A 240,000-nucleotide genomic window follows, 5' to 3' on the forward strand; every position below is an offset into this window, starting at 1 on the left:
GAGTGGTGCAACCACTCCCTTACGGAGCTGTGTGTGTGGCTGGGTCCCTGCAGGGTCTGAGCACGGAAATAGCAGGGTTGTTTTTCACCACCTGTGCGCAACCTAACACACACACACACACACACAAACCCACATGCACATATTAACTGTATATATGGTGATTTCGGGTGTGCCAGTACAGTACAGTACAGTACAGTACAGTAGAGGGACCCCCACACGGTAACTCTGTCATTTCTCTACCGTACCGGGCCATGGTCCTGTGGTTCTGGAACTTCCGGGGGGCCCCCACACGGAGTTGCACCACTCACTTCACACGGGTGTGATCTTTTTTCAATGAGGGAACCCCAAACCCCCCCCACCACCAAATGACCAGAACTACTTAATATTCACCAAAACCAGAGCAGAACTCCCACCACGGGACTCAACCAATCAGAACTCCCACCACGGGACTCACTCAACCAATCAAATACCTTTACAACCACTAGATTAATGATATAGATTAATAAAGTAGTCTATTAATCTAGTCCACACATCTGATCTAACACTTTAAAGAACCAAGAGTAAAAGTGCAGAAATGTCCCGTTTCAAGTTTTCAAAATGCAATCTTTTGAAAAAAGCCGATCTACAATGCTCACAAGGCCTCACATTGTGACACATGGTGAGCTTGTAGATCTGCTATTTTCAAATAGCCCTACCCTTAACACATCATGACATCATTCTAAAACAGGACACTGGCTTTTCAGAACAAACAGCGAAAAAACTCAAATTAAATAGTAAATAAAATAATGATTTCTTCACAGTGGTGTAAAGTACATTTACTTAAGTACTGTGCTTAAGTACAATTTTAAGGTGTTTGTAGTTTACTTTCCAATACTTTTACTTCTACTCCACTGCATCTCAGATCTAAATATTGTACTTTTACTACACTACATTTACATAGATTTGGATTATTTCTAAAACAAATCACACCTGTGTGAAGTGAGGGGCGCTCTTGACACATATGACATACATTCTCCATTCATTGTGGATGGGAATTTAACGTAATGTGTGTATAGGACGAGAGCCGACTTGCTCGTCTACATATGACGGTTTTCTGAGCTCAGTTGCACCCATAAAACCTGAACTTTTAACCCATTCTGACCTGAGATCAGATTCTAAAAATGTCTTCTGCATCCTGACAGTTTTCTGAAAAAGCTGCGTTTCTATGTCAGTGGTTCTTCGATTTTTCAAAAATAGCAGACCTACAAGCTCGTAGATTTGATAGAGAGTTTTCAAATTTAACCCATTCTGACCTGAGATCAGATTAAAAAAAATGTCTTCTACATCCTGACAGTTTTCTGAAAAAGCTATGTCATAACGATTTTTCAAAAATAGCAGACCTACAAGCTCGTAGCACGCCACGCCACTCGGTGGCGCGCTATGAGCTTGTAGATCTGCTATTTTTAAATAGCTAAAGCATAACATAATGCTAACACCAAAAGGGGGTAGATTTTCTGTGGTCTGGGGTTTTCTGGCTCCGAAAGTGCTCTGATTTTCCTGCTGACTGTGATGTCACAGTCAGAAAATCCCATATATGTCAATATGGGATTTTGCCAGTAGATGTCACTGTTTTCACTGTTTTGCCTATTTTCATTGCAGCTCAAGAGGCTTCACAGACACAGAAAGAACTCCTTGGCCACAGAAAATCCACTGAATGTTCAAAGTTCAGGGTTTTTTTGGGTGTCATTGAGGTCATGAAACCTCAAATAAAAATACAAATAAATGAAAAATGAACGTCATTAAACATGTGAGTAGTTCTTTATTCCTTACCGGTATTCCTACGGTTTGGCCTCCCTGCCGCCTTCAGTGAGTTCAGAGAGAGCAGCCATGATGTGAAGAGAAGAGCCAACGCTGTTAACACACGCATCTCTGCACAGCCTGTCAATCAGCCTGTCAATCACGTCAACCTGGGAGAGCAGAGAGAAAGAGACTGACTGCATTAGGAGTCCAGTCTAGTCTACCACAAGGATATATATCCCCTCCAGCACAAGGACGGGGTCAAAGGTGCAGGTGACACCGCACACACACACACACACTGTCTCATGACCTACTGTGTGAGCCGTGGTGAAATCAGCACTCTGGATTAGACTCATTGTTTGATTGATTGGCATATTTTATAGTCTAGATCAGTGGTTTTCAACATTTTTCATATCGAGGGCCATTTGAGCCACGGAACCACCATTTGATGACATTTAGCCTCTCAGACCCATTTGAGCCACGGAACCACCATTTGATGACATTTAGCCTCTCAGACCCATTTGAGCCACGGAACCACCATTTGATGACATTTAGCCTCTCAGGCCCATTTGAGCCACGGAACCACCATTTGATGACATTTAGCCTCTCAGGCCCAGCCACGGAACCACCATGTGATGACATATAGGTGACATTCATACCAGAAAGCTTTGCTGCGATAAAAACGAATCCTTCTGCGCATTGTCAGAAAGTGCACTTCGTTTGGCAGGTGTGAAGGCTCATTCGAATCCTAATGCGTATATCAAAGAACCGCATTCTACTCCCGAGCAGAAACGGGGGTTTCGCTTAATTCCAATCGCACTTGATTAGGATTCGGTGCAGGTGTGAATGCAATCCGCAGTAAATAAAGGCAATGAAGCAAACAATGTGCGTGGCGGGTGAGGAGCTGAACACAGTTAGAGACGGAGAAGGGACATTTTACGCAGCGCAAACTCTGCAAAGATGTCCCGTTACCGGCCAAGACATCCCTCCCTTAGCAACCGCTGCTTTACCCTATTGGGTCGGAGGTCAGTTTGGTGTGTGTGTGTGTGTGTGTGTGTGTGTGTGTGTGTGTGTGTGTGTGTGTGTGTGTGCTCGCAAGAGGGTGGGGGGGGGGGCTGCAGTTCAAAAGATTATCTTTTGGGCAAGTATTGATTATGTTTGTGTGTGTTGTCTTCATGCTGTACCTTGACGACAGACAGACAGACAGACAGACAGACAGACAGACAGACAGACAGACAGACAGACAGACAGACAGACAGACAGACAGACAGACAGACAGACAGACAGAATTGTGAACAGATATTAATGCATACATTATAAGCTCTGATTAAATATAGTATTCTTTTTTTCTTTTTAAATACAAATCACACCCGTGTGAAGTGAGGGGCACTAATATACCTAAAAATACATGGCATGGATACACCTGGGACGTATCTTCAGTGATGTATCCTGAGGTCAACGGGGTTTCGGGTCTTCCAACATCATACCCCTCACTCAGGCGACCCAGCCGGGGTTGATCAAATCCCAACTTACGTCCCAGTAGCTACCCTCCATCAGTCCATCAGGGAATGAGCAAGGCCACACAATCCGTTACTCCGGAACTACTCTGCCGGGACTGGGAGAACCAAAATCTGGCACGTGGAAGGACTAGGCTCTGTGGGTTGACTCCTGACCGGTCCCCTCCTACGTCTCACCAGGCCCAGGACCTGTGCGTTGCACCAGACTCCCAGCACCAGGCACTGCATTCAGGAGTGGTTGACTATAATGGCCCTCCTAAAGGCCTCACAGAGGGTTGTTGGGCTTCCTCCTCACAGAGGACACAGGCTGGGGCGCTAACCCACACTGCTCACCTCCTCACAGAGGACACAGGCTGGGGCGCTAACCCACACTGCTCACCTCCTCACAGAGGACACAGGCTGGGGCGCTAACCCACACTGCTCACCTCCTCACGGAGGACACAGGCTGGGGCCCTAACCCACACTGGGGGACACAGGCTGGGGCCCTAACCCACACTGCTCACCTCCTCATGGAGGACACAGGCTGGGGCGCTAACCCACACTGCTCACCTCCTCACGGAGGACACAGGCTGGGGCTGTCTACATTCCGGCTGTCACCCGTCTCTCCGGTGGTCACCAGACTATACCTGGTTGTCACATAGTCTATTAAAGTCTATCTCATGTTGATTAGGTGATGTAATGGTGATGTAAAACAAACAGTTCCAACACAAACATTAAACGCCAAAGTCTATCTCATGTTGATTAGGTGATGTCACACACACACACACACACACACACACACACGCACGCACACACACACACACACACACACACACACACACACACACACACACACACACACACACACACACAGGTCGAGGGAGAACAAAAAAGTTACATAGTGCAGCTGTATAATGCTTAACGCCTTTTGGTGTTTTAAGCATTATGTTATACTTTAGCTATTGAAAGAATAGCAGATCTACAAGCTCGTAGTGTGGCACAGAGTGCCGCTGTATGAGCTTGTAGGTCTGCCATTTTAGAAAAATCGTGAAAGTGTAGTGCAAATCTTTGAATGTATTCTTTCAGATCTTTGTTCTTCTACATCCTGACAGCTTTCTGAAAAACCTCATGTTTCTCCAAACGTCGTCATGTCAATGATATGTAATTGATATTGTAATGTATATGTAATTGATATTGTAATTGATATGTAATTGGCCGCGACGCATTTAAATAAAGTACAAATTGTTCAGAATAAAGCAGCACATTGTGCATTAAATTGTTCCCACAGAACTAATGTTAAAGACATGCATGATAGATTAAGATGGCCGACTGTTAGTCAGAGGTCCACATACTGTTTAGTTAATTTCATCACAGTCTCCAAAAACATTATATAACAGTTTCTTAAAATAGATTGTGCTCATCATGGTGAATATCAAACAAGACATTAAATAGAGGGAAGGTTGAGTCTTCATAAAGTGAAGACCTCAGAGAACTGTTATGTATAGAGTTATTAAACAGAGGGAAGGTTGAGTCTTCATAAAGTGAAGACCTCAGAGAACTGTTATGTATAGAGTTATTAAACAGAGGGAAGGTTCAGTCTTCATAAAGTGACAACTATTGGGTCGGAGGTCAGTTTGGTGTGTGTGTGTGTGTGTGTGTATGTATGTATGTGCTCGCAAGAGGGTGGGGGGGGGGGGCTGCAGTTCAAAAGATTATCTTTTGGCCCAGTATTGATTATGTTTGTGTGTGTTGTCTTCATGCTGTACCTTGACGACAGACAGACATTGTGAACAGATATTAATGCATACATTATAAGCTCTGATTAAATATTGTATTATTTTTTTCTTTTTAAATAAAAATCACACCCGTGTGAAGTGAGGGGCACTAATATACCTAAAAATACATGGCATGGATACACCTGGGACGTATCTTCAGTGATGTATCCTGAGGTCAACAGGGTTTCGGGTCTTCCAACATCATACCCCTCACTCAGGCGACCCAGCCGGGGTTGATCAAATCCCCACTTACGTCCCAGTAGCTACCCTCGATCAGTCCATCAGGGAATGAGCAAGGCCACACAATCCGTTACTCCGGAACTACTCTGCCGGGACTGGGAGAACCAAAATCTGGCATGTGGAAGGACTAGGCTCTGTGGGTTGACTCCTGACCGGTCCCCTCCTACGTCTCACCAGGCCCAGGACCTGTGCGTTGCACCAGACTCCCAGCACCAGGCACTGCATTCAGGAGTGGTTGACTATAATGGCCCTCCTAAAGGCCTCACAGAGGGTTGTTGGGCTTCCTCCTCACAGAGGACACAGGCTGGGGCGCTAACCCACACTGCTCACCTCCTCACAGAGGACACAGGCTGGGGCGCTAACCCACACTGCTCACCTCCTCACGGAGGACACAGGCTGGGGCCCTAACCCACACTGCTCACCCTGGGGGACACAGGCTGGGGCCCTAACCCACACTGCTCACCCTGGGGGACACAGGCTGGGGCCCTAACCCACACTGCTCACCTCCTCATGGAGGACACAGGCTGGGGCGCTAACCCACACTGCTCACCTCCTCACGGAGGACACAGGCTGGGGCTGTCTACATTCCGGCTGTCACCCGTCTCTCCGGTGGTCACCAGACTATACCTGGTTGTCACATAGTCTATTAAAGTCTATCTCATGTTGATTAGGTGATGTAATGGTGATGTAAAACAAACAGTTCCAACACAAACATTAAACGCCAAAGTCTATCTCATGTTGATTAGGTGATGTAATGGTGATGTCACACACACACACACACACACACACACACACACACACACACACACACACACACAGGTCGAGGGAGAACAAAAAAGTTACATAGTGCAGCTGTATAATGCTTAACGCCTTTTGGTGTTTTAAGCATTATGTTATACTTTAGCTATTGAAAGAATAGCAGATCTACAAGCTCGTAGTGTGGCACAGAGTGCCGCTGTATGAGCTTGTAGGTCTGCCATTTTAGAAAAATCGTGAAAGTGTAGTGCAAATCTTTGAATGTATATTCTTTCAGATCTTTGTTCTTCTAAATCCTGACAGCTTTCTGAAAAACCTCATGTTTCTCCAAACGTCGTCATGTCAATGATATGTAATTGATATTGTAATGTATATGTAATTGATATTGTAATTGATATGTAATTGGCCGCGACGCATTTAAATAAAGTACAAATTGTTCAGAATAAAGCAGCACATTGTGCATTAAATTGTTCCCACAGAACTAATGTTAAAGACATGCATGATAGATTAAGATGGCCGACTGTTAGTCAGAGGTCCACATACTGTTTAGTTAATTTCATCACAGTCTCCAAAAACATTATATAACAGTTTCTTAAAATAGATTGTGCTCATCATGGTGAATATCAAACAAGACATTAAATAGAGGGAAGGTTGAGTCTTCATAAAGTGAAGACCTCAGAGAACTGTTATGTATAGAGTTATTAAACAGAGGGAAGGTTCAGTCTTCATAAAGTGAAGACATCAGAGAACTGTTATGTATAGAGTTATTAAACAGAGGGAAGGTTGAGTCTTCATAAAGTGAAGACCTCAGAGAACTGTTATGTATAGAGTTATTAAACAGAGGGAAGGTTGAGTCTTCATAAAGTGACAACTATTGGGTCGGAGGTCAGTTTGGTGTGTGTGTGTGTGTGTGTGTATGTATGTATGTGCTCGCAAGAGGGTGGGGGGGGGGGGGGGGCTGCAGTTCAAAAGATTATCTTTTGGCCCAGTATTGATTATGTTTGTGTGTGTTGTCTTCATGCTGTACCTTGACGACAGACAGACAGAATTGTGAACAGATGTTAATGCATACATTATAAGCTCTGATTAAATATTGTATTCTTTTTTTCTTTTTAAATAAAAATCACACCCGTGTGAAGTGAGGGGCACTAATATACCTAAAAATACATGGCATGGATACACCTGGGACGTATCTTCAGTGATGTATCCTGAGGTCAACGGGGTTCCGGGTCTTCCAACATCATACCCCTCACTCAGGCGACCCAGCCGGGGTTGATCAAATCCCAACTTACGTCCCAGTAGCTACCCTCCATCAGTCCATCAGGGAATGAGCAAGGCCACACAATCCGTTACTCCGGAACTACTCTGCCGGGACTGGGAGAACCAAAATCTGGCACGTGGAAGGACTAGGCTCTGTGGGTTGACTCCTGACCGGGCCCCTCCTACGTCTCACCAGGCCCAGGACCTGTGCGTTGCACCAGACTCCCAGCACCAGGCACTGCATTCAGGAGTGGTTGACTATAATGGCCCTCCTAAAGGCCTCACAGAGGGTTGTTGGGCTTCCTCCTCACGGAGGACACAGGCTGGGGCGCTAACCCACACTGCCCACCTCCTCACAGAGGACACAGGCTGGGGCGCTAACCCACACACGCTAACCGACACTGCTCACAGAAGGTTTCAGAATTATGGTAAAACAGTATCTTCCAATATTTCATGAGTTGTGTTAAAGTAGCAATAGACAATATTTTCGTGAAAACGGACGCTAAAAATGATAACATTAAAAAAGAAAATGAAATAAAAGAAATAAAATAATATGTTGTGATTTTTTTCAAAAATGTCCACAAAGATCGTAAAATAGTATTCTAATCATTATTTCGATGTATCGCGGCCCGACAATGTTTTCATTATTTTATAATGGGTTCATACGGGCTCCATTACTTTGAATAGGGTTGCATCGTCCAATGGGAACGCAGTTTCAGAGTTGCCAGGTATAGCCTCACCGAGTATAGTTGAGTTGAGTAGACATGGAGACTTCACAGCCAAGCAAAACCCCAAATAAACCACGCCATAAGTCCACTATTGACTCTGATCGACGAAGATCGAAGACAAGAGTGAACACAAGAGTGAACATTGGAGCCGCTTTTCCCCGTTGGAACGATGTCAAGGAGTCCCAGGGATTGAATAGCCACGCTGATGTTGCTATGTTCCTCCTAGATAGGTAAGCTAATGCTATAGTCTATACGTCAGAATCAGATCGACTATGTGTACATAATCACGGCTTGTTTTTCAATCGGAATGCTTGGCACAATAAATACATTACACACATTACTGTGGTACAGGACATCTCCCCAAACGCGTGGGTATGTCCAGATAGTTGCCTCGCGGAGCCGTCTTTTGTCCAGTGTCCATTCTGGGTCCGGAAACGGTACATTTCTTTGCATTGACCCCAGTAGAAGGGCTGCTGCTGTGAATTTTACACCTCTCCCACTTAGCGGAGAGTGGGCTGTGGTAGAGGACATCTCCCCGAACGCGTGGGTATGTCCAGATAGTTGCCTCGCGGAGCCGTCTTTTGTCCAGTGTCCATTCTGGGTCCGGAAACGGTACCGTTTTGAACATTGACCCAGTAGAAGGGCTGCTGCTGTGAATTTTACACCTCTCCCGCTTAGCGGAGAGTGTGGTGTGGTAGAGGACATCTCCCCGAACGCGTGGGTATGTCCAGATAGTTGCCTCGCGGAGCCGTCTTTTGTCCAGTGTCCATTCTGGGTCCGGAAACGGTAAATTTCTTTGCATTGACCCCAGTAGAAGGGCTACTGCTGTGAATTTTACACCTCTCCCGCTTAGCGGAGAGTGTGGTGTGGTAGAGGACATCTCCCCGAACGCGTGGGTATGTCCAGATAGTTGCCTCGCGGAGCCGTCTTTTGTCCAGTGTCCATTCTGGGTCCGGAAACGGTACCGTTTTGAACATTGACCCCAGTAGAAGGGCTGCTGCTGTGAATTTTACACCTCTCCCGCTTAGCGGAGAGTGTGGTGTGGTAGAGGACATCTCCCCGAACGCGTGGGTATGTCCAGATAGTTGCCTCGCGGAGCCGTCTTTTGTCCAGTGTCCATTCTGGGTCCGGAAACGGTACATTTCTTTGCATTGACCCCAGTAGAAGGGCTGCTGCTGTGAATTTTACACCTCTCCCGCTTAGCGGAGAGGTGTTCTAGCATCATATAGCATCATTTAAATGCTTAATTTGTAGTTTTAATGTGCAAATGAAACTTTTTTTTCATACTCTAGAGGGTACTCTTATTTTGAAGAGATCGTCCACCGGAAGTCTTAAATCTGTTCATTAGATCTGTTCACTAGACGCTGCCATAATAATGCAACGTGCCTTATTTGATGATCATTATCATTCATCATTGTATCATTGTTCACGGTTTGTGGCCTTTTTATACACAACCACAATTTATTTGCATGTAAGATTTCTCCCTCCCAAATATGATGCTAAAGCTAATGGACAATTTATCCCTTTCCCAGTCCCTTTGGTGAAAAATAGAAAGACTCTGTCCAGCTTTGCAGTGCAAAGCTCTATGTAATGTGCATTATGCCATGCATGTAGATGTTATGTAGACGGATGCCATTTTGTTGACGTGGCATATCAAGATACATGTGATGGTATTCTTGCTGGGCATTGCTGCCTGCACCTCCTTGCCTGGCAATGCTGGCATAGTAGGCCTATGTATAGTTTCAATGTACAGATAAAATATTTTTGGATATTGTACTGTTTGATAGGTTCTTGGTTTACCTATGAGCCTAGACTGCTATTTCTATGCATTTTATGTATTAGGCCTACTGTGCACTTGACCTTGTTTGCTGTGAGTAGCTCTGGACTAAGAACGTCTGCTAAATACCTAAATTGTAATTATGGCGTTGGCTTCAGTATACTTGATAACTGAATTCAAGTACCCTTTACCCTAAAATAAACACATTTCAGGTGTGTGTGTGTGTGTGTGTGTGTGTGTGTGTGTGTGTGTGTGTGTGTGTGTGTGTGTGTGTGTGTGTGTGTGTGTGTGTGTGTGTGTGTGTGTGGTGTGTCATCTGGCCAGCAATTAACCTATTGTGCCGTGTAAACACCATATGATGTTTTCTACTAATCACCTGATGCATAATGTGGGCCATGCAGACTTAACATTGAAAAAATATTTTGTCTCTGTTGGGTGGACTTTATGTCCAAAACTGTTCGTTTTCAATTCAAGTCTAAAACATTTAAGATCTCCAAGCTCAAAAAGGGGCCGCTTTTCAAGTTGTGTTGCAAGCCACGTTTCGAGCTCGCGGATCTGCTTATTTTAAAATACTTTTGTGTGATGCTGTAGATTGTAGCTGATTTACGTGCGCATGTATCAGCTATTTTCACAATATTTATCTGCGGAACCGAATCAAACTAAATGTAATTCCGGAAGTCCTACAATTCCGATCATGTTTATCAGGGTGGGTTCCCCCGTTCATCATATAGCCTATTATGTTGGGGTGTTGCGGCCTGAAAAGAGAACTACTGGTTTGGGACACAGCTGTTGCTGTTTCAGAGGTCATTGTGGATGTTACATGATTACATCACCATGTTGTTCCCCACAACTCATTAGGAATACAGTAGGCCTACATCACTTCTTCAGCTACAAGCCTACTCTAAAAAGAGAGCTAGTAGGCATATACTCTGTTTAAATTGAAAACGTAATCTATTTTGTAGAGTCCTGTATGTAAAACGCAGGATTGTTCTATTGTTGTTCTATTTTGAGATCGTTTTGTATAACCATATCGGCGATATGGCCAATTTCGATACGCATTTCTATTAAATTTGTACTTGTAGGCCTACAGATAAATAATGTATACTACAACATATTTTTAAGTATGATAATAACTTTTACCAAATATTTTTTTAGAGAGATAATAAGAAGACATTAGAGTCAGTTTACCTGCACTGTTTCCACTAACATTCTGTATGAACAGAACCAACAGAACAGCTGACACTCTCACCATGGTCCACATCCTCTGGAAAATGATGATGATGATGATTATTATTATTATTAAATAAAACATTTTTGGCATTTCAAGAGGATTAATTTACACGAGATTCACAGATCTTGCTATAATTCTGCTATCAACGCTTCAACTCTGGTTTCTCCTGTGCGCCGTGACCTGCACACAGTTTGCATTGAACACTTTATTATCTTTTCCCCCAGAAACGTATAAAAGAGGTATAGACGAATCCACAGAGGGCTGCCCTGGGCGTGGCCATTACTGATGTGTCTTTTTATGCAGGGCGTGGGAAATAAGGCAGAATGTTTTGTTTGTGAAAAAGAAAAAAAAAAAAAAAAAAAGGGAATATTAACTAAACATATCTGTTTATTGTACACAATGCAATATTGAATGCAATGATATGGTGTGTCCTGTAAGTCCATGTGGGCTGGGCGCCTTTGGTGCATGACACAAAAATAAAGAAATCTATCTATCTATCTGTCGTAGTCGTAGAAGACCATTACCGGATTAGCTAGACCTGGCCTACAGGGCACTGTTCCATGGAGCAGTGCCCTGCTGAGTTTGGGTGGGAAGTGACAATTTAAGGAGTTTTAATCACCGAATCACCAAAAAAAAGAAAGGGGAAAAAAAAGTCCATTGCTGCATAAAAGGTAAGCAAAGCCAACTGGTTTTATTTATTTTATTTATTTATAAGAAAGAATGTGAAAATGGCAGATCTACATGCTCACAACGCCTAGCATTGAGAGGTGTTGTGAGCTTGTATAGATCGGCTATTTTCCACAGTATTTATCTGAGGCAAGTCCTACATTCCAAGTGCTGAATTAATCATGATGAGGGAGTCCCCAGATTTAGATTATTTTTGGGGGACCCAGTTCAAATATACTGTAACTATTTTGGGGGGGGGGTCCACATTTCAAATATGATTATTTTGGAGGGACTCAGTTCAAATATAATTATGTTGGGGAGTCCCCAGTTCAAATATGATTATTGGGGGGGGGGGGGCTGAAAGAGTTGAGAACCACTAAAGATGAACAAACTTCAGAGCACTTTCGGTAATAATAATGATATGCTAATAATACCAAATATTATAAACAGTTTTCACCCAAGACATTTCTAGGTTCTGTATTATATGACATTGGCTGTATGTATGTATCATCATGCTGCCTGTGAAACCCATTTAGAAACATTTCACTCCATATAATAAGAGCAACTCACCGTCACTTCTGTCTTCAGTGAAAAGGACAACTTCTGAATATGAAATATTCTTGTAAAGATGTATTTAAAATATGCTGGAAAAGGTTACAACACAATGGATATATACTAAACAAACACTACGAAGTAAGTCCAAAACTGATAAGTTTAACTAAAAAGAAAAGAATAATCCAAGAAGTCCCTGTAGTCTTGTCCTATAGGCAGTCAGCCGAATAGTGTCTACCAGCATCCTCTGATATATCTACCTTTCCGAGGCCGTCTTATTTGGGGAAGGACCGAACCTTTACGTCTTGTGCTCTCGGGTGATTGTCAGAGGACTACAGAGGGGCTGCAATTACTCACCAACAATATACTCACCAGGAAGGAGGGAGATTTGCAGGACGAGTTGAGACTCATTTACTCAAGTACTGCATTTCAGTAAAATGTTATGGTTATTTGTGAGTGGTGCAACCACTCCAAGGAACAGCAATGTCCCTATGTCCTAACTGTGACTATGTGTTGTGACTATGTTTAGAGTACAAGTAGGGGAAAAAGTTGCGCTGTTGTGCTAGAAACAGAGAGAGAGAGAGAGAGAGAGAGAGAGAGAGAGAGAGAGAGAGAGAGGGAGGCAGGGGGAGAGGGGAGTTGCACCAGGTGTGATTTTTACATCACACCAAGCCCAAGGGGTCTGTGCACTTCACAGCAAGTCATACAACAAATTGCATTACAAATTAGCAAAGAAACAGTAAAATGTGCCAGCACACATGGTCAAAAAAGTACCATGCTGTATAGTCGTGCACAGTTGAAAAGATACATCGGCAAAATAAAAAAATACAATAAAACCACAGGGCACAAAGTAGTGTAGTATATTGGAGTCCAGGCATTAGGCATTATTTGTAAGACACAGATATAGAATAGAAGTGGTAGTAGGCCACACAGATTTTGGCTATGCCAGACAAAGCCAAGTTACCATGTTTACCCAGGGTAACTGGAGTGAGTAACATCTGGGTCGACTAAAATTTGGCATGCAAGAGATACGTTCAGGAACCACCGCCCTTCCCCCTTAGTGAAGAGCTAGCAAAGCCTGGAATATATCTTAATATGTCTTATGGTTTAATCAAGTCATAAATACACATATAGTACACCTGTATTTACAACCAAACATGATATGTCATGTATTTCATATTGCAACAATAGGAGTTGTTGGTTAGGTGAAGTATTTTACATGCTATGTTCATTGTTCAAATAGGGACCCATGGGCAGAGAGTCAATACTAGGAGGTCTATTTGAGCATCCTGTCCTGGCCTGGGTCATACAGGTCAGGGAACTGGCTGACATCTGGTTATCACAAACAAGAAAGAAATAACAAGGAAAGTTAACGGCAGCCCATCCCTTTGACCTAAGTGTCATCTGATAATAAAAGGTCTGGACAAGGATCCAGAAGGAACGAGCGTATTCCTTCTGCTCTGCTCTGCTCTTTTAATGTTTATGCCTTGGTTTTCTTTTCTTTTTTCTCTCCATTACTCTGTAAAGCACTTTGAGCTGCATTTCATGTCATGAAAGGTGCTATACAAATAAAGTTTTATTATTATTATTCTCCGGCAGTGGCTCCAGACTGTCCGGGGAGGGGGGGGGGTGTCCGGGTGTACGCGGCATGTGTACGCGTGCGTGTGTGCGTTTGGCAGCGGCTGTCCACCTCTGATTGTTATTGTATATTTTGTAAATACTCGTAAATCGATTAAAATTGATTCGAACTGGTAACAATTGAAATAGATTTATTTAATAAACAATGTATCGCAATGCAAAAAATTGCAAAAAAAAACTAAAACAAAAAAAGAGAAGAAAAGAAAATGCAGGATCTTTGTAGTATAACAGTAATATTTGTTTTGGTCATTGTCTCCACCAGGCCGAAGGCATGCGGAGAGGGTATATGTATAGTCATGTCACACTCATGTCACGCTCTATAGTATAGCTCTATATGTGATCAACACGAAACTGTCCACTTCCCCATATTCCATCCCCATTGGCCAAGATTGCCTTCCAAAGTTTGCAGGATTGGTCTATTTTTAACAAAATGCCTCAAATCTTGGACACAGCGTGCGATTTCAGCGAAAGTATTCATGCAAATCAGCCTCATTGTGGCGCTACAACAGGTCAATATCAACTATAACTGCACCGATCTGTGTACAACTTTGTATGCGCACTTCTAAACATTATGTAACTGATCTTAACTGAACTTTTAACAGAACTTTTTATATTACTCCTACACATTTTGTCCAAACATCACAAACGCTATTATCCTGGTTTACTATGGAGAATAAGAGAAAAAACAGTATTTAAAAAAAAAGGAAAATGCTAGATTTGTGTAAGAGAAATAATAATAAAAATATGTTTTTATTTTTGTTTAAAAAACATTGTATCGTGAGTTGATTGAATTGTTAGTGGTCCATGGTATAATTAGGTCTACAGGTGGTCCATGGGATGAAAAAAGAATAAAAGAAAATACCTTTGTTAAATGGAATAAAATATGTGTAATATTTTAGTCGAATAGAAACATGCACGCACGCGCACACGCACGCACACACACACACACACACACACACACACACACACACACACACACACACACACACACACACACACACACACACACACACACACACACACACATGTTGGTTTCCATGAAGTGTGGGAACCAACAGCAGGGCCATCACTCTTGGGGACACCACTTTCCAGTGGTCCCACAGGCCTGAAAAAAATCAGGCAAGTTAAAAAAAAAATCTTTAACACAACTATCACCTCAGATTCTAGATTGGATGAAGTAATTTCACAGACTTGTCCTGACCATGCATCTTGGGGACCTATATTAATCCGTCGATTGTGGGGACTTAATTTGCATAAATCACACACCTGTTTTTTTACACCAAAATGGGGACTCAATGTCCTGGGGACATCTAATCAGTTTCATACTGAATTTTATGCAGGAAGCTTGGCGTACAGATACAGACTTACAGATTCAGAGTGGACCCTGTAACATAACCCTCAAACTGTCTGAGTCTGTCTCACAGGAGAGGCTAGAGAAGACAGCTGGGCACTGGATGCTTTGAGGAAAGAGCATATAATATGTTCACTAGATTTTACTGGATTGATACTTGACATTATCTTTACAATATAATTGTGTTGAACATTAAATGCACTGAATGATGTATGCATGTAGATCCTTTTGTAATGAATAAAAAAACAGACAAGATGTATTGGCCATAATAACGTAGGGCAATATCTAGGGCAATATGTCTATTTTCAGGAACTCAACAGACATGTATATGACCTGAATGTTTTACTTAAACCATTAAGAACGCGTGACACATCACCTTAGCTTTTCACTGCTACCATTCTTTTTAATGTCAGCTATTGAAAAATAGCTGACCATTTGTCATAGCTGGCTCTTGGCCATGTCAAACATTGGGATGCAGGAGACAGAGCAACAGTGTAAGAAACTGTATTTATTATGCAGGCCTTAACATTACAACTTAAAGAGGACAACTATGAGGTGTGGAGTCAGTGATCAGTGGTGTGGTGGTGATGGATGTGTGGAACATGGTGTGGTGTGTGTGTGGATGGAAAGAATAAGGTAAACATAGTAGGAAAAAAATGACAATGCTTTTTTCTTTTTTATAAAGTATATTTATTGTTTTTTTAAAGACAAACAGACATTACACAACAAGAACATAATAACAAACAAAAGAAAACAAAAACAAAAACAGCTCAGGTACAACACTATTATAAATAAAAAGATTGAATATACAAAGACATGACAAGGACAATGAACCATAATGACATAATGACATAAGTGACTTTCAAATTTTTATAGACTCCCTATCAGGGTATACCTCCATACAGTACATTAATACATATATTAAAAAGGCAGACAATAGTTATCATAGGCACCAAATCATTACAACAAGAGCAGACCCATGCATGCTCCACTCAAAGGCGACAACCGCCACCCCTCCAGGCGGCAGGGCCACCGCCCCAAGAAGCGGCCCCGATGCAACGCATCGAGACCCCTGCCCGGGCGACCATTCCCCCATACCCAAAGGGCAGACAAGCCCCCACCCAAAGCAGAGCACCCACTAGGGAAGAATGCTGGCATATAAGATATCTAAGGTTGGTACGGAAAACCTCCAAGTATCGTGGCAGACAGTGTGGTTCCAATATGATTCAAATAAGGGTCCCAAATTTTGTAGAAAGTCTCCAATTTAGAATGCAACATGCATGTAATGTATTCACAAGGAATACAGCCCATTATAATGTTATGCCATGATTTATTTCAAGAGCAACATCCTTGATTCAAAACAAAATAATATTTTTCCAAACGTTAATAAGTTACGCATCATCATCGTCTCCAGTGATTGATCTTTCTTGATGAGCTTTCTTCATTTCTTTAATCCCTAGAATAGAGTCACTACAATCTGAGGCACTGTGCTCACTGTTGTTTGGGACATATTCCTCTCGATGAGCTTTCTTTATTATAGGGATTGAGTCACTACATTCTGAGGCACTGTGCTCACTGGAGTTTGGGACATATTCCTCTCCACTGTCTGGTGTTGAATACAATATTTCAGAGTCATCAAAGCTTTTGGTCCTCAACTGTGATGAAATAACATCATCTTGTTCACTGTCTGGAGTTGAATCAAAGAGTTCATCAGAGCCATGAAAGCTTTTGGTCCTCCTCAACTTTGGTGAAAGAGGATCTTCTTGTTCACTGTCTTCAGATGAACTGAATAGATACCTTAACGTCTTGGTGCTTGGTAAGCACAGTAATTTGTCAGTTGAGTCAGTGAACTCTTTGTGGTGGTTTGCTGGAGCCATGCGTGTCTGTGGGGCAGGCTCCATCCCCTGGTGCACACATACACACACGTCGTAGAACATCTGTGAAGAATAAGATTCATTGAATATTTTAGACAAGAGGTAGGCATGTGAATGTGCATGTTGAATTCACTTATTGGACGTTTAATAATATCACTAGTATTTCAACATCCTGATTTAGTCCAATACACCAGTATGTTGGACAGTAGGCATTCAAACACATTTTGTATGTGGTCTATGAAGACTTTTAATACAATTTAGGCTAAAATGCATGACGGGGACAGACGTCTTCTGAAGTTTAATTTATTCAGGGTACAAGCTTGCTTAAATACACACACATATCCACAACTTAAAACATGCCTTTTGGGGACCCCATGTTAATGTGCATGATGGGGACATAAATGTCTACTGAAGTTTGAATTATTAGCTTGCGTAAATACACACACACACCATAAAACATGCGTTTTGGGGACCCCGTGAGGTGTACATGATATTACTAGACATTAGGACAATAAAATAAACTAATTATGTTGGACAGTAGGTATTCAGTACACACTTTTAGTTATGTGATCTACAATATTTAGACTTTTAATGCCCTTTACTTTAGGCCAATGTGCGTCACGGAAACATACATGCTGTTAGAGTTTTTAACGAGCCTGACAATTAAAGCCTGGACCCGAACTGGTCCAGCCCAAGGCTTGGCCTGGCCCAAAACATTACCATAATGTTAAGCCTGATAAGCCCCAGTAAAGGAATGTTGCAGGCATGTCATTCAACATCTGGTTAGAATAAGATTCATTGAATATTTAAAAGACAAGACGTAGGCATGTGAAAGTAGTGCACTTGACTATCAATGTTGAATGCACTTATTGAAAGTTTCTTTGGATAAAAGCGAGTTCGAAATGACTCATGTAAGATAATGTTACTAGTATTACAACATCCTGATGTAGTCCAATATACCATTTTGTTAGATAGTAGGTATTTAGAACACACTTTCAGTTTTGTGATATATATAACACACTTTAAGCTAATGTGCATCATGGGGACATATAAATACACACACATGTATTCTGAAGTTTAAATTATTTTGCCTTCAAGCTTGCATAAATACACACACACACACACATCTTAAAACATGCATATTGGGGACTCTGTGCTAAATGTGCATCATGGGGACATCTCTTCTGAAGTTTAAATTATTTTGCCTTCAAGCTTGCATAAACACACACACACACACAAACATCTTAAAACATGCATATCGGGGACCCCGTGCTAATGTGCATCATGGGGACATATATGTCTTCTGAAGTTTAAATTATTCCGCCTACTATCTTGCATAAATACACACCTCTAAAAACATGCATTTTGGGGACCCCGTGAGGTGTACTTGTTAAACTGATATTACTAGACATTAGGACATTAAAAGAAACAAATGATGTTGGACAGTAGGTATTCAGTACACACTTTCAGTTATGTGATGTACAATATTTAGACTTTTAATGCCCTTTACTTTAGGCCAATGTGCGTCAAGGGAACATACATGCTGTTAGAGTTCTCAACGGGCCTGACAATTAAAGCCTGGACCCGAACTGGTCCAGCCCAAGGCTTGGCCTGGCCCAAAACATTACCATAATGTTAAGCCTGATAAGCCCCAGTAAAGGAATGTTGCAGGCATGTCATTCAACATCTGGTTAGAATAAGATTCATTGAATATTTAAAAGACAAGACGTAGGCATGTGAAAGTAGTGCACTTGACTATCAATGTTGAATGCACTTTGAAAGTTTCTTTGGATAAAAGCGAGTTCGAAATGACTCATGTAAGATAATGTTACTAGTATTACAACATCCTGATGTAGTCCAATATACCATTTTGTTAGATAGTAGGTATTTAGAACACACTTTCAGTTTTGTGATATATATAACACACTTTAAGCTAATGTGCATCATGGGGACATATAAATACACACACACATGTATTCTGAAGTTTAAATTATCTTGCCTTCAAGCTTGCATAAATACACACACACACACACACACACATCTTAAAACATGCATATTGGGGACTCTGTGCTAAATGTGCATCATGGGGACATCTCTTCTGAAGTTTAAATTATTTTGCCTTCAAGCTTGCATAAACACACACACACACACACACACACACATCTTAAAACATGCATATTGGGGACCCCGTGCTAATGTGCATCATGGGGACATATATGTCTTCTGAAGTTTAAATTATTCCGCCTACTATCTTGCATAAATACACACATCTAAAAACATGCATTTTGGGGACCCCGTGAGGTGCACTTGTTAAACTGATATTACTAGATATTAGGACATTAAAAGAAACAAATTATGTTGGACAGTAGGTATTCAGTACACACTTTCAGTTATGTGATGTACAATATTTAGACTTTTAATGCCCTTTACTTTAGGCCAATGTGCGTCAAGGGAACATACATGCTGTTAGAGTTCTCAACGGGCCTGACAATTAAAGCCTGGACCCAAACTGGTCCAGCCCAAGGCTTGGCCTGGCCCAAAACATTACCATAATGTTAAGCCTGATAAGCCCCAGTAAAGGAATGTTGCAGGTATGCCATTCAACATCTGTTTAGAATAAGATTCATTGAATATTTAAAAGACAAGATGTAGGCATGTGAAAGTAGTGCACTTGACTATCAATGTTGAATGCACTTATTGAAAGTTTCGAAATGACTCATGTAAGATAATGTTACTAGTATTACAACATCCTGATGTAGTCCAATATACCATTTTGTTAGATAGTAGGTATTTATAACACACTTTTTTGTGATATATATAACACACTTTAAGCTAATGTGCATCATGGGGACATATAAATACATGTATTCTGAAGTTTAAATTATTCTGCCTACAAGCTTGCATAAATACACACACATCTTAAAACATGCATATTGGGGACCCCATGCTAATGTGCAACACAGGGACCACGTGAGGCCTACTTATGTTACACTGATTAGGACATTTAAATAAAAGTGGGGTACAAGTGGAAAAGGCATGCTGTGTTGCTGAAAACCTCTCCACAAACCTCTCTAGAGCACAACTACAAAGATTTGGATTACATTTCCTCTACTGCAACAATCTCACTTTGAATATAAATAAGTAAGTCAGGCTTATATGTTTGAGAACATGTCCTCACCTTAGTCCGCCATGGCCAGTCAGTTTCCATGGTTGTAGCTCAAATTTTCACCTGGTAAGATGTCTCACAGCAAAGAGACTTGAGGTGAGGTTTCTCTTCTCCTTGCATAATTATGTTCTTCCTCTGTTTATTACCCTTATACTTTGTCTTATACTTTCCTGAACCTGCTAGTCACCAACCCCACCACAACATGCAGGGAAGCGACTATTTAGGAATATGTATCAACATTGATATCAATATGTATGGCACCTGAATTTCCCAAGGATAATCAATAAAGCTTGCACAGTACAGATGGACAAAAATAATAAGTTAACGCTATTTTTGGTACATTCTGATCTATGTCCTTTTGCTAAATCCGGTTGCAATGTAGGCTCATCAATTGCAAATTAAGTAGATGGTTTTTAGTATCAAGTATACAATAGTATTAAATTAATGGTATTATTAAATATGACAATGTTTGGTTTCACTGTCTACATGGGCGACTTTAACGCACTCTGAAAAAGCTGCTTTGAACAGTCCTGACATATCTCTGCACAAGACAGTGGTCGGAATGTGAGGTCGAATGTGCACTCCACTGTACTGTACTGTGCTGCGCTGCACTGCCCTCCACTCCACTGCACTGCACTGTACTGTACTGCACTGCACTGCACTGTACTGTACTGTTATCCACTGTACTGGTATCCACTGTACTGCACTGTTATATACTGTACTGTAATACGCTGTACTGTACTGTACTGTACTGTACTGTACTGTACTGTACTGTACTGTACTGTTCTGTTATCCACTGTACTGTACTGTACTGTACTGTACTGTACTGTACTGTACTGTACTGTACTGTACTGTACTGTTATCCACTGTACTGTACTGTACTGTACTACATTCCACTGTACTGCACTCCACTGGTATGTACTGTACTGTACTGTACTGTACTGTACCATTACACTTACTATTACACTATTACACATATTAAATTATTACACTATTACACTAGTACACTGTTTACGCTATAACACATATTATGCTATTACACTAGTACACTTTTTACACTATAACACATATTATGCTATTACACTAGTACACTTTTTACACTATAACACATATTATGCTATTACACTAGTACACTTATTACAATTACTATATTACACTTAATACACTATTACACTATTACAATTATTACACTATTACGCTATTCTACTATTACACTTATTAGCCTATTACACTATCCCTCTATTACACTTATTACTCTACTACACGTGATAGACTATTACACTTATTATACTATTACACTATTACTATTATTCCACTAATACACTTATTACAATTATTTCACTATTGCACTTATTACAATTATTTCACTATTGCACTTATTACACTATTACTCTTATTACATTATTACACTTATAATCACATTGCTCCATATTAATCATTGACAGGGGTGATCTTGTGTTCTTCAATGTGTTTTGGCTGGGGACCCCCAGGCAATGCTTTGACCATGTCTCGTGACCCCCGCCCCGCCCCCCTCCCCAACACCAATACAAATTGACTCTATACATATTTTGGCAATACTGTACTGTACTGTATTCCACTGTACTGTAATGTACTGTACAGTACTGTTATCCACTGTACTGTACTGTACTGTACTGTACTGTACTGTACTGTACTGTACTGTACTGTACTACATTCAACTGTACTGTACTGTACTGTACTGTACTGTACTGTACTGTACTGTACTGTACTGTACAGTACAGAGAGACCCCCCCAGTGAAAACTCCTGTAATGTAGTGCACCATTCAAAATGTGTTCAGTTGATCAAACTTAGCTACGGTCCCCGTAACGCTGGTTTGAGCTTATGGAAACTTATGTAAATCTCTGATCTGTGATTGGCTAGTAGTGTTTTTGTGTTCTCACACACACTCTCACACACACACTGCAGTACCAACTATCGCCTGCTGGGGGATGTCCCCATTATTAACACACTTGTCATGAACTGTGTGTGTGTGTTCATGAACATGAAAACATGTTTTATGGGACTTGCTAAAAAAATTACACCAGACACATCAGCAACCTCTCCCCTACCTCCTGAATGATTTGTGTTATGGGGACCTACACATTTGTCCCCATACTGTTTGAGGTCCTCTGTAGGTGACTGTGTAAACAAGCATGTGTCCCCATTATGACGGAGGAACAAACGCACACACACACACACACACACACACACACACACACCCTTCCTTTTCCTAATAATGATGACTCAACCCCCTTCTTGAGATTCCAATTCCTTTTTCTGTGGCATTTCTTCACCTCCCACTTCCCACAAATGACAACATAGACATGTCCTCATCCTCACAGGTCATTGAAGGTCCGTACCACTACCGTTTCTCAAAGATGTACTGAAACTTAGATGAATTTAACTGAAAGCAAAATAAACTGACTGTAAATGGTACAGAACATGAGCCTATATAGCTCCAGACACACACTTGACAAAAACCAAAGATTCAAAGATCACACAACAGCAGCTACAGTAATCAATCAATTAGGAAATTAGACATCCTGGCAAAGGTTGCATGGGAAATCTCTCTCTCTCTCTCTCTCTCTCTCTCTCTCTCTCTCTCTCTCATATTTTACAGCCAACAATGTTATTTGAAACAGTTAAATCGTCAGTTTATTATTTTTTAAATAGAAGTGGCTCATGTAACGCAGAGCTGGTGTCAATTGCGCATCATGTGCCAAACCTTGGCTATAGGCTACATGGCTTAAGATGAAAACGTGTGTGAGAATGCACAAAACAATGCCTTTGACGGACAGTATAGCCTATACAGTATACAATGCAAATATTAAAAGACAGATGTCCTCTTGTAGAATGTATGGCCCGTATTATTCCAGCCTACATGAGAACCAAATAATGGGAACAAATGTTTGCATGCTGAGTTCAACCAGTGATAAGTGAACAAACAGGTCAGCAGTTTGGTCAACCATTGGCTGTTGTAATATGTGCTCTATAAATACAGTTTGAGCTGAGTTGAGTTAAGTGAGGTCAGACAAGGAAAGAAAAGATTGGCGAAACAATATTAGCCTAAATATATTATTATGTTGTTAATTTAATGTTAGTGAATTGTTTGGAGTTTTCTATCTATATCTGTCCATGGTGGAAGTGCATAAACTGTAGACGAGTGTAGACCAGGGATTTTCAACTGATTCAGCCTGTGGACCACTGCTGTGTTGTGTGGGGATATGGGCTAAGATGAGTGCTTTCGTAACACTTGCTATATGCATCCCCTGTGTATATCAACCCCCTGTTTCTCAGCCAATGGTCCATTGACTACTAATATATAATTCTTATATATATATATATATATAATTCCTAATAATAATGACTCAACCAGACAATCCGGTGCACTTCCCCTCTTGAAATTCAAGATTTTTTATTTTGTATTACAAAAATGCAAGTGGGGCCGCATCGGGAGATCGGAGATATAGGTAACCCAACCAGCCCACCAGACACCACTCCATTCATGTTTACGCATATAATCAGTCACTCCATAAACGTTCATATAATCGACGGTCGCAGACACTGCAGCCTATATCTATCCGTCATATACGTGGTGTGCGACAGGAGGAGATGCCTTAATTCTTTTACAAAACAGCAGCGTGCGTGTCTGGCTGTGCCAGGGCTGTGGGCAGGTGCCCACTCATCCAGGTGCCGAAGGGGGGGCAGTAATTGGCGAAGGAGGTAGTGCAGCCTCAGCCGGGACCAGTGCACCTAATGAAAAGTTTCTAAAGTGTCATGCCAGAACCAGTTGATAACCACTGAGTGGCACTATAGAACAAATTATATATATATATATATATATATATATATAGAGAGAGAGAGAGAGAGAGAGAGAGTGAGAGAGAGAGAGATTTGAACATGATCTGGGTTGACAATGTCAACAGCTTACCTCCCACATGACACAACACAACATTTCTGACAAATATCAATCTGGTTTCCGTAAACATCATTCCACGGAATCTGCACTGCTCAGAATGTCTAATGACACTATGATGTCCAGTGACTCTGGTGAGTGCTCGGTGCTGGTCCTATTGGACCTGAGTGCGGCATTTGACACGGTCTGCCACAGCATTCTGTTGGAGAGGCTCAGCGAGTGGGTGGGCGTCTCCGGGAGCGCCCTTGATTGGTTCGCCTCGTATCTGAGAGATAGATGTTTCTCAGTTGCCGTGGGCCCTGTTAGATCTGACCCTGCACCCCTCTCGTGTGGCGTTCCACAGGGGTCTGTATTAGGGTCATTTCTCTTTGCCATTTACATGTTACCTCTAGGCCCCCTGATAAATAAATTCTCTGGCATCAAATACCACTGTTACGCGGACGATATTCAGCTCCACTGCTCTTTCAAACCGGACAAACTGGACATTTTAACCACCCTCCAGGAGTGTTTGCTCGCTATTGACAACTGGCTGGGTAGCAGCCTCCTGCAGCTGAACGCAACAAAAACGGAGGTGCTGATCGTTGCTTCGGACAAGACTGTCACTAAAGTGGCTTCCTTTATGGGGTCACTCAAGGACAACATCCGCCCACACCTAAGAAACGTGGGTGTGGTTTTTGACCAGTCCATGCACCTAGACAACCACGTCAAATCACTCACTCGCACCTGTTTCTTTCACCTCAGAAATATTGCAAAACTCCGGTCCATCATCTCCCACTCTGAGCTAGAACTGTCCGTACACGCATTTATATCTTCCAGGTTAGACTACTGTAATTCACTTTTCACCTGTCTCAGCAAAACATCCATTGACAAACTGCAACTGGTCCACAATGCTGCTGCCAGATTACTCACCAGGTCAAAAAAGTCATGTCACATCACACCCATTCTAGCCTCACTGCATTGGCTCCCAGTACAATATAGAATACATTTCAAAATCCTCACTTTCACCCACAAAGCACTCCACGGCCAAGCCCCTGCCTACATCACCGAACTTATTCAACCCTACACAAACACACGTTCACTCCGATCAGCCGATCAGCACCTCCTCGTGGTCCCCAGGACAAGATTAAAAACGAAGGGTGACCGAGCCTTTGGAGTGACAGCCCCTAGGCTGTGGAACGCCCTCCCCCTGGACTTAAGAACTGTCCTTTCTGAGGCCTCTTTTAAGAAACAATTGAAAACGTACATGTTCAGACAGGCTTTTGGTCACCTATAACGCTTGACTTTCTACTGTTTGTGTTTTTATCTGTGTGTTCTTATTGTCCGTTTTGATTTCACTGTTTACTCTGTGATAATGGCTGCCTGCTGTGGTTATAGTTGTTTTATTTTTGTATTATTGTAAAGCACCCTGTGCACTCGTGCTGAGAAGGGTGCTATATAAATAAAGGTCATTCATTCATTCATCCATTCATTCATTCATAACAGTCATGGTTATCGTCCAAATTAATTATCAGCCTATATCTTCCGGAATTGTTGTAGCTTCTGAACCACCTCCACATCCACACCGCCTCATATTGTAGCTTTTGTTTTTGAACAATAAGGAATAGATGGTGACAATATACCGCAAGAGAACACAACCTACCTGTAGTGGTGAGTGAGTAGTGATTCTCTGATTATTATCTACAACAGGTTTGTCTGTGTCTTGGGGGAGACAGACAGTGCAGTACTGCAGAACCAGACATTCTACTTAGAACTAATGGTAGGGTTGTGTTAAAGTACACCAAGGTACAACAGCATTCTTCTACTCCGGTGGGGCCCTTACCACTGTACTACCACCACCACCACCACCACTTTGAATTGGTTATCAACCAATGATGACCAATATGTTCCTTATCAGACCATGCAATTAAGCAATATGGACATTTTCTACATACTGCCTAGTGCCTAGTATGGAGTAGCCAACTAGGAAACGCAGAAGTGAAACTAGAAAAAATGCCATTCTGGGCACAGGTCTCCACCAGGAGGATAGGAGTGTGTGTGATGTTTGGCAAAATGTTTAGGAGTAATATAAACATGTTTTTTTGTTTGTTTGTTTCTTGCAACAATTTTCTTTATTTTGTTGAGGAAATGCAGAGCGGATGAGCAACATTTTGTACAAAACGGGCTACTCCTGAAAACTTTGGAAGGCAATCTTAGCTAATCAGTGTAGAATCTGAGGAATCCAACAGGCTTGTCTTGATCACATGACTACAGAGATCATGTGTACCGATTTGCGTGAGATTTGGATGAAATCTGTGCGACTAACATACGGTAAACAATGTGTTTTGCAGAAATCGGCCTCATGGGGGCGCTATAACCGGCAGATGTGGAGGGATGCAGGGAAAATGTTTTTCCATGGCCTCTAGGGAGTGCGCATACATAAGTTGTTGATGCAGTTATAGGTAAAAACAGGAATTGGCCTGTTATAGCGCCACCGTGAGGCTGATTTGGGGGGGAAATAGTGGCATGCCGTCCTCTGCCTAGCAGAAATGTATAATTTCATGGAAATTGGACACTGTGGCATTTTGTTCGAAACGGACCAATCATGTGAGCTTTGGAAGCCAATCTTAGCCAATCAGGATGGAAGATGCGTAATTGTGCAGATCTGTGTTGATCACATGACTATGGAGATAGTGTATACCGAATTGTGTGATGTATGGATAAAATGTGTACAAGTTATCTACAGAAATGTGTTTTGCCTAAATCGGCCTCATGGTGGCGCTATAACAGGCCGTTGAGGAATATTTTGGGCAGAGGTTCGTCGTTGGCATCCAGGGAGTGTGTGTGCACAGTGTGGCATGGATCGGGCCAACGGTGCCGGAGATTAGCTGGTAACGGACGGACGGACGGACGGACGGACAGAAGGACACACACACAGGCACAAACACAGACACACACACACACACACACACACACACACACACACACACACACACACACACACACACACACACACGCACACACACACACACACACACACACGGACGGACGGAGTACAAAACATACTCTCTTCGACCTGGTGGAGACAATTACTGCCACCAACAGGCAGGCAGGCAGGTGTATTTTACGGCCATTTTAATTCTAATTTCGTATTTGACAAACGGTATTCAGAATACGGTTTGGTGTTCTGAAAACTGTTTGTCAAATATATAAATGGTAAATTAAAACATAGAATATGGTTCGTTTTCTGAATACTGTTTAGAAATTGTTCATTAAAAACGTAGAAATAGGTATTTAAAACGAAAATATAACCCGATTCTAGATTTCCGTTGGTGTCGTTCGAAACGGAATTAAGAATTCAAAACAAGACGCACCGCGACCTGTACTGTGTTCTCTGGTTCATTTCTCTGCTGTAACGTCCCTCCCCTTCCCTTAAAAGGGGACGGAGGCGTGGCCACGGCCGTCTTGAGTGACAGGCAGGCTGTGCTGCTGTTACTGCAAACAGGCACAGGCAGCGCTGTTGACGATCGCACCAGGCGATATTATATTTAATGTATCCTTTATTATAGTTATTTAAAAATATTAGCGTGCTTTTAGATCACATTTGAACGCACTGATGTTATTATAGCCTATCCCTTTATCTTCTGGATGATTGAACCTCAATGGAAACGGTGCCACTGATTAAACATCCGCTTTGCAAAACTTTGCAAACAGTTAATAAAGTATTCAATAGATCGATAATAAAAAAAATATTGATAGATACAATTTTTATAGATAGAAAGATATGGATGAATGGATGTAGAGAGATGAGATGGAGAGATGGATTCAATACTTGAGTATATGAATAGAGAAGACACAGCCTGCCTGTCAATCAAGACGGCCGTGGCCACGCCTCCGTCCCCTTTTAAGGGAGGGACGTTACAGCCAGGGGGGGGCAGTCAGACAGATATTTTGTGAAGCCACTAAGGAAATCGGGACTTCCTGAAAGTTCATATAATGGCCTGTTGTGACGCTGTCATTGGGCCCAAAAAACCCCATAGCTCCATAGAGGTCCATGTATTTGGGCCCAACTTCACCTAGACTGTATTACCTTAATAAACATGGTCATGAATACTTTCTGTTTCCAGTCACTAGTTTAAAGTCTCATTTCTCATGTCATAATATTCTTATGGTCCCATTTATTAAAAGAAATACCATAAAGTCTATGATCGGGAGCCACCCCCCGTTCGAGTCAAAATAAAAAGCAACGAAGAAGAAGGGGGGAAGTCCCGCCTCGTTGTCTGGGCCATGCAGCCAATGGCCAGCTGGGCCCAAACGGATCTACAAAGATGGTGACTTACAGTTCAAGGACTGACAGGCTTCATTTTATGTCCATATAAGACCCGGAGAACGCTTTGTCCATATTTTTTACAGTCTAAGGTTACAGCAGAGAAATGAACCAGAGAACACAGTAGGCCTACAGGTTGCGGTGCGTCTTGTTTTGAATTCTTAATTCTGTTTCGAACGACACCAACGAAAATCTAGAATCGGGTTATATTTTCGTTTTAAATACCTATTTCTACGTTTTTAATGAACAATTTCTAAACAGTATTCAGAAAACGAACCATATTCTATGTTTTAATTTGCCATTTATATATTTGACAAACAGTTTTCAGAACACCAAACCGTATTCTGAATACTGTTTGTCAAATACGAAATTAGAATTCAAATGGCCGTAAAATACACGGACCCTGTTGGCATACGCAGGTTGGTTTCAATTCATGGAATTCATGAAAACATGCATTCTCCAGAACACACTTTTCTCCGCTTGTCTAACTTCATAGTCCCAGTGGTTTATACATAAGTATTGTACAATTTTGAGGTACCTTTACTAGAGTATTTGTGTTTCCACTTTTTCAATACTTTATATAGCGCGTACTTCAAATCCACTATACTGTACATCTCAGGGGCTTTTTTACTCCACTACAATTATATTAAAACCTTATTTACCAGATTTAGATTAAACCCTAGAGAACACTAAACTATTTTGGTACACCATCACTAAACACAGGTATATTTTACAAAATGTAAAATATTCTATAAAAAAAATAGTTCCCATCAAAATATATTGAAGTAGGCCAGCAATACATTGAACAAATTCTTCTAAATCCTTCAGTTTTCTGAAATAAATATTTTCACGATTTTTCAAAAATAGCAGACCTACAAGCTCGTAGCGTGCCACTCGGTGGCGCTATGAGCTTGTAGATCTGCTATATGTTTCAATAGCTAAATTATAACATAATGTTTAAAACAACACCTGCCCAAAATGGGTTAATATTTCATCATGACCTTTCACAAAAAGACTAAAAATAGATTTCATGGGGCAAAATCAGTGAAAAACGCGCATATTATTTTGAAATTAAGTTGGGAACTGTGAGATTGGTGAAAAAAGAAACAAAAAAGTTAATTGTGGGTGTATGCATTTTTCTCTTTCTAACCCTCAGACCCATCTGAGCCCATTTGGCCTCTCAAAACTAAAGCATATTTTGTTGTCGTTGGATCGGATTTTGCCCACCAATTCCATGCTGTATTGATGTTGGCGCCATATAGGAGAGATAACAGGCTGTATTGATGTTGGCACCATATAGGAGAGATAACAGGCAAACGTTGATCAAAATAATTCCTCTACATTCTCTAATATTGTGTAGACTTCTTTGGAAGCATTGGAAGTAGGCTACAAGAGCTTTCCCCCTCAGCCATTAGACTTTTGAACAAGTGCAATAAATCCCCTAACCTTTTTTGATATGCTGCTATAAGGACTCCTGTTGTGCAATATCTGTCTCTCTATGAACTAATGGTGCTTTTTACTTTATTTGTTTTTAAAAGTGGACTTTAGATTTTAATAGTATTTTAGTTCTCTTTTAAATAGCATACTAAAAGCCAGTGAAACGACATTTCGTTCTCTTATGCATTTTATGTATCTGCTGAATGACAATAAAGTTATCTATCTATCTTCTTGTAAATTATTAAGTAATGCAGATGTTTAACTAACAAGTTTTCTGGGCTGCATGGGCTTAACCTGACTCCGCCAGCTGGTGGCAGTATTGAGTTCACAATCCTGTATTATAAAATAAAATTATAAAAGCCCATAGGCTATAGTGTTTTTAATTCATCAACATTACAAACTAAATATCGCTTTAAAAATGAGAATGAAGGATTTTGCAATATTACAAGTCAGTGGTGTTTGATGAAATACTTTTTTTCACTAAAGTAAGAGTTGCCTAGCAGTATCACAATGTAATATGTTAAAGGTTAAAGTTTCAGAATAAATACGCAAATTAACAGTAGACTTAGGACCAACCCGCCTAGTATAATACAACAGTAGTTTTAAGTAGTACAACGTAATAGTAGTCTTGTAATAACTAATAATTGTAGTGAAAGTATAATATTTGCATGTGAAATGTAGAGGTAGGCTAATATTAAATGATTTAAGTGTCATGTGTCCCTCAAAATATAGGCCTATAGGCATACCATAACCCATTCTGACCTGAGATCAGATTCATACGAGGTTTCCACTGGACACACACTGGTCTGAGTAAAGAAGTTAATGCTTGCTCTATCAACTCCAGTCCAGACATTGCCTTATTCAGTTTAAAGTTAAATATGAAATAGAGAGTCGCAGTCCCGCCCCCTCGAGAGACCCGGAAAATAAATCCCTGTTAATTTTCCTCATAGACTTTTCAGAAAGTATTTATTTAAAGACGTTTACGCTGCGGACAAAGCCAACTCTTGTCGTGACCAATCAAACACAATTTTTCGGGCCAGACAAAAAATTAGAAAGTAGAAAAGAACGGCAGGTTACAACACTTTTTTTTGTTATTTTTCTTCTTTGTAATTATTTGTTTGGTCCAAAATATTGTGTGTGTTGTCATGATTTGTCACGACAAGAGTTGGCATCGTACGACGCTTAAAAGGTCTTTAAATAAATACGTTTTGAAAAGCCTATAGAGAAAATTAATGGAGAATCATTTCCTGGGCCACTCGTCGTTCCTAAAGGGGGAGGGACTGCGACGCTCTATATAGGGCCTATAGTGCACTGTGCACTTCATCTTGAGAGAATACGTTTTTCTAGAAAAACAAAGAGAAGCATTTTAATAAGGTTTGGCTGCCCTTCGTCGGTTATTTGAGTAGAAGCACCTAATGAACAGGATGCCAGGTGTCATGGTGATTATTTTTACTGGTAGCCTACCACGGAACGTGACACGCATGCACGCACGTGCACCAAGGTTATAATAGTTTGGGTTTTTTCTAATTCAGTTAGTTTTTGTTAGTATTTAGAGCGGGTTTGCTAGTTTTAGTTTAGTTATAGTTTTTTTCGTACTTTGGTTTATTTGTCAGATACAGGATTAAAAAAGATCAATAAGTATTGTGTAATAAAACCTAAAAAATATACCATTTAAAAATATAAACTCTAAAAGTTCAGAAACGTAACTTTGGTCCTTTATTTCTCCACTTTGATGATACCATTTGGTATTGTGTTTTATATAATTTAAATTGTTGATCGTTGTCACCTGTACAGGCCTATACCCTTCCGACGTGCTCCGCATATTTTACAATCATCCTTTTCCACAAGGCACTTCCTTGCGTCTCTCTCCCATATTGGACTGTCTCTTTCTTCCAACTTTTGCCATTTTGAGTGGTGCAACCACTCCTATAGACAGCTATGTATGCGGCTGTGTCCCTGGGTCTGTTCCTGGCTGTGTCCGAGCACGGAAATAGCGTTTGTTCACCACCAAGTGTCACTGGTGCACAGCCTAACACACAGACAGACACACAGTACAGTACAGTACAGTACAGTACAGTACAGTACAGTACAGTACAGTACAGTACAGTACAGTACAGTACAGTACAGTACAGTACCACTCACTTAAGACGGGTCTGATTTTCCAAGTAACATGCAGTCAGTTTCAGGCACTGCAGAATGTAAACAAGCAACGTAAAGTGTGGTTACATGATGCCGTACGGTGCTGAAAACAGCCGTAAAACTTGTTGGAGAAATGAGGAAATGAATCGAATTAATTTAAAAGGTTTATATTATAAGTTTCTGAAATGCATATAAATATTGATAAAAACTATAACTAAGGGTATTTTTTTCTATAATTTCAGTTAGTTTTAGTTAGTTTTGTGAACACACAATACAGCCTATTGTTAAATAGTGTATGAGTTTTAGACACAAACAAAACACAAAGGTAGACTTAAAATGGTCAGACAAACATCTTTACTGCACACTAGCGAAACAAAAAAGTTTGCTTTGGACGAATGAATCTGTAACTGTTATTTGATGGAGGAGAACACCACACAGCAGCAGTAGCCTACTGGAGCCATAGCAGTCCACTACTGCTGTAAGTCAAGTGTGCATGGCATGCTTACCGGCTACGTGCGCTCACAGTCACCGCTCAGGTATAAACAGTTAAAGCTGTTATGCAAAGTAGTGGCCATTTGAATTCGGCACGGTACTTGACACGGTGTGAAAATAGGGGGAGGTGGGCGCCCCTAGACCACTGGGTACTTGGTGGTGACTTCAAGACAGTAGAAAGTAATGTGATGTCTTCTGTTATGTTACAGAAGCGTTTATTTTACAATGGTCTCAATCGTTCAGAAAGTGTTTATTTATATGCTTGTCTATACTTTGCTCCATTGACTTCAATATTCCACCGCAGTCAGTGTCTGCTTCAGTTTGGTACTCTGCCACCCATTGTGACGAATCTGCCAGCTGGAATTGCAGACAGTCTTCAGAAACGTATTTGTGCTCTTTGGATAGCTCTGTAAAATTACACAGTGTACACATCGAAAAGCAACAAAGCACACAATAATGTGTTATACAGTATGTCTTCTTTTAGTTTCCATAAGTGATTATTTTACAAGGGTCTCAATGGTTCAGAAATATAGTTTGTTCGTGTGCTTGTCCACTCGGCTCCATTGACACCAATGTATTCCCCCGCAGTTTCGGCAGCAGATTGCCAACCACTGTGACCAATCTGCCGGCTTGAATTGCATGGTAGAGAAAATGACGTTGGCGTCTTTTCCTTCTTTAGCTTTCTTGCATGAAACGCAGTCCAGTTTGGCTCTAAAGGTCAACGGTCAGACCGCACCAATGACCCCATGATTCTATGTCATTCGTTCTCAAACATTTTCATGACAAGGACCCCCAAAAATGTATGTCATTGGTCGCCGACCCCCATGTGAAAATATACATTTTGACGATTAAAAAAAAATAGCGGACCTACAAGCTCGTAGCGCGGCTACGTATGTACAACAAATAGTCGCCTATTAACAAAGTGATGAACATGTACAATAATCATGGATAACTTATAGATTTAACATTTGTAAAACAATTGGTAGGGTAGGATAGGGTACTACTGGCCAATCTGGACTGGAGGGGCACCAAGTCCAATCTGGGAGGGGAAAAGCCCCCCAATGCCCCCCTGGAGAGACGCCACTGAACTGCAACCATCTGTAAGGTCTCCTTGAGAGCGGTTTTGAAGGAGTCTAGGTATTCACATTTCTTTAACGACTGTTGGTAGCGCCCGCCTACCAACAGTAGTAAAGGAATGTGGATGTCCGTGGCATGGAAGGAAAACAAACTCAACCTCTTGTTTGAGCCAAATCTGGGTCGCGATGTTTCAGTCTCACTTGTTTCGTCATTTCATAGTTTTACATCTTAATGCTAAACCATGTAATCATAATGACCATGAATCATGAACCATGTAATCAAATCATAATGACCAATGAGCTGTGGCCAAACTGCCATGTGACAACACCATGACCAATGAGCTGTGGCCAAACTTCCATGTGACAACACCATGACCAATGAGCTGTGGCCAAACTGCCATGTGACAACACCATGACCAATGAGCTGTGGCCAAACTTCCATGTGACAACACCATGACCAATGAGCTGTAGCCAAACTGCCATGTGACAACACCATGACCAATGAGCTGTGGCCAAATCGCCATGTGACAATTAACACTATGAATAATTAATACACGGCAACAGAACCACGACAGACTTTGAACAATCCGTTTATTAAATTCACAGTTTATCATTTAGGCACTGAGCAATGAATCCACAGAGCCATTTACAGCAACATGTTTTATCAGGCACTGAGCAATGAATCCACAGAGCTATTTACAGTAACATGTTTTATCAGGCACTGAGCAATGAATCCACAGAGCTATTTACAGTAACATGTTTTATCAGGCACTGAGCAATGAATCCACAGAGCTATTTACAGTAACATGTTTTATCATTTAGGCACTAAGCAATGAATCCACAGAGCCATTTACAGTAACATGTTTTATCAGGCACTGAGCAATGAATCGACAGAGCCATTTACAGTAACATGTTTTATCAGGCACTTAGCAATGAATCCACAGAGCCATTTACAGTAACATGTTTTATCATTTAGGCACTGAGCACAGAGCTATTTACAGTAACATGTTTTAGAACACCAAACAGTTGGTACGGTGACTTTAAAATAAAATACACCATGAATTAAAATACACCATGAAATAAAATACACCTTTGGCCCAGCCTGTAACAGGAACATCTGTTCATAGGCCTACAGTAAAAATCACACCCGTGTGAACTGTGAAGTGAGGGGCGTGCTTATCATCGTACATCATCTCATCCCGACCAATCACAATCTGCGTCCCCACCTTCGTCATCAGTGTGTGTGTTTACACAAACACTTTAACCCATTTAGGCCTGACGTCGACATTTTAAATAATGCCTTCTAAATTCTGACCGTTTTCTGAAATACCTCATGTTTCTGTATCAGTGGTTCTCAATATTTCATGTCAAGAACCCCAAAAATGATATGTAATATGCCTCCGTCCCCCCATCTGAAAATATGTTCTTCCAGGGACCGCCCCCCCCAGCAAAGATTTTAGATAAAATGTTCACTCTGTAAGTCTGTAATAATATATCTTCAAAGATTTGAGTTAAAATGTTCACTCTGTAAGTCTGTAATAATATATCTTCAAAGATTTGAGGCACCTTTTCATGATTTTTCAAAAATAGCAGACCTACAAGTTCAAACGTCGATCACTCTCTGCTGATTTGTGATCGCCTGCACTGCACTCCCTGTGGGGGGGGGGGGGGGGGTGGACACTGCACTCCCTGTGGGTGGGGGTGGACACTGCACTCCCTGTGGGGGGTGGGGGGTGGACACTGCAATCAATGTGGAGGTCAGAGGTCAAATCATATCAATGTGGAGGTCAGGGGTCAAACCCTATCGATGTGGAGGTCAGGGGTCAAACCCTATCAATCTGAGATCAGAGGTCAAACCCTATCAATGTGGAGGTCAGAGGTCAAATCATATCAATGTGGAGGTCAGGGGTCAAACCCTATCAATGTGGAGGTCAGGGGTCAAACCCCATCAATCTGAGGTCAGAGGTCAAACCCTATCAATGTGGAGGTCAGAGGTCAAACCCCATCAATCTGAGGTCAGAGGTCAAACCCTATCAATCTGAGGTCAGAGGTCAAACCCTATCAATCTGAGGTCAGAGGTCAAACCCTATCAATATGGAGGTCGGAGGTCAAACCCTATCTTGGGGTCTTAAGCACATCAAGGTTTGATTGACAGATTGTCACTGTGCTTCTTATATACATCATCAGTGTGATGTCACCATGATGTCATGATGAGTCACTCATGACCAAATACGGAGTCCATGATGTCAGGCGTACTGGCGACGGTGGTAACCATGACAACATGGACTCACTCAGACATGTGGAGTAACCATGGCGACCTGATGTGACCCTCACTCACATGGAGACTCTATCTCTGCTCACACAGAAACACTGAGGAGCCAAGCAATCCTCCCAACCTGAACCCAACGCAGAGGGGTTCAGTGGATGTGATCTGGAAGGTGTACAGGTGGGTCAGAGTGTCCTCTGAGGACACGTCATAGAAGGACAGAGTCCCAGCGGGACGGTCTACATACACTGCTGCTCTGATGGAGCGTCTAGAGGGACGGACAGGGAGGTCAGTCGTCTCCCTATTGTGTCTGACATAGTAACCGTCATCATCACACTCCAGACTCCATGACATGCCATCCCATCCAAGGTTACCTTCATAACCACATCCTTTCCTGCTGATTGCTGTGTCAGTCCCTGCTATATCAAACCCTCCACTGCACTCTACCTCAGAGTAGCAGCGTTCGCTCACACTCTCTGCAATCAGAACCTGCTGCTGAACATCGAACCGTTCAGGATGATCAGGATACTGATGACGCTGTCCCTCCACCCATGTGACCTTCCTATTGTCCTCAGACAGAGTGAGGTCACAGTGTGCTGTGTTTGTGTCCAGTGAGAGACGCTGTAAATCTGATGAGAAAACACACAGTAACCATTAAGTACATCATTCACTGACACACAAACACACACACACACACACACACACACACACACACACACACACACACACACACACTTAACATCTTTATTTGTGTTCACATTTTACAAGAAATTTCTTGAACACAAACAATAGTGGATGCGCAAACTGCGCAAACAAAGTGCTTCAGGAATTTGAAAATGCATTAGATTGCATTGTTGCACTGTTTTGTTTTGTTGCATTTTTGAGTGTACCTGTTTGTGTACCTGGATGAGCACGAGTATGTGACTTATTAATAGCAGTAGGGGGCGCCAGAAACAGAGAGAGGGGTAGTGCTGTGTCTCTAATGAGAGAGAGAGAGAGAGAGAGAGAGAGAGAGAGAGAGAGAGAGAGACAGAGAGAGGGGGGGGGGGGGAATTGCACCACTCAGTTCACACGTGTGTGATTTTTATTTATTTTCAATAAGTGCCTGTTTAATATAACTGCTTGTCTGCTTCTATTAGTTAATGCACAAATTAAATGATTGCATTATGTTGCAGTTGCAAAGTTGCACATACTGTACTAGTGTACTGTTACTAGGCCTGTCAAAAAAAATCGATTCGAGTTAGAATCGCGATTCTAATGCTGTCCGATTCAGAATCGATTCTCATTTTCCAAAAATCGATTTAAAAAAAAACAAAAAAAAAACTTTTTTTTTTTCACAAATGTACCTGTGCATGCAATGCATTATGGCCTGGGTTTCTGCATAGTGCATTTACTACCAGCTAAGCTAAGCCTGCCAATTGTATTTATTTTACACCTGTTTTAATACTAATGTATTGTTCTGGTATTGAGTGAGAAGAGATTTTGTAACTTTTGTACTGGTTCAAATTTGTGCAAGCTAAATACATGAGACATGTTCTTACTCTTGGATTTAACCTTTGTGCGTTTAAATCATTCAGTTGATAAAACCTTTACAATTATACAAGCTTTTTACTAAATGTACTCTGCTTTCATGCCAGAAGACTGGAGTAGATCATGCTAAAATTCTATTTAATTGTTTTTAATAAAATAAAATAAACTGCTTTAGAATCGAAAAAAATCTTTTTTGAATCGAGAATCGGAAAAATCGAAAAGATCGTTTTTGAATCGAATCGTCACCCCAAGAATCGGAATCGAATCGAATCGTGGGACACCTAAAGATTCGCAGCCCTAACTGTTACTGTATAAGAAATAATAGAACTTACAGACAGTTGATCATTTCAGGGTTCGGAGTTAGTACTTTATTTGTAGCACTTCGAGTTTGTATTGTGTACTCTACCTCAGATGCAGTTAAGTTGTTACGTGAATAGACAAGATGAGAATAGATTTTACTGTATTTGCTTAGATTTTTACTTGAACTTTTATGCCTTTTGAATGTGTTACACACGGTACCACAGCCCTAGTATCTTGAACTGTTAAACAAGTGAACATTGTTTGCATTGTTGATTGTTGTAATGTTCATATTCTATATTTCTTATGAAAATGCATAAGATTGCACAGCTTTTATTTGTACTTTGTACGTTAAAACCTCAGAGGATTGTCAAAAAGCACTACCTCAAGTTCTGTATCGTTCTTGAAATAAAAATATTATTTTGCACTAAAATCGCCGTGGTTGCGTGGAATCGACAATGGTATCGAAAAATATCAATACTTTTCAGAATATCGTATCGAAGTGTAAAATCCACTAGTATATAGACAATATTTTAGGCCAATAAAAAAAGACTATATACAGAATTTCCCACCCGTCAACCTGGACTGCCGGACTACTAGACAAGGAGGTTAAATGGGAGGCTATTGTGCAGTCAAAGTTACCAATACAAGCTAGTTAATTCAGCATTATTTTATTGACCGGTCAGGCCGGTATGGTAGGCCTCAGGCCTAGCAATATAGGCCTCAGGCCTACCATACCAGGCCCACATTCAAATATGTGAGTGAGAACACGTGAGTGAGTGTTTCTGTCATTCCGATCTCCCACATATTTCTATTGACTGCAGGGCTTTATCTCTCAGCCAAGGCTGTAGTTGTCTGCAACGTGTCACTAAGGAGTATGAAATCCTTGTTTGACCAACACGCACACGCCTGAAGATGCACTGTGTGCGCACCAGACTGCGTGCTTGACAAACTACAATGTGAAAGCAAACCCGACCAAGAATGTTACAACTACACGCCTGAAGTCTACCAAACTATACAGTAGGTGTTAAAAAAAACTCTGTATAAGATGTCAATAGTGAGAGATACTCACATCCTTTAATGAGATGAGGATTGAACCGATCTTCTCCACCATGTTTCACTCTGTAGGAAGTAGAACAACAATGCATAAATGTCTGACTGTCTAACACAACGTCTCCACTAGCTGACACTACAGTGTTTCACTCTGTAGGAAGTAGAACAACAATGCATCAATGTCTGACTGTCTAACACAACGTCTCCACTATCTGACACTACAGTGTTTCACTCTGTAGGAAGTTGAACAACAATGCATCAATCATCACATGCCTGAAAATAGTAAAATTGTGGTGATGCACCACAAACATTACCCACACATAGTAAAGGGTTCTCCTGTAAACCGGGCCCCACAACAGGGTCTACTCACTTGAGATTCTCCAGCCCAGCAGAGAGCAGCATCTTCATTCCTGACTCATTCACCATGTTGAGACTCACGTCCAATTCTTTCAGATGGAGGGAGGGATTAGAAGTTAGAGCTGAGGCCAGAACTTCACAGCATCTCTCTGTCAAGAAGCAGTTCTCCAGTCTAAATGAAGAATACAACCAGATGAGAGAGAGAGAGAGAGAGAGAGAGAGAGAGAGAGAGAGAGAGAGAGAATGTGAAACACATTCAATGTGAATCACAATGGCATGTTCTAAGGGACCACTTGAATTTTAGGAAAAGGGGGGCCTGAAGGAAAATAGGGGAGGGTGATGCCTTTCTAATTGTAGTCAGAGGGAGGGTGAGCTAATAGTATTTCGAGTCCAAGGGAGGGTGATCCAATTCTGATAATAAAATAGTCTGGGTTTTTATATATACACATGTTTTACTGCAGCTTTTTTTTTATTCAGTCGAACTTTGTCTAATAATACCCCTCTGTTGCTTTGACTTGTAGTTGGTACACACACACACACACACACACACACACACACACACACACACACACACACACACACACACACACGAGTCTACAAGGATAGTCTGTCTCAGTCCCTCATATCTCTGGACACTTTCTTCATACTGAGCAAGCACAGGAACGCTATTGGCCCATTTTGGACTGAGGTTGATTAAAAAAAAGGCTTCTAAACATTTTTCTGAAAAACCTATGTTTCTATGTCAGTGGTGCTCAACCTTTTTCATGTCAAGGACCCCCAGAATTATCTCTATTGGGCTACGGACCCCCATTTGAAAATATGTAGTTCCAGGGACCCCCCAGAAGCAAATATTTTAGTTACTTGCGCAAGCAGAGCGCGCAAGTAACAAATCTGTGCCTGGTTTGCTGGGACCAGATTACACAAATGACCATATGTCTTACGTCATCATTTAGAGCTAGTCATACGTATACTATACACATAATCAGTAAAAATAAAATAGCAAATTGTGCCTGATCTGCTGGGACCAGAGTACGTGGTGTGTATATGTATGACTAGCTCTCAATGATGACGTAAGAAATATGGTCATTTGTGTAATCTGGTCCCAGCAAACCAGGCACAGATTTGCTGTTTTTTTTGCATACGCATCAAATTGCGCACTAGTAGCAAATAGTTACACCTAATGATTATACATTTCAAACGTTCCTTCACAGAGATACTGAGATGTGACAGTTTACAGCGGTCGAAAGTACTTGCGCGCTCTGCTTGCGCACTAGTTGGCCATTTATGGCCTACTAGTGTGCAACAAGCAAGTATGCACTCGGCAGAGTGCAGTTCTAGTTGCGAAAATGTTCGCTCTGAAATATATATTCAATGATTTGCGCCACATTTTAACGATTTTTTTTTAAATAGCAGACCTACAAGCTCGTAGTGAGCCACTCGGTGGCGCGTTATATGAGCTTGTAGATCTGCTATTTTTCAATAGCTAAATTATAACATAATGTTTAACCCATTTAGGCCTGACGTCAAAATAAATAAAAAAAGGATTCTGAAAGAATATATATTCAAAGATCTGTGTTGCATTTTCACGATTTAAAAAAAATAGCAGACCTACAAGCTCGTAGCGCGCCACTTGGTGGAACTCTATGAGCTTGTAGATCTGCTATTTTTCAATAGCTAAATTATGACATAATGCTTAGTTAAAACACCAAAAGCGGTACCTGCCCAAAATGGGTTAATTATAAAGTAAGCTGTGCTACTACGCTTTCATATATGGAGTATATGGTTGTCTACGCACATGCTGTACGCGTAGTTAGCACCATTAGCCTAGCGTTAGCCTAGCTACTTTTATAAATGTAGATAGCAGCGAAAAAGTTAATATAAATATCATTCAAAACTAGGGGATGACACTCTGACAACAAAACACACTGAACCACTCAGAGGTGTTTAGACTTTAAATGTGGTATCTCAGCATAAAGACTATACATACATTAGTCACTGTATCTTATCAATATTATGGTCAGTGTGAGTTACCATGATATTAACCTCATCCACACTCTTCAAATACTACCACCATCATAACTACATTATAATCACTTACTATAACAGAACTTTACTTAACCAAATACAAATAAAAAAATGTTAAATTAATCTGACCTGAGAGTCTCCAGACAACAGTTTGGGCTCTTCAGTGCAGCACAGATGAGATCCAGTCCAGAATCCTTCAAGCCGTTTCCACTCAGGTCCAGTTCTCTCAAATGGGACGGATTGGAGCTGAGAGCTGAAGCCACAACTTCACAGCCTCTCATTGACAAGAAGCAGTTCTTCAATCTAAATGAAGAATACAACCAGATTAGGAGAGAGAGAGAGAGAGAGAGAGAGAGAGAGAGAGAGAGAGAGAGAGAGAGAGAGAGAAGGTGGGGAGGGGGAGATTAAAACCAATAAAATACATATTCCTGGATAGAGAAGCTACTTGCAACCAGCAGAAGACTTTTCATAAAACTGAAATTTGAATTTGCTCATAAAAGCATCATTTTTTCCAGATGAAGATAGATATTCGTCCAAAGTTCACGTTGGTCAACAGTAGAACACTACATTTTCAATATTCAATAAATTCAGTCGAAATTTAGGAAAAGGGGAGCCTGGAGGAAAATATGGGAGGGTGATGCCTTTCTAATTGTAGTCAAAGGGAGGGTGAGCTAATAGTATTTCGAGTCCAAGGGAGGGTGATCCAATTCTTTTTTTTTTAAGTTTTATCCCACGATTTTGTAACCCAGTTTTCTTTTTTCACCCAGTGCCAATTATTATCTAATGTAATCCTGGGCGCTACACTTCCTCTGCCAACCTGGGGGAGCAGCGGGGGTGATCCAATTCTGATAATAAAATAGTCTGGGTTTTTATCCTACATGTTTTACTACAGCTTTTTTAAATTCAGTCGAACTTTGTCTAATAATACCCCTCTGTTGCTTTCACTTGTAGAACGAACACACACACACACACACACACTCTCACACACTCTCACACACACACACACACACACACACACACACACACACACACACACACACACACAGTCGAGTCTACAACTCCGTCCGTCTTTCTCTCTCTACTCTGCCGATACGAACGGAAATAAAAGCCTGGCTACTGAAGGATAGTCTGTCTCAGTCCCTCATATCTCTGGACACTTTCTTCATACTGAGCAAGCACAGAAACGCTATTGGCCCGTTTTGGACTGAGGTCGATTAAAAATAAAGGCTTCTAAATCCTAACATTTTTCTGAAAAACCTATGTTTCTATGTCAGTGGTACTCAACCTTTTTCATGTCAAAGACCCCCAGAATTCTCTCTATTGGACCATATTGGACCACAGACCCCCATCTCAAAATACCCTAAATCCTCTTTTAGGAACCCGGGCTATTATTTGTCTCAACCGATCCCGATACCGGGATTTTATTGGAAGGAGGCAGCTATAAGAAGGAGGCCTTTTATTTCTAATTTTCAAACTGATCATAATTAACAAATCACATTTTGGGTCAGTTAGAACACAGTAAAATGTATTGGGCTCATAGCCTATTGAAACCAAGTCCTCGTGAAATATTGAACAGTGCAGTTGCAGGTGCTCAATGGTCATTTTAACTGTTTTTCCATTATTGGCATATTGCCTATGGTAAATACCATAATAACATCAACACATCAATTTAACTTGAATAACCAATGAATAACCAATGGTATATAACTTCAACTGAGATAGAATACCACAGTACTGTGGTAAAGGCCTACAGTTAGGCTACTGACAAGTTCAGATGCAAATAATAACATAAAAATAAAATGTATGATAGGCTATTTCATATACCGGTAATATCAAATCAGAACAGTGCAACACTGCAGTGCTTCATTCAACGGGAGGGAGAGAGAGAGAGAGAGAGAGAGAGAGAGACGTCAGACGTGTTAGAGAGAGCGTCTCTCTCTAACGCACGCGCGCGAGAGAGAGAGAGAGAGACGTGTTAGAGAGAACGTCTGAGAGAGAGAGAGAGGGAGGGAGAGAGAAAGAAAGACGTGTTAGAGAGAGCGTCTCTCTCTGTCTCAAAGAGCGTCTCTCTCTAACGCGCGCGCGCACGAGAGAGAGAGAGAGAGAGAGAGAGACGTAGAGAACGTCTGAGAGAGAGAGACTTGTTGCTAACGGGGTCCCGTTAGCAACGTAGTAGCACCGGTATGCTGTTAGCTTGTTAGCTTGTTGCTAACGGGGTCCCGTTAGCAACAAGCTAACAGCATACCGGTGGTACTACGTTCGTTCCATAAAATGAGAGATCCAACGTTCGTTGCATGAAGGGCAGATCTGTGGGGGCTCTCTCCCGAAGTTATTAACTTTGTTGTATTGTGTGCGAGCTGAGCACCGCGGCCACGGCATCTGGACAGTGGACGCTGACAGGCACAGCCAGCCAGAGCAGCGAAAGTAACAGATACGGCACTTGAAAAAAAAAAAAACACAAAAAACCCCGGCTCATAAAAGAAGACCGGAATTTATTTACTTAATTCAACGCCATCCCCGGTGATTAATAGGGGCCCGGTAATTAATAGAAAGGAGGAGTTTATTGGAGGATTTACGGTATGTAGTTCCAGGGACCCCCCAAAATGTTCGCTCTGAAATATATATTCAATGATTTGTGCCACATTTTAACTTAAATAGCTAAAGTATAACATAATGCTTAGTTAAAATACCAAAAGGGGTTCCTGCCCAAAATGGGTTAAAACACCAAAAGGGGTTCCTGTCCAAAATGGGTTAAAACACCAAAAGGGGTTCCCGCCCAAAATGGGTTAATTATAAAGTAAGCTATGCTACTACGCTTTCATATATGGAGTATACGGTCGTCTACGCACATACATGTAGTTAGCACCATTAGGTACCGTTAGCCTATAGCTACGTTTATAAACGTAGATAGCAGCGAAATAGTTAATATAAATATCATTCAAAACTAGGGGATGACATTCCCACAACAAAACACATTGAACCACTCACTTTAGGTTTTAATTGTGGTATCTCAGCATAAAGACTACATACATTAGTCACTGTATCTTATCAATATTATGGTCAGTGTGAGTTACCATGATATTAACCTCATCCACACTCTTCAAATACTACCACCATCATAACTACATTATAATCACTTACTATAACATAACTTTACTTAACCAAATAAAAATAAAAATGTTAAATTAATCTGACCTGAGAGTCTCCAGACAACATTTTGGGCTCTTCAGTGCAGCACAGATGAGATCCAGTCCAGAATCCTTCAAGACGTTTCCACTCAGGTCCAGTTCTCTCAAATGGGACGGATTGGAGCTGAGAGCTGAAGCCACAACTACAACGTGTTCCTCTCCGAGGTCACAGTCAACAAGTCTGTAATTACAGATTAAATGTAAAATCAGAGATGATCAAACAGAACAGACCATGTTCACTGTGGTGCTGTCTGAAATGTGTGTGTGTTTGGATAGCTAAGCAAATAGCGGCAGTGAGTAACACATATTTAATTTAAATGTGCTCATAACTCTCCACTGTTGTCATTTGATTGAAATACAAACACTCTATAGCAGTGAAGTGAAGAAATGTTCTGTCAACAGATGAACAGTCTGTACGACGGCATGCCATGGCAAAATCACCCTGATATAACTAAATATACTAAACCCAAATCACACTTGAATTGGATTGCAATACTAATATATATAAATATAAAGTGATGGTCTCTCTCTCTCTCTCTCTCTCTCTCTCTCTCTCTCTCTCTCTCTCTCTCTCTCTCTCTCTCTCCCCCTCTCTCTCTCTATGAATGAATGAATAAATTAAGTATATAGTGATATAGTATATAGTTAACATGTTAACATCCACACTACTAACCTGGCTGTTGTGCAGTTCTTCACAGCTGGGATCAGTCTCAGTCGCCCCTCCTGTGATGTGTTGTATTTCTGCAGGTCCAACTCCTCCAGAACCTCCTCTGACATCAGCAGTATGGAGGCCAGAGCTGAACACTGAGGCACAGAGAGTTCCTTCCCTGAGCTGTTCTCTGACTCCAGGTACTGTTGGATCCCCCGACTTACTGAGGGGTCGTTCATCTCCATCAGACAGTGGAAGATGTTGATACATCTGTCAGGAGAGGCACGGCGATCATTCATCTCCTTCAGGTTGTCGATGACTCTCTGGATCTCCTCTGGACTGTTCTCTGTCTGACCCAGCAGGCCTCCTAACAGACTATGGTTGGACTGCAGTGAGAGACCATGAAGGAAGCGGACAAAGAGGTCCAGGTGACCACTCTTACTCTGCAGGGTTTTCTTCATAGCAGCCTTCAGGAAGACAGACAGGGAACTGTCACTGTTGAAACGGCGGCCTCCCAGGAATGTCTTAAGGACCTTATTGTTTTTCTGAGTGAAACAGTGGGACAGGTAGACTGCAGCCAGAAACTCCTGTATGCTCAGATGAACGAAGCAGTAGACCGTTTTGTGGAAGAACAAACCGTCTTCTTTGAAGAACGTTGTGCAAAAGCCCAAGTTCTTCAAGTCCACGTTCACATCAAGACCACACGCCTTCAGGTCCTCCTCATAGAAAATTACGTTGCCTTTGCCCAGTTGGTGAAACGCCAGCTTGGCCAGCTTCAGAAGAACTTTTCCTGCATCCTTTATGAGCTTCCCTCTGTCTGCCTCGCCTAGTGCAGGATTCTCCCGCTGTATCTCACCCATCAGGAAGTGGCAGAACAGCTCAACCAGGGTTTTGGGCAGCCTGACTGTCGTCCCCATGTTCTTCACCATGTTCTTCACAACGGTAGCAAGGATCCAACAGAAGACTGGGATTTCACACATGGTGAGGAGGATCTTTGATTCTTTGATCTGTGAGAAGATTGATCTGGCCTGGTTCTCATCACTGAACGTCTTCTGGAAGAAGTCCTTCTTCTGGTCATCTCTGATGAACCCTCGTACTTCTGTCATCCTGTTTACAAACTCCTTAGGGATCTGATTGGCTGCTACAGGTCGCGATGTTATCCAGATGCGAGCAGAGGGGAGGAGCTTCCCCTTGATGAGGTTTACAAGGAGATCTTCCACTGGGTAAGAGTCGTTGACATTCATGAGGCCAATTTCTGTGCTGAAATTAAACTCGAAATTATTTTCATCATAACCATCCAGAACAAACATGACTTTGAAGGGGATGTCATTGTAGTTTCCTGACTTCTGCAATTCAGTGAAGATATGATTAAGAATGTCTTCCTCAATACATCTGGTTTCCACGATGCAGCAGTGAATTAGCTGTGCCAAAGTAAACTTTTGTCCCTTGAGCAGATTTAACTGGCGGAACTTGAGCGGGAACACGAGGTGTGGGTCTTGGGGGAAACATTTCTTGGCCCAGTCAGACACAAATTTGTGTACGAGGAACGTTTTGCCAATCCCTGCACAGCCAACGGTCAGCACTGTTCTTATGATTCGTCCAGAAAGGTCTTTGAACATCTGACCCAGTTGGAGTTCTGTTCCCTCTCCTGCCTTATTCATCTCCATCTGTCTGACCTCATGATGGCTGTGGATGTCTGTTCTTTCGATGTCTACATTGTAGAGCGGAGCGAAGACGTTTTCAAACATGACCTCAGTCTGAGTGCCCAAATTTACACTCAGATATGTGCTGTACATGTTGCGTTGAAGCTGCTTTTCATAGTCAGTGATGTGACGATATCCTGGTGTTCTCTTCAACAGACCTGTAGCGAACAAAGCAATTCTATGTTTAACAGGCTTGTCTCCACACACACACACACGCGCACACGCACACGCACACGCACACGCACACACACACACACACACACACACACACACACACACACACCTCTCAGTTTGGCGGCTCTGTGTCGTCTTTCCTTCTCTTCTTCTGTCAAAGCTGAAATGTGAGGCAGTGATTGGTCAGTGAGATGTGAGACAGTGATTGGTCAGTGAGATGTGAGACAATGATTGGTCAGTGAGATGTGAGGCAGTGATTGGTCAGTGAGATGTGAGACAGTGATTGGTCAGTGAGATGTGAGACATTGATTGGTCAGTGAGATGTGAGGCAGCGATTGGTCAGTGAGATGTGAGGCAGTGATTGGTCAGTGAGGAGACACTATAGGATCATTCTCGTCTTCACATAATGACACAGATGGATGGATTTATATCAATATAGATTGTAAATAAATCTAGTTAAAAATAAATTAAAGACTCACAAGGTTGCTTGTTCCAGATTAAAGTTGCCAGTGCTACTGCGTACATGGAGACAGTAACAATAAGCCCTGGTCTGCCTCTGACTGTTGGTCCTTTAGGAGCTGAAAGACAGAAATATAAAACATAAATAGAAAAGAAAATCTCTTAACATTTTTTTATTCCCCTGCGAATGCTTCCTAGTAAAACAGGAAGTGAACAGATCCACGTCCTGGTTCCTCCATCTAGCTCCACCCCCCTCATAAAGTTGTGGGATTTGTTTCAAGTCAATCCGACAAACCGGAAGTAGGAATTATAGTTTTACGAAAGTGGAAGTCCGTACGGCTTTCCACTTTGAAAAAACAATAATTCCTACTAACCCACCCATCAGGTTTGGGACCTTTAGCATGCTGCAAACTGGAGTTATGGCTGTTTAAAGCCCAGCCAATAGGAGTCAATAATTATGGTCCCCCCTAGCAACTCCTCAAGGACCCCTTGGGGGTCCCTGAACCGCACTTTCATAACCACTGGCATGGCTGGCAAATGGGAGGAGAGATGGACAGAACCCCTGGGCAATGGGATACATACATCCAGGCTATGGGATATAAAGAAAAGGCCAAAAATCTGAACTAACCCTTGCACACGCACACGCACACGCACACACACACACACACACACACACACACACACACACACACACACACACACACACACACACACACCTTTGTAAAGCGGGTTGTCTACAGCCTCGCTCTGCTCCACACTGAAGCGGTTCTTTATCGCACAGGATATTCTTTTAACTCTTCTCCCTTTCTCGTCGTTGCTGATCGTCACCGTCCGGGAGTCGGGCCCGATCCATTCCTCATCGTTGTAGATCCTGGTCTCGTTGGGTTTGGGTGGAGTCCATTTCTCTCCGTGGAACCTCCATCGATAGACGACCACGCCCGACTCTGACTTGACGTCTCCCAATACGCTGCACTGCAGCGTGCAGCTGCTGGAGTTGGAGTCACATGGTGCCACGATGGATAGCTCTGGATGTGGGACTTTCTCTGTTGAGGACACAGAATGAAGACATGACGAATTAACCCATTCTGGGCCCTTTTGGTGTTTTAAACATTATGTTATAATTTAGCAATTGATAAATAGCAGATCTACGAGCTTGTAGTTCTGCTATTTTTGAAAAATTGAACGACCGACATAGAAACATAGCTTTTTTAGAAAACTGTCAGGATGTAGAAGACATTTTTAGAGTTTGATCTCAGGTCAGAATGGGTTAATGCACCACAGATCAATTACGAACACAAGCACATGCACACGCGCACATGCACATGGGCACATGCGCATACACAAGCCGGGGCAACTCTGACTGAAGACGAGATGTTAACATGCCTCCTGCTGACCCTGAACTGACCTCATGCCTCCTTCTATGCATGAGGAGTCCAAGCCCCAATTATTTTCACCCGACAGGAGAGGGAGTTTCCCTAGTTGGAAACGCAGCGCGTGGAAGGAACGCAAACACGTTATTTTATTCATTTCCCCTCCATCAGGCGCCCTGGCTGGCCAGAGGGAGGCGGTATGAGCCGGATTTCAATGACATCTTTTCGTCAATCGACGCCCCTTTATTTCATAGTAGCGGGTAGCGTTTTTAGGGGGCTTCTTTCCAAAGTGTAGGCCCCTAGTTGCTTATTTGGGCTTGTTTCTAAAGTGTAGTTGTTTATTTGGGCTTGTTTCTAAAGTGTAGTTATTTATTTGGGCTTGTTTCTAAAGTGTAGTTGTTTATTTGGGCTTGTTTCTAAAGTGTAGTTGTTTATTTGGGCTTGTTTCTAAAGTGTAGTTGTTTATTTGGGCTTGTTTCTAAAGTGTAGTTGTTTGTTTGGGCTTGTTTCTATAGTGTAGTTGTTTATGTGGGCTTGTTTCTAAAGTGTAGTTGTTTATTTGGGCTCGTTTCTAAAGTTTAGTTGTTTATTTGGGCTTGTTTCTAAAGTGTATTTGTTTATTTGGTCTTGTTTCTAAACGTGTAGTTGTTTATTTGGGCTTGTTTATATAGTGTAGTTGTTTATTTGGGCTTGTTTCTAAAGTGTAGTTGTTTATTTGGGCTTGTTTCTAAAGTGTAGTTGTTTATTTGGGCATGTTTCTAAAGTGTAGTTTTTTATTTGGTCTTGTTTCTAAAGTGTAGTTATTTATTTGGCTTGTTTCTAAAGTGTAGTTGCTTATTTGGTCTTGTTTCTAAAGTGTAGTTGTTTATTTGGGCTTGTTTCTAAAGTGTAGTTGTTTATTTGGTCTTGTTTCTAAAGTGTAGTTGCTTAGTTGGGCTTGTTTATCAATTAAGCAATATTACACGAGAGGGTGTGGGTTAACGTGATTATTGCCACGACAGTGATGCGGTCAGGAACGAGACGAAGTCGAGTATCACGCATCACTGTCGTGGCAATAATCACGTTAAACCACACCCTCTCGTGTAATATTGCAATTATACAACAGTTACCCTTAAAATTAAGAAAATCTCATATCACGACATAGAATTTGTTTTATAACGATAACGATATACTCATATATAGCATATTCTTTTACTAAACCGATTTTTTTATCTATTTTATCTATCTATTTTTGTTCAGGCCGAGTACTTTACGGTACTGAGTAAGACTGTCCCATTCAGACACAGAAGTAGGCCTACAGGAAGAAATAAATACCTCATGTCATTCACTGCCACACAGTTATGTCAGTTCATGTTAAGCTCTGTATAGGGAATCAACATGTTCTGTTGTTGTAGTTGTAGTGTCTGTTGTTGTAGTTGTAGTGTGTTGTTGTAGTTGTAGTGTCTGTTGTAGTTTGTTAAAGACGTTGGGAAGCGACCGCGTCATCAACTAATCCATGCCCAGCTGTGCGTATGGGACGAGTTTTTCTTTTCCCTTTTTTTTGATGGACTTTTCAGATGGAATAATTTATTTGGAACAATAAAACAGACCGGTAAGAGGAAAGACGTAGAATAAGTTTGCACCCGACGGACAAGCTCATTTGTTCAACCGTGTAAAACATGCGTGGCTCACGCAGTTTATCAATTTGACCCAACATGAAACCTGCACAGGGCTGGACTGGCCACCGGGCATACCGGGCATTTTCCCGGTGGGCCATGACCGTAGGGCAGGGATACTCAAATAGATTTACCTGTGGGCCACATTACAAAAATGGCAAGGGGCCAGGGGCCAGTAGATAAAATTACGACATTAATGATACTTGATAACTTCTCTCTTTCAATTGCTTTATTTTCGCAAAATGTATCAAAGTACAATGTGCATGCACACAATATGTAAATAAATAAATGTGTTACATTTTCTTGCATAAACACAAAGAGCTGTTTCCATAACTGCACAAATTATTGCACATAACATGAGTAGCTGTTATAATAACATAATAACATAACATGAGTAGCTGTCTGTCTGTCTGCCTGTCTATGAGTAGCTGTCTGCCTGCCTGCCAGCCAGCAAGTTGGTTAACAGAAAATAAATTGTTATGGCTGAGTAAAATAAAATACAATAAACACAATTTGCCTGAAAATAGATTACCCAGCTATGACCTTTTTCATGAAAAAAAATGAGTAGTGATATGGCTGACTGAGTAAAATAAAACAATCTACCTGAAAATAGATAGCTATAAGTGAAGAGCAATTTCCGCAATTACCATTTCCGCAATTTCCGCAATTTCATTGGTGGGCCAGTCATAATGGTCCCGCGGGCCTGATGTGGCCCGCGGGCCTGAGGTTGAGTATCACTGCCGTAGGGGGCCGCCATGATAAAAAAATAAAGTCCGGGTGTGCTGCCATTCTGCCAGTGCCATCATGATAATGTCACTGTACATGTATCAGTGAGTGACAAATAAGCCCTCTACAAAGGGTTGTGTAGTTGTCTGTTGGTTTGTATCATTTAGGCCTATGTTGTTCTGTAAAAGTGGTGTTATTAGGGCTTGTTTGTTTGTGTGTGCCGCGACGGAGCGGGCGGTAGAGTTTCTGCTATCTGCACGCTGGTTGTGGTGGGCCGGTCTGGGCCAAATTCACGCGAAAATGCCCGGGCCGAATTTTTATCCCAGTCCAGCCCTGAACCTGCATTTATAACAGTGAAGGGCCGGTTACTTTACCGTTACTCGGCTCTGAATCTGGTCAGCCATCATCTCCCTTCATGTTTGTTATGAAATAACAGCACAGCGTGGCTGAGCGCTGTGACGTAAAATACTGCCGTAACGCTTGTTTTGCGACACGGCGATATAAACGACAGAGAACATTTTTCACGATAGACATTTTCTATCGTCTATAGTACGATATATATCGTCATATCGCCCAGCCCCAACTGAATCTGGAGGAGTAATCTCCAAAAATGTGTTTTTCCAAAGTCGGCCTCCTGGTGGCGCTATAACAGGCGGTTCTGGATTTGGCATCGAACGGGTTAACGGTGCCGGAGATTAGCTGGTAACAGACGGACGGACACACGGACGGAGTGCAAAACATAGTCTGGTCTCTCCCCATGCCTTGGGCCTGGTGGAGACAATGACGAGTCATACTTACTCATCTCTTTAAGCACGTAGACCTTGTGGTGAGGTCTGCCGTTGAGCTCCACAGAATACAGCCCCATGTCTTCTACGGTCATGTTGTCCATGACCAGCCGTCCAGTGTGTCTGTCCAGTGTTGTGCGGTCTTTAAACGTCCCGTACAATTCCACACCAAAACCCAGTTCCCAGTCTGCTGCTAGGTTGGCTGTTAAATGACCACAAAACAAAGGTTATTGATACCTGCCTACAGTTTCTATCTGGTCATCCTAGCTTAGTAAAACATATAAAGTAAAACACTCTATGGCTCCGAGACATGGACACTTTCAAAGAAACTAGAGAAATGGCTGGATGGCACTTACACCCGCCTTCTAATGAGAGCACACAATCTGTCTTGGAAGAGCCACCCATCGACTAATCTAATATACGGTAACCTTCCCTGTGTTTCTACACTAGTCTGATCCCGAAGAACACAGTTTGCCGGCCACTGCTACAGAGCTGACAATGAGGTTATATCTTCCCTTCTTCTCTGGAGTCCTCTCTCTCTCTCTCTCTCTCTCTCTCTCTACCTACCTCCGTGCATCCACAGGATGAGGGTGACGTTAGGAACAGAGCGGATGTCTGGTTGCAGTTCCACACGGATGCCTCTGCCTCGTGGTGGAAGGTACGTCACCTCTTGGTCTGTGGAGAGACACGTATAGGTCAGCCAAGTTGAACAGTTAAAGTTATATTCAGTGGTTCCACTTCATTCAAATATCACTTATTTCTTTGAGGTTTAATGTTTGTCTTTAGTTCCATGTTTGTCTTGTAAACGCCATTGACAATGCAGGGAAAATGTACGTCATAATGTAACTCATTACGTCGTATTGTCTCTTTACTGTTTGTGTTTGCACCGTTTGTTTTACATCACCATTACATCACCTAATAAACATGAGTTAGACTTTAATATATTAGTGCCCCCCCAAGCCACCCCCCCAGAAGCAAAGATTTGAGTTGGGCCACATTGGGCCACATTTTCCCACATTGGGCCACATTTTCACGATTTTTCAAAAATACCAGACCTACAAGATCTGCTATTTTTCAAAAGCTAAAGTATAACATAATGCTTAAAACACCGAAAGGGGTAATAACAAGCCCAACACTGGTCATGATTATGAACATTCAATCTTACCAACAAGGAGCTGGATCATACTGTAGTCATACTGTAATCTTACCAACAAGGAGCTGGATCATAATGCTGCCCATGTGTGGAACGAAACAGCGGTAGGTCCCTTCGTCCGAGAAGCTCACCCTGGTCAGCCTCATCGAGACGTCACCACGAGACAGCTTGTCATGGATCAGGGACGTCCTCTGTTCGTACCACGGGTGCAGGGGTATATACCCGGTGCGTCCGTCTAGGAGAGTGCAAACGTCTTTTGGCTCCAGGTCAGCTCTGGTCCAAAACACTGACCTGTACTCCATGTCGACCGGAGGGTGAACGTGACACGGAAGGATCACCTGGCCTCCCAGTCTGGCCAGCACAGGTTGAGAGGACCCGTTGACCTGGTGTCGTCCTAAAAACACAACACAGGTTGAGAGGACCCGTTGACCTGCTAGAGTCCTAAAAACACAACAAAAAAAGGCCCAACACTGGTTATGGTTATGAATATGAACATGAATATGAATATTACCAACAAGGAGCTGGATCGTACTGCTGCCCACTCGTGGAACGTCACAGCGGTAGGTCCCTTCGTCCGAGAACCTCACCTCGGTCAGCCTCAGGGAGACGTTACCGTGTTGCAGCTCCCCCGGAAACAGGAACGTCCTCCATTTGTACAAGAGGTTCATGGCGGTGGTAATGTGACGTCCATCTTGGAAAGCGTAAACGTTTGGTGGGTTCAGGTCAGCTCTGGTCCAAAACACTGACCGTCTCTCCATGTTGAGCGGAGGGTCAACGAGACACGGAAGGATGGCCTCGCCTCCCAGTCTGGCCAGCACAGGTTGAGAGGACCCGTTGACCTGGTGGAGTCCTAAAAACACAACACAGGTTGAGAGGACCCGTTGACCTGGTGGAGTCCTAAAAACACAACACAGGTTGAGAGGACCCGTTGACCTCTGACCTGGTGGAGTCCTAAAAACACAATGCTGTCACGTGAGCTAGAGCAGTGGTTCCCAAAGTGGGGTCCGGGGACCCCCAGGGGTCCTTGAGGCAGTTCCAGGGGGACCCCCAGCTAAATGATAGTTTGGAACCAAATGGACCCTTTTGGGTCTGTAACTCTGAGAGTGTACAAATGGAACCAAATGGACCCTTATGGGTCTGTAACCATGAGTGTACAAATGGACCCTTATGGGTCTGTAACTCAGAGTGTACAAATGGAACCAAATGGACCCTTATGGGTCTGTAACTCAGAGTGTACAAATGGAACCAAATGGACCCTTATGGGTCTGTAACTCTGAGAGTGTACAAATGGAACCAAATGGACCCTTATGGGTCTGTAACTCTGAGAGTGTATACAAATGGAACCAAATGGACCCTTATGGGTCTGTAACTCAGAGAGTGTACAAATGGAACCAAATGGACCCTCATGGGTCTGTAACTCAGAGAGTGTACAAATGGAACCAAATGGACCCTTATGAGTCTGTAACTCTGAGAGTGTACAAATGGAACCAAATGGACCCTTATGGGTCTGTAACTCAGAGAGTGTACAAATGGACCCTAACGGGTCAGTTGAATTAACATTAACATATTATTTACAATATAAATTGGGGGTCAATTTCAAATGGTGCTCAATTAGTGTAAATTTTGGGGGCTATACAAGTGACGTGGGGGAGAGTAATTTAAAACGGCTAAACAAAGAGTACGTATGTATTAAATATAGTATAGCATATAATATAATACAATAAAATATAGTCACGATTCACCAATCCAGGATGACTTGATTCTACGCTTAAAATAATTGACAAATATTCTTTTGAAAATCTCACGGGGAAAAAATGAATGGCCTATATTTTTGAGTGGAACCACCACAAAATGGCCCAGTGTATTTCACTTTCTGTTTTAGGAACTGAGGGACAGGGCGGAGGGGATGGGCCAATAGGAAAGGTGTAGTTTTGTCAATAATCTGACCTTTTCAGCATTTGATTCTATAATTTCTTTCCCTTATATACCTCCTCTATGATGATTTCCTGTTTTGACTGCAAGTTGTCGTACGTCCTCTAAATGTTTTGATGAATTGAAAACGGTGGGCTCTATATTGGAAACAAGTGTAATGCTTTATGGTGTCGTCCACTCACAGTTAACAGTCTTTGTATTGAGTTGTGCTTGAAATGTACTGTATAATTATTCTGCAAACGGTTAATCAATCAATCAAATCAATACACATTCGAATTGAGTGGGGGGACGAGAACACACAGTGACATTCATAAAAATGAGAACTGAAAACGAGAACACATTCAGTATTTAGGCCCAGGCCACACTACTCTGGATCTTTTGCATATCTGAGTCCATGACACCCAAACGCAGAAACGCATTGAACACAGGATAAAATCACTGCAGTAGCAGGTTTCAAATGTAGGCTATATTTAGGGTGCCCAGACTGTCCCCCTTTGCGTGGGACAGTCCCTCATTGCCAGGACCTTTCAGGCGTCCCACAAATTGAGACCATGTCTCACATTGTGACTAGCAGTGTTCAAATGCCCTATATAGTCCCCTAATAGTTGGCTTTCTGTTGTAAAGCTCTCATTGCCTCTTTCCTGCAAAATGTAGCCTACTATTAAGTCTGTTAAAATAACATGAGAAATATCCCCTAGGCTACGGTACCGAGTCAGCCATACTACCCATGACCACAATTTGCATTTAAAACCAAATGTGAGATCAGAGGGGTTTAATTATAAAAGTATAGTCATTATTAGGCCTATGGTCGAATATGACATCAACGCATTTGAGTAATAAGTTGCTAACGCCGCCCCGTCCCCCCGGTTCCACACAAATACTTCTGTCCCTCAAATGAACAGTTTGGATTTGATTCTGGTCATCCTAAAAGGGCATCAGCAGCTACAGAACAACAACAGGTAAGTGCTTGTCTTTGAAGTCTATGTAATAGTGGCTCTGCAGTGCAGGGTGACAGGTTTGAACTGCATGGCCACATGGTGTCTCTTCATAGACGGAGCTTGAAACAGAACCTGTATTCTCAGTTGAGATTCTGGTTGGTTTACATTACTGCAGTCAGTAGGCTGCATTGAGGTGTTAATGGAAATACCAAAATAAGTCGGAATAAGTCCATGAGCCAGAGCTCAGAATTTGGGTTCCTAATTTGAGCATTATATATGAAAATATGCCAGAATTTGCATAACTTTCCAGAATCAAAATTGGATATAAGAGGCAACCTTCTTATTTAATTTTGTTTACATGTTAGAATCAAATGTTTTAAGTAATAAGTTGCTACTCCGCCCCCCGTCCACACAAGTGATACTTCTGTCCCTCAAATGAACACTTTGGATCTAATCACCCTAGCTATATTATAAAGGCCTACTTGATTATATATTTACACTTATGAGGTGCCAATCATATTTTTTAATGAAGTATAATAAGTATACAGCATTTTAAAAGCCACCTAAATTGTGAGTGGAAGTGAAACATGTTTCTTTCATTGTCTGTCAGCATGTCACACTATATTATGTGCGTAAATCTCCAAAATCCCGACCTTCGACTTTTCTCTCCCTATAATTTAGAAATGATAGACACTTTAGACGTTACCATTGCTCTGGCGACTTGACAAGTCCTGCACAGAAAATAATATTGTCCACAAACAACCACTTGTGAACTTGTATAGAGTGGCTATATTTTCCAGGTGTAGGCCTATAATAAATGTCACGTTATAATGTTGGCTAATACAAGTTCACACGCGCACATTGTCGGCATGCAGGCGCAATGACAAATGCAGTCAAGGGTGCCTTTACCTAAACAAACAGGAGAGAGCCATATGCGCAGCAGCGCACGGCGACCCACTGTTCTCTCTCCCACGGCGACCCACTGTTCTCTCTCTCTCCCCCCCCCCCCTCTCTCTCTCTCACTCACTCTCTCTCTCTCTCTCTCTCTCTCTCTCTCTCTCTCTCTCTCTCTCTCTCTCTCTCTCTCTCTCTCTCTCTCTCTCTCTCTCTCTCTCTCTATATCCACAGACCACTACAGTTTATCTGTAGCGGTCCGCAATTAACATCTTGTTCAAGCTTCGCACTCTTCACACTGATATATATTTATTATTGGATGCAGCAGAGCAGAGCCTTTGCTCGCTGCAGTTGATGCAACATTATGATAAGTATTAAAGTTGTTAACAGTGATATATAAACATGAACAATCGGATAGATATCCGTAGTTTCCATGCAGGCACAAGCTGCATGTCTCACCTAATTATAGTAAAAATGATATGCGCTAATAAGCGGTGACAACATCAAAACTAAGTCAGCTGAGCCCTGCTACAACTCCCAACATCTACGAATGCTAAATATAAAGATGCTTTTACACCGATGGTTCGACTGTGGCCTACGGGGTGCTTGTGCAATGTGTTAGTCCGTAGTTTTCAATAAAGACGTGGTTTATACTTTATAATGTCAGAGAGGCATACGGGGTGTTTGTGCAATGTGTTAGTCCGTAGTTTTCAATAAAGACGTGGTTTATACTTTATAATGTCAGAGAGGCATACGGGGTGTTTGTGCAATGTGTTAGTCCGTAGTTTTCAATAAAGACGTGGTTTATACTTTATAATGTCAGAGAGGCATACGGGGTGTTTGTGCAATGTGTTAGTCCGTAGTTTTCAATAAAGACGTGGTTTATACTTTATAATGTCAGAGAGGCATACGGGGTGTTTGTGCAATGTGTTAGTCCGTAGTTTTCAATAAAGACGTGGTTTATACTTTATAATGTCAGAGAGGCATACGGGGTGTTTGTGCAATGTGTTAGTCTGTATTTCTCAATAAATACATGGTTTATAATGTCAGAGAGGCATACTAGGCCATAATGTGAGGTCCCTTTTCGTTCAGTTTTGTTCCCGCGTCATGGGCACTGTAAGGGCCAAATGAGTACAATTATCAAGTTAATTTGTGACCATGGGGTGGCGCTGTTATCCTTATAAGCGTCAGGTTCACTGGCATCTGACCCAGAAGGGCAATGTTTTTTGACCGCAGGTATGTCACTGTTGTTCAAACACTGTGGAGCGAAATGTTTGTTTGTTTGAAATGTTTATTTATCCGTCTCTAATTATGGGTTGTTTTATGAGAACGCAGATGCTGTACTGACTATGGTGAACAGGTGAAGCAAGCAATAAATATTTAACAGCACGAAGAGCTGCCTGTGTTTATCATTGGAGCGAACAGTACAAGTCTAACAGCAGCGCGTCAGCCAGGTCCAATCGAGATTAACCAGGGGCCCGTTCCACGAAACTTGGATTAGAGATTAAGCCGGGCTTTAACACATATCCTGGCTTAATATATCCTGGATCAGTGCTTAACCGGTTTCATGAAAGCTGGTTGATCTTGCCAGATTAACTTAACCAGTTAACCTGGATATGTTGAGGTTTGATTCGGTTTCATGAAAGTGATTAGTTACCATGTGGAAACTTATGCTTTGGGATTTAGCCTGCTCCGGACCAGGCTAACAGCCAGGTTTATTGGTTTAACCTAATCCTGATGTCTTTACTGTTCATTAAGCAGTCAAACTGATCACAAACCAATGATGTTTTCCAGATTTAATTATTATGGGGTTATGTTGCCTTATTTGTATCGGTCTGCATTAAAGGACTAATTTAAGCACTATATAAAATCAAATAACCAAAATATATAGGCTGCACAACATCATGACAGCTTGTGAGCTTGATCAGCTGCTTTTGGTGAATGTTCCCCATGAATAGGTTTGCTGTCGTGCAAGTGCACGGTTAAGAAGAATTATTATATTATATTATTTTTTAATTTTTTTCGTAAAAGTGAAAACCACTAAATATTACCATTACTCATTGTTTTACAACATATTACCATTGTAACGTTTCACCCATAGTCCTACATACTTACACCTAGAAACCCCATTCAAACCTATTTAGGTTCATCCTACGGTGGACATGTGTGCCTGAAAAGGAATCTTTGAAATGTTTCATAGTTTTAGAAATATAGTGCTTTCAAATTTGAGACATTTATAGGCAGATAGTGGCACTTCAAAAAATCACTTTCACCTAGAAACTCCATTCACACTTTCAGCTTACTGTGGAGACACATGCTGGAACTTTTTACTTTGAAATGTTTTGTAGTTTCTGAGTTATTTAACTTAAATGCCCAATGCATTCTCATACATGAACCCATGACCCTCACCAGTCTGGCCCCTGTCTGGACAACAACCCCCTTCCCCAAAGGTAGCTCCCTCAGAGGAGGGAGTTATGGCCAAATATCACAATGCGACAATATCATTATGCTTACAATATTAAGAATTCTGTTTTAAGTTAATAGTAGTGGTAAAATTTAAACTATATTTTTGGGGTAGTTAATCATTCAGTCATACTATTGAGAGTATGTTCTCTCTTTAATTACAGCAGCAGTATTTATTTTAGAAGCTTAAGTCCTTGTATCAGTAAGTCTTGAATAGATTAGTAAAGATAATGAGATATACAGAAGGGGGCTGTAATGCAACTATTAAGGATGCAAACTGCCTTAATACCCCATGAAGAAGAAGGATCAGTAAATCTGTGATCCACATAATGGGTCTAGAGACAAAAAGCCTATTAAGCCAGGCTTGCTGATCCCGGCTCGCCAAATCCACCAATTCTGAGCCTCGCTTGGCTTTAGTGGAACGGAATAAACCAGGCTAAAGATCAGGATTTAAAAAGCCTGGTTTTGGCCTATATCCTGGATTAGTTAATCCAAGATTTGTGAAACAGGCCCCTGGTTAGTTTATTCTCCAGCAGTAGTGGCAAGTAACATTCCAAAAAACAAAACAAACGGAATGTCAAAATATCCACCGCGGGGTCTGAGACCAGAGCCATTGAGTCATTGAAATGCTACTTTAAATGCTTATAGTATGACCTTTCACTGCTTCGTCTCAACCATTACTCAATGGCTCTGGTCTCAGATATTCTGACATTCTGACATTCCGTTTTTTTTTTTTTTGGAATGTTGCCATTGCTGTTCGAGCAGCCATAAACTAAACAGGTTCATCTCGATGTTCTGGCCATCTTTGTAATGTTAGTGTTAGTAAAAATCAGGTAAAAGAGTAACGTTTGACTTGAGGCAGATATATTTGATGATCATGAATTGGAACATTCCAATGTGTTTCTAATGATTAAAATGCATGCATCGACTTGACTGAAAGTGTCAAAAGTTAAGTTATAACTCGTTTTCACATGCAAATTAGGGTACCAGACACACCCCATTGTAATGATAAGTATTCCAACATGTTTGTAATGGTCAAATAACTAAATAAATATACACCGCATTTGTAGCACATTTGGTTCAAATGTTACAGCCAAAACTGTTTTAGGTGGCAGCCATATTGGATTTGTCTGCCATTCGGGCGCCCTAGTTTAATCATTAGAGCATGCCCTGGGCTACATCCGGGCCAAATTTGGTCCCTTTAATATTGATTGGCATGAAAATATCCGTAAGGCCTGGGACTATTGCTGAAATGTCAGATGCTGTGACAGTTTGTGGTACTTTAATAAATGTTGCATACAATATGTTGAAATAATTCTGACCTTTATTAATTGCGCAAGCAGAGCACGCAAGTACTAGTTTCGCCCGGGACTCGTATATGCACTGTCCCAGCCGTCCCGCCACTTTTGATGCGTATGCACCGTCCCAGCAAATTGTGCCTGATACGGCAGTGGTGCCAGATTACATGGGGCCTGATTCATTAAAAAGAAATACGCCACCGTTACACTGTGGCGTATTTATCCGTCCGATCAAGCTACGTTGAGATGACGTGTTATTCAGAGAGCGGTGTGTACCACAGGTGCGCTGGCGTATCGCAGGTGTATGTCATACTGAATGCAGTGGGTGCAAAGTGATCGGAAAAGCACCCGACAACCTCATTTGCATTGATCCACGCCCCATATCGCACCATAAAAGGATTCAAGCATGACTCAGCAGACAGCAGTTTGGTCTGTCAAAAAAATAAAAAAGGCTTTGCAGCCGCAGACTATGCGGCTTCACAGCCGCGGTCAATGCATGAATATAGCCCGCACTCTATTAATATGTCCACAACGGTGCGTGCTCCGCTGCTGAAGCAATATAATTATAATTTATTTAATTAAGTTCGGGACCAAGGCGGGTGCTGCACTCACACCTTTGCAGTCAGAGGTAAAACATAGGCTATCCGATATTTAAAATATAGGATATATGTCAATGCAAAAGTCGTCTTTTGAGAGAGAGAGAGAGAGAGAGAGAGAGAGAGAGAGAGAGGGAGGGGGGCATGGCTTGCGCGATAAAGAACAGTAGCCTACAAGCCTATACATTCATAAGTGAATAATTGGGATCCTCTTGTCTGAAGAATTTAAGAAATTATAATCCAGTGAGTTTATCCAGTGAGTTAAACTATTCTGTGTGGCATCCATGCATGTGATCAATATCAATACATGATTATAAAGTCTGTCCTTCATATTTGCAAGCACGGGAGCAGCGCGTGTCGGACCATCGCTTTTTCGCATCGCAGCGAATGTGGAGCTGCGGAGCGGACCGTTGCCCCGTTGGCTAGAATGCTGTCGGAAAAAAGGCCGCCTCCCAGGCTAATGTGGTCTTCTATTTTTTATATCGGCAGCACGCTGCTGTCTGCCCCCCCGCCACACCACACACACACACACACACACACACACACCCTGCACACACACACACACACACACACACACACACACACACACACCGACCGACAGTCAACTGACTCAAGGAGCTCCGTAACAAAACAATTTCAATAGGCCTGCCGCCTACTGCAGGCATTACTACACTAAACAATATTGGATTCGTAGTGCAGAATGCAGATAAGCCTATATGTTCTTATTATAATTGTGAGTTTGTTTTTTAACATGCGCGAGAGCCGATCTACAAGCTCACAACGCGTTGCACTGCGAGTAGAAAGCTGTCAAGTGAGAAGCGCAATCGCGCATGCTATAGTAATATCCTAATGAATAAATAAAAAGGTGTCGGGCTATAGGCTATCATTTATTTTGTGCTGATCGACCAATATGTCATGGGGACACATGCCTACATATTTTATCTGAGATTTGGGAACAATTTATTGATTCAGCATGAAGACTAAAGCCTTCTGAATAAATCTCACGTGTATGCTTCCGCAAATGTCTCCCGTCTCCGCCACCTAAAGACGTCCCGTGGGAATTGACGGAGTTTCCGACCAACGTACGTGAGCGTCAAGTTCACGGCCATTTCAGGCCCATGGTGTGTATATGTATAACTAGCTCTCAATGATGACGTAAAAAATACGTGGATTAAAGGACCCAATGCCAGAGTGTAATTGGTTTTCGATGGTGACGTAATGACGATATGTTTTAGTGTTGGGAGGATTAAAGGTATGTAATCTGGCACCACTGCCGTATCAGGCACAATTTGCTGGGACGGAGCATACGCATCAAAAGTGGTGGGACGGCTGGGACGGTGCGTACGGCGCAAAGTAACCACAGTATACCGCTAATCAACTTACAAATGATATACATATACATATAGTATATGTATAACTAGCTCTCAATGATGACGTAAAAAATATGTGGATTAAAGGACCCAATGCCAGAGTGCAATTGGTTTTCGATGGTGACGTAATGACGATATTTTTTTGTGTTGGGAGCATTAAAGGTAATGCTCCTATGTATACATGTATGTAATCTGGCACCACTGCCGTATCAGGCACAAGTAGTCATTTCTGAGATTTTACAGTTTGTAGCGGTTGAAAGTACTTGTGCGCTCTGCTTTATGGCCTACGAGTGTGCAACAAGCAAGTATGCACTCGACAGAGTGCAGTTCTAGTTGCATTTATTTTTAGTCTTTACAGGGGGGTGTGGTATCATTTTGATAGACCAGCCATTTTGGGCCAAGGTGGGTGCGCTGCTTTTCTTTTCTACCTATCATTACACAGTAGGTTGTGAAATTTGCTGTAGTGATCTGGGTGCCAATAACGTTAGTTGAAGCGTTTTTTTTTAAACAAATTTGCTACATTTCATGATCTAGATTAACGTATGAGTAAACTAAGGCACCAGTACTTGTTTCAGATGTTAGGTAGGCTATATACAGTATTTATGACATATAAAGATTTTGTGTTGCCAAAATCAATATAACACATTTTACAAGCAAAAACAGCAGCACAAGATTTTCATTTTTTGGTTTTATAGCCTACTTTTATATACATTTCTGGCCTGTGACAAAATACTGCAGGATATTATGAGTAGAACTTTTAACCAAAAGTTCAGAAGGGTATTTATTATCTATGAATAAATGCATTGAATGAGTAGTGCCCATGACGCGGGAACGAAATTCATTTTCTAGGCACTTTTTCTGGGGTCCCAACACGGCCTAGGGCCATATTGTGAGGTCCCTTTTCGTTCAGTTTCGTCCCCGTGTCATGGGCACTACACAATATTCAATGCTTTTTTTCATAGATATATATATATACCCTTCTGGACTTTGGGTTAAAAGTTCTACTCATAATATCCTGCAGTATTTTGTCACAGGCCAGAAATGTATATAAAAGTATATAACCAAAAAACGAAAATATTGTGCTGCTATTTTTGCTTGTAAAATGTGTTATATTGATTTTGCCAACACAAAATCTTTCTCAAATGTCATAAATACATATACCTAACATCTGAAACAAGCACTGGTGCCATAGTTTACTATGTGAATCTAGATCATGAAAATGTAGCAAATTTGTTGAAGAAAATGCTTCAACTTAAGTGATTGGCACACAGCACATGAAGCATACACAATACACATAGTAAATGTAGCCAAAAGCTTCATTTTCAATTCATTTTCTAGGCACTTTTTCTGGGGGCCCTAACACGGTCTATACGGGGTGCTTGTGCAATGTGTTAGTCTGTAGTTTTCATTAAATAAGAGGTTTGTAATGTCAGAGAGGCATACGTGTTGTTTGTGCAATGTGTTAGTCTGTAGTTGTCAATAAAGAAGTGGTTTAATCCAGTTTGTGGCCAAACGCCATTTCCCTCTCCTCGTTTACTTCCCGTTTACATTGAGCGTAATTACGTCTTTCACCGGATGCGCTCCCTCCCTCACTAGTACGGTCGTTGGGGAAGTTCCGACAGAAATCGGCCACAGACTGGATTTCTTTATTGAAAAGTGAAAACTACGGAATAATAGTTCAACATTGTAGGCCTACAAGCAAAACATGTCAAAATCCATCAACTATACATCTACGATTACAAATAATAAAAGAAAAAAACAATCTAAATCTTAGGCTACCGTTGGCTATAGTAGCACACGCCCAGGACTACAATACAGTCGAGTGTAAATAAAGTTGTATCGTTACCTCTCACAGGTAGTGTGTAGTAACCGCTGGGTCTGCTCCACAGTATCACCAACATGTAGAAGAAATACATCCTCATCGTCGTCCAACAGCAACAAACCGTCTCTAGTGTGACCGAGAGAGAGAGAGACGCCATCATTACACTCCTGACGCCCCAAAGCAACGACTTTAAGCAACGACTGTTTTCAGGACGACTCCGCTACGCTGAAGTAGGCTACGGCGGCTATGACGCCCATGACGCCCGCGCAGCTGTCAAAATCGCAAACAGCCTCCGGCGACGGCGACATTGGTTGCCATGGTGACGCGTCCATGCAGCATGTGTCAAACACATTATTATTATTATTTCTAAAACACCCTGTCGCGCGTCAGCCATATTGCTTAATTCTTACATGCGCTGGACATGATCAGCAGTGGAAAGTAACTTGTGGAAATTTAATAAAATACTTGTGAAAGAGAAAGGTGCCGCATGGAGCAATCAATGTTATTCTAAAACCGTTTTAATAAACATGGTTAATATATGACATGTGCCGTGGTATTACTAATGCTAATCCTTTGACTCCTTCCAAACCGCTCTCAAAGGGCCCTATACGGACGGCTGCAAATCGAAACTGGCCCCCGTAAAATCTCTCCCTCACTGTATATGTTTCTTTTCCCTTTTTACCTCCCATATGATGAATTCCTGTTCTGTTCCTTGACTTTATAGAAGTGTCTATTTGTACGTCTCTAAATGTTTTGATGAATTGAACAAGGTGGACCCTCTTGTAAACAAGTGTAATGCTTTATTGGTGTCGTCCACTCACAGTTAACAGTCTTTGTATTGAGTTGTACTTGAAATGTAGCCTACTGTAATTCTGCAACTGTAGTTAAAATATTTCAATCAATAAAATAAAAGAATAGCTGGTCAAATGGCGCCATCATGTGGACAATCAAGGGCTAGGCTACTGCTCAATATGAGTGTCAAACCTGGAGTAAACACGTTTTTAGTTCACTTCCTCTTCCTCAAACAACACTAAAACTCCACCCGTCTGTCTCCCAGCATACATTACACTGGTAGTGTAAATAAAGTACCTGCCTGAAGAAACGCCTGTTCATTCACCATTACACAACGGGAATATAAGTAGCATATTATTAAAGTATTAAAGTTAATAGGCGTCGACCGTCGACGCAGGTATTCATTTCGTCCGTGGAATTGACGGTGGAATTGTTGTCCACCGGAGACGAAGACAGGCAAGTTGAGACAACTGATCACTCTCTGGACGTCATTATAGCCTCATCGATCGGGTAAGTGTTTTAATCACTTGATACCGGAACTACTGTCTGTACAGTTTTTACAGTGTTTATACAATGACATAATCAATTGATTTGTTTTTGTTTTGGGGGGGGGGGGGGGAGAGAGAGAGAGAAAGAGAGAGAGAGAGAGAGAGAGAGAGAGAGAGAGAGAGAGAGTGTTACACTTCTTGACACAATGTAAAAACTACACAAATATTAGAGAGGAGTTCTTCCCAAAATTTGAAACAAATTTCCCAGAATTCCGAAGTATGACAGAAAGGGAAAGATTACCAGTCCTTCTGGGGGAACAGAAAGAATGTGCAGTTTTGGCTGCAAAATATGTCAATTCCTGTCAAAGGAAAAGGGACAACCAGTAGGACACACATACAGTATGCCGTGTTTTATTTTCTGCACCACCTGCTTTATTTTATATATTATTTTTATTTATTTTTTCATGTCATTGATATTATGTTGTTGTTGTTTGTCATATCTGTGATTGTGCTTTGGCAACACTTGTAAAACGTCATGCCAATAAAGCCTGTTGAATTGAATTATGTGTGTGCGCACTGTGCGCGCTACTTTATTCTGGACGAACCGTGCACTTTCCACTTGGACGTCGTCAACGACTCAGTTTCCCCTGTATGAATATGATAATAATAATTATTATTATATTTATTACTGTATGAATATGAAAGACTATTGGCCCATTTAACATTGATTGGATGGCCACGGTGCAATTTTTTGCCTATATGCCAGAATGAAAAGGCATAGGCTATGCCAAAAGAATGCCTACCTGGGATTTTTTTTAATGGAACAAAAAGGGACAGTATGTGTCTCTGATGTCTTGGTAGCCTACAGTGGACAGTATGTGTCTCTGGTGTCTTGGTAGCCTACAGTGGACAGTAGTGTCTCTGATGTCTTGGTAGCCTACAGTGGACAGTATGTGTCTCTGGTGTCTTGGTAGCCTACAGTGGACAGTATGTGTCTCTGATGTCTTGGTAGCCTACAGTGGACAGTATGTGTCTCTGGTGTCTTGGTAGCCTACAGTGGACAGTATGTGTCTCTGCAGTGTCTTGGTAGCCTACAGTGGACAGTATGTGTCTCTGATGTCTTGGTAGCCTACAGTGGACAGTAGTGTCTCTGATGTCTTGGTAGCCTACAGTGGACAGTATGTGTCTCTGGTGTCTTGGTAGCCTACAGTGGACAGTATGTGTCTCTGGTGTCATGGTAGCCTACAGTGGACAGTATGTGTCTCTGGTGTCTTGGTAGCCTACAGTGGACAGTATGTGTCTCTGGTGTCTTGGTAGCCTACAGTGGACAGTATGTCGTCTTCTCAACTTTTTAAGTTGGAAACCGGCTGTAACACAACACCACCCCTGCTCCGGCTGTGCGTGCGTGCGTGCGTGCGTTTGGGCGTGTGTGTGGGCGTGAGTGCGTGTGTGTGGGCGTGTGGGCGTGTGCGCACATTGTGTATATCCCTGTAACACCGAGCGTTACAATAATGCAACATATTTTAATGAATGAATTAATATATTTAATGTAGGTTATTTTTTCACCTAAACATCATCATTGATGTTCATTGCAATGCCATTGGTCATTGTAACTGCCCCTATCCAGCAGAATGAACGGACGCTCCACCTGATATCTTTAAGGTTGTTTATTTACCCCAAGACAACGTGAAAAACTGTAACAAAAACATAACAACATTCTCTTAGACACAATGAAACATGAAATATGAATGTCCTTGTTGTAAGTCAATCATGATGTCCGTAATATTATATAAAGAAACACAATATCTACACAAACACAATGAAATGTAAACAAACAATTAAACGAGCGACAGAATTACAACACTGTTTACAAACAAAGAAATCAACAACATACCGTGTGCGCCTTCTGCCGATTCTTTTAGGAGAGCTACTTTATATTCTCTTATAATTTCCTATTCGAGGACACTCTTTTTTGACGTGAGCAGAGCTCCTCTCACCCCTGCAACTCAGTTTGTTCTGCCTGAGCCGGCTCACACCGGTGCCATTAATGCTGCCTCACTCTACTCACAGGGCTCACCAGGTCATAATGAACAGCATTAAAGTCCAGGCACCACACACGGCATGCAAATACAATGTGTACCCCAAATAATCATACCTATAATGTTCACATATTGTATTTTCCGAAAGGTAAGCAATAAAATAGAAATAGAAAAAAAATAATAATAATCCCATTGCTGGGACAGTTACAGTCATGATATTTGCATATAAATACCCCCCCCCCCCCACAGAGGCTGAAATTCACACAAATTAAAAATCTCTGGACATCTCTGAAACATGTTTTATTTATTATAGGGAAAGATATCCCCCAAATGTAAATTATTAATTTATTATTATTATTTTAATAATTATTATAAATGTGCATAACATTTGCTATTTTTTTTTCTTTTACATAATTTCCTAGTAGTAAAAAGTAGTAGTAAGGTTGCAATCTCTTTTTTTGCAAGTAGAAATTAATCCAGGTTTTACAGGGAAACATTGACTGTTGTCTGGTGTATCTCGTCCACAGAGCAGAGATGAGTCAGTGTGAGGAGAGAGAGGAGGAGGGAGCTGACAAACATCTCCTCCACAGAGCAGAGATGAGTCTCCGTGAGGAGAGAGAGGAGGAGGGAGCTGACGCGTCTATATCTCCACCTCCTGACTTCAGTAATGAACCTGGACCTCCTGATGATAAGTATGTGAATGCACCTATAAATATATAACCTACACTATAATACAAATACAACACCGTGCAGGAAGTATAAATATAAAGTGCAGAGTTTATGGAACATAGTGCAAAACATGTCCGGTGACACTCCCTAGGGGGCAGGGGTGGGAGGGAAACCAGGGTCATTTGTGTCACAATGGTTGACACACGGTGTCATAAGCTAAATTCCAATACCCAAAATCTCGGTCACTCCCACTCGGTCACTCGGGGTCATTCCAGCGTGACCCGGAAATGGTCCACATTCCAATTGTTAAAGTGCTCCATCGAGGAGGAGAGTGGAGTCGAGTGGGCTCTCCGAGACCGCATAGAGCGAGTGTACATCAGGTGCAGCTCGGTGGGGTGTGTTGTCTCCTCATAGAGCGAGTGTACATCAGGTGCAGCTCGGTGGGGTGTGTTGTCTCCTCATAGAGCGAGTGTACATCAGGTGCAGCTCGGTGGGGTATGTTGTCTCCTCATAGAGCGAGTGTACATCAGGTGCAGCTCGGTGGGGTATGTTGTCTCCTCATAGAGCGAGTGTACATCAGGTGCAACACACACATGCACACACTGTTTGTTGAAGAGACACATTTTCGCTGAATGAATAGAGCTTCAGAATGATAAAGTAGCCTATCTAGCCTACATATGTGAAAGTGAAAGGACCACAACAAGCCACTGGCTTTATTGCGTTGTGTGATATAAGCATAATAAAAGTAGGATATATAAATTAGGCCGGCTATATTGTGCGCACCTCAGAAGCTATAGTTAATGTATCTCTGTGCATGCCTGAATGCACAGACTGCTATGAATGACGGTGACAAAAATGTATTAATTTATATGTGGACTGAACTGCATATGTAAGTCAGAGAGACTAAACCTAATTCCTGTTATAGTGTCCGTTATTTGCAAAGACCGTCGGAGGAGGACTGACTGTCGGAGGAGGGGGAGGAGGAGGGGGGGGATTTATACGTGTGCTCATCCTGGCGCTTATTCACTATTTCAGGAATAAATAGCCTTGCCTTGCACATGTTACCAATACATACACATTGGCCTCGTTTACATGCACAAAATGATGAATTGTCTATTCTGTAGACTGTACGGCTCTGTTCGGAGTTCCAGTGATCCAGCTGTGTGACACTGTATTGTTCCACCACGTTTGCTTTGGCAATGTAAACGTATGTTTTCCCTTGCCAATAAAGCCCTTTGAATTGAATTTAATTGAATTGATACATGTCATTAGTGATCGCGGAATGTGCCGTCGCTTTGAAATGACAGCTTAGTACATTCACTCCACCACTCGGTCCTCGCATCGAATCCTCTCCTCCTCCTCTCCTCCTCGCTGGGGGCGGAGCCGAGGAGCGAGTGGAGGACGCGAGGGGAGTGAGCGAGTGTGAAAGTTGCGGTATTGGAATTTAGCTTTAGGGACCACAGGGTTTAGGGACCACAGGGTTTAGGGACCACAGGATTTAGGGACCACAGGGTGCAACAATCCAGGTTGATGCTTTGGAAGGTATGGGCACAGGCTAGAGATCACACAGGTTTTTACCGTCTCATTTTATCTGCATAAAGAAAACTGCTGTAATATCATAATGTGTTGAATACATGGGAACCTCACCCTACAGCAGTCAATGCCTGGACATTATAATTTGAACGCGTTTCTATACACATGCATGTGCCCAGCCGAGTGGCTTGTTTGTTTGAGCTTGTCACTACACTCCTTTTTTTTTTCTTTATATTTTTTATCCCACGATTTTGTAACCCATTTTTCACCCCTGTGCCAATCATCTACTGTGATCCTGGGCTCTACACACCCTCCGCCAACCTGGGGAGAGCAACGGACTTAACTCATGCTCCCTTCATGCCTGAGTGTCCAAGTTGCTCCTTTACACCTGACAGGGGGGAGTTTCCCTGGTTGGACGTAGTGCGTGGAAGGAACACGTTATTCCAACCAGTTCCTTTCCCCTCCATCAGGCGCCCCGGCTGGCCAGGGGGAGGCAGTTTAGAGACCAGGATTACTGCATGTTTTTGTGAGGGTACCTATCCTAGGGGACACGGGGAGAACATGCAAACTCCACACAGAAAGGCCCTTTCGCCAACCCCCGCCTTCGGGTATGGGCACTGATGACGCGGAGGAGGAAACACGCCGCCAGCACCCACAGTGCCCCGAGCGGGAATCGAACCCAGGACCTTCTAGCTGTGAGGAGACAGCACTACCAACTGTGCCACCGTGCCTACACTCCTGAACGCTGCCTTCCTTCCAGCATGGCATGGAAAGGAGAGGAGGGCATTTGCATTTCTTTCACCATGTAGTAAATGCTGCATTCGTGGTCTGGAGAGGGCAGTTGTTTTACAGACGGGTAGGGGCAGTTGTTTTACAGACGGCTAGGGGCAGTTGTTTTACAGACAGGTAAAAGGGGCAGTTGTTTTACAGACGGGTAAAAGGGCAGGGGCGGGGGGCATGGTGGCACAGTTGGTAGTGCTGTCTCCTCACACAGCTAGAAGGTCCTGGGTTCGATTCCTGCTGGGGACGCTGTGGGTGCTGGCGGCGTGATTCCTCCTCCGCGTCATCAGTGCCCATACCCGAGGCGGGGTTGGCGAAAGGGGCTTTCTGTGTGGAGTTTGGGTGTTCTCCCCGTGTCCCCTAGGGTAATAATAATAAATAAACATTGATCATGTCATCCACACAACCATCTGTAATTCTGTATGATTCGTCTGAGCGTCGTAAATGAACCTGGACCTCCTAATGCTAAGTATGTGACTGCACGTGTGCGTGTGCAGGGTTGCAACGTTTATGTAGCCTAATTATAAAATATATAACCATCCCGTGGCGCTCTCTGCCTGCATGCTCTGTGCTGTCTGTCTGTCTGCCTGCCTGCCTGCCTGCCTGCCTGCCTGCCTGCCTGTCTGCCTGTCTGTCTCTCTGCCTGCATGCTCTGGGCTGCCTGTCTGTCTGTCTGTCTGTCTGTCACCTCGATGCGTTAATAGAAAGCAGGCAGCGAGTGACGGCCACAACCACGTTGTGTTCTGGAATCATTCAAAACCCCAATAGGGTTGTGTGAAGGTTGTGTTCTTCTTGTACGTGGGTCACTGGTCTATTTGGCAGCCTGTTACCGCCACCTATAGCGACATTATAGCGTTTTCATGAAGTGTGCGTTCTCGTGTAAAGGGTCAATTATTAAAATTGAGAATGCAACAGGACTTTGACATTTCATCTGGAGATGGTCGCTGTGTAAAAGAGGCCTGAAACTCATCAAAAGTGTGTGTGTGTGTGTGTGTGTGTGTGTGTGTGTGTGTGTGTGTGTGTGTGTGTGTGTGTGTGTGTGTGTGTGTGTGTGTGTGTGTGTGTGTGTGTGTGTGTGTGTGTGTGTGCGCGCGTTGTCTGTCTGTCTGTCTGTCTGTCTGTCTGTCTGTCTGTCTGTCTGTCTGTAATTGTAATTGTAATTGTCTGTCTGTGACAACTTAGTGTGCCAGGTTTTTTTATCAATATAATTTTGTAGCCCAAGCCAAAGCATGACTTTGCCTAGGGCCTATATATATTCTTTATATTTGTATATATTATGATTTGGAATGATTTAGCCTTTTGTGTGAACACGTGCCTTGCCTAGCCGAATAGGACTGTATTTTAACATGAATCATAATAAGGTTGGAACTTGAGAGCCAAATATTTTCTGAGGAGGTTCTGCTTGTTGTAAAAAGGTTGATTTAACCATATTTCTGTTGTCCTTTTCTTAATTTCATAAGCTCAACATTCTTGTCTGGTTATCAATGGTAAAATGTGTTTCATCTAATTAAATAGAGTTTAGCTTAAAAGTAACTGAAAGTAACCCCGTTACTTTAAATTCTGGTACTCGGATTACGTTACTGACTACAATTTTTTGCAAGTAACTTGTAACTGTAGGGGAGTACTTTTTAAAAGTAACCTTCCCAACCCTGTGCGTGTGTGCGTGTAACTGAAGTCAGTTTTGACGACTGAGAACTTACAGATATGTATTGAATTAATTGAATTCACATGATAATGATAAACATTTCTATGATTCCAGAAGTGTTCACCACAGAGCAGAGTCTCCAACAGACAGCGGTGTGTCTACCATGAGTGACTGGTCCAAAGGACCTCCTCCTAACTTCAATGAACCTGGACCTCCAGATACACAGTATGTCAATCCTCCTGTACAATATATACACTATAACACTGTACAATATATACACTATAACACTGTTCAATACACTATAACACTGTACAATATATACACTATATCACTGTACAATATATACACTATAACACTGTATGTAATGTTTCATATTTACATGTATTCTGTGGACTCTAAGAGGGGGGACATGTCCCCTCAGAGGGGGGACATGTCCCCTCAGAGGGGGGAGAACCAAGCCAAATCGAGGGTTACTGCGGCCATCGGCTACAGCAGTGGTTCCCAAAGTGGGGTCCGGGGACCCCTAGGGGTACTTGAGGGAGTTCCAGGGGGTACTTAGCTCAATTAGAGATAGTTTGGAACCAAATGGACCCTTATTGGTCTAACTCTGAGAGTGTACAAGTTACTTATTTGGTTCCATTTGTACACTCTCAGAGTTAAATTAACAGTGGTTTTACAAATATAAATTGGGTACCAGAGATAGAAATGCCATTAAATTGGGGGTCCGTAGCATAATGCGTGTCAAACTGGGCGTCCTTGAAATTAATATGTTTCGGAATCACTGCTAGAGCCGTAAGAATCGTCCCTTATCGGGGTCACTGGCATATGTTTTCAAATGGGGTGTCTGTGGCCTAATAGATGTTGTTTTGTGGGGGCTTGACATGAAGACGTTTTGGAACCACTGGGCTACAGTATATATGTAAATAATAATAATAATAACCACATTACTGAATGGCATCAGCGTGTTTGAACGTCGGACAGTCATATCATAGTTTTAACCCATTTTGGTGTTAGCATCATGTCGTGCTTTAGCTATTGAAAAATAGCAGATCTACAAGCTCATAGCGCGCCACCGAGTGGCGCGCTACGAGCTTGTAGGTCTGCTATTTTTGAAAAATCGAAGAGCGACTGACATAGAAGAAGTCAGAATGAAAACTGTCAGGATGTAGAAGACATTTTTAGAATCTGATCTCAGGTCAGAATGGGTTAAGCCAGCTCACATCCACTCCTCCAGCGCTCTCCTCCTAGGATATATTTTAATGTGGCTGTGCTGGCAGCGCTGCCATTAATTAATTATAATAGGCAACTGTAGCTGTACTACAGATGCTGTAGGCTATCACTGTATCAACTTAGGCTATATCACTGTATCAACTTAGGCTATATCACTGTATCAAGCACACATGCAGTCATTAGTACGGCCACCTTTGCTGATGACACGGGAGCTTGTCGCAGCTTGATCAGACGGAGAAATACGATATCATTACGCATTTCTTTTACACCTATATCGTCGTATATTTGCCGTTGTGAATGAGGACCCCTAACACTATACAATATGACATATGACACTTTTGGGATCTACATAGGAACCAGGTGGCTCCAATGTGGATGTAAATATGTAATCATGTCCACAGAGAGAGGCGTGGTGAGACTGAGCAGAACCCTGGACTGAAGACACCCAGTCAAACCACACCTGGACTGAAGACACCCAGTCAAACCACACCTGGACTGAAGACACCCAGTCAAACCACACCTGGACAAAGTAAGAAGCTGCACTCATTGAAAATTCATAGTCAGACTAAATGTGACCAAATTTGACTGGGGCCCATTGGAGTTTTTGTAATCTTCGTTAAGCAGGGAATCATAGCTTCAAATTAACATATTGGTTGTCCAGTTTGACCCACCAGTTTTGGAGGTATGGCTTATAGAGTAATGTCTGGCAGAGAAAACAGCGAGTTGAGAAAACAGGCTTGAAAGGTTCACTCCTGGTGTCTCTACCATTACATCTAGCTACACGTTTAAGCATTTATTTCATAAGTACTGTACATGTCTTCTGTTGACTAACATTACACCTAGCTACATGTTTAAGCATTTATTTCATATTTACATGTCTTCTGTGGTCTCTAGCATTACACCTAGCTACATGTTTAAGCATTTATTTCATATTTGCATGTCTTCTGTGGTCTCTAACATTACACCTAGCTACATGTTTAAGCATTCATTTCATATTTACATGTCTTCTGTGGTCTCTAACATTACACCTAGCTACATGTTTAAGCATTTATTTCATATTTACATGTATTCTGTGGACTCTAAGGCCCTCATTTATCAACCGTGCGTACGCCAAAATATGGGTGCACGCCGAAATTACCGACAATTTCGGCATTTACCATTTCCGCCAAAGCTTGAAATTGAACTTGACAAAGTTCAAAACTCACGTCTGGTCGGCAGCTGTCGTACGCTTTGTCCTCACCTGTTTTTCTGTCGTAGAACAGCGGAGCAGCATTGTTTGACCAGCTGAGAGGCTGTCACAGGCATCTAAACATATGTTTTCACTCCTAAAATGTATAAAACTAATAATAGCCTATACATGTGAAAAAAATATATTTTGTAATGGCATGTCATATGAAATTGGTAGGATATTACCAAGTGTGCAAGCTTATTAAAATCGCGCAATTAAAAACAATGCTTTAAGCCATTTAAATAGTGTTTTGCATTCTGAGCGCATACCGGTAGCCCCCCCCGACCCCCCCACCCCCCCTCCTTAATTCCATGACTGGATCGAGAGTCATTTTCAGTGCTGCAGCTTCAGATTTTCTTTTCGCAGATAAGTAAGCCTGGGGCCGATAGGCTATTCAGCTATAGTCAAGTCTAACTGCAATCTACAGCCATGTCTTTCTCGCGTTACGTCTCGTCCTTTTAATTAAGGATAAACCCGACGTGCTCGAATGCCAATAAATGTGACATATGCCGACAGTGTCGAGGCAGCGCAAAGTGGGGACCGCTTCTTTTTTTTTTGTCATATTGAAACTCACGGGTTACCGCCAACTTCACTTTGTGAAGTTAGGCTGCGCAGGGAGGCAATCTAATATACAGTGAGTAATGTCATAAAGGTGCATGCAGGTCAGTGACAGAGACATCTAATATACAGTGAGTAATGTCATAAAGGTGCATGCAGGTCAGTGACAGAGACATCTAATATACAGTGAGTAATGTCATAAAGGTGCATGCAGGTCAGTGACAGAGACATCTAATATACAGTGAGTAATGTCATAAACGTGCATGCAGGTCAGTGACAGAGACATCTAATATACAGTGAGTAATGTCATAAAGGTGCATGCAGGTCAGTGACAGAGACATCTAATATACAGTGAGTAATGTCATAAACGTGCATGCAGGTCAGTGACAGAGACAGACAGAACAGGAGCGGAGGAAAACGGCATTTGTCACGGGCAAACTCATTCCAGTGACGTCGTGAGCCATGCTATTTAATGAATATATTCTTAACACTTATGCACTTCTTAGAGATGTATATATTCCTTTACGTCTTGGCCCAGATATGCTGTCTGTAAGACCCCCCCCACCATATCCAATTGGCTCTCCATTCAGCATCATGGCAGAAAACGTCTATTTACCTTGTATATGTATCTGGATGGCAAAATCCGAACCGGTTTAGTATTGATTTGTTGTGAGAGGCCTGCAGATTGCAGGAATGCCCGAGCCGAGAGCCAAGGAGGCATTGGCTAAATTCACTTTCAGTGTCTGTGATAATTGGCAGTCGCTATAGTCGCTACATAATCTTTGTGTTTCCTTTGCTTGATGTTTTGCCCATTGAATTGCCTTGTGGTTGAAATGTGCTGTACAAATCAACTTGCCTTGCCTTGTGTGTGTGTGTGTGTGTGTGTGTGTGTGTGTGTGTGTGTGTGTGTGTGTGTGTTCCCCGTGTGTGTGTGTGTGTGTGTGTGTGTGTGTGTGTGTGTGTGTGTGTGTGTGTGTGTGTGTGTGTGTGTGTGTGTGTGTGTGTGTGTGTGTGTGTGTGTGTGTGTGTGTGTGTGTGTGTGTGTGTGTGTGTGTGCGTGTGTGCGCGCCACATTGTTTCAGTTTTTCTCTTTACAGCGAGAATGAATCGTCCTAGAGGGGAATATTGTCAGGAATGTGTACTCAGTAGCAGAGTGCTAAGGCTAACACATAAAAGCACAGTGAAGGTCGTGCAGTGTACTGTTCTCACAAATCCTCAGTATTCTACTGTACATCATCTGGAACACAAAAAATGTTTCTTTATCATGTGGGTGTAATGTGGTTGTTTCTATGCATTGTGGCACCTATTGTAAGACTGCTGGAACTTTTCCCTTTTCCCACAGGGAGATATCGGCCTCCCGGGCATCCCCGGAATATCAGGGCCTTCCGTAAGTCACTTGTTCTTTTCTCTGTTTCTTCTTTGCCATTTGAAATCCAACCCTGAAGTAGATGAATGACCTGCAACCTGTACTGTACTGTACTGTACTGTACTGTACTGTACTGTACTGTACTGTACTGTACTGTACTGTACTGTACTGTACTGTACTGTACTGTACTAGGAATGCACGATACATCTACCATCATGTCTGTATCGGCAATATATATATATAATGCAATATTGATATTGAACAGAGATCAAAATGATAATATAGTCTGTTTTACGGTAGTTTGAATGTGATAAATGTGAAAAAGCCTTTTGTGATGGTGAAGGCTACAGATTCAAATCAGTGTTTTCTGCTTTCCAAAGTTGAGCTAATACTGTGCATTGGCTCAAATGCAGAATAAATAATGGGCCTTGATACGAAAAATCTTGAAAACCACTGATTTAAGGTATATTTAGAACGGATAAAAAATATGCGATTAATTTGCGATTAATCACAGTTAACTATGGACAATCATGCGATTAATCGAGTTAAATATTTTAATCGATTGACAGCCCTAATATTTACATGTCGATTTCAGCTCTGACACTTATTTCAAACATGCTCTAGTGAAGAGTCTGCCTGTGCTAATAACTAATTTTGGATTAAACAAAAATATTAGGTTTTCTCCTCTGGTGAAAAGCTGGAGGCTACTCGATGGCAGGCTCTCAGTGAAATCTGGTCACAAATGGTGATAATTCTGTATCAATTATATCTAAGTGCAAATAAAGAAGCTAAACATCTGTCAACTCAACAACTGGACAAAAACAGCTGATCTTGTGTTGTTACCTTTGGCAAAATGTTTCTTATCAAAAAGCATATTATCTGGGGGTAATTAATTAGTAATGTGTGCTGTAAACATGTAACGTTATAAATTAACCTGAATGTTTTAAACATAAATGTTCTTCTCATTTCAGATGTCGGTCTGCAGGTTGATTTGAACGATTATAAGGTCAGTTTGAAGGTCAGTTTGGACAGTCTTGATGGAGTGAAAAACCACATGACGGAAGAGTCTGGAGACTCCGTCACCAGCACCTACTCAGAGCTCTACATCTCAGCGGGACAGAGTGAAGGGGTTAATAGCCAACATGAGGTGATACAGCTTGAGAGAACTTCCAACATGAAGACCTTCCATGACGATGCAATCGACTGCTGTAAAGTCTTTAAGATCATCCTCCCTGGCAGAGAGAAACCCAGCCAAACAGTTCTGACCAATGGCATCGCTGGCATCGGAAAAACATTCTCTGTGCGCAAGTTTGCTCTGGACTGGGCAAGAGGTTTGGAGAATCAAGATATAGATCTCCTGGTTCCCTTTTCATTCCGGGAGCTGAACTTGGTCAGAGATAAGCGGTACAGTCTTCTCAACCTGATCCATGATTTCCACCCAACGTTAAAGAAGGTCACAGAAGAGCAGCTCGCTGCCTGGAAAGTTTGCTTCATCTTCGATGGCCTCGATGAAAGCAGGTCTCCGTTGCACTTCGATGGCCTCGATGAAAGCCGGTCTCCGTTGTACTTCGACAAAAATAAAATCATCTCTGATGTCACAGTGACATCATCGGTGGATGCTCTGTTGACAAACCTCATCAAGAGGAATCTGCTCCCCTCGGCCCTCCTCTGGATAACCACCAGACCCGCAGCAGCCAATCGGATCCCTCCTGCATGTGTTGACATGCTGACAGAAGTGCGAGGGTTCACAGACCCCCAAAAGGAGAAGTACTTCAGGAAGAGATTCAGTGAAGAGAAGCTGGCCGACAGAGTCCTCTCACACTTGAAGACATGGAGGAGCCTCCACATCATGTGTTACATCCCACTCTTCTGTTGGATCATTGCTACCGTTCTGCTGGACATGTTGAGGACACACACCACGATAGGACAGCTGCCCAAGACCCTGACTGAGATGTGCTGTCACTTCCTGTTGGTTCAGACGGGACTCATGATGTGAACAAGAAAGACAAAGAAAAGGGGACTCAAAAGCAGCTCACTAAAACTGACAGGGATGTTCTTCTGAAGCTGGGCAAGCTGGCGTTTCAACACCTGAAGAAAAGTAGCATCGTGTTCGACCAAGAAGACCTGGAAGAGTGTGGTCTTGATGTGAAAGACGCCGCGCTGTACTCAGGAGTGTGCACACAGATCTTCAAAACAGAGAGTGTGCTGTTCCAGAAAACGGTCTACAGCTTTGTTCATCTGGTCATCCAGGAGTTTCTGGCTGCAGTCTACCTGTTCCACTGTTTCACACAGAAGAACATGGGAGTCCTGAACACATTCCTGGGAGACGAATACAAGAGATCCAGCTCCCTCTCAGGCTTCCTGGAAGCTGCTATCAAAAAATCCCTGGAGAGTAAAAATGGCCACCTGGACCTCTTAGTCCGCTTCCTTCATGGCCTCTCACTGGAGTCCAACCAGAGTCTCTTAGGAGACCTGCTGGGTCACACAGAGAACAGTTCATGGCAGATCCAGAATGCCATCCAGAACCTGAAGAAGATGTTACGTAATGAAGATGTCTCTCCTGACAGATGTATCAACATCTTCCACTGTCTGATGGAGATGAACGACCACTCATTACATCAGGAGATCCAACAGTTCCTGAAGTCAGAGAACAGAACAGAGAAACTGTCTGAGACCCAATGTTCAGCTCTGGCCGTCATGCTGCAGATGTCAGAGGAGGTTCTGGAGGAGTTGGACCTGGACAAATACAACGCATCAAAGGAGGGGCGAAGGAGACTGGTCCCAGCTGTGAGGAACTGCAGAAAGGCTCGGTTAGTAGTTAACACATTGACTTGACTGCCAATCACGTCATGTTACGTCGCATCGAATCCATCGCTTGACTGCCAAGCACGCAGTATTGTGTCCTATGGTCTTTTCAGTGGATTAGTATAGATGGCGCTCTTCATCAACGTACTGTATGAATTATGCTAGGTTGCTAGGCAACAGATAAAACCAGAAATGAACCAGAAGTGAAAGTCTGCCTCCCGTCCACCTCAATTTAAACAGAAATGTGCTTTGGATAAAAGTGATACATAAATGCACCATTTACAATGACGCAGCATTTTATACAGCCGGTTCCATGTTTTCCCGATCTCAACCCTGTCTGCATGCACAGGACTGCTTCAATCTCAACCCTGTCTGCATGCACAGGACTGCTTCAATGTCAACCCTGTCTGCATGCACAGGGCTGCTTCAATGTCAACCCTGTCTGCATGCACAGGACTGCTTCAATGTCAACCCTGTCTGCATGCACAGGACTGCTTCAATGTCAACCCTGTCTGCATGCACAGGACTGCTTCAATGTCAACCCTGTCTGCATGCACAGGACTGCTTCAATGTCAACCCTGTCTGCATGCACAGGACTGCTTCAATGTCAACCCTGTCTGCATGCACAGGACTGCTTCAATGTCAACCCTGTCTGCATGCACAGGACTGCTTCAATGTCAACCCTGTCTGCATGCACAGGACTGCTTCAATGTCAACCCTGTCTGCATGCACAGGACTGCTTCAATGTCAACCCTGTCTGCATGCACAGGACTGCTTCAATGTCAACCCTGTCTGCATGCACAGGACTGCTTCAATGTCAACCCTGTCTGCATGCACAGGACTGCTTCAATGTCAACCCTGTCTGCATGCACAGGACTGCTTCAATGTCAACCCTGTCTGCATGCACAGGACTGCTTCAATGTCAACCCTGTCTGCATGCACAGGACTGCTTCAATGTCAACCCTGTCTGCATGCACAGGACTGCTTCAATGTCAACCCTGTCTGCATGCACAGGACTGCTTCAATGTCAACCCTGTCTGCATGCACAGGACTGCTTCAATGTCAACCCTGTCTGCATGCACAGGACTGCTTCAATGTCAACCCTGTCTGCATGCACAGGACTGCTTCAATGTCAACCCTGTCTGCATGCACAGGACTGCTTCAATGTCAACCCTGTCTGCATGCACAGGACTGCTTCAATGTCAACCCTGTCTGCATGCACAGGACTGCTTCAATGTCAACCCTGTCTGCATGCACAGGACTGCTTCAATGTCAACCCTGTCTGCATGCACAGGACTGCTTCAATGTCAACCCTGTCTGCATGCACAGGACTGCTTCAATGTCAACCCTGTCTGCATGCACAGGACTGCTTCAATGTCAACCCTGTTTGCATGCACAGGACTGCTTCAATGTCAACCCTGTCTGCATGCACAGGACTGCTTCAATGTCAACCCTGTCTGCATGCACAGGACTGCTTCAATGTCTTCACAATAAAAGCATGCAGCTTTCACAAGTTGGCCCATAATTAAGACAATGAAAAGGATTAAGAATTCGGTGGCATTCCACAGCAATCTTTTCCAAAATGTAAAACAAATATATAATATGGAATTAATTTGGTTAATGGTAATGGAGAAATTGTAAAAGTTGTAACTTTATTAATCCCAAAGTTATTCCCTATAGGAATAAAGTCTGTGGTTCTATGGCTATGGGCTGCGGCAATCATTTAGAAGAAAAAAAAGGAAAATAACTAAAATAGTTATAGTTATAGTTAATAATTTTTTGGAACCATGAACTTTAGTTCAAATTATTGAATGATGAACTGAACTAGTTCATGGGGGGAGGGGGGCGGGGGTCGCGAGACATGGCCAAAGCATCCCTGGGGGTCCCCGGCCCAAAAGGTTGAGAACCCCTGGTCTATTCCACAATACTGTTTATGTCTGGATAACTAGTTAGGAGATGTTTTAGTTAACTTCCATGACAGTTAACTAGGTTTCATTTGTTTTGATCATCTCTTATTCAATCTGCATTTACAGACTTGTTGGCTGTAAACTCAGTAAGACAGGTGTTGAAGCTGTGTCTTCAGCTCTCAGCTCTAATCCTTCCCATTTGAGAGAACTGGACCTCAGTGAAAACGACCTGCAGGACTCAGGACTAGTGGAGCTGCTCTGTGCTTCACTGAAGAGCCCACACTGTAGACTGGAAGTTCTAAAGTAAGATACATTTACCACTTTTATTATGATCACTTCTGTTTTATTATGTACTGTATTATGTGACTATACTATGAATGCTGTGGTGAGAATGTATTAACCCATTTTGGGCGGGAACCCTTTTTGGTGTTAGCATTATGTTATGCTTTAGCTATTGAAAAATAGCAGATCTACAAGCTCATAGCGCGCCACCGAGTGTCGCGCTACGAGCTTGTAGGTCTGCTATTTTTGAAAAATCGAAGAACGACTGACATAGAAACATAGCTTTTTCAGAAAGCTGTCGGGATGTATAAGACATTTTTACAATCTGATCTCAGGTCAAAATAAGCTTGATGGTGAGACATGGTAGGCGAATAGGAGAAAAAAGTTAACTAATAGATATCAAAATGAAATTTAATTAATTATATTAAGACTAAAAATGTTTGTATTACAAGTTTTCTGAAATTATATGTTTAAATATGCAAATTAGGCATAGATGTGCTAATTTGCATACATTCCGGGACGATAAATCTGAAGATAAGATAAAGCCAGGTTCAAAAGTATGGTTTCATTTTGTTGACATATGTGACACAGGCCAGCACTTTGGTCCTCAACTCGCCAGAATGAAATGGTCGAAATGGTCGAAATAAAATCGTTTTTCTTTTTTATGTGATTTTCTTTTTTTTTCATATTAACAGAGTTTGAATGTTGAAGAAGGTTTTTATTCCAACAGATTGTTCATTTGGGCAAATTAAACGTATACATTTATATGTCAAAGTAGGCTTGTTTTTTAACAATGTTTTGGGGCCAGGGAAGCGCAGTTCTGAGATTTGCATGTTGTTTTCGATTGGTCCTGGGATCTCTTTGTCCTGAGGTTTCACGCTCTGGTCACCGCCCATTAGCGTGCTTCTGTGTTTGTAAACATGGCTATAGTATGGAGGAGCTTTTGGGTTATACTTTACAGGAAAATAAACAAAACCATGTAGCTACTGAAATACGCTTCCCAGCCTGGAGAATAGACTTCCACCATCACACAACAACAGACTAACGGCTAGCTAGCCTAGTTAGCTAGCTGTCTGTGTGTCGTGTGTTACTAAACACATGTTTTCACTCCTAAAATGTATAAAACTAATGAAACGTTGCCCGTTAGTATTGCTTCATAGCCATGGAAGAGTGTTGCGCGTTGCTTCTTTTTTTTTCTCCTCCACACGCAAAGAGTTAAAACCACTCGTCTTTTCTTTAAATCATAACTCGCTCAAAATATGGCCGTTAGTACTGTTAATTCAACATCCGGTGAGAGGAGGATACGGATTGTGTATGGAAATCAGCGCATACAGTGGGTGGGCTTTAGACCGGATGTAAGCCTTGCACACTAAATAGAAACCAGGCATGTGAACGGATGTTTATTAAAAATAGCAAATCTACAAGCGCACAACGCATCATAGCCTGATGCGTCGGTTTTATTTATCTAAAATACTGGGTCAATTGTCTGACTTTGATTGCTTAAAGTATATAAAATGTTGTAGCCTACTGCAGCTATTTACAACACAATGTAAAAGCATTGGTCTAAAACTACATAGCCTATATCCATTGAAAACTCAGTTAGCCTACTACTTTTTAGATTGTATTATTACAAAACATACACTAAACCACTTAGTCCTAAATTTATTTACTTTAACTCAAGTAAAACAGTGTGTCCACTCAACTGTCATTGACAGGTAACCTAGTGGGGGAGTGGTTAGTGGGTGGGGGAGTGATTATGCAAGACATTAGGGGTGTGGACAAGCATCTATTGTCACACCCATTCCAGAGGTGCTAAAATCTGAAGAATCTTTGAAGGGAAATTTCTCTACTTTGCATCTGTATCTGTTACTGTTTCAACAAGTTTTAGATGGTCATACCTCCTTCAATTATTGTCCAATTTCATTGAATGATACATCATATGAAAGCTTACATTCTGTACTTTAATAATCTGTAATAATCTGTAATCTGTAAAAATCGAGTTGAGGACCAAAGTGCTGGCCTGTGTCACATATTAGAGACAAAGACAATTATCACTGTTTTATTGTGTACTGTATTATGTTAATATAATATGAATGCTGTGGTGAGAATGAAATTATAAGCTTGATATCATGGTAACCCAAGCCTATGTGCCTGAGTAGACGTTAAAATTACCCCAAGCATGTTTAAAAGTGTAAAATCTCTTTAAGGCGAGTGTATCGGCTACTTCATCATATAACAGAGTTTCTCACAACGCATTGAGGAGTTTGTAGATCTGCTATTTTTGTCTTGCGACCCGCTGTAGCTATGCCACAGTTATCAAGTTTCTTAACCCATTCTGACCTGAGATCAGATTCTAAAAATGTCTTCTACATGCTGACTAGAGACCTGCAAGCCCGTCGGGGGCCCGGCCCGGCCCACCAAAACGGGCCGGGCCGGGCCGACTTTGTCACTGCCCAACGGGCCGTGGGCCGGGCGGGCTCACGCGCCGTTATATGAATTTTCCGATGTGAATTTCACCCAGACTGGACTTGCTTCAGCAGCGAGGCAGCATGCTGCTGTCTGCTCCATAGTGACGTGACAATAACACCTCCACACGCACGCACACACACACACACACACACACACACACATGTCACACACACACACACACACACACACACACACAAGCACACTACATCTATCTGGTCAAAACTATAAAGACTATAAAAACAACGTGTTTTACATTCTATCTCTCGCTCCGTGCCTAAACTCTCGTCCTCTCTCTCCTAATTATTATGCAGCGCAGCTGTACACACACACACACACACACACACACCGAGTAGGCTACTAATAGTACTGTGACAATGGCCCCCAGAAGTCGGCATACCCCTACCGGAGGTAGGACCAAACACAACATAGTTTTTCCTCATCTCTAAGGTCTCCCATACATGAAATGGATTCTTGTATAAAAATATTTTACTGCAAAAGTGGTGAAATTGTTATTTAAAGTTATACAGCTCAAACTAAAAATAAAGCCTGTCCGTCTGGGGGTTGAGGCACCTAAAGTCATGTAGATTCACAATGGAAGGTCTGAGAGGTTCAAAACTTGGTATACTTGAAGCCAGAACATACCTCTACATTCTAGAAAAGACTGAATGTCAATATCTGAATGTCAATATGAGATATAGTCATTTGAACACATACCTACAGTAGGCGGAATTGTACATCTATGTAGATGTCTTCTCTACTTTGTAGTGACTCTGGAATGGATTGTCATAGCAACACATATGAGGGCTTGTAGGAAAGGTGAGGTTCTACTGAATCCAGCAATACCAATTGTGTAAATGTAGCTTGCATAATCGTGGAGTTATGCCACAAAACATATATGGTGTCCCAAACGGGGGGAAATAAAACTAATGATATCTACAGTATCACATTAGTTTTATTTTTACTGGGTGGGAAAACATAAAAAATCACTTGAGTAGAAGTCCCTAAAATGTATGAAATGTCTCAAACTTGAGAAATGAAAAAATGTGAACAAATAGATGCCGCTTCAAGAGAAATAGTAGAGAAATATGCAAGCATACAGTGGAACTACTAACTATTATTATGTTGCAGCACATGACCTGGATGCTCCCTCATCAAGCTCAAATCTCAATATTATCCTCATAAATATAAATAATCAAGTTATTCATTTCTGTTATTTCTGATTGGGACATCCCTAGTATCAATATGATATCCATATCATGATATTAGACTGGATATTGTCCGTGAATTGGGAAATTGTACTATTGTGATATTGCATAGGAGTTGCATAAAAATATAATTTTCGGATGGGGAAAAATCGGTATCGGCAGATACTCAAAATTAAAATGATCGGAATCAGATCGGGAGCAAAAACGTGTGATCGGGACATCCCTATCCATAATGTTGAAAAGCCCAAGGCAGAAGACCTTCAACTCTTACTAAATGTTGCTCAGCAGAGATATGATGATGTTCATACAACGTGCAGTGGCTCTATATACTGACAATATGCTGCAGTAATGAGCAAGTTGCAAATGTTGAGTGAGAGCATGCCTGCACCAGTCTCATCAAGAAGTCTGAATAGGGTTGATACAACATTGTTTAACATACAAAGATATTTTTCATTTGTGTGAAGGCCAGTACAAGACCAGAACATCTGACAGCCATTATGGCTGGTACTGGTATGTGTACCAGAGACTTATGGTCCTTCATGCAGCATCAGAAAGGTTGATGAAGTTGTACATCATCTGCTCCTCTCGTACCCAGATCTCTTTGTGTATGATGACAAATATACAATAATACTGGTAATATGCCGAGGCGGCAGTGCCTCAGGGATAGAGTGGCCAATAGAGCGGCTGGATGGAGAACCGTGAGGTTCGCAAGGCAAATTTCAGTGTGAACTAACAATATACCGGTAGTACTATATCATACCATATTCTCAGTTCGATCCAGGGCTCCCCCAGAGTTAGACTCTGGACCCCTAATTGATCCCGATGTGCAGGTCGGTGCCTTGTATGGTTTCCTCTGCCATGGGTGTGTGACTGAATGTGTGAATGTAATGCACAATCTATGTAAAGTGCTTTGGATAAAAGCTCTATATACTGTAAATGCACCAATTTCCATTTACGGTATATAAAGTCCTTGACTGTTATGACATACTGAAGACACTGACTCTGAGGAGGAAGAAGATGATATTGTCTAAATACAAACCCTGGAAACATACAGCATTACAATTTGTAGAACATGGAAAGTCTGATGTTGCATGCTCTGCAAGTGTGCCCATGGGAAATGGGCACAATGAGAGAAGATGCAAATATCCAAGAAAATCCAGAACTACTACATAGACCTGCAGATATATCGATGAAGAAAACCATGGACCAGTGTCTTCAGTATGTCATAACTCTTATTTATTGAAAGTGATGACTTGTCATCACTTTCATTTATTTAAAGAAAAACTACTTCAGCTTTGACATAGATACTGCTGTTCTAATTCTTTGTTTTATAGCTGCTATATTTCGTTTAGAGATACAGTGTTTTAGGTAGCAGATATTTGTCATCATATGCAAAGAGATCTGAGAGCTTTCTGATGCTGAATGTGAAGGCCCTGTCTCTGGTACTCTGACCAGTAGTCCTGTTTTTGTCTATGAACTGATTGCAACAAGACCGCAAGGACTTTTTTGTGCTATCCCTTTTGGACTGATTGTATGACTGTAGGCCTACTCTGTTGCTGTTTTTACATTTATGTCTAATAAACTATTAAATCCATCAATCAATCAATCAATTGTGCTGGCCTTCCCACAAATGAAACAATATATTTGTATGTTAAACAGTGTTGTATCCTATTCAACAATGTTGAACTTGTACCCTATTCAGTCTTCTTGACGAGACTGCATGCTCTCACTCTGGTCTTATATTACTGGAGTAGTTTTCTCAACATGATATATGATGAGGAGAGTATATTGAATTTGGGTTTGCCAGGGTTTTATGAACATCATCTCTCTGTTGAACAACAGTTAGTGTTGAAGGTCTTCTGCCGTGGGCTTTATACATTATGGGTCTTGTTTCATGCCTTTTTCTAACTGTTTAGCAAAGATGATACAAAGATTTGGATCCAATATTCAATTTTGGTAAAATTTTAAAGATACACTTCAGAATGTATACAGTATTTATGTTGTGCATTGCGCGCACTATTATTAGGCTATAGTATGTGCAGTAACCATATTACAAGTGATACTAATTAAGTCTATTTTCCATTCTGGTGAAATAGTGTCAGGGCAGGGTTCTGCTATCGTCAGTGTAGACTACTGGACAGGCAGTAGGCTCTGTTACACTAAAGAGAACTAAATGCTAGGTCACTCTCCACTCCAGTCAGCTAAATAGCTACTGGATTTGACAAGGTTCATCTCATCTTTTCACATTCCAAAATATGTGAAATGATTTTACCTGTCATTTTATGAAGAAAGCCACATACTGTAGGCAATAAGATGCAGGTGGAGCCAAATACTGTAGTATAACTTGACTGTAACCAAATAACTACAGAAATGAATAACTTGCTGTTATGAGGATAATATTGAGATTTGAGCTTGATGAGGGAACATCCAGGTCATGTGCTGCAACATAATAATAGTTCCACTGTAGTTCCACTGTAGGCTTGCATATTTCTCTGTACTATTGTTGAAGCGGCATACATTTTTACCACACATTCTAATTTCTCAAGTTTGACACATTTCATACATTATAATGTAGGGACTTACTAAAGTGAATTTGTTATTATTTTTCCACCCTTGATAAGTGAAGCCAAAACTAATCAAATCTGTGTGATACTGTAGATTTCTAGGAGTTGGGACTGTTTTATTTCTCCCCGTTTGGCACACCATATACGTTAGTGGCATAACTTCACGAGTATGCAAGCTACAGTTATACAATTGGTATTGCTGGATTCAGTAGAACCTCACCTTTCCTACAAGCCCTCATATGTGTTGCTTTGACAATCCATTTCAGAGTCACTACAAAGTAAAGAAGACAGTCTTTACTGTCTTTTCTAGAATGTAGAAGTATGTCCTGGCTTCAAGTATGCCAAGTTTTGAACCTCTCAGAGCTTCCGATATCCAGTCTAATATCATGATATGGATATCATATTGATACTAGGGATGTCCCAATCACATTTTTGTGCTCCCGATCTGATCATTTAAAAATAGCATGATCGGCCCCGATTTCCGATACACTTCACATATAAGATCACATAAGATGCACATAGGTGGAGCCAAATACTGTAGTATAAATTGACTGTAACTAAATAACTCAAATAACAGATATTAATAACTTGATTATTTATATTTATGAGGATAATATTGAGATTTGAGCTTGATGAGGGAGCATCCAGGTCATGTGCTGCAACATAATAATAGTTAGTAGTTCCACTGTATGCTTGCATATTTCTCTACTATTTCTCTTGAAGCGGCATCTATTTGTTCACATTTTTTCATTTCTCAAGTTTGAGACATTTCATACATTTTAGGGACTTCTACTCAAGTGATTTTTTATGTTTTCCCACCCAGTAAAAATAAAACTAATGTGATACTGTAGATATCATTAGTTTTATTTCCCCCCGTTTGGGACACCATATATGTTTTGTGGCATAACTCCACGATTATGCAAGCTACATTTACACAATTGGTATTGCTGGATTCAGTAGAACCTCACCTTTCCTACAAGCCCTCATATGTGTTGCTATGACAATCCATTCCAGAGTCACTACAAAGTAGAGAAGACATCTACATAGATGTACAATTCCGCCTACTGTAGGTATGTGTTCAAATGACTATATCTCATATTGACATTCAGATATTGACATTTAGTCTTTTCTAGAATGTAGAGGTATGTTCTGGCTTCAATTATGCCAAGTTTTGAACCTCTCAGACCTTCCATTGTGAATCTACATGACTTTAAGTGCCTCAACCCCCAGACGGACAGGCTTTATTTTTTGTTTGGGGTGTATAACTTTATATATCAATTTCACCACTTTTGCAGTAAAATATTTTTATACAAGAATCCATTTCATGTATGGGAGACCTTAGAGATGAGGAAAAACTATGTTGTGTTTGGTCCTACCTCCGGTAGGGGTATCTCGAAAACTAAAGCACTTTTTGACTATTCGTCACAGGACTATAAGCCTAGGCTACGGCTCTCCTCTGACAGAATTCATCTCAGGAGATCCGCAGTCCGCAATAAAAACAAATTTGGGAGCATTATTACCAGTACCACACTAAACAAAGTTGGATTTGTACATTGCAGAAACTGCAGATACATAACGTAAGTGTTCTTATTATTGTCCGTCTACTCTGGGTTTCATAATGCAGCGAGTCCGCGATAGCCGATCTGCAAGCTCACAGCGCGTTGCGCTGATTGACAGTGCACGTGCAGCAGCTACTGTATAAAACTATAATTAAGTAGGGCGGCTACTTTTTAGTGTGATGTCTGTGTGTTATTGACTTCTTGTTCCTTAATGTGGGTTTATCAGAGCGCCAGATAGTGCAGCTGTGAGTGAGTATAGCTGCTGCTGCGTCCGTGCACCAATAGAGCGACCGCGGCGGCAGCACGCATGCTTGAAATATGAAATAAAAATATGTCGGGCTTCCGGGCCGGGCCCGGGCCGTTTCTGGACTGTACCAACGGGCTTAGGGCCGGACAGGCCTTAACTCCACGGGCCCCGGGCCGGGCACGGGCCTATATTTTAGGCCCGTGCAGGGCTCTAATGCTGACAGTTTTCATTCTGACCTGAGATCAGATTCTAAAAATGTCTTCTATGTCAGTCGCTCTTCGATTAAAAAAAAATAGCAGACCTACAAGCTCGTAGTGCGCCACTTAGATCTGTTATTTTTCAATAGGTAAAGCACGACACGATGCTAACACCAAAATGGGTTAATAATATGTCCACGACAAATCCGATATTTTATAATTATTAAAAAACGGCGAATTAAACATGTATTAATGAATTCATTAATTTATTCATGTATGTTTTAATATGGTGTTTCAGACTGGCTCACTGCGGCCTGTCAGAGAGATGCTGTGAAGCTCTGGCCTCAGCTGTAAACTCTAATCCCTCCCTAAGAGAGTTGGACCTGAGCCTCAACGTGGTGAATGATTCAGTTCTGGAGAACTGCAAGTGAGTAGACTTGGGCTGTGTCCATGTTGGACAGTGCAGTGTTTCCCTTAACAGTGTATCTGTGACACAAAGGGCCCTATCTTGCGTCAGGGGCACTTTCCCCGTAATTTTGGGTTTTAGCATTGTGTAAGAGGCGTTCCCCCATTAAATTAGCTATCTTATGAATGTCTAAATCCTTAAAACACCTCCGCTACCTGTTACATTATGCATGTGTAGTTTGGGCGTTACGCAACTTAAACCAATCAGTGTGCCAGGTAGCCTACCATAATCCATTATACCTGGAGTGAACCTTATGGAAGAGCAACGCGTGCTGCCTTGGAATACATTTAAATTAGATACAGAGGGTTGTTGTGTGTGTTCACATTACGGGTGGTTTGAAGACACGATTTCCGTTGTCCTAAACCTGTGTGCATGAGATAGCAAATATAGGGAAAGCGCATCAACACGCGTACAGACACACCTCCAGCCGCAAACATGTATAGTGGGTTGTGTGGCCGCAAGATAACGTTTACGCATAGTGGAAGCTCCTAAATGAGTAATTCACGTAAAGTGTTTAATGCTTGCGGGTAAGGCATGGGATACGATACAGCCCAAAGTCACAAATCATGAGAAGAACAACAACACAATGCAGTGCCTCAAAGAAACTCTAGGATAGCAGACGTAAACAATGAACATCTGTCTAAACAACAATATATGTGCATCACGAAGGTATAAAAGGACAGTGGAGTGCTATAGGGGTTAAGGTGGAGTCTGAGGAGGTGATGAGATCCAAACTGGGCAGGAGTATGTCTGGATGAGCTGCAGGGCCAAGATAATGACAGGAGAAACACTGTAGTGTCAGCTAGTGGAGACGTTGTGTTAGACAGTTAGACATTGATGCATTGTTGCTCTACTTCCTACAGAGTGAAACACTGTAGTGTCAGCTAGTGGAGACGTTGTGTTACCAGTGGTAACCAACCTTTTCAAGCCCAAGAACCCATTTTATTCCCAATTGTAAGCCAAGATCTACCACTAAAACATGTTAGAAAAAACACTTTTTTTTGCTATTTCTGACAGGCTCAATGCATGTACATACACACATCCACACAAAGACTAAAGCTTAAATTAGAATAAATACTTATAGTAAGTATTATCAATGTCAAATAATATTAAGACAAATGTAGAAATACAAAATATTAGGACAAAAATACAAATAAACTTCTTTGTTGAGTTTTTTTAAATAAAACAAAATGCAAAGGACATTAATTGCTTTATATATAATAATAATTGCACAATATTTTGTTTCTCATTTCAATGAATATTCACATTGGCAGATGTTCAAATGACATAGGCATAACATGACCATATATATTTGCACAGATATGGTGACATACTCTCAGGGTCAGCCCACCTTTAATGACTGCTGTGACTCAGTGACTGCACTTTATCTGCAAGCGTTTTGAAATCTGGTTCATATTTAGTGATTGCCAGTCTGAGGGTGTCATTAAGATGCGAGTCAGTCATACGAGTTCTTCATGATAGCGTCCCAGACACGTTGAATACTAAACTTATTTGTAAAGTTCGAACGCCAACTTTTAACCAAACGTGGGAGAAACACTGCACGGCTGCACGCACAAATAAAGAGTGCACTCGCGCACGCACGGATTATTATCGATCAAAACAATCCTTAGCGTCGCTTACAAAAGCATGTGTTGCACACGGTTGCACAGCATGAATGATAAGTAATCACCGACCTGGCTGGATAAATATCAGTGGTCCATATCCATTGTGTGACCTGCTTAACGAGCAACGGTAGGCAGCCGAGTAAGTTACCAGTTTAGTAAATTAATAGTCTACTGTAGCTGTGTGTCAGATGTTCTGTCTGAAGTAGTCAAAGCCAAGGAGAATGTTACAATTTAATTCACAATCGAGCATCTTGCCCTGCATCGAATATCCCATGATAGAACAGCAGGATAAAAAAGTCTGTCTATCATCCATGCATCCATGAGCTAAGCGTCAAGCCCTGTCTAGGACCCACTTCCTTCAAAACTGTGGCTTTTTGTGTCATGTTTTGACAGCGGCACTAAACATTTTAACACTTTGTCATAGTGATATTTATCCAGCCAGGTCGGTGATTAAACTGATTACGTATCATTCATGCTGTCTAACACATGTTTTTGTAAGCGACGCTAAGGATTGTTTTGATCGATAATAATCCGTCATGTGTGTGCGCTAGTGCACTCTTTATTTGTGCGTGCAGCCGTGCAGTGTTTCTCCCACGTTTGGTTAAAAGTTGGCGTTCGAACTTCACAAATAAGTTTAGTATTCAACGTGTCGGGGACGCTATCATACTGCGTTCACTCTGACGCTGTGTGCTGCCTGCGACTGCGAGGGAACAACAGACACACAGGACACAGCAGCACATAGTGCTAAAAGGGGGAGGGCCAAGGGCGGTGCGGTGGAAGCAAGGGGAACAGATCTTCAAGCTAAAATGCATCGAGCCTCTACACGTTGTTAGCTTGTAGATCTGCTCTTTTTTGTGTACGACATTCTGCTGTGTATTGGCAGTGATGGCTGGCTGCCCGTCACTTCGCGATCGACGTGAAAGCTTCCCGCGAGCTACCGGTAGCTCGCGAACCCCTGGTTGGTTACCCCTGTGTTAGACAGTCAGACATTGATGCATTGTTGTTCTACTTCCTACAGAGTGAAACACTGTAGTGTCAGCTAGTGGAGACGTTGTGTTAGACATTGATGCATTGTTGTTCTACTTCCTACAGAGTGAAACACTGTAGTGTCAGCTAGTGGAGACGTGTTAGACAGTCAGACATTGATGCATTGTTGTTCTACTTCCTACAGAGTGAAACATGGAGGAGAAGATTGGCTTACTAATCCTCAACTGAGTCAACTCATTACAAAACGTGAGTATCTGTGTCTACATTAACATTTTATATACTGTTATTAAGTAGATAAGAGTTCTAGGTTCACAGGGTATTTAGCATCACCATGGTGCATCGGCAAGAATGCATGCAAAGAGTTCCATCAAAGCCTTTTATTGTTCCGTTGCACAGATACGCATTTATAGTGAGCAAGGAGATGGTGAGGCATCATGGTTATGGGTTTGAACTATGAAAGATAGAAACACATAATTATTATACAATTCAACCATATTAACAATACACCAAGTGAATATTCTCTTAAGCCTGTGATAAATGTATTTCCCTGACGTTGACACATGTGCATTTGCATTACACAAACATATCTAAACTATGAGCTTCAATGAGCTTCAAGGCAAGCAAGTAGCTACAAACACACCTATACTATGAGCTTCAGGGCAAACATGTAGCTACAAACATATAGTCATTATCTAGTCATCAAAACCCAATAAAGTACAACATATGCATTCATGAATTTAACTGGACTCACTTCAGTGACGCATAACCGTGGCCTGCTGAGACTCCAGAGCAGAGGGCTCTCAGCTGGTTGCTGCTGCTGCTTCCAAACAATGACTGCATGGACAGGCACTCAGGCAGTATATGTAGCTGGCCACTGATTGAGGAGTGAGTGAGAGCAGGTGTGATTAGTGATTGAGAGGGAGTGACAGCACGTGAGGTGGGTGGGTCCAACCCATGGAATAGGCCAGGGGAGGGTTGTTGCTGCTCACCAGGATGACTCTTTTCTACACTGTTGTATACTTGGTTGATGTTGTCCTGAAAACTCTTGTGCTCTCTACTCTCTGCTCTTGGCCTGGTCCTTAACACATCAAGATGAGGTCATGTGGTCTGACAGAAACAATGGGCCTCATTCACTAACCTGGTCGTAAACAACATGTATTTCGTCTATATTGGCATAAGTTCAGTTCTGACGTGCGATGCATGAAAGGTGGTGCAGAGCCGTGATGTGTGCAGATGACAAGTGATCTCCCGTGTCGGTCATTGGCATGGTTCCACGCTCCATTTAACAACATACAAGACAACCGGAAATATAAATCACACCTGTGTGAACTTAGCGGTGCAACTATACATTTACTGTTATAGTTACTGTACTGCACTGTGCTCTGTACTGTATTGTAGTGTACTGTGCTCTGTACTGTATTGTAGTGTACTGTGCTCTGTACTGTATTGTAGTGTACTGTGCTCTGTACTGTATTGTAGTGTACTGTGCTCTGTACTGTATTGTAGTGTACTGTGCTTTGATTATTTTGGGGAAGGGAAGAGAGAGACAGACAGGTACACAAAGAGACAGACAGGTACACACAGACAGACAGACAGGTACACACAGAGACAGACAGGTACACACAGAGACAGACAGGTACACACAGAGACAGACAGGTACACACAGACAGACAGGTACACACAGAGACAGGTACACATAGAGACTGACAGGTACACACAGAGAGACAGACAGGTACACAGAGAGACTGACAGGTACACAGAGAGACTGACAGGTACACAGAGAGACAGACAGGTACACAGAGAGACAGACAGGTACACAGAGACAGACAGGTACACAGAGACAGACAGGTACACAGAGACACAGACAGGTACACAGAGAGACAGACAGGTACACATAGAGACAGACGGGTACACAGAGACAGACAGGTACACAGAGAGACAGACACATAGAGACAGACAGGTACACAGAGAGACAGACAGGCACACAGAGAGACAGACAGGCACACAGAGAGACAGACAGGTACACACAGAGACAGACAGGTACACAGAGAGACAGACAGGTACACAGTAACACAGAGAGACAGACAGGTACACAGAAAGACAGACACATAGAGACAGACAGGTGATTGGGGGGGGGGGGGGGGGTTGTCCCCAGATTATTGTGGGGGGCCCCCAGATGGCCAAATTGGCCAAAAATGTCAAATAGTGTAAGAAAGTGGAAAATATTGTGGAAATAGCAGATCTACAAGCTCACAATGCCTCAAACTAAATGGAATGCCTACAATTCCAAGTGCTTGTCAATATTGATTATTTTGGGGGTCTCCAGTTCGAATATGATTATTTTGGGGGGTCTCCAGTTCAAATATGATTATTTTGGGGGGTCTCCAGTTCAAATATGATTATTTTGGGGGTCTCCAGTTCAAATATGATTGTTTTGGGGGGGTCTCCAGTTCAAATATGATTGTTTTGGGGGTCCTCAGTTCAAATATGATTATTTTTGGGGTCCCCAGTTCAAATAAAATCACACTGTAGAATGTCTCTGCCCAGGGGTGCAGAGACATTCTGCCCCCTGGTGGTTGGACTCTGACAGTGACGATCTTCTTTATTACATTTGAATTGTATTGAGTCTTAATTTAGTCGACTAGACTAAGACTAAATAATGTACAAATGACTAAAATAGGACTAAATCTGTTGCCAAAATTAATACTGCAGTGTGTGTGTGTGTGTGTGTGTGTGTGTGTGTGTGTGTGTGTGTGTGTGCATGCTAGTGTCAGTCAGTGAATGATGTATTTAATGTTTACTGTGTTGTTTTCTCATCAGATTTCCAGAGTCTCACACTGGACTCAAACACAGCACACTGTGACCTCTCTCTGTCTGAGGACAACAGGAAGGTCACACGGGGGTCACAGAGGTCAGGGGGTCAGCGTCCTCCTGAACACCCAGACAGGTTTAATGTCGATGGACAGGTTCTGAGTTCACAGAGTGTGACTGGACGCTGTTCCTGGGAGGTAGAGTGCAGTGGAGAGGTTGGTATAGCAGTGGCTGACGGAACAATCAGCAGGAAAGGAGGTGATCTTGACTGTTGCTTTGGATGGAATGACAAGTCCTGGAGTCTGACCTGTGATGGTGTTGATGGTTCCAGTTACCGTGTCTACCACAATGGACAGAGGACTGTCCTCCCTGTCAGTCCCTCTAGAGGCTCCAACAGAGTATCCGTGTATGTGGACCGTCCCGCTGGGACTCTGTCCTTCTACACAGTGTGCTCTGACTCACTGAGACACCTGTACACCTTCCAGACCAGGTCCACTGGACCTCTCTATGCTGGGTTCACGTTCTGGTCCTCCTCCTCCTCCTCCTCCTCCTCCTCAGCGTGTCTGTGTGAACAGTAAGTATAATGGACACACACACATTTAATTCCAGACCACGTCCACACACACACACATGTAACACACACACACACACACACACACACACACACACACACACACACACACACACACACAAAATGTCTTAAAGTCTCCACAGTGTGATTTAATTTCAACTGAGGAACCCCATAATAATCATATTTGAACTGGGGACCTGCCATAATAATCATATTTGAACTGGAGACCTGCCATAATAATCATATTTGAACTGAGGACCCCCATAATAATCATATTTGAACTGGGGACCTGCCAAAATAATCATATTTGAACTGAGTACCCCCATAATAATCATATTTGAACTGGGGACCTGCCATAATAATCATATTTATAAAATAATCATAGCTGTGTAGCGCATGCGCGAGCGTTCGGTGACGTATGACAGCAGCTCGTCCAAAACCGAGTCCAAAACTGGTGTTAGCATCATGTCGTGCTTTAGCTATTGAAAAATAGCAGACCTACAAGCTCATAGCGCACCACCGAGTGCCGCGCTACGAGCTTGTAGGTCTGCTATTTTTGAAAGAGCGAAGAGCAACTGACATAGAAGACATTTTTAGAATCTGATCTCAGGTCAGAATGGAAAACTGTCAGGATATAGAAGACATTTTTAGAATCTGATCTCAGGTCAGAATGGAAAACTGTCAGGATATAGAAGACATTTTTAGAATCTGATCTCAGGTCAGAATGGAAAACTGTCAGGATATAAAAGACATTTTTTGAATCTGATCTCAGGTCAGAATGGAAAACTGTCAGGATATAGAAGACATTTTTAGAATCTGATCTCAGGTCAGAATGGAAAACTGTCAGGATATAGAAGACATTTTTAGAATCTGATCTCAGGTCAGAATGGAAAACTGTCAGGATATAGAAGAATTTTTTAGAATTTGATCTCGGGTCAGAATGGTAAACTGTCAGGATATAGAAGACATTTTTAGAATCTGATCTCAGGTCAGAATGGGTTAATAACAACGCTATCGGATGTACAGAGCACGAGCTGGAACAACATATTATTTTCAGATGGGGGTCGGCGGCCAATTACATATAATTGTTGGGGTCCTTGACATGAAATATTGAGCACCACTGATACAGAAACATAATTTATAGGTATTTCAGAAAACTGTCAGAATTTAGAAGACATTTTATACATTTCGACGTCAGGCCTAAATGGGTTAACCTTTTTAACAAGTTACAAGAGAATGGAGCTTTCCGGGCCATTTGAATCATTATAATTCATCCTCCAATGTTAATCTACAGATTAATGAGAACCTTTGTGAACCTGTACATATGTATTAATGAATTGAATTGAGGAAACCCAAAATAATCATATTTGAATTGAGGAACCCCTAAATAATCATATTTTAACTGGGGACCCCCAAAATAATCATTTTTGAACTGGGGACCCCCAAAATAGTCATATTTGAATATGACCCCCCCCCCCCCCACACACACACACACACAGCATTGTCACTCAAAGTTAACATTAGAATCTATAATTTTATTGTGTGTGTGTGTGTGTGTGTGTGTGTGTGTGTGTGTGTGTGTGTGTGTGTGCGTGCGTGTGCGTGTGTGTGTGCGCGCATCTCTAGACTCCATCATTCCAACATGGACATAGTGAGTACAGAACCCTCTAGACTCCATCATTCCAACATGGACACAGTGAGGACAGAACCCTCTAGACTCCATCATTCCAACATGGACACAGTGAGTACAGAACCCTCTAGACTCGGGGCACGGTGGCACAGTTGGTAGTGCTGTCGCCTCACAGCTAGAAGATCCTGGGTTCGATTCCCGCTCGGGGCACTGTGGGTGCTGGCGGCGTGTTTCCTCCTCCGCGTCATCAGTGCCCATACCCGAAGGCGGGGTTGGCGAAAGGGCCTTTCTGTGTGGAGTTTGCATGTTCTCCCTGTGTCCCCTAGGGTAGATACCCTCACAAAAACATAATCCTGGTCTCTAAACTGCCTCCCCCTGGCCAGCCGGGGAGCCTGATGGAGGGGAAAGGAACTGGTTGGAATAACGTGTTCCTTCCACGCGCTACGTCCAACCAGGGAAACTCCCCCCTGTCAGGTGTAAAGGAGCAACTTGGACACTCAGGCATGAAGGGAGCATGAGTTAAGTCCGTTGCTCTCCCCAGGTTGGTGGAGGGTGTGTAGAGCCCAGGATCACAGTAGATGATTGGCACAGGGGTGAAAAATGGGTTACAAAATTGTGGGATAAAAAATATATAAAAAAAGAAAGAACCCTCTAGACTCCATCATTCCAACATGGACACAGTGAGTACAGAACCCTCTAGACTCCATCATTCCAACATGGACACAGTGAGGACAGAACCCTCTAGACTCCATCATTCCAACATGGACACAGTGAGGACAGAACCCTCTAGACTCCATCATTCCAACATGGACATAGTGAGGACAGAACCATCTGCTCTGCACAATAATCACAGTGACTGAACATCAGGAAATACACTGATCGTTTCCTGTCTGCTTTGTTGTGTCTTTCAGAGCCATTTTAGGCTAGGCCCTGCCCGAAAACGTCGGGTTGGGTCGGGTTCGGGCAGAAATTGACAACTCTACTGGCAACGCATGTTATAACATCGGCCAAAGAGTCAGGACTCAGCCAGCAGTCAGTTAGCAAGGATATTACATCTGTATGAGCTGACGCTGTGGAAAAGTCTTGGGTTCATCTTTGTCTAATTACTGATTTTATTTTCCCTTTCTCTATATTCTCTGTAGGGTACGATGCCTTTGCATGGCGAGATGGAAGAATGTCCTGTTACAGAGTCACTGTCCTCTCTGGAAGTTCATGCTGTTACAGATTCACTGTCCTCTCTGGAAGTTCATGCTGTTACAGATTCACTGTCCTCTCTGGAAGTTCATGCTGTTACAGAGTCACTGTCCTCTCTGGAAGTTCATGCTGTTACAGATTCACTGTCCTCTCTGGAAGTTCATGCTGTTATAGAGTCACTGTCCTCTCTGGAAGTTCATGCTGTTACAGAGTCACTGTCCTCTCTGGAAGTTCATGCTGTTACAGATTCACTGTCCTCTCTGGACATCCAAGATGAAACTGAGCTAAGTTCATGCTTCAGTGGTTTGAGGATAGAAGAATCCGTCTCCCTGCCTGGTTCTCACAGCTTACCGTCACTGAGCCAAATCCCACGTCTAGAGAACAAGAGCGCTTTCAGAGCAAAGCGCTCCTGTAGTGTAAACGATGTCACACTACTACTGGACAATACACAGACATTTACACCCGACATCGTTCTTGTGGAAAACAAGGAACGCTACAGGTTCCACTGCACCCACGCTGGACTGTTCCAATGCAGCGTGACCGGCCTGGGGTTGAAGATGGAGACAGAGGGAGAGGTGACTTACGGGACAGTCCCGTGGCACCGGGGCCTTCTGTCCCAGCTGAGGAAGAGGCCCGCAGGACCACTGTTTGACATCAAAGGTCCTCAGGGGTCCGTGTGTCAGTTGCAATTTCCACACTGTGAGATCCTCTCCACGGGTGGAGGCAAGTCCTTGTCTGTTGTCCACGTGGTGGATGATGACGGCGTTGAGCTGATCAAACCCCGTGTGGTCACAGAAACTCATGTTATCATAGATGTAACTGGGTTGTCTTTATTTGGTCTCATCAGGGAGATGCTGTTCGGGCCCAGGCCTATCCAGGCACTGGTGTCACTGTTTTATACGCCACCGATTGAGCATGATGATGACCCCATGTCAACGCTGAATGTACTGCTGCTACCCAGCAATGTGGTGCTGAGTGACGTGAAGAAGGAAAGGAAGGAGATGCACGGAGAAGAGAGTTACATCGAAAAGCCTCCCTGCGTACTAATCCCAAAGAAGAAATATACCCTCTCCACCTCGCATCGGGATGATGCCGTCGTCATTGAACCACACAGAGCAGTCTTTGAAGTCGACGAATCGTGCTATCACAATTACATCACGACGTTTCAAGTGACTTTAAAGAAAAGGATGAAGATGGTCGAGCTTCTTCTAAGGGACTGCGACACCTCTGTCTGTGCGTGGGAAAGCTGCGTTGACTTTTCAGCTCCTGCTGTGAGAAGACAACAGAGCCAACGCGTTCAGTGCACAGCGAGTCTCGCGGCAGAAGACAGACTGTATTCCGTGCGGAATAGCTTCATCGACAGCATTTCGGACGCCTGTCTCAACGTTCTCCTGGACAGACTCTTTGCCAAGGAGGTGTTAACCGAAGCTGAGCGGGAGGCGGCCGCTGGGGAGCAGAGGAGAGATGTCAAGGCACGTATTGTCATCGACACAGTGAGGCACAAAGGACCTGATGTGAGTTCTATAATGATAGTGCTTCTCTGTGATCTGGACAAGTGCCTCTCTAAACATCTTGGGTTGATGTAGAACTGGACTTCTCCTTATCCTGGCCTAGAACACTGAACACTGAACACTGGACTGGTCCTTAACCCGGCCTAGAACACTGAACACTGGACTGGTCCTTAACCCGGCCTAGAACACTGAACACTGGACTGGTCCTTAACCCGGCCTAGAACACTGAACACTGAACACTGGACTGCTCCTTAACCCGGCCTAGGACACTGAACACTGAACACTGGACTGCTCCTTAACCCGGCCTAGGACACTGAACACTGAACACTGGACTGCTCCTTAACCCGGCCTAGGACACTGGACACGGGTGAATTTCATCCGGACAGTTATATTTTTGTCATTTTCTTAATGTTGCTGATGTCTGAGGTGGGCGGGTCTTTCAGTACCTTCATGATGCTCAGTGACATCATAATGTTGCTGATGTATGTATCTACTGACCACCAGAGAATGGTCTACTGACCACCAGAGAATGGTCTACTGACCACCAGAGAATAGTCTCCTGACCACCAGAGAATGGTCTACTGACCACCAGGGAATGGTCTACTGACCACCAGAGAATGGTCTACTGACCACCAGAGAATGGTCTACAGACCACCAGAGAATGGTCTACTGACCACCAGAGAATGGTCTACTGACCACCAGGGAATGGTCTACTGACCACCAGAGAATGGTCTACTGACCACCAGAGAATGGTCTACTGACCACCAGAGAATGGTCTACTGACCACCAGGGAATGGTCTACTGACCACCAGAGAATGGTCTACTGACCACCAGAGAGGTCTACAGCAGACCCTTAAGGTTGGAGAGCCCTGCTGTACTGTATGTAGGCTATTGTAGGACTGACTGTACAGTACAGCATCCTTTACTGTAATACATGTACTTGATTTGTACACTTTGTAAGGTTGTAGTAAATGTACAGATGCTATATGTGAGGTTAAAATAAAGTTTTAGATCTATTATGAGAGAATGTGTTCGGAGATAATTAAGTGGGTTGCTGTCTGTCTGTCAGTCTGTCTGTCTGTCTGTCTGTCTGAATAAATCATTAACATGGAGAAACGTGAAACACATCTTGATGACATCATCAGATGTTAATGATTCTTCAGAATGAGGGGACTTTTGTATCATTTCCACTCAACAGCTCTGAGGTATATTAACCCATTCTGACCTGAGATCAGATTCTAGAAATGTCTTCTATATCCTGACAGTTTTCCATTCTGACCTGAGATCAGATTCTAGAAATGTCTTCTATATCCTGACAGTTTTCCATTCTGACCTGAGATCAGATTCTAGAAATGTCTTCTATATCCTGACAGTTTTCCATTCTGACCTGGTTCTAAAAATGTCTTCTATGTCAGTCGTTCTTCGATTTTTCAAAAATAGCAGACCTACAAGCTCGTAGCGAGTCACTCGGTGGCGCGCTATGAGCTTGTAGATCTGCTGTTTTTCAATAGCTACGAGCACGACATGATGCTAACACCAAAATGGCTTCCCGTTCAGAATGGGTTAATGAGTAAAATGTTGAAAATGAGTGGTATTGCCCTTTAAACCCCACACAGCATTGGTATTCTGGGGACAACCAACAATACCTCGCTTTATATGGAGTCAGAACTACAGACTCACTCCCAATCTAAACTATGGAATTATTATTATTATTATTTTACCGTGAATAAATGACCGTTCACTTGCCAGCCTTGTTGCATCCTTTAATAACCCCTAGACATGTAAGGGAATGTAACGATTGAGTGCTCGTCCGGTCCACAAGTGAAGGCCCGGTTTGAAAAGTGCTGGCTGAGTGAATTTGTTTACGGTACTTTAATAAGGCCTAGACCTATCGGCAGCATTTGACACAGTGAACCACCAGCTGCTCCTAGACACCCAGCTCCTAATCCAGACAACAGTCTTGTAAAAACTCGACTATTGTATCTCCCTCCTTACTGGCCTACCAGCATGTGCACTTAAGCCTCTCCAGCTGATCCAAAATGCCGCAGCTCGCTTGGTCTTCAACCAGCCAAAATTCTCACATGTCTCCCCCCTGCTCCGCTCCCTCCACTGGCTCCCGGTCGCTGCCCGCACAGAATACAAAACTCTGATGCTGGCATTCAAAGCAACCAAAGGTATGGCTCCCCCATATCTTGCAAGTATGATTGAACCCTACAAACCCTCCCGCGCACTCAGATCAGCCAACGCAGGGAAGCTGGAAGTACCCTCACTAAAAATGCCGGGACAACGCTCCACACGTCCCAAACTCTTCTCCCTTCTGGCTCCAAAACTGTGGAATGCACTTCCCATTGCAGTCAGAACTGCAGCATCACTCCCAATCTTCCGCCGTAGTCTGAAAACCCACCTTTTCAGACTCCATTCATGGCCCATAGCACTTACCCTAACCCCTTAGATAGCATTTCTGTAGACTTAGATAGCATTTGAAACAGACTTATAGCATGTTATGTAGACAGCACTAGAATTGCATTGTATATATTAATAATAATTGCGTGTCATAGCACGCCATAGTACATATGTATAGCATAGTAGTATATATGTATAGTTTATATGTATAGTTTAATTATATAGATATTCCACTGTTACTTTCTTAGCCTACGCATGTTTCATGATAAATGCTTTCATGTGATGTATTCCCATGCTTTTGTTCTTGCTTAATGTAAGTCGCTCTGGATTAAGAGCGTCTGCTAAATGCCTAAATTGTAAAATTGTAAGCTCAAGAACTTGTTTACAGCCAGGCCCTGCTCATAGAACATTTCATGGTAGAGGTTCAATGCCTTGTCCAAGGGAACTTCAGCGGTGGTAATTTTAACGTGCCGGTCCGGGGATACGAACTAGCGACCTTCCGATATCAAGACCGCTCCGCAAACCGTTTCGGCCACCGCTGCCAGACTGGTTTCTGAACTGCCTACAACCCTCCTATGAGACACAGACTGGTTTCTGAACCGCCCACAGCCCTCCTCTGAGACACAGACTGGTTTCTGAACTGCCCATTGCCCTCCTATGAGACACAGACTGGTTTCTGAACTGCCCACAGCCCTCCTATGAGACACAGACTGGTTTCTGAACTGCCCATAACCCTCCTATGAGACACAGACTGGTTTCTGAACTGCCCACAGCCCTCCTATGAGACACAGACTGCGTAGAAAGAAACGGTGGCATTTTATCATGATCATTAGTGAGGTCGATTGAATGAAAGTGGTGAAGTGGTCCTTTAATGGAACACAATATATCAGGGTCTGAAACCTTTTTGACACAAAGTGCCATGTTTAATTGTCTGGATATCGTCAGTGTGCCAAATCAACATACAGTTTAATTATGACATGATATATTTCCAAGAGATTTTGACTGTCCATAAACATAAACTTTATTGTATTTAATGTTTTTCTGGGCAGTGAAATGATCATTATATTCAGAGCAATAAGCTACTTATCTCCCAGACTCTCCCCAGTCAGTCAGAAAACAGTTTGAATGAATGTCCAGGCAGGACATAATTTAATTCTCTCATACTCTCTCTGCTAGTGTGCTGATTACCCCACACTCACTCCTCTCTGCTCATAACTCCAAATGAAATATATAAAATTTTCAGGAAATTAAGAAAAACATTTTTTTTTTAAACAAAGCAATATACTGCCTCGTCGTCAAAGTTGGTGTTGTAACTTTATATATTGTCAGTTACTTCCATGAGAGGGAGAGAGGTGGTGGAGTTAGTTGCTTTAGCAGACAGTTTGAGGGTCCAATGGAGTTAAGAGGTTTTGTCCAAAGCACTTTTTACCACTTTCCATTGGTTCAATATTTTCAAAACAACACACAGACGTAAAGGGTGTTCAATAGCACTGATTTATGAAACAACACACAGACGTAAAGGGTGTTCAATATCACTGATTTATGAAACAACACACAGACGTAAAGGGTGTTCAATATCACTGATTTATGGAACAACACACAGACGTAAAGGGTGTTCAATAGCACTGATTTATGGAACAACACACAGACGTAAAGGGTGTTCAATAGCACTGATTTATGAAACAACACACAGACGTAAAGGGTGTTCAATAGCACTGATTTATGGAACAACACACAGACGTAAAGGGTGTTCAATAGCACTGATTTATGAAACAACACACAGACGTAAAGGGTGTTCAATAGCACTGATTTAAGGAACAACACACAGACGTAAGGGTGTTCAATAGCACTGATTTATGAAACAACACACAGACGTAAAGGGTGTTCAATAGCACTGATTTATGGAACAACACACAGACGTAAAGGGTGTTCAATAGCACTGATTTATGGAACAACACACAGACGTAAAGGGTGTTCAATAGCACTGATTTATGGAACAACACACATACGTAAAGGGTGTTCAATAGCACTGATTTATGAAACAACACACAGACGTAAAGGGTGTTCAATAGCACTGATTTAAGGAACAACACACAGACGTAAAGGGTGTTCAATAGCACTGATTTATGGAACAACACACAGACGTAAAGGGTGTTCAATAGCACTGATTTATGGAACAACACACAGACGTAAAGGGTGTTCAATAGCACTGATTTATGAAACAACACACAGACGTAAAGGGTGTTCAATAGCACTGATTTATGGAACAACACACAGACGTAAAGGGTGTTCAATAGCACTGATTTATGAAACAACACACAGACGTAAAGGGTGTTCAATAGCACTGATTTAAGGAACAACACACAGACGTAAGGGTGTTCAATAGCACTGATTTATGAAACAACACACAGACGTAAAGGGTGTTCAATAGCACTGATTTATGGAACAACACACAGACGTAAAGGGTGTTCAATAGCACTGATTTATGGAACAACACACAGACGTAAAGGGTGTTCAATAGCACTGATTTATGGAACAACACACATACGTAAAGGGTGTTCAATAGCACTGATTTATGAAACAACACACAGACGTAAAGGGTGTTCAATAGCACTGATTTAAGGAACAACACACAGACGTAAAGGGTGTTCAATAGCACTGATTTATGGAACAACACACAGACGTAAAGGGTGTTCAATAGCACTGATTTATGACAACCCCCCCCCCCCTCAAAAATGGAGTTATGAGGTTTCTTCCCGACAGCAACGATATTAGACATAGCAGATCTACAAGCTCAAAACGTGATTTTTATTTTATACTTCAAAAGTATATATTTTTTATTTAATTTAAAATGCATTTAGTTAAACTGTATTAACTCAAATGCATACATTGGACATAAAAGAAGACAATACAATTTATTAATACTAGTCATTAAGCTACTGAAATATAGACAATATAGTAATTAAAGTTGGTCGTGATGTTTGGAATCAATAACAGCTAAATATATCAATATTTGGATATTATTAACCGTGAGGGCCGCATCAAGTGAAGGTGCACGGGCCGCATGTGGGCCCCGGGCCACCAGTTGCCCACCACCACGCACTGATTGTTCCACAGCAGCACACCTTTGTGTCACAAAATTACACTAACACACACGCACACACGCACACACACACACACACACACACACACACAAAGTTGTGTGTGTGTGTGTGTGTGTGTGTGTGTGTGTGTGTGTGTGTGTGTGTGTGTGTGTGTGTGTGTGTGTGTGTGTGTGTGTGTGTGTGTGTGCGTGTGTTAGTGTAATTTGTTAATTCAGAGCATGCCAACATCACATCACACAGCATAAGAGAGGTGATGGAGCAATCGGTGTAAATGTATGACAGCTATCATTTCAATAAACATGGTTATGACATGGCGTTGTAGACACTAGGCTACGTGTAAGTGTAGGTTCTGCAAGTGCATGCCGTATAGTAGAAAGGGCTGCGACGGAGAGCAGGTTTATGTATAGATGCACTGATCCATTTCCGACTGCCGTAGGCGTCGTTGGTTAAAGTCGCTGAGGATTGAGGAAGGAATAATGTCCACACACACACAAACACACACACACACACACACTCACACACACACACACACACACGCACGCACGCACGCACACACACACACACACACACACACACACACACACACACACACACACACACACACACACACACACACACACACACACACACAGAGTAACCACTAAGTGTTCATCATTAAGGGACAGAAGTATCACTTGTGTGGGACGGGACAGGACAGGGGGGCGGGAAACAAAATTAAATAAGAAGGTTGCCTTAATTATATATATCCATGATTCTGGAAAGTTATGCAAATTCTTGCATATTTTCATATAATGCTCAGATTAGGAGCCCAAATTCTGAGCTCTGGCTCATGGACTTCCGACATATTTTGGTATTTCCATTAACACCTGAATGCAGCCTGACTACTGACCGCAGTAATGTAAACCAACCAGAATCTCAACTGAGAATACAGGTTCTGTTTCAAGCTCCGTCTATGAAGAGACACAATTTGGCCATGCAGTTCAAACCTGTCACCCTGCACTGCAGAGCCACTACATACACGTCAAAGACAAGCACTTACCTGTTGTTGTTCTGTAGCTGCTGATGCCCTTTTAGGATGACCAGAATCAAATCCAAACTGTTCATTTGAGGGACAGAAGTATTTGTGTGGAACCGGGGGGGCGGGGCGGCGTTAGCAATTAATTACTCAAATCTGTCATATTCGACCATAGGCCTAATAATGCCTAATCTCATGGTAGTATGGCTGACTTGGTACCGTAGCCTAGGGGATATTTCTCATGTTATTTTAACAGACTTAATAGTAGGCTACATTTTGCAGGAAAGAGGCAATGAGAGCTTTACAACAGAAAGCCAACTATTATGGGACTATAGGGCATTTGAACACTGCTAGTCTCAATTTGTGGGACACCTGAAAAGTCCTGGCAATGAGGGACTGTCCTAACCTGACGCTGCCAGATGAGGGCGGTATTGAGCAACATATTCCCCAACACGCTGTGAAACAAATTTGTGTAGCAAGCTTTTTGGATCTGGCAGCGTCAGGTTAGGACTGTCCCACGCAAAGGGGGACAGTCTGGTCACCCTAAGGGCCGATTCATACTCCTATTTTAGAGCCGAATAAAAGTCGGTTCGGCTCTGTAGAGCCTACAATTTGACGTCATTTGAGGTTCGGGGGGGGGGGTACCGTCCTAAAGTCGGCTCTTCGGTGCTACTGAAAATTTCTGACGAGCCGAAATCATTTTGGCACTACAGCGCCGAAACAGGAGTATGAATCGGCCCTAAGCCCAGGGCCAGAGAGGAAGACAGAGTTAAGTTACTTGTGACTATAAACTCCGTTCACTTCTTGGGGCTTCAGTCCAATGGAGGCTCTTGACAATTTAATGTCCCGGAGCAGAAGTAATGCACTGGACTCAGGGAAACAGCCTTGATTGATTGATTGAAAATTGTATTAACAGTTTGCAGAATTACAGTACATTTCAAGCACAAACTCAATACAAAGACTGTTAACTGTGAGTGGACGACCCAATAAAGCATTACACTTGTTTACAAGAGGGTCCACCATGTTCAAATCATCAAGCTGTAATGATCTTAAATGATTAAATCACTTTATTTTAGATTTTAGATTTTTTTTTTGTATTAGTACAACAAACATTATGACTTTAGTTGTCACCGTACAATACTTTAAAACAGTTGTCATGTTAATAGAATATTAGTACAACATAAACATTACCGTTGTACAATACTTTAAGGCATGTGTTGCACACATTGCCTAAAATAGCTCTTGGGGGTGGGGCACTGTTTAGACTTTAGAGACTCAATGAAAACAGAGTGTCACATTCTGTGTTCTCCTTTTCTGCTTCAGGATACACGCGGCCTACACAATTAAGGACCACTAGAGGTCACTATTTCTCTACGGTGTATTGCGCTCTAGGAGAAACCTATAGGCCTACTAGAAAATGCATGAACCTCTACCATAGCTCAGAGCGTCGTCCGGGGACCCCCAGGGGTCCTTGAGGGAGATCCAGGGGGGTCCGGGGACCCCCAGGGGTCCTTGAGGGAGATCCAGGGGGTCCTCAGCTAAATGATATAGTTAGGAACCAAATGGACCCTTATGGGTTTGTAACTCTGACTGAGAGTGTACAAAGAACCAAATTGACCCGTTAGGGTCCATTTGGTTCCATTTGTACACTCTCAGAGTTAAATTAACATTGGTTTTACAATATAAATTGGGGTCCCAGAGATAGAAATCCCATTAAATTGAGGTCTGTCCCATAGCTAGAAAATAGTTGAAAATCACTGCTGGAGCCGTAAAAATCTTCTCTTATCTTCCTGGCATATCTATTCTAAAGGGGGTCCGCGGGGCTGATATGTGTACATGTGGGGGTCCCTGGCATATTTATTCTAATGGGGGTCCTCAAGGCTGATACGTGTACATGTGAGGGTCCAACAGTCTAGGAGTCCTAATAAGCATCCAACCCCAAAATCTGGCATTGGTTGGGTTCTAGTGTTGTCCTTTTTCCTGTTTGGACATGACGCTAGTATGTCACATGTATTAGTACACTCCCTGGACATGACGCTAGTATGTCACATGTAGAAGTACATATACTCCCTGACAGGACGCTAGCTAGTATGTCACATGTAGAAGTACACTCCCTGACATGATGCTAGCTAGTATGTCACATGACGTACACTCCCTGGACATGACGCTAGTATGTCACATCATGTACAATCACACCCCCTGGACATGATGCTAGTACAGTATGTCACAGCTACAGTACCACAATACCACAAATCTCATGAGACATAATAATGCGCGTGTCATCCCGACACTTTACAAGTCACCAACATCATTCAAACAAATTCTTAAAAGAACGCATTGTGATATCAGGTTGGTCCTGACATCTTTCCCCAGCTGGGCCCTGTGATGTTGAATTACTTAAGCTGCTGGTCTGGTTTGTAAGCCATGTAACCAATATTGTATAAGCTAAGGGGGTAAAAAGAAAAAAAGGAAAATAATTAATGCCCTCACATCAGATGGACAAGATGAGAAGTTGAGAACAGACAAACTTTAAGAATACAGTAGAAGTAATCCTTTATAGATGCAGAACAAGTCAACTTTAACTTTTTTTTTTGCAGGGGTCAGTTTCAAATTGTAGCTGCCCATAAGTGCTCTTTGACAGCGGTTTTGAAGGAGGCTAGGGATTCACATTTCTTAATGGCTGTTGGCAGGGCGTTCCACATTTTAGTGGGATACAGTAGGAGCAAAATTAATTAAACCGATTGTTTGAGAATCTGGGTTGCAAGTGGTTTGTTGAACTGCTGTACTCCGTTGTCAGGCCTAAGCCATTCATAGTTCTGGGAGTTAGGCCAAGTAGTAGCCTGACTATAGTTTGTTTTGGGATGTCTGGAGCCTTGTTTTTAGGGCCTTTGAGGTGCTGTGGTACCATGAGGTGCATGCATAGTCAAAGTATTTTTGCTTACCTGTGAAGAGATCCTGTACACTGTGTACAGGAATCTTGTTCTTTGGTTGACCTTTTTGATTACATTGGTATAGCCAGTTTATCACACGAAAGATTTGCCTCCAGGATGGAGTCTATAGGTAAGTAATTTCGTCTTTTCTTGTGATAATATTGTGATAATATTGTCAACCCAAGATACCCATGTACCTGTCTAAATACTTCCTTAATGTCAACGAAGTGGGAGTTAAACAAACCATGTGCAACCCAGATTCGGCACAAGGGACTAAATTAATTTCGCTCCTATGCCACCAAAATGTGGAACGCCCTACCAAGAGTCATTAAGACGTGCGAATCCCTTGACTCCTTCAAAACCGCTCTCAAAGGGCACCTACGGACGTCTGCAATTAGAAGCTGGCCCCCGTAAAATCTGAATCCCCCACCCACCCCCTTTTCCCCTCAATGTATAGGTTATTTTCCCTTTTTAACTCCATATGATGATTTCCTGTTTTTGGCTATATAGAAGTGTATATTTGTACGTCTCTAAATGTTATGATGAATTGAACATGGTGGACCCTATTGTAAAACAAATGTAATGCTTTATGGTGTTCGTCCACAGTTTCCACACTAGAAATGTACTGTAATTCTCCAAACCAGCCGCTTTAACTGAGAAGCCGTCGGCCTTGCTGAGATTACTATTCGATCCAAAGAGAATGGAGGCAACTGAGCTGGTATAAATTAACAGTTAACAGTTTGCAGAATTACAGTACATTTCAAGCACAAACTCAATACAAAGACTGTTAACTGTGAGTGGACGACCCAATTAAGCATTACACTTGTTTACAAGAGGGTCCACCTTGTTCAATTCATCAAAACATTTAGAGACGTACAAATAGACACTTCTATATAGCTAAAGAACAGAAAATGAATTCATCATAAAGGAGGTAAAAAGGGAAAATAAATACAGTGAGGGGGAAAAGGGGTGGGGGGATTCAGATTTTACGGGGACCAGTTTCGAATTGCAGCCGTCCGTAGGTGCCCTTTGAGAGCGGTTTTGAAGGAGTCAAGGGATTCACATGTCTTTTGCATTGGTGTGGCATAGGAGCGAAAATAATTTAGTCCCTTGTTTGTGCCGAATCTGGGTTGTACATGGTTCGTTGCACTCCCTCTGGTGTTGTGGGTGTGGACTTCGTTAACATTAAGGAAGTATCTAGACATGTACAGCTGGGGTATCTTGGTGGTGAATCGAATCTTGTAGACCAGATCCATTGCAAGATGCTGTACTCTGTCGTCGACCCTAAGCCATTCCAGCCTGTCAAAGTGGGCAGGGGTGAGGTGGGTTCGGGGGGACGACAGTGTTCCATTCACCTCCACCATCTGTTCTCTCCCCTCCAGGTAGGATTGCATCCAGCTCACTGATGTGCTATCGAAACCAATTGCTTTTAACTTGTTAACATGTGTGGTTCACAAAAGCCTTTTGCGGTCCAGCATGACCATGTCGCAGTATTTGCCAGCATCCACCTCATGTTTGATGTGGTCGCTCAAATAGAGAAGGCATGTGTTCCATCCTGGAGGCCAATCTTTCCGGTGATAAGATGGCCACCAACGTAATCAAAAAAGTCAATCAAAGAACAAGATTCCTCTACAGGATCTCCTCACTGGTCGACAAAAACACCTTGAAGACCTTAACAGGAGCCCTCGTACAAGGTTTCTTTGACTATGCATCCACCTCCTGGTACCACAGCACCTCAAAGGCCCTTAAAACAAGGCTCCAGACCTCCCAAAACAAACTGGTCAGGCTCCTACTTGGCCTCACCCCCCGAACCCACCTCACCCCTGCCCACTTTGACAGGCTGGGATGGCTTAGGGTCGACGACAGAGTACAGCATCTTGCAATGGGTCTGGTCCACAAGATTAGATACACCACCAAGATACCCATGTACCTGTCTAAATACTTCCTTAATGTAAACGAAGTCCACACCCACAACACCAGAGGGAGTGCAACAAACCATGTACAACCCAGATTCGGCACAAACAAGGGGCTAAATTCTTTTCGCTCCTATGCGACCAAAATGTGGAACGCCCTACCAACAGTCATTAAGACATGTGAATCCCTTGGCTCCTTCAAAACTGCTCTCAAAGGGCACCTACGGATGGCTGCAATTCGAAACTGGCCTCTGTAAAAGCTGAATTTTTATCTGGATTGTACTATGTTTTTGTATGGACGTGGTGTTGGGTGCCTGCACATATGCACACATGGCATCAACGCATGGTGTTGTGTGCAGGCGCCCTACACTCTGTCTTTCGTTTTCTTTTATCCCCCTGTTCCCCTCACTGTATATATATTTTTTTCCCTTTTCGCTTCCTATATGATGAATTCCTGTTCTGTTCTTAACTACATAGAAGTGTCTATTTGTTTGTCTCTAAATGTTTTGATGAATTGAACAATGTGGACCCTGTTGTAAACAAGTGTAAGGCTTAATTGGGTCGTCCACTCACAGTTAACAGTCTTTGTATTGAGTTTGTGCTTGAAATGTACTGTAATTCTGCAAACTGTTAATAAAGATTTCAATCAATCAATCAATGTCAGTGGAGTGGGATGTTCTGAAGCCAGATTGGAACTCGTACATTAATTTATTTGTGGCAAGATACTTTTCAACCTGTTAATAGACAATGTTTTCCATCACTTTTGAGATGGAGCTTAGAATAGAAATAGGGCGGTAGTTGCCGGGGTCTAATTTACTCCCTTTCTTGCGCAAGGGGGTTACTTTGGCCAGTTTGAAATCTTGGGGGACCGGTCCCTGTTTGATGGAGAGGTTTACTAGTATGTGGGTGATTATTGAAGCTATAGAGATGGCTGAGTCTCATTTGGAGGGAATATTGTCATGGCCAGTGGCCTTGTGGGGTTGGAGGGCACTCCAAAATTTCTTTAGTAGACTATACTATACTATACCTCATCAGTTGTTACCAGTTTAAAATTGGAAACAATTAGGCCGGCTTTCTTATTTCATTCGAATTGGGGGTGAAACCCGGGACAATTTCAAGGTGAATTGTTAAACCTGGCCTTTTTTTTTGTTTTGTTTTAGAAATCGGGTATTTCTTTGGTCACCCATATTAACCATTTCGCGCCTCGCGAACAGGTCACCCGGTCTGTCGCTCTGACAGAACTAGCTGCAGGTGCAGCGCGCGTTGTGTTGTAGCTACGTGGACGCAGAGAGTAGTATAGACGCTTTAATTTAATAATACTGCCACCTCCGCACCTCCATCGCCATCATCTCCGGCCTGTGCCAAAACCCGCGTCGTGGATGATGGATGAAGTGCCGCTAATCGCTCTCCGATCAGGAGGATGCATGGATGGATTATAATGATAAACCACCGCAGGAACGGTAGTCGAGCGCAGATGTCGGCCGGGGCCAGATGGACCAACATGTCTCTGTCCAGAGGGCTGAGATGCTGCCAGAGGGTCTTCTCCTGGATCCCGGTCATTATCATCACCTCGGTGGTGCTCTGGTCGTACTATGCTTATGTCTTTGAGCTGTGCTTGTGTAAGTATATGATCTGATCCGCCTTGTGTTGTGATTTTCTTTTACTCGACACACACAGACGACAGCAGCCAGCAGCAGCAGCAGCAGCAGCAGCAGTATAGACCAAAATATTACACACAGACTGGCGGGTGGGCGGAAGTGGTTTTGCGCTGCGATTATAGACTTTGCTATTGTTACGATTGGGATTTTTGACAACATTAATGTCCTGTCATGTTGTGTTATTTTAAAGAATATTCCAGACCGTGGCCATTGTTGACAATGACAGCCTATAGGAAGCTCTGAGTTCACTAACTGGATTGTAGCTCCCCGTTTGGCTGTCTAGCTTTAGCTAGCCCACTGTAGCCTATAAATGTGCAATGTGTCAGCAGTGAGCATTCCCATCATAATAATAATAATAACAACGACAACAACAACAACAGCAACATACTATACTTGTATAAGCTTACGTTGTGTTTGGTGTTTTTCAGTCACACTCAACAACTCACTGGAAAAAGGTGAGTTGATCTCTCATATACTATATGAAACTGCACAGTTGATTACTTAACCCCTATGCTGTGATGACTGAGGTCCCCCAGTGGTCTCTGTACTATAGGTCTGCTAGTATTTACTATTTACACCAAATCACTTTGTTTAAAAATAATCAGGACACTATATTTCGTACAGAAATGTGACTGGTGCTATGTCTCATTGTCTGCAGTATGCTATCTACTGGTATTCCATGTTTGCTTTGCAATGTTCTCATGGACTTACTGGAAATCCATCTTCACTCCGCCTGCGTCTCCTTGCAAAAAGGTTAGTGTAAAGTTTTAATTGGTTTTGAGAAGCAATCTGACGGCTAGATTGGACCCCTTTTGTGGGCCTGCGGACCGCCAGCTTCACTCTACTGGTGTAAACATCCCTCAAAATGATCCCTGTGCTTATACCTGGTGAATGACTTCATTCTATCATCTAAAAGTCACTTGTTGTGTACAGTTCCAGCTGTCATATTCAGACAAAGAGCGATACGAGATGGAGGAGAGGCCAGATGCTCAGAAACAAATCCTGGTTGAGATTGCAAAGAAACTGCCCATCTTCTCTCGAGCACAATCTGGAGGTAAGGTTCTCAGCTCTCATTCCCTGGCCCTTTCAAGCACCGTTCCACACCTTCTAATCCTCTTTGTGTTGAAAATAACCTAGGCCGGGGCAATTAGCTGTATGTGTAACCGAGCTACACTTCCTAACCATCTGTCCATTGTACCAAGACATCAGAGACTCATACTTCCCACAGATTACAACCACACACAGAGATTTTGAAAATATGACCAATGACAAAAAACTCCCATATCTGCTGGGCGAAGTACAACAATGTGCAAACACAGCAGCAAGATTTGTGAGTTGCTGTGATAGGAGAAGGATATCAAATGGAACACAACCACCCTAAAGACTAATCATTGTGTATATTCCTGCACTATACCTGCATCGAGTTATCTTGGTACACAGAAGTTGATCTATTGAAGATTCTGACCTTCAAAGTACATAATTTTTGTTTTGATTGTATTGCTGTATTGTTGTATTGTTCTTTCTGCTTTGGCAATGTAAACGTATGTTTTCTCATGCCAATAAAGCCCTTTGAATTGAATTGAATTGGCTCTGCTGCATGCATAGATGTGGGGGGGGGGGGGGGGCATCATTCTCAGTCTCCACCTCTGTAATTAGCCAATGTGTCTCTTTTCATTAGCATGATAGCTCAGACTAAGTTCTAGGTTTGCAGGAAGTGAGTGAAGGGCGAGCTCGGCTCAAGTGTCTGCGCTTTGGACTGACCCATCCCTCTTGTCTTCCAGCGATCAGGTTCTGTGACCGCTGCCAGGTGCTGAAGCCTGACCGATGTCATCATTGCTCTGTTTGTGAAACGTAAGTAGTACCCCTTTCCTCCTCCCAGGACACTCGACTTAGAGAGATTGCCCCCGGGCAAGAAGGATATTTGTTCGCCTTCCGGGGGAAGTGTTGTGATAATTAGAAGGTGTCGTTCTGGCTCTGGCATGCACCCAATCTGTTTGAAAGAGAATCGCCCCAACCGTGTTCAATCGGAGCGATGCGTGGTGTTGTTACCTGAACTAAGAGAGAAGGACGCAAAGGAAGACTCTAATCACTTTCTATTTGTTGAAAAGAACAAAGCAATACCTGGAAGTTTGTCATTAATTCATTTGTCAGTCATGTGAAACGAGCTCAGGTTCCTGTGTATGTGTGTGTGTGTGTGTGTGTGGGGGGGGGGGGAGGGGGGGAATAATTGTATTTTGGCGTAAAGCACATAAAGCTGCTTTAAGTTACTTTATTATTTATATAAAATACTTGTTAAATAGCTTTAGTAATCATTGCTCTAGACTAGAGTTTGTTCGATCAGTAACGGGGTGTCTCATCTCAGTCTCCCCAGCTCATTAGTAAAGGCCAATTTCATCCATTCAGGGGCGAGAATGCTTTAGTTTGAGTGTTAAAGTGTTGTATATACTGTATATACTGTACCAGTATAGTGTCATCATCAGATAGGTGGGATTTAGAACTGAACGAGTAACATTTTGTTACGCTGCAATGTAGCAATTTGACCTTTTAGGCCAATGCAATAATGAACGTGCCTTATTTCAGGTGTGTGTTGAAGATGGACCATCATTGTCCATGGTAAGCTCAGATCAACTTTCTCAGTTGGAATTAAAAATATAGTTTCTGTGTATTTTTAACCCCTTTGTTAAAGGGCCACTTCACCCCTTTTGCAACCAGATCTTATTGTAATGATGTTTCGGAGACAATAAACACTTTCCTGGGGGTTTTTATGTGGGTAATATGTGTTTTTAGATATTGTAGTATTTCCAAGTGTCCTGGACTACATGTTGTCTCAGTAAGACAGCCCTCCCCCTATCCACAAGGAGGAGCAGTGCACCAGAGCATTATGGGAATTGTAGTCCAGGAAGGAAGTGAGCCCAGTGTCCATGACATCATGGAGTCCATGGACGCTTAATATCTGAAATACCAAAAAAAAAAAAACCCACAAATTACCCACATAAAAACCCCCAGGAAAGTGTTTCTTGTCTCCCAAACATCATTAAAATAAGATCTGGTTGCAAAAGGGGTGAAGTGGCCCTTTAATCCTAACCCAATGCTGAACATTACTATTACGTTGTCATTTCCGTGTACTCGGATGCTATGCTGACTGCGGTGCGTTGGTATTTATATTTACTGTCTTTTAGGGTGAACAACTGCGTGGGCTTTTCCAACTACAAGTTCTTCCTGCTGTTCCTGGCGTACTCCATGTTGTACTGTGTGTTCGTCACAGCCACTGTCCTGCAGTACTTCCTCAGGTTCTGGGTGGTGAGTGGCGTGTTTGTGTGTGTGTGTGTGTGTGTGTGTGTGTTTGTGTGTCTCTTTTAATGAGACAAAAGGAGGACTCCTGCACATCCAAGATAACCTGTGAGAGGTGCAAGTCTAGTTAGCAGGTATAGACTTCAAAATGTGAATCAATCAAGACTTCAATCAATGTGAATCAAGGCAAAATATTGAAATAATGGTGATATTGATTTCAACTATACATAGTTCTTGTGTGCGAATGTCTGCACACACATTGCATGCGTGCGACGGTTACATAAAAGTATCACTTTGCTATAATATAGTTATTATATTATCACGGTTAGACTGTTATTATTTGGGTAATGTACATCGTTTACAAAAATATATATTCATATTTCAAGTTTTCTTTTATGAGCTTAACATTGATCCCGTGTCAGTTATCTGATCCTAGATCAGCCTATTCATCGCATGACGCACAAAAATATCAGACCTTATGTGTCCCAACCATAGAGTTATTATACAATAGAGAAGACACCCAGAGGAAATCCTGAAGCGCAATGGACATAGTGGCCGAAGAAGGTATTGCAGTTTGGTAAGGTTTTGCCCTCAAACACATGAACGCGCACTAGGCTCCGTCCACTCTGCCGGTCGCTCGCGCGTTCATGTGTTTGAGGGCAAAAATCCAGAATGCACAGGGCTCCTAAACCGGAAGGAGGAGTGGATTCGCCTCATGCGCTTCTGAGCAACTCAATGCAAGTGGACGGGAGGAGAACTTGGGTGTCTTCTCTATTGTATATATACTCTAAGGTCCCAACGCACCGCGCTCTTTTTTCGATCTGCAACACAGTTGTGCGACAAAGCATAGAATTGCTCTCCTGATCAGGTGATCAGCGCCGCTAGTGCTTTGTACAGGTGGTTTTGGTTCACTCAGGAATTATTATGTGATAAACAACAGACCCTATAGAGCGTCGCAGTCCCGCCCCCTGCCAGGGCCCAGGAAATGATTCTCCGTTCATTTTCCTCATAGACATTTCAAAAAAGTATTTATTTAAAGACGTTTTACGCCACGGACAAAGCCAACTGTTGTCGTGACAAATGATGACAACAAACGCACTTCTTCGGGCCAAACAAAGAATTAGAAAGTAGGAAAAAACGGCAGGTTACAACACTTTTCTTTTGTTGTTGTTTTTCTTCTATGTAATTATTTGTTTGGTCCAAAATATTGTGTGTGTTGTCATGATTTGTCACGACTCGAGTTGGCTTCGCGCGACGTTTAAAAGGTCTTTTAAATAAATACTTTTTGAAATGTCTATGGGGAAAAATGCATTGGGATTCATTTCCTGGGCCTGGCGTCGTCAAGAAGGGGCGGGACTGCGACGCTCTATTGTGGAAAGAAGCTCGGCTCTAACGCAACGAGGTGGGTGCTGGGTGGTGGGGCGGTTTACTGCACATGCACAGCCACATACTGTATGCATCTGCAAACACGCATGTAAGGTTTATTAAAATGTGGCCGATAAATGTAATCTATGGCCGATTTTAAAAATGAGTCTGTTCACCTCATCTTGTGATTCAACTCTTATCACAAGATCATGTGCGTGTGTGTGCGTGTATTGCAATCGAACCGGTGGGAGATCCCACTTTGCAAGTCGCTCCCCCCCCCCCTGTTGGAGAGAACAGAAGGTTTTATTGTAGAGCCCACCGGAGTGTCTCAGGTTTCTCTGCCTCTCTTGTTTCTCTCTCTCTCTCTCTCTCTCTCCCAGGGGGACCTGCCAAACGGCCCTGCAAAGTTCCACGTGCTCTTCCTGATGTTTGTGGCGCTCATGTTCTTTGTCAGTCTCATGTTCCTGTTCACCTACCACTGCTGGCTGGTGGCCAAGAATCGCTCCACTCTAGGTAACGGTTTCACTTTGTCCTTTTTTAGTGCTGGAACTATCGATTGTCTTCCTGGCGAATAATCAGAGATGCATGTTTTTGGGGCAATACATACAAAACGATACACAAAATATTTGATTTTTTTTAATCTACTAATTCAGTATTTAGACCTATTTTCGACTTCATTGTCTCACAAAAAAACCCACAAAATACCTGTATATCTGTTATTTTCTGTATTTCTTTTTGAAAATATTCTATATTAAATATTATCTTTTGGATGCACCTGGCACGTATCCTCAGTGATGTATCCCAAGGTCATCGGGGTTTCGGGTCTCCCAACATCATACCCCCTCACTCAGGTGACGCAGCCGAGGTGATCAAGTCCCGACTTACGTCCCAGTAGCTCTACCCTCGATCAGTCCCACTAGGGAAAAACCAGGGCCACACACAATCGGTTCCTCCTGAACTACTCTGCCAGGACTGGCCAGCCCATGTGTCTTCCTCACGGAAGACCTGTTGTTGCTAACATGTTGTTGTGTGTCGGTGCCGTTCCAGAGGCCTTCTCGGCTCCAGTGTTTGCCAGTGGTCCTGACAGAAACGGCTTCAATGTGGGCCTGCGCCGAAACCTGCAGCAGGTGTTTGGGGAGGACAGGAGGCTGTGGTTCGTCCCTGTTTTCACCAGGTCAGTTTGTTCACACACACACACACACACACACACACACTTAACCACCTAAAACCCTACCTTGCATCCATATCGTCGCTGTCGGACAGAAACCTTGTGTCTCCATATTTCAACCCTACTTCAAGAGTCCCCCCCCCCCCCCCCCCCCCACTTGCTAGTCATGTCCTAATGTCACACTTACAGTGATGTAAGTGTGGAGGCAGCGGTGGCCGAACGGTTTGCGGAGCGGTCTTGATATCGGAAAGGTCGCTAGTTCGTATCCCCGGACCGGCACGTTAAAATGACCACCGCTGAAGTGCCCTTGGACAAGGCATTGAACCCCTACCATGAAATGTTCTATGAGCAGGGCCTGGCTGTAAACAAGTTCTTGAGCTTAGTCCAGTTACCCTGGGTAAACATAGTAACTTTCCTTTCCTTTCATGTAAAGTCCCACTTCAACGACGTTAGGAGTCATATTTTTAAATTGTATGTTTTGGATGTGCTTTGCTCCATCTTGGACTTCATGGCTCCTACAGTACTAGTATGTTAACTGCTGTTCACATCACATTAAACTATAGGGTTACTTGGGGTTCAAAAAAAAGCATTTGTTGATTCAGAATCCGGAGTCTGCCTTATGGAATTTGAATCTTTTGGGTGAAATGCACGTGAGCCTTGTGCATCTGAAAGCACATGCATTATACAGACGTGCCTGCTGCGTGCAATGAATTACAATTTTATACCATCATCACATTTGGCACACAGGCAGACACAAGGGAGATGGGACTGTCGGCAATTATGTGACAGTATTATGTTGTAGCATTGGAGCGAAAAGATTGTTGCTTGACGTCTTTCCTTTTTTCATTTGTTATTTTTATTTCGCAGTCAAGGGAATGGACATTACTTCCCCTTAAAGAGTCTGAGCGAATCCCAGAACCCTTTACTAGCCAATGAGGAGATGTGGGATGAGTCTGATGAGGGTTCTGACGACGGGAGCATTGGTGAGTTCCTTTTAGCCCATTTAGACCCCGAGGACAATTCTACAAAATGCCTTCTAATTTTGGACGGCTTTCTGTGTCCGTCGTTCTCAAACATTTCCATGTCGAGGAGACGAGGACCCCCAAGATTTATATTTAATTGGCCGCCGACCCCCATCTCAAAAGATGTAGTTCCAGGGACCCCCCAGAAGCAGAAGCTTTGAGTTCAAAACGTTCGCTCCGAAATAATACACATTCAAAGCTTTGTGGCACATTTTCACGATTTGAGTTAAAAAACGTTCGCTCCGAAATAATACACATTCAAAGATTTGCACCACATTTTCACGATTTTTCAAAAACAGCAGACCTACGTACGTACAGCACAAGCTCATAGCGCGGCACTCGGCTATCATGAGCTTGTAGATCTGCTATTTTTCAATAGCTCAAAAGTATAACACAATGCTTAAAACAGCAACAGGGGTTCCCGCCCAGAATGGGTTAGATCTGACACTCTCCTCACACCTACTTTGTAACTTTTGGTAGTTACAATAGAATAGGTTCTCCTGAACCTGTCCTAGAGCACTGAAGTCTTCCCATTTATTTATTTTTTACACCGGTCCGGAACGTGGAGGGTGGCTTGCCGGAACCGGGCGGGTACAGTACAGTACAGTACAGTACAGTACAGTACAGTACAGTACAGTACAGGGAAACACATGATGACACAATAGTACTGTGTACTGTTGATGGTACACAGTGGAGCGAGACAGGAAGCGAGGAGAGTGACACGCAGCAACGGGCTCGGTAATCAAACCCCGCGACTCGCTGTCAGACGTTAGACTAGATGATCCTAATATTTGGGTATGCGGCGCACCTTAACTGCTATAGGCAGGCCAGCGGTGCCTCCTACACACATGTGTGTACTAGTGTGTACGTTGTGTGTTTCTGGTTCAAATCTGCTGCAGACTGAAGTTTCAGACTTAACCCATTTTGGGGGCGGGAACCCCTTTTGGTGTTTCAAACATTGTTATAATTTAGCTATTGAAAAATAGCAGATCTACAAGCTCAGCTGAGTGGCGCACTATGAGCTTGTAGATCTGCTATTTTTATTAAATCGTGAAAATGTGGCGCAAATTTGGAATATATGTCTATATATATATATCTATTTCTTTTTTTTTACTCAAATCTTTGCTTCGGGGGGGGGGGGGGTCCCTGGAACAACATATTTTCAGATGGGGGTCGGCGGCCAATTACATATCATTGTTTTGGGGTCCTTGACATGAAATATTGAGCACCACTGATACAGAAACAGTGATATTAGACTGGCCATGCCAGGTTAGGAATACAAGTGATTTCATCCAGCCTCCTGGTCCAGTCAGTGCTCTGTACCGCCACCTTGTGGTCAGATGAAGCAAAACACTGGGGTGCGTATCAAAATAAATAATCCTACTACTAGCCTAGCCTACTTAGTATATAATGAACAAAACAATCTCAGTCCGTCCATTTTTCTCCTCAGTGGGTTGACCTTTCATTCTGAACTTGAACATTGGCATATATGCAATGTGAAGTTGAGTTATCACTTTTCCCAAAGCATTTCCACTACAGTCTATATATAGGATCTATTCTATTCTGTCGTTTACTACCGGTAGTTGCAGTCCCATAGCCTGGACGAACGACAGCGTGGTGGAAATGCCTTTTTTTCTTAATTAGTTTTTCTATTTGAATGTGCTATGAACTTTTTGTTTTGTTTGTTTTTGTTTGTTCTAGCTGATGACCAAGACCCTTCTGTTACCATAGAGATGGAGGAGTAAGGCAGGTGTCGGCTTGGAACTTTTTAACCCTGGAACAGGCGCAGCGGAACGCGAGTCCATTAAGTCTCTCTCTGTACCGTGAGGCTGAAACGCATTCCGAATGTCCTAGTCGACACGTTCAGACACTGATCACGTCACGCACAAAACACAGTGAAGCCAAAAAAAAACGTGTGGATGAAATCTGCATTTCTTTTGTCATTGCCACTTTTTAAATCCTGGTTTTATTTGCATAATTGTGAAGAAAACGGAAACAGGACGGACATCATTCGTCATGAACCTTCCTCTCCCTGGGGGGGGGGGGGACTTTTAAACTTCTCTGTGGTTTCTTCATGCTGTGGACCTGTGGGGGACTAAGAGATTATTTTGAACCGGGATACTGGCTGCTTTCCTATAATGTCTCATGTTCTACTGTATAGGCCTGCGAGTGTGCGGTGCATTGACCGTGATTGCACCTCGAGGAGCCTCCTTACGCACCTGACCAACTTCAGGGAGTCTCTCGTCACTCGGAGGAGTCCTCTTGTCTCAGCGACGGAGACCGCCCTCTCCGCCCCGGCTTCTCTCCAGCAAAAAACACAATTGTGTTCATAGTACAGTATGGAGTGTTCATAGTACAGTATGGACACTCGGACCCAAAGCCGGCCGCGCCGCGGTTGGATTTGATCCAAGTAGTATCTGCGGTGGTCGGGGCAGGAACTTTACCCCCTTTGTTCCATCGCAGTATGTGAAACTCCATCTTCAAAAAGGACTTACCGTACTTAACCACTTAAAACCCTACTGTGTATTACTTTGACTGTGGTCTTCCAGGGGGTTATATATTATATACTAGGCCCCCTACTTCTATTTCCTTCTATACCAAGTCTCTATGCTGAAAATAGCAATAGCTCACAAACGAGTCGCGACACAACACGTCGTGAGGTCTGCTACTTTTTGCTAAAGGGACTAAGTAGTAAGGGACACTAGGGTTCAAGTGGTTAACATAGGCTATATTCCACTCTGTGTTGACTGTGCCCCGTTTGTTTTGTGGACCTACATTTTTGCGTCGGCGGTGATGTTTCCCGGTTCTATTGTCATTACAGGTGGCGGCAGTGTCCAGCACTAAAAGGCAAACGGGTATGAAGTAGACTAGTCTGCTGAGCAGATCTACAAGCTCATAGCGCGCCACCGAGTGGCGCGCTACGAGCTTGTAGGTCTGCTATTTTTGAAGAATCGAAGGAACGACTGACATTTTTAGAATCTGATCTCAGGTCAGAATGGGTTAATCAGACCAGTGTGTGTCCAGTGGAAACCTCGTATGAATCTGATCCCGGGTCAGAATGGGTTAAAGTCACACCCAGTGTATGGTTGGCCGTTTGCATGCACGATGGAGCGTGGAAGTCGCACTGTAGTGTAAAAAATGGTCTCAAAATCATGCATCAGAAGAGAGCGCCTTGGCCACATAAGACACTATCGTAGTTAAAGCTGCAATCCAGAACTTATTTTTAATGGATAAAATGTTATTTGAACCAACCTGTATGGCAGAGTATGTTAATAAAATATAATTCTATACTTGTATGGTTAGAGTATGTTAATGCAACATAACTAGTACATCTGCAGTGGTTGGAGAGGTGCAATCCCAACTGTTCTAATTGAGCGGTTTAGACCCTGGTGTTGTTGGATTGGACACCTATCGGTTGACAAAGTAGTACTGCCTGAAACTCAATATCTCCCCTACCCAAGCAGGGACTCCCTCTTGGTTTGGATGAGTGGTAGATGTTTGGTCACCTGCATGGGGGAGACCAGGGTCCAAATCTGGGTAGGACATTAAAAACGTATGGATTGCAGCTTTAAAGATTCTTTGGCAAATCTACCTGAAACACAACGCTGTCTGTCATCCTCTGTAAATGTCTTTAGCACTTGTGGACGTTATTTTTTTTTTCTTAACATTCCTTCATTCTCCATAAATAACTATTAAGGTATATTAATGACCTCATACAATCTACATAAGTTCATGCATTTTCTTGACCTATGACCTCATAGGCTCTCAGCAAATGTCCTTAATGATGATCAATTTCTTGCATAGTAAATTAGACCATGTATTCAGTATAACCTTAAGATTATCATATATCCAAACCTTGAAAGATGTATTTGACAGGGGGGGGGGGGGGGGGGAGAAAAAAATATGTTGGCTTGTTTCATATTAGACTCCCAAGTCAGTCTCTTAAAAACCTCACTCAAGAGACTGTGGTCAAATCTCTTTAGGGAGTTCCTTCATATAGACGAATCCAGGAACGGGTCTCATGGTCGCCGCTTACGTATTTCCTGTAGGCGGACTCGACGTAGCTGCAGGGTTTAAACCCTCACCAGGCGCATCTCTTCCACTACAGTGAACGGCAGAGTGACTGATGTTAGTCTGCCTCACACTTTACTCTTTTACCTGCTTTTTACTAACACTAACATTACAAAGATGCCCAGAACATCGAGATGAACCTGTGTACTTTATGGCTGCTCCAACAGTAGTGGCAACATAAAAAGAAGAAAAAAAACGGAATGTCAAAATATCCACCGTGGTGGCTGAGACCAGAGCCATTGAGTAATGGTTGAGACAAAGCAGTGAAAGGTCCTGAAAGACACATAATGTCAGTCTTACCCAATACCCAATCTTTCTGTTTTATGAACACAAGGCTGCTGTATTTTATACCTCATACTAAGCATTTAAAGTATCCTTACCTTGTAATACCTTGCATTTAGGCTACAAGTATGTTCACACTGGCAGCCCAAATCCCTTTTGCGGCCTATCCAGATTGGAATCACATTGGTTTAAGTTAAACTGTTAAAAACCCCACATGAAAAGAGAAGATTGCTAATCGGATTTAAACGCCACTCCGGAGTAGTTTGAAATGCGATTCAAATCGGATGCCTAAAGGACGTCTCATTATGGACACTTGGGACGCCTGCTTTATACTTCCTTGTACCACGGTGTCAACACGTGAGCTTGTAGATCTGCTATTTCCGGTGAGCGACACCGTCATGCAACGGAGCGTCACGTTATGCATCATTCATGTGTTCACCAGTCACCCACAGCAACCAATGCATTTAGGCCCCGATGATGTCTGAATGAACAGATCTGATCACATCACCCGTTGCAAGTATCAATGGATAATCGGTTAAAGATGAGATCTGAGAAACAAGTTGGGTTTGCCTGCAGTGTTAAAGGGACACTTCACCCTTTTTGCAAAAGAATATATGTTAATGACGTTTAGGAGCTTTAGAACACTTTCATAGGGGTCTTTATGTGTGTAATATGTGGTTTTAGATATTTTAGATTGTAGCAGTGAACCTGTTGTCTCTGATGTTATGGACAACTGGGCTCACTTCCTTCCTGGACTACATGTCTCAGTAAGACAGCTCTCCCCCCTATCCACAAGGAGGAGCAGTGCACCAAAGAATTATGGGAATTGTAGTCCAGGAAGGTAGTGAGCCCAGTGTCCATGACGTCAGAGACAACAGGCTCACTGCTACAATCTAATATATCTAAAACCACATATTACACACAAAGACCCCCAGGAAAGTGATATAAAGCTTCTAAACGTCATTAACATATATTCTTTTGCAAAAAGGGTGAAGTGTCCCTTTAACACAAAGCCTGTCCCCCAGATGTATTGTCTGGCACCGGCGAGACTCATTTGGGTCCGTCTGTATTTCCTGTGGTTGTCAAGCCAAACGTTGATCCTCACATCCCAAATATCTCATCCAACTTTTCATCGATATTATTTTATGTTCATGTTATCCGTGGAGTTTTACGTGTCGGTATTTGAAAGCATGTGTAGAGAGACGTGAGAGTTGTGGCTCTCGAGTGACTATGTGGTGTGTGTGTGTGTGTGTGTGTTTATTTATTTATAAACGGTATCGCTGCAGAGGAACTTTACTGTGTGAGTGATATGCAACTTTTAAATAACTTGTTGAAATGAACTGAATTTATAAAATATGTGGACATTTATTTAACATGAAGGGACAAGTCACACCTGTTCCATATACAGTTCTGTACAGGAGGATGTTGCTGCATTACATAGGAGCCCTTTCTAACATTCATTGATGTACAGTAAGTACAGTACTTAATGGTGGTTGGTGGCCACTCTTTTGAATACACTGTTAAAAAAAAAAAATACTGCTAACCGCTTCTCTTGCTGTTCTGTCTGTCGACAAAATATATCAATATTTTATTTGATCCATCAGTGGATGTAACATGCAAAATAAAATCAACCAGCTTGAATTCTACAACGTTTAGTATCGAGTCGTTCCTAGCAGGAAAAAAAACCCCCAATACAGTTAAATTAATCACTTCCCGTCAGTTTAGGGACCATTTTGCTAGAGTTAAGATGGCAATGAAATGTTGCTCGAATGGCTTCCTTCTTTTCAAAGTGTTCTTCAAAGGTGGTCCGTGTGGGTTCAGTCTGTGCCAAAGTATCTCTGTCCAAAATGTGTCGGAGCTACGGGATGCACCTCTGTGGTCAAGATGGTTATGTCTGGGAACTCCTGGATTATGGACTTGGCTCCTAGGACACGGCATAATGATAATCAGGCCATGAGTTTATGGTCGCTCACAGCGTGTCGCATCATGTGTGGTGAGCTTTGCCTTGTGAGATAGGCTATTTTCACAAATTATCAAATATTAAAACTGACAATACAGTACCATGTGGAGTGGAGAAGAGACTAAGAAGAATGATGTGTTTGGGTTGAAGTCCATGTTCTATCAGAACTCTGACGGCCTCGATCACAGTGTTCCCTGTACCTACACACATGCGCACACACACACACATAAAAGAAATGTCTGTTTTAATATATTTCATTTACTGAAGTCCCCCAGGAGTTTATACAAGGCTCTCCTCCCTCTACCAAAGCTCCACCGACTAAAGCAATATCAATGTTGTTGCTTCAAATTGCTTGTAGATTGTAGCTTTTGAGCTTGCAGATCGGAAAAGAAAACATCAATATATTTAGTCAAAATTTGATCTGGTCCACAAGGCCCAGCCCTACTACCACGACGCTCAACTCGTCGTGTTCTTGTAGATCTACCATTTCTTGCCTTAATGTTCTCTCCAGAATCAGAATAGGGGCTCTAGGGATCTTTGAACCTTGATGTGGTTACCGGTAAGGTAACGTATTATCCCTTGGTATTTTAGCTTGTTTAATGATGTGGTTAACTTGTATTATCCCGTCATATTTTAGCATTTGTTTGTTTAATGTTATACAACTAAGGGATAAAGCTCACGTGAGGTGGGCATTTCACATCAGCGTAATCATTTCAGTCCACATAGATGTATGAGTGAGTGACAAATGCAACCTTTGGAATCTATTTGAATACCATTTCTGGAGGCTTTCATTACGGTATTGCGCTGCTATCCGGCCATCACGCAGGCAGGCAGTGTGTAATTTGCCCCGAACGGCTACTGTATGATTATCAAGGGGGGCTATTTGGCCTGGAAATCAGTAGAGCTGGCTGAAAGGGTCAACGGAAAGGTAATTTATAAACCAACTGATCTTCACATTGTCAGATGCCGTGAATTAATATGTGGTGCTGCAACAGTTCCCTGTTTTTCAAACTAATCAAATAGATCTACAAGCTCACAGCACTTGGTAAAACATTTCAGTAATCAAATAATCAGCCAAATTATGTTTGTGACTGGGTGAAGAGAAGCAACTTCGAGATGTCTTCTTGGGTTCAAATGACGTGATGAGAAAAATAACCAGAAGATTGATATTTTCTAGGGATGCACCGAAAGGGAAATTCTTAGCCGAAAACTAATACCGAATATAGGAAACAGTTGGCCTAAAACCGAATACCGAATATCCGAATATGATTAATATTATACATCTTTTTTCCTACCATTGCTGTCATGGCCGTACCTTAAAGCTACCTGATTTATGGCAAAATAAATGGTTATGGAAAATAATCACTATTATGGGTCCATAAAACATTTATTCAGCCCTTTTGAATGCATTAATTGCATACACTATTCGGTGATATATTTTCTGCCTGTTAAACCGAATAGGCCAAAAATTCATTTTTTGTCATTTTCTGCGGCCGAATATTCGGTGAATCACTAGTTAAAATAGTTTATACAGAGTAAGTAAAGAATAAATAATCTCTCAATCACCTGGTAATGACTGTGACACAGTCCTGTAGCTGAAAGGTCAGAAGATCAGTCCTTGCAACCACAATGTTTCCAGCCAGACAGGTCTAGTCCAGAATGCCACTTAAGCACTATATACTTTGTTGTACAACAAATAGCGAACATAGTTGACCTACAAGCTTGTAGATGTTTGGAAAATTTGAAAGATTTAGAAAGCTTTTGCCTATAATGCCATGTTGAAAGTGGTTATCACTTAACATACATGCACCCGCACAGTATAATTGGTAAGAAGTGTAACTGAATATCGCTGTTTTAGTATCCCCACTTAACCCATTAAGACCTGAGTTTGATTCTACAAATGTTATGTTATGGTTATGGCTAAACTTAACTTAAATAATAATCACTATTATGGATCCATAAAACATTTATTCAGCTTTTTTGAATGCATTAATTGCATACACTATTCGGTGATATATTTTCTCCCTATTTGGGCCGAAACTGAATTGGCCGAAAATGCATTTTTAGCCATTTTCTGAGGCCGAATATTTTCAGAGGCCGAATATTCGGTGCATCACTAATAATTTCCTAGTGATTATTCTATCGTTTACTTTTTCAATTAATCACATAATTGACAAAGACTTAACCCATTCTCGGGGCGGGAACCCCTTTTGGTGTTTTAACTAAGCATTATGTTATACTTCAGCTATTGAAAAATAGCAGATCTACAAGCTCATACGAGCTTGTAGGTCTGCACATTTTTGAAAAATCATGAAAATGCGGCACGAATCTTTGAATATATATTCTTTCAGAATACTTTTTTTTTTAGTTCGACGTCAGGTCTAAATGGTAAACTAAAAGTAAACTGTTGGTCCGTGCTGCCGGCGGGGTGCTCCGGGGCACCCTAGGCTGTAGTGTAGAGGCTCCAATATACAGTACAGTGTACTGTATATAAACAATGGGGGGAAAATCTAATGGACGACAAACGGATCTCAAGATGTTTAATGATGAAGTCAAACTCTGGTTGAAATCGGGTGCGAACACTAATTTAAACATTTTAAAACTGTTATTTTACTTGGATTATGTATTGGATGTATTAGTATTTTTTCTATGTAAAAAGGATTGTTTTAGTATAGGTAGATGTTGTAAAAGATTGTTTTAGGTGGAGGTATAGAACTATAGAAAGGCCTATAACCAGGGACTGGGGGTGGTTGCAAATTAGCCTTGGCTACACAAACCCATATACATTGTGCAACGGTTTCATGTTTTTACAACTTGATACATTGGTTTTTTTTGTATTATCCCTTGTTAAATAAACGTATAAATAAAATAAAACCTTACTGAGGATGGGATACATGAGCAGCACTTTCCTCCTGTACACGTCGGGGGGGAACTTTGCGTAGTAGACCTTTGCTTTCTGGGTCTCCTCGTCGCTCTGGATGAGGATCTTGCCGATGCGGATGGAGCGGCAGCAGTCTCTGAGGCCTTGCTCCATGGCCTCACCTGTCGGCACAGTGACACGGCAGGCTGGGGCTTAAAGCCATTCTGACCTGGGAAACCATTCTATAAATGTCTTCTACACATCCTGACAGTTTTCTGAAAAAGCTATGTTTCCATGTCGGTCGTTCTTCGATTTTTCAAAAAATAGCAGACCTACAAGCTCGTAGCGCGCCACTCGGTGGCGCGCTACGAGCTTGTAGATCTGCTATTTTTCAATAGCTAAAGCGTGACATAATGCTGACACCAAAGCTGCTATAAGCAATAATGTCAACATTTTAACGACCTTTTTATTTATTTTTGTTATTCAGACAGCCAGCAATGGGTAGAACGCTCCGACATTTTATTTTGTCTCCGACACATCTAGGGGGCCGCAATCCGCATTCAAAGATTTTCCTAGAAGCTTTTTTCATTGGTCTATTTGCCTGTCTGCTTCCTGATTTGTTAGTCACTGCGAACGGGTGTTTTTTCGACCAATGACAAAGCTTCTAGGAACATCTTTGATTGCAGATTGCGGCCCCTAGATGCGTCACAGAGACTACATTCTTTTTGGGAGCGTTCTACCCATTGCTGGCGGTCTGAATACCAAAAAATAAAAAGGTCATTCATATTTTGACATATTATTGCTTACAGCAGCTTTAAAGACGAATTCTACTGGAAAGCAAGTACTCCATTTTATTTACTAAAAGTAAAAACGTAAAGACGTATGGAAGCCGAGCATTTGCGGGAGGTTATAGGGCTTTGTGTCGAACGTCTAAAGTCAGGACTTTTTTTTTTTTTTTTAAGGGACAGATGACAGGGGGGATGACATGCAGTAAAGGCCGTGTCGGGCTCGGGAGTCGAACCCGCGGCACACTGCGACTGGATTACCAGTCGGGTGCCCAGACGGTTACGCCACCGCCTGGGCCAGGAGTCAGGACTTTTATGCAATTTGGAAAGTAAATTTTATTCACCTCAGAGTGCCATTTTTCCCTTTAATGGAAGAACAAATACACGTTTCCTCACAGCAATTACACAATAATCACTGCCCAGATATAAAACGATAACGTTTAGCTTAAGTGCCTTTCAATTGCCATTATGATGCTCATTTCCCGGGATGCAATAACAAAAAAACACATCTATACTTTATCTTTTATTACGTTTGACTTACCACTCCTCATAATGCTGACTCCACAGTTGCCTCTCTCAAACTTGACTCCTTCATACTTGTACCCTGCAGGGAAACAGGAGGAATCAAAGTGTCAACCCCCGTCAGTCCGGATCAGTCTGCTGGGTCTAGCTGGTTAACTGACACTTGTCCTTAAAGTGCCTGGTTAGTGCTGCTTTTCAAGTGTGGCACAGTAGCGACCCCTGCTGGCTGCCACCGGTACTACCTCTGTGCTTTCAATTAGTTCTAAAGATGGAGTGCTGTGGTTTTTGTATTTACTTTTTCTTCCCCCCCGTTTTTCATGCGTCTATGAGGCGACAGTACTTCATTAGACCCCTTGGTGTGGTTATGTGCAATGATGTCTTCCGTTAGTGTTTAAGGGTTTCTTCCTGGGGTCTGAAACCTCGACAGTCAAACGTGCCAATGAAAAACAAAACGGTGATATCGTGTCATCACACTATAATTTCCTCCCCTAACCCCTTCTCCCTTTTATCATACGACAACAGCTGTGGGTGGCGGCTTCAGTTCTTGTGGATCACCATTCACCGCCCATCAGGCACACCAGGCATACTTAATGAACTGGTGGGCGTGTCCCTTTAAAACATTAACAAAATACTGTACACCTTATATAATAATACCCGATGATCATGATTTAGGGTGGCAAAACAATCACAGCACTCCCATCTTTAAATACATTTCCCCAACAATATCCTTCATGTGTTGTGTACGTTAGGCAAAACGAAATACAGCCTGCCAGACCGTAACATAAACCAAACCCAAATATACCCATTTGATTGGTGGGTTGTTGTCACGCAGTCTGTCTGTAAACACTAATGTAAGAGCAGGAAAGCCTCTTAAACGAGAAGGTTGTTCACACGGGCCATTTTGTGCATGTCAATCCGCCAGTAATTAGTTACGTATAATGGGGACGTATGACAATTCGTTCCATCATGTCAGTATCAGACGATATTTATTTTAACCCATTTTGGGGCGGGAGCCGCTGTTGGTGTTTTAAGCATTATGTTCTACTTTAGCTTTAGCTGCATATTTTCAGATGGGGGTCTGCAGATAATTCTGGGGTCCTTGACATGAAAAAGGTTGAGCACCACTGACACGGGTTTTTCAGAAATGTTTTAGGATTTAGAAGCCTGTTTTTCTTTTTAATCGTCTTGTAATTTTAGCCAATGATTTATAATTTGAATGTGAAGCTGAAAATGTCGTTGGTGATGGTTCATAGCTTCAGGCCCCAGTGAGAGGCACTCACCTGTAGGCGTGGTGACAGTGCACTCTGAATAGGGGAGCTGATTCAGACCCTCTTCGACCACAAGTCTGATCTGTAGAAGACGGAGGGGAAAACACAGCATTAACCCTAGCTTACCTATTCAGCATTACAGTCAACGTACACATTCTGGTGCATGTCATTAAATAGGGGGTATGTGTGGGACATCATCATGATACCCAGAAGTTATGCGGGAACGCCTGAGTGGCAAAGAAAAAAAACTACTTTCTGGCCTTGACAGCCCATACTGTACATCAGGGGTGGGCAACTTTGACGATGGCGAGGGCCACTATATTTCCACACTTACTCCAGAGGGGCCACAGTAGCAAAAATAGCCGATCTACAAGCTCAAAACGTGTCGTAACGCGACGAGCTTGTACATCAGCTATTTTTGCTGTATTTGAATTGAAAACCTGAATAATTTTTTGCTATTTTTTTTAATTGGAATCCTGACAAGCAACCTTTTTTATTGAATTTCAAATGCATTTAGTTATAGTTATGTTAACTTTATATGAACTGTTAACATAACTACATAGGACACAAAAAGACAATACCATTTCAATAGTAGTCATTAAGTAATTAAAGCGGGTTTGGAATCGCAACAGCTGAACTCAATACTATATCAGTATTCATGCGGGCCGCATTAAGTGAAGGCGGGGGCCGCATGTGGCCCCCCGGGCCGTCAGTTGCCCACCCCTGCTGTACATCCAAACAGAATCTGATTGCATTAAACAACGTTAACTCACTTTAATGCATGCGCATACCCTCTATTAGACAAACATCCAGAAATATACTAAGGTTGAAAATGGCAGATGGGAGAATTTTATAGTGATTACTTCTCTGGATTGAGCCAGCAGTGGTTTTTCTCAGAGTGAGCGAACAGCAAACTATAGGGAGCAGTTTAGTAGGTAGTAGTAGGCTTAAAGTGTCATGCTCAGAGACAATCAAAGGAGAACTTCACCCATTTCCAATAGCATTAACAATTATATGATGATGATGAGATTGAAAATCAGTGTTTTAATGGTGTTTTTTTTTTCTTCCATGATGTCACGAGCAAGAACGTGCGCATGCGCCTACAGTACATGTGTGCATGGCATGCAGCTGATAGCCTAAGCCTAGTGTATTATTTATAGTGTAAAATAGTTAAAATAGTCAGACAAACTTCTTCACTGTGCTGCAGTATATAGCGAAACTAAAACGTTTGCTTTGGAATCGGACAAATCTCTGCTTCGACGGTGGAGGAGGCATTATCGTTGCGTGCAGAACACCACAGAAGCTGTAGCCTACTGGAGCCATACTGCTGCGCTGTGTTGCTTTTACCGTGTGTGAGAACGTGCGTTCAGGTAAACAGTTTTAACCTGTTGTTATACGTATACACGACGTGTGAAAATAGGGGGCCGCGCCCACCGCCAGTAAACCTAGACCACTGCAGGGCACGTGGTGCGTTTTGGAAAGTCTGGTGACCCGAGGTGGATGATCTTCTCTTGAATCTAGGGGGGGGGGGGGGGGGGGGGGGAGACGTTCTAGCGTGGTCGCCACGGCATGGTACTGCGTTCTACGAGCAAGACACCACTGTTGAAAATGGATGAAGTGCTCCTTTGACCAAGCAAAACACAACGCCTAGAGATTAAGCAGAGGAAACCAGGGAACTTTTCCCATTCCCAGAAACCTCTCCCTCCTCAGCCACAGAGGTTTGTGCGCCCCTGCTAGATCAGTCACAAACAAAGAATGTTAGTGGTGCTGAGTGGGTGATCTTACCAGTCGATCGGCACAAAACACAAAATCTCCTCTGCTGGTTGTCCTGTGAACATGGAACAATTGAGAAGAACAAATGCCAGTGTTTATAGCCTCGCTATAAACGCAATTAAAAACCAGTCCAAGTAACGTAAACTTGCACAGTCACAATTCTCCATGTTCATTTACTCTGAGAGCATACAAATGGAACCAAATGGACACAAGGCCGGATTTACCACTGGCCAAATTTTGTTTCGGTTATTGTAAAGTAATCCAATTCAAGTGAGATTTGTGTTTAGCTATTGTACATTTAGTTTCATTAGGCCAAAACAAACTTGCTGCATGGCCGTAAGGGCCCAGGCCGGGGGCCTCACATTACTCTAGCCCAGGGGCCCTCAGCCAGCGGCCCTGCTTTATACACATCTGTACTCTGAAGAGTGTATACAATCTAACCACATGGACCCATTCAACACTCGAGATTCCACATGATACGACAGATGGGTCAGACAAGGTCACTCACTTGTCTCGGATTATAGTCTGTAGTTCTCGTATCTGGTCGTTTAAGGGGAGCAGTTTCAGCTGAGGTCCCAGAGCCTCTTGGATCATCTCCGGCTGTATGCTGACGACAACGACCGCTTCCTGTTCCTCATTGGACGCCACCGTAGCAGCAGCAGCAACAGCATCGGCAGCAGCAGGTGAATTGTTACTGTTGGCGAATCGAACCTGCTTCATGGTTGGGTGTTGTTGTTGATCCTGGCAGCTGTTGTTGACATTGTTCAGTTGTTGACTGGGACAAGGCATCCTGAGGTCCTAGAGAGTCCTTCATTTGATCCAAGGTGGTGTCATTGCAAAAATAAATCACAAGGTATACAGGTAAGAGTAGAGTACAACTTGAAGACATGATATATAATTAGAGATCTAATAATGATGATAAGAACAAGAGTAAAATATAGCTGCGAGCAGCGATAAGGCGGGACACAACACAGCACGAGTTGTGACTGTTCAAAGGGTTCATTTTCAAAAGATTGCTATAGCGCCCCCCTTTGGCCAATTGGAGTAAGACTGCTTCCAGTGCCATTTGGCATGACCCTCTACTATACTGTAAAGTGACATAAGCATATGACGCTGCATGTATGTATTAGAGGCAGAAAAATATTTTTCACAAACCAGCAATTGGCTCATTGGCTCATAAAAACTTCATTTTGTCACTTAAAAAGAAATTACTAAAATGTATTGTCCGTATAGGTCTACTCTAAAGTATAGTGTAGACGTTTTTGTGCATTTTGATCAAAGATCCTGGGAGGAGATACAGTTGAACTGTTTTTCATATAATTCAAAATGGCGGGTGATCTAAAGGTCAGAGGTCAAAAGTCAGAACACGGAGGTTGTTCGGCATGAGGAGACACACATGGGTATCAAAGTGTCATTGCCGACGGTCAAATGGTTCATGAGATATGCACGTTCAAAGTTAGCATTTTCAATTGAGTGCTATAGCGCCACCCTTTGACCAATGGTCATGGGCTTCGCATAGTCACCGTTTGGCATGGACCTCAACCAGATTCCCGCGTTTCACGAAAACTGACTGCACGGTTCGGTCAGAACTGCTATATTTGGCGGAAGGAGAAGAAGAAGAAAAAAATAAACCACAAAAACAATAAGTGACCAAAGTCACTTTGTGACTTCTTAGTCCCTTAAAAATGTTAAGTCTACCAGATTTGAACCTGGGTCTCCTGGGCAAGTTTTGAAACATTTTACCACTGAGATAATAGAGCCTGCCTGCTTGCTCAGCAGAGATGTTCATGTCAAACCAGAAACAGGACTGTGTCAAAGGTCGTGATAGCCCCTTTCGGCCGCCGCCGTTACCTTTTCTGATTTTTGTACGCCGGTACCCTATAGGGTCCCTGATCGGTTATTCCACTCTCCATAGGACGCGGATTTACATACATTTCATAGATGCATAACACAGCTATAGGAGACAACGGAAACGTGTCGAAAGAGCGGTAATCGGAGTTGCAGTTAAGTATATTTTTTAATGTTGCTTCGCTCTCTCTCTCTCTTCTCTCTTCCTTGACTTCCTTATTGATTTCCCATTGTACCGCCTCCCGCACCGACACTGGCTAGCTGCACGTCCTAGTTACTGCCTCTGATTGGCCGGCCGCGTGCATGCAGGATGTTTATAATGCTGTCGTGTCGTGGGAGGCGGGACAAAACTTAAAAAAAAAGAAGAAAAGGATTAAAAATACTCTGATTCTCTTTCGCACACGTCGTGATAAACCACAATAGAAGAGCAGGGAGACCAAATACCATCCCAATTGTACAAGTTATATTGTCCACACACTCCATATACCATATTGGACAAAATAACATTTTTTTCACTAAAAACGTCACATAATAATACAGCTTTAAGCCAGGTCTGATCTGCACTTGGGCACAATTGGCAGTTAGTGTAAAGATAAGCTATTAGTACAATATAATAGTGCGAGTAGAATTTAAAAACTACCACCAGTAATATGAACATACATCTTTTGTCAATTAATAGATATATGTCCCAATTAACATCTATGAAAAAACATATTTGTCAATAAACAGATGTGTAGACTATTGATACTTGAGTGGATATGATCCTACAGTATATTATGCAACTTATATCCATAAACTCCATGAAGCCAGGACATGTTGTGATGCAAATGCGCTCCTTATTATACAACAGCTTTCTTTGGAATAAAAGACAAATATTAAGAATTCATGGCTTTAGGGAATTTATTTCAAAGTTGCTCTTAATATAACAGTGGATTGTCTTTTGTGGATATCAAAGCTTGCAGAGACAAAGAAGGTAACCCAAACTGTCCTTACTCTTAGTATGTGCTATACTGGTTTATATACCGGTAATCGTTAAATACAATAAGAAATGAGTCATGACTTTTCTCTCACTGGAAGGAATTGCGACAGAGGTTATGATACTGTCCGAGTCGCGGCCAGATGATGCATATTCAACCACATAGCAGTAAAACATAACAGGTGAAGTCAAATGTTAACCAAAGCTCTTGTGTTGTTCCACTGACCTGACGTCTGTGTGACAAAAGAGCAGCACAGCACAGACAACGTGTTCTTCTTTAGCTTGGCTTGTTCAACACGACTGCTGTGCTGTGTTGAAGATTAAAGGCCAATTTACAGTCATACAGTTACCTTATGATTGACACATTCATAAACTACTCAGAGGTCTATCTCGCCTTGTTGTTTAAAGTTCAGTGTGTATCAGAACGGTCCAATAAATGAAAGATCTGAAGCAGATCTTCACCTCCTGCTAGCTTAACTTGACAGTCACAAAAGTGACAGCTCTGTGTGGGATTCGGAAGTGACGCAACGGCCGGTTTGTCTTGTTGACGGCGATAAAGTTTGGAAGCCATAGCCCACAAGGTCGCCGGGTTGTCATTGGCTATAGTTGGTTTCAACGGCAACCAAGTAACACGTGTTTGTGTGTGTGTGTGCGTGTGTGCGTGCGTGCGTGCGTGCGTGTGTGTGTGTGTGTGTGTGTGTGTGCGTGTTAGTGTGTGTGTGTGTATAATCTCACTGCAGATAATGGGCTACTGTATAGTTAACATTGCAAGCTATGATTAAATGCCCTTTTTATCTTAATTCCTTTGCATCTTTATTGACATCCATCAACCCGTCAATCAATCAGTGGTCTGGTCGCGGAGGCAACAGCTCCACCAGAGAGCTCCAGATTTCACTCTGCAGAGCAACAATATAGTAACTTCCTCCTGGGGGATCCCAACTGGTCACGGTGTTCCAAGGCAAGTCTGTCAGTCACACCATAGCCTAAAGAAATGAATGAATGAACCATTGTAAAGCGCTTTGAGCACTTGGAAAAGCGCTATAAAAATGCAATTCATTATTATTATTATTATGTCGGTTTCCTGCTGAGAACCATATGGACTCAGATTTGGCATTTGGAGATGCTGATTCCTCATCCCTCATCTCACCTCATCTTTATTTATTTATTGACAATATAATAGGCTATACACCAGTGGTTCCCAAACCTTTTCATTTCAAGGACCCCCGGCCAGTTTGACCTGAACTAGGCTATGGTCCCCCATTTCTATATCTGGAGACTGGGACCCCAATGTATATTGTAAAATCCAAGTTAATTTAACTCTGAGAGTGTATGGGACGGGTCCATTTGGTTCCATTTGTACACTCTCTGATTTGCAGACCCATAAGGGTCAATTTGGTTACTATTAACTATCATTTAGCTGGGGACCCCCTGGAACTCCCTCAAGGACCCCTAGGGGTCCCCGGACCCCACTTTGGGAACCACTGATATACACAATACCAGCTTTAATTGTAACACGCACAAAAACACACTTTTGGATTTATCTATGTTAAATGTGGCTAAAATAATTGACTATAACTCTTTACGTTTGTTATTATTGTTATTATTTTATCAGTGCACGGTCTGCACTGACAATCAACCAGCCAATCACAGCGCAGCAGTGTCCCTCTGGGCTATGGGAACGTTGGACTGTGACTTCCTTGCATCGGGTTGTGAGAAGGACACGCCTCCTCTCATCAACAACATGGCGCCGCTCTTGGTCCCGCTGAAATGTGGATTTCACGTCCAAAGGCGAAAATTAGCCTTTATTCTCCGACACACGAGTTCGTTTCACGCGTGGAACCACAAAGATGAACACCGCCACAAACCTCAACATAATAAAACATATCATGTGGTAAGGTTTTTAAACAGCCACCGGTGGGATAGTTTGAAAGGACACGGCTTTTCATTTTTTGTTGGCGTCGTGCGTCACTGTGTCACAAGGACAGGGACTGGTGTAATGCATTTAATTAATAACTTCATGTTGCATGAGAAACATTAACATAGAAGTTACGTTCGAGCTGTTATATGGCCTGTATTTTGAGTTTCAGTCGCGGTCATGTACGTACAGTACGTTACTGTATGGTTTACGGTACCCTTTGGTTTATGATGAAACATGTCATGCACGCTTATTATGACATGATGAGTTATAACATTAAGTCCACAACGCGTTGCTAAGTGACGCATTGTGATCAGTTGTAGTCTTGCTATTTTCGGACACCGTTGACAATTCAATGACTATACAGGTTGATGTGTAAACTTTGTTAGTGACACTTCCTTGAGTTCCTTCGGCTAGTGGAAACCTTTTATCTTACTATATTTAATTTGTTATGGGAATGAAGTGATCTTTGCTAGAGTTTTTGATAATTTACAGGGGTCTCTCTGGCTCTTAATTAATCACAAAATATGTTTTCAGTTGGGTGACCAATTTCATCCAATCAGGAGAGAGAGAGAGAGAGAGAGAAGATTTTTATTTATCCGTTTCAGTTTCAGAATGAGTTCTGCTCATTCTATTGTTTCATCACTTATATAGCCTACTATCACTATCTCCTGTAGACGTTCTCTCCTGATTGGATGAAATTGGTATCCTGACCTGAACATGTATTTTCTGTTTACTAAAGAGCCGGGGAAACCTCTTGTTACTGAACACTTTTACACAAAAATAGCGAGATACTAGATCAGAGGTGGCCCATGTCTGTGGGTCACGTGTGGAAGTGGGGAGAGTAAATAGCATCATGTCCTGTGAGATAAGAGCTGTACTGTTAATGTCCCACCCCTGTGTGTGTGTGTGTGTGTGTGTGTGTACTGATGTCATTCTATGTCCGTAGCCTGCTTTTGATCTTTTAATCTCGCTGGGCAGCACTTTGGACTTCACTCTGTTATGACAACATGATGACAGCCTGTCAATATTTTCTGCTGACTGTATGTTGTCCTAATAATGTTCTCCAGACTCAGTACTAGGCCCATTTACTATTCGTCTTAGCCAGGAATATCACTGTGTCTATTGTTTCATTTTAACTTTAGGAAGAGAGACATTGGGGCACCGGGGCAAGGCTGTGAGAATCTTATCAGTTTATCACAATATATTTTTCACACGGTTTTTAGGGTTATTGTTCAAAACTAAAAGAAAAAGTAGTAACGGAACATAAATACAGTGTGGGGAGGACCAGTGATGTAAATAGGTTTTCAATGTAAGCAAAGCAAAGCAAAGTTACTATGTTTACCCAGGGTAACTGGACTAAGCTCAAGAACTTGTTTACAGCCAGGCCCTGCTCATAGAACATTTAACGTGCCGGTCCGGGGATACGAACTAGAGACCTTCCGCAAACGGTTCGGCCACCGCTGCCCAATGTAATGAGTTCCGGGGCCCAATGCTGCCCAATGTATTGAGTCCCGGGGCCCAGGAAATTATTCCCCATTAATTTTCGCTTCATTTTATATAAAGACGGTTACGCCGCAGACAAAGCCAACTCGGACCGTGACAAATCATGACGATAAACACAATGTTTTGGGCAGATCAAATAATTAACAGAAAATAAAGGCTATAAACACCTTTTCTGTTTAGTTTTTCTTCTTATAAATGATTTGATCGGCCCAAAACATTGTGTTTATTGTCATGATTTGTCACGATCTGAGTTGACTTTGTCCGCGGCGTAACCGTCTTTATATAAATACTTTTGAAAAGCCTATGGAGAAAATGAATGGGGAGTCAATTCCTGGGCCACTCGTCGTTCTGAAAGGGGCGGGACTGTCCTACTACACTCACTGTAGTATTACAGTACATACTACAGTAGAAAAGATAGCTGACTACAACCAACTTGTCCTCTTACTGAATACTTTTAAATTAAACATAGAAGGTTTCCATCCAACACAATCTTATTAAACAATGCTTGTTTTCACAATTTAATGAATTTGGCAGTAGTTGAGAATTTTATTTCACTTTAGATTTAGATTAAACAAATCATGTTGCTTAGTAACAGTTTAAGAAGTAATTTGTTAACAGCAGCTCTGCTGCATGCAGTTCATGATGAGCATCCATCTATCTTCAACCGCTTATCCGCAGTCGGGTCGCAGGGTAGCGACAGGTCCATCAGAGGTCTCAGGGCTCCAGACTTCCCTCTCCAGAGCAACATTAGTAACTTCCTCCTGGGAGAATCCCGAGGCGTTCCAAAGGCCAGTGAGTCGATGTGATCCCTCCATCTGCGCCTTGGTCTGCCCCCGGGTTCTCCTCCCATGTGGGACGTGCCTCAGTCACACGAGTCTCTCTCACGTGACTGAACTTCTCACCCTATCTCTAAGGGAGATGCCAGCCGCCCGTCGAAGAAAAGTCATTTCAGCCGCTTGTATTCGCAACCTTATTCTTTCGGTCATAACCCATACTTCATGACCATAGGTGAAACTAGTAGGATAATATGCTCACCATCAATAATGAAAACAATTCCCAACGAAGGTTTTCAGTATTATTGTTTTTCCCCCCCATTAGTTGAGGTCCACAGCCAACCTGAGAACGGCACCATGGAGTATCAACAACGCTGGAAACTGTCGTCGGATCTTGGAAGCGGCGAATGTAAGTTGAGTAGAAAAGCATTTTCAAAAAAGTACAAAAATACAGTATTGCATGCCATGGTTGACTCAGAAACGGATCGAAAAACCAATAGCTTTACCCTCATATAGACCCCTGGGGGACTCTGGTCAATGTAGGGCCTAAGTAGCTTAATAACAATGTGCTGCCTGAATGTAAATGCATCTTGTCATCTTTGTCAGTCATCATTGTGTTTGTTTTCACAGTATTTGCAGGTGACGGACAGACGGACATGTTGGCATGGAAACGCAGGTGGAGGACTGAATGCCGACCCCAAAAATGTGGTGGGTACCGGCATTTAACTCTTCAATGTTTTCTAACTTTGTTCAACCCCTTTCCAAGCTATGCCATGGGCTGGACCTGCAGTTTGTTAAATTAAACCCATTTAGTTATTATCGTTGTATCACAGGGGTTGACACTCGGGCAATTACAGGGCATGTTCTGCTTGACCAAAGGGCATGCCCACTTAGTAAATAGTGATAACTGTTTTACAATTTTTTTAAATTTTTTACTTGCGAATTCTGGGGCTGTGAGATATGGACATATCTATATTTATGTCAACGTGTCTACCTAGTGTCTACCCCTTAACCCATTTTGACCTGAGATCAGATTTAAAAAATGTCTGTTTGAAAATGACAGTTTTATGTTTCTATGTCAGTCACTAACACCAAAAGGGCTTCCCGCCCAGAATTGGTTAATCGGATAAATGTTTTTTATACTAAATTTTGTAATCAATAACAATTCAACAACATAGATGAATGCAGTTTACAGAGAAAGGTTTACAGAAATGCTTATTGAGTTGATAGTAAATGTCACATTATCAAAACAATATATTGTAGTAGGGCTGGGCAATATATTGAAATCATACCTACGGTATATTGTATTGTTGTGCCCTGAGTCAATACTGTATATCATGGGATCTTGGATTTGGTAATCCAAAATATGATATGCTATCTTTTCCTGGTTTTAACCCATTCTGACCTGAGATCAGATTCATACGAGGTTTCCACGGGACACACACTGGTCTGATGAACCCATTCTGACCTGAGATCAGATTCTAAAAATGTCAGTCGTTCTTCAAATTTTTCAAAAAAAAACCTACAAGCTCGTATCGCGCCACTCGGTGGCGCGATACGAGCTTGTAGATCTGCTGTTTTTCAATAGCTAAAGCATAACATGATGCCAACACCAAAATGGGTGCCCGGTCAGAATGGGTTAAAGGCTACATTATAGAAAAGTGATGTAATTCTGAATGATTTGCCTTTACACAGTTATAGGCATTACTGATATCGATGTACTTTATAAAAAAATATATCTTTCACCAATCCCCACTATATTGCGTCAATATCGATATTCAGGTATTTGTTAAAACAAATATATTGTGAGATTTGGTTTAGTCCACATTTGGCCAGTCCAGCCATATTCTGAATGTGATCTCAAATTGTCATAAACTAGTGTTAATGGACTGGGTGTCTCCATATGGTCCACTAACCTTCACTAGCTCATCCAACTGTTAATGTTAATTCTAACGCGACTCGCTGGCATCAGTTATTGCCTGATTGCATTTGATGAAAAGCAGGTGTTGGGCACAATTTTCACTTTAAACCATTTTGGGCGGGAACCCCTTTTGGTGTTATTATGTTATGCTTTAGCTATTGAAAAATAGCAGATCTACAAAGCTCATAGCGCGCCACCGTGTGGCGCGCTACGAGCTTGTAGCTCTGCTATTTTAGAAAAATCGAAGAACGACTGACATAGAAACATGGCTTTTTCAGAAAACTGTCATTTTCAAACAGACATTTTTAGAATCTGATCTCGGGTCAGAATGGGTTAATTTGCCAGTGTGGCCACCAAGCAGCAGTACTGTAGCACGGCGCCACCATATTGAGTGGATTAACCCATCCTGGGCGGGAACCCCTTTTGGTGTAGCTATTGAACAATAGCAGATCTACAAGCTCATAGCGCGCTTGTAGGTCTGCTATTTTTTTTTTTATCGTGAAAATGTGGTTCAAATCTTTGAATATATATTCTTTCAGAGCGAACGTTTTTAACTCAAATCTTTGCTTCTTTGGGGGGGGGTCCCTTCAGATGGGGGGGGCGGTGGCCAAACACATATCATTCTAGCGGTCCGTGACATGAAAAAGGTTGGGAGCACCGACTGTCATTAGAAACACGAGTTCTTCAGAACACTGATTTCTAGAAGGCCTTTTGCAGAATCGTCCTCGGGGCCTAAACGGGTTAAAGGAATTACTGCGCATAGTGTTCTGCCCGCAGTGTGGAGAGACCCCGCGGCAGGTGTGTGCTGGAGCATGGGTAAACATCCATGTTGGCACCATGATGGCAGGCTGGGATGACGGGTGTGTCCTGGGACTCCCAAGTGTCAGCCAGGATGCTTTGGTCCACCTGGAGACTCTGCTGCTGTTGCTGCTGCTCCCAGACACCCTCTGGGACTCACTTTGACATTTGATGCTCCGTGTGTGTGTTGTGTGTGTGTGTGTGTGCGCGCGCGCGCGTGCCCACCAGGCACCATGCCCGGCCACGAGTCATATCTGCACATTCGGGGCAGTCTATAGCAAAGTTGCGAAGGTTATCTTTCAATATTAGTTACTGGTAACCACACAAACCCTAATAGCATCTGTATTCTGCGGCGAACATTCAAGCTTGTAGATATTTTTTGGTGAAGAGCCCTTGGGGGGGGGGGACCCCACTGTAAGTGGTTAAACTTGTATGATATAGAAACAGTAAATCGGATCAAAAATAGATATTCATGTGCATTATCTGGTTGTATTTATTCACTTGACGGTGAACGTCACAAATCGGTCATTTAATTATTTGATATAAACTGTATCAGAAGTTCAACCTTTGAACTCGCAGTCTGCGTTCTGGATAACAAATGGAAAAGTCTTATTGGGCAGCTTACTGTAGCTATAATAATGTCCGCTGTCCAGTATTTACTATAGTGAGGGTGAAAAACATACTGGGAGAAATGACCCTATCGGTCCCTCGACCCTAGCTGTCATTACATTAGCCAAACGGGTTTATGATAACTAAAGTAGTTAGCTTATGCCAGTAATTCTCAACCGTTGTAATTTCAAGGACCCCCCAGTTTAGCCTGTAATAAGCGTCCACTTAGTCATCAACCACCTCCCTGTCACCAACCGTGACATTGTTTAGTTGAAATAGTCTATACACACACACACAGATGACGTTATTATAGGTTTAGGATCTGTGGCATCTATTTGTGAATGGTGAAACACTGTTGGAGCAAAGCCTGTGTGCGGACCACTTCTTCACTCTATGTATAATATCTACCTTTTGTCCAGCACCAGCCAAGAACTGGATGTGCGCACGCCACCTGCTTTTTAATCTGTGTATGATGCACACGGTCTTTATTATTAATTCCAGCACCAGGCAACTCGGGGAATGTTGAAAGTGACGCTCGCCCAGTTATGCAATCCCTGTACCTCTATCGGAGTACCTGTCGGACCTGTCCCTTTTAACGCCCACGTATGGAGATGTCTTCATCGGACTCTCTGTGTATGCCCGACATTCTATAAATCCACCACAAGTCCCCAGATATCGGGGCTTATTCATGTCATCCATATACGATGGACGTCATAGATGGCCTCCAAGCACTAAGATAATGGGTACTGCATTATGTGCTCTTGACAATGGGTACAAGGGATATTACCTAACTGAAGGGGAATGTGTTCCGACAGGCATCCATCCATCCACACAGGATTCTTTAACTCGAGGAGATGGAAAATATATTTTTCTCATCATAACAGTTTAGTTTGTTGTATGCACCCAGAGGGAGTGGGTGGGTATATGGCCTTGTGGATGAAACAAGATTATCTAATGTTGTCTAAAAAAACCCTTTTGTCGTCTACTCCTTCTCTACCCAGCTGAAGGAGGTCAATTCTGCCCAGATTCTGTCTGCGATGCTGTCTTACGTGTGGCCCAAGGACAGGCCTGATCTGCGGGCGCGCGTGGCCGTCTCCCTGGGGCTGCTGGCTGCTGCTAAGGTATGATGATGGAGAGACTAAATGCACTTCATGTCACTTATTGGTGGTCGTTTCAGGAGGCTGAACAATTCTGTTATAAACCACCCATATGCTCCTTATATAACAAAAGATGGCGAGCATAACAGTTTCGAGAATTCAACTTTATGAACACTTTTTGCCTATGATGGCGTGCCCAAAATATGTGTGCCAGGTTGAAAGTGGTTAACCACTTAAGCCTTTTGGTGTTAGCATTATGTTATGCTTTAGCTATTGAGAAATGGCAGATCTACAAGCTTGTGGCGCGCCACAAGCTTGTAGGTCTGCTGTTTTTGAAAGATGAACATGGGTCCTGTACATAGAACAGGGGTTACTGATGTTTTCGGCGTTGGGTAATGTATCAAACGCAGTGGAGACCAAACCAGTTCCTAAACAAACAGCCGTTGGGAACCAGCAGAGAGAATTAGGCCTGACGTCGATTATTATCATTATTTCTAATGTATTTTTTTGTGAAAAACCATGTTTCTATATCAGTGGTTCTCAATATTTCATGTCAAGGACCCCAAGAATTATATGTAATATGCTGCCGACCCCCATCTGAAAATATGTTGTTCCAGGGACCCCCCCGGCCCCCCCCCAGAAGCAAAGATTTGAGTTAAAAACTGAAACTCTGAAAGAATATATATTCAAAGATTTGAGGGACATTTTTACGATTTTTCAAAAATAGCAGACTTACAAGTTGCTATGAGCTTGTAGAACTGCTATTTTTCCATAGCTAAAGTAGATAATCTTAGATAATCGTAATTATTTTGTCATAATCGTTGAAAGATGTTCATACATAAAAAAAGTAGTAATAATTAGATCTACAGATCTCCATGGCGTGTTGTAAGCTTGTAGAGCAGCTATTTCGGCATTTTTTTTTTAGCCAAAGTATAAAATGTATTAACATTTATATTTCAGTATATTTGTCATATCATGCCCTGTGCACTTTTTCATTACGAAGATGTTCTAATTCCCAATGCCAAAAACACAATTAATTAAATCGTTAATCACAATTATTTGTGTGACAATTACTCGTCAACTTAAGACATGCGAATCCCTTGACTCCTTCAAAACCGCTCTCAAAGGGCACCTACGGACGGCTGCAATTCGAACCTGGCCCTCGTAAAATCGGAATCCCCACCCCTTTTCCCCCCTCACTGTATATGTTTCTTTTCCCTTTCTACCTCCTTTATGATGAATTCCTGTTCTGTTCTTTGGCTATAGAGCGTCGCAGTCCCACCGCCTTTCATGACGACGCCAGGCCCAGGAAATGATTCCCAATGCATTTTTCCCATAGACATTTCAAAAGGTATTTATTTAAAGACTGTTATGCCGCAGACAAAGCCAACTCGAGTCGCGACAACTCATTACAACAAACTCATTACAACAAAACAACAAAAAAAATGTTGTAACCTGCCGTTTTTTTCTTCTTTCTAATTATTTGTCCGGCCCGAAAAATTGTGTGTTTGTTGTCATGATTTGTCACGACAAGAGTTGGCTTTGTCCGCGTTGTATAAACGTCTTTAAATAAATACTTTTTGGAATGTCTATGAGGAAAATGAACGGAGAATCGTTTCCTGGGCCCTGGTAGGGGGCGGGACTGCAACGCTCTATATCGAAGTGTCTATTTGTACTTCTCTAAAGGTTTTGATGAATTGAACAAGGTGGACCCTCTTGTAAACATCCTCTTGTAATGCTATATTGGGTCGTCCACTCACAGTTGACAGTCTTTGTATTGAGGTGTGCTTGAAATGTACTGTAATTCTGCAAACTGTTAATACATATTTCAATCAATCAAGGACATAATCAGATGTAACAGGACTGCCTTGTACAAAGACATAAACACTGCCAGTGCAATCAGACAATAGGAGAACAGCCAGATACAAAGGGCATAGAAGACTTAACCCATTTTGGACGGGAACCCCTTTTGGTGTTTTAAACATTATGTTGTAATTTAGCTATTGAAAAATAGCAGATCTACAAGCTCATAGCGCGTCTGCTGGAGGATTTAGAATATATTTAAAAAAACAAAATTGAGGTCAGGCCTTAACAATATTTTTACATACGACGCCTCAGGTCGTCTTAAGGATTCGAACCGAGAGGTGCCTTGGACGTCGGTGGACGTCCTAGCGCAGCCTCAATGATACGGGGCGAGATAAGAATATTCCGAATTTTTCCTATTTTTTTGTCCGTTCGCCTTTCGCTTGCCGTACGCTAACGCTCTGGGCAATTATTAGCTTGCCGTTGACTCGCATGTTAGCGCGGCGGAAAGAATGACTCGTATCTCCTAATCCAGGGCGCTCTCCGTGGTGATGAACGGATCGATATGCTGGCGCTTCATTTCTGCTCCTCGTCCGTCTCTCCCGCAAAATATGAACGCTTTTTGGATCATATATCGTATGAATTAAAATGATCGCAATGTGAGGTCAACTTTGTAAAGTCAACTTTTTTTTAGGAAATTGTTTCCGGTTCATGGCTTTCAGAGTGAAAGCGCTCGGACAACTCCGGCACCCCCAGAGCTCCTATTTTGAAGCACTTCCGGCACTAAAAGTGTTGGGTTAAAACATTATACAGTATATAGTTGACTGACATATCGGACACGGCAGACATAAATCATGGATGACGGAACGCCTCCTGCAAATTGAGCGGCTTCCTATAATGGCTGATACTGAGCAGTACCTTGCTAGGTGCCTGGCCCCCCTTTTGGAGAGCCCGTCCATTTGTAGGCCCCTCACAACCAACCTACTTGTGCACATGCCCTATACCTATAGGCTGCCAACGATAGAAAATGAAGTTTGCATCTGTAGCCTATAGCTGTAAGATAGTCTGCTCTAGCTGTTGATATTTAAAGGAGAATTCCATGCTAGAATGCTTTCTTATCTTTCTTACCTTTCTTTGTAGTTGTCACGTCCCCACCAAAGAGGTCCAGGTGTTTTTTTGTGCAAAAACTCCTTATTGGCTATTTTCCCTACCATTAAGCCCTCAATGAATTGCATTGCATTGAATGGGAATTGAATGGGGCTATGGGGTGTTATGCTAGTTCGCTTATTTCCATCGAAAGAAGTAATAAAGTGTGCCGCTTGGGATATTATTTACATTATGAAGAGAGGATATATACAAAGAAATTATAATTTTGAGCGATGGAAATAAGCGAATTAGCTTAAACACCCCATAGCCCCATTCAATTCCCATTCAATTCAATGCAACTCCTTTAGGGCTTATGGTAGGGGAAATAGCCAATAAGGAGCTTTTGCACAAAATAACACCTGGACCTCTTTGGTGGGGACGTAACAACTACAAAGAAAGGTAAGAAAGCCTTTTAGTACGGAATTCTCCTTTAAGCACTTTGGTTAGAAAGGCTTCCTCCAGGCTGTAGTCAAAGGTACAGCCAACCGTGAGAATGAACACCCCTCTATGGTTTTACCATCGGAGTTACAAAACACAGTCATCATTACACACAGGTTAAACATGCTTGGCTTCACAGTGGAATGCTTAATATAGCATGATGGAGGACCTGAAAATGGAAGAGATATCAAATCCACTATTCTCTCATGTCAACTTATATACATGTATAGATGCCCCTTTATACATGGCACTCACACTCACACACGCACAGCACACACACACACACACACACACACACACACACACACACACACACACACACACACACACACACACACACACACACACACACACACTCATCCATATCCAGCTTGTTTGTGCGTCTCTATCTCTCTCTTTCTTTCTCTCTCTCTCTCGCATACACAACCCCGCCTCCTTTCATCGAGACAATTGTGTGTTGTCAGTTGATGCCGCGGGTATTTTCCGAAGGAACCATTTTAATAACGATGTCCCGTCTAGAATGAATGCTACCCTGTTGTATCGTAACGGTACTACAGCTCTTGTCTGTGTTCAACCTTGTTGTGCAGCCGTGCGCACACATGCAAGCACAGACACACACACACACACCCACAGACGGAGCATGTATCCGACGGTCTTACAGGCTTGTTTTGATTCGGAGGTTAACGGTATGTTGTGTTTCATGTACCTACATGCGTAACAAATAACTATTTCATCCGTTGCGGACCTCACCGATGCTAGCAGCGTCATGCTAAGCAGCAGACGCTAAAACAACAAGTAGATTCTCATGTCGATTTTTGTTCTGTCGCGGAAGCCTGCAGTATGACCAAAAGTCCTAGTAGTGATGTGGTTCAAATCTGATTAGCAAAAAAATGTCTTTCAACTTTCAGCTGTTCAGACTTGATCAAATTAATTTGACTTCTAATCTGGTTAGGCCTGAAAATTGATTTCCGTCTCGTTTTAATAGTTTTCTGATCCCGTCTAGAGAGAGAATTGGCAGATACGGATAATAGCTGACTGCTGACTGACTCCCTCAGAAACCAGGGGTGTCATACCGGGCCTACCCATAAACCTCTGAAATGGTAGGAAACCGGGAAGTTTCTTCACCTATTTCCTGGTGTACTTAATTTGGTATGTCCAAATTCCAATACAGTGACTGGCGACAGTAGGCTATACTTCAGGGGTTCTCAACGTTGAATGCCATGAATAAATACTGAAAGGAGTATTTATGGGGCGTCGCGGCCCACGGGTTGAGAACCCCTGGGCTACTTGATAGGGCATTAACGCGGGGAAACGATAACATTGCCAACATATCCCTAATGGATACCGATATTACATTAGTAGGGCAATTCCTGCCTTAGACTGGATAACACTCATCAGTTTGGAACAAAAACGAGGCTTTCTGCTGCGTGGAAAGTCTGACGGTGACGTGACCATATCCCCGAGTATCACACACACACACACACACACACACACACACACACTGTAAACAAATGCATAACATACTAGAAGCCTTTCAGTCCTTCACCACTAAATCTCCAGTCTCCACACAATCTTTCTCTTCCATTACACCATGATGTCACATCTCCATGTGCAGAGTGACACTGTGGAGATAATCCCCCAGTGTCGCTTGTATAGCGGATAAAATGCTGCACACTTCTTTTTCCTTATCACATAATATACTGTATTGGCGGTAGAATTGAGAACATGTTTTGGTCCGGTGATAATGGTCTGTGTTTGTATCGTGCTCTGGCAGATTTTAGTTTTCTCTTTTGGGGCGGAGTCTGAGGACTGCTGTGGACTTATGTGGAAGGGTTGAGGCTGAGAGTGGGAACCCTGGCCTGGAGCTGTGGCTTTATTACATTATTAACCTTGAATGATAAACACTGTTCATATTTGAGGGGCGATAGCCCCTCCTATGTCCAGCTTTTGGTGTATGTGCTAACACAAACGTTGCCCTAACGCAAACATTAAATGCCATTGACAAATGGATTTGACAATTTTGAGTGTTCGTGTAAACACTAACATTGGTGACGAAGGTGGGTGATGAGAGAGAGTGGCCCTCACTTCACACGGGTGTGATTTTCTTTCTTATTTTAATAACATTTTAAAATGGTGAAAAGAGCCGCATTGTGTGCTTGTAAATTTGCTGTTTAATTAGCTCCACCGTGGGGCACTCTTGTATGTTGAAGTAAGACATTCATTTACAAAAGAAAAATCTAAAAGTTCTATTAAAACCCATTTTGGGCGCGAAGCCCTTTTGGTGTTTTAAACATTGTTATAATTTAGCTATTGGAAAATAGCAGACCTACGAGCTTGTATGTCTGCTATTGCTTTAGGGGTATATGCTTTTTTTATATATATATTTTTTTTATCCCACGATTTTGTAACCCATTTTTCACCCCTGTGTCAATCATCTAATGTGATCCTGGGCTCTACACACCCTCCGCCAACCTAGTCCCCATATATGGGGGACACGGGGAGAGCAACGGACTTGAACTCATGCTTCCTTCATGCCTGAGTGTCCAAGTTGCTCCTTTACACCTGACAGTGGGGAGTTTCCCTGGTTGGACGTAGCGCGTGGAAGGAACACGTTATTCCAACCAGTTCCTTTCCCCTCCATCAGGCACCCCGGCTGGCCAGGGGGAGGCAGTTTAGTGACCAGGATTCTGCAAAATATTTATTTCAGAAAACTGGAGGATTTAGAAGATTTTTTATTTTGAGGTCAGGCCTAAATGGGTTTAAAGGTATTATGACATTATTTTTAACATAATTTTAACAACATTAAAAGTCTTGGCCATGGTCCTTCAAACGTGTCTAAAAAGTTTGAACAGAAAATCTCCACTCCAGTATTTCTTGCCAGGAGTTTTTGTGTGTATGTAATATGCATCCTGAGAAGGCATAGAAAAACACATTATTTTAGCCTGTAGATGTCGGTAATTCCCCCTTTCCTGTCAATCACTACCCAGCTCCGCCCCCCCCACCCCTCAAGCCCTCCATACCTCTCCGCCCCCCTCAGAGAAAGGGACTGTTCTTTTTTTTTCCTTTACAAGTTCACAGCATCTCAGCCATAGCAACACTGCCAGTGCCAACGCACGCAACTTCTTCTCCTTTTTTTAACTATTTGTTTATAGTTTATATAAAATGTTATTTATAATAAGACTATCACTGCATGTATGTACTGAGGGGATGGACAACAACATGTATTCTCTGCTGCAAAAGGAGAGGAGACTGGAGCAACACGGACATTTAGAGCCTTTTATTAATGTGCTGAGTATACAAAACGACTAACGTTTCGACCTTGCGGTCTTCATCAGAGTCCACTCTGATGAAGACCGCAAGGTCGAAACGTAAAAGGCTCTAAATGTCCGTGTTGCTCCAGTCTCCTCTCCTTTTGCAACTTTGATGTCCCTGCACCTGTGAAGCACCGGATCAGCCGTTTTAGGCTTGAGGCGCGTTGGTAGACTCCCTTTGTAACATGTATTCTCTATTCAACGTCATCGTACGAGCAACAGTTGGTAAACAAATAAGGCACGTTCGGAAATACCGCACCGGAGCGCACTCGCCTATTAGTTTGCATTGCACAGTGGGCTCAGTGCGCTATTTCCGAACGCGCCTATGAAACTCCTGCAATATCTCACCCCACGACCACGTCGACATAAACTTGTGTAATGTCATCGATATCATACTCAATGACTATAGCCTATCATTATTCGCCATACTTTTAACGTGGATTATATCACACGAGCGTTGGCTGCGTTGCTATTCCACTGTATCGCATTACAAGAACAATAATGAGCACATGCAATCTACAACAGCTGGTGCACGCCACGAATCAAAGATTAATAATAGTCAAACACACAGCTAATGCGGGTAGTGGCAGTGATTGACTATAAATTAAAAGTAGGCTACCATGAAGCACTTCGGAGTGCTGCAGGCGATTGATTTTTTATTGTGAGTCCACTCAAATAGTACTGCACAACAATTTAACACAAATCATTGCAGTATAAATTGGGATTGGGAGACGAATGCTTGGTATTGCTCCTGGGTTCATAAAAAGTTTGGTTGCAAATCCACTCTGAACTTGTCAGAGATTTGAAAAACTTTCTGGGGTGAAATGATGTGCGCACACCAAGAGTCGCTTCTTTGACAACTTGGTTGGAATATCACCATCAAAAATAAAATGCATCCACCTAGAGCGTGAATCTTCATCTAGGCCAGTTGGTGGAAAGTGCAAGGACTTGTGTTGATTGACACAGCCAACAACGGAGCAGATTGCTTTTTCTCTAGAAGCCATTATTATTATTATTATACTGAAACAAAGTCGCGGTCAGAATGAGGAAGAAGAGAGGAGAGACCTCAGGTGAGGGGAGGAGAGGGGCGGGGAAGAGAGGAGAGGGGCGGGTAGTAGAATTGGTAGGTAGGGAGCAGAGGAGAGGGGGCGGAGGTTTAGCGGTACATTACGTACGGTAGGCCTCCGTCGTCCAACCCACGAGTCATATTTGCATAATTATTCACAAAAGTCCAGACAGGAGAGAATACACTGAATGTTCAAATTTCGTTTTTTTTTGGTGAAATTGATGTCAAGAAAAGCCAAAAAACACAAAATATCTACAAAAATGTGTTTTAACTGTCGAAATCCCTTTAAGCAGAGTTGGATTTACTCCAGCAGCTCAATATGAGGGGGGGGGTATTTCTTATTTTTTTTAAATCAAAACCAAAACCTCATTCACGTGAATAAACGGAGAAGAAAGGACACAAGAAAACGACGAGGTGGGGGGGGGGGGGGGGGAAGGTGGAGTCGGAGAGAACTGAAGCTTCAAGCGTGTTCCGTGGCGTTATACAGGGGTTGAAAGGTTCAGCCGAGAGTGGCTTTTCCAAATGAAAATGCTTTCCGGCGGCGTGCCGCCCGGTGTTCTCTGGCTGTCTCTAACCCATTCTGACCTGAGATCAGATTCATACGAGGTTTCCACTGGACACACACTGGTCTGATGAACCCATTCTGACCTGAGATCAGATTCTAAAAAATGTCAGTCGTTCTTCGATTTCTCAAAAATAGCAGACCTACAAGCTCGTATCGCGCCACTCGGTGGCGCGATATGAGCTTGTAGATCTGCTATTTTTCAATAGGTAAAGCATAACATGATGCTAACACCAAAATGGGTGCCCGGTCAGAATGGGCTAATGTGCAGCACAACCTCCCAGCCCTCGTCACACAGCTGTCCCTGCTCTTTTAATTAGCCCTAATAACCATCTCACTTCCATTAGCGTGGAATGCATCAGCCACCTCTATATACACACGGCGCCGGCACACAGCAAACGTGCACGCACGCGCAACGCAATACACCTCTGAATATAATCAAACGTTCCATTTAATGCAAAGCACCAGCAGAGAGCCACTGAGTATAGATTTTGATGATGGAGGGGAAAGGAACTGGTTGGAATAACGTGTTCCTTCCACGCGCTATACGTCCAACCAGGGAAACTCCCCCCTGTCGGGTGTAAAGGAGCAACTTGGACACTCGGGCATGAAGGAAGCATGAGTTCAAGTCCGTTGCTCTCCCCTTGTCCCCCATATATGGGGACTAGGTTGGTGGAGGGTGTGTAGAGCCCAGGATCACATTAGATGATTGACACAGGGGTGAAAAATGGGTTACAAAATCGTGGGATAAAAAAAGATTAAAAAAAAAGAGTATAGATTTTTTTAAAGGTTTTTTGGGACCGTTACCGATCACTTTCTTTTTACGATCGGCCAATACTGTGGTATTGACCACAAGATTTGTGCAATATTTTATGGCTCACGGCATTGAAGCTCTAAAATGCGCTGGACTTCAACACAATACTGGACAATAACTGGACAGTAGGACAAAGACGTTTTAATGAAAAACAGTGGATTAAGAACCTCAACACGGATTTTCCTGGAGGCTTAAACATGCCTAAAATCAGATCTTGAACACAACAAAACTTAAACTCAGGATTAAACTGGAGAAAAGTGATTGGATCAGACTTCCTTCGGATACATGGCGAATGCATTTATTCCTTGCATTGTGCACTGAAGTTGTTTAATTCCCCCTCCCCAGATGACCAATGTGACCATACCCTTCATGTTTAAGTAGTCTCTCTCTCTCTCTCTCTCTCTCTCTCTCTCTCTCTCCCCCCCTCCCCAGATGACCAATGTGACCATACCCTTCATGTTTAAGTATGTTCCTCTCTCTCTCTCTCTCTCTCTCTCTCTCTCTCTCTCTCTCTCTCTCTCTCTCTCTCTCTCTCTCTTTCTCTCCCCCTCCCAGATGACCAATGTGACCATACCCTTCATGTTTAAGTAGTCTCTCTCTCTCTCTCTCTCTCTCTCTCTCTCTCTCTCTCTCTCTCTCTCCCCAGATGACCAATGTGACCATACCCTTCATGTTTAAGTAGTCTCTCTCTCTCTCTCTCTCTCTCTCTCTCTCTCTCTCCAGATGACCAATGTGACCATACCCTTCATGTTTAAGTAGTCTCTCTCTCTCTCTCCAGATGACCAATGTGACCATACCCTTCATGTTTAAGTAGTCTCTCTCTCTCTCTCCAGATGACCAATGTGACCATACCCTTCATGTTTAAGTAGTCTCTCTCTCTCTCTCTCTCTCCCCAGATGACCAATGTGACCATACCCTTCATGTTTAAGTAGTCTCTCTCTCTCTCTCTCTCTCTCCAGATGACCAATGTGACCATACCCTTCATGTTTAAGTAGTCTCTCTCTCTCTCTCTCTCTCTCTCTCCCCAGATGACCAATGTGACCATACCCTTCATGTTTAAGTAGTCTCTCTCTCTCTCTCTCTCTCTCTCCAGATGACCAATGTGACCATACCCTTCATGTTTAAGTATGCGGTGGACGAGCTCAACCAGATGTCGGGACACATGCTGAACCTGAGTGACGCGCCAAGCACCGTGGCTACCATGGCAACGGCCGTGCTGATTGGCTGTGAGTCTGAGAGCGTTCGTTAGTATGGGGGGGGGGGGGGGGGGGCTGGCAGGTGTGCCGTGCTCATCAGTGTGGGGGAGACCATGGGACTGTCTATTATCTACACACTAGGCTGACCTTTTTTATTTTTTTATTTCACATCAACGCCACTCCTCTGAAACGGCCTGTTCTTCCCCTCCTCGTTGTTTGCGTGACGTCCCCCTCCCCTCCCCTCCCCTCCCCCCACTTCCTTCTGTGTCCTCCAGATGGTCACCCTGGTGTGTATATATATATATATATATATATCGTGATAACTTGTGACTAGCCTCTGGCCTCACCTTGTGCGCGCTCTGGGGTGAGCGCCCTATAGCCGCTGGATGCATCTGTTCAGCTGCGGGGCAGAAATATTTTAATGTACTTTTTAAGTGTCTTAGGAGTTGTGAGGATTGGATTCAGTCTCACATATACACACACACACACACACACACACACACACACACACACACACGATTAGCCTTGGCCTAACACCGTCATGTGCTTGAAATAGCCGTAGCTTACGACGCAACGCGCGATGTGACGCATCGTTGTAAACTTGTAGATTGGCTGTTTTTGTGACTATACTATAGGGCTGCAACGACTCATCGATTGATCGTAATCAATTTGTCACAGGTGATTTCCCACTTAACCCATTCTGACCTGAGATCAGATTCATACGAGGTTTCCACGGGACACACACTGGTCTGATTAACCCATTCTGACCTGAGATCAGATTCTAAAAATGTCAGTCGCTCTTCGATTTTTCAAAAATAGCAGACCTACAAGCTCGTATCGCGCCACTCGGTGGCGCGATATGAGCTTGTAGATCTGCTATTTTTCAATAGCTAAAGCATAACATGATGCTAACACCAAAATGGGTGCCCGGTCAGAATGGGTTAAGCATAGTTTTTTCCAGTGTTAAGTGTAACTGAACTAAAGAGGATGATAGTTGCACAGTAGCGACTGCAAAGCAAAATGTGACACACAAAAGATCATAGTATCAAGAAGAAAACAGATGGCTTGAATATTTATTTTGAGTTCAGAAGAGTAGCTACTGTTCCTTCTAGACTGACACATGTGTAGCTGTTCTTTAATCAAATGTATGCAGTCAGAATAGGTCTAAAGACGCCATGAGTTGCTTTAATTCATTTTAATTTTGTCTGTCTATGCTCTATGGGTTATTCATTTTTGAATTAATTATATTTTTTGTTAGTTGGAACATGTCTAAAATAACCTAAAATATATTTTTTAAGGTGATAGCTAAATAAGTGTCATAATCCAATTAATCGATTAATCGTTTAAATAATCGGCAGATGAATTGATTATGAAAATTAGTTGCAGCCCTAGACTATATACACTGTGTTAGGCATGTAAACGATTCACTCAACTCACGACGCGATTCGTATCACGATATGGGGTCCACCATACGACTTTTCCCGATATTTTAAACGAAACATATTTTCCAGAAGAATTACTATTTTTATTTTATTTTATATAATGTATCTAACCCCCCCCCCCTGAGCTTTTTTTTTTTTTTTACTACATTGCTAAATAAGTAGCATTACTTTTGACAGTGCAGAAACATTATTGCCTTCCTTGATGAGCATCAACGACCATCATCACCTGGGCACAGTCACACACAGCTCCCCTCTACAGTCACAGACACACACAGCTCCCCTCTACAGTCACAGACACACACAGCTCCCCTCTACAGTCACAGACACACACAGCTCCCCTCTACAGTCACAGACACGCACAGCTCCCCTCTACAGCCAGAGACACACACAGCTCCCCTCTACAGTCACAGACACACACAGCTCCCCTCTACAGTCACAGACACACACAGCTCCCCTCTACAGCCACAGTCACACACAGCTCCCCTCTACAGTCACAGACACGCACAGCTCCCCTCTACAGTCACAGACACACACAGCTCCCCTCTACAGTCACAGACACGCACACACAGCTCCCCTCTACAGTCACAGACACACACAGCTCCCCTCTACAGCCACAGACACACACTGCTCCCCTCTACAGTCACAGACACGCACAGCTCCCCTCTACAGCCACAGACACACACAGCTCCCCTCTACAGTCACAGACACACACAGCTCCCCTCTACAGTCACAGACACGCACAGCTCCCCTCTACAGTCACAGACACACACAGCTCCCCTCTACAGTCACAGACACACACACAGCTCCCCTCTACAGTCACAGACACACACAGCTCCCCTCTACAGTCACAGACACACACACAGCTCCCCTCTACAGTCACAGACACGCACACACAGCTCCCCTCTACAGCCACAGACACACACAGCTCCCCTCTACAGTCACAGACACACACAGCTCCCCTCTACAGTCACAGACACGCACAGCTCCCCTCTACAGTCACAGACACACACAGCTCCCCTCTACAGTCACAGACACACACAGCTCCCCTCTACAGTCACAGACACACACAGCTCCCCTCTACAGTCACAGACACACACAGCTCCCCTCTACAGTCACAGACACACACACAGCTCCCCTCTACAGTCACAGACACACACAGCTCCCCTCTACAGTCACAGACACACACAGCTCCCCTCTACAGTCACAGACACACACACAGCTCCCCTCTACAGTGCTCTACTACTGAAAGTGACTAATTTCTCTCCAAAAGCACTTGAATATGATAGAATATGATTAAAGCTCACATTTCACATCACACTCCACAATTCACTGGCATTTTTTTTATATATATATATATATATATATATATATATATATCTCAATAAATTGATTCATATCGTCAGGATTTATATCGATATATATATACGATATATCGTTACATGCCTACACCGTGTGCAACACCGGCATGGGCCTATGCTATTTCCTGAGAATTCTCACCTACAAACACACTAGGGTTAATGAGGGGAATTTTGCAGACGTTTTTTTTTTCTCTGTTTTAAAGCTTCGCTAGGCTTTGTTCATTTGGTACCTCCTCTCTGGTCCTTATTGCTCTTCTTGCCCATACCCCCCCCCCCCCCCCCCCCCCCATCTCTCCCATACCGGCGGACTGTGGGGAACACAAAGCTGGTCAGGGGTCAGCCGTAGCTCGTCCCTGATCAGAGCGCTGATGAGGGAGAGCAGAAATCATTCAAATAACATGGACGAGTCACTCGTAGTCGGATGTGCGAGTCACTCTGGGCCTCGAGTGAGATCAACTTCAGACGCTCCGTACACTTGGCCCTGTAGCCACTTATTTTAATGAGTCCACTTAGGTCCTTGCACGCTAATATATGGCCTGTGTGGTGTAATAATTGTGGCACAAGAATGTAACTGCAGACTGGGTGGAATTTGGAATTGGGAAGTATAGGAATGAAACGAGTTCTCTCTTCGTCATTTCTGAGACGCTTGCGTCTGTGTAGTCTGTGTAGTGTCGTCGGGTGTAAGTCGTCCTACAAGGTAGTCCAGTGCTCATCCTACCGTGTCAGATGTGGACACGTTGTTTCATTATCAGACAAACCTATTTAATCCATTCCGGGCGGGAACCCCTTTTGGTGTTTTAAACATCATGTTATAATTTAGATATTGAAAAAATAGCAGATCTACAAGCTTGTAGGTCTGCTATTTTTTTTTTAATCGTCATTTTTAACTAAAATATTTGCTTCTGGGCCTGGGGAGGTCCCTGGAACTACATATTTTGAGATGGGGGGTGGTCCGTGGCCCAATAGAGATAATTCTGGGGGTCCTTGACATGAAAAAGGTTGAGCACCACTGACACAGAAACATGGGTTTTTCAGAAAAATGTTAGGATTTAGAAGCATATTTTTTTTTATCGACCTCAGTCCAAAATGGGTTAACGCCACATTACATCACAGACCCCACGGAGGGCCGCCAAGGACGGTGCTATTATTATTATTATCACCTGCCTTTGGCTTATACCGACTGACTAGCCATGCACTCTCTCTGCGAAGCCGCGGGACGGCCACGTCTCATTCAAACACTCCGCTGCTGTTCATTCCTTATACCAGACATGATGCCTGCAGCCATCTGTTTGGAATATCGCTTCACATGAGAAAGGAGTCCGTTTTTAGAACGAGACTGACTTTTTAGATCCCCCCCCCCCCGTCGAGCTGAAGTTCTCACGGTTGTTGAGTTGGCGCATTACTTAAAGGTAGAGTAAGTGATTTCACTCAAAAAACCGTGGGTTTCGTTTTTGCCTTGGGACCCAGCCTTTCATCCAATCAGGATAGAGAACGAAAAACGAAACCTAAGGTTTTTTTTTTACCCCCAGGGGTTAACTGGGGACAGGGAGGAACTCCTTATATGGTCAGCACACTCTATAGTAGAGAGGATTATCACAACAAAACAAAAAAATAAGTGATATTTGAATTAAGTGAAATAACTTACTCTACCTTTAAACAGGCTAATTTAAGATGACCTTTTTTTTCTCCTTTTTTTTTAATAGGCATTTTTTTGTATGACAATTTCAGAATATTATCGACAGTGATAATAAGTAATTCAGTTAAATAAAAATGAAAAAAATAACAGGGAATGTAAATGTTCCACATACAATACATAATAAAAAAGACATATAAGTGTGATAAACATGAAAAAAACAATGACAAGTGTGAACAGACAAACAAAACAGACAACAGGACAGACACTCTTGCTCTCAAACTTCAAACATGTTGTTGTAAATTAAGTGAATTACAGACATTTTTGAACTAATAAGGAGGAGACAGTGATGTAGGGTGTATGGTTTAGAACCCTCCCTCTTCAAAGCACACCTAATTACACGCACATCGACAGGTGCTAGTTAAAAAAGAAATACATTTAGAGAGGTACACTCTTGACTTCGTGGAAGAAAATCACTTTATTCGATACTTTATTTCGATCCTCTTTTTCAGGTCAGCTTGAACTTGAAAACTATACATCCACTCTCTTACCTTACCAGACCAGAAAGTCTAATGCTTAATTGACATCTGGTTGTACAACAGCGGAAATAAGCTCACAGATGGACCATTTCTGGCACGTTTTTTCACTGACGTACGACCAAATGTACAAAACCAAATGAGGCTGGTTCATTGACAACTGGACTCATTTCTGTCTCCCCAGCACTCTTCCCCCCCCCCCCCCCCCCCCGTCTTGTATTCAGCACACACACACACACACACATACACCCACGCACACACACACACACACACACACACACACACACACCACACACACACAGGTCTGTATTACTATACTTGCGAGGACATCAACATTTGTAGACATTTACAGTAGGAGTGCCATAAAAAAAATAACGCTTTATAGCGCTTGTAGATCCGCTATTTTAGTAGCATGTGCATTTGTAAATCAGGCATAACTCTATCCTTAATTAATCCCTAAACCCAACTTCTAAATGTCTTATCCTAAACCACAACCTCACTCTTTTTTCCCCCCAATTGTAAACATACCGGTATCCCTAAACCAAAAACGTTCAACCATAAAGCCATTTTTCTTGTGAGGAAGGGTCTTATTTCTCAAATTGTACTACACTATCTGGGCCGTTCTCACAAATACAGTGCACACAGCTCCCACCCCCCCCACCACCACCACCGGGCCTGCCATAGTAGTAGCAGCGAGGAGGCTTCACACAGCTGTCCTGCTCTGTAATTAGCGCCACCTGGGGAGCTACTCTGCTGCTTCCCGCCGCAGGGCTTGGGTTGGAGCACACGGTGGGAGAACGTGAACCGTCCGGCGTCCCGCCGCCATCTTTTACTATAGCCTTCAGTTAACCCATTGAGGCCTGCCGTCGAAATTAAAAAAATAGTAATTTGTTTCTGAAAAACCTCATGTTTCTATATCAGTGGTTCCACTTCACCACTTTTCAACCTACCTTCATATAATAGGTCCTCACTAATAATCATGAAAAAATGGCGCAATCTTTTTCTACTCGGTCTGTGTCTCATAGGAGGGCTCTGGGCAGTTCAGAAACCGTCTTCCAGTGACATCATCAATAGGCAGATTCTTTTTTTAAACAATTATTTTTTTTACAAAAATGTTTAGATTTTCATTATCGTGAGAACGATGGCTTCTATTTTCGCATTGCAACTTTTCAGGACTAGGAAGTTTCTATTAGCTTGTATTCCCCATCGATGATGTCACTGGAAGACGGTTTCTGAACTGCCCCACAGCCCTCCTATATGAGACACAGACAGAGTAGAAAAGAATTGCGCCATTTTTTTCATGATTATTAGTGAGGACCTATTACATGAAGATAGGTTGAAAAGTGGTGAAGTGGTCCTTTAATATTTCATGTCAAGCACCCCAAAAGTTATAAGCCCCCCCCCCCATCAGAAAATGTGTTGTTCCAGGGACCCTCCAGAAGCAAAGATTTGAGTTAAAAACTGAAACTCTGAAAGGATATATATTCAAAGATTTGAGGCACATTTTCACGGTTTCTCAAAAATAGCAGACCTACAAGCTCGTAGAGTGGCGCGCTATGAGCTTGTAGATCTGCTATTTTTCAATAGCTAAATTATAGCATAATGTTTAAAACACCAAAAGGGGTTAAGAGCGCTTGACTGGCCTCCTCGACCTCTCTCTCTCTCTCTGCTCCCTCGATACTCGATTACATCTAAAAAAGAAAATACATTTTCCTTTCTTTGTCAATGGCATTTAACCCATTCTGAACGGGAACCCATTTTGGTGTTGCATCGTGTTATGCTTTAGATATTGAAAAATAGCAGATCTACAAGCTCATAGCGCGCCACCGAGTGGCGCGCTACGAGCTTGTAGGTCTGCTGTTTTTGAACAATCGAAGAACGACTGACATTTTTAGAATCTGATCTCAGGTCAGAATGGGTTAATCAGACCAGTGTGTGTCCAGTGGAAACCTCGTATGAATCTGATCTCAGGTCAGAATGGGTTAATTTGTGTGTGTTGCCACAAATGTCATATTTGAGGCACATATGACCTACTTTCTCCTTTCGTCGTCAATGGCAAATGTGAGACGTGAGGGGACAAACGCTGTATATACAGTAGCAAGGGCCGGCGCCGCTCAAAAAGGCTTGATGACATTAAATAATGCTCAGCTTCCGGTCTTGCTTTTTGAACCTTATTGCTTTTTTTTAAGCAGGTCTTAAAGGTTTTATGACATTAATTTTCATTTATTTTAGTTTTTCTTTTTTCTTTTAGGTTTTATGACCTCAATTACACCCAAAAAACCTGAACTTTGAACATTCAGTGGATTTTCTGTGGTCTGAAGTTTTCTTTGGGGCTTGGAAGCCTTTTGAGCTACAATGAAAACAGGCAACACAGTGAAAACAGTGACATCTGCTGGCAAATCCCATTGACATATATATGGGATTTGCAGGCTCTTACATCACAAACTGCCGTCAAATCAGAGCACCTGTTTGAGCCAGAAAACCCCAGATCACACAAAATCTACTGAATGTTAAAAGTTCATGTTTTTTGGGTGCAATTGAGATTAGAAAACCTAAAAAAAAATAAGAACAATTCCAAAACCTTTTTTTTTAATGTCACAATCCCTTTAAACTATCTCTCTCTCTCTCTTCTCCGTCAATCGCTTTTACACTCTCTCTCTCTCAATCTCTCCATCTCTCCTGGTGCCTCTTTCTTTCCTCTCTCTCTCTCTCAGACGGCGTGTCGCGGGCGTGCTCGGCCCTCTTCAACGAGCTGCGGAACGCCGTGTTCGGCAAGGTGGCGCAGAGCTCCATCCGCCGGATTGCCAAGAACGTGTTCCTCCACCTGCACAACCTGGACCTGGGCTTCCACCTGAGCCGGCAGACGGGCGCGCTCTCCAAGGCCATCGACCGCGGCACCCGCGGCATCTCCTTCGTCCTCAGCGCCCTGGTCTTCAACCTGGGGCCCACGGTCTTCGAGATGGGCCTCGTCAGTGCCATCCTGGTGAGCAAAACACCCCCCCCCCCTGAGGCTGAGCTCTCATTGAATATATATATATGCCTCTCTGTGGTGGTTGCAGATTAACCCATTCTGACCTGAGATCAGATTCTAAAAAAAATGTCTGTTTGTTTGAAAATGACAGTTTTCTGAAAAAGCTTTGTTTTTCTATGTCAGTCGTTCTTCGATTTTTTTCCAAAAATAGCAGACCTACAAGCTCGTAGCGCGCCACTCGGTGGCGCGCTATGAGCTTGTAGATCTGCTATTTTTCAATAGCTAAAGCACAGCATAATGCTAACACCAAAAGGGGTCCCCGCCCAAGAATGAAAAACGGTTTTGCATGCAAAGGTTCATACATTTTTCTAGTTGTTCTTGGTATATTTTCACCTATGATTTTATCAAATTAGGGACTAATGTTGGGGTTTCAGCCTGATTCCCACTAGAGTGGTGCCCCGTTGGGGCCACTGGCCTACTTGGAACGATGCAAGTGGGGAAATGCATGCCTCGCCCGGTTATTACTTGCGCGAGCAGAGCGGTGCAGGTACTGTTTTCGGCTGCATATGTCATTGTCAGTGACGCCCTCGGCCAATCGGGGATTGCGGATTTTCGGTAACCACCGTTTTTTTACATAAACATACATAGTTATGTCATCAGCCAATCCCTGATGTCGGTGTTGTCCCTCGGGCCAATCAGGAACCGCCCTTTTCACATAAACATACATTAGTTATGTCATCAGCCAGTCCCTGTATACACAATATGTATACATTATGTGGATGACATAATCCAGTGGTTCCCAAAGTGGGGGTCCGGGGACCCCCCAGGGGGTACCTGAGGGAGTTCCCAGGGGGTCCCCCAGCTAAATGATAGTTTAGGACCAAATCAATGGACCACCAGTAAGACGCGCAAACGCGGGAAGCGAACGCAACTCGTGTGTGTGCATGTCTGTCTGTCTGTCTGTCTATCTGTGTGTCTGTCCCGCTGTTACTGTATATGTGGACCTGGCCCCTTTTGTGCCCATATATGGAGCTGAGTGATTCACAAATCACTCAGCTCCATATATGGGCACAAAGGGGGGACACACACACACGGACACACACACAGACGCACAGACATGATCTGCTAGGTCCCATAGTAAGTGCTCACTGCGTTCGCAATTATGGGTCTGTAACTCAGAGAGTGTACAAATGGACCCGTTTGTACACTCTCAGAGTTAACTAAATAAATTGTGGGTCCCAGAGATATACAAATGCCATTAAATGGGGGGTCCGTAGACTAATGCATGTCAAACTGGGGGGGGGTCCTTGAAATGAAACGGGTTGAGAATCACTGCTCGAGCTGTAAAAGATCTTCTCTTATGGGGGGGTCCCTGGCATGTCTTTTCAAATGGGGGGTAATTAGTGTCAATTTGGGGGTCTTTGACATGAAAAAGTTTGGGAACCATACTGACATAATCAAGTTGAGTTTCAACTGTATATATAGGACACATAAAACATTTGAAGTCGCTTTGTGTTTTACCATGGTGGCCAATTGAAAGCGCCCACACATCAAAAATACAGCACATTCTCCTCTGAAGCCACCATAGGGGCCAATATTATGGTTAATCCATTTTAGGGCCTGACGTCGAAATAAATAAATAAAATGAAATGAAATAAAAATGTTCAAAAAATGTGTGCCGCATTTTCACGATTAAAAAAAAAAATAGCAGACCTACAAGCTGGTAGCGCGCCACTCGGTGGCGCGCTACCAGCTTGTAGATCTGCTATTTTTTCAATAGTTAAAACACCAAAAGGGGATCCCGTACACAGAATGGGTTGAAGACCAATTAATTCTTGCGTATTGTAGAATCCTGATTCCCACGTTTCAGGTGGTATATCGCATTATCCTGGAACGATTTGCCATCAAGTCGGTCACACGGTTCAGCGTCACACAATTGACTATAAAAACATCCACAGATTTGCCAGCCAGAGTACCAATCCTTTGTTTGTAGCCCTCCTGTTGGCTCGTGTCCACCTCGCCACGGTGCGTTGTGTTTTCAGAGCAGATTGTGTGGAAAACGAGTAGAGGGACGTCGTGGTCTCATTTGCATCCTAAATAGAAAAGCCCCAATGCCAGAGAAGTTTTTTAGGTGGCAGCGTTGGAAACCATTAGCGCCATTGATGAATCCCACAGCTTGGGTTAGCAGCTTAACCCATTTTGGGCGGGAACCCCTTTTGGTTGTTTTAATGCATTATATGATATACTTTAGCTATTGAAAAATAGCAGATCTACAAGCTCATAGCGCGCCACCGAGTGGCGCGCTGCAAGCTTGTAGGTCTGCTATTTTTGAAAAGTCGTGAAAATGTGGCGCAAACCTTTGAATATATATTTCTGAGCGAACATTTTTTTTACTAAAAGATTTACTTCTTGGGGGGGGGGGGGGTCTCCTGGAACACCATATTTTGAGATGGGGTTCCGTGGCCCAATAGAAATGATTCTGGGGGTCCTTGACATGAAAAAGGTTGAGCACCACTGTCACAGAAACATGGGTTTTTCAGAAAAATGTTAGGAGAAATGTTCAAGGCTTCAAGCCTTTTTTTTTAATCGACCTCAGTCCAAACCCCTTTTGGTGTTAGCATTATGTTATGCTTTAGCTATTTAAAAAATTTGCAGATCTACAAGCTCATAGCGCGCCACCGAGTGGCGCGCTAAGAGCTTGTAGGTCTACTGTTTTTGAAAAATCGAAGAGCGACTGACATAGAAGACATCTTTTAGAAGGTCAGAATGGAAAACTGTCAGGATGTAGAAGACCATTTCTTAGAATCTGATCTCGGGTCAGAATGGGTTAATGTATTCCTGTCTGTGTACTGGTGGCGGTACTGGTTTGAGCCCTGAACAGATGCCCTCCCTCCTTGGCGGGCGGGAAGCAAGGATTCGCGGATCCTCTGGCTTGCTGCTATCCTCCTACTTATAGGGCCGTAATAATGTCAGCCTTCGCGGTAATGAGGTCAGAGCCCATTGCCCAAATAGCTAAAGCATTAGCGCCATTAGTTCTCGTATTTTCCCCTCCATTTGTGACACTTCAATTTGATGGTGAAATGGGTGAAAAGGAGAGAATGTGCTGTTGTAATACCAACCGTGTGACACTGATCTCAGGTCCCTGATCAGATGTTAACCCATTCTGACCTGAGATCAGATTCTAAAAAAAAATGTCTTCTACATCCTGACAGTTTTCCATTCTGACCTGAGATCAGATTCTAAAAATGTCTTCTATACGCCAGTCGCTCTTCGATTTAAAAAAAATTAGCAGACCTACAAGCTCGTAGCGCGCCACTCGGTGGCGCGCTATGAGCTTGTAGATCTGCTGTTTTTAAATAGCTAAAGCACGACATGATGCTAACACCAAAACGGGTTCCCCGCCCAGAATGGGTTAATGGATTCACGTTTCTCCTCCACCCCCCCCCCCCCCCCAAAAAAAAAAACCCTTAAAAGGAGATTTACAGTACCATTTTCTTTGTTCTATCTTTGCCCTCATTTAGTATTCCATATCCTCTGAATTATGCATGAGTTGGATCGGACCAGAATTTGGCTATCCACAGAGAACGGAACATCCACCCAAATGCACTGTGACCAAAACAAACAAGCATTTTGGAGAAAGAGGAAAAAAAAACCCATTCAACAGTGCCACGAAAAAGTAGCTTGTAGATCTGCTGATCTGTGTGAATCAGGGGTGCCTGGCACACATTTTTGACGTGAGAGCTACTTTCAAAATGGCCAGCTCAACAAGATCTATATACCCACCGGAAAAAAATATTTACCATTGCTGAAAATAGTTTAAATAATGTAATGTACCTGAGGGGGCTTTGGAATATAGCGAAGCTGTCATTACATATTAACCCATTCTGAACGGGAACCCATTTTGGTGTTAGCATCATGTTATGCTTTAGCTATTTAAAAATAGCAGATCTACAAGCTCATAGCGCGCCACCGAGTGGCGCGCTACGAGCTTGTAGGTCTGCTATTTTAGAAAAATCAAAGAACGACTGACATTTTTAGAATCTGATCTCAGGTCAGAATGGGTTAATCAGACAAGTGTATGTCCAGTGGAAACCTCGTATGAATCTGATCTCAGGTCAGAATGGGTTAATACTGTCCAATACATACTTAGATGGGAAATTATGACAGGCAGTTTCTGCTGTCAAAATATGACTCCCCAGTCAAAAAACAACTTTCCGTTTTAAATAGACACTAGTGCTTTCTAAGGCGTGATTTGGGAACCTAACATGAATATCAACATCCTAATACTGTCCAATAATTAATTAGATAGGGAGGGGGGTGAAATTATGACCGCCCCCCCCCCAGTCAAAAAACACTTTCCCGCCACAAAAGGCCTCTTTCCCCGCGGGCGCCGTATACAGGGCCCCCCCGCGCCCCAGACTCCATATATGGAGCTGGCCTGTTCTGACATCACAACACTCCATATTTGGGCATGCCTGACGCAGGACTCCATCTCTATATAGGGATAAAGGGACTCAGAGAGGCGGAATGCAGAACTCTCCATATTATGGGCATAAGAAGGGACACGGGCAGTCGGGTGCAACGGGTACTCCATATATGGTCGCTGGCCTGTTCTGACACCATTCCGACGTCTGCATATAGACTCCGTATTTGGGCATGCCTGACAAAGAACTCCATATATGGGCTTGAAAGGGACACGGACCTAATAACGGGGCGGGGGCATGCATTTCCAACTTGCATCGTTCCAAGTAGGCCCAGTGCCCAACGGGCACCGCTCTAGTTTATGTCATTTGGAAATATTTGGAACACGCCCGAAATAGGGACGCGCCATGCAGGTCGAAAGATGGTTAAGCTATATATACGTGATATATAGAATTATAATATAATTATGATTATATATATAATAATAATATAATATATTGTTTTCTCTCTCTCTCTCTACAGTATTATAAATGTGGTGGGCATTTTGCGGCCGTGGCCGTGGGAACGTTATCGGCATATACGGCCTTCACCATCCTGATCACTCAATGGAGGTAGGAACGCTGACTCACCGTGGGCTTCTTTCCACGGGTTAAAGGCTCATACATAGTCTGGATTTGCGGTGGTGGGGTGGGGGTGACCGCCGACCGAACTACAACATGACGTCACTGAGGTGACCCACCGAACTACAACATGACGTCACTGAGGTGACCACCGACCGAACTACAACATGACGTCACTGAGGTGACCCACCGAACTACAACATGACGTCACTGAGGTGACCCACCGAACTACAACATGACGTCACTGAGGTGACCCACCGAACTACAACATGGCGTCACTGAGGTGACCCACCAAACTACAACATGACGTCACTGAGGTGACCCACCGAACTACAACATGACGTCACTGAGGTGACCCACCGAACTACAACATGACGTCACTGAGGTGACCCACCGAACTACAACATGACGTCACTGAGGTGACCACCGAACTACAACATGACGTCACTGAGGTGACCCACCGAACTACAACATGACGTCACTGAGGTGACCCACCGAACTACAACATGACGTCACTGAGGTGACCACCGACCGAACTACAACATGACGTCACTGAGGTGACCACCGAACTACAACATGACGTCACTGAGGTGACCCACCGAACTACAACATGACGTCACTGAGGTGACCACCGACCGAACTACAACATGACGTCACTGAGGTGACCCACCAAACTACAACATGACGTCACTGAGGTGACCCTCCGAACTACAACATGACGTCACTGAGGTGACCCACCGAACTACAACATGACGTCACTGAGGTGACCCACCGAACTACAACATGACATCACTGAGGTGACCCACCGAACTACAACATGACGTCACTGAGGTGACCACCGACCGAACTACAACATGACGTCACTGAGGTGACCCACCGAACTACAACATGACGTCACTGAGGTGACCCACCGAACTACAACATGACGTCACTGAGGTGACCCACCGAACTACAACATGACGTCACTGAGGTGACCCACCGAACTACAACATGACGTCACTGAGGTGACCCACCGAACTACAACATGACGTCACTGAGGTGACCACCGACCGAACTACAGCATGACGTCACTGAGGTGACCCACCGAACTACAACATGACGTCACTGAGGTGACCCACCGAACTACAACATGACGTCACTGAGGTGACCCACCGAACTACAACATGACGTCACTGAGGTGACCGACCGAACTACAACATGACGTCACTGAGGTGACCACCGAACTACAACATGACGTCACTGAGGTGACCCACCGAACTACAACATGACGTCACTGAGGTGACCCACCGAACTACAACATGACGTCACTGAGGTGACCACCGACCGAACTACAACATGACGTCACTGAGGTGACCACCGAACTACAGCATGACGTCACTGAGGTGACCACCGAACTACAACATGACGTCACTGAGGTGACCCACCGAACTACAACATGACGTCACTGAGGTGACCCACCGAACTACAACATGACGTCACTGAGGTGACCCACCGAACTACAACATGACGTCACTGAGGTGACCCACCGAACTACAACATGACGTCACTGAGGTGACCCACCGAACTACAACATGACGTCACTGAGCCGCGGTGAAGAGAAAAACCCACGGCCACCGCTCCAGCCCTTCTCTCTGTTTTTTTTTTTCACTCACCACCGCTCGGCGTTATTTCAGCTCCGGTGGTCAGCTCACCACCGAGAATCCAGACTATGAATATTAATAGGCCTTTAGCAGCTTCTCTTTGCGTGTATGTAATGTATGTGTCGTCATGTGACCGGCCCTCCGTCTTGCACACAGGACTCGTTTCCGGGTGGAGATGAACAAAGCGGACAACGAGGCGGGGAACGCAGCCATCGACTCCCTCCTCAACTATGAGACCGTTAAGGTGAGACCAGCTTGTGACGTCACCCACGCCACCCTGCTCCTCTCGCCCCCCCCACCCCTCCAACGCCACCCTGCTCCTCTCACCCCCCCCCCACCCCTCCAACGCCACCCTGCTCCTCTCACCCCCCCCACCCCTCCAACGCCACCCTGCTCCTCTCACCCCCCCCACCCCTCCAACGCCACCCTGCTCCTCTCGCCCCCCCCACCCCTCCAACGCCACCCTGCTCCTCTCGCCCCCCCCACCCCTCCAACACCACCCTGCTCCTCTCACCCCCCCCCCACCCCTCCAACGCCACCCTGCTCCTCTCGCCCCTCCTCCTGCACCTCCTCTTACCCTCGTCACCATCACAGCTGTGTGATGATAATGCCACGTTTCATTAGCATGATTACCGCTGCCACAATTTCTTCTTTTAATTAATTTGCTCAGAGAAGGCTCCCCTCTCTCTGTCTCTGTCTCTCTCTCTCTCTCTCTCTCTCTCTCTCTCTCTCTCTTCCTCTTTTCTCACAGTCACGTTTGTTGTTGTTATATCTGGTTCAAGTCATGGTCAAATGACCGTTTTGGTATTTGTCAGAGGGAGTGTTATCTTGTGAATAGAAGCATGGGCGTGGACTACGTGGCTGAAACCTGGACATAAACTATGAGGCCTATACTCTTGCAATTTTCAAGTTTAACCCATTCTGACCTGAGATCAGATTCATACGAGGTTTCCACTGGACACACACTGGTCTGATTAACCCATTCTGACCTGAGATCAGATTCTGAAAATGTCAGTCGTTCTTCGATTTTTCAAAAATAGCAGACCTACAAGCTCGTAGCGCGCCACTCGGTGGCGCGATATGAGCTTGTAGATCTGCTATTTTTCAATAGCTAAAGCATAACATGATGCTAACACCAAAATGGGTTCCCGTTCAGAATGGGTTAAACCCAATCTCTAGGTCACCTGTTGCACATGCCGGTTACACCAATAACGCTGCAATCCAGATTCCAGAACGTGTTTGAATAAAACGTTATCTAATCAAACTGCAGTGTAATGATTATAGCGTATATGCTAATTCAATAAAACTAGTACTATTCTGCAGTGGTTGTGCTCGGCAATAGAAATGTCAGACCTCAGTCACAGTAGATTTGAATCCTGTGCATATATGAGGACATCAATGTATTTCAGGCATTTAACCCATTCTGACCTGAGATCAGATTCATACGAGGTTTCCACTGGACACACACTGGTCTGATGAACCCATTCTGACCTGAGATCAGATTCTAAAAATGTCAGTCGTTCTTCGAATTTTTCAAAAATAGCAGACCTACAAGCTCGTAGCGCGCCACTCGGTGGCGCGCTACGAGCTTGTAGATCTGCTATTTTTCAATAGCTAAAGCATAACATGATGCCAACACCAAAATGGGTGCCCGGTCAGAATGGGTTAAGCAGCCTTTTCTGCTGTCAGATCAGATGTTTCTGTCGATCTAGTCAAAGTGGCTCCTCGTGCCAAAGTGTTCAATGGTTCCCCACATCTTTCCTTCATGTTTTTGTTGTTGTGTGTGTGTGTGTGTGTGTGTGTGTACTGTGTGTGTTACTGTGTGTCATCTGTGTTGTGTCAGCCTCAGTGCCGGCTGGATTTAGAGTGTGCATATGTAATTAGCCACTCCGCCCACTCAGAAATCCGTTCCACTTTTTTTACAAAGGGAGGCTGGATGAGGAACCTTGAACAGCGCTGGGCTCCGGTCCGTCCGTCTGTCCGTCCGTCCGTCCGTCTGTCCTCGGCTCCTCCGCGTGCCACTTTCTTCTCTCCCATCCTCCTGTATTATGCAAATCAAATCTAAAGGCTGCAGATGTATAGCAGAATGTTTTGCCTTTTTTTTTGGAATCGCCCACTTAAGACATTTTGGGCGCGCGGGAACCCCTTTTGGTGTTTTAAAGCGTTATGTTGTAATTTAGCTGTTGAAAAAGAGCAGATCTACAAGCTCAGAGTGGCTACGCTACGAGTTTGTAGGTCTGCTATTTTTTTTGAAAAATCGTGAAAATATTTATTTTTCCGAAAACTGGAGGATCAGGGTAAATGTGCTTCAATACTGGTGTGTTTCACCCTTCCTTATTGAACCGGTAACCTCGCTGTCTCTCAACGGCTCTCCTCTTCTTTAAAAAAAAATAGCAGATCTACAAGCTCGTAGCTCGCCACTTGGTGGCGCGCTATGAGCTTGTAGATCTGCTATTTTTTCAGAAAAATCGTGAAAATATTTATTTCCGATAACTGGAGGATTTTAGAGGTCAGGGTAAATGTGCTTCAATACTGGTGTGTTTCACCCTTCCTTATTGAACCGGTAACCTCGCTGTCTCTCAACGGCTCTCCTCTCCTCTCCTCCCCTCCCCTCCCCTCCCCTCCCCTCCCCTTCGCCCACCCCCTGCGTCTTCTTTCTCCCCCGTCTCAGTATTTCAACAACGAGCGGTACGAAGCCGAGCGGTACGACGGCTACCTGCAGACGTACGAGCACGCCTCTCTGAAGACCACCACGACGCTGGCGCTGCTTAACTTTGGACAGAGCGCCATCTTCTCTGTGGGCCTGGCGTCCATCATGGTGATGGCCAGCCAGGGCATCATGGCAGGTATACATGATCAACCACCTAGTGGGCAGTCCGGATCAAACCTGGATACGGTAATGCAATGGAAAAACAGCCCCCCTTGGGCTTTTCTGTCTTCAAAATAGGAGCTCTGGGGTGCCGGAAAGACATGGACGCTTTTACTCTGAAACCCACCACCCGGAAACAATCCGCAAAAAAAAAAAAAGAAGTTTGCTTTACATTGCTAGCTTATTATTGCTATCGTTTTAATTTATGCGATATATATTAGGGATGCACCGAAAGGGAAATTCTTGGCCGAAACCGAATACCGAATATAGGAAACAGTTGGCCGAAAACCGAATACCGAATAGCCGAATACATCTTTGTTGTAAAGCTACCTGATTATGGCAAAAGACATGATTATGGCAAAACCTAACTTAAATAATAAACACTTATGGGTCCATTAAAAAACATCTAAATAATTGGAGGCTTTTGATTAATTAATCTCAATTAATCACATTTTAATCGCATATCAATAGGCCTATTTGACCTGAGCAGTGAGCTTTTTTTTTCTACATAAGCATAGGCAATAAAAACAAGTAGTAATAATAATAGTGATAATATTATTTATATAAAGCTTCTCTGAGTACTTAAAGACACTTTTCAAGGAGAACATGAGAAAACAAATAAAAACAACTTTATTAGAGAAAAACTAAGACTATGGAATAAATAAATTAAAGTGGAATGAGAGGTGGGTTTGAATTTATAGGTGGTGGCATGTCTGAGTTTTGGGAAGTGCATCGTTTTGACAGGTCTGCCTGCTGTGGACAGTGAAACCCTGACCATTAAACACGGGCAGACGCAATGATAGTCTATCATTCATTGTTAAAGCTCCAAATGATATTCCCATTCGTCTTTGTGTCTGCCCGTGTAAACGCAGCAGCGAGTGTGAGGGCTTGGGGAACGGATGCAAAGTACATAGTGTTAAAACTAACGTTAGCTCCCATGCTAGCTACTAGCTTCCCTCGTCAACAGAACACCACCACAGATCGGGTGGAAGCTGCTAATATCACGTTTCTTGTGCCCGTGGATGGGAAATACGATTTAGAAGGCTATGGATGGAATCGTGGATGAAAGCACACATGTGTGCAATACAGTTTTGTCGGATCTGCCTGTGCATTCCGTCACTTTCCGTGACTGCTGCTGTCGCTGTCGCTGGCTGCTGCCTGCTGAATGATGCATAGTTAAAGAGCGTCATAAGCATGCGCCCTTCCTACGCTGAAAGTAGCAGATCTACAAGCTATCTACCCGTCGCAATGCACAGCGCGTTGGGCTTGTACATCTGTGTTTTCCTCGCAGTTTAGTTCGATTCACAACTTTAGGACCACTACTACTATCCGGTGATATTTTTCGGCTTATTTCAGCCGAAAGCCCGAAACCGAATAGGCCGAAAATACATTTTTAGCCATTTTCGGCCGAATATTTTCGGTGGCCGAATTTTCGGTGCATCCCTAATATATATGAGCGTTTATATATTTTGCGGGAGAGACGGATGAGGAGCGGGAATGAAGCGCCAGTATATCGATCGGTTCGAAACCAGCGGAGAGCGCCCTGGATTAGGAGAGGCGAGTCATTCTTTCCGCCGCGCTAACAGCTAAGTCAACGGTAAGCTGACATGAGCCCAGCGCGTAGCATACGGTAGCCGAAAGGCCAACTGACAAATCAAAAAGAGGAAAAGATTCAGAATATTCCTCTCTCGCCCGGTATCATTGAGGATGCGCTAGGACGTCTACAGACGGTTTGGGGACATATTTAGGCAGGCAGTCATGTAGGTAGGACGGTGAGAGACCATTGAGAGCTTTATAAGTAATTTCTTTTTTAAAAATCAATCCTAAATTGAGGCCCTCTTCCGGTAGGGTGCCTAATGTTTTCATTCCCACTAACAACAATTTAGACACGTTCTGTTTTGCATGGGGACCAGGGGGTGCAACTGCAACATAGATTAATTGGAACCCCTTTTGGTGTTTTAAACATTATGTTATAATTTAGCCATTGAAAAATAGCAGATCTACAAGCTACAAGCTTGTATGGTCTGCTATTTTTTGAAAAATCGTGAAAATATTTATTTCAGAACACCGGAGGATTTAGAAGATTTTCTTCTCTTTTTGATTTTCGAGGTGCAGGCCTAAAATGGGGTTAAACGTAATCACTTAAATAATCTCTACGGAAATCCTTAAATGTTTTGCAGCGCTAAAATGGGGGGGACATAAGATCGCCGTGAAGGTGTTTATTTACCGTGTCGTCGCTGTGTTTGTTTCAGGCACCTTGACGGTGGGAGACCTGGTGATGGTGAACGGGCTGCTGTTCCAGCTCTCGCTTCCCCTCAACTTCCTGGGCACCGTGTACAGGGAGACGCGGCAGGCGCTCATCGACATGAACACACTCTTCACCCTGCTCGGTGAGGAGACCAAGATCAAGGTATATAACCCCCCCCCCCCCCCCCCCCCCCTAAAGCTAGGGCGTCAAACGGTGGATCTTTGCGCCGATATTGCGAACAATCTCTGTGTAACAATCTGACGGACGTTGTGAAAAAAAAAAAAAAAAATGTTCCAGCGTTTTGTTCTTTATTCACTTTTTTAACCCCTTCTGGGGCGGGAACCCCCTTTTTTGTGTTATAATTTAGCTATAATTTAGTCCGTTGCTCTCCCCAGGTTGGCGGAGGGTGTGTAGAGCCCAGGATCACAGTAGATGATTGACACAGGGGTGAAAAATGGGTTACAAAATTGTGGGATAAAAAATATAATAAAAAAATATATATATAATTTCATATATTTTTTGGAGGTCCTCCACAGGAAAATGTTTGAGAACCAACCACTGACATAGAAACAGGAGGGTTTCTCCAGGGAAACCCGTCGGGATTTAGAAAACATTTTGTAGAATTAGGTCCCCCCCGGGTCTTAATGGGTTAAGGGACGAGGGCCGGCCCCCTTTCGCGTCACACAGTGCGCTTAAGTGCAAACGTACGACCCAGTACGAATTCCTTCCCCCGTCTCCCAACCTGTGATTCATATACAGGAGACGCCCACTTATTTTCACTCATCAGAAAAGCCTCCCGTCGTCATGTTTCCCAGCAGGAAGCCATTATCCCCCCCTCCACGCACACACGCACACACACACACACACACACACACAGAGAGAGAAAACCATTTCTCTAAACACATTGGCTTATTATGTGGATGTGAAATCATTCTCCTGTCTTCATTTCTGCTCAGTATTAATAATATGTTATTTTGGCTGTCCATTTTGGGGGGGGGGGGGGGGGCTTGTAAAATTAGCATCTGTTTATACTAATGGACCATGTGTTATGGGGGGGGGGGGGGGTCACGGCCTGGGTGATTATTATGGCGCTGTTAGTTAGTCTAGAAGCAGAGGAGTATAGAAGGTTTTTACACGGGCTGGCCTCATTTATTTTAAGTCTTCTTAGTGTTTTGTACATGTTTGTCGTGTGTATTTTCTCTATACGATTATCTGGGCTCCGAACCAATTTCCCCCCCGCAAAGGGACGATAAATAAAGCTAAACCTTGATTGGGGCGGGTGATTATTATGGCCGCTTGTTAGTTAACCCATTCTGACCGGGCACCCATTTTGGTGTTAGCATCATGTTATGCTTTAGCTATATAAAAATAGCAGATCTACAAGCTCATATCGCGCCACCGAGTGGCGCGATACGAGCTTGTAGGTCTGTTATTTTTAAAAAATTCGAAGAACGACTGACATTTTTAGAATCTGATCTCAGGTCAGAATGGGTTCATCAGACCAGTGTGTGTCCAGTGGAAACCTCGTATGAATCTGATCTCAGGTCAGAATGGGTTAAGTCTAGAAGCAAGAGTATAGAGGAGTATAAAAGGTTTCTATACGCTGTGCTGGCCTTGGCCCCGAAGAGCACTTCTTGGTATTCACTTATCCAATCGATTTCGCTGTCGGGTGGGTAACCTTGTATGTCCAAGACCTGTGACGTGTCGAGAAATGCAATCCTGTGCGGTTTTTTTCGCCGTGCGGTAGCATTGGGGTGTTAACCCATTCTGACCTGAGATCAGATTCATACGAGGTTTCCACCGGACACACACTGGTCTGATGAACCCATTCTGACCTGAGATCAGATTCTAAAAAATGTCAGTCGTTCTTCGATTCTTTCAAAAATAGCAGACCTACAAGCTCATAGCGCGCCACTCGGTGGCGCGCTATGAGCTTGTAGATCTGCTATTTTTCAATAGGTAAAGCATAACATGATGCTGACACCAGAATGGGTTCCCGGTCAGAATGGGTTAAACCCATTTAGAGCGGAGTTAAAAACATTCCCTTTGAAAGAATATATTATTATTATTATTGAAAAATAGCAGACCTACAAGCTACGAGCTTGCAGGTCTGCTATTTTTCAATAGCTAAATTATAACGCAATGTTCAAAACGCCAAAAGGGGTTCCCGCCCCCAAAATGGGTTACCTGTTAAGTTTTAGTCACATTTTAGTCGTCTGAAATGTTTTACTTGGTTTCGATCTAGTCTTAGTTGACTAAATATTATACGATTTTAGTCGACTTAAATCTGCAGTTGATTTAGTCAACGATAATAAAATGAAACTGTGCGGGGCCGCGATGCCATTGAAAGGGCATTTCGCTTGGCTGCATGCCTAAAATAGCCGATCTACAAGCTCACAATGCGTCACAGTGCATTCGTTTTGGCCAGTGAAAAAAAGGTAGTCAAATATTTTTTGCCATGGTTTTAGTGTTGAGATGTGCCCCACCTGTTAACCCATTTTGACCTGAGATCAGATAAAAAAAAATGTCTTCTACATCCTGACAGTTTTCTGAAAAAGCTATGTTTCTATGTCAGTGGTTCTTCGATTTTTGCAAAAATAGCAGACCTACAAGCTCTTAGCGCGCCACTCGGTAGATCTGCTATTTTTCAAAATGTGGCGCAAATCTTTGAATACAAAAGGGGTTCCCGACCCAAAATGGGTTAAACAGAAACGCAGTGAAGTTGCCAGAGATATGGGGACAATTGAAAGAATAAATAACCCTAATCCAAAAAATAATAACAATAAATATAACGAGTAAGACGCGCAAACGCGGGAAGCAAACGCAGCTCGTACATATTGTGTGTGTGTGTGTGCTTTTTTGTGTGTGATACAGCTGCGCCCTCTGGTGGCGGGCAGGTGGTGTTACAGCGTGACAGACAGACACACAGACAGACAGACAGACATGTTCTGCTAGGTCTCATAGTTAGTGCTCACTGCGTTCGCAACAACGCAACTTTACGTCTTTGCACAGGTAGGGTATGCTGCTTAAAACGTACTGTAACCTGACGTTCCTGGCACATATTGTGTTAATATTATCAAAATGCAGTACAGTATAGAGTATATATATATATGCTGCAATATTGATACGGAGGCACAGCATGTGGATATCGCGAATAAGAAAATGTCCATACAGTAATGTTATTTAAAAAGTGAAACTTTAAAAAGGACTCATATAATACATAAATGACCTTCTGAAAGGTATTACTATTTTCACTCATCCACTCAATAATACTCCTTGGGCTCCTTTTTACACGAGGAACCCGAAACTTTTACTTTTTCAGATGAAAGTTGCATTTAATTTGGAAACCAAGGTCGGACGGAAAATTTGAGTGCGAGTACTGAATGCATGAACGAAGATACTTTTCTCAGAATGCATTTGTCGACATCTGTATTATGAATCATGTTAGCATTTAACCCATTTTTGACCCGAGATCAGATTCTAAAAATGTCTTCTACATCCCTGACAGTTTTCTGAAAAAGCTATGTTTCTGTATGTCAGTCGTTCTTCGATTTTTCAAAAAATAGCAGACCTATACAAGCTCGTAGCGCGCCACTCGGTGGCGCGCTACGAGCTTTGTAGATCCGAGCTTGTTGGTTGGTTTTGGTTGCAGGACAAGGATCTGGCTCCCGCACTGGCGGTCACGCCGCAGGACGCCACCATCCGCTTTGAGGACGTCTACTTCGAGTACCTGGAGGGCCAGAAGGTCCTGAACGGGGTGTCCTTCGAGGTGCCCGCCGGGAAGAAGGTGGCCATCGTTGGAGGCAGTGGCTCAGGGTAAGGTGTCGGGAGTCAGTGGCTCAGGGTAGGGTGGCCATCGTTGGAGGCTGTGGCTCAGGGTAGGGTGGCCATCGTTGGAGGCTGTGGCTCAGGGTAGGGTGGCCATCGTTGGAGGCTGTGGCTCAGGGTAGGGTGGCCATCGTTGGAGGCTGTGGCTCAGGGTAGGGTGGCCATCGTTGGAGGCTGTGGCTCAGGGTAGGGTGGCCATCGTTGGAGGCAGTGGCTCAGGGTAGGGTGGCCATCGTTGGAGGCTGTGGCTCAGGGTAGGGTGGCCATCGTTGGAGGCTGTGGCTCAGGGTAAGGTGTCGGGAGTCAGTGGCTCAGGGTAGGGTGGCCATCGTTGGAGGCTGTGGCTCAGGGTAGGGTGGCCATCGTTGGAGGCTGTGGCTCAGGGTAGGGTGGCCATCGTTGGAGGCTGTGGCTCAGGGTAGGGTGGCCATCGTTGGAGGCAGTGGCTCAGGGTAGGGTGGCCATCGTTGGAGGCTGTGGCTCAGGGTAGGGTGGCCATCGTTGGAGGCTGTGGCTCAGGGTAGGGTGGCCATCGTTGGAGGCAGTGGCTCAGGGTAGGGTGGCCATCGTTGGAGGCTGTGGCTCAGGGTAGGGTGGCCATCGTTGGAGGCGGTGGCTCAGGGTAGGGTGGCCATCGTTGGAGGCTGTGGCTCAGGGTAGGGTGGCCATCGTTGGAGGCTGTGGCTCAGGGTAGGGTGGCCATCGTTGGAGGCTGTGGCTCAGGGTAGGGTGGCCATCGTTGGAGGCTGTGGCTCAGGGTAGGGTGGCCATCGTTGGAGGCTGTGGCTCAGGGTAGGGTGGCCATCGTTGGAGGCTGTGGCTCAGGGTAGGGTGGCCATCGTTGGAGGCTGTGGCTCAGGGTAGGGTGGCCATCGTTGGAGGCTGTGGCTCAGGGTAGGGTGGCCATCGTTGGAGGCAGTGGCTCAGGGTACTGTAGGTGTCGGGAGTCAGTCGGACGATGTTGAGTCGGCCGTTACATCATCTGTCATGTGAGCTTATAACGGGAGTGAGAGAGCGTGTTGGAGCACAACCGATATTTGGGTTCGACGGATACATCAGCTAATTTTTTTTACGAGATCACCATCGTCCGACGTCCGTTGTGCTGCCAGTTTCTTTCAAATGTATATAGAAAACAAACACATTAGTATGAGTACGTAATCTCAGTTAAATATTATTTTCGTAGTCTTTTAGATTTGATATAATCACTTCATTTACTTTATCTTATATATATGGGAGAAGTCGTACCCATACTCAGAAGAAACACCCCAAGGCAGAAAACCAAAGCCACGAACAGCTACGTCGCTACTGCAACGCCCACAACACCATCTTACACACCAGACTCACGCACACTCACTTCTCACACACACTCACACGGGCAGTGACGTCACACACTTACCCTTCGCAGTCTCTTCACAGTGTGTGTAAGCGATCTCTTCATTACACGGCCCACGCCAACCCCAACGCAGACCACCAGCCAAATAGACTTTTCATTGGCACTAACACTGGCTCCCTTCCACACTCACGCCGCCAATGCATTTGTTTAATACAAACATTTTCTTCCCAAAGTACCCACACCCCCCAGGCAACAGTCTACGCTGTTGCCCAAACACGTCCAGAAACAAGGACTTTAACCACGCTACTTACATACACTGCAACTCGCTTACAATTCGCAAACCTGGCAACACTGCCCTCTCTTTTACCAGGCCCGCCCCCACACTAGCTTGACAATGTCATCTCGCGCAGCACAGAATCTGATCTCGCGCAGGACATTGATGAGAGAAAGAAGGAACAGGAGAGATTATACGATCGCTATTTAGCTTATTCCATCTAAATCTCTTTATTTACAAAATAAATGACTCGACGATTCCCTTAGTTACATCAACATTGTTCTTTGTCATTAATCGGATTGTGCCAAAATATCACCCTTACACCGATCACTTTGCCTATTTTCGCCACACAGCCAATAAAACACTCAGCGAATCCCTTAGTTAAATCAACATTGTTCATTGTCACTACTTGGATTGTGCCGAAATATTTACATTACACGTATAGCTTTTGCTATTTTCGCCTGCCAGCCAAATGCCGACTACACACGCCTGCGCGCGTGCGCACACACACACACACACACACACACACACACACACACACACACACACACACACAGGAATGGCTATACGGCGGCGAGACAGCAGTGCAGCACGTTATAATTTTCAGTTTCATTAAATAACTGTCTTTCTCAGCGCGCGCACGTGCGCACACAACATTATTCAAGTGAAATGCGTAACGCCAATATTGGGCTCATATAGGCTACCAATACACGACAAAATAACTGACAGGAGTGACGGTGCTGTGCTGTGAGTAAACTGACAACGCTTTCTGAGAGAGAGAGAGAGAGAGAGAGAGAGAGAAAGAGAAAGACGTGTTAGAGTAACGCGCGCGAGCGAGAGAGAGAGAACGTCAGAGAGAGAGAGAGAGAGAGAGACAGGGGGGGGGGGGGCCCTTAGCAAAAGGCTAACAGCATACCGGTACGTTCGTTCTATGATCCATAAAACGACAGATCTGCCGTTTCAGGAACCAACGTTGCATGAAGGGCAGATCTGCGGGCGCGCAATGCTGTGTGTGTTTTCGTCTTTTTTTCTTTTTCCCTCCTGCTTCCACAATCCACTATACTACATGCAGCTGCTTTGGTGTTTTTGTTTTGGGGGAAGTAAGTCACGGCACATGCGTGGTTGCACTGACAGTAAAGGTGGAAAGAGGGGGGGTGTGTGTGTGTGTGAATTACATTCCGATTTTAGGTGTTGTGCTTTGGATGACATTTTGGCCAGTAGTAGGCTTATATCTATCTCAGCTTTGGCCTGATAGCACACATGCTAACAGTGGTGAACACTACGTTAGCAGCATTTCATGACAGGTTTGGTCACAGTCGCGATACTTTTCAGTTGTGTGGTACTTTTATATTGATGTAACTGTAACAGAAAGTTCTATCCAGACTAGACAGTCCCATCTCTCACGGAGCTGGGACTGACAGTACAGAGACGAGTCGAGGAGCAGAGCAGGCGCAGCAGCACATATCCAGCTAGCCACAGGTGTTGCCACTATAACTCTATGGTAGAAACAAGCCACCTAGGTCTATACAAAATAAGACAAAAAGAAGCAACACTGGTCGTTTCTGGCCAGTGTTGCCAAATAAGCGATTAGTAAGTAATTTAATTTAATTTAATTTATAAGCGATTTTGGGATTATTTTTGTAGATTGAAAAAATATTGGGGGTCCTTTGCTCTTTGCATGAAAATGTTTGAGAACCACTGCTCTAAAACAATATTGGACAAAGTTTGAGCCACAAACACATTGCTCTCTCTCTCTCTTCTCCTTTTCTATAAATTAAATAGGCCTATTCATGATTCTGCTTATAGAGAAGTAGCCTATGTTAGTTTGTTTTATGGACTTGAGAGCTACTTTCAAATCCCTTTCTCACAATCTACAACACAACGTTATCATTGTCATTGTGCTATAATAATAACTAATAACCCATCCGATGTGGAGTCAACTCCCGTAATTTCCTTCTTCCCATAGTGCGTGGCGAAGTAACTCTGGGATTGAGTGGCCGCGTAGCGGCCACGAAATTCTAGTGTGTATATAAGTCAGGTGTTGTGTTTGATGATGGCTGGACTGATGGTTGGTGTTGGTGTGGTTTGCAGGAAGAGCACCCTGGTGCGAATGCTGTACCGCTTCTATGAGCCCCAGCGGGGGAACATCTACATCGCTGGGCAGAACATCAAGGACGTCAGCCTGGACAGCCTGAGGAAGTCTGTGGGCGTCATCCCTCAGGTCTGAACACACTTAGCCCATTCAGATCAGATTCTAAAAAAAAAGTCTTCTACATCCTGACGGTTTTTCTGAAAAAGCTATGTTTCTATGTCAGTCGTTCTTCGATTTTTTTCAAAACAAATAGCGGACCTACAAGCTCGTAGTGCGCCACTCGGTGGCGCGCTACAAGCTTGTAGATCTGCTAATTTTTCAATAGCTGAAGCATAACATAATGCTAACACCAAAAAGGGGTTCCCGTCCCCAAAATGGGTTAACATCATCACACACAGGAACCTCGTATGACAAAATAGTGAAAATAGCACAACATGGGCACATCTTACGGTAACCTGCTGTGTGTTTTGTACAGTAGATATATTTTCACTATTTGTGAAAACCAAAAGATTGGTAATGTATGGTGTAAAAGTATGGTGTATTTTTCTCCCTCTTCTCCGTGTTTCTGCATGTCCTCTATACGTGTCTTGCTACAAAACTAAACGATATATATACTATATCAGGTAGAAACCTTGTATCTCTATATTTACACTTTCAAACATTTCTTTCATGAATTCATGGTTTTATGAATATTGAACCACTGAAACGTATTAACAAGAGCGTGTGAATTACAATCTAGGCCTTTGGCAGATGCTCTTAATCCAGAGTGACTTACAGTAAGCAAGAACAAAAACATGGTAATACATCAAATACATAGAGGTAATCATCAAGACTCATACATAAGTTAAGAACCTAACAGTGGAATATCTATATAATGAAACGATGCATATAGTACACTATAGAGTGCTATGTCTACATGAAATGCTAAGCTAAGTTACCGGTACATAAATTGAGCCTTTGCATACGCCCGTAAGGTCGCCGAGGCTATAGAGCGTCGCAGTCCCTCCCCCTTTCAGAACAACGAGTTGGCCCAGGAAATGAATCGCAATGCATTTTGCACACACAATATTTTGGACCAAACAAATAATTACAAAGAAGAAAAACAACAACAAAAAGTGTTGTAACCTGCCGTTTTTTTCTACTTTCTAATTCTTTGCTTGGTCCAAATTATTGTGTGCGTTGTCATGATTTGTCACGACAAGAGTTGGCTTCGTACGACGCTTAAAATGTCTTTAAATTAATAATTTAAGAAATGCCCTATGGTCAAAATGCATTGAGATTCATTTCCTGGGCCAACTCGTTGTTCTGAAAGGGGGAGGGACTGCGACGCTCTATAGGGCAAGTGCTACGGGCTAAGATGGAGTCTGAAGAGGTGGGTTTTCAGGCGATGGCGGATGATTGGGAGTGAGTCTGCAGTTAGTGCTTCTGTGACTGCAGAGTGTTGCTGCAGCCTGCGTAGCGTGTTGGTGCTTTTGTGACTGCAGAGTGTTGCTGCAGCCTGCGCAGCATGTTGGTGCTTCTGTGACTGCAGAGTGTTGCTGCAGCCTGCGCAGCGTGTTGGTGCTTCTGTGACTGCAGAGTGTTGCTGCAGCCTGCGCAGCATGTTGGTGCTTCTGTGACTGCAGAGTGTTGCTGCAGCCTGCGCAGCGTGTTGGTGCTTCTGTGACTGCAGAGTGTTGCTGCAGCCTGCGTAGCGTGTTAGTGCTTCTGTGACTGCAGAGTGTTGCTGCAGCCTGCGTAGCGTGTTAGTGCTTCTGTGACTGCAGAGTGTTGCTGCAGCCTGGGCAGCATGTTGGTGCTTCTGTGACTGCAGAGTGTTGCTGCAGCCTGCGTAGCGTGTTGGTGCTTTTGTGACTGCAGAGTGTTGCTGCAGCCTGCGCAGCATGTTGGTGCTTCTGTGACTGCAGAGTGTTGCTGCAGCCTGCGCAGCGTGTTGGTGCTTCTGTGACTGCAGAGTGTTGCTGCAGCCTGCGCAGCATGTTGGTGCTTCTGTGACTGCAGAGTGTTGCTGCAGCCTGCGTAGCGTGTTAGTGCTTCTGTGACTGCAGAGTGTTGCTGCAGCCTGCGCAGCATGTTGGTGCTTCTGTGACTGCAGAGTGTTGCTGCAGCCTGCGCAGCATGTTGGTGCTTCTGTGACTGCAGAGTGTTGCTGCAGCCTGCGCAGCATGTTAGTGCTTCTGTGACTGCAATAAGGGCAGTTTCCGTGGATGAATTAAATAATAACTACATTGGAACACAGGTTTTCTTTTTAAAGTAATGGCTTTGGACATAAAAGCTTTCCACCTGACACCGAAGATGTATAGAAGCACTGTACTCTCCACTGGCCTCAGCCTCATATTTCTTGTGCACGCTGACAGAAGGCCAAGGACCTCAATTATCCAGTTATCGTTTAGACGTTTCCGCATTAAAAGAAATATCTGCATTTCAGAGAAGTTGCCCTTCTTTTGCCGTATTCCACTTCTTACCCGTCATAGCCCATTCTGAGCCGAGATCAGATTCTATAATAAATGTCTTCTACATCCTGACAGTTTTCTGAAAAAGCCATGTTTCTATGTCGGTCAAATAGTAGACGGATAGATAGATACTTTATTTGTCCTTTCGGAAATTTGTTTCGTGCACAGCAGTCATCAGGATATACATAAAACATATGCAAACAAACAGGTCACACAGTACATAGACAATAAAGAAACAGTGCCAACAGAAGGCCACCAGTCATAGTTCCAAGAGGCATCACATCACACTTTATGCACGGAACTGAGACGGGGCCTGCTTGTTCATAAGTCCTATACTTATGGGAACAAACGATCTTGAGGCCCTATAGCCTGCAGGGAAGGTATACCATGTACCGTCGTCCTGATGGTAAAAGATGGTATTGGCTGTGTAACGGGTGTGTGTTGTCCCTAGTAATGGCTTTCCCCTTCCTGAGTACCCAACGGGTCTCATACATTGAGGTCATACTCTCAAATCGTACCCCATATGACCTCCTTAGTTTTCTTTTTTAATATTAAGCTGGAGAAAGTTACTCCTGCACCAACCGACAAAACTCGTCCACTGTTCTTCTATAGCTTATCTCATCATCCTCAGTCAGACCAACAACAGCTGTGTCGTCTGCGAATTTGACAATACAGGTGTTATCTCACTCACTCCTACTGTACAGTCGTACAGTGTTGGTCGTAATGGGGAGAGATTTCGCTTCATTCACCTTGACCTGTTGTACCCGCTCAGTCAGGGATGACTCCACCCACCTGATGATATTGGGTGTTAACACCCATATCAGAGAGTTTCCTCATCAAAATATGAGGTCTCATTGTGTTAAACGCAGAGGAGAATTCTACAAAGAGTACCCGACCATATCGCTTCTTTTGAGGTTTATCTAGATGGTAGTAGATTGTATTAAGCATAAGAAGAAGAGCATCATCAGTGGCCCTCCCCTACAAGACCTACAAGCTCGCGCGCTATGAGCTTGTAAATCTGCTATTTTTTCCAATAGCTAAAGCATAACATAATGCACCAAAAGGGGGGCGAGGCCTGTCGGGCCTCTGAAACAAGAATATTTAGGGGTGTGATTTACTGTATTGGTTAAATGATTGGGAGGGTGCAGCCGCCGCCTGATTAAAAAAGGCTCTGTCGTGATATGATTCCTGCGGTCAGATCTGCGCTGGTTTCTACTTGATTGACCTTAGATGGGCTTGCCTCCCCCCCCCTCTCTCTCTCTCTCTCTCTCTCTCTCTCTCCCCCTCTCTCTCTCTCTCTATAGAGCGTCGCAGTCCCGCCCCCTTCCATGACGACGCTAGAACTAGAAGTGAATTTCTCATTCATTGTCCTTTTCAAAAAGTATTTATTTAAAGACGATTATGCCACGGACAAAGCCAACTCGAGTTGAGACACATCATGACAATAAACCTCAATGTTGTTTTTCTTCTTACACATGATTTGATCGGCCCCAAAACATTGTGTTTTTACTGTCATCTGTCGTCGCAACTCCAGTTGGCTTTGTCCACACAGTGTAAACGTCTTTATATAAATACTTTTTTGAAAAGTCTATGAGGAAAATGAACGGGGAATTCACTTCTGGTCCTCGGGAGGAGGCGGGACTGTGAATCTCTATACACACACACACACACACACACACACACACACACACACACACACACACCAACCTTTATTTAGAGGACATGTGTTTTTGTAATGTTGTTTGAAGCACGAATGTATTGTATTGTTTTGTTTGTCCAGTAATTGTGTCCAAATTGAGCAGTGCAGCGAGTGCACACCCATGCAAACGTGTGTCCGCGCGCGCATGCACGCGCGCGCACACACACACACACACACACACACACACACACTTTATATGCTCTTTGTTATTATGTGGAGCACATATTTTAGTTTGCTTTTGTTGCCAAATTGGTTTCAGAGCAGTGAGAGCAGAGAACATGGCACATTGTTTAATACACAATTGAACTGAACAGTTATTTGCCTCCCTCTCTCTGGCCGCTGTATTGATCGCCGAGAGAACACAGCCGTGGAAGGAAGTGTGTTCAACATGGAAAAGATGTCCTCGATGTAGTATCTTACTACCGTTTCCATGTAGTTCTAGTTCAGCTTGCAACATTAGCAATGTTGCAAGCTGAACCATTATTGGAGGAGGGGGGGGACATTCAGTGTAGGTCAGGGGGTGCCCACACTTTTTTACTTGAAAGCTACTTTAAAAATGACCAGCTCAACAAGATCTACCCACTGAAATAGATTACACATTAAGAAAAATGTACCTAATAGCGGCACTGGCGTTGCATACAGTATAAGAAAAAATGCACTGGGAAATAGAGGGGAAGATATGGAATAGGTAGGGCTTTTTTGGTATTTAATTTATAATGCTATACCAACGTTTGTGTACAGCAACCCAGGCCCTGTTTTATGTCAATCAATCAAGTCACCTTAATTCAATATTTTTTTTAAATATTTAAGTTAAATAGCCTTTAGGGGCATGTCATGTGATCTTACCTGCACAGCCTTTGTGATCTACTGGTAGATAGCGATCTACCTTTTGGGCACCCCTGGTGTAGGTGCTAGAGCTGGGTTGAGTCAGCGACAAGTGAAGTTGGAGTCAAAGATGGAGGTATTACTGCATGCATGCCTCCTGGCAGAGATTTGTGCTTTACTGAGTGTGCGCACAATTATAGTTTATTATAATCTTTTTGGAGTGCTTATGTTCCCTGTTAATCCATTTTGGACTGAAGTCGACAAAAATAAGGCTTCTAAATCCCCCCCAAATTCTGAAAAACCCGTGTTTCTGTGTCAGTGGTATACTCAACCTTTTTCATGTCAAGGACCCCCAGAATTATCTCTTTTGGGCCACGGACCAATCTCCATCCCCATCTCAACGCGTGCGCAGTTTGATCATCCATCCCAGGGCTGGACTGGGACAAAAATTCGGTAATTTTCGTGCGAATTTGGCCCAGACCGGCCCACCACAACCAGCGCGCAGATAGCAGAAACTCTACCGCCCGCTCCGTCGAGGCACACACACAAACAAACAAGCCCCTAATAATGCCACCACTTTTACAGAACAACATAAATGATACAAACCAACAGACAACTACACAACCCTTTGTTACTCTCACAAGAACGATGCTGGCAAAAGGATTCAAGATAGAAGAGGGTTTATTTGTCACTCACTGATATACAGGTACAGTGAAATTATCATGATGTCACTGGCAGAATGGCAGCACCTTTCCTGGTGGCCTGCCGCCTTCTGGCCTGCCTGACTGTCAAAAAAACAAAAGTTTATTATTATTTATTTTTTTGGCCCACCGGGAATATGCCCGGTACGTCCTATGGCCAGTCCAGCCCTGATCCATCCCATAGCTTGCGGTGTTGTAACCACGGTGACGACGGATCCCAAGCTTCCCATTAGCTGAACGCGGAAATGCCTTCCGTTTACCACATACTGTGTAGGCGACTGTCTACAATAAAAAGGCTAATAAACAACTTGCATTTACAGAAAGTGTCAAACCGGCGTTGCAGTTCTGTGCATAATATGCTAATGGCCAATGACCGCGCGTGCGAGTTCAGATCAACTGAGGGGAGAACCCTGCTGAACAGGCTTTGATGACGCTAATAATAATAATCGACTCTACATGTTGTTCTTCGCACCCCGTCAGGATTCTGTTCTGTTCCACAACACCATCTTCTACAACCTGCAGTACGGGAACATCAAGGCGTCCGCCGAGGACGTGTACCACGTGGCGCGGCTGGCGGGCATCCACAACGCCATCCTCAAGATGCCTCACGGCTACGACACCCAGGTCGGCGAGAGAGGCCTCAAGCTGTCAGGTATATATACCTGCAGGCCCCAACCAACCACCAACCACCACCTCACACGCTAATAATGTGTTTTGTTTTGTTTTTATTCAGGATTTCTGGGCATATACATTACAGAAGATGAAACAAGAAAATAATGCGCATACATATATACATGCGATATGACCACAAGAGAAAACAATATACACAAAAATATGCAGATTAGTGTGCAAGTATCAAATACATTTGGAGACATTAGTTTTGATGAATCACTTAAACCTTCTAGACCAGGTGTATAGTCAACTAGATTAGCCTGGGGGCCACAACTGTAGAATGATTGTGTGTGTGTGTGTGTGTGTGTGTGTGTGTGTGTGTGTGTGTGTGTGTGTGTGTGTGTGTGTGTGTGTGTGTGTGTACGGAAAATTTGGGTTCTAAAAATGCATTTTGTGCTCAAACACGATGATTTATATAATACATTTGTGCACAGTCAGGGCTCGAAATTAACTTTTTTACTTGGTAGCACTGGTGCTCCCAATTTCAAAATGAAGGAGCACCAGAAAAAAATTAGGAGCACCCACCAAAATCTAAGGAGCACTAATATGTAATCGATTTTTTACATTCATAAAAACAATAATATAACGTGTGGTTTACAAATAACATAAAATGACTAAAGTATAAAAATACATGCCAGAATTTAAAATGTAGTGTCCAGACTTTCTGTCCCTCATCCATCCATCTCTTCAAAGAGGCCGAGGCATCAAACATCTCCAGTTGAGGACCCTCGATCTAGTCTACACTGATTCCGGCCAGTCACATCACCCGTTTTCTTTTTCTTTGTTTTGTGTTTTTCACCTTCATAGCCTATTTAGATCATATAATTAGAATTTCTAATATAAAATAATTTCTATGTAAAACATGGTATTTATAGCTATGCCTACTCACTATGCCTACCACTTCAGTGCTGGAAAATTACTCTAATGTTATACTTAAGTAAAAGTAGCAATACTGCTGCTATGTAGAAACCAGGTAGAAACACTTACAAGTCTGCTATTCTCTCTCCCTCCCTCTCTCTCATTCCCTACCTCTCTCTCATTCCCTCTCTCTCTCTCTCTCTTGCAAGCGCGCGAGCGCACACACACGCACACACGCCGGTCCGCCTCCTCCTCTTTTACAAATTACAATCACAGAGTCCGTAGCGTACCGCTCCGGTCTTTTCTGAATCGCTGCCTTGAAATAATGTACTTTCTGACACATAGTGAAGTTGCGAGCCGAGGCGCTCTGGAATGTGAGCGATGCAGCGCTCAACGTTGTCCCGTACCGTTGTGTCAAAGAGTAGTTAACTACACACGTTGGTTTGTTAGCATCAAGTGCTAGTGCAGCTAGCAGACAGGAGTCTGCAGTGGAGTTGGATAGAGCGGCTGCGGCTCAGAGCGCCCGTTTTTCGAGAATTGATCGTTGTAGCCAGGCGCACCACAGTAATTATTTGTAGTAGCACTGGTGCTCCCAAATATATTTTTAGGTCGCAAAGGTTAAAATTCAGGCGCATTTGCGACCAAAATGGTCGCTATTTCGAGCCCTGACAGTAATGAGCAGGATAATATGTCTATACAGGTACTGTATATGCTGCCTTGGAATAGACCTGTTTGACAGTGCATAAACGTAATTGCCTTGACATTAACAACCGTCAACGAGCACCAGTTGGACACACACACGCACACACAAACACACACACACACACACACACACACACACACACGGAGCGCCCGCCAGTTGAATACGACTGTTCTAGACCTAGTAAACATTATGTTATAGTTTAGCTATTGAAAAATAGCAGATCTACGTAGCGCGCCACCGAGTGGCGCGCTACGAGCTTGTAGGTCTGCTTTTTTTTTTTTTTGGAAATCCGTGAAAATATTTATTTCAGAAAACTGGAGGATTTAGAAGAATTCTTTTTTTAATTTCGAGGTCAGGCCAAAATGGGTTAAACCCTATATAGGTAGTTCCTTGGTGGGAGTCCCCCCTGGGCAGTTACACTTGGTCCCCTGCTTTTCTCCCTGTACAGTGTACACCGATCCCAGCATCTCACATTATTAGAATTCAACCACTATGAAATGTTTGAACGAGGGTCAAGTTATATTGTTTGCCTGGTTATTGATTGATGAACATCATTCTGCTAAGAACTACCGTAGCTCTTTATCCTGTGTGAATTACAGTACCAGAGTACTGTAGTAAGAGAGCGGTGACACGCTTTGATCTCGCCGCAAAGCGGTTGTGCCTGTGGGCGATAGTTCCACACATTGCTCCTGTGTGAGGCAGACGGACTTCTATTATGCTCTTAAAAACGGGTGGTCTTACAACACTTTGTGGGAAAGCTGAAATGTGATATTATTATATTGCTGGAGTAAATACTGATGCAGATATTTAGTTTCAGCACCTCGTCACCTATTCGGGGGGTGAACGTTGAATGAAAATAGATGATCTACAACCTTGTAGATGAGCTATTTTTCAGTAAAGAGATTCAGGCTGCACGAGGACATACCTAGAGGATCTAGCGTAGAGCCCTGCCTGGGGGATCCAGGTCAACTTTAAATCATGGTAGGTTTAATTGTTTAACCTTATTTCCCACTGGAAATCATTAGGGGTGCGCCGATGTGGAAATTCTTGGCCGATACCGACAGTCGGTATCTAACAATCTAGCGGATAGTCAGTAGAACCGCTGCTCCTGCGCCTGGAAAAGGAGTCGGCTGAGGTGGTTCGGGCATCTGGTTAGGATGCCTCTCGGGGCGCCTCCCTAGGGAGGTCCTCGACGCACGTCCCACTGGGAGGAGACCCCCGGGGGCCGGGCAGACCAAGGCGCAGTTGGAGGAAACACGTCGACTCACTGGCCTTGGAACGTCTCGGAAATCCCCCAGGAGGAAGTCACTAATGTTGCTCTGGAGAGGGAAGTCTGGGAGCTCTCTGGTGGAGCTGTTGCCCCCCGCGACCCGACTACGGATAAGCGGTTGAAGATGGATGGATGGATGGATGGATAGCCGATAGTCACCGATGCCAATGGTAGCCCGGGCTGTTAATATGCCAAATCGATTTGGACCCCGTCGTTTATAAGGAACTAGGCTGCTATTTGCAGTATAGGTCATTATTTATTTTTGCACCGGTCTGCACCGGGCCATTATTTTGGTTACAGTTCCTGTCAAGCATGTTAAGCGTGTTGATTTAATATTGAGAATATGGGAGCTTGCTCCTGCTGCTTAATTGATTTGACCTAGATTTGTGCAAACAGACTGTGGTGTAATTAGTTTGGCAGCACGGCTGTGTGAAATTCTAATATTATAAAGATTTTAAAAGGCTGTCATATATCTCTGAATATATTCTTTCAAATGAGGTTTGGCCTCATAGATCAAAAATACATGCGCTCAGTTTTTTTAATGAATTACATTTGCAACTATTTGAATAAAGGTTGTACACAATCAGTGAAATTAACCTCTGGGAAAATCCCTAATTGAGAGAGAGTGTAGGCCTAGCAAGCAGCTCATATAGGCTGCATGGTACAACAACAGGGCTTGGGCACTACCCTACCATCTCTCTATATCATTCGATAAAGGCATATAAAAAACATGACCATGGACACCCGATGGAAATATAAACTCCACGGAATATATACCACTTCGAATTATAGCAATCGTCGAGTTTAATCTAATTTTTTTTGCGCAAGACTGGCAGTGTAATTATACCCATACTTGTGAGGACCTCTGCTTGGATCCATGGCGAGTGGGGGCACCGAATCACAACGCGCTGCGTGCGGATGTGACAACGGCTACTGTCATCGGTTAAAGTCAAGTTATTTTAACCCCCAGAAATTATCCCTGTTCATCCAATCAGTATGAACATGGTTTGCGAGTCTTGAGACCACCACCCAAGCAGTTCCGTGCTACATACAGCCAATGAAAGCACATGAGGACGGCTTTTATTTTTAAGTGGTGCAACCACTTCTACATCCAGCTTTGTCTGTGTACCTGTGTACCTGTGTACCTGTGTGTGTGTGTGTGTGTGTGTGTGTGTGTGTCTTTGAGCACGAGTATGTTACGTATTTATACCAGTAGGGGGAGCCAGAAACAGAGAGAGGGGTAGTGCTGTGTCTGTAATGAGAGAGAGAGAGAGAGAGAGAGAGGGGGGGGGGGGGGGGGGGGGAATTGCACCACTTGGTTCACACAGGTGTGATTTTTTTTATAATGACACCAGTAAGACGCCTTAAAGGCGAGTATAGCGACCGCGGGGCTGAGACACTACTGGAATAATGTCACTTCATTATGGGGTTTTTCTTTTAAATCAGAGGCTACTTAATATCCAAATACAACTTTATTATTATTACGGGAAACGGTAAGACAAAAGGAATACAATCTAAAACTGTTGAATGGACTAGCCGGCGAGTGCATTTCACACGGGGTTGGGGCAGCAGACCACGGACTTCCACGCCTGCTGCTTCGCGTGGAGGACAGCTTGGCAGCTTCGTGCTGTGGTTGAAATCACCGCGAGCCTCCGGTGTCCTCTGCGAGACATGCTGTTTTAGGCTGAAGCAGCTAGCATGGAGGCAAAAGCTAGATATAAGTGGCTTCTTCATTCATTGATTGGTTTGGGTTTGGGCTTTGTTGTTGTAGTTGCCTATTCAGTACTTGTGAAACGCGCCCAGTGAGAAACGTTCCGCGGTTTAAAACAAAGGTGTGTGTGTGTGTGTGTGTGTGTGTGTGTGTGTGTGTGTGTGTGTGTGTGTGTGTGTGTGTGTGTGTGTGTGTGTGTGTGTGTGTGTGTGTGTGTGTGTGTGTGTGTGTGTGTGTGTGTGTGTGTGTGTGTGTGTGTGTGTGTGTGTGTGTGTGTGTGTGTGTGTGTGTGTGCGCGTGTGTGTGTGCCCCTGTGTGTTGTGTGTGCAGCATTACATGAAGAGTGTGATGTGACGGATGCAAGCATTACATGCTTCCTGCATGGCGGCACGTGGCACGCAATAATAAGATGGATATCAATATAGATAGACCTTTATTCCGTGGTTAAATGCAGGTGTCATAAATATTGGTAGCAATATTAATATTGCTGTTAAATATTAATATATTACTTTCCATACAAGTATGGAAAGTATGAAATTTAGACTTTTCTTCATAAGGAAACCATAATTGTCTGGCTGCATCTGTCGTCATGTCCGTGGACACGGTTAATATAGGAGGCTTTCACAGACCGCGCCGACATTTAACCCATTCTGACCTGAGATCAGATTCATACGAGGTTTCCACTGGACACACACTGGTCTGATTAACCCCATTCTGACCTGAGATCAGATTCTAAAAATGTCAGTCGTTCTTCGATTTTTCAAAAATAGCAGACCTACAAGCTCGTATCGCGCCACTCGGTGGCGCGATATGAGCTTGTAGATCTGCTATTTTTCAATAGCTAAAGCATAACATGATGCTAACACCAAAATGGGTGCCCGGTCAGAATGGGTTAATAACTTTTATTGACTCATCTTTGGTTCTTATTTAGAAAAGAGGTTCATGGGGAAAACGACATCCAGTCCATTAAGGTAAATTAAATACGATGAGTATAGTATGTAGGACCGTTTCAGTTAGTTTACTCATTTAGAATCATTTGTTAAACAGTGCTGACAGTGCACGTTTTTACTTTATAAACGGCCTTTGAAGCCCAAGTAAAGTGAGTGGACTTTACTTTAGTTCTCCTTTCTAGTTCACTGGTGAATTTGGTCACATCACATCACTCTACAATGTGTCCCATTGTGAGCTTGTACATGGGCTGCGTTTGCCACCATTGCATGGCTATGGGCCGGTTCATGCTCCTATTTTACCGCTGTAGTGCCCAAATGATTTCGGCTCGTCGGAAGTTTTCAGTAGCACCGAAGAGACGACTTTAGGACGGTACCCGCCCCCCCCGAACCTCAAATGACGTCACATTGTAGGCTCTACAGCGCCGAACCGACTTTTATTCGGCTCTAAAATAGGAGTATGAATCGCGCCTAAGGCGGTGGTTAAGTGGTTAACACCCTTGGCACCATAGGGGCTACTGTATATCGCGCTGATAGATTAAGTACCCGCTGCGTGTCAACCGGCCGACACTGTGACTGAGCACCAACCTGTAGCCTGGTCCCGTTGGCTAGGCAACGTCTGCGTCCTCTCCAGCTTGGGGACGGATGTGCGCGCGCGCCATAGGAATCCATTCGTTGTAGATTCTTCGCTGCTTGTTTTCTCTGAAAAATACTATCGCGGCCGACATAATTACCGCTCGTGGCTAAAGACAAACCTCGTCCTAACACAGCTTCTCATGCATGTGCGCAAGGCTGGAATAACCGGACGAACATCCGGATATTTCAGTCACATTAGCTGGCGCTCTGCGGTACATTTAGTCAACCACCAGGTGCCAGCAAGGGTTTTAATTTATTTTTTTCCCCTTTTTTTTATATATATATATTTTTTACATTTAAAAAACAAATAATTTAATTTCCCCACACCTCCCCCCCAGCATAAATACAAATACATCATCTCTGTCGACCAGTCCTACGACTATAACCTATCTCAAACCCTCACCCTAACCCTAACCTCCCACGGGGCAGCACACCTAAACCTAACCTTAACCCATGTCTAACCAATGACTAGTCTAACCCTAACCTCCCACGGGACAGCACACCTAAACCTAACCTTAACCCATGTCTAACCAATGACTAGTCTAACCCTAACCTCCCACGGGGCAGCACACCTAAACCTAACCTTAACCCATGTCTAACCAATGACTGGTCTAACCCTAACCTCCCACGGGGCAGCACACCTAAACCTAACCTTAACCCATGTCTAACCAATGACTGGTCTAACCATAACCTCCCACGGGGCAGCACACCTTAACCTAACCTTAACCCATGTCTAACCAATGACTGGTCTAAACTAAGTATGCACCCCAACCTAACCTCCCACACGGCAGCACACCTAAACCTAACCTTAACCCATGTCTAACCAATGACTGGTCTAAACTAAGTATGCACCCCAACCTAACCTCCCACGCGGCAGCACACCTAAACCTAACCTTAACCCATGTCTAACCAATGACTGGTCCAACCCTAACCTCCCACGGGGCAGCACACCTTAACCTAACCTTAACCCATGTCTAGCCAATGACTGGTCTAAACTAAGTATGCACCCCAACCTAACCTCCCACGTGCCAACACACCTAAACCTAACCTTAACCCATGTCTAACCAATGACTAGTCTAACCCTAACCTCCCACGGGGCAGCACACCTAAACCTAACCTTAACCCATGTCTAACCAATGACTGGTCTAAACTAAGTATGCACCCCAACCTAACCTCCCACGTGGCAACACACCTAAACCTAACCTTAACCCATGTCTAACCAATGACTGGTCTAACCCTAACCTCCCACGGGGCAGCACACCTAAACCTAACCTTAACCCATGTCTAACCAATGACTGGTCTAAACTAAGTATGCACCCCAACCTAACCTCCCACGCGGCAGCACACCTAAACCTAACCTTAACCCATGTCTAACCAATGACTGGTCTAAACTAAGTATGCACCCCTCTCTGTCACGTCTGTGTGCGCTCTATACTCTGTTTCCTCAAATGAAAGGAGAAAATAATAATAAGAACAAACAACAAAAGATAACGACGACGAGTACATATATAAATATAGTATACACTGTACACAATAGCAAAAAAGAGATGAAGTGAAGAGAAAAAGGACAGCTTAATTTATTTCTATGAGCTACAGTACGTGGCTACAATCTTCTTGAACTTATCTGGTAACATTATTAAAATAACCTATACAGAAAGACTGGAAGATATAGCGGTTGGATTTAAAAAAAAAAACATTTAGCGGTAGTTACATAAGCATCTAGGTATTTGTACTCGGATGTCAATTCTGGAAATTTGAGTCTGAAAAAGTATGGAATTATAAAAATGGAAAATGTGATATGATATGATATGATACGATATAGAAGTAGAACAAACATGAAAGACAATAAGCAATAAATGTAAGATTAAAAACGTATTTAATTGAATTGGAATAAAAAAATACAATGTATTTGGTCTGGATTGTATCCTGTTGTGATCCCTTGTTTGGTCGATCAATTATATAGTGTGAAAACCACAGCGATTTGTATGACAGCCGATTTCCAGAAGGAGAAGTTGTATTGTGTGAAAGGATCCGGTGACTTTAACCCATTCTGACCTGAGATCAGATTCATACGAGGTTTCCACTGGACACACACTGGTCTGCATTAACCCATTCTGACCCGAGATCAGATTCAAAAAATGTCAGTGGTTCTTCGATTTTTCAAAAATAGCAGACCTACAAGCTCGTAGCGCGCCACTCGGTGGCGCGCTATGAGCTTGTAGATCTGCTATTTTTTCAATAGCTAAAGCATAACATGATGCTAACACCAAAATGGGTTCCCGGTCAGAATGGGTTAAAAGTCGTGCAACGTGTAATGTGAAACGCTGAATACGTGATTTTCCAAATCATCGTGTTGTTATCACCGGCTCGGAAACCAGAATGTTCTCCGATTTCCCCCCACACAGCGCCTCCGCTGCACTTCAGTTTCTACACCTACTGCGGGGCAAAAACTCTGTGACAATTATGACAGATTTGAGAGACGGGAAAACAATTTCTCTTAAAAAAAATTCCCACGCAGTGTTTCATTGTCAATTTCCATGTTGGTTTGTGAGCTATTCTTAGCAACATGTTGCCTGGCAGGCGTATTTAGCAATTTGGCTCCCAGCAATTCCTGCATTACTCATCTATCGGCCTTGTAAACACGCCACGGCGAGCACTTTGACTCGACATCCTATAGACACAATTACCGACGGCAGAGGGTTGCTTCGTGTGAGTGATGCGATAGGAGGAGAGAGAGGTATAATATTAAGAGATGACATGTCTTTCTCATTAATTTGTCTGCGGCGGTACTGGTGTACGTGACTGCCGCTCGAGCGTTTGGTGCCGGAGGGGGTCAAGCGCAAAGGGCCGTGCGAGCGTTTCACCACACGTACACACACACACACACGCGCTCGCTCTCCGCTCGTCAGTGGTATTTATATCTGTGCCAAACACCTGTTGCTTTCTAAAGTCTTTCGCTCAGCTCACATGTGATTCAAAGGCCAGTTAATGGCTGAGTGGGAGAAATCTCTGTGGAAGAAATGGAGTCCGCAACACCGGTATAGGGAAAACTCCGCTCCACTGAGGAAGGAAGATCCCCAGTGATCGAGACGTTGAATCAAATAAACCAGTAGTGGAGCTGAGTTTTTCATACCAGCGTTGGACTCTTATTTCTTCCTCTCGTACTGCCATTTGGTCCAGCACATGGCCTAGAGTGGATGTGCTCTATTACCTTTGTTAGAAATCTTTGTGAGCCAGAGATCGAATCGGAAAACCTTTCCGATTCCAAAACACGTACTCTACCTCCTGAGCCACTGCTGCCCACCTTGTATATCCATATTTACACTCAATTGTTTGTAAATCAATGCCCTACTTCATCGTACAACAAACCCGCAAAAAAAAAACATTTCTACATCAGTGGTTCTCAATATTTCATGTCAAGGACCCCACAAATGATCTGTAATTGGCCGCCGACCCCCATCTGAAAATATGTTGTTCCAGGGACCCTCCACCAGAAGCAAAGCTTTGAGTTTAAAACTGAAACTCCGAAAGAATATATATTCAAAGATTTGAGGCACATTCTCACAAATTTTCGAAGCACATCTACAAGCTTGTAGATGTGGCAACTTTGACCAGAAAATGCACAATGAAAAACGGGTGTGGTCAGGGTTCATGGCCATACATAGCGTGCCTTCAAGTGTAGAGGTTTTGATAATGTCAGACTGACATACTGTATGCGTGATCATATACGGAGACGTGATGTCACTACGCCTGACCATATATGGAGATGTGGGCGCGACTTAGACGTGATGTCACGATGCGTGGCCATATATGGAGGCGTGGGGTGACTGATGGACTGACGGGAAATGCAGGTTTCATAGTAAATGCCATGAATATTCATCAACTGAAAAGTATTGACAAGAGCCCTGGGACCTAATAACAACGACATTGGATTCAGTGGAACAGCAACCGTTTTGGACATGCGAGGTTTCAAGCCCAACGGGCGACGACACAGAAGGTTTGAGGAACCCGTCCTCAGCGTGTTTAACTGTGCCTGTTGTTTGCTTTGTTTCCAGGAGGGGAGAAGCAGCGCGTGGCCATTGCTCGTGCCATACTGAAGGACCCTCCCATTCTACTGTATGACGAGGCTACATCCTCCCTGGACTCTATTACAGAAGAGGTGAGCACACACACACACACACACAGTGCATTACTATAAGGATATCCGCATGTTAGGATGTCGTCGTGATTTTATGACTGCCTTTTTTTGGGGGGGCAATTTTTTTGCCAGTCCACAACACCTCGCTGGTACTGTATATGCATAACCCAAACCATAAACCTTATACCTCTAATGCCTAAACCTTGCTCCAGCCTGAAACCTTTTCCTATAATTGTAAGCTCAACTCTTTTTAACCGTAAAATAGGAAAATGGTCTTGGCCCTTTACATGTATAGTGATACAGGTGCACACATGCTGACAGTGTGCTGTTCATGTAGGCTGCAGGCTTGTATAGAACACAAGACGTATACAGTCATTCAAGTCATTCCACAAATCTCTTTGTTTCTCTCTCTCGGCATGATTAGCGCTTGGTGATTGGCTCAGGAATGAGCTTGTTGTGTGTGGGCGTGTGGGTGCATGCGTGCGTGCATGCGTGCGTGCGTGCGTGCACGCGTACCCCACCCCCTGCCACCTGCCACCATTTCTCCTTTACCAAATCCCTAGTTGAGCGTAAAGCCCACAGTCTTTGTAAATGTTAACATTAACTAGAAAAAAAAAAGCAGCTCCCGGGGAAAACTGCGTGGGCTCGCTGAAAACAACTGTAAAGCAAATTATGTTTATTTGGAGTAGAAAAAGCATTTGGAGGAATGTAACCCTCTTAAATGCAGATAGAATATTAACAACTTGAACCATATATAGCGTGCCTGTTCTGGGGTCAAAAATAGCTGTCTAAAGTTCACAGCATGTTTCAGGAATCACTGTCAATAGAATCAGCGTTTCAATAAAATTTGTGTTTCGATAGAAACAAGCAGAAATTTAGTAAATTGTAAATTTTCTTTTATCGATTTAAAAGCATAATTATGTTTAGTAGAAATATTTGCCCTTTGTGTGTATCTATTAAGTTAATAGAGAATTATCTTACCCCATTTTGGGCGGTAACCCCTTTTGGTGTTTTAAACTTTAATTTAGCTATTGAAAAATAGCAGATCTACAAGCTCATAGCGCGCCACCGAGTGGCGCGCTACGAGCTTGTAGGTCTGTTTTTTTTATCTTAAAAAAATGTGGCGCAAATCATTGAATATATATTCTCTCAAAGTGAATTTTTTTAACTCGGGTCTAAATGATGTAAAAACGTTGCTATGGGGTTGCTCAGGGTCAAACGGGTGGTTACTAGGGTGTAGTAGGCCATTGCTAGGGTAAAAGGGGAATGAACTCCCACTGCACTAGTGGTGATTCCTACTGTACTCCAGAAAAAAATGAACCCCAGCATATTATTCTTGGTGAAACGTTCGCCAAAAGTAGGCTATACGAGCTCTAGACTGGATATATTTTTGCAAAAGAGATTTCTGGTGTGGAGTGGAAAAAAGAGCGCACCAAGTACAGTTTCAACTCGGGTATGTTTGTACGAACCGTATAGAGGATTTAAAGGACCACTTCACCACTTTTCAACCTATCTTCATATAATAGGTCCTCACTAATAATCATGAAAAGATGGCGCAATTTTTTTCTACTCGGCCTGTGTCTCATAGGAGGGCTGTGGGCAGTTCAGAAACCGTCTTCCAGTGACATCATCGATGGGGAATTCAAGCTAATAGAAACTGCAGGCTTTCTAGTCCTGAAAAGTTGCAATGCGAAAATGGAAGCCATCGTTCTCACGATAATGAAAATCTAAACATTTTTGTAAAAATAATCTTGTTTTAAAAAAAAATCTTCCTATTGATGATGTCACTGGAAGACTGTTTCTAAACTGCCCACAGCCCTCCTATGAGACACAGACTGAGTAGAAAAAAAACGTGCCATTTTATCATGATTATTAGTGAGGACCTATTATATGAAGATAGGTTGAAAAGTGGTGAAGTGGTCCTTTAAGTGGTTAGTGGGACTGAGACGGTCACAGAGTTCTATTTCATCCTCCCATGGAAACTCTGGTGGAAATACTATGAAATGAAAAGGAATTCAGAGTCTTCATTCGCAAGTTTAGTATTTTCATATTGCCTCGTTGTTGTCGTAGCTTTTTATGGAACAGAGAGCAAATAACGACGTGAACGCACCGAGCCAGATATTTCTGAGCACTGTTTATTTAACCACATTACCTTAATCCATTTTGGGCGGGAACCCCTTTTGGTGTTAGCATTACGTTATGCTTTAGCTATTGAAAAATTCCAGATCTACAAGCTCGTAGCGCGCCACCGAGTGGCGCGCTACGAGCTTGTAGGTCTGCTATTTTTAGAAAAATCGAAGAACGACTGACATGGAAACATAGCTTTTCAGAAAACTGTCAGGATGTAGAAGACATCTTTTTTAATCTGATCTCGGGTCAGAATGGGTTAAGGGCTGATTTGATTTCATATATATCCTGTCATTCACATTTTTGCATCTTATTGTTTCAGATGAGTACTTGGTTACGTATATATTCTTTGTCATATTTCCTTTTTATGAATCTATTTTTTTACGATTTTACGATTGTATTGGCCTGTGTGGTTCCAGTGTTATTCCCTAAAAAGACGTAATCATCAGCTTAAATCATGGCATAACTTAAACACAAGCTTAACTTAAACACACCAAAATAATTGGATAAACACCTCCTGGCTGTCTCGGCCTTTGTCTGGCTCTCTGTGTTTTCCTTTGTGAAGTCTTTCTGTCTTTACTGTTAGTATTAGTATTTAATGTTGCGATTTATTACACTAATTCTAATAGTCTTCTGAGTTTATAGTGTTTTAACCCATTTTGGGCAGGAACCCCTTTTGGTGTTTTATACATTATGTTATAATTTAGCTATTGAAAAATACCAGATCTACAAGCTCATAGCACGCCACTGAGAAGAAATCGTGAAAATATTTCTTTCAGAAAACTGGAGGATTTTGAAGATTTTTTTTTAAATGTTTGAGGCCCAAATGGGTTAATGGACCACAGTGGAAACGAGCGCTGGCTTTTCTGTTTTTTTTTATCTAAAATGTTCGGTGATTTGCCGTTTTTTAAATCTAAAGTATTATCATTCCTTTCTATTCAGCACATCCTGAGGTCCATGAAGGAGATGGTCAAAGACAGGACGTCGGTGTTCATCGCCCACAGACTGTCCACCATCGTCGACGCCGACGAGATCATCGTCCTCGATCAGGTACGGACCCCGTTTCAGCTCAACGATCGTATCTCCCGTCCGTGGGGGGGGGGGAGTGTTGGGCGGGAGGAGTAGGCTCTCGGTGGGAGCTCCTCACTGGCAGTTGGAGCCAGGAGGATAACGGTGATAACTCACAGAAATGTGTGAAATGTCAGAAGAAAGGGGTAAAAAGCTAATAGTACTCAGATTTTTTTTTTTTTTTTTGCTTAAAGGGATAGTTCAGATATTTTTTTTTACTTAAAGGACCACTTCACCACTTTTCAACCTATCTTCATTTAATAGGTCCTCACTAATAATCATGATAAAATGGCACGTTTGTTTTCTACTCAGTCTGTGTCTCATAGGAGGGCTGTGGGCAGTTTAGAAACCGTCTTCCAGTGACATCATCATTAGGCAGATTTATTTTTTAAACAAGATTCTTTTACAAAAATGTTTAGATTTTCATTATCGTGAGAACGATGACTTCCATTTTCGTATTGCAACTTTCCAGGACTAGAAAGCCTGCAGTTTCTATTAGCTTGTATTCCTTATCGATGATGTCACTGGAAGACCGTTTCTGAACTGCCCACAACCCTCCTATGAGACACAGAGTAGAAAAAACTTGCGCCATTTTTTCATGATTATTTGTGAGAACCTACTATAATGAAGATAGGTTGAAAAGTGGTGAAGTGGTCCTTTAAGCTCTATGAAATACTTTCAATTAATATATAGTGGTTGCAACTGTATTAATTGATTGCCCGTTGGTGGGAGTTCTGCTTTGGTTTTGGTGAAATATTAAGTAGTTCCGGTCATTTTGTGGGGGGCACTGGGGGGGGGGCACGCATTTGTATTGTCGACCCATTTCTAAAATATTAGTGCAACTTTCGTAATTATTTTACCCCTCCATCACATGGAACTATGTTTTTTGTGTCCATATCACTACGCCCCCCCCCCACACACACAAAATTACCGGAACTACTTAATATTGACCAAAACCAAAGCAGAACTCCCACTACAGGACTCGGGGGGCAATCAATTAATACAGTTGCAACCACTATATGAATGGCAAGTATTTCATACAGCTTAAGTTTAAAAAATATGAACTGTCCCTTTAAGTAAAAGCATCAATGCCACAATATTAAAAATTGTAAAAGAAAAAGTACTTCACAGTTTTAATTAAGTGCAGTACTTGGGTAAATGCACTTACTGTAGTTACTTCCAGTGTTAGCAGTGGCTTCATAAATGGCCAATTAAATTGCCGGCTCAGGTCGGTCTGCTGCAGAAGTATGCCGTGTTAATTACCGTTCCAATTTGGTGGCTGGTGTAGTGATAGGCGTAATGGCCAGGGAGAACGTAAGCAGGCAGGCTCAATTCCTGCCACTTGTCACTCACCTTTCTTCAACATACTGTGCGTGAGGAAAACGCATTGTTGGCCACATCTCATCATTAACCCATTCTGACCTGAGATCAGATTCATACGAGGTTTCCACTGGACACACACTGGTCTGATTAACCCATTCTGACCTGAGATCAGATTAAAAAATGTCAGTCGTTGTTCGATTAAAAAAAAATAGCAGGCCTACAAGCTCGTAGCGCGCCACTCGGTGGCGCGCTATGAGCTTGTAGATCTGCTATTTTTCAACATGATGCTAACACCAAAATGGGTTCCCGTTCAGAGTGGGTTAACCCATTAAAACCCGAGTTAGATTCATTCTACAAAATACCGTCTAAATCAGTGGTTTCTTAAACTGTTACGTGCCAGTGGACACCCGGAAGAAAATATCTGTGGGAAAGAAATGTTCAAAATAATTTCAAACTATAGTCCGTTCGAATGTATGAACACCAAATGAGGTACAGTGTTCCGTAATGTGTGATTTAATAGATGTATGTGTTTTGAGTTGGGATGGGAACGTCCGCTCCCCTGCAGTCAGGTGAAAAGAAGCAGCTTGGACTCCTCATGCATAGAAGGAAGCATGAGGTCAGTCCGTTGCCCTCCCCCCCAGGTTGGCAGAGGAAGTGTAGCACCCAGGATTACATTAGATAATTGACGCTGGGTGGTTACAAAATTGATAAAAAAAAATTAAAAAAAAGGAGGAGTAGGGGGGGCTATAGGACAGACAGACAGACATTCTCTTAATTATTTATCAGATGCTTCAAACACTTGATTTTTCTAAAATTGCAGATGTACAAGCTCACTGTGAGCATCTGTACACCGGCTATTTTTTCCCACTATTCTAAACTACAGTATTGAAAAAAATATATATATAAAATATATATAGCTAAAATCTAAAATGACACCAATGTCTTCCCGGTCTTAATGGGTTAAGTCACGAGAACAACAGGCCACTGTTGTCAGCGCGGGGCCAACGTGATGTTTTTCCTCCTCATAAGAACTCATTAGAGCAGTCGGACTCGCGCGCACCGCTCGCTGCACCGTCTCGTTCGTCTCACTGACTAATAACTGCATGCGCTGCAGGCAGGGCTCCGCTGCCCAGCAGAGTGACACACCCCATGAACGCCTCGCCCCCCCGGGCTAGTAGAAAACCAAACGCCTCGCCCCTTCAATGGCCGTCCTTTTCATGTGCGAAAGAAACGCCTCTCTCCGTACTGCAACGTGCCGTTCGACTGTGCGGAGCATGAGAGCTGAAAGTCACCTGCCAGGCAACTGTTGTCATGTTTTATTTTTCATCCCATTTAGGCCCGACGTCGACATTTAAAAAAAATATATTTTTTAAATGTTTATTTTTTCTCTGAAAAACCTCATGTTTCTATATCAGTGGTTCTCAATATTTCATGTCAAGGACCCCCACAAATATATGAAATTGGCCTCTGACCCCCCCCCCCCCCATCTGAAAATGTGTTGTTTCAGGGACCACCTCCCAGAAGCAAAGATTTGAGTTAAAAAAAAACGTTCGCTCTGAAAGAATATATATTCAAAGCTTTGCACCACATTTTCATGATTTTTCAAAAAATAGCAGACCTACAAGCTACCTTGTAGATCTGCTATTTTTCAATAGCTAAATCATAACATAATGTTTAACCAAACACCAAAAGGGGTTCCCGGCGGCGCCCAAAATGGGTTAAAACATGTGTCGAACGTATACCATCAGTGCCAGAAGCATCTCTTCTGACACCGACACCGCTCAGCCATATACAGAGAGAAAGCGCCGCGTGCGTTTGACCTCCGACAACACGCGGCACTCCTCGATGCGGCGTTTATAACGCGACCTGTCCATCCGCCGCGGAGTTGGATACGTGACAAAGTGAGCGGGTGTGTCGCGAGTCGTGCGTTGGGTGCGTCGCACCCGAAAACGGTGGATCAAAGATCTACAAGCTGTGTTACAAGTGTTCCGCGGAGCTTTGTAGATTGTTGCTTTGTTTTCGGGTGCAACTAAAGTGTGAATCAAGCCTTGTGGTGGTGGTGGCGTGACTGTGACACGCATCGGAGGATGGCGCGGAGGCGAGGGAGGGCTTGTTTAGGCGTGTGATGCGGGGCTGCAGCGGCACAGCGTTTGTGCTGGTGTCATGAGCGGAGGAATGCCTGGGGGCGGATGGGGGGGGGGGCGGGGGGGTGCTCATTAAAATAACGAGTGGTAGCGCCGGTCACGTGCGTGACTCGTGCGAGCTACAAAGATGACGCCGACACCTCTGCATGATGCGCTCCTGGGAGGTGGGGGAAGGGGGGTGCCGTTATTTGTGTTTGACTGTGTGGGAGGTAGGCGGGTGCGCGTACGTGCATACATACACACACACGCGTGTGTGTGTGTGTGTGTGTGTGTGTCTGGCTGTGTGCAGTCTGCATGTGTCCCATGTTTTTTGCGTCGGAGAGAAGGAGAACAGTTGTCGGGGAGGCGTCACAGAGACACTCAGACTCTCACTGATCTGGGGTCAGAAAAGACTACATATTTTCCCCCCAGATTGTTATGCATTTGGCCACGGGACCCGTCATGTGAAAAGACTGTGTGCGCCCGGGAGACAAAAACACAATAGCTGATGTGACACGTTTTGAGCTTGTAAGACCTTGCAAATTTTTTTGAATAAGTAAAAAGTTGTGGGTAAACGGATTTGGAAGCTGTCACGTTTCCCTGAGGATACTGTAACATTTTCTGGGGTCCCTCTGGAACCCCCCAAAACGAACCCTGGGACCTCACAAATGCGTTCATTAACCCATTTTGGACTGAGGTCGGAAAAAAAAGCTTCTAAATCCTAATAGTTTTCTGAAAAGCCCATGTGCCCATGTCCGTTGTGCTCAACCTTATTCATGTCAAGGACCCCCAGAATTATCTCTATTGGGCCACGGACCCCCCATCTCAAAATATGTAGTTCCAGGGACCCCCTCCCAGAAGCCAATATTTTAGTTAAAAATGTTCGCTCTGAAATATATATTCAAAGATTTGCACCACATTTTCACGATTTTTCAAAAATAGCAGACCTACAAGCTCGTAGCGCGCCACTCGGTGGCGCGCTATGAGCTTGTAGATCTGCTATTTTTCAATAGCTAAAGCATAACATAATGCTAAGAGCACCAAAAGGGGTTCCCGCCCAGAATGGGTTAAATTCCATCTTCATTCCCTACTATAGTAATATACATAAAGTATGAATATAATATATGAATATATTATAGTAATGTCATATTACTATTATGAGTCTGGATGTAAACGTCAACTGATTGCAGTGATCGGTGGAGGCAATGATCAACCTGTAGTGGTCAAGTTTTGTGTGACAGACATTTTACTTAAATTATCATTTTACGTAGCCTTCTCTTGTCTGACGAGACCCTTTCTTTTGGTCAATGTATCGGTGTTTTCATTAATAAAATTACACATATCATATCATGACAATATATTTGTACATATCTGTCAAAAGGATCAAACACAAATCGATGGTGGTCCTTTGACTATGGATGTGTGTGTAAACTGAGTGCCAGGTGTTGGAGTGGGAGTAGCAGAGATTCCGGGGGGGGAAAAAAGCCCTATTTTTGGGGCTAATTTACCGGAGGTCTAAATCATGAGAGTTTTCTGAAAAACCTACTGTATGTTTCTATATCAGTGGCTCTCAAAGTTTTTCAAGTCAAGGAGTCAAGGACCCCAAAAACTATATGTAATTGGCCACCGACCCCCATCTGAAAATATGTTAAAAACTCTGAAAGAATATATATTCAAAGATTTGCGACACATTTTCACGATTTTTCTAAAATAACTAAGTATCTAAGTATAACATAATGCTTAAAAAACACCAAAAGGTGGTGCCCGGCCCGCCCAGAATGTGTTAAATATTCAATGGGGTAATTATTTGACTGTGGCCCAGATGTGAATTTATGGAGATTTGTTTCTCTCCCCAGAGCTTTGATTGAACTCCTTTTTAACCCATTCTGACCTGTGATCAGATCCATACGAGGTTTCCACTGGACACACACTGGTCTGGTTAACCCATTCTGACCTGAGATCAGATTCTAAAAATTTCAGTCGTTCTTCGATTTGTCAAAAATAGCAGACCTACAAGCTCGTAGCGCGCCACTCGGTGGCGCGCTATGAGCTTGTAGATCAGCTATTTTTCGATAGCTAAAGCATAACATTATGCTGGCAGTGGATACAATATCCAGTGTTGTTGATACAATCGCCATCTATACACATTATTATAATTTTTTCCCCAAATGTATTATACATATTAATTATAATGTTTAACTTGATTTTCATAATTGAAGTCAATGGCAGTGAGATCGGCCTAGACTATATTGCTCAAATAAGACGTCTTAGATAGTCATAGATAGTGACAAGTGTATATAGACAGATCGGCACCATGAAGTTCCGAGATCTCCTCATGGGGGAGATGTAAAGTCACAGTTGCGTTGCTGGACAACAGAGCAGTCGAAAAGGAAAAAGTCTGCCCTCTGGGTCAAGCTCCATAGCAGTTGAATTGTCGTCGAATTGCAACCACCCAAAGTGACATCTTCCAAGGCGTTGTTTTCAGCTTCCCCCAGAAAGATGCAAACGGGTAATAATAAACTCCCAATTCTAAGCGCTCGTCCAGTCTCTCTTTTCCCCCCTCATGCAACTCCTTTGCTCTTCCCTCCTTGTCCCCCCCCCCACAGGGTCGAGTAGCGGAGCGCGGAGACCACGCTGCGCTCCTGGCCACGCCCGGCAGCCTGTACGCCGAGCTGTGGAACACACAGAACAGTAAGATCCTCGCCGGCGGCCTCGGGGCGGCCGAGCCGCCCGCCCAACAACGCCTCTCCACCAAAGAGGAGGAGAGGAAGAAACTGCAGGAGGAGGTCATGAACAGCGTGAAGGGCTGCGGAAACTGCTCGTGCTGAGAGAGGAGAGGAGGAGGAGGAGGAGGAGGAGGAGGAGGAGGAGGTCGTTCTCCTCCTCCGTCAGAGGCCAGCACTGCTCTGTGAGGATCATGAACACCTCCTGAAGAGAGAGAGAGCGGTTTGAGGAGCGTATCCCTCAAACCACCAAGGTGCTCATAGGAGGGAATAATGTTCAGGGAAGAAAAAAAAGATATATAACCACAAAACAATGGCCCCGGCCACTCAAAGTAGGGTTTTAAAAGCAAAAAGGCCCTTTGATTATAACTAGACTTGATAACAAAATCAAAATGCAGTTTTTAAATTTATATATATATTTTTTGTTGTCTTTGTGGTTATAACTTTTTTCCTTTCCCCCCCCCCCCCCCCCCCCCAACTCCTCCTCCTCATGGGAGCGGAGAGATGCCATTGGTCTCCAAGCGGAGAGAGAGAGGAGGGGTGAACGCAGTCAGAGCCAGTGTGCCATTGGCTGACGTCCAGGGGACTGTGCTTGTATAATGTGAACGACATACAAACAGCTGCACAAACCCATCGTCTGATAGCCTATACGTTAGCCACACGGACGCGCCTTTTCCCACCTGAACCCTAGTGTTCCTGCTCTGGGAGCATTCGATGGAAATATTTAGCGTTACAGTGAAAACATCCGGGACCCTAGCATCGAGCCCTGGGGGACTCCGGTCAAGTATAATATAGGGTTCAGGTGGTTAATTGGCTTTGGCAACAGTTGAGGCCGCACACACATAACCAGACACATGCCTTGGACTGGAGTTTACCTATGCATTATGTTGATTTGAATTTATTTTTTAAATTATTTTTCCATGTAATTTGAAAAAAGAAAAGGATGTATAAATGTATATGACTATTTCAACATAAAACCAGCCTGTGTTTATTATTATAGATGCATATTGACCCTTTGCGTTTTGTTCCAGTAATGCCGTTTTGTCGCCACGCTGCTTTTTCCAGTCTTATCGGGTCACAGTCTATGCCTCCGATGGTGGTAATAATAGTACGGTATGCCCCGATGAAAGAATCACATTCACTTCATAAGGTCTTAACAGTACCGTGAGATGTGCCAGAAAAAAAGTGTGAATATTTGAGCTTCAGAGATTCAAAATGGCTTTTAGGGCATTGTGCAGTTCATATCTTTTATCTTTTATTCCTGGACTATTCTCATGGAAGCTCACAGTATTGATGTTAGGAATTTTACCATCATGGTCATTTTGATAAAACTGGTATAAGAAATGGAACGAAGAGTCTTACACACTGGAAACTGACAGACTGGTAGGGTCACTGTGTCCGGTGTGTGGGCTCTTAGTTATTTTCTGTTCCACATGATTGACCAGTGTGTCCTGCAGCTGGGCTTTTTCTGGAGGATGTACAAGCTCGTTTCCATTATTTTTTGATAAAACAACCTTCTATGACCTGAATACTCAGACCTAAGGTTGGATGTTTATAGAGCGCCGAAGTCTGGCGTCACTTTCAGTAGAGGGCGCCAATACACATGTATTTTTTTTATTTGCAGTGAAATCTCCATATAGGGCGATTTTTAGGTCGCTACATATAAGAACTGTGTTTGAAAAATAAACCGACCACCCCCGGCCTTTCTGTCAGTGGGAGCGGCTGTGCGTCGTTAATGATGTCCATTCATATTTGATACAGCCAGTTTCTGGAGAAAATTTGAATTAATTTGGCCGCAGAAGCCTTGAAACTACATATGAAGGCAATGTCGCTAATATACGTCACGCCCAGCTGTCAACACATTGCGTTCCTGAGATTCCTCGTTGACGTAAGCTCAGCTGGTGGTGACTAACCACGAAACATTAAATATCAATTCAATAAAAAAATAAACGTAATTAACATTCAGTTTCTGCTGTAGCCACCCCGCCTACCCGGGAATGTAGTCTCTGGGTTGTTTGACTCATTTCTAACGCTTTATATTGTTACTCTTTGTGGTATATTTGTACATATTTGAGGCGATCTAAAAATCCCCCCTATGGGAAATACAATGCAGATAAAAAGTACGCAAACCTGGGGACTGACGCCCTCTACCGACAGTGACGGTGTCACTATGGGGGTTGTACTGTATTTGTATATGAAGAGAATCCATAGAAGATTAGCTTGTACAAAAGAAAATGCAAAACCTCTCATAGCGCTGTGTTCCGAGTGGAAACGTACATGTACGAGTGGCGTGCCAGGACAGCATTTTAAACATGAATAAAGATCAGTTCAATATTTTCAGATGTTTGTGAACTCCTCTATAGTTTAATGTGTTGGGCAGATTTGGTGCCTAATTGCATTTTAGTTCAGTTTACAGGGCCTTCTCTCTCTCAGGTTAATGCATTTTTAAATGCTCATTAACAGTGAAATTGTGCAAAAATAAAAACGTAACTAATTGGATGCATATTCATCAGAGCGTCGGTGTGCCCTGGGTGGGGAGCAGCAGGACAACCCTGGACTGTTGATGAAAAGGAATCCTGTGTGTGTGTGTGTCTGTGCGTGCGTGCGTGCAAAATCCCTCTTATCACCTGTCCACTTTGCATAAGCTCCATGCGACCGCGGGGTTGAAGCACCCTCAGAGAGCGTTTCTGAGGACTCCGCGTATTTCCAACGACGCCACACATGCAGCTACGCTGTGACGCATCACAGAACAGACACATGCAGCTACGCTGTGACGCATCACAGAACAGACACATGCAGCTACGCTGTGACGCATCACAGAACAGACACATGCAGCTACGCTGTGACGCATCACAGAACAGACACATGCAGCGTCACGCAGCTACGCTGTGACGCATCACAGAACAGACACATGCAGCGTCACGCAGCTACGCTGTGACGCATCACAGAACAGACACATGCAGCGTCACGCAGCTACGCTGTGACGCATCACAGAACAGACACATGCAGCTACGCTGTGACGCATCACAGAACAGACACATGCAGCGTCACGCAGCTACGCTGTGACGCATCACAGAACAGACACATGCAGCGTCACGCAGCTACGCTGTGACGCATCACAGAACAGACACATGCAGCTACGCTGTGACGCATCACAGAATGGACACATGCAGCGTCACGCAGCTACGCTGTGACGCATCACAGAACAGACACATGCAGCGTCACGCAGCTACGCTGTGACGCATCACAGAACAGACACATGCAGCTACGCTGTGACGCATCACAGAATGGACACATGCAGCGTCACGCAGCTACGCTGTGACGCATCACAGAACAGATACATGCAGTATCTAAGTATCTTGTGGTTCCAATTTGGGAGTCCTTGAAGGGGTTCCAGGGGGTCCGCAGCCAAATTAGTTTAAGTAGCAATCATCACAATCATTTCAACCACTTAAACTATATGTTTTGTACTTTTTAGCTATTGAAAAATAGACTATCTACATATCGCGAAGGTTGTGAGCTTGTGGATCTTGAAAAACATTTGAATAATTGAGAAATGTTTTAACAGTAACACAATTTCCCCTTCTGGAGGTCCCTGGGGGGTCCATTGATGGGGGGTCCAATCGATGGGGGGTCCATTGGATGGGGGGTCCATTGCCAAATACGTATATCGTCAGTGGTGGGAAAAGTACTCAAAAGTTTTACTTTGATACAAAAATATCAATACTGCAATGTAGATATACTCAGTTACAAGTAGAAGTCCCGTATTCAAAATGTACTCAAGTAAAAGTATAAAAGTACCGGGATCAAATCAATCAAATAAAAAAGAAATAAGACTTTTATGCTTGTTTTTTTACAGGTACAGTGAAGACTCGAACATGCGATGCACTGTCAGGCCAGAGCCTTATTATGTGGCATGTGCCTGGACCACTAGGCCAGTGGGTGCCCCTGGAATCAAAATATACTTAAAGTACTAAAAGTAAAAGTACTTATATTGCAGAATGTCCCATTTCACAAGATCAAAATGTTTTGAAAATGGACTACAAGCTCAGTGTGTCGCATCGCCACACATTGAGCTTGTAGATCTGCTATTTTCAAATGGCCAAAATGTATATATAGGGTTGCAGTGATTATACTGTAGGTTTTCTAGTCCAAAGTAAAATCTCCAAAGTAACTAGTAATTCAAGTTTTCAAATAATTGCAGTAGATTTAATGTAAATAATCTGGCTCTGAGATGTAGGGTAGAAGTAATAGTATTGGAAATTGGAAATTCTAATAAGTACAAATACCTCAACACTGTAGTAAATGTACATATAGTGACTTTACACCACTGCATATTGTCCTTGACATGAAAAATGTTTTCATGGACGTTTGAGAAGAGTATGGTGTAGCAACAAGGACAAGCCATGAACCCGCCAGTCATATTTTCCTTATGAGACTGACATTAACCCATTCTGAACGGGAACCCATTTTGGTATTACCATCATGTTATGCTTTAGCTATTGAAAAATAGCAGATCTACAAGCTCATAGCGCGCCACCGAGTGGCGCGCTATACGAGCTTGTAGGTCTGCCATTTTGGAAAAATCGAAGAACGACTGACATTTTTTAGAATCTGATCTCAGGTCAGAATGGGTTAATCAGACCAGTGTGTGTCCAGTGGAAACCTCGTATGAATCTGATCTCAGGTCAGAATGGGTTAAAGATGTGAGATCTAAAGAGCGATCGTTTGATTCGTCTGTATTAGGGGCCAGCTCTCCTGCTGTGGTGGTCTGTATTAAAGGATGCCATTAGAGGCCTTTGTGTGGCGTTCTGCATGCCATTGCCTCTGCATTATGCTGCAAGGAAAGCATGGAGACGGGTTCCTCATTACCGCCCTGTACAATACAACATAACCCACAACATAAAACAGTATTTTATGTTGTACTGTATATACTTGTACTGATTTCGTGAATCGGTAAATAACTGGAACATATCTATGGTTCCTGTTTCTACTGCTAACAAATGGTTTTGCGTAACTTAAACAAGTAAGACGCGCACATTTTGGGGTTTTAAGTTAAGTTTTTTTGTGTGTGTGTGTGTGTGTTTTTTTTTTTGTGTGATACAGCTGTGCCCTCTGGTGGCGGGCGGGTGGTGTTACAGTGTGACACACAGACAGACAGACATGTTCTGCTATAGGTCTCATAGTTAGTGCAAAAAGCCCCACACAAAAACAATACCAAACGTATTGGAATAAAGCTCATTATAGAGTCTCATGCAGGAGGTAGGCCTATATATTACTCACGGTATAACGTATCATTATAACGTATACCGAGGACAGGATGAGGACAAAATGCTTCTCAATCTCAACCAGAGGGTTCCAGCTGGACCTATATATATATAACCTATATATGAAGAGACAGCAGGGCTGAATATTATTGGGAGTCGCCTAATGAATACGCACCGTAATCAGCTCCAAGGTTTAGATTAAAGGGATGACATTAACATGGAGTCATCAGCCCAGACATCTAACGCAATGGGAGAGAGAATCCAAAGCAGCCATCATCTATCTCTGGCTCCTTGGAATTCCTTTTAAGCCGAGCATTATCAAAGTACACTTTATTCTATAATGTGTGGCTTCTGAGGTGCTGGTGGGCGCTTGTTCTCTCTCTCCTTGTATACTGTCTGTACATCCCTTTGTTGTGGTCCGTTTCAATTTATAATAATGCCAATGCTTCACAGTATAAGAATGTTCTTTTCCTTTGTTTAGTTTTGTTTTTCTTTCTCCGTGTGCGCAGTGTACGGTACGTGTGTACCCTTCAGCATGACTGTGGAACATTGTAAGTGCATGCAGAGAGACATGGAACAATTAAGGTAAGATGAAATGGATTTCATATTTCTTTGCTCTAATATATATATATATGCCAAACTCTATTATGCAGAACTTATTAGGTTGGGCTCCACAGATCTTTTATAGGACTGGGGGAAATTAGTTTTGGCTCGCGACGTGATACGTTATATCACGATAGGATTGTATCGCGATATTTTGCCATTTATATTGAGATTAATCGCTGGAAGGCTAGATAACCAGCTGTAGTACAGCGACATCTAGAGCAGGGGTTCTCAAGCTGTGGGTCGCGACCCCTCGGGGGGGGGGGGGGTCCCCAAATTATATTTGCAACTGAAGGTTGCAACTGAATGGCTGGAAAAAGGAAATGAAGAGTTTACATACAGTATAGTTTATAGTACATGCATACACCTTCCCTAATATCTGGTTTCAGTATTTATGTATGGTGTATTGTCTCTATTATTAAGGTTATTGTAGCAGTCAATTTATAGTGGGGGTCGGGAGGGGGCCGGGCGGGGTCCCGAGACATTGCCGAAGCATTTCCGGGGGTCCAAAAACGTTGAGAACCCACTGATCTAGAGGAGCGGAGCAGTTTTAATTGTTTTTTTAAATAATATATTTTGTGTTAATTTTGTTGAAACTATTTACTCATCTAAGACCAGACTAGAGAGGACTGAGACCGAATGGAGTGTTAATCAAAAGACTGGACTTGCTTTCTATATACATGAGAAATACATGTATTAAATACACTTTAAACCTTAACTTGCTGAAGACAAGAAGAGCCAAAATGCTGCGTAATAGGCTAAGGTCACTCACAGCTCAGTGGCCTTGTGGTTAGAGTGTCCGCCCTGAGACTGGGAGGTCGGGGTTCGATCCCCCGGCCGGGTCATACCAAAGACTGTAAAAATGGGACCCGGTGCCTCCCTGCTTGACACTCAACATCAAGGGTTGGATTGGGGGGTAAGTCCCTGCGACATACTAGTGTCATGTCCAGGGGGTGTACTTGTACATCAAGCTGCCTCACGCTATACAGAAACAGGAGATAGGCTCCTGCCCCTATGGGCCTCATGGCTACAGAAACAGGAGATAGGCTCCTGCCCTATGGGCCTCATGGCTACAGAAACAGGAGATAGGCTCCTGCCCAATGGGCCTCATGGCTACAGAAACAGGAGATAGGCTCCTGCCCCTATGGGCCTCATGGCTACAGAAACAGGAGATAGGCTCCTGCCCCTATGGGACTCATGGCTACAGGAACAGGAGATAGGCTCCTGCCCCTATGGGCCTCATGGCTACAGAAACAGGAGATAGGCTCCTGCCCCTATGGGACTCATGGCTACAGGAACAGGAGATAGGCTCCTGCCCCTATGGGCCTCATGGCTACAGAAACAGGAGATACGCTCCTGCCCCTATGGGACTCATGGCTACAGAAACAGGAGATACGCTCCTGCCCTATGGGACTCATGGCTACAGAAACAGGAGATACGCTCCTGCCCTATGGGACTCATGGCTACAGAAACAGGAGATAGGCTCCTGCCCCTATGGGCCTCATGGCTACAGAAACAGGAGATAGGCTCCTGCCCCTATGGGACTCATGGCTACAGAAACAGGAGATAGGCTCCTGCCCCTATGGGCCTCATGGCTACAGAAACAGGAGATAGGCTCCTGCCCCTATGGGCCTCATGGCTACAGAAACAGGAGATAGGCTCCTGCCCCTATGGGCCTCATGGCTACAGAAACAGGAGATAGGCTCTTGCCCCTATGGGCCTCATGGCTACAGAAACAGGAGATAGGCTCCTGCCCCTATGGGCCTCATGGCTACAGAAACAGGAGATAGGCTCCTGCCCTATATGGGCCTCATGGCTACAGAAACAGGAGATAGGCTCCTGCCCTATGGGCCTCATGGCTACAGAAACAGGAGATAGGCTCCTGCCCTATGGGCTTCATGGCTACAGAAACAGGAGATAGGCTCCTGCCCTATATGGGCCTCATGGCTACAGAAACAGAAGATAGGCTCCTGCCCTATGGGCCTCATGGCTACAGAAACAGGAGATAGGCTCCTGCCCTATATGGGCCTCATGGCTACAGAAACAGGAGATAGGCTCCTGCCCTATGGGCCTCATGGCTACAGAAACAGGAGATAGGCTCCTGCCCCTATGGGCCTCATGGCTACAGAAACAGGAGATAGGCTCCTGCCCTATGGGCCTCATGGCTAAAGAAACAGGAGATAGGCTCCTGCCCCTATGGGACTCATGGCTACAGAAACAGGAGATAGGCTCCTGCCCTATATGGGCCTCATGGCTACAGAAACAGAAGATAGGCTCCTGCCCCTATGGGCCTCATGGCTACAGAAACAGGAGATAGGCTCCTGCCCCTATATGGGCCTCATGGCTACAGAAACAGAAGATAGGCTCCTGCCCCTATATGGGCCTCATGGCTACAGAAACAGAAGATAGGCTCCTGCCCTATGGGCCTCATGGCTACAGAAACAGGAGATAGGCTCCTGCCCCTATGGGCCTCATGGCTACAGAAACAGGAGATAGGCTCCTGCCCTATGGGCCTCATGGCTCGGCAAGGCTACTTACTACACACATGCATATTGATAGACTTAAGAATCCACCAATATGACAAGAAGTGCAAGAAGATCGAGGCACAAAACCCCAGTGTTCTTATTTGAAGCCTCCACATAAATATAATTTCATATATATTAAGTCATAGAACACACATTTGTGTAAGAAGTGGGTTAAAAACTATATATTACGCTATAACAACGTGATGAGCCAGTCAACATGTTAAAGGGACACTTCACCCTTGTTGCTAAAAAATATATGTTAATGACATTTAGAAGCTTTAGAACACTTTCATGGGGGTATTTATGTGTGTAATATGTGGTTTTAGATATTTTGGATTGTAGCAGTGAGCCTGTTGTCTCTGATGTCATGGACACTGGGCTCACTTCCTTCCTGGACTACATGTTGTCTCAGTAAGACAGCTCTCCCCCCTATCCACAAGGAGGAGCAGTGCACCAAAGAATTATGGGAATTGTAGTCCAGGAAGGTAGTGAGACCAGTGTCCATGACATCAGAGACAACAGGCTCACTGCTACAATCTAAAATATCTAAAACCACATATTACACACATAAATACCCCCAGGAAAGTGACCTAAAGCTTCTAAACGTCATTAACATATATTTTTTTTGCAAAAAGGGTGAAGTGTCCCTTTAACCCATTCTGCATGACGGGAATCTGTTTTCGGTGTTTTAACTAAAGCATTATTTAGCTATTGAAAAATAGCAGATCTACAAGCTCGTAGCGCGCCGCCGAGCTTGTAGGTCTGCTATTTTTTTGGGGGGAAAAAAAACGCGAAAATGCGGCACAAATCTTTGAATATATATTCTTTCAGAAGACTTTTTTTTTTTTTCATTTCGACATCAGGCCTATACGGTAAATGGTTCAGTGCCCAGCATTGGCTGCTGCTGTTATCGTATTATTATTCATTCATTATTATTAAAAGGTTCTCCAACTCCCTGTTGTCTGCTTTTACGCATCCATGTGTGTCTCTGATGTCGCCGACACAACTGACGTCATAGACTGGACTCCCAAAGTACTATGATAATGGGTACAGACAGCAGTTTAATGCTCTTTTAGGCCTGACGTCGAAATATAAAAAAAACGTTCGCTCTGAAAGAATATATTATATTCAAAGATTTGTGCCGCATTTTTACGATTTTTCAAAAATAGCAGACCTACAAGCTCGTGGCGCGCCACTCGGTGGCGCGCTATGAGCTTGTAGATGTGCTATTTTTCAATAGCTAAAGTATTACATAATGCACCAAAAGGGGTTCCCGTCTAGAAGGTTAAGACCTATTTTCAAAATGTTGAAAGCTAAAAAAATCAATATTAAATAAAATGCACAGTATCAACATTTTGCCTATAATGACATGTCCGAAATGTGAAACTTTTCTTCTTCTTCTTCTTATTATTATTTTTTACTTTGCAGCAGTACAGTATATCATTGCTGTGGGGCAGGAAAACTCATATCTCCATATTTAAACGTTTCCTTTTGTAAATTAAAGCCCTGCTTAATTACCATATACTATACGGTGTCATTCAAAAATAGTAAACAAACTACAAGCTCACAAGTGTGAACGCATCGCATCGCGACAGTTTTTGGACACACAATAATACACGGTTTCCACGATATCCAAATTCTGGCCCCCAAAGAGAACAAACCTAAAAGAATCCAAGGAAGGTTGGTCACCCTCTGCAGCTCCTCAGGTGTCATTTTAAGAGTTCATCCAACCGCTTTGGAGCCCACACTTTGTTCACTGAACAATGTCCTCTGTTATTAAATGACTTATTGGTATACATGATAGTTCACTAATTGGCTTATTGATATTTTAGTGTGTGCACTAATTGTATAATGTGCTTAGTAATTGTTTAGCCTCCAGTATCACGAAAGCTTATTTGACATTTGAGACGGATAAATAAGTCAATTTCTCCACAAAAACCTAGTTCAGTCAGACAACTCGTGAATAGATTTACCAATATTTATTGCAGAATGAGTAATGAGTCTGCATATGATATTTGACTTGGGCGTTCGGCTCTGCTGGATTTTCCCCCTGCTCGGCACGATTAAGCACCAACATAAAACATTAAGAGCAGAGAGATAGATATACAATAAACCCCCCCCCCATGGGGAGCATAAATAGCAGAGCCCACCGGTGGTGCTGGGGTGGTGGTGGGAGTCAGCATTATTGAGGGTTTTTAATGATGTGCTTCTGACTATAAGACTCTGGTGACTCTGCCATCCTGCTGCTCCTGGATTTAAGCTCGGCTTTTGACACTCTTGATCACAAAACCCTAATTTCCCGCTTAGTGTGTTGGTGTCAGGGACACTGCTTTAGCGTGGTTCTCGTCATACCTTCCGGAGCGATGCTTCTCTGTCAAATTTGGAGATTTTGTATCGCCCTCCACCCCCCTGTCCTCTGGAGTCCCCCAGGGCTCGATCCTTGGGCCGATACTCTTCTCCCTATATCTCCTCCACCTTGGCCTAATCTTTAAAAAGCATGGCATCTCTAAACCATCTGTATAATGATGATTCTCAAATATACATGCCCCTAAAAACACCTCTGCTTAATTGTATAACCAAAATTAAGGCATGGATGGCGCTAAACTTCCTAAGCGTTAATGAAAGCAAGACTGAGGTCATAGTGTTTGGGCCTAGTGGCCCTGGGACTGTTCCCACTGACCTAGGCCCTCTGCAGCCTTACGTGAAACCGGTTGTCTCAAACCTTGGCGTAGAATTTGATAATGCGCTCAAACTTGACCAAACAGATAAATGCTGTGGTCAGATCCAGCTTTTACCATCTGAGGTTTTTAGCTAAAATCAAGGCTGTACTTTCCTTTGGTTTTCCATTTTGAGCGTGTTATTCATGCCTTCATCACCACGCGCCTGGACTACTGTAACGCTCTCTATTGCTGGCCTAAACCCAGCATCCATTGCTCGGTTTCAGTTAGTCCAAAATGCAGCGGCACGCCTTCTAACTGGAACTCGCAGGCGGGACCACATCCCACCCGTTCTGGCGTCACTAGTACACTGGCTCCCTGTGCGTTTCAGAATTGACTTTAAAATCTCATTATTAGTCTTTAAAGCGCTGAATGGTTTGGCACCTCAGTATTTGGCGGATCTTATTGAGGTGTACAATCCCCCAAGGTCACTGCGGTCCGCAGGCCAGCTAAACCTTAGGGTAAAAAAGAAGACCCTCTTAAAGACCAGAGGGGATAGAGCCTTTTTCCATCATAGCCCCCAAATTATGGAATGCGCTCCCCCCCCCCCCCCAATGTCAAACTGGCCCCCTCCATAGAGACCTTTAAATCCCACCTAAAGACCCACCTCGACACCTTGGCTTAGTTTTAACCCAGGTTGAGTTTCCATGGTCCATGTTTTGTGTTTTGTTTTGTATCTGTTTTGTATTTCTTCGTATGTTTGCTGTTGTTCTCTGTGTTTAGCTACAGTGTATTTAGTTTTATTCTTCTGTACAGCACTTTGTAAACTCTGAGTTGTAAAATGTGCTTTGTAAATAAAGTGGATTGGATTGGGAGCAAACAACCAGGAACCATATATGCAGAGGAAGGCGGGAAGAGCATGCAGTCTAGCGAGCTTAAGTAGCCCGCCCAATTGGTCAGCTGACTGCCGCATCGGCGAATGACGTGTGGGACTTGCACACACTTATACGCCCACATAGTAATGCAGCATGTTAACCCCTTGAGTATAGTATGCGCCCTTTGAGCATGGCATGAACTTACTGCACTTTGGCTCTGTGGGATAGTAGTAGACGTAGTAGTAGTAGTAGAAGAAGAAGAAGAAGAAGAAGGAGGAGGAGGAGGAGGAGCCCGGAGGGACCCGGAGGGAGTCCAGGGTTTAAGTGGTTAAATGTATCTGTGGTGGTCATATGACACTCGGGCTGTATTTTGCGTGTCTTAAAGGGACACTTCACCCTTTTTGCAAAAGAAAATATGTTAATGACGTTTAGGAGCTTTAGAACACTTTCCTGGGGGTCTTTATGTGTGTAACATGTGGTTTTAGATATTTTAGATTGTAGCAGTGAGCCTGTTGTCTCTGATGTCATGGACACTGGGCTCACTTCCTTCCTGGACTACATGTTGTCTCAGTAAGACAGCTCTCCCCCCTATCCACAAGGAGGAGCAGTGCACCAAAGAATTATGGGAATTGTAGTCCAGGAAGGTAGTGAGACCAGTGTCCATGACATCAGAGACAAGAGGCTCACTGCTACAATCTAAAATATCTAAAACCACATATTACACACATAAATACCCCCTGCAGGAAAGTGATCTAAAGCTTCTAAACGTCATTAACATATATTTTTTTGCAAAAAGGGTGAAGTGTCCCTTTAAGTTAAGTAAAAAGACCTGGTACTTAAGACACGCAAAATACATGGTGTGGACATTCCTGTTATTCTTTCCAGTTTAGCAAGTATTGGACTTTAGCGCTTTATTAAAGACTATACAGAAATATGAGAAAATGTCTAAATCATATGAATGAAAGTTGCTGAATATTCTTTATGTCATGTGGATTCATGAATATGTCTGGGAAAACTAAAGCAACTAGAATAAAGAATACTGATATTGGGAGAATCTGAGGATTTTCTCAATCTAATCTAATGTATTATCCTAAAATGTCTATCTAAATCTATACCGTATGCTACAATTCTTTATCATGTCACGAAAACTGGACAAACTTTCATTAGAATCAATGTTTGATGAGTCAGGTAGTAAGTAAAACCAATAGCATTCTTTCCACCAGAGACACCGGAGAGCTCCAAAACAAACTGATTCCACTGCAGGCAGTGTATCTCTGACTTCAGAGAGAGATCATTTTAAATTAATAACCGTCATGAATAAACAAAGACACCTCCACATCTATTCTCTTACTGTACAAACATTTCCATGTGAAGGACCTTCACAATTATTTGATATGCGCAGCCCCGTCTGAAAAGATTTTGTGTCAGGGACCCCCATAAGAGTTGTGTTCTATTTCTCTCGTTTTTTTCCCCCTCAAATGAAAAACATAAAGGACAGGGATGTAAAAAATAAAAGCAACAACAATACACAAAACCAAAAAGGTTTCAAGATTATCTTTAACAATTTTTCCAAGATCTTTTCACAATCTTTCAGGAACTAGCAGATCTACAAGCTCTGAGCTTCTAGATATAGGCTATTTTTGAACTTCCAAAATATAGAATTGGTTTTAAACTTAAAGTTGATTAACCCATTCTGGACGGGAACACCTTTTGGTGTTTTAACTAAGCATTATGTTATACTTTAGCTATTGAAAAATCGCAGATCTACAAGCTCACAGAGCTCCACCGAGTGGCGCGCTACGAGCTTGGAGGTCTGCTATTTTAGAAAAATCGAAGAACGACTGACATATATTTTAATCGTGAAAATGCGGCGCAAATCTTTGAATAATAATATATTCTTTCAGAAGACTGTTTTTTTTTTATTTCGACGTCAGGCCTGAAGTGATTAACCTGGTTGAGAACCACTGTTGTACATACAGTAGCGGTATATTGTATTCAGGTAAAGATGACATATAAGACTATAAGACATGCTTATTAATACAGTCGTCACAGACAAATAGTGTTTGTGTGATGATGAATAATAAATTAATTGCTGCAAAGAAATATTCAGATGAAAAGTGCAGGCTACACTAAGAGGCATAGAAACACACATCGCCATTAAGGCCTGACGTAGAAGAAAAGAACTGCTAGACGTAAGAATATATATTAAAAGATTTGTTCCGCATTTTTACGATTTTTCAAAAATAGCAGATCCACAAGCTCATAGCAAATTATAACATAATGCTTAGTTAAAACACCAAAAGGGGTTTCCTGTCCAAAATGGGTTAAACTCAGTTGAATTATACAGACTACAATGAATCCCAATGCATTTTTCCCGTAGACATTTCAAAAAGTATTTATTTAAAGACCTTTTAAGCGTCATACGAAGCCAACTCGAGTCGTGACAAATCGCGACAACAAACACAATATTTTGGACCAAACAAATCATTACAAAGAGGAAAAACCACAAACAAAGTGTTTTTTGTTTTTTTTGTTTTGCCCAAAACATTGTGTTTGTTGTCATGATTTGTCACGACAAGAGTTGGCTTTGTCCGCGGCGTGAACGTCTTTAAATAAATACTTTCTGAAAATGAACGGGGATTTATTTTCCGGGTCTCTCGAGGGGGGGCGGGACTGCGACGCTCTTATCATCCGAATGAGGGAAACAAATGTTGGTGTGGGTCAACAGCTAAATTGTAAAAGTCAATTGCAGATGGAAAATGTCTAAAAGATCTTCTTGTAATCCACAGATGTATGTAAAGAATAAAATGTGCTTGTGTGGTTACATAATCAAAGTAAAGTATACATATCTAATAGTGGATATAGTAAACTAATGATTGCGAGGCCCTCGCAATCATTCAGTACTATTCATATTGGCTATTCATAATCAGCAGATCTACAAGCTCACATTGTGTGACTTTGTGCCAATGCCAGAAGCTTGTACGTCTGGGAAAAATGTTATTCTCTTCAACATAAATCTTCTCTTCTGTGACATCCCTGGCGCAAAACTTTTTCAGATGGAGGTCCGCGGCCATTTGGCCAAACACGCATCAATTTGGGGGTCCTTGGCAGGCACGTAAAAGTTTGAGAACCCCAGTGCTAAAGAACCAGACACTGAGCATCGGCCTCCCCTTAAAACCGATTCCGTACATAGGACGTTGCCACACGTCATAGGGGTCCCAAACGATGCGTACATGGGACGCCTTTTTTGTCAGTTCACCTTTCGGCTACACCGTATGCTACGCTCTGCACCAAAATTAGCTTACCGTTGACTCAGCTGTTAGCGCGGCGGAAAGAATGACTCGTCCCTCCTAATCCAGGGCGCTCTCCGCGGGATAAGAACGGATCGATATGCAGGCCCTTCATTTCTGCTCCTCATCCGTCTCTCCCGCAAAATATGAACGCTTTTTGGATCATATAATTATCGTATAAATTAAAACGATCGCAATGTGAGCTAGCAATGTAAAGTCAACTTTTTTTAGTAGATTGTTTTCCGGGTCGTCGTGGGTTTCAGAGTAAAAGCGGACAGACAACTCTGATTGTGTTTTAATCGGAGTGGCTTTTGGGTGCACGGACGGTTACGTTTGTCATATCTCAAATGTGCAATGTCACCTCTCTCTCTCCAGCCATGCCTTCATTGCACTATACAATGGAGCCAGTGTATGGCCACGGGCGTCTACGCCGCCATTAATATGCATCGGCGCCTCAGAGAAGATGTACTGTAGTTATTTCCACCGTTTTGTGTGGGAGTGTAAATTTATGTGCGTAATCCCTGTGTACAGTATCCGAGCTCCTGGTCAAAAACGGGAATGAATATTCACACTTGCATGCACGCACTCACACACACACACACACGCACGCACACACACACACACACACACACACACACGCACACACACACACACACACGCACACACACACACACACACACACGCAAACACACACACACACGGCGGAGCCCTTTTTCTTAAAAATCAATAAATGCATCTATGGCGGTATTACATTTCCAGACATCTGGAATATGTGCTATAGATGACGCAACTGCTATGAGAGGCTGCAGGCAGAACAAACTGCGGCAATTTGTGCCTTTATTGGCTTCAGGTGAATTTCTGATAGTTTCTCTAATTGTTATGGTTTATGATTTACAACATAAACACAAAGTCATCTGTTCCCCCATTTAAGCTCTAGCAGCAATTGATGCTTTGGACGTCTGAAATATTTATGTTATGAATTCTTCAAAGGTGATGTTTTTTTTGTTTTTTTTTAGTATCCAATATTGTCTGTTGTTATTTTTTTTTTAGTTTAATCAACTCCACTTGTTGCGACTGAAGGTCGCACACTTACAATGCAAACGTGCAGTGACGCTGAAACGCGAAACGTGACGACACACACACACGCACGCACACACACACACACACACACACACACACGCGTGCACACACACACACACACACACACACACACTGACACACACTGTTGCCAGGTCTATGAAAGCAAGCCCACAAAAGAATGCCTTTCGACACGCTGCTTACACACACTACAACTCGCTTACAATACGCGGACCTGGCGACACTGTCTGTGACTCTGTGTAGCTTAGCATCTTTGTATCTTGTGCATCTGCCCGGTGTGGGCAGCATAACATTGTGGTAGAGTAGAAACGGACCGTATCCATAAACACAACGTTGTACAAAAACATATCAGGACAATATTTTTATTTATTTTTCTCTGCCGAAAGGAGGATTGCATCACGTCTGCTTTCATAACTTTTATTCCACTGTTAACCCCTTTTGGTGTTTTAAACATTAAGCTATTAAACAATATTAAGCTATTATTAAGCTATTTTAAACATTAAGCTATTGAAAAATAGCAGATCTACAAGCGCATAGCGCGCTACGAGCTTGTATAGGTCTGCTATTTATGAAAGATCGTGAAAATATTTATTTCAGAAAACTGGAGGATTTGGAAGATTTTTTTTTTAATTATTTTGAGGTCAGGCCTAAATGGGTTAATAGCTGTCCTGCTTGTTCTGGTCTGAAACCTATAGCTAGTCATTTTCTTTTCTGTTGCTTTCTTTATTCTTTCTTTGTCATTTGTCCACAAAGGTGTTTGGCTATAGTTCCTATTACCATTCCAGCCAAGGCTGTACATTGTATGAACTTGTTGTGGACAAACACAGAAATAAGGTGCTTGTGTACATAATTGTAACACATGAGCGATTGAATCCCAACCTGTCGGCCGGGGGGGGGGGGGGGGGGGGGCACTGATGGTCCTTGAGGATATACTGTATTGCAGGTGGACCCTTAAATAATTGGCAAAACACTTTTATTGATGATATAACATCATTATAATTTATTTAAAAAAAAATTATTTTGTCTCTAAAACCATAGCTGAGTGGTTAGTGGATGGTAAGTGGACTGCATGGGGAGTGCCGTAGAATGGCTGCTCACTGCTCCTGTGTGTGTGTGTGTGTGTGTGTGTGTGTGTGTGTGTGTGTGTGTGTGTGCAATACACCGTACATACAAGTACTATTCTTGATATACATGTAGGCCTATAGTATATAGGGGCGGCCTTAAGGATCGGGAGGCCCCGTTCATGACGTCATCATTTTAATAATTAATAATAATTTAAAAAAAAAATGTCAGTGTGTATTATCGGACTTCAAAGCATGAACAGCCTACACAGCCAAGTAGAAAATACACAAAAGCATCTTGCTTGATTAAATCATATTTTTTTTTAAATTTAAGGTATAACTGGAAGGCAGCATTGGCTATACACAATGATGCAATCGCAACTGTCAGCGCTGCTAGTGCAGTGAGTGCACACACTGGGAAGTGGGAACAATTACAACCAAACAACACACTATACTACTACTACTATTTATTTTTCACAAACCCTGTACATTCTCTTTTTTGGGGGGGGGGGGGAGGCCCCTGAGGCTCGAGGCCCGTTTCAATTGAAACGATTGAAACATATATAAGGCCGCCACTGTATACTGTATATATATATATATATATTTATATATATATTACTCAATACTTTATCCAAAGTGCGCCTTAAAAAAGACATGCACTGGGGAGAGTGAACTTTCCTTTTGTCAACTGTCTAAATTGGGAGATGAATCACAATTTGTAGCAGAGGTGTCGTATAAACACCCACTGCTGCCATGATTAAAGGTCAAAGGGAGAAACTTTAAAATGCCATGTCTAACACGTTAACCCTATATAGCCCTGGAGCTGCACACATTTATCCTACATTATACTCACCTTCGCGAGACTGTTTCCACTTGTGCCGATCAATGGGAGCACTTAACCCATTCTGACCTGAGATCAGATTCATACGAGATTTTCCACTGGACACACACTGGTCTGATGAACCCATTCTGACCTGAGATCAGATTCTAAAAAATGTCAGTTGTTCTTCGATTTTTCAAAAATAGCAGACCTACAAGCTCGTAGCGCGCCACTCGGTGGCGCGCTATGAGCTTGTAGATCTGCTATTTTTCAATAGCTAAAGCATAACATGATGCTGACACCAAAACGGGTGCCCGGTCAGAATGGGTTAAAGAAGCGGTTCACTCAAAACATTTGAGCATTTTCTATCATTGTCCCCATGCATTCCTAAGACCGTTCATTCATTCATTCAACATTCGTTCATTCATTCATCCTTTGTTTAAAATTCTCAAAGAGATCATTGATGGAGACCCTCATTTACAATGATGCCAAGATTACACATAAGTAACACGAGAACAACAAAGAAAGACAATATCTTGGCAACAATCAGTTAAAACAGTTGCATGCAGGTATTGAACAATGAAGTAAAATCCTAAATTTGCCAATAGACGCTATCGGCAGCTATATAGGCCTAGCGTATTTAGTTTAAGATCTTGTTATAAGACATTCCAAGAACCAGCTGCACCAATGCTGAAAGCAGTCTTTGCCAATAATTCAACTTACTGTCTCAGAATTCAGGAATGCAAAAAAAACCCTCCTGGTTTAACAATGAACCCATTCTGGACGGGAACCCCTTTTGGTGTTTTAACTAAGCATTATGCTATACTTTAGCTATTGAAAAATAGCAGATCTACAATATCTATTTTTTTTTTAATCGTGAAAATGTGGCACAAATATTTGAATATAATATTCTTTCAGAAGACATAATTAAACCAGTCAGGCATAATTAAACCAGTGAACTGGAGGCCCGCAGGCTCAAGTCCGGCCCCAGTTTCTTGTGGCCCTGGAACATATTCTATATATTCCAATGTATGTAACAAATTATTATTGGATAGTTTGTTGTATACAGAATGACCACTTTGAATGTTTTCTCACGACTGTTAACTGAAGCTCTAGCTAAAGAATAAAATGTAGACTTTCTGGAATGGAGGAATAGTTAAGTGACTCACCCAGGGTCCTAAATGAACACCCACCACCAGTGCTGAATTTCTGAGTTTTGAGTGGCTGTTGTCCATTATTACACCAAAGAAAGAATTCTCCTTCTGCATCCATTAGCTAGTTTTGAGTGGATTCTGTCGATCTTCTACATCTGCATCCACGTTTTATAATGGGTCACAATTAAATATCCCCCTTTTGATATACCACTTTGTATGGGTCACCGTTAACCCATTTTGGGCGGGAACCCCTTTTGATATTTTATTATATTTGTGAAGCTGAAAAAGCCTTCTGTTATCGTGAAACCTGTGTGCGGGTTCATATCGGTGTATCCCTAGTTCGAATTGTATCCGGTGAAATGTGTCATCTGCTGAGAAAATGTATAAAGTCAGTTTCTTTGTACTCGAACCCGGGCTCTCCCAGAGTGAGTGTCATAGTGTCCTTGAGCAAGACACTGAACCCCAAATTGCTCCTCATGTGCTGGCTATGTGTGTGTGTGTGTGTGAACGGGTGAATGTAATGCACAATCCATGTAAAACGCCTTGGATTAAAGGCGCTATATAAATGCACCATTTACCATTTTATACCATCTGTAATCATGAACGTTGTTGATGGAAAGGTATTTCAAGAGCTGTATGTGAACTAAGTACATATAGTTTCTGTTACTATGGAGATCATTAGCTCACAGTACGGTTAAAGTTAAAGGAGTCAACAGGCTAATAAGATAAACTAATCTGTTTACAAGGTAACGCGCAGTACTGTGTGTGTGTGTGTGTGTGTGTGTGTGTGCGCGTGTGCGTGAGTGCGTGCGAGTGCAGCGGGGGTGGCATGCGTGCATGCGCTTATAAGTTTCAGTATAATGCCAATTATAAGATGCCACCCTTTCTATCTACGTATTCACTCTGTCTCTGTGGACACAGCTCAGAAACCTGCCTATACCAATCACATCATAATTGGTTCATTAGCTTGGAATCCCCAAATTATTTGGAAAGGGGGGAGGGGGGGGGGGGAGGGTCACTCAACAGTAAGCCAACCGACATATACCCTATAAGTGTACAGGGTATCTGGCACATTTCTAAAGTTACAATGAGACCTTTTTAAAAACCAAATTGTCACCATTTTCAAATGTTACGTTAAGAAGAGGCAAACATGGCGAACATATTATAGCCGATGCTTGCAAGATTTCACAATGTTCATCTGTGGAGTCGAGAGTCAAACAAAATGTAGTGCCTCGACTCCTACAATTCGAAGCACTTGTCAGGGTGCGGGGGGGGGGGGGGGGGGGGGGGGGTCCCTAGTTCTAATTATGAGGATTACCCAACGGGCCTATAGTGGGCCCCAGTCTCACGGGCCCCTGATGCTGCGTTCACACAGGCAGATGCAAAAGACACAAAGATGAGATGCAAAGCTATACACAGTGTATTTGTAGCTGTTTGCAGCTGCTATATACAATCATGCATCATTGCGTCTTTGCATCGCCATGTCACTGGGTTTCATTGACAATGAATGGATTGATTGATTAATACTGAATAGTGCCAGTATAAGACCCCCTGAGGGCGAGAAGCGACCTCACTTTAACCCATTCTGACCTGAGATCGGATTCTAAACAATTCTACATCCTGACAGTTTTCTGAAAAAGCTTTGTTTCTGTGTCAGTCGCTCTTTGATTTTTCAAAAATAGCAGATGTACAAGCTACGAGCTTGTAGATCAGATAATCATGTGTAGTCAGATCAACATATGTAAATGAATTCTGTACTGGCCATATATGGAGCGTGTCTTGAGTGAACAGGGTTTGATGAGGTCAGATCAACATATGGAATGAATTCTGTATTGGTCATAAATGGAGAGTGTCACAAGGCGCGACTGACAGGTTTTGCCAGGTTTTCAATAGTAAACTGCAACTATACAGTCGCAATTAATCCAGTATTAGTTCTGGATTAATAGAAATCAATAAATGACGAGAAATCTCGTTTTGGCACATGCAGGTTTAGTACCGTGTACCTGTAATTGGCACAGATTGTGTCCTATAAACCATCATTATTAAAATAGCTCGAACCAGTGCTGGTTATTTAGTTATAGGACCCGCTACCGTAGATGTAGAAGAAACCTCTACTTCAATGCTCTACCAGTTGCTTAGCCATTAGCCAGATATTCTGTCTCATCTATATAGACGACTCGTGCGTGCCAAAGGTAATAATAGAAGCTATTCGGGGTATCTGGGCTGTAAAGCAATAGACACCTTGGTTCGTAATATGTGTTGACACGTTCGTGATCTTGGATTTTGTGTCTCGCTTGAGTTAGATGGTGAGGATTTGGGATCGTTGGAGATATACCGCGTGCGTTGCTTGGTATCCGCTAACACCCTTTTGGTGTTAGCATTATGCTATGCTTTAGCTATTGAAAAATAGCAGATCTACAAGCTCAAAGCGCGCCACTCTACGAGCTTGTCATGGGTCTGCTATTTTTGAAAAATCGTGAAAATATTTATTTCAGAAAACTTCGAGGTCAGGCCTAATCTAAATGGTGTTGATCTGATGTCAGCGCTGGATATATATGTACGTTATATATACAGTATATACTCCCATATATGGAGCTCTGCGTAAAAGCCTTCGCAAACAATCATGATGCATGTCACTGCACCATGCTGACACCTGTACCATGCTGCACTGAGATTCATGACTAACCCCCCTTTCAGAACACATGTCATTGTTCATTGTACAGTATGCTATACTGTACATGTTCTCATTGACATCGCGCAGGCTGCATCATTGGTACTGTATATTTCCATTTATAAAGCCATTCTTGGTGATCTGCCTCTTACATTTCCTCCAAATTTAATTTGGTAAAAAAGAAAATGGGGGTGCATACTTAGTTTAGACTATAGTCATTGGTTAGACATGGGTTAAGGTTGGGTTTAGGTGTGCTTCCCCGTGGGAGGTTAGGTTTAGTTCAGGGTGAGGTTTTGAGATAGGTAGAAAGTTTTAGGTTTAGACTATAGTCATTGGTTAGACCAGTCATTGGTCCTATATAACTACAACCTATCTCAAACCCTCACCCTAACCCTGACTTCCCACGGGCTTGGTTATATGGTGGTGCCCACACTTTTTAGACGTGAGAGCTACTTTAAAAATATAAAAATAATTGTCCCATTGCTGAAAATAGTTCCATAGGAATGGGGAAATAGGGGGGGGGGAGAATGGAATTGGTATGGGTTTTTTTATACATACATTTAACCCATTTTGATCTGAGATCAGATTCTAAAAATGTCTTCTACATCCTGACAGTTTTCTGAAAAAGTTATGTTTCTATGTCAGTCGTTCTTTGATTTTTCCAAAAAAGAGCAGACCTACAAGCTCGTATTATGAGCTTGTAGATCTGCTATGTTTCAATAGCTAAAGCATATCATAATGCTAACACCAAAAGGGGTTCCCGCCCCAAAAACACTCTTGAAAACAAAGTGTTGCATTGTGAGTTTGAACTTCCATATTTTGATGTCAATCAAGTGAAGTCACCTTAATTCAAGTGGCAGATGCCAAACACATTATATATAGTTTATTTTTTTATTTAAATGATATATGTTTAGGGGCATGTCATGTGGTCTATGTACCTCCACAGCCTGTGTGCGCTACACACATGTGTCATGGATGTATTTATTTGGCTGTTGTGTCATTTCAATTTGACATGTACGACGTATGTCATTTTATTATTAAAAAAGGTGCCTGTCACAGGAACCCCTTGCTGTAAATCCTGCTGAAAGTTGCAGGCCTATATATGTATATCTCATAATTATGCATGTGCTGCACATTATGCATTATATGCTTTTGTGTGTCGTGCCTGACTATAATCCGCCATTCCACCTACGGTGTGATTATTTTGGGGGTGCCTGAAATGTTTCAGAGCTCTTTGATCTAATATTGCATGTCATTGCTGTCGGGGGAGGAAACCACCTAACTCCATTTTTGAGGCTATTGATTTTTTTTTGCATAAATCAGTGCTATTGAACACCCTTTACGTCTGTGTGTCATTTAGAAAATATTGAACCAATGGAAAGTAGTAAAACAACACTACTAAACATATACCTATATTACCGGTATCCCCATTGGACCCTCAAACTGTCTGCTACAAAGCAACTAACTCCACCTCCCATGCAAGTATAATTTCTAAAGTCACAACACCAACTTTGATGATGAGGCAGTATATTGCTTTGTTTCCTGCACAATGTATATAGGATATATTTTTAATTTCCGGATAAATTGACATTTTGGAGTTGGGTGGTTTTTCCGGGGTCCATGTGACATTTAAAAGGCTGAGGATCCTAATCACATTCATTGACCTCAATTGCGAGATCACTGTAATGTATATCAACTCAACTCTCTTCATTCAGAATTTGAAAGAAAAATGTTTAATTTAGAAAGAAGAGACAGTCTGCATACATATATACACTCAGGAACGCACTTCCATTTTGATAAATGCATTATGACGAGTGTCGCTATCATCCAGCCTGGGCATACATGAGTAGATATTCATTATTCATGTCATTGCAGTTGCCCTGTTATGATACAGTCCTATTTGGAGACTGTGTGTGTGTGTGTGTGTGTGTGTGTGTGTGTGTGTGTGTGTGTGTGTGTGTGTGTGTGTGTGTGTGTGTGTGTATCAGTGTGTGTGTGTGTGTGTGCGTGTGTGTGTGTGTGTGTGTGTGTGTGTGTGTGAGGGGGGGTACCTGATTTGCTCAGCGCGTCCGTCAGTGCGTGCAGCGTGCGTGCGTGCGTGCGTGCGTGGCCCTGGCTGCGTCGTCGACTTCTGCTTGTGCGCGTTCACAGGTCGAAACCACGAAGAATCAGAGAGCGAGGGCGCGCCTACGAGACCGCGCGCACGGAGAGAGAGAGAGGAAGGGAGAGAGAGAGAGAGAGAGAGAGAGAGAGGAAAGGAGGGTGGGAGAGAGAGAGAGAGCGAGAGAGAGAGAGAGAGAGAGAGAGAGGGAAAGGGGGAGAGGTCCAGCTGCAAAAAAAAAAAAAAAAAAAAGAAAAGCAAGGAAGGAAGGGAAAAAAAGCCGCCGTGACAATGGCAACACAAGCATCTTCTAAAAGGTAGATAACAGGCGACGGGGCGCCACGACGCAGGCGTTTGAAAGGCTAATACCGTCCCGTTTACACCCATAAAGCTGCTGCCCGCGCGGGGGATATATATATATATATATATATATATATATACTACATTATAACATTACTAGCGACAACAATAATTGTTATACGACATGTATCGTTGAGTATAGGGCTATTATTGACTGTTTTGTGACACACGGGCCGATCGACGAGTGGGCCGGTTCGGTCGGTCAAGCTTATATTATAGCGGCGTTTCCTGGAATACGATTTTTTTTTTCTCCTCTCTTTTTCCTTTTCCCGTAATTGAAAATGGAGCAGCAGCAGCAGCAACAACAGAGCAGCGGGAGGAGGAGGAGGAGAGCCGAGCCTAGTCGTCGGCGCTGCCGTCTCCATCATTGAGGCGCGTTCACCTGCTATATTTTTGCACCGGACTGGACGGACGGAGAGAGAGAGAGAGAGAGAGAGAGAGAGAGAGAGAGGCTGGGAGGGAGGGAGGGTTATAGGGAAGGGATCATAGGGAGGCCCGGGCTGCTGCTCGCTGCTTGCATGGTTGGTGGTGGTGGTGGGAAAGGGAACATGAAGGAGAAGAAGTGTTTGCATTTCGGGGGAAGGAAGACGCATCTGAGATTCTGTCCAAAGCAACTGTGAAACAAGGATCCCCGTTGCGTCGGAGCTGGGAGAGAGAGAGAGAGCGAGAGAGAGAGAGAGCGAGAGAGAGAGAAAAAAGCACGCAGTTTGGGTGCAGACGCTCTGGACTGGAGGTAAGGAGAGGAGACTGTGTATAGTGTGTTGTGTGTGTACTGTGTGTGTGTGTGTGTGTGTGTGTGTGTGTGTACTGTGTGTGTGTGTGTGTGTGTGTGTGTGTGTGTGTGTGTGTGTGTGTGTGTGTGTGTGTGTGTGTGTGTGTGCGCGCGTGTGCGCAAAACGTTGTGTATTTGAACAGTCAGGGAGCAGCGATGTGTTTGGTTTAGCCCCGCATGTCCCACCATGACACCTTGATGTTAATCACACATGCATTGCAGACCTGTGTTCAGTCGTGTTTAATTGGACTAAACGGTGTATTTAAGAGGCTGGAATGGCTGTATAAAAGCATGCGGTGTGTGTGTGTGTGTGTGTGTGTGTGTGTGTGTGTGTAGCCTATAGTAGAAACCTCCCTCCCTGCCTGGCTGCATGGGACAGCTGTCGTAGAGCCCTACATCCATTCGTCACCGCTCCAGCATCGGCGGTTACCATATTCTCTCTCTCTGAGAAGAGAGAGAGAGAGAGAGAGAGAGAGAGAGAGAGAGAGAGAGAGAGAGAATAATAGCCCCACTTATTCAATGCACATAGCTTCTGACCCGCTCGCTTTGGACTGAGAAATGTCACACAAATATTAGGCTATAGTCTATAGAAATGCCACGTGTGGTCCCGGTCGCATTGGACCGTTTTTTTTTTTTCTGGTGGTGGGGGGGGGGGGGAATCAAATCAATCCATCACCTTTGCTTACATTGAATGTGTTTTTGTATAGTGCCCTGGCCTGTAGGTGGTCGGCATTTTGAATCAACGCTCCCCCCCCCAAAAAAAGGAGAAGGAAATATAAAGGGAAGGAATGAAGCAGAATAATTAATATATAGCCCTAAACTAATGAATGATTCATGAATGGGTTATTGAAACCCAATGGGACAACACATCATCCTCCTTACCAAGGCCAACGACCCATCCCCTCTCTCTCCCTCTCTCTCTCTCACCGTGATGATATGGCGTGAATGATTTATCAGGAACGTTTTAAGACGCCGACCGAATGTGTCCAGTACGTCGGGCTCAGATATCGCGATATCAGGCCACGCGCGTGCGTGCGCGTAGTGTCTGTAGCGTGTGTGTGTGTGTGTGTGTGTGTGTGTGTATCACGGTGGGGGGTCAGTGGAGTAGAGCAGTGTGTCTGCTCCTTTTTTAAAGGAGCTGGTCTGCAGTGTTCTTAACAGATGTTGACTGGATGGATGTCCCCCAGTCTGACATATAATGAGCTGCAGGCAGGCCTCACCCAGGCCCATTATAGCCCCCCGGTGTTACAATGTGTTCTATTACAACCCATTTAGGCCTGATGTCGAAATAAACAAACAAAAAAAAAGTCTTCTGAAAGAATATATATTCAAAGATTTAATTGTGCCGCATTTTCACGATTTTTCAAACAATATAGCAGACCTACAAGCTCGTTATAGCCCCGGCACTCGGTGCCGCGCTATATGACCTTGTATAGATCTGCTATTTTTTTTCAAAAGCTAAAGTGTAACATAATGCTTATATAGTCAAAACACCAAAAGGGGTTCCCGACCAGAATGGGTTAAAAACAACTTTAGTCTTGCAGTGGGATTGTAACAAAATAATACGTCGTAAAATACATTTGCTGAATTGCTATATCTCTGTGTGGTTTAGGGGTTCAGGTAATATTTTATTTTGCTAAAAAAAATAAGTGTGTATAACACTATACATTTGAAACTGATAAATTATCCTTGTGAGGTTGTCTCTCCCGATTGGATACAATTGGTATCCCGCCCTGGAAATGTATTTTCACTGTACACTAAAGAGTGGGAGAGAAGAGATGCAGAGGCCCCTGTTACTGAACACGTTGCTTGCTATAGCATTAGCATACAAATACAGAGTCGAGTTGTTCCGATACGTATCCCAGTATACATAGTCTGGAGTTTCGGTGGTGAGGTGACCACCTCCGAACTACAACATGACGTCACTGAGCCGCGGTGAAGAGCAAACCACCGCCACCGCTCCAGCCCTTTCTCTCTGTTTTTACTCATTGAGCGGTGGTCAGCTCACGTGGTCAGCGGTGGTCAGCTCACCACCGGAGCGGTGGTCACCTCACCACCGAAAATCCAGACTTATAAAGGCCTATTCATAGTCTGGATTTTCGGTGGTGAGGTGACCACCGGAGTTGAAATAACGTTGAGCGGTGTTGAGTAAAAACAGAGAGAAGGGCTGGAGCGGTGGCCGTGGGTTTTTCTCTTCACCGTGGCTCGTGACGTCATGTTGTAGTTCGGTGGGTCACCTCAGTGACGTCATGTTGTAGTTCGGTGGTCACCTTACCACCGCGAATCCAGACTATGTATGAGCCTTAAAAGCCATTTTGACCTGAGATCAGATTCTAAAAATGTCTGTTTGAAAATGACAGTTTTCTGAAAAAGCTATGTTTCTATGTCAGTCGTTCTTCGATTTTTCAAAAATAGCGGACCTACAAGCTTGTAGATCTGCTATTTTTCAATAGCTAAAGCATAACCTATAATGCTAACACCAAAAGGGGTTCCCGCCCCAAAATGGGTTAAGCTGCCGATACTATGCCCTAAAATACTGGTGTCGGCGAGTATGCCAGTCTGTGCCATTTCAATACCAACGTCATTTATCACGATGATATACCCATATTTAATTTACAGTCATATTTTGATTGCTTAGTTGATGTTGCACGGCTGTTTTCTATACTCTTACTGTACCATTTACATTATTATCTTACTAACTTGTATAGCTGCACATTATAACAATGGCATTTTGTCTTAGATCAGTGGTTCTCGTTTAATTTCAAGGACCCCCCCTTAGCTCTGACTGAGAGTGTACAAATGGAACCAAATGGACCTGTAAGGTTCCATTTGTACACTCTCAGAGTTACAGACCCGCAAAGGGTCCATTTGGTATTGGTCCATCTCTATAGAGAACTTTAGCTATTTAACCAAAGCTGTTACAAAAACACATCACTTACACATCACTTAATCCCAGTAAGGATGTTGCCATGTTGTGTCCTGTACACACATTTATGTTGCTTTGTACAACGATTTGGTCTAATAACTTTAATTTAGAGTTTCGACAAATGTAACATTAAACTAATTGTGCTGGTACAACAAAACAGTCAAACAGTCATCAGAAGAGAGCCATTGAGGTATTTGATTATTGTATTTTTAAATCATACAAATAATACCATCATTGCACAGCATTTTTGGAAAAATATAATCGTTTCGAAACTTAGACATTTCAAAAGTGCCCGTTTCATCTATAAACGTCTAAATGATTTGGCTCCTCCTCCTCTCAAGGAGTTTATCCACACTTTTCCTGGGCTGCCATGCATGTGTGCTCCAGTTCCTGTCGATTTCATTGGATATCATTGGTCATCTGACCAGTTTCATTGGCTTTCATTGGATCAAATCGACAGGAACTGGGAGCACACACACAGCCCAGGAAAAGTGTGGATACACAGGAAGAGAGACAGCGGTTATGGTGCCAGATCTGTGTCCAGGGCTGACTGTGATGTCTATGGCAGAAAGTCTATACCGTTGGTATGAGCTCCCTGTCTGTCACACGGAGCTGGGAGATCCCCACTTTCACAGCTTTTAACCCATTTAGACCCGAGTTAAAAACATTCACTTTGAAAGAATATATATATTCAAAGATTTGCGCCACATTTGTTTACGATTTTTCAAAAATAGCAGACCTACAAGCTCGTAGCGCGCCACTCGGTGGCGCGCTATGAGCTTGTAGATCTGCTATTTTTCAATAGCTTAAATTATAACGTGTAATGTTTAAAACACCAAAAGCTTTTTAAGGACAATTGAAACAGTGGCTTGATCGCGCATGACTCTCAGTTCCACAATTGCAGTTGGCCTATACCCTATAGCAATATAGTTTTAATCTTTTCTTTTTTCTCTCAACTCTTATTTTGAAATGCATTATTATTATGTTTTTTGTATGCTGTCCTCTACATGTCTTGTCGTGTCAGTTTTGTTTACGGATGGAAATGCTATAAATCCAGTGTATTTAGGCCATACACTTTGATGTAATGTTCATTAATATAGTGAAGTAAATTTAGGGGGCCGACCCCCGGAGAGTGTACAAAATCTACGAATGGAACCAAATGGACCCTTATGTGGTCCATTATTCGTATATCACGTTCGGAGCATCTAATTCCAGCGAGTGTCTGTCACCTCCCTTTCCCAAATCCTTCCTCCTCTCTCTGTGTGTGTGTGTGTGTGTGTGTGTGTGTGTGTGTGTGTGTGTGTGTGTGTGTGTGTAACATGACGACAGGCCAGATGGAGGACCGTGCATTGATTGAGTCAAGGAGAGCCCGTAAGAGGGGGAAATTGAGTTGACACGTTGATGCGGGTTTCATTATCATGTGTGACGGCACACAGCGTGCCATTGGGCCCGGGGGCTAGGTGACGCGTGGAGGAAGGGAGAGAGAGAGAGAGAGAGACAGAGAGAGACAGAGAGAGGCAGAGAGGGTCTTCTTGGTCCAGGCGCCCGCCCGCCCGCCCGGGCCTGTTTGAAGATCCAAGATGTAAGAGAAGTTGTCACGATGGGCAGGGGGTGGCAGGACCCAAATGCAGGACAGCAAGGCAGGCATGGTTCAAAATCCAATTTTGGGGGATTTATTTAAAAAAAACTGAGAAAACATCATAATCACAAACTAACACTGAACATGAAGTGACACCAAACAAATGACAAGGACTGACTCATGGGGAACGAGACTGATACACGCAAGAGGGCTGCTTAGTGATTACAACATGAGAAACACCTGGGGAAGACGACATATAGCACCAAAACAACTAGAACATAGCATAGAAATGCAAGAGCTAGACAGGCAATGTCTGTGACTGTGACATAAGAGACTGGAGCTATATCGTATCGAAACCACGTCTTCGCTCCGTGACAATGCCGCCAACCGAGCATGCGCCGAGCGAACAAGTCTTTCCCTGACTGCCCCGGGTAGATGCACCCTTCCCCAATCCCCCCCCCCCCCCCGCCTATAGCGGCAGCGGTGGCCGAACGGTTTGCGGAGCGGTCTTGATATCGGAAAGGTCGCTATAGTTCGTTTCCCCGGACCGGCACGTTAAAATGACCACCGCTGAAGTGCCCTTGGACAAGGCAGCATTGAACCCCCTACCATGAAATGTTCTATATGAGCAGGGCCTGGCTGTAAACAAGTTCTTGAGCTTATAGTCCAGTTACCCTGGGTAAACATAGTACCTTTCCTTTCCCCATTCTGAAAGAACACCGCTGCTGTCCAATGCCTGCATGCGCGCTAATACACAGAATGTTGACAGACAAGTGTCATTATAAACTCTACATGTGCAGGACTAAGGTACAGAAGCGATGACAAATTGGACTAACTATAGAACGTACGTTAATACAAAAAAAAAAGCTTTAAATGGAGTGAGACATGGAGCCCCACCACCAGTGAGACATCTCTCGACATCTTGACTTCTGTTCCGCGGGAAAGGGGAAAAACGACGCGCCACAGCCATAAACCCAGCAGCTTGTGTACACATTCTGTTATCTCCTCTCGGCCATGTGGGCCGTCATGTGCCTCGGCCCTCTGCCCCCCCCCCCCCCCCCCCCCGCCCGCCACTGTTTTAACCCATTCTGACCCGAGAT

The 240,000-nt window shown here is 43.1% G+C and overlaps 5 protein-coding genes across 10 annotated transcripts; 3 read left to right on the forward strand and 2 right to left on the reverse strand.

The window, feature by feature from the left end:
• Window positions 1-38,596: 38,596 nt before the first annotated feature.
• Window positions 38,597-64,471, reverse strand: LOC308322123 (uncharacterized protein; the record flags this gene model as incomplete). Its single annotated transcript, XM_080773318.1, has 14 exons — window positions 38,597-38,616; window positions 38,834-38,883; window positions 39,185-39,343; window positions 41,326-41,499; window positions 44,392-44,565; window positions 45,058-46,894; window positions 47,020-47,070; window positions 47,390-47,488; window positions 48,086-48,412; window positions 51,919-52,107; window positions 52,473-52,580; window positions 53,114-53,452; window positions 53,570-53,908; window positions 64,396-64,471. The coding sequence occupies 14 exons, from the start codon at window positions 64,469-64,471 to the stop codon at window positions 38,597-38,599; spliced, it is 3,942 nt and encodes a 1,313-aa protein (XP_080629444.1).
• Window positions 64,472-68,212: 3,741 nt separating this feature from the next.
• On the forward strand, window positions 68,213-100,804 carry LOC308322124 (uncharacterized protein; the record flags this gene model as incomplete). Its single annotated transcript, XM_080773319.1, is given in 8 exon segments — window positions 68,213-68,291; window positions 73,951-74,076; window positions 77,671-78,680; window positions 78,683-79,509; window positions 81,538-81,714; window positions 90,233-90,357; window positions 95,833-96,384; window positions 99,465-100,804. Coding segments are annotated over 8 exon segments (4,224 nt in total). The 5' UTR covers window positions 68,213-68,224.
• A 12,771-nt stretch (window positions 100,805-113,575) lies between these two features.
• Window positions 113,576-124,480, forward strand: zdhhc15b (zDHHC palmitoyltransferase 15b). 3 transcript variants are annotated; one of them, XR_013964705.1, is made up of 12 exons: window positions 113,576-113,713; window positions 114,181-114,207; window positions 114,411-114,505; window positions 114,686-114,806; window positions 115,534-115,603; window positions 116,333-116,365; window positions 116,932-117,052; window positions 118,789-118,921; window positions 119,456-119,582; window positions 120,444-120,559; window positions 122,300-123,468; window positions 123,531-124,480. XR_013964705.1 is itself a non-coding variant. In XM_080773584.1 (11 exons), the coding sequence occupies exons 1-11, from the start codon at window positions 113,596-113,598 to the stop codon at window positions 122,341-122,343; spliced, it is 1,005 nt and encodes a 334-aa protein (XP_080629710.1). In that variant the 5' UTR covers window positions 113,576-113,595; the 3' UTR covers window positions 122,344-124,480. The 3 variants fall into 3 exon arrangements, 2 of the variants coding, with proteins under 2 accessions (XP_080629710.1, XP_080629711.1); XM_080773584.1 differs by having other exon boundaries at window positions 122,300-124,480; XM_080773585.1 differs by lacking the exon at window positions 114,181-114,207 and having other exon boundaries at window positions 113,621-113,740; window positions 122,300-124,480.
• A 1,812-nt stretch (window positions 124,481-126,292) lies between these two features.
• LOC308322378 (uracil phosphoribosyltransferase homolog) lies at window positions 126,293-137,447 on the reverse strand. Of its 3 annotated transcripts, none has more exons than XR_013964706.1 (8): window positions 137,170-137,447; window positions 134,628-134,927; window positions 134,132-134,174; window positions 132,359-132,428; window positions 131,098-131,160; window positions 129,792-130,000; window positions 127,013-127,111; window positions 126,293-126,875 (listed from the first exon to the last, which is right to left on the reverse strand). XR_013964706.1 is itself a non-coding variant. In XM_080773587.1 (8 exons), exons 2-8 carry the CDS (start codon window positions 134,906-134,908, stop codon window positions 126,769-126,771), a joined length of 825 nt encoding a protein of 274 aa, XP_080629713.1. In that variant the 5' UTR covers window positions 134,909-134,927; window positions 137,294-137,447; the 3' UTR covers window positions 126,293-126,768. The 3 variants fall into 3 exon arrangements, 2 of the variants coding, with proteins under 2 accessions (XP_080629713.1, XP_080629712.1); XM_080773587.1 differs by having other exon boundaries at window positions 129,792-129,953; window positions 137,294-137,447; XM_080773586.1 differs by having other exon boundaries at window positions 129,792-129,953.
• A 1,236-nt stretch (window positions 137,448-138,683) lies between these two features.
• abcb7 (ATP-binding cassette, sub-family B (MDR/TAP), member 7) lies at window positions 138,684-211,481 on the forward strand. 2 transcript variants are annotated; one of them, XM_080773580.1, is made up of 17 exons: window positions 138,684-138,834; window positions 141,463-141,546; window positions 141,768-141,845; window positions 145,467-145,586; window positions 155,796-155,928; window positions 163,582-163,850; window positions 168,783-168,871; window positions 170,677-170,764; window positions 173,192-173,366; window positions 175,642-175,799; window positions 179,290-179,424; window positions 180,365-180,393; window positions 183,164-183,293; window positions 189,323-189,494; window positions 199,695-199,798; window positions 202,847-202,954; window positions 209,025-211,481. In XM_080773580.1, the coding sequence occupies exons 1-17, from the start codon at window positions 138,685-138,687 to the stop codon at window positions 209,244-209,246; spliced, it is 2,244 nt and encodes a 747-aa protein (XP_080629706.1). In that variant the 5' UTR covers window position 138,684; the 3' UTR covers window positions 209,247-211,481. The 2 variants fall into 2 exon arrangements, with proteins under 2 accessions (XP_080629706.1, XP_080629705.1); XM_080773579.1 differs by lacking the exon at window positions 180,365-180,393 and having other exon boundaries at window positions 179,290-179,453.
• The last annotated feature ends 28,519 nt before the right edge of the window (window positions 211,482-240,000 follow it).

The sequence above is a fragment of the Protomyctophum bolini genome (genome assembly GCF_963924005.1).
Source record: "Protomyctophum bolini genome assembly, chromosome: 10".
Taxonomy (NCBI): domain Eukaryota; kingdom Metazoa; phylum Chordata; class Actinopteri; order Myctophiformes; family Myctophidae; genus Protomyctophum; species Protomyctophum bolini.

Bases quoted from the DNA above. Each gene is read 5' to 3' on its own strand.
- zdhhc15b (XM_080773584.1), top strand. From the start codon at position 113,596: ATGTCTCTGTCCAGAGGGCTGAGATGCTGCCAGAGGGTCTTCTCCTGG. The intron at 115,604-116,332 runs GTAAGTAGTACC...GCCTTATTTCAG, and splicing joins CATTGCTCTGTTTGTGAAAC to GTGTGTGTTGAAGATGGACC. The intron at 120,560-122,299 runs GTGAGTTCCTTT...TGTTTGTTCTAG, and splicing joins TTCTGACGACGGGAGCATTG to CTGATGACCAAGACCCTTCT.
- LOC308322378 (XM_080773587.1), bottom strand. From the start codon at position 134,908: ATGCCTTGTCCCAGTCAACAACTGAACAATGTCAACAACAGCTGCCAG. The intron at 131,161-132,358 runs GTGAGTGCCTCT...GTTTCCCTGCAG, and splicing joins CACTGTCACCACGCCTACAG to GGTACAAGTATGAAGGAGTC. The intron at 126,876-127,012 runs GTACTGTATTGT...GCCGTGTCCTAG, and splicing joins TCTCTTCTCCACTCCACATG to GAGCCAAGTCCATAATCCAG.
- abcb7 (XM_080773579.1), top strand. From the start codon at position 138,685: ATGGCGCCGCTCTTGGTCCCGCTGAAATGTGGATTTCACGTCCAAAGG. The intron at 155,929-163,581 runs GTGAGTCTGAGA...TCTCTCTCTCAG, and splicing joins AACGGCCGTGCTGATTGGCT to ACGGCGTGTCGCGGGCGTGC. The intron at 175,800-179,289 runs GTATATAACCCC...TTTTGGTTGCAG, and splicing joins GTGAGGAGACCAAGATCAAG to GACAAGGATCTGGCTCCCGC.